Raw genomic sequence first — 288,358 nt, forward strand, 5'->3', positions numbered from 1 at the left:
TCTGGTTTCCTTTCGAACTGGAAAGAATCTCTCTACCTCTACCCAATCTAGCCCCTTCATTATCTTATATGTCTCTATAAGATACCCCCTCAGCCTTCTAAACGCCAACGAGTACAGGCCCAATCTACTCAATCTCTCCTCATAAGCTAACCCCCTCATCTCCGGTATCAGCCTGGTGAACCTTCTCTGTACTCCCTCCAAGGCCAATATATCCTTTCGCAAATAAGGGGACCAAAATTGCACACAGTACTCCAGTTGCAGCCTCAGCAGTGCCTTGTACAGTTGCAGCAAGACCTCCCTGCTTTTATATTCTATCCCCTTCACGATAAAGGCCAACATTCCATTCGCCTTCTTGATCACCTGCAGACTAAGTTTTTGGAATTCTTGCATGAGGACCACCCCCCCACCCCTGTATTCGTGGCCTCCAGATGCTCTGGCTTCCCCTCACAGTCCATGTGTAGGTTAGATGGATTAGCCATGAGACATGTGTGGGGTTATAGGGATAAGGCAGGGTGGGCAGGGCCTGGGTAAAATACACTGCCAAAGAGTTGGTGCAGGCTTGATGGGGCCGAATGGCCTCTTCTACACTGCAGGGATGCTATGAGGAGGCCATGGGGTGCTCTGGGAGCCTTGGTATGGGGACAAGAAGAGAAGGCATTTTTGTGTTTGTGACCCCCTCCCCCCACGGGTAAAACTGGAACCAAATAAGGGCCCACGGAGTTTATCATTGTAGATTTAAAAAGTCGTCATAAAATTTCCAGGGGTAAAGTTGTATGGGCGATCCCATTTTGTGTCGCAGTCAGTGGGGTATAGATACAGTACCGCTTTAAGCGTGACTCTGCCTCCGCCCGCTCAATCCCGGAAGATCTCGGCTTCCTTCCGAAGCTTGAGATTCGGCAGAAACCAGGATCTTGATGACTCCTTTATCCGGTGCGGAGAGGCGAGTGAGCGGGCAAGGACAATAACTTGGCGGAAGATGGGGAGCAGAGAGGACGAGTACGATTATCTGTTCAAAGGTGAGATTTTATGATCAGTACAGCAACCAGCAAACTCATTAATGTAACCCTTTCCCTCGGCACTGGAGGTGCGGTTGCCTCCTGCTCACGCCAGCTCTCGGATGCTTTATGGTAATTATTTCAGGGAGAGAATCTGGTGCAGACTGCATGTGAAGAGTGAGGAATTGCACTGGGGCTAGTTGTGTCCTCGAATCTGTCTGAGCGGCGAGAATAAAAGGGAGGGAAAAGGCAAAAAAGCGGCCTCATCATCTCTGAGACTTATCATTCAACCCACCCCACCCCAAGTAATTTTCTACCTCTTGATCTTGATTTGAAATTGGCAGTATGAGCTGGTGATACCTTGAGGAGCGGGTGGGTGGGGTTTGGCACCCACTTCTTCCTTCCGTCCTTCGCTGGGAATTGGTTCAGAATTCGGTTCAAAAAGAAAAAACATAATTCAGTTCCTTTTGCTGGTTAGCTATTTCATATATACACGCACACACACACTGATGTATGAAATAACTGATAACACATGTGCATCTGCTAAAATGTCTACATTTGTAGACTTGTCACATTGTAATATAAGCCTTCTGTCAGGGTGTAACACAAGGACACTTGTGATCTGAACTTGATATTGTGTGTTCACAAACAGGCCTGGCTGATTGTTAATATAGATTTATAAAATGGCAATCGGATATACAGAGACACTGCAGAAACTTCCAATCAGGTAGAGTCCACCAACTGCAATTATCGTTGACACAACATTAATTGGGAATGTTGACATGGCAGTTTACAATGGTAATGTTGACACTTGAAAAAGAAAGCACAAGCCATGCAGCGATTCTCTGACAGAGCATTTTACTCAGACCCACCACCCTACCTTATCCTTGTAACCATGGCTAATTTATACTACGGCTGATCCCCCTAACCTATGCTTCTGTGGACTGTGGGAGGAAACTGGAGCACCCAAAGGAAACCCACACAGACATGGGGAGAATGTGCAAGCTCCACATAGACAGTAAACCAAGGCCAGAATTGAACCCAGGTCTCTGGTGCTATTAGGCGATACTGCCCTGGCTCAGACACTACCAATTACATCACATGACCACCTCAATAGATGAGATAATGAAGACAAAAACTTTGTAGTCACTTAATCGCTGGTAACAATAATGAGGTTGGAACTCTAGGTTTTATTTTTCAAAATGAACTATTAAGGGCTATATTGCCTTCCTCACATGTCTTTTGAAGGTTTTTTTTGTAAAATGCACTATTTTCCTGGAACCCAAACCCATGCTGCTGCCTGCACTCAGTTTATCTTTACCTCATTGTTGTGCTCACCCATCCCAGCTGGGTTCAGTCAGATTAGGTTCCAGTCCATTAGTTGTTCCTTCAAGCAAAATGTGATTAATACCTAGAAGACTTTCTAAGTAGGGTAGCGGAGGCAGAACTCTGTAATTGAAGAGACGGTTAGATGCAGTAAAGGTGGGTAGGGAAGGATTTACAAGTTGCTTTCAAAGCATAAGCTAGATGGGTTGAATGGTCTCTCTGAGTAAGAAGTCTGACAACACCAGGTTGAAGTCTGACAACACCAGGTTAAAGTCCAACAAATGTATTTGATAGTAAACTCACAAGCTTTCGGGGTTTGCATCTCCACATCATGGTCTCTCCAAACCAGAGGTTATGAATATCTACACTATCACTGATGTTGCAATTGCCATTCTACAAGCTGACCATTTTGCTGCAAAATGTTGTTTTTGAGGGGGAAGTGGAGCTCTGTGTGAGATTGTGTTTTGGAGACAAGCATATATACATTCAAAGTCTCATGGTTTCTTCCAGCATAGTCTGGTATTGCTTTGTTTTCACTGTGTTGGAACTGGCTCTGTGCTGTGTGTTTGTTACTGGTGTGTAGCCATCTGGTGCGTGAGATGCTCCACCTAGTTGCTTTTATCTACTGGTGCTTTGCTTATAGCTTCAGAACCAGCAGAGGTTAGTGAAGTGAATAGGAGAAATTAAACAACTGATTCTGAGCCAAAATAGGACCTGAAAGAGACATCTTATGCCTGTGACAAGGAAAATTCTGTCATGCTGCAATTTAGAGCTAATGGTGAATGGGAAATTCATATTTTTATTTTGTTTCCCTCCATCTCTCCTGAAGGAGCTGACTGTTGCCTTTTAGTATGTTTTCCACTTTCTTTATTTTTAGATATTGTTTCCAAATTCTAATTTACATTCTACAGTCAGTTATTCCCAGTCTTTGCGCACACGGCAGTTTAAATTAGATATCCCAGCTTGACTGCAGTTGGAATACCCTTTTTTTTAAAAAACAATTAATCCAAGGGATGTGGGCGTCAGTGCCAAGGCTGGAATTTATTACCCAATGCTAATTGCCTTCAAGAATCTGATGGTGAACCACCTTCTTGAACTGCGGTGAGGAAGTGAAGGATCTCCCACAGTGTTGGATCAGGAGTTCTAGAAATTTGCCCCAGCAACAGTGGAGGAATATATTTTCAAATCAGGATGTTGTGTGTCTTGCAGATGGAAGTATTCCCATATACCAGCAGCCCTTATTCTAGGTGGTAGAAGTTGTAGATTTAGGAAGTACTGTCAAAGAATCCTTGTTCAATTACTGTGATGCATATTGTAGGTGGTGCACACTGCAGCCATGGTATGCAGATGATGGAGAGAGCGTTGTAAACCTGCCCACCATCTTAAACAATCAAGCAGGCTGCTTTGTCTTGGATTTTGTTGAGTTTCCTGAGTTTTATTGGAGCTACATTTATCCAGGTATTTTGGAATATGTGTATCTCTGGCAAGGCAAGACCAGCATCTATTCCCCATCCTTAATTGTTCTTGAGATGATAGTGAACCGTCTTCTTGAACGTCAGCAACCCACAAGGTGAACATGCACCCATAGTGCTGGTATGGCCTTTGACCCAGTACTCCATCACATTTCTGATCTGTCCTTTATGGATAGTGAAAAGGCTTTTGGGAGTCAGGTGAGTCACTTGCCACTGAAACCTTGCCTCTGATCTGTTTTTATAGCCACAGTATTTACACGGCTTGTCCAGTTTAGTTTCTGGTCAATGGTAACCACGAGGATATGGATTCAACCTTACGATTGAAAGTAATGGGAAGAGGGTTAAATACTCTCTTGTTCAAGATGATATTGCCTGACAATTCTGTAGCACCATTTAGCAGTCCAATCCTGAATGCTATCCAGCACTGCACATGGGCACAAAATGCTTCAGCATCTTTGGATTTGCGAATGGCACCAAAAACTGTGCAATCATAAGTGAACATCTGCAATTTGAACCTTATTATGCAGAGAAGGTGAAGCAGCTAATCATTGGCCCTGCTTGACAAACTCCTGCAGCGATGTTCGGTGGGCTGAGATGAACAGACTCCGAGAACCACAGGTATCTTTCTTTATGATAACTGACTCCAGCTATAGTTTTCTCCCTGATTTCCATTGATTTCAATTTTACTAGGGCCGCCATAAAATTCCCAGTCTTGTGTCCTGTATATAATTCCCAATTCTTATTATTCATTTACAGAATATGGGTGTCGTTGGCTAGGCCAGCATTTGTTGCTCATCCTTAATTGTCCGTGAGAAGATGGTAATGAGCTGTTGTCTTGAATCACTGCAGCTCACGTGGTGTAGGTACACCCATGGTGCTGTTAGGGAGGAATTTCAGGCTTTTGACCAAGTGACAGTGAAGGAATGGTGATATGTTTCCAAGTCAGGATGGTGAATGACTTGGAGGAATTTTGGATGGTGGTGTTCCCATGTTTCCTGTCCTTGAGGTGGTAATGGTCGTGGGTTTAGAAGTAGGTGTCTGAGGAGGCTTTGTGATTTCCTTCAGTGCAGCTTCTAGATGGTGCACACTATTGCCAATAAGTGTCAGTAGTGGATTTGTGACTTATGTATTCAAAATTGTTTTAACAGTCTCAGTACATTACTCTGACAAAGTGTTCTCACCTGAAATAATAGTAAGCTGACTTTTGTCCCAGATATAGGCTTGCTTGCCATGTATTTTCACAATCTTTGTTTTACTAACATAAAATTTGCTTGTTTTGCTTAGTTGTTCTATCTATGGAAATTCATTTGAAATTGAGTTGTTTAAGGTTATAAATTTGTGCCAGTACCATTTTACAGTGTGATTAATATAATACTTCCCAATTATAATGCATTGTTTTGTCCTGTGATTGGCTGTCTTGCACACTAAAGTGGATAAAGGCTTCAGTGATGGAACAGAGTCACGCAAACTGGAAGATCTTGGGTTTGATGCTTGTTCTGTAGCTGATCTCATTTTGGGATTGGGTAAGAGGCATTACAAAAGCATTAGCAACCCTGAATTGGGATGGAAATTTAAAGGAGGAAAAAAGGAAACAAATGTTCAATAAATAAGCAGTTAATTTTGATAACTACATAGAACTTACAGCACAGAAACAAGCCAGTTGGTTCAACAGGTCTGTGCCAGTGTTTATGCTGCACACGAACCTCCTCCCACTCTTCTTCATTTATCCTTATCAACTGATTCTTCCTTTCCTTTCCCCATCGCGTGTTTACCTTGCATCACAATAAAGGAATTTAAGCTACTCACTTCAACAACTCTGTGATAGTGAGTTCCACATTCTAACCACTCTCTGGGTAAAATGAAGTAATAAACGCTTCACAAGTAATGAACCTTCCAGTTTGGTAATTTTCTAATCTTGCAGCTGTTAAATCTCTTGTCTTAAATTTTAATAATTAGCAGCTACAATCTGGAACAGACACCTTGTGACCCCTGACAGAATGGAGGCAGAATTCTGCAGAATCAGCCTTCCTTTACTCAGTTATCAGCTGACTCTAGCTGACTTGCCAGACAGCAGTTTGCCTCTGTGTCACCAGTGATGTGTTAACCTCTTTGAAAGTCACTCACGATTGTAGCCATTACCTTACCGTAAACATTTGCTGGTGCAGGTAGCAGCTTCCCTGTCATAACTCAGTTAAGTGGCCAATCCTTATGAGTGAACTTTAATAGTGAGTGTTGACTAACTATTTGATCTTGGGATCTTAGGCTAAGCCTAATCGTACCTTCCTTGCAAGGTGTCTTTGCAAGCACTTTCCACCTATTTGTCACTGAATAACAATCAAGAGCAAGAACCTTGGCTAATGTTCTCTTCCCTAATTTTCACCTGGTAGGGGTGATGATTAGGCAGGGGACAAGGCTAGCCCATTGCACTTGTGGTGTGCCGACACCTGCAATTGTGGTTCGCCCAAGCTCGGGTAGAGCAAAGGATCAGTGTAACCAATGAGGTTAAACCGAGGTTTTACCTGATGCAATTTTTCAAAGCCATCTTGGCCTTTTGGCTAAATGTCAGATCAAGCCCAGGAGGGGGTGCAGTGTCTCATCCTGTCAGTTTGGATCTTGTTTGCGTCCCAGATGGGGGTGCAATGTCTTGTCTTGCCAGCTTGGATTTGGTTTGACCCTTGTGAGGACAGTGCTTGGAACAAATTTGAATGGGCTTTTTTGATTAAAGCACCAAAGAAAAATATAAGCCACTTGTTGCTAAAGCTAACATAGAACAGAGCACAATTAGAATTTGACTTAATACTATAGGTGGTGTTCCACTCCCCTGAACCAGTGAAGGAGCTCAAACTACTTACATAGGCCCACTTTGAATACCTTGCAGAAGCAAGTTAACGTTCATCTGCACAATTCTATTGCATGTCTGCAATGCAACAAAATAAATAAGGCAAAAAAACAACTAGCCTCCCAATGAATGTATCAGGTTTCTGCTTTTAAAAAGAATTTGTGCCTTAGTAACCAGCAGATTCCCCGAGCATGATTCAGACTGTAACCTGTTGGATGACCTTTCTTATTCTGTAATTTGAAAGCCTCAGCTGGTCCCCAAATGTTGGCTGGGAACAATTCTCACTTTATCTGTTTCTCAGCTGTGTTCACTGATGCTGAGAGTGAAATTCAAAGTGAACCCTGGACAGATATACCAAAGTCATTCACAGGACTGAGGCTCACTATGGAAAAACACAACTATACTCCTTCTCATGAGGGAAATATACAACCAAAACAAAGGCAGCAGCACAAAGCACAGATACAGTGGAGAATTGCCAAGAGTAAGCATCAGAAAATTGAGGAGCTGACAGAGTTTCCAGTCAGGAACTTGAATGTTTTTCAGTATGGTGGAATTTTGTGTTCATCAAGCTGAAGATTGTTACTGTTGTAGACTCTTGTTATTGTTCTTTGAATCAAGTTACTCACAAAGGTTTAGATAAAAACCTTTACCACTGCCATAAGCATAGTAGTGTAACTTTCCAAAATCTCTGCACTCCTCCAATTCCAACTACTTACGCTTCCCCAATTTTAACTTTATCCATTAACAGCCAATTTCAACTGTTAATGTCCTAATCATTGAGATTTCCTCTCCATACCACTCTGCCTCTCTCATCTCTTTTAAGATGTTCCTCAAAACATACCTCTTTGACCGTACTTCATGTAATTAGAGAAGAGTTCTGTACAACCATGGATCAGACCATGGAAAAAGGCAGCATCGTGGGTTTGTGCCCGGATTCTGAATTTCCACATGCCAGTGTGTTAGGGGAGGGGACAAAGATGCTCGGCACACCTCCTGTGAAGTGAGAGCAAAAATCAGAAGATAAACCACAGAATTGTTACGGTGCCAAAGGAGGCCATTTGGCCCATCGTGCCTGCACCAGCTCTCCAAACGAGCATCATGGCTTAGCATAATTCCCCTGCCTTCAGGAGGGCGTCACATGATTACTTGAATAGAAATCACATACAGAGGTAATCATCCAATGCCGTCTTGAATCCCTTGATTGAACTTGCCTCCACCACATTTCCAGGCAGGGCATTCCAAACCCAAATTGCTCATGTGATAAGTTTTTTTGCTCACATCACATTTGCTTATTTTGCAAATCATAGTAACTCTTGAAAGGAACCCAATAGCTGGTGATGGAATGGTAGCAGCCTCCCAGTCTCTGGGCTAGGGATAGTCTGAACCGTATGTAGGCCTCATGAAAGAAAGCTAGAGGACTGAATAGTTGTGAATGACACATTCAGTCCTTATGTGATGGTTTTATCATGAGATTTGACTCAAACAAATAATTCCAAACTACTTCCCTTTAGTTGTGCTGATTGGAGACTCTGGAGTTGGAAAGAGCAATCTCCTGTCGAGGTTCACGCGTAACGAGTTTAATCTGGAGAGTAAGAGCACCATTGGAGTGGAGTTTGCTACCAGGAGTATCCAGGTAGATGGAAAGACCATTAAAGCACAGATCTGGGACACAGCAGGACAGGAGCGATACCGTGCCATCACTTCAGCGTAAGCATCCTTTAAAATTATTTTCTTTTCCTTATCTCTATCTCTGGGACAGTGGGCAGCATCCCCGTCCCTGCCTCTGAGTTGGGATCTCCTGTTCAATTCACAGCCCAGGACTTGACGATGAAGGAGGATGTGCTCGCAGCAGAGCCAAACAGGGGTTAGTAATAATGGGAGAGATTCCATGTGATGGAAATAAAGTTGGAGCCTCTATAAAAGTATCCATAGTTCTGCCCACATCATGTGTATAAAAGTGCTGGTTGCCACACTGACTTGTACACTCTGAGTGATCTGCAACACGTCACCACCACCACCTGTATCTCCCTGATATCCGCAAGACCAACTATCTGCTATCACAATGCACTCCAGATTTCTGCAATGTCACGTTAGACCAGCTTCAGGAAAATGTGAGTAGCTTAGAATGAGCAGGCTTGAGCAGCATGGTAGCGCAGTGGTTAACACTGCTGCTTCACAGCACCGGGGACCCGTGTTCGATTCTCAGCCTGGTTCACTGTCTGTGCAGAGTCTGCACCTTCTCTCTGTGTCTGCATGGGTTTCCTCCGGGTGCTTCGGTTTCCTCCCACAGTCCGAAAGATGTGATAGTTAGGTGCATTGGCCGTGCTAAATTCTTGTTCAGTGTACCTAAACAGGCGCCAGAGTGTGGCAACTAGGGGATTTTCACAGTAACTTCATTGCAATGTTAATGTAAGCCTATTTGTAACTAATAAATAAATAAACTTTAATAAACTCTGATTTTCCCTTAATGTCTCCTCAAGTCATCAAACACAGTCTGTTGCAGTAGCTGGACAGTGGTGGCTGGTGGTATAACTCTCCTCTTCATTAGTTATAATTTGTAGGAGGTCTTTCCTTTTTCTGATCCTTATGTTATGATGCTGGGTATTTCAGGGCTACAATTCCATAGTGCTGACTCTCGCTGGGACATCTGGTGCCCAGGACATTTTCATTCGGTGTCTATTTTATTCAATACAAGAAGCTATTCAAAGATGCTGGGGAAGGCATCAGTATCCACCCCAACTTCACCATGTGTCCCTCTGCATGCTTTCTCACTGAGTCACTCACAGCGATGAGGAGCAGGAAACCTGATTTTCACTTCTAGTGGAGCACTGAGGCAATTGTAGCATCTCTATTGCTACCCTGTCTCAGCACAGCTAATTCAGTACAGATCAGGGATTGAGGAAGGAACCTTCCTGCACTCTATGGCTGAGAACCACAGTAGACAACTTAAGTGTTTTCTCTTGACTGTTTCAGTTCCACAATCCACATTTACTGTGGGTTTTGGCCAGTGAGCAAGAGTGAGGACTGATGCTGTCATGGTTGTATGCTCCCTCAGGTACTACCGGGGGGCTGTGGGTGCTCTGCTTGTTTACGATATTGCCAAACATTTAACCTATGAGAATGTCGAGCGGTGGCTGAAGGAGTTGCGTGATCATGGCGACAACAACATAGTCATCATGCTGGTCGGAAACAAGAGTGACCTCCGTCATCTGAGAGCTGTTCCGACAGATGAGGCACGGGCTTTCGCTGGTAAGTCACACGATAGTTTGAAACAGTCTAAAATCTGAATTTTTAAATTCTCATTACTGTACTGAGAGCTGGTGGGAGGCTGTGGAGCAGAATAATGTGCAGAGTGGTGTTGATGAGTTAAAATAAGTCATTTTTATTTTATTGCTATCACCCCCTTACTCTTTACTTTAAGTGCAGTAGCATCTGTACAACTCTGGCTAGCTGCTCTGGCACAGATACATGTTGAGTTATCAATGTGTTAAATGCTCACAGATGTGATGTTTGGCTTCTGTTAAGGAACTTCTTTATAATTTTCTCAACCTGATCTAGCAACTCTGAGTTTACTTCTGGGTCAGACTAAGACCAAAGATGGACTCCACTGATGCCTCTAAGGCTTCGTTCTTGGTTTCTGTTTCAGTCATTTCATTCAATGCACTTCTGCAGCTTTCAAACCGTGTTGTACAATGACATATTGTGGCCTTGCCTTCACTCCTTTCAAACTGAGACAGTATCAGGAAGGCAAATCCCGTAATTTCTTAATTAAATAATTTATATAGTGCCTTTAACATAATACTATGTCCCAAATAATATTATGGGTGGAATTCCATGGGGAGGGGACAGTTGGCTTATCACTTGCTGTCCTTTCAACCCCTGTTCCAAGAATTGGCTGGCAGCTGATGGACCATAAAGAAGCCTTCCTGCAGCAATAATGCGTAGTTAGCACACTAAACCAGCTAAGAGTGTTACTTCCTCTCCTCATCGAGAGGAAGTCCCAACCTCCTGAGCTGCCAGCCAGCCTGATTGACCAATGGCTCTAGCAGTTCCAGCAGTGGCAGGACTGATTGGTGTGTGCTGCTGGGACAGTTAGCATTTCCATGAAGAACAGAAGATGGATTCCAGAGCCTGGTGGGGACATATCCTGGGGAAAGGCTCAGAGTAGAGAAGGTTGGGCTTTGGAGAAACAAAGTGAGGCAACATCTTTGGAGGAGAGCGTCCCTGATATGCAAAGGACACCAGCGAAATGCTTTGCCTTGCCACCTCATTCTTGCCTTTACAGAAATTGTTTTTCAAAAGCAGGCTCCTCGCCCCCACCAACCTGCCCATAAAACAGTTGGTAAGTTTCAGTTTATGGCGGGAGCAGTATGAATATGGGCTTAGTGACAAGCTCAAACACCTGTTAATTATTAGTTTAAAAATAGCAGGTAGGCTGCCGATTTTTAGCACTGGATCGGGGAGGAGGATTTGCCAGCCCTCATATTTCACATGCCTCCCCCACTGCCAAAAAGACTCCCCCCAGTGAAGCTTGTAAAATGCAGTCCTATTAAACCAAATATGACAATGATTCCACATAAGGGAACTTTAAGACTTGATGACCAAAAGCTTGATCAAAGAGCTAATTTTTAAGGAGTGCAATTGAAGGCAGAATTAAGGCAGAAGTATAGGGAGAAAATCCCAGAATTTGGTGTTTGGCAACTGAGGGAACATCCACCAATATTAGAGCAATTAAAGTCTGGAAAGCGCAAAAGGCCAGGATCAGATGAGCGCAGATATCTGAGCTGCTACAGAGACAGGGAATGGTGAGACTGTAGAAGGGTTGGAAAACAAGAACGAGAATTTTAAAATCGAGGTTGCTTGACCATGAGTCAATGTATGTTCCTGAGTGCAGGAGTGATAGGTGAACGGGATCTCCCGCAAGTTTTAGATTACTTTGGGTTTACAGAAGATAGAATGTGGGACAACAGCCAGCGGTGCATGGGAATAGTAAAATCCAGAGGTATCAAAAGCATGAATGTGGGTTTTAGTAATAGATGAGCTGAGCTGGGGCAAAGTCAGATGTTGTTATGGAGATGAAAATGGGCCGTCATAGTGATAGCGTGAAAATACGGCCCGAAGCTCGTCTTGGAGTTAAAAATGACACCAAGGTTGTGAACAGACTGATTTAGCCTCAAAACTGTTTGTGGGAAGAGGAATGTCATTGCTAGCTGGGGAATGAAGTTTGCTGTGGGGTCGGAAAACAATGCCTTCAGTCTTCCCAATATTTATGTGGAGGAAATTTCTGCTCATCCAGCACTAAAAATCAAGAGATTTGGTATACAATTCAAATATAACCTAAATAGAACAAAAACCCGGAAAAGTGGATGCAATATAGTTAAAAAGGAAACATTGCTTCTTGTAACCAAAATATTAATAGTATAGAAACTTTTGCTGTCTAGGAAAATATACCATAGTTATGTATCAATATACTGGAATATGCCATAAAGAAATAGTAACAAATCCCTTGGTTCTGTGATGCAGTAAAGATGTATTGAAATGGGAAGAGAAGTCAACAGTGCTGGAAAACTTGCTGGATGCAGGAGGGCTGGTTCTTGGTCTAACAAAACATTAGGCATTTGCACCATGCTAAATCACCTTGGAAATGTGTGATCTCGGCCCTTACAAACCTTTCACTAATGTTCCATTGTAAATTGAAGCCATTTAAAGAACATGGATACAACTGAACTGAAGTTTGACAATGTTTAAAAACAGAGCAGACTTGATCATTAGTAGAGTGGTTACTTCCAGAAGATGATTATCATCATCGTCCACAACTTGTCCATGACTGCTAAAGCCACTATTCACGGTAAACCTTTTCAAAGCATTTGCAGGCAAGTGTGTTTGTTTAAAAAGAAAACTAAGTCCTCGTGCAAGATCATGAATGAGGCTTAGAAATTGCACCTTTCGTGAAGAATTCTGCAGTACTTCCCTCACTTCCTACAACTATAATGATTTTGTACATTTTAAATTTGTTCAGATGATTTTAAAGGAATCAAAAACTCTCTCCATCTCTTTGGATTCTCCTGATGGCATAAAATGTACACTTAACAATCTAATATTACTTAGAGCAACCTGTGACCTGCAAGCGTCAGATACAACAATCCCCCAATTTTTCTGGGAGAATGTACATACCTGTTCAAATGCCATGTCCAATGATTCTCGGAGACAAGGATATCTGTGTGTATAATTAGTGAAGTTTGAGATTAACTGAAAATATTAATCCATTCCTTATACAAGTTACAATGGATCTGAACAGGAGGCCTGTCCAATAAAGTGGCTTCCTAGAACTTGGACAATGTGAGTCACATCTTGGTTTACTTGGTTCGACCCAAAAGACCGAGTCACATCTTGGTAAACCAGAAATCTCAGCTGTCATAATGACGTAAAGGTTCCTTTCGGTCTGTGATATCACCTGGCTCCGAGACCCATACGGCAGGCCTTTTTGAGTTGACAGTTCTGGCTTTTTAAAAAGTCTTAATGAATATTGTATATGTTTTTGTGGACATCAGGTGGCTTTTCCATTGGTAGTCTTGGGCATGTTGAATTATTGGTAACTCTGGTTGTCCCTTTAAACCACTGCGGTTACTTTCTATTTGGAGTTGATCTAAACATCAGGATATTGGCAGAGCCTGTTTCCTGTTGGTGTTGGAAATTACTCTGAATTGACAGTGCTTGGTTCCTTTGACAGAAACTAGGTTATTACAGCAACAACTTCTGATGTTTTTAAAATGTACGTTTTATAAGTATCTGATGCAAAGTCTGAATGGCAATACATCCCATAACTTGTATATGTTGCTAATGTGTCTCTCCCGGTACTGCTTGAGGTCAGAAGCGACATGATCATGTGGACAGAAACATTACACTGTGCAAAACACACTTACGGTGTGGTCACTCTTAAGGTTAAAAGTGGGTTCATACACAAGTTGCAGATCTGAGGTTGCAGATATTGTTTCTCAGGTGTGTTCTGTTCTTGGAACATTTTTATGTTCGCCTTTGTCTGTTTTCATTTTAATCTTTCTTGCAAAAAACTGCATTCAACAGTCTGTGAAACATCGTGTTTCAGATAGAATGGTCAACAGGGAATGCATACATATGTAAATCTTCTATATTGGTTTTGGTGGTATAAAAAAGAAGGGTATTTGAACAACATTTCCTTTTACCCTAACTTTTCTTCTACTACAAACTACATCCAAAAAAAAACCCTGCATGAATAGATCCTTCTGGAGCTTCCTGATCTTTAGATTATTCACACATGGAGGGGTTTGTCTGGACCATCGATTATTAATTGGATTCCTTCTGTTTCTTTTACATATAGAGAAGAATTGTCTTTCATTTATTGAAACATCTGCCTTGGATTCAACTAACGTAGAGGAGGCTTTCCAAAATATCTTGACAGGTAAAAGCAAAAACATTTAGAAACGAATAGGAAAGGGGTGCAGAAAAAGATTCATGAGCATGATTCCAGGGATGATGAATTTCAGTTATGAAGATAAACTGGAGAAGTTAGGACAGTTTTCCGTTTGAGGAAAAGAAAAGGCTGAGAGGAGATTTGATAGAAGTATTCAAAATGTGGTGTGCAGTAGACAGAGAAAATGTTCCTACTTGTGACAGGTTCGAGAACAAGAGGTTGGCAAAAGAAGCAAAAGTGAAAGGAGAAAAAACATTTTCACATAGCAAATGGTTAAGGTCTGGAATGCATTGCCTGCGAGTGAGTTAGAGGTTTAATGGAAGCATTCAAAAGGGAATTAGAATGTTACCTGAAAAGGAAAAATATCAGGGTGCAGGGAGCAGGCTGGAGAATGGCACTAAGTGAATTACTCATTCGGAGAGCTAGTGCAGATACAATGCATCAAATAGCCTCCTGCGCTGTAATAATTCCCTGATTCTGTGTGGGGGGAAAAAATGTATCTAGATCCTTGCTGAGCAAGTTCACTCTCTAATTTCTGCTGTCAGTTGATCTCAATTGGGGAAATAAAAGCACATTAAAGTGGATGCTGGAGATCTGAAATAAAAACATAAATTGTAGGATAAAACTCAGGACTGGCAGCATCTGTGGAGAGCGAAACAGGGGTAATATTTCAAGTTCCATAACACTCTTCTTCAGAACTGAAGAGAGGTAGAAATGTGATGAAAGAAGAGAGAGAGGGTCAGGTGAAGCTATAAAGGGAAGGTCAGGGACAGTCAGTGTTGGGGGGAAACTAAATGACAAAGATGTTATGGAACAAAAGGCAAATGGGATGGTAATGTCGTAGCGAAGGAACAAGGCCCTGGCTGAGAGTCGGTTTTAATAGCAGAACAAAGGTCAGCACTGTCTGGAAGCAAATCATCAGAACAAGATACAAATTGGCATTAGGAGGGTAAAATCCACAATGGAGGACAGAGTTCATGGCCTAAAGTTGTTGAACTCAGTGTTGAGTCCAAAAGGCTATAAAGTGCTGAATCGGAAGATAAGCTACTGTTCTTCAATCTTGCACTGGACTTCACTGGAACGTTGTAGCAGGCCAAGGACCGATTTGTAAATGCGAGAGCAAGTTGGTGGATTGAAATGGCAAGCGACCAGAAGTGGACTGAACAGAGGTGTTCCACAAAGCAGTCACCTAGTCTGCATTTTGTTTTCTCAACATAGAGGTGACCGCTGTGTGAACACCAAATACAGTGGATTAAATTGAAAGTACAAGTAAATCACCTGGAAGGAGTGTTGGGGCCTTGGAGAGTGAGGAGGGTGATGGTAAAGGGACAGATGCAACACCTTCTGTGATTGCAAAGGAAGGCACCCTGGGAAGGCGATAAGGCTTTGGGGATAATACAGGAATGGACCAGTGCGTCACACAGGGAACAGCCTTTTTGTAACACTGATAGGGGACGTAAGGGGAAGAGGTGTTTGCTGGTGGCAAAATGCCAAAGTTTGCGGAAAGGGCAGAGGATAGTCGTATGACCACAGAGGCTAGTGAGGTGGAAAGTAAAGAGGGGGAGAGGCGGGGGCAGGAGTCTGGGAAATGGGTCGGACAAGTTTGAGTCTGTGATCTCAATTTGGACTTTGTTAAAACATGAGAATTTGCTTATTGGACTGCACTAGAAGGGTGAAAAGATACTCAAGGTTCCTGCTCCTGATCTGTGCCCAGTGACTCTGCTGGAAAGCGAGTTTGCGTTGAAATCAGAATTATATTTGACTTTGCTGCTGCTTTTCCTCCCTCTACTCCCTACAGTTGAATAACCAGATTATTCAATCTGACAATCATTGTTGGCAATTGAATATGAACAAGCAGCTTGCATTTATACAGTGCCTGTAAAAAAAAAAATTCCAAGGTGCTTCAGAGGACTTTATTCAAACAAACTTTGACACTGAGTGACATGAGGAAATGTCAAGGTATATTGTCAAAAGGCAAGTTTTACAAAGAAAAGTACAGAACAGGAACAAGCCCTTCAGCCCTCCAAGCCTGTGCTGATCATGATGCCTGCCTAAAGTAAAACTGCATGCACTTATGGAGTTCATACCCTTCCATTCCCATCCTTATCATGTATTCATTGAGTTGCCCCTTAAATGCCACTATCGAGCTGCTCCATCACCTCCCCAGGCAGCACGTTCCAGACATACACCACCTTCTGTGTAAAAAAAAAACTTTTCCCCACGCACCTTAAACCCATGTACCCTAGGACTTGACTTTTCTACCCTAGGAAAGAGCATCTGACTATCCACTCTGTCCATGCCACTCGTGATCTTGTAAACCTCTATCAGGTCACCCCTTAACCTCCGTCATTCCAGTGAGAACAAACCAAGTTTATCCAACCTCTCCTCATAGCTAATACTCTCCAGACCAGGCAGCATCCTGTACCCTCTCCAAAGCATTCATATCCTTCTGGTAGTATGGTGACCAGAATTGTACACAATATCTAAATGAGGCCTAACTAAGCTTCTGCACAGCTGCAGCATGACCCACCAATTTTTATACTCAGTGCCCTGACTGATGAAGGCAAGCATGCTGTATGCCTTCTTGACTACCTTATCCACCTGTGTTGCCACTTTCAGTGATTGGTGGATCTGTGCACCCAAATCTCTCTGCCTGTCAATACTCCTAAAGGTTCTACCATTCACTGTATAATTCCTACATGCATTGGACCTTCCAAAATGCATTATCTCACATTTGTCCAGATTAAACTCCATCTGCCATTTCTCTGCCCAAGTCTCCAACTGGTCTATATCTTACTGTATCATTTGACAATCCTCTTCACTATCCACAGCTCCACCAATTTTTTTGTCGTCTGCGAGCCTGCTAATCAGATCAGCTACATTTTCCTCTAAGTCATTAATATATATTGTGAAAACAGAGGTCCCAGAACTGATGCCCATGCTACCCTCTGTATTCTATGGCCAAGCCAATTCTGTATCCAGGCCCCAGAACTGATCCCTGTGCTACCCTCTGTCTTCTATGGCCAAGCCAGTTCTGTATCCATCTTGCCAGCTCTTCTCTGATCCCGTGTGACTTCACCTTTTGTACCAGTCTACCATGATGTACCTTGTCAAAGGTTTTACTGAAATCCATATATACAATATCCACTGCCTTTCTCTCATCTATTATCTTCATCACTTCCTTGAAAAACTCGATCAGTGAGGCATGACCTACCATTCACAAAACCATGCTGTCTAGCATTAATAAGTAAGAAGTCTCTCAACACCAGGTTAAAATCCAACAGGTTTATTTGGCAGCACTAGCTTTTGGAATCTCAGGCTCCTTTATCCGGTAAGTGATGACTTGTGTTCACGAACAGGTCATATATAGACACAAACTCAATTCGCAAGATATGACCTGTTTGTGAACACAAGTCCGCACTCACCTGATGAAGGAGCCTGAGACTCCGTAAACTAGTGCTGCCAAATAAATCTGTTGGACTTTAACCTGGTGTTGTGAGACTTCTTACTGTGCTTATACCAGTCCAACGCCGGCATCTCCACATTATCATTACGTCCATTTGTTTCAAAATATGAATAAATCCGGTCCCTAAGATTCAATAATTTCCCTACCACTGACGTAAGGCTCATCAGCCTATAATTTCCTGGATTATCCCTGCTGTCCTTCTTAAACAAAGAAACAACATTGGCTATCCTCCAGTCCTCTAGAACTTCATCTGCAGCCAATGAGGATACAAAGATTTCTGTCAAGGCCCCAGCAATTTCTGTTCCTGCCTCCCTCAGTGTTCTGGGGTAGATCCCACCAGGCCCTAGAGACTTGCCAACTTTGAAGCTTTTTAAGACGCCTAATACCACCACCAGTTTGATATTGACATGACCTAGAATATCTACAGTCCTTACCCTAGGCTCCTCATCCTTCAGGTCCTCTCTTTGGTGAATACTGAAGTGAAGTATTCATTTAGTATCTTGCCCATCTCCTTTAGTCACATGCATAGATTCCCTCCACTATCCTTGAGTGGACCAACCCTTTCCCTGGCTACCATCTTGCTCTTTACATACATATAAAATGCTTTAGGATTTTCCTTATTCCTGTTTGTCAAGGATTTTTCATGATCCATTTTAGCCCTCCTACATCCTTCCTTAAGTTCCTTCCTACGTTCTTTATATTCTTAAAGGACTTCATCTTTCCAAGCCTTTTAGACTTTACAAATGCTTCCTTTTTCTTTTTGACAAGACTAATAATATCCTTTGTTATCCAGGGTGCCCAATATTTGCCACATTTATCCTTCAGCTTCACAAGTACATGCCAGTCCTGAATTCCAATCAACTGACATTTGAAAGACTCCCACATGTCAGATGTTGATTTACCCTCAAACAGCCTCCCCCAATCTACACTCTCCAGATCATACCGAATATTGTTGTCGTTAGTCTTCCCCAATTTAATACCTTTGCTGAGGACCACTCTTTTGAGGAGACCCTCGAAGATGGAGAGTGGCAAAGAGGTTTGTGGGGGGAATGCCAAAGCTCCCTGCAGTAGCTGAAGACATGGCTGGCATTGGATCAGGGATGTGTAAGAGAACAGAATTGGAGGTGTGCAGGTAGCTCCGATTATTGTGAGGCCGGAGGTGATCACAGAGAGAGGGAGAGGTGATAGCGTGGAGGAATCTGAAAACAAGGATGAGAATTTCAGAATTGTGGCATTACTGGAACAAGAATGAATGTAGGTCAGTGAGTACAGAGATGATGAATGAATGGTGTCAAGTGAGAGTGAGGGCAGGGACGGCAGAGTTCTGATGAGCTTCAGTTTGTGGAGGGTGAAAGATGGAAGACTGTAGCCTGCAATCAAATGTGAAGAATGACCATATGCGTAAAATGGTGCAGGTTGCTTAGTGCCTAATACCAGGCGTGCAGGGGCTGAAAAATAATTTTATAAAAAGTGGGATTACCGAGTAACTAACATTATTTTTCCTTTTCCAGAAATTTACCGCATAGTTTCTCAAAAACAGATCTCGGATCGACTGACTCATGAGTCACCTGGTAGCGATGTGGTGGAGATTGATGTCCCCCCAACAAGCGACGGGCAGAAATCTAATAAACTGCAATGTTGCCAGAATATGTGACTTAGTGCAGCTGCTCAGCTGGTTCCCCACTCCTGCCTGTGCGTTGTAGTGTGTTTGGAACGCTTCTGTCGAATGCCCAATATGATTTAATCTGTTTCTTTTGGATTTTTTTTGCTGCAACTACAGAACAAATATTTCAAATTTTCAAAATAGGCAGCAATTAATTGCTTGAAAGATACTGGTGATAGCATGGGATCCCTCTCCAAGAGACCTGGAAACATACTGTCACTAATTCCATGATAGGTTTACAGCCCCTTGGTTTTGGCTGAGGTTAACAGTGCAGAGTCAGCTGAAATACATTTCCTCTGTGTTTCGGGGCCTAGTGCTGGGATGAAAGCTTTGCCTCTGTGCTGGCTCTTAGGTCTGAAGGAGGCGAGAATGGGATTGTCTCATTCCAGTTCCAACTGGGACTGGATGAACAGTGTAAACCAAGAATAATTCAGTCTCTGACCATCAGAAATCACAAGGCAATAACCTGAAGTAACTTTAAAAGGAGAAATTATTTATCCAGAAATACTTGTTATATTACAGAACTGCTGCAGTTTTATAATTAATAAAATTCAAAAATAATTGTATTGTGAAATTCTAGGAGTGTTCTCAGCCTGTTCTTGTATTTATTTATTAGTAAACAAGCTGCTATATCAGAGACCAAGTCTCGTGCCCATCTATGTGTCCTATTCCGATCTCAGCTTACATATCTCTAGGGCTCTTCAGAGCATTTTACTGGGAGGCAAGCAGCAAGCAGAAAGAAGATGGAGGGGGTAAACACATTTGAAGAAGAGGCTTTAAAAGATATTGAAGGAAGAAGAGTGGCGATAGGGCAGGGATGCTGAGGGAGGAGTTCCAGATGAAAGTGGTTTAAGAAATGGCCACTTACATTAAGTAGAATGTAGGAAATGAAAAGTATGCTAATAATAGGGAAGTGGATAGTATATGTGGCATGTCACTTCAGGAAAAAAAGATGGAAGTTAATAAGTGCAGTTAAACTTCCTCTACTCTGCCATAACCTTGAAAGTTTGGTCCTTTTTGCACCAGTGTAACTTTTTTCCCCTATGTTCCCCAGGTAATAGCCTCTGAGTGAGATTGCTAAGTTAAGAACAGTTTGATCTTTTATGTTCATTCACACTTGGAAATGGGTTGATTGTATTCCAATTTAGTGACAGGTATACGTGTAAATGTTAACTAAATTGATGTGGAATAATCTTTGGGGACTGGGAAATCGTTCGCAATTTTCAGAATAATGCAGAAATGAGTGCATTCTGTCAATCCCTCATGTAAGATAACTTGGCTTTCAATAAGTTCCTTTGATTTAACATTAGAAGGCAGCGTGCAAAAAGTCAGCCCTCAAACCTATTTCCTCCACTTGTGGCCTAATTCTGATTATTTTATCCTGGACTTCCCATGTCACCTGCTAATCCCCAATTTGACAAACATTAAGTTCCCTCCTCTAGTCCCTCTGAAACAAAATTCAAGCTATGCTGTAAAAATGCTTCTAAACTTTAAATCTCCCTTCTGAACATGTAGCTATCCAGTTCTCCTCAGAGGTTGCAAATGACTCCAAATTAACTCCATTCCTGGAGAAAATACAAACTGAATAGACTCCCAAATGTTTCATTAAAATAACTGCACAGCACGATTGACACACCTTGCATGTAAGTGTAAAATGAACATCAGCGCAACTTTCTATTCCTTTCTCATGCTTACCTCAAGCTCCCTTAAATGTAGTGGAAATGCAGGATGTCACTCTCGGATTCAAAGAGTAAAAACGCATTAACTAATTGGTTAAGAGAGTCAAAAAATTAACCACTGCAAATTAATAAAGCACTGCATGCTTTTGCCACTTCTTTTAAAAAATAGTCAAATTTTCCTTGAATCCTTCCCTGAAATAGATTCTCTCAATGGGAAGGAATGACTAAAGCCAGCAGGCACAGCCGGTCAACTACCTATCCTCTAGACCTGCTTATGGATAGTGAAACAAATAATTCTTCATCTGTGGAATCATCACACCGGTGAATAGTCATCAGCTCATTCACCAAACAGCTTGTGCCCTTTGCCATTGTCTGATGTTTGGCTCCCATAGCAGCAACCCGATTGAGCAATCTTTCCTGGTTTTCTCTCAGGTTCACAAGCATTTTTATGTTTTGTTTCAAGTTAAAATGTATGTTTAAATTATTTGAATATCGGAGCACTTTTCCCAGGTCTAAAACATGAGAGAACGTGATTCAGTTTTTTAGTACAACTAGTTTACAGCTGTCTGCCTAGTAATCCATAGTGAAGAAACCTGACTGACATCATGACAGGAAATAGCAGAAAAGATGTTGCCCGGTTGTAGGTCTCTTGCATCATGTCATTTCAATTGCTTAATTTTTTTTTTCTTTTTACTAAGTTGATTACAAAATGGGAAACTGCAAGGCAGGAAACCTCTTATTTCTCTTTATTAAAAGACATTTCACTTCATTAAAACCAAAAAAGATCACCATCAGTAAAATGAACTACAGCTCATTAATTGGTAAGAAATCATTTTTGGAAAGAAAGGGTTTTTCCATAATTGTAAAGCTTCATTTACAATCAGTTTGGCATTTCATAACTACAATGTCAACTGACATATGTATAATACTTTTAACGTACAAAGCATCCCAAGGTGCTTCACAGAGGGATTATCAAATTGTCAGAATGAAAGATATATTTCTGAAAAGATAATTCTAGAATGAAAAGACAATTCTAGAATTAGATTCTCAGAAAGGAATCAGGTCGGGTCCTGAATGCTTGCTAGATTTTTAAAAAGAGTGATGACGTAATGATATCCATTTGGGAACTTCTACTCCACCTCTTTTGAAACTAGCAGAGACAGCTGAAGATGTATTTATTTTTCCAGGAATTGGGAATTAGAAGATTTTAAGGTTTTGAATTGTCAGGTATGTTCAGATGAGTTAACCCATTCTGTTCCAAGCAGGGATGGATTTGCCTTTTCTTTTGCGGCAGCTGACTGCAAATGGAAGAAGACTTGCAGTAGCTTTAAGGTATTTGAGAATTTATTTGTACATTAGCTGTAAAAAAAAACACCAACCATATTCTTAAGAAATGCCCACTGAGATGAGCTATTCAGCACCACCTGATTTATGTTTTTTCTAAATGAATACAAACTATTTTGTAGTGTAATATTTTTAGCCAAATAAGCTTAATTGATCTTAGATTTATGTCTCTTTCTGTATTTTTTTTCATTCAGATGGTATGGGCAATAAGTGAGACTTGGGCAATAAGTGAGACTTTGCCAATTAATGCATTTTTTCCAACATGGTCAGTAAGTGAACCAATTACAATGTTGGGGAAGTAACTGCTCACAGAACACAACCTGGTGCAAATCCTGAATATGGGAAAGTTGGAAACCATGTTGGGTTGGGCAGGCTCAATGGGAAAGCCTCCTCCTGCCAGCAACTGGGCAGATTACTATAATTTGAGACAGTGGAAATAACCCAGTGGGCTAGATGAACATTGAAGGAAAGGAACACATATGTGATGTGCAGATAAGGTGTGAGGAAGTAAACAGGGTAATAGAAGAGCCAGTATAGGGAAGCTGATGTGACCCTATTTGTCAAAGGGTTACAGTAGAATGAATGGAGAGCTGAGAACAGGATGGGCAATAGTTGAAAAGGGTAGGACAGAATTAAAGGTGGTATTCATTTGATGGTTAATGAGAACAATGATGGTGATTTTAAAAAATCATTTAAAGGGATTTGAAGAAAAGAACAGAGTTTAGCTATGGATGTACGATCAGAGTTTTTTTAAAGAGATAAGGTAGACAGTAATGGATATTTGAAAGGCCACAACACTGTTGTTTGAATTTGGGACAATTCTGACATAGCTTACTATCAGCATATTTTTCCTATCTTTAAAATGATGCTATTCAGGCCGAAGAATGAGCAATCAAAAAAGTTTACTGCCTGGAATCAAATAGAATGGGTTGATTTCTGTTTTAAAGAAGTTAGGATGCAAACTGAATAAAATTAAGTAATTGAGAAGATAAAGACTGGAAATTAAATTGTAAATGGGAATTGGGATATTGAGTACAATTCAATTCATGGGAATATTTCAACTTGGCACTGATGTATATTCTAGTAAAAGGAAAGTATAGATAGTTTAAATTGATAGTTTTCTCTTAGTAATATTTATATCCTCGTCTATGTTTTCAAGAGAGCAGAATTTTATACTCTGACCATCACCTGAGGTATCTGGATCACGTGGCAAGAAGGGCAAAGACTTCAAATCCTTTGATAAAGTCACCTGAGAGTCAAGAAGGTGTTAGCATGATATTGAGATGCAGTATAAGTTTGCACATGCGTTACATATGAAGTAACTGATATACAAGAAACCAGTCCAAAATAGATCCATTCAATGGTTTGTATGTGCTTGCAATTATACATTTAAGAACAGGTTTTAGACATGCACATTGCTTGACCAACAACAAGGCAAGAAATGGGACCAAAAGGAAAGTGGTCGTCCAAGAAGCATCAGAAGATTTTTACTAGGGATTGACCAAGGGCCACATCAAACCAAGCTGAACAATATGTTAGATATAATGGGCCAGTACGGGCGGTGAAAGGGAATGGGAAGAAAACAGCACAATTTTATCAGCTGTATACTACATGAGCCCAGCACATCCCCGGAAAAGCAATACAAATAAAACTACATCACCAGCCTCTTCCCAGAGGACCTTGGGAATAAATACAGATTGATCTTATAAGTCTGTTATCACCATGAAAAAGGAAAGCAATATTACCTCGTATTTATGGATCAATTTACTAGGTGGGTGGAAGCATTCCACACTAGAGGTTATTCCACTTTAACAAATCATAGCGGGAGAAACCAATGCATTGACATGTAGAGGCAGAATCTGAAGGTACATTAGAAAATTGAGTGAACAATTTGGTTAAGAGAAAAGTTAGAGACTGATAGTGAAGGATCTGGAGAAGGGTCAGCAAGTTGAAAAATCAAGAGTACCACAAGTGGGCCACAAGGTGATGATAAAGGCGAGACCAGAGCGCAGTGCTCTCCAACTGCTATGGCATAGGCCATATGAGGTAATTATGACAGGTGACACATATGCGCTTATGTGTAAATACAAGGACAGGAATTGAGTGGAAACATTCTACTCCCTTGAAATGTATGAGGACCCTAAGAAACCTGATGACGACCCGACTGGTGGGGATCAACATTAATGTTTTCACAGATTCCTATTTACTCTGACGACTGTCATGGAATTGTGTACGTCAGCTACCCAGTGGAGGAATAGGAGAGTAAATAAAGAAACCCAACATCCGGATATCTGAGGTTCTTGTGCACCAAGAAAGACCAGGCTCGCCAATCTGAATCTCTGATTCAGACTGTGGATAGTCTGAGGTGGGACTCAGAGGTGAAAAAGATTCAGGGCAATTTGGGTATTTAATGTCTATACAATTCAAACATTGGGTTTGTGGAAATATTTATTCAATGTCACAGAACCTGGCTTTGAGGTTCAGTATTGTCAAGAACCATGTAAACATGTAATAGATAAAACTTGATTGTAGAGATATTAGATGTTACCAACTTAAAACCTGTGGTTATCAATGTCCAAACATGATAGAGCCCCCCTGATGGGTGAGTTAGGTTTGGGAAAGCTAAACTTTACTACATGGTGTGACAATGGTACCTCTATGGGTAATGTTTTGGGTTATTAGCAATATCACATTTCAACATGACATGATCACCCTAATGCCATTAAATGGGCTGAAGTTCAGCTGCAGGAAATCATTGATTATACTTAAGGAATTGCCACGAACACGAGATAAAGGAGCATACTGGGAGGTATCAGGGGATTGTTTGGAGTGCAAATTCGGCATTAATTCAGTACAATTGTCTGAACTAAATAGTTATTCATCCTGGGTTGCCACGTAAGTTGGAAAGGAACTACAGTATGGAGCCTGTGGAACTGATGATGCACTCACCTTAATAGACTTACAGGGTGAGAGACGCCCAGAAACATTTAGTCACATAATTGAAGGGATAATTAAGACCACTGAGGTCCAAGACAAAAGATCGGTGTGTAATAATCTCACCAGAGATCTGATAAGTGAGGTTAAGTCTGACGTTGAAGATTTGAGACTTGGAACTGACATTTCCACTGACATTCTCCTGACATTTATTTGTCTGCCTGTACAAAAATAAACATTCTCAGCTTTCGCTGGACAGATATGAATTAGTAGTCACTCAACCAAGAGGTGGTCCAGTGGAGGGATCAATAATATTCATTACCACAGCGATCTTTAAAGATAGCTACAGATTCAAATCAAATCCTAGGGGCTGGGTTCACCGAGCCAAATCTAAAAGGATACATGACCCATAAGAAGGGCCTGAGCACGACAGAATGCTGTTCAGAATCAGCATTCCATAGTATGTTCTTGTTAGACCCTCGAGCCACAAGGGAACATCAGTAAGATAATCATCGATATTTTACCATTGAAGGGGGAATTTAAATCAGTGCAGGTGGGCCCCCCCTCAGTAATGCACAATCATCCCAGAAGCAGAGATCATATTGGGGATTGACTTTGTGAAAGTAATCACAGTTTTGTCTGCAAGGGGAGGGGAGATTTGATAGAGGTGTATAAAATTAAGATAGCTATAGATAGAGTGAATGCAAGCAGGTTTTTTCCATTGAGGCTAGGGGAGAAAAAAACTAAGTACATGGGTTAACGGTGAAGGGGGAAAAGTTTAAAGGGAATATTAGGGGGAGCTTCTTCACACAGAGTAGTGGGAGTGTGGAATGAGCTGCCAGATGAAGTAAATGTGGGCTCACTTTTAATGTTTAAGAAAAACTTGAACAGGTAGATGGATGAGAGGGGTGTGGAGGGATATGGTCCAGGTGCAGGTCAGTGGGACTAGACAGAAAAATGGTTCAGCACAGCCAAGAAGGGCCAAAAGGCCTGTTTCTCTGCTGTAATGTTCTTTGGTTCTAAGTGACAGATTCATTGACTGCGGGAAGGTTCCACTTGCCGGACAAATTGTTGTAATACGCATTTGGTGCCTTGTGGGACTTGTTGTACACTGAAGGAACACTAGGGAAAGTGGTCTGACAAGCCATGAGAGAGGCTATGAAAATTACCCATGAATATGTCAGGCACTTCAAAGAACAGACCCATAAGGGATATAAACAGGTGAACCTATCCACCCAGACTACCAACAGATTGATTCGATCAGGAACACACCATTAGTGGGATATATTTGCTCAGGGAGCTGCCTAACCAATTGGTTGGATGACTGTAGAAACAGGGAGTGTTTTCATGGCACCCTGAATAAAAGGGGAGAAGTTAAAAATTGAAATTCACAGCAAAAAAGTTCAGGATACCTCTCAATATCTGGACGGCTGACCACTCGAAGGATTGGGAACTATATCCTCAACATCATATTGGCCTTTTTAGATGGTCACCCAATGGCCAAAGAGGGGACTGAAAGGTTAATAGTCACACAAGTTTAAAAATCACACAGGCCGAAAAACAGAGGTCTTCTTATAAGACCCTTCACAGGCAGACATCAAGGTCATTAGTCTGACAAAGTACATAACTCAGACATCTGTAACTGGAAAATGGGAGTCATCCACAGATACAGAAATGAGCTGTACTGTGATGTTTTCACGCTGATTGAATATGGTAACAAAGCAAGCATAAAGCAATTGTAAGTGGTTTATGCTAATTACTTGTAATCAATTTTGAAAGCTTTAATTGCCTTTGTAGCTTGGAATCTGCCACTCTGACTAGCTACAGGAATGTAAACTGAAGCTTCCCAGCATCCTTGCTATAGCTTGTATAAACACAGCTGTTTAAGAAAATTCTGAAAATTGTCTGATTACTCGAAGGGTAAAGTTGTGCTCAATTAAAAGGCTGACATCAAAGCCCAGAACAAAGGCAGATGGTCATCAGGTGGCTGGCCAGAGGGGGGCTTTATAAATGAATATGAAGAGGGGGAACAAGAAGGTTATCAGAGATGGCCTTCTCTGTGATTGACATAATGGAAGTAATCTCACAACCTTTAAGAAGCATTCAGAAGAGCACTTGAAAGGTATTAGCATACAAGGCTATGGACAAAGTACTAGGCATGAAATCCACAAGAGAGAAGGATGGGGCACTGGATTTGAAATTTGTAAAGTGGCAGCAGTGAGTGACTTGATCTTGAAGAAACTGCAGGCTTAATTAAAAGGGAGTCAAGGCCGGTACAGGCAACACTTAAGAGAATTGATTGGGATAAAAGGGTGATGGGAGAGCTTAAATGAAGCATGATGGCATAGGCAAGAAGCCTCAAATGGAATAAAGAGAAAAGGAAATATGGAATTTAAAAGTGATAATCTTTGGTCTGGAGCAACATCCAAAACACACACATGAATGGACACAAGGTACCACAAGTAATGGGCGATGGAGATAAGGAGGTAAACATTCTGATAATAATCAGAGAATAGATGTCGAGGCTAAGTGAGTCCGAAAGCTACTCAAAGAGCTGAGTAATTGGAATAACTTTCAGACTCACTCATGCTCTATACCTATCTCTGATTATGGTAGGATGATTACGAGGACATTTATATCATCTCCATTGCCTCTCAATGGATTTTCTATGTCCAATGTCCATGTGTATTTTGGTTGTTATTCCAGACTTAATAGTAGGTTGAAAATGGGGATGTTGGTTATGAGAATATAGGTTGGCTAATTGCTGTCTGGATAATATTAACTGTTAACCCAGCTTTGAAAGATGATGTCAACATCAACATGCATTTCTAAGAGATCTTTAACATTGTAAAGCATCTTAAAGATCTTCACAGGAAAGTGATCATTTAACAATCAACAGTAAGCTAAAGGAGAGACTAGGTAGGTTTTAATAAGTCAGGGATGCATGGAAGACCAGAACTGATGCAGCAGAGCTCTCAAAGGATTTTAGAGCTGGAAGTGGTTACATGGTAAAGAGACAATAACTTTAAAATCAAGGCATTAATGGACCAGGAATCAATGTTGACGAATAGTTGTGCTTGAGTTAGGATATGGGCAGCAGGCCAAATGCATTGCAGAATGTTTTTGTTTATTATATCAGGAAACTAAAACTCCTTACCTCCCTCACTAGCTTTTTTTGCTTTGGTATGATTTCAAGATATTTATGTTCCTTTTATAACTAAACTTTGTAATCAATATTTAAACATTCTCAGGATATTAACATTTGACTTCTTGATTCGCACTTCAGCATTCAGGAAGCTTATAATGTGGAAGTATAAGCAATTCAATGTGATATTATGATGTTGAAAAACTTATTCATTTCTTGTATTCTGATCAGTATGGAAGCTCAGTGGTTATGTTACTAGATTAGTAATCCAAAGAATTGAACTAATGATTCAGAGATAGGAGTACATATCTCACCACTGAAACTGGAGAATTTAAATTTAGTTAATGAAATAAAATTTGAAATAAAAAGTTTGCGTTAGTAATGCTGACCATGAAACTACTGGATGGATCTAAAACCCATCTGGTTCATTAATGTCCTTTAGGGAAAGAAACCTAGCGTCTTTACCCAGTCTGGTGTATGTGTGACTCCAGTCCCACAACAATTCTGAAATGGCTGAGAAAACTACAGTACCTAGTCCCATCAAAAAGGCAATAAAAATAAAACTATATACACATCAATCTAGACACAAGACAAAACAAAGGCCATTTAACCATGTACAGTCCTGCTCACTAACCTGGAGATGTGTCAAAATTGGGAGAACTATCTCACAGATTGATCAAGCAAGAACTTAATGCACCAGTCACACTCCAAAAATTGTACATTCTGGCCATGCCCAAAACTCTCCGTCACCACCTCTCGATATTCCTACATCAATAGAACAGATCCACCAGAAGTGGATAATTACTGAGGGTGGAGTGGAATCCACCTTCATTGACTCTGGCCCTCATGAAGTCTCATAGCATTAGGTCAAACTACGGGCAAGGAAAACTTTATTAGCAGAGGTTTGTATTCTCCCAGTCAATAACTTCACTCTATGATTACTAAATGAGGAACCAATCCTGGTTCAAAAAAGAGTGTAGAAGAACAAGCCAGGAGCGGCACAAGGTATATCTGAAAAAAGGTGCAAATTGCAACATAAGACTACATCCAAGTTGAACAGGGGAGGCAGTGTACAACACATAGAGCTAAGTGAGCCCAGGACTGAGGATCATATCAAAGCCCTTCAGGCCTGCCACATGAAGTGATTGTGAATAAGTAACTAATAGAAGCAGATTGTTTTAATGAGCATCCCCATCCTCATTAGCAAGAGAGCCCAACATAACCACTGTCATCACAGATGCATGTCTTCAGCCAATCTGATTTGCTCCACATGATATTAAGAAATGGCTGAATGCAGTAGATGAAGCAAAGGCTATAGTGCAGTCCACATCTGGCTGTAGTGAAGGCTTGTACTCCAGAAGTAACTGTGCTTCTCATCAAGCTGTTCAATTACTACCACACACTAATATTGACCCTGCAAAGCAAAACATTCCCAGATATGTCTTCTCCCCAAAAAGGACAATGCCTAAAAGCACACATCATTCTACTTACAATCATCAACAAAGTGATGGAAGAAGTTGTTGACAATGCTATCAAATGACACTTATCAATAACTTGCTCATTAATGCTCAATTTGTGTTCCACCAAACCACTTGGCTTCAGATTGTAGTACAGCATCAATCCAAACATGGACAGAAGAGTTAAATTCCAAGGGTGAAGAGAGATCAACACCCCTTGATGTAAAGGCAGCATTGGTATAGCATGTTAGCTGGGTTCCAATGAGATTAAATAGCTCCAATCTCTATTGTCTAAAACAAAGCAAGTGTGTGAGAATGCTATCTCATCCAAGCCACATTGTAAAAGACTGCTCCTCAACACCATATCAAGGGCAATTAGTGATGGACAATAAATGCTGACCTTGCTGGTGAGAACCATGATTCTAGGAATGAATTTTAAGAAATCCTTGTTATATAATAGGTTGAATTGTAAAAGGAGGAATAAATATCTAGTTATAAACTCTAAGACATGAATTACATTCAGTGCTGTTTACCTTCCTCTACATCCAAACTGTAGACATGGTTCAGTGATTACAATCCCCACTGGCACTAACTAGCCTTAATAAGGGATGGTTTCATGGATTTTCCCTCATCTTCTCCAAACATCAATTTGCCTCAGAAGGTTCCATAGATAGCAGTTATTCCATTGCAACTCATCCAAAAAGGGCAATTTCTACATTTTTAAAAAATTCATTTCACAGGATCTGAGCCAGTATTTATTGCTTGTCCCTAACTGCCCTCTTTCAGAGGACGTTTGAGAGTCAAATGACACTCACTTTGATGTGGATCTGGAATCATATGTAGGACAGACCAGGTAAGAACAGTAGACTTCCTTCCCTGAAGGACATAAGTAAACCAGATAGATTTTTATGAAAGATTTCATGGTCGTCATTAAACTTTTATTTTGATTTTTATTGAATGCAAATTTCACCATCTGCCATGGCAGGATTTTAACCTGCTCTCCAGAACTTGTTACGGGTATCTGGATTACTAGTCCAGTGACAATACCACTGCGCCACTGCCACCCTAAGAGAGTGCCTGGAGAGGGAGAGCTAGGCTGGGATTCTTCGGGCCCGTTAGTTCATGGTGGGGATTGCATTGGTTGGGAGAATTGGGCATCAGACAAAAAGTGGGTTTTGCATTGGGCGCCAAACTTGTGATGCTCCTGTCCTGCCAGACACAATCAGGTTCCCAGCCAGAGCAGGCAGGAAGCTTATAATTATTCCAATTGCTTCTTTTAAAAATGATTTGCGGGCTTAAAACCCAATTCAATTCCCTCCTCCTGTTCACCTACCTCCCCAGAGGGATCTGCACAGGACAGGCTTTGGCACACCTGCTGACAATTGTGTGGGCCTGGCATACTAGACACCAGGGCGGGGGAAATCAAGGAGGTAACTCCAGTGTGCTTTGCCATTGCCAGGTTGCAGAAGAAGGATTTTCCAGTAGTTCTGGGGGGGTTGGGTGGGCTCAGGCTGGGGGTTAAGGGTTGACTTCAGCACTGTCCCCTGCCATAGGATTCTTGTGGCTGGACTGCCCCTCATAGCCCTGGGAAAGATGTTCAGTTTCAGGATGGTGAATTCAGGTACCACCCTGGGGTAAAATACTCATTACTGTCACTGTCCTCTGAAACTATTCATGTTCCCTGGCCACTTTCCTCTCCCCGCCCCCTGGACAGCTGGAAGGCTTCCAAAATACCACAACACTCCATCCAACTAAAGTGATTCCCTTTTTCTGGGTAGGAAGCTGTAGATCCTATTTATTGACTACAGCTCAGCTTTCAACACCTTGTTCCCATGAAACTTATCTTAAACTCCGTGGCCTGGGTTTCGGCTCTTCCCTCTGCAACTGGATCCTGAACTTCCTAACTCACACACAATCAGTAAGGAAAGGCAACGACACCTCCTCCATGATCATCATCAACACCGGTGCCCACAAATCTGTGTTCTCAACTCCCTACTCTCCTCTTTATACACTTACGATGGCCAAATTCCCCTCCAACTCCACTTTCAAGTTTGCTGATGACACCACCATAGTGGGACAGATCTCAAACAATGACGAGTCAGAGTACAGGAATGAAATAGAGAATCTGGTGAACTGCTGCGGTGACAATAATCTCTCCCTCAATCTCGAATGAAAGGAAGCGTAGAGGAGGGCATGTCCCTGTCTACATCAACGAAGCAGAAGGGATCGAGAGCTTCAAGTTTTTAAGTGTTCAGATCACCAACAACCTCTCCTGGTCCCCTATGCTGACATTATAGTTAAGAAGTCCACCAACGCTTCTACTTTCTCAGAAGACTAAGGAAATTTGGCATGTCAGCTACGACTCTCACCAACTTTTACAGATGCACGATAGAAAGCATTCTTTCTGGTTATATTACAGCTTGGTAAGGCTACTGCTCTGCCCAAGACCGCAAGAAACTACAAAAGGTCATGAATGTAGCCCAATCCATCATGCAAATGATGCCCACTGCCTTGGCAAAGCAGCCAGTCATTCCTTCTTTCACCTTCTTCTGTCGGGAAGAAAATACAAAATTCTCAAGTCTGAGGTCACGTACCAACCTACTCAAGAACAGCTTCTTCCCTGCTGCCATCAGACTTTTGAATGGACCTACTTTGCATTAAGTTGATCTTTCTCTTTACCCTAGCTATGACTGTAACACTAAATTCCACACTAATTTCCTTCTCTATGATCGGTATGCTTTGTCTGTAAAGCACACAAGAAATAATAGTTTTCACTATATGCCAATACATGTGACAATAATAAATCAAAACTTGAGATCTCTTTGAAGTCCTTTTACTGTCAGAAGGCAATCACTTTCGTAGTGGGGGGAGGGGGGGGGGGCAGGGGAAAGAGGTGGTTCCGATCTCCATGGTTGTTCATTCAGCCTTCATAGTGCCTTCAAATCCTCTCAAAATTTTTGTTTTTATTCAATCTTAGTTTAGTCCTTTGAACTCTCATTTAATTGACAGCTCATGCCTGCCCAGTGTAGGGGTGATGTCCTGTTATTTGGAGTTTTTTTTGGGGGGGGGTGGGGGGCGGAGGGGGATGAGGGAAGGATGCTCCTCTTGGCTGAAGGAGTTGGTAGATGATCTGGAGGAGGGAACCGAGTGTAGGGTGTCGAAATTTGCTGATGACACCAAGATTGGGGGAAAGGCAAATTGTGCGGAGGGTGTGGAGAGTCTGCAGAAGGATCTAGATAGGCTGGGCGAATGGGCCAGGAAATGGCAAATGGAATTTAATGTTGGCAAGTGTGAGGTGGTCCACTTTGGTAGGAAGAATGGTAGGAAGGACTATTACTTACGTGGCGAAAAACTGCAGCAGGCGACGGTGCAGAGGGACCTCGGGGTCCTTGTGCATGAGTCGCAAAAACCCACCCTGCAGGTGCAGCAGGTGGTCAGGAAGGCGAATGGGATGCTGGCCTTCATAGCGAGGGGGATTGAATATAAAAGTAGGGAGGTCTTGCTGCAGCTGTATAGGGCATTGGTGAGGCCGCAGCTGGAGTACTGTGTGCAGTTTTGGGCGCCGCACCTGCGCAAGGATATTTTGGCCTTGGAGGGAGTGCAGAGGAGGTTTACTAGGCTGATACCGGAGTTGAGGGGGTTGAGCTATGAGGAGAGGCTGAATAAACTAGGCTTGTACTCGTTAGAGTTTAGAAGAATGAGGGGAGATCTCATTGAGACGTATAAGATGATGAATGGGATGGATAGGATAGAGGTGGAAAGACTCTTCCCGCTCAAAAAAGACAGTAGGACTAGGGGGCACAGCCTCAAGATAAAGGGGGGGCGGTTCAGAACGGAGTTGAGGAGGAACTTCTTCACTCAAAGGGTGGTGAATCTCTGGAATTCTCTGCCCGTTGAAGTGGTGGAGGCTGCCTCGCTAAATATTTTTAAGAAGCGGGTTGATGGGTTTTTGATAAGAGAAGGGATTAAGGGTTATGGGGAGAGGGCGGGAAAGTGGAACTGAGCCACGACAGATCAGCCATGATCTTATTGAATGGCGGGGCAGGCTCGAAGGGCCAGATGGCCTACTTCTGCTCCTATTTCTTATGTTCTTATGTTCTTATGTTCTATTTAGTGCCCATTTGTTTCTGGTGAGGGTGGGGGGGGTGGGAAGGAAGCTGTTCTCTGACTGTGGAGATATTTTAAAATGACCTTTAAAAATGGTGCCCCAATCTCAGAATGGCTGGGCTGGGCTGGCTGGCATGCTTCATGGGATGCATAAATTTGTATTCATCATCAGGTGGAAGAATCCCACCTGACAGATGCTGCTAGTGCCAGCAGGAAACGCTTCAGTTTTCCCACTGACATGGACATTTAGTCCCATTTTGGGAGAATTGCTGCCCAAGTATTTGGGGGAAGATGGAGCCAAAACAAATTTTGTCCTTCCTCGATGGCAGCCACTTGTGCATTTTCCAATTAAGAGTCAAGGAACAATCAGGAGCAACCTTGCCCAATTCACCTCACATGCCTAGAACTCTGACAGTTGTTTTCAGTTGGGATCCAGCCTGAACCTGCCTGGTTTATAGAGCTTAGTTGCACAGGAAAAGATCCATACTTGATGTATATTTAGTATAAATTTAAAAATGAAACAGACACCAGTCTTATAAAACAAATATGCACAGTTGATAAATTAATTTTATCACTTCTGTTTGATCAGGGTGCAAAGACCATCAAAATTAATTTTTCTATAGCGTACTGCTGTTTGCATCAAATGGCATAGCACAAAAGACCATCATGCAGATTTGACTTTGGATATGGTTTATTCATGGTACTAAATTGAATAATGAATACATGTATCTTATTTACAAAATGGAATGAAGACAATCAGCCGATAGCCAGAGTACAATGACTGGATATATATTTACAATTTATAGCAACTGCAAACCAGATGTTTAAAACATTATACATTCAAAGAGTAATGCCATTAACAATGAATATAACAATTAACTACTGCTGGGACAGAATCACAAGAACTTACTAAATGCCTTGAGGTGTCCAAGACCTCTTTATTTCCATGCAAAATCCTTCCAGCAAAGAGTTTGATTCAATCTTTGCAAAAACACACTTGAAACCAAACATCAATCTTAAAATAAATGGCAAAACCACCATCAAATGCCCAACTGCATACGGTGAGAGGGTTCTTAAATACGTTTTCTGCAAATTTCCAAGACACAATCCAAAGAGGCAGAAATAAATATGGAACAGATTTTATACTGAACTGGAATTTTCTCAACAAGGACGAGGCTTCAGCTTCATTCAATAATTAAAACCAATACAAAAGTGAGCGACATTCTATTAAAGTTATTTTAGAGTGTCATCTTTTAACACTTCAGATTTAGGGAGGATTTACAGAAATCAGATCCTCCTATTTCCCTGTTCTATAAACTTTTCTCTTGTTTGGCCACGTATCATGTGGTGTTCATCACATTTTAGGAAGGTAAGAATATTTCCGAAATTCATGATTTGGGTGGACTTTTGTTTTAATGCTATTATTCCAAAAAGGCAGTGGGCACCATTTTGATACATGGTCAAGCCAAGATTTACAGGAGAGCTAAATTTTCCATATTCATTTGTAGGCTGAAAATTTTGTAATACAGATACAAATCAGTGCACTGTTGTGATTGGGTTGATAGTACCTAACATAGAAATGATATCCTGGATGAGAGATTCTAAGTACTGACTTGCTCTCTTTTTCAAATTTGAATGCTCATAAAAGGATATTAAAAAGTATAAATTCTCTGCTCTTATTTTGTCCTTGCAATTTTTTCTCTCCTCCCCACCATGTCAATTTCTTGATTGGGTAAATTTCCTTCACTCCTTTTTCCAATTAGTCATTTTTGATTTTACAGACAAGCCTCTGACTATAGGCAGACTATTTGTACCAAGATCAAGTCAGACACTTCTTGCTCAATATTGACATAAGCATGCTGAATAGCAGGAATAGTGTTAAGGAGCAAGAAACCCTGGTAATTATTCTCTCTAATCCATAGGCATTGAATGCCCCTGCAGTCATCCTAATCGATTTGGCAAAGACCAGGATCAAACCTGAAATTTCTGGCGACTATGGCTCAGCAACCCTACTTTTTCAGAAATTATATTTTGAATTATTATGCAAATAGCAACATCTAAAAATAAAGCAACTAATGAGAAATAACAGCATTAATTTAAAAAATAGCTTTAGCCAATTTAGGACCAAACACATGGGCCAAGATTTTCTTCATAGGGGCAAATCCTGATACGGAAACCTTTTGTGGTCCTGAGCCTGTGTAGGGCTACAGTGGCAATCTCCTTGAGGAGGCCTCTTAACTGACAGCTGTCTGGCCTACCATCCAATTAAGATGACAGGCAGACATCCATGCTGTGGGTCTAATAGAGGGTGGTAGAGAAGAAGCTTCAGCAACATCACTGAGTGAGGTGGCTGCTGCTGAGGAAGCAAGAATAAGGTAAAGTTATTTATTAGTCACAAGTACGCTTAATTAACACTGCAATGAAATTACTGTAAAATGAGGGTACCCCATCTTGATGCACATCTGCAGGGCAGGATGACATTTAATTTTTGTGTCATAGTCAAGCAGGTAGGCCCTGGTGTTTGGAGGGGTAACCCCACCAGCAGTAACGTCAGAAGAACAAGCTGCCACTGTCAATAGTGGTCCCCTCTTGGGCACTGGGGTCTCTTGGGCCAACGCCCCCACTCAAGACTGCAGGGGGGTTGCCTCCCCAGGCCGGAAGAGGTCACATGTTGCTGGCAAAATTCTGGTTGCCACGAAAGATGGTTCTCACTTGGGTCATAAATTGGCTAGATTGAATGGTGGTAGGCAACCAATGAGCTGCTATCTTTCTCATAGCTGGGAAATTTCCTTGGTGGCAGGACTGTGTTAGGGAGCTGTGCTAATTCAGGTTCCTGGCATTTTACTGACCTCTTCCTGCTCCTTGCCAGTCACTAGGGTAATACCTTGTTCATGTACTCTATTATTCTCTTTGTACTCTTGTCCTGGATAAAGTGGAATATTTTTTAAAAGTATATATGGATAAAGTGGAATATTTAAAAAAGTGTATATAAATGCTTGTAAACACGTGTGGTATAATACTTGCCCCACTCTTTGAATGGAGGAGATGTCCAGTTTTAAGAAACATTCTAATTGTCAATCGTTATGCAAGATCTTCAGATGCATAATTCCACCCAAATGCTTAAAACTAGTTCTCTGTCCAATTAGTTAGAAGGAGCAAAGAATAGTCATGGAATTTTTTGGATCCATTTAATCTAAGACAATCAGTGGAATGAAACGCCAGAAAGATCATCACATAGTTGTGCACACTCAAATGTTGCACGTTTAAGACTCTTTGGGAGCATAAATTCAGTTTTAAAAACATTGACAAAAGTACTCATGCACCAAATTAAATTTTAAAATTTCAAAAAAAAACATTCAAGGAAGAAAGGGATCAGCTCAAGATCAAGAAACAGGGTCTTAAAAAGAATATGGCATGGTTTATTTTGTTCTGCTCCATTTTCAAAAGGGAAAGACTGATTCTCAGTCACTAAAACTTCGGCACACACCACTGGAAAATGTCCAAATCTAACAGCTCAACCTTTTTGCAATAATTGTGGCTACATCTCAACTACATTCCCGTACTTTTCAAAATGGATTTGTTTCACAATGTCAACATAGTCATTGGATAAACCCACATCAGACCAGTTTTTTTTAGTGCAGATATCACATTTTTGAAATGCTCAACTCCTTGCAGCATTGGTAATCACGAAATGGGAAATAAAATTTTCCTTCAACTTTCCTGATAAGCTTTCGCTGGAGTACAGGTCATATAGTTGCTGGTCACCTTATTTGATACCTCAGCCCAATGGCAATGCTATCATGAGGTGAACATTAACCTCTTAATAGTCATTTATTATGCATCAGGGACCAGGCCCATCCTTTTCACATGTCAGATATCCACATATGTGTACTGATCTGCAGGGTTTAGTAGCCAGTGGTTAGGAGCAGAACTGTGAATCGGATTCCACAATTCTGCTTCAGCATTGATAAATGTTTGTTATAACATCACCAGTGCTACATTCCTAGCATCAGTGAGCAGGAAATTGTTCCCATAGTCTAATTTTCTTAGTATCATAAAATCATTTTCACTTTTCTGTTAGCCTCACTTTTAACCAGGTACAAAGAATGAGGCAAACTAATCTGCATTGTCATATCTCACTTGATATTAGACAAAATAATTACTTTTCTTTAACCAATTCTATTAACAAGAATAGGAAATTGAAGAATAACTAATTCATATAGTGAACATACATTGCAAACTTATTTTGGACAGGAATTAAATGCAATGTTAAAAGTTGCAGGTCAAATGAAAAGGATAATCTACAACTTTAACAAAACATTCTTATCCAATTCCATTTTTAAACCTGTAGGATATCCCAACACCAGGTTAAAGTCCAACAGGTTTATCTGGTATCACAAGCTTTCAGAGCAGTGCTCTGAAAGCTCCTGATACCAAATAAACTTGTTGGACTTTAGCCTGGTGTTGAGAGACTTCTTACTATGCCCACCCCAGTCCAACACCAGCATTTCCACATCACCTTTAATCTGATCATCAAAAATGTGCTTGTGCAATGAATTAAGATTTAACGAGGGCAACAAGCTACATTTTGTCTTGTACCATTTTGTTTAAACAAAAATAAATTTTGCATCTGTAACAGATACAGGTGCAACTTTACACACAGATTAACAAAAATGATCAAAACAAGAAATATTTGTAGAAGAATACCTATTCAACAAGTACGTTGGAGTTAATTGGAGAGGAGTTCAAATAAGCAAATTAAGGCTCAAGATGGCAGATTGTAAAGAAAGTCAGCAATCACATTAAACAAAAAGAGGAAATGTAAACAAACGCACATTCTTTATACAGTACAGTTTTGTACTTAAAGCCCCACAGGCAGATGCTTGTCTATGTTAAGAACTGACAACGATGATGTGTGTGTTGCACAAGTCAGCAAGGTATTCCCAGCAGCCAGACAATGAAGTATAAAACTTAAGCAGCTTTTCAAAAGTGGTAAGTTCAAGAACCATTAACAGATTACATTGCTGAGATTCCTGTACCTGACCAGAGGAAAGGCTCTGCACACCCCCATATATTGCGCAGTCAGTTTTGCATTAAACAGAGCAAGTTTGTGTCAAGCTTTAAAGCTTTGATGATCACTACATTGTTCACGTCAAATCAAAGAACAACGGGGTATTATACCTTTTTAATATTGCGATTTAAATTGAGCACTAGGACAAGTGGTTAAAAGACATAGTTTAGGAAAACAAAGGCAATTTTTTTCAAAATTCCCCTAACAGGTCAGTTTGCCTCAGTGGTAACATGCATCTTCAAGTCAGAGATTTGTGGATTGAATGCCCTCTTTCTTCACACAAATCAAGACTTGAGCACATAATTTAGTCTGATATTTGAGTTGGAGTGCTGCATTGTCAGAAATGTTGTTGACTGGAGACGATCAGCCAAGTTCTTGCCTACCTTTCAGGTGGATGTAAATGTTGCCACAGAATTTTTTTTAAAGGAGGCACTGGCAGATCTCCTCATCTTCTAGCCAATATTCCTCCTTCAACTACAACTAAAATAGATCAAACATTTGTTCATTACACTGCTTTTGAAAGTCTATCTACAAGGTCAATAAAAATCACTAATGAAAAAGTAATCCATTGGCTATGAAATGTTTTGGGGTGTCCTGAAAGTGTTATAAAGCCCTATATTTGCTTTCTTTTAGCAAGCTAGCTAAAACATACTTTTATTATCCCAATTTTCTTAAGCAACAAATAGATGTGGTTGGAAGCATAGGATTAACAATATGTAGCATTTCCAATCAACAGTTCAAAACTGAAGAGCAAGATTGTTTACAATAATGTCACAAGCCACTTCCATGTAAACTGGTTGTTAACACAATGAAGGCACACCTAATATCATTTGCCAAATAGGATTAAAGTACTCCTTTGCTTTTGTTTTAGTCAAATTCAAACATTACAATATTAAAAGAAAACAATTCAGAATGCTGAATAGCTAATAAAAACAAAGTGCTTTTCCAATGTTCCTCTGCATTTCATTTCAGCTTATAAGTTTTTCTTTTTATCTCATGATTTCACTCATGGAAATTCTGATAGAATCACAAATACTTAAACATAATGTTTAGTTTTCATTGACAACAAACTATTGGTAAAAGCATCTAATTTTTATTTTTTTTTGGTAGGGATAATGATAAAATGAGATGTGGGAGTATAAATGGGGCTTCACTGGAACTTGTGTGTCATGTTTTATGATGGCGATGTTTGTGTGTTGGCTGAATCTTAGCTTATACTTATTTGTTCAATGTTTCTCACTGTCGATGGCAGGGACTTTCCAGCTCTTCCTGTTGGTGGGATTTTCCAGTCCTGCCGAAGGCCACCCCTTGCGATGAGTCACCCGGTGGCAGGGTGACCAGGCAATGCAAATGGTTTTTGACTTTAGTGTGACTGGAAGATCCTGCCAGCAGCAAGTCACCTCTGCTGCCAGAAAACCCTGGCTGATGATTTGCTACAAAAATATGTACAGGTAATTGACAAAGGAGAGAAAAGTATGAAATGAAGATAAATAAAAGCTGTACAGTTTATGAGTTGAATCATCACAACCAAAGTTCACTGTTCTGTCACCATCAGTTTCAATTTAGAGATCAATGATCAAAAGTAGAAACACTGAACTAAACAAAATTTTTAAAAAATTATGGTTTTACCAAACTTATGCTTAAACTTTACAACATTTGGAATTGCACAAAACCCTTAAAATGTGCATCAAGTACTCTGCATTAAAAAAATTCTGAAAAATAAGAAGTGGTAAACATATTGAAAAGTGAGTTTAAATGCAATAAGTCCCCTTTAATTTTTTTTCCACAGGCTCTACAGTGGCCAGAATTCTTCGGCCTCGCCTACAGCTGGGTTTCTCTGGTCCTGCTGCAGTAAATAGGTTTGACTGAGCGTCAAATTCTCCATTCCCATTGGCAGCATGAGTGGGGTGTGAGAGATGGGAGAATTTTGGCCAGTATTCTTTTGTTACCTCACTCAAATGTTTGCAGATGATTTAGAGAGACAGGAAGGAGGTGTAAATACATCTAACAGACAAGAAAGCAAAAAAAATCATTTTAAGCTCCTCCAATTAACCTTTAAGAGGGGGAAGTGGGTTTGGGAAGAAACATTTATTTAATCTGCCCACAACCAATTTTATTCTGTAACCAAATAAGGATTTCCGCTGTCCAATTTTTGTTCAAGCCAAATTTTCTCAAATTAATTGCAGTGAAAAATGATAAGCGCTTTGAATTACCCTCTCCTAGACTTTCCTTCCTTCTCAAGAGCTCTATATGGATTTCAAAATATTAATGATTTCTACGACTCCAATTCTGCACTTTGACTTACTCTAACCTTCCTTGGACACCATTATCGTGTTTGAAAATTATAAAGTTGATCTCAGAATTTCTTATTTAGTGAGGTTCACAAGCTTTCTGACTATGTACTGTGGCCATAAGTACAGAAAATTGACTTAGTGTTGCTAACTTTATCACAAAAATATGATTTTAAAAACATGCTAAGTATTTGGTGCCCAAGAGTGTAATTTATTAAAGCCAGGAGAAAACTGCCCAAGAATAACTAATATAACATTAGAATATTAAATATCACTTATTTGATATCAAGTTGTCACAAATTAGTGATGCGCAAGATAATGTGCACAGGTTACGTGCACATTTCTTATATCTTCCATAGAAATTCAAAACAATACAATTCTAACCTTTTGGGTGCACATTTAAACTTTTTGAATTCCAATTGGGCTTGGATCTCCATTCTGTCACTTCTCTATTTAAAAATAATATTCAGCAAAAATAAAATTAGGACGGGTCTCGACGACTTTACATAATTAGTGCTGACCAACCCAATAACTGATTACTGTGCAATGCTAAGGGTACACTTTATGTTCAAGGCTAGTTGTTGCCTCTTGTTTATAATAAAGTAGGCTAAGATCACACACTTCTCATCCTTTATGTTTTTTGCCCTGCTCTTTGCACAGGATAGCACAAATGATTGTCAAATTTCAAACTCCACGTTTTCATTCCATAAGCTTCAACCAAACAATGGGAGAATAATCACCATTTAATTGAGTAGAGATAACATGATGTTTTTAATCCCATTGTTCATTAACATTAAGATTGCATTCTGATGCTGGCTGCATATATACTGGCTCCTGAGAATGTTGCAAATGAAGTTTCTTTCTTGCGTGTATTCCACGAAACAAGTTGCTGCTGTGCCGGTGTTGGCTGTAGTTACATAGCACGCTTTGGGACAAGTGTAAATTGTGAGAATTTTCAATTCGTTGTAGTTCTTTGCCAATAAATTTACACAATTGTTTCACTGGAATCTTTCCTCACGAGCTTTGACGAAAGGAGAGAATGTTGAGTGGCATTGTTATGGTCTGCAGCCATCAATCGGACCTTTTGGTTGGTCCTTCGCCATTCTGAGTAGAGTTGGCAGTGATAGCGGAATGAAACCTTTGGGCAAAAATCAGCATGAGTTATTTTTACAAGCACTGTATATCTCCCTTCAAATTTCATCCTCCTCAATATAAATTTTCTTGAAGAGGTAATGGCATTCTGGAGTAGAACTTCATATCAGGTTGGAAAGCACATTGATAGGCTCACCAGGCTAAACCCAACTATTTGCTCACTTGTCGCTGGTCAAGAATTGCAATCATAAACAGGAATAAGGAAGGTTAAATATTTCTCTCTTCCCTAACACAGGGACACAGAAGTCTGTTACAGCACCAAGACATGTTTGGTGGCAATTAGCCAAATTAGTCCAAGCCAGGGATTGAACTATGAATTTTGCTGCTGTTTTAGGCTAGAAGAACGTTATGTTGAGTATGCATCCATACAGCTCCAACACAGGCTGTTTTTCTTGTAAAAATTCCATAGGTTGATTTTTAAGTTACTAGTCAGTTTAATTTGCACCTTCCAAATCACTGAACAAAGGGGAAAGCTGTTCATAATATCATTCAGTTTTGGACTACATATATCCCATGCTCCAAGTAATCTTGCACACAGGAACCTGCCTAAACATGGGCTTTGTATTTGTATGACAGAAGGTAGGCAACAACTTCCATTGTTTGCTGGAGCAGACGAGTGAAGGAGCAGAGAGAGAGCTAAGATTTTACCTGTTAAAAACCTGTTTAAAATAAGTTTAAAGCACTTTGTTCTTTGTAGAACTGTTTAACGCATTTATTTATTGTATTTACTGCTTTAAGAATTCTGAGGGAGTGGTTAGCAGGCAGTTGTGGGACATCAGCTTTAAATCAGCGCCAGGTTTAAAAGGAGGCCTGGTGTAGACAGCGGGCAGCGTCAGAGCGGGCAGTGGAGTGAGAGGGAAGCAGAGTGAGCTATTAGGGCTTAATATCAAAAAGGGCTTGAGTGAAAAAAGGCCAGGTGAGTTCGTTTGAAAAAACAAGGAAAAAAAAAAAATTTTTTTCAGAACGACTACAGTGAATAATGGAGAGGCATGTGATGTGTGGTTTCTGTATGATGTGGGAACTGGTGGACTCCAGGGTCCATCCCAGTGACCATGTCTGCAGTAAGTGCAGGTTGCTGGAGGAGCTCCAGCTCAAGGTGGATGAGCTGGCCTCTGAGCTACAGACACTGAGGCTCATCAGGGGGAGAGAGGGTGCCATTGTCAATGGGGTGCAAGAGACATCCACCCCCCCTAGACAGGCTAACTCTAAGGGTCAGGAACAAGAGGGGGCTGCTGGGAGGAGGAAGGGGGGGTGAGGAGCAGGGGAAGGAGAGTGGGGAGAGGAGGAAGGAGGGTGGGGAGCGGAGGCCTCAGCCTCTTAATCTGCATAACAGGTTTGAGGTTCTTGCTTCCAGTCTGGAAGAGGACGAGGCAGGAGAGGTTGGTGAGCAAACTGCACACGGTACAGTGATGCAGCAGGACATAGGCAAAGAGAAGGGGAAAAGGAACGTAGTAGTGATTGGGGATAGTGGGGTGAAGGGTATTGACACTGTCCTTTGTTGCAATGACAAAGTGCACAGAAGGGTGTGTTGTCTGCCTGGTGCTCGGGTCCGGGATGTCGCAGCTGGGCTGCAGAGGAACCTGGAGTGGGAGGGAGAGAATCCGGTCGTTGTGGTACATGTGGGTGCCGGCGACGTAAGCAAAATGCGGACTGAGGATCTGGGGAGGGAGTATGAAAAGCTGGAAATGGAATTAAAAAGTAGAACCGACAAGGTGGTCATCTCTGGGCTACTGCCTGAACCGAGTGCAGACGGGCATATGGTTGACAGGATTAAGGAAGTGAATGGGTGGCTCAGGGATTGGTGTGGGAGGAATGGGTGTGAATTTATGGGGCATTGGCACCAGTATTGGGGTAGGTGGGACCTGTTCGGGCGGGATGGGGTTGGTCTGAACCGTGCTGGGGGGGGGGGGGGGGGGGGGGGTAGGGTAGGTGACGTTACGAGGTCTAAAGTTAAGGATAGGGTACAGGTAAGGGACGAGGCCGAGGATGTCCCAATAATAGAGGGAGTAGGGGGCGTGAGTATGGTTGGTGGCGTTACGGCAAATAGGGTCCAGGTGAAGGCTGGGATGAAAGCGCTTTATCTGAATGCACGAAGCATTCGGAATAAAGTGGATGAGCTGGTGGCGCAGATCGACACAAATGGATACGATCTGGTGGCCATTACAGAGACGTGGCTGCAAGGTGACAGGGACTGGGAGCTGAATGTACAGGGCTATCAAGTGTTTAGGAAGGATAAGCAGGAGGGAAAAGGGGGAGGCGTAGCTCTGCTGATTAAGGATAGCATCAAGGTGGTAGCAAGGGATGATATTGGAGCCAAGGAGCAGAAAGTGGAATTGTTGTGGGTGGAGATTAGGAACAGCAAAGGGAGGAAGACGCTGGTGGGTGTCGTCTATAGGCCCCCAAATAATGATCTGGAGGTGGGGCGGGCTGTTAACGCGCAAATAAGTGCGGCGTGCAGGAATGGGACGGCCGTAGTTATGGGGGATTTCAATCTGCATATTGATTGGTCGACCCATGTTGGACACGGTGGGCTCGAGGAGGAGTTCTTGGAATGCTGCCGGGATAGTTTCCTGGAACAGTGCATGTTGGAGCCAACGAGGGAGAGAGCTATCTTGGATCTCGTGCTATGTAATGAGGCGGGTAGAATTAGGGACCTTGCGGTGAAGGATTCTCTTGGGGAGAGTGATCATTGTATGGTGGAGTTTCTGGTGCAGATGGAGGAGGAGAAAGTGGGTTCCCAGACACGCGTACTTTGTTTGAATAGAGGGGAGTACGGTAGGATGAGAGAAGAATTGGCGAATGTTGACTGGGGGAGTGCGTTGGAGGGAGGGTCTGCTGAGGAGCAGTGGAGGATCTTTAAGGAGATCTTTCTTGGTGCTCAGCAGAAATTTATTCCGATGGTCAAAAAGGACAGTAGGAGGAGAGGTAATAAGCCGTGGATAACGAAGGAGGTGAAGGAAAGTATTAAATTAAAAGCGGAGGAATTTAGAGTAGCTAAGAGTAGTGGGCGAGAAGAGGATTGGGAGAGGTTTAAATGTCAACAAAGATTGACAAAGAAGTTGATAAAGAAGGGTAGGAGAAACTATGAAGCTGGGCTAGCACTTAATATAAAAAAAAAGCAAGAGTTTTTATAAATATATAAAAAGGAAGAGGCTGGCTAGGGTGAACGTTGGTCCTTTAGAGGATGAGAAAGGGGACCTAGTGGTAGGGGATCGGGATATGGCTCAGGTATTGAATAACTTTTTTGTTTCTGTCTTCACGGAGGAGGACGTGAATAATTTGCCGGGTGTTAGTGATGGAAAGGTGGTAGGACTGGAGGGTCTTCATGACATTACTGTTACTAGAGAGGCGGTGCTCAACAGACTGGAGGGGCTGATTGTGGACAAGTCCCCAGGACCGGATGGAATGCATCCGAGGGTTCTGAAAGAAATGGCGGAGGTGATAGTGGATGCCTTGGTGGTTATTTTCCAGATGTCGCTGGGTTCCGGGGAAGTGCCGGAAGATTGGAAAACGGCTAACGTTACGCCGTTGTTTAAGAAGGGTGCCAGGCAAAAGGCGGGGAATTATAGGCCAGTTAGTTTAACGTCTGTGGTAGGTAAAATGTTAGAATCCGTCATTAAGGAGGAAATTGCGAGGCATCTTGAAGGCAATTGCTTGATAGAGCGGACGCAGCATGGTTTCATTAAAGGGAAGTCGTGTCTGACAAATTTACTGGAGTTCTATGAGGATGTGGATAGAGGAGAGCCGGTGGATGTGGTCTTTCTGGATTTTCAGAAGGCGGTTGACAAAGTACCTCACAACACGTTATTGCAGAAGGTCGAGGGACATGGAGTTGGGGGTAGGGTGTTAGCGTGGATAGAGGATTGGTTGTCAAATAGGAGGCAGAGAGTGGGGGTCAACGGGTGCTATTCGGATTGGCAGATGGTGACTAGTGGAGTGCCCCAGGGGTCGGTGCTGGGGCCTCAGCTTTTTACCATTTATATAGATGATCTGGAGGGGGGAACCGAGTGTAGGGTGTTGAAATTTGCTGATGATACCAAGATTGGGGGAACGGCAAATTGTGCGGAGGGTGTGGAGAGTCTGCAGAAGGATCTAGATAGGCTGGGCGAATGGGCCAGGAAATGGCAAATGGAATTTAATGTTGGCAAGTGTGAGGTGGTCCACTTTGGTAGGAAGAATGGTAGGAAGGACTGTTACTTACGGGGCGAAAAACTGCAGCAGGCGACGGTGCAGAGGGACCTCGGGGTCCTTGTGCATGAGTCGCAAAAGCCCAGCTTGCAGGTGCAGCAGGTGGTCAGGAAGGCGAATGGGATGCTGGCCTTCATAGCGAGGGGGATTGAATATAAAAGTAGGGAGGTCTTGCTGCGGCTGTATAGGGCATTGGTGAGGCCGCAGCTGGAGTACTGTGTGCAGTTTTGGGCGCCGCACCTGCGCAAAGATATTTTGGCCTTGGAGGGAGTGCAGAGGAGGTTTACTAGGCTGATACCGGAGTTGAGGGGGTTGAGCTATGAGGAGAGGCTGAATAAACTAGGCTTGTACTCGTTGGAGTTTAGAAGAATGAGGGGAGATCTCATTGAGACGTATAAGATGATGAATGGGATGGATAGGATAGAGGTGGAGAGACTCTTCCCGCTCAAAAAAGACAGTAGGACTAGGGGGCACAGCCTCAAGATAAAGGGGGGGGGGGCGGTTTAGAACGGAGTTGAGGAGGAACTTCTTCACTCAAAGGGTGGTGAATCTCTGGAATTCTCTGCCCGTTGAAGTGGTGGAGGCTACCTCGCTAAATATTTTTAAGACGCGGGTTGATGGGTTTTTGATAAGAGAGGGGATTAAGGGTTATGGGGAGAGGGCGGGAAGGTGGAACTGAGCCACGACAGATCAGCCATGATCTTATTGAATGGCGGGGCAGGCTCGAAGGGCTAGATGGCCTACTCCTGCTCCTATTTCTTATGTTCTTAAGTACAGTGAAAGGTCAGTGTACTAGAGTGCACTAGAGTGGCAATTCGACTTTTTTGTTGAAGCCATACAGGTATTAAGAAACAGCTGTTTGGGGCTACTTACTGCACTACAGTAAGATATAATGAACAGTCATCACTTTACGCCGTTATCACAGTGCCCAAGTGGCCATTTTAAAATGGTATTGATAAAAGGCCTGCTCTGAGTAAAGTTTTGAACCAAAGTTCCTTGGGTGGAGGATGAGGAAAATAAAAAATGTATGCATACAATAAGGATTAGCCACCATATTAGGAGAAAGATCTGGAGAGAGAATATTAACACATTAGAGCAGCATATTATTTAGATTTCTGAAACAAGTTAAATTATCTTTATTTTTAAAAAAGTCTGAAACAAACTGTTTTGGCAAAAGTGCTTAAAGTTTAGTTCATCTTGGTTTCAAAGGGTGAGAGTTTACAGCCTCACTCAAAACCATAAAACCCTGCCCCTAAAATTCCTACAACAGACCTTTCCATGGTCCGTCCTTTGCCAACTTCGATTCAATTGGCAGGTGGGACAGTAAAATTCCAGCCAAAATATCTAATAGTAGCATATATTTTACAAAACTAATCATTTTCAGTAATGTGCTAATTGTGAACACAGGACACATACTCAGAAATTGAACTTGAACACATACTATATCAACCTATTAATGCCATTTTGCCTTGCACTTATACATGCACCATTTGGTGTATGTGCAAGTGCAAGGCAAAATGGCATTAATAGATTGATATAGAGGACAGCTGCTTTAGCCACTTACTACTTGTTCTGGACCAAGTATTAGTCCTATTCTCCTTTGTCAAAACTGCTCATTGTACTGGGTTCATCCTGGAATGCAACAATAACTTCTGGATTCTTCCTCCCATACTTATCCTTACCTCCAACAAGTGCAAGCAGTTCATGGGCTTCTTGGTCTCCAATATTGAGACCATCCAACCACTGTCACTGCCTCCGTTTCCCTTTCCTTAGCCTTGAATTTGCACCATTCTTCAGTTTTTCTCTCATCCTCTTCATGCCCTATCTAGGCATCTTTTCTGAGAGAGTTACCCCCTGCTCCATGGACCCTATTCCTACTAACTCTCACCAGCTGTTATGAAGGGTCATCTAGACTGGAAACATTGGCTCTATTCTCTCTCCATAGATGCTGTCAAACCTGCAGGAATTTTCCAGCATTTGTTTTTATTTCCAGCATCCACAGTATTTTGCTTCTACCCAACCTACTTTTCTGGCTTTGCTTTTGTATTCTCTCTTTAAGTTGGTTTGTGTGCAGCCCATGATTGATTTTGTTTACGTGTGAGTGGCCATTGACAAGTTACTTGAACTAAGTTTAAGTTCCCCAGACTAAGCTTTTGCTCATCAGCCCAAATATTTGCTTGTGTTTCTCTTACTTGAACTAATTTTATTTTAGCAGAACTGAAGGTCCATTAGATCTGCTATTATGAGCTCCAAGGCTTAAATCGGGCAAGACTGCTGTTATTATTTAGAACTTTGAAGGAGGCCCATAGTCCAAGCTACAAGTGTAAATTAATAAATCTCCACAAAAACTTAAAAAAAAATCTACTGGCAAAGTTTAAGTTTAGAAACTATGAGCCAGATTGCATTTTAAAAAAAACATTAAAATTAGGACAAGCTCATTTCCTTAAATTCATTTAAACTTGGCACAGCGTCTTGGTTTTATTCGATACCCGATTTTTACTGACTTGACTATTTTTTTTGCAGCCGATATCCAAATCACAGATCAGATGCCACATTGATTTCTGCATTTATTTGAGGTTTTTTATCACATCAGTTAGAGCCAAATTTTCATAGCACCATTTAAATTGACATGTCAGCCAATTCTCTATAAAACCAAAGTTGTGATTAATGCATCAACAGGGATGGAGTGAAACACTGGTATGGATATTTTGCTGATGGAAAACACAATTTTCCATAAACAATTTGAAATCTTGTAGGTGTCGTGCTTATAATACTGCAAGTTGTGTCATTGAAAACAATTTCAAAGACTGATTTGTAATCTAACTCCATCACTATTTAGGATTTTCTTCTCTGAATCGCCAAAATCTTTGGAATCGGAATTTATCCAAATTTCTTTTAATACACATCTGATCCTATCTCCAGGAGTGGTAAGAACAATACTTGAATACTTTACTATTGTTTGCTTTTAACTCATAGATGTTAACACATTTGAGCAGCATGCCTCACAGCGCAAGACACCCGGGTTCAATTCTGGCCTTGGGTCACTGCCTGTGTGGAGTTTGCACATTCTCCTTGTGTCTGCGTGGGTTTCCAGTGGGTGCTCTGGTTTCCTCCCACTGTCCAAAAATGTGCCGGTTAGGTTGACTGGTCATGCTAAATTGACCTTAGTATCAGGGGAATTCATATGTGGGGCTGCAGGAGTGGGGCTGGTCTGCACTGTAGGAATTCTATGATTCTAACACTAACACAAAGTTACCCGAGGGGGATGCAAAAGGGAAAACATCCTAGGAGTCTAAGGATTAAATGAGTTGAAATAAACAAAATTACTGTGGAATGATATTTAATTCACCAAATTCTTGATGTCTACTTACCAGTGTCCACAGGACATAGATGGTAAAAAGTGCAACAGTGAGTGCAATAAGTCCAACTGCCTCCAGGCGGCTGTTGAATTGTAAATGATCCTGTGCTCCTCTCAAACAGAGCCACCCAGAAATTGCTGCTAATGGAGTGATGAAAAGAAAGCAAATCATGTCACAAAATAACGTCCTCTTCTCATTCCTGGGACCAGGATCTCTGAGCCACTGGAAGACAGGACAGTTGCATTACAAATCCAAATAAAGTATGCAATTTGAACAGACAAATGCAGCAAAATTAACTTGTTCTGTAGCTTTCAGTAAACTTCAAAAGAAACAGTCAGAATTGTAGCACCAAGGTAAAACCTGGATGGGTGGATGGAAATTCCTCCACGTGCAATACATACAACAAATCTGTTCTTAATTTAAATGTACGATTTTGTGACAGTATGTGGGGGAAACCTTCCCCTACAATGCTCTACAAATTGTTGTGGTCTGTTTTCTATCACAGTTTCTTTTTAACATTAGCACCAATTCCAATGGATTGAATGCATTCAGGGTCCAATAACTATGGTCTACATTTCAAGAAAACGGAATCATTCAATCATGATAGTATGATACCCAAGAAAGAGGAAAAAGATTGATTCACCCATTCCACTGTGCTGATTTTTTAGTGCAGTGGGTTGGGAGATTTAAGCAGGGCCAGATTAGCACGATCCGTGCTGGGTGTCTGGCCCTGAGCACGTCTCTCAGCACTGGATTTCTGGTGCTGTCAGCTCTGTGCTGGAAACAGGCACAGAAACACATTACATATGCACGCCTTCACTGGAATCTATTTAAATATCATTAACAGGCTCAAGACTGAAATCTCCAGGCCCGTAAACCTTCTCCCCACCACCCACTGCCAGAAGTACTGCACTCCAGCAGAGATTATTATATCTCCTCACTAACGGGGATCGGGTGGCCCAACCCTGCTGGAGTGAAGGAGGGGCAATCAGGACCCCCAAAAGGTCAGGTGGCAGGGGTGGGGGTCCACTTTACCCCTTGGGCATTGGAACCTTGGCAGTGCCAGCCTGGGCGCCCAGCACTGCCCAAGGGGTAAAGTGCTGATGTCCAGGCATCTTGGCACTGACCACCGAAGGGGGCAGGTCCTAATAGGGATGTCTGATAGGAGTCAGGACTGTGGGGGGGACAATTTCTTACGTGATATATGCTGGTGCACTCAGCAGAGTGTGGGAGATTCTTCTCTTAACTCCCACTGAAAAAAAAACATATTATTTATTCCAGTTTTCACGCAAATTTGGCACTTCGAATTTTTGGGGGAAATTGCTCCCGAAAGCTTACTTTTCTCTCAGCTCTGCGAAACAGCTTGAAACACATTGTTCTAAATTAAGGATGCTATGTAAATGCAAGTTGCTGTCATATAGTTTTTTAAAAAATCTTTTTCTGCTAAAGTAGTATCATTGGTACAGCTCTTCAGACTGTATTTTCCTTCTCTTTCTTTCCACCAGTTTTAATTACATCATTATAAAGCTCAGTATTTACATATGCATAGTGGAGACAGTATTACACAAAATATTGCCTAGCTTAAAACTTGATACTCTATTTAGTCCTCTAAAATCAGAAAAATTGTTTATAAAATCTTGCAAAGAAATAAAACTTACAAAAGCAAATTTAAATATATATCAAAAATTAGAATTATCTTTCAAAGGTTGCCTTTAAATATAATAATATAATGCAACCTATGATTGTTTTGCTACACCCACCTCCCTCAAAGGTCTAGGCCTTCGCTCCACCACAAACTCAGTGTGGCAAAGTTCGCAATAGCTGGTATTGGAAGATGAAAGCCATCGCTCTAGGCAGGTTTTGTGTACTGTTCCAAGTGTTCCAGTGCAGTCACAAGGTGACAGCAAGCTTTCCAAGTTGTTGCCCTCATGACATATCCGGCAAATCGGTCCATCACTGGAAGTGAAATACATACATTTTATCTAGATCTGCTCTTTACTCTATGTGAAGCATTCTTCTGCACATTATAACCTGTTAATAATGGCGCAAAGAGCCAAAAATGTGATTGTGAATTCCAGAGCAGTGAGCAGTTGTTGACTAACCAGTAAGCAGATTATGCAATGAAGTTCTAAACTGTACCCTAATCTTGGCATTCGATGAGGCTGATTTATTGTCTGAATTTCGTACATACATTTATTGCCCACTGTTAAATTATAGACTCTTCATTCCTATACGTGCATTATATTTAAACTAAACAGAAAACGATGGTAGTCCTCATCAGCAAAAGACAAATAGTCAAAACAAAATCTAAACTTTTATGATCATCTCAGATGTGTAGGCCCCTTATAATGTTCCACTAAAATTCAATTACCAACTGAAATTGCTTGGCATTAAAATATCTTTCTTTTTTATTAATTGCTAAAGAATTCAAATTTGCTCAGCTGGTGAATTTGAGACACAGTGAAAAGGTTCAATCTCTGCTCCATTCGGTTCCCAATCTGAACTGCACAAATTGGCAGGAGCCAAATGAAAATTACATCTCCCTGGGGTAGAGGGAAAATAAAATTGTGCCTGTCAGGAGCTCATCATCGCTCACCATCCAGACTTCCTTTGCAGGAATCTGGAGCGGACACTCACAACATCCCAGCCCCTTCTCTTCCACCCCTACTCTGCCTCCCACAAACCCCAAATCCTATATCAAATTATCATAGCAGGAATACTTTCAGAGATTTAATAATGCAAGAAATTTAGTTTTGGTCTTGTCTCTATTTCAAATCTTATTCAATTTCACAATATATTTAAAGTGCAGGAGGCCATTCTCCTGCCTTATCTCCACAATCCTGCACATTTTCTCTTTTCAGACAGCAAATTTAATTCCCCTTTGAAATGGCTGGTTCAAATCCACCTCCAACATCTTCTCAGGAAGTTCATTCCAGACTCCAATTACCCTCTGGGTGAAAAAACTTCTTCTCATATTACTTTAACTTCTTTTGCCACTTATTTTGAATCTGTGCCCTCTAATTCATAGAATCTCAGAATCCTTACAGTGCAGAAGGAGGACATTCTGTATCAATTCTTACTCATCTCTATCCTGTAACCCCACGTATTTACCCTGCTAATCCCCCTAACTACACATCTTTGGACACCAAGGGACAATTTAGCATGCTCAATCCACCTTACCTGCATATCTTTGGATTGTGGGAGGAAATCAGAGCACCCGGAGGAAATCCACGTGGACACGAGGAGAATGTGCAAACTCCACACAGTCACCCAAGCCAGAATCAAAACAGGGTTCCTGGTGCTGTGAAGCAGCAGTGCTAATCACTATGCCACCATGCATTCACCATTTACCCTATACATATCCCTCAGGATCTTGAAGACTTTTTGATGTAGCCTTAGGAAAATATTTAAAAAATAGGTTTTTGCTTTCCTTTGTTGTAGCCCAGTTTATCCAAAGATTCAGGAAACCAGAAAACCATTCTTTAGATAGGAAAATTGTTCGTGTCCCTCCATTTATTAAAAAAGGTGAGAGGACAGTGAGGGAATATGACTCTGGGAGGAAGACCAGTCAGCCTGACATCTTCTGCTGGGAAAATACCCAGGTCTATAATTAAAGACATGATGACTGTAACCTTGAAAAACGTCAGCTGATTAGAGAAAGTGCTAGCATATATTTGTAAAGATTAGGTCACACTTGACAAATGTGAGTGAATTTTTTTTGACGAGCTATTTAAGGTAGTGGACAGGGGAATGTCTCTGGATGTTATTGATATGGACATTTGATAAGTTCCTCATAACAGACTTGACAAAAATTGAGACTTATGGAATTGAAAACAAATTATTGACCTGCTTAGAAATATGCTGAGGAGATGACCAGTGAGTAAGAATAGTGGGCAGGTACTCTAATTGCAGGATGTAATTTATGATGTACCACAAGATGTGTTATGCCCTCAACTATTCATTGTATTCAACCATCAAAGCAACTAAACAATGCAAAGTCAGATATCCAAATTTACTGATGACAAAAGACAAGCAGCATTGTAAATACTGCAGATGAAGCATAAAATTACAAATAATTTAAGTGAATGGGCACATTTGAGGCAAATTAGATTTCAACGTAGGCAAATGTGACCTTCAAAGCATGCTGTAGGTTACTTTTTAAATGGGGAACAGTTAAAAACCGAGGTGGTCCAGAATATTAAAGGATGAAACTCAGGTCTGGAATTGTGAGTTATGGGGATAAGTTGGGAAAGTGGAGTCGAAGATCAGATGAGTCACAATCTAATTGGATGGTGGAGCAGACTAGATCGGCAGAATGGTCTACACTGCTCTTTTGTCTTAATGGTCTAAAGTCTGCCTTTAAAAAGTATGATGATGGATTTGCTGTCGGCTCATTCCATCTCTTGTCAAGGAGCTAATTGTGGAAGTGGTCCTATGCAACCAAAGGAATTGTTCTCATTTACCCTTGCCAGGCCTTGGTTGACCACATAAAGCCAGGATCTACATGCGTATCATTGCGTCTTTTATAAAGGACTAAATGTCTTCAGCAGACCCAATTCTAGAAGGATGTGATTAGCTTAAACCTATCTGCTAGCTTCATCTTAGTTGTTAGCTCCAAGGGGAGCTAAGGACAAAAATTTGTCTTCATTGTTAGGTTCTGCTTTCCCTCTTGGAATACGTCTTCTTTGAGTTCAAATGGGATGTGCTCCTGATGTATTGTTGCAAGTGCCGAAGACTTGCCCAGAAACATATGCATAACCACCTCTGACAATTTAGAATGGGGTCATGCCCTGGCTTCTTGGCAGCAAAACACACTACTTTAACACACTTCCAGAGTCAGAGGAGGGTGTTTGGATTTTCAAGCCCAGAGAATTCAAAACATGCCACCCATATATCTCACATTCCAACTCCAACAAACACAGGAAATCATCTCACAAACAGAACCTCATAGGATTGCTTTATTTCATCACTGATTTTGTAGATTAATTTCTTCTCCTCTTCAGTATCCCCGCCACCCACTCCATACAGCACACTTCAAAAGACCAGCAATCACGCTTTTATGTTTCCTGAGAAAGCTCCAGATGCTACAGCCCATCACCACCCATCTACCACCTACAGAAAATACAACAGCGTCCCATTAAGAATGGAACTTCACTTGCTCTGTCCCACTCTAATGCATTCTAGTGCATTAACATACTGGATAATATTGTCATTGTATAAATGCAAGAGGAAGCAATGAGCGGGTTTTTCTCCCTCTCCACTGCATGTTTTGTGACACTGGGAGGTGGCACACCACTCGCTGGCAGTGGGGCCTTACGATCCCATCGTTGTCAATGGGCTTCCCTTTGCATACAAACCTTGCCGCCGGGAAACCCACAGTGGGGATGCGCTGTCAGTGGAATTGTATTTCCCTGTTGGTATGAACAGCTGCAAGTTTTCAACGTATATGTTGCACTAACCCCTTTTCCCATCATGTGAAAGCAAATATTGACTGACATCCATCTGAATCATCAACAAACCCATGTTACACACCATTAGCAATGTGTCAAAGAGATGGAATTTGCGTTGATGTTAAGAGGGGGATTTTTCTGTGGAATCAGGACTTTGCTTACTTGGTCCCTTAATAGTTTGCTGTTGCTTCACTATTGCTCCCTCACATAAATGCCCCAATCTACCACTATCACGGATATCCGCATTCATCTAATTCAGGCTTTTTGAGCATCCGATTGCAAGTGCTGCACCACTGGTGGCCGTACCTTTGGCTACCAAAGAAATTCCCTCCCCAAACCTCTCCATCCCCATTTCTCCTTTGGAGCAGAAATAGGCAATTCTGCCCCACAAGCCTGCTCAGCCGTTCAATACAAACATGGCTGATCTTGTTTCAACCTCAACATCACTTTTGCTACCTGTTCTCCATAACTCCTTCAACCTATTACTAATTAAAAATCTGCATCTCCTCAAGTTTACTCAAAGTCCCGGCATCCACCACATTCTGGGGTAATGAATCCTTTGAAAGAAGTAATTTTGGATCATCTCCGCTTTAAGCCTGCCACCCCTTATCCAAAACTATGACCTCTCATTCTGGATTGCCCCACAGGGGAACCATTCTCTCTATGTCTATTTTGTCAATCTGCAATATCATCTTATATACTTAATTAGACCTCCATTCATTCGTCTAAACTCTACAGAAAATAAGCCTAAACTGCTCAATTGCTCTTCATAAGTCAACCTCTCATCTCCAGAATCAACGTAGTGAACCTCCCCTGATCTGCCTTCAATGCAACTACATCCCTCTTTCAAGCATGGGGGCCAAAACTGTATACAATATTCCAGGTGCGGTCTCACTAATGTTTTAGCGACACCTCCCCACTTTTATTCTCTTTTTCTTTAGCAAAAAGTGCCAAAATTCCATTTGCCTTCCTTGTTACCTGCTATAAGTGCGTATTAAGTTTTCCGTGATTCATGCATGAGGACACCCAGATCACTCTGCACCCAAAAACTCTGAAGTTTCTCTCCATTTCGATAATAAGTTGCCTTTCTATTTTTCTGAAGAAATTGGGTAACCTCAGATTTATCTACGTCAAAGTTCCATCTGCCAAATTTTGTCCATTTACCCAACCTAGGTCTTTCTGGATTTTCAGAAGGCGTTTGACAAGGTACCTCACAGGAGGTTATTGCAGAAGGTCAGGGGACAGGAGTTGGGGGTAGGGTGTTAGCGTGGATAGAGGATTGGTTGTCAAATAGGAGGCAGAGAGTGGGGGTCAATGGGTGCTATTCGGATTGGCGGATGGTGACTAGTGGAGTGCCTCAGGGGTCGGTGCTGGAGCCTCAGCTATTTACCATATTTATAGATGATCTGGAGGAGGGAACCGAGTGTAGGGTGTCAAAATTTGCTGATGACACCAAGATTGGAGGAAAGGCAAATTGTGCGGAGGGTGTGGAGAGTCTACAGAAGGATCTAGATAGGCTGGGCGAATGGGCCAGGAAATGGCAAATGGAATTTAATGTTGGCAAGTGCGAGGTGGTCCACTTTGGTAGGAATAATGGAGTGCAGAGGAGGTTTACTAGGCTGATGCCTAGTTGAGGGGGTTGAGCTATGAGGAGAGGCTGAATAAACTAGGCTTGTACTCGTTAGAGTTTAGAAGAATGAGGGAAGATCTCATTGAGACGTATAAGATGATGAATGGGATGGATAGGATAGAGGTGGAGAGACTCTTCCCACTCAGAAAGGAGAATAGGACTAGGGGGCACAGCCTCAAGATAAAGGGGGGGCGGTTTAGAACAGAGTTGAGGAGGAACTTCTTCACTCAAAGGGTGGTGAATCTCTGGAATTCTCTGCCCGTTGAAGTGGTGGAGGCTACCTCGCTAAATATTTTTAAGACGCGGGTTGATGGGTTTTTGATAAGAGAGGGGATTAAGGGTTATGGGGAGAAGGCGGGAATGTGGAACTGAGCCACGACAGATCAGCCATGATCTTACTGAATGGCGGGGCAGGCTCGAAGGGCTAGATGGCCTACTCCTGCTCCTATTTCTTATGTTCTTATGTTCTATCCACATCCATTTGTATACTTATTTCTTTATTACAACTTACTTCCCTCTCATTTTAGTGCCATCTGCAAATTTGTTACAGTACATTCTAGCCAAGTCATTAATATAGGTTGAAAATAGTTGGGGCCGCGAGAACCAAACCCTGTGCCATCCCACTGGTTATATCTTGCCCACCAGAAAAGGACCCATTTATCCTGACTCTGCTTTCTGTTTGTTAGCCAGTCCTCTATCCTCTATTTAAGCCAATAGGTTGTCCTTAACCCCATGTGATGACGTATTGTGCATTAAGCTTTTGTGTGCAACACCTTATCAAATGCCTTCTGAAAGTCCAGATGTGCTACATCTACAGGACCCCATTATTCACGTTGATCGTTACATCTTCAAAGAACTCTAGCAAATTAGTTAGACACTATTTACCCTTCACAAAACCATGTTGACTCTGATGGATTGTGTTTTGACTTTCCAAATGTCCATTATTACTTCCTTGATAATGGATTCTAACAATTTCCCAATGACAAATGTGAAACTAACTTGTCTATGGTTTTCTACTTTGTCTTCCTGCCTTTTAAGGAAAGGCATTACATTAGCATTTTTTCAATCCTTGGATCCCTTCCCGCATCCAGGGAATTTTGTAATATTATAACTAATGGATCTATTATATCTACTGTCATTTTCTTTAAGACTTTAAGATGTAGGCCATCCTACAAGTCCCCACCTGGGGACTTGTCTGCCTTCAATCCCAATAATTTGCTTAATGCCTTTTATCTAGTGATGATAGTTACAGAAAAGGAGAAACTTAGAACAATCTTACCTGTTACTATTGGAATAGTACTACTGTCCTCCACTGTGAAAACTGAGGCAAAACACTGATTTAGTGTCCCTGCCATTTTTATGATCCCACTATTAACTCTCCACTCTCATTCTCCAAGGAGACAACATTCACTTTAGTTACTCGCTTCCTTTCTATATACTTAATAGAATCGTTTGCTATCCTTTTTTATACTTTGCGCTAGTTTTCTTTCATAATTTACCTTTGCCCTTTTTTTTTTAAGTAACCTTTTGCTGATCTTCGTTTTCCAGTCTTCCAGGCTGTCACTGGCCTGTGCAATATGGTATACCTTTGTTTTTGTCTGTGTTATTTTTAATTTCCTCATTTAGCCTCTTTTACAATCTTTCTTCTTCTCTGGAATATATTTTATTTGACAGAAATTGAACATCACCTTAGACATCCGCCACTGCTCATCGAGTGTCCTACTTTTCAATCTTCCTGCCCAGTCCACTCGGGCCAAATTTGTCCTCATGCCTATGTAATTACCTTTGTTTAACTCCAAAAGATTAGTGTGGGATTCCAGTTTCTTGTTCTCAAATGGAATTTGAAATTCTAGCATGCTATGATTACTCTTCACTGGCACAATGGTTAGCACTATTACCTCAGTGCCAGGGACCCAGGTTCAATTCCAGCCTTGGATGACTGTCTATGTGGAGCTTGCATACTCTCCCCGGGTGGGTTTCCTCTGGATGCTTCGGTTTATTCCCATAGTCCAATGACATGCAGGTTAGGGGGATACAGGGTAAGCGTCGGTGCAGACTCAATGGGCTGAATGGCCTTCTGCACTGTAGGGGTTCTATGATAAGATCATTAACTAATTCCTCTTCATTACATAATACCAAATCTAGAATGGCCTGTTTCTTGATTGTTTTTTGGGACAATGTGATGTGGAACCAATGTAATACAGTTAATGAATCCTCCCTTGAGGCTACTGTTGCCAATTTGATTAACCTAGTCTATGGGCAGCATTGTGGTTAGCACCATTGTCTCTCAGCACCAGGGACCCGGGTTCAATTCTGGCCTCGGATCACTATCTGTTTACGTGTTCTCCCCTGAGTTTACGTGTCTGCCTGAGTTTCCTCCGGGGGCTCCGGTTTCCTCCCATAGTTCAAAGATATGAGGGTTAGGTTGATTGGCCACACTAAATGGACTATAGTGTCAGGGGGATTAGTAGGGTAAATGTGTGGGGTTACAGGAATAGGGCCTGGGTGGGATTGAGGTTGGTACAGACTCAATGGGCCGAATGGTGTCTTTTGTACTGTAGGAATTCTATGATTCTATGATCTATGATCGGCATATAAAAGGTCATCCATGATTATTGCTGTACCTTTCTTACAAACCCCCAGTATTTCTTGGTTGATACTTGGTCCCACTGTGGAACTACTGTTTGGAGAACTACAGATTATTCCCACTAGGGACTTCTTTCCCTTGTTATTTCTTATTTCCGCCCAGACTGATTCCACATCTTAATCACCTGTGCCAATATCATTTCCCACTAAAACACTGATCACTACCTGTACTAACAAAGCTACACCATCTCCTTTTCCTTTCTATCCTTCCAAAACAGTCCCTCTTGGACTTGGTCTCCTTGTAACAATGTGTTAGTACTCATCATTAATTCATACCAGTTTGTCTCTATTTGCATTGTTAATTCATTAATTTTATTACAAATGCTTCATGCTTTCCAATACAAAGCCTTTAAATTTGTTCTGTTATCTAATTTCCTCACTATCGTGTGATTTCTTGGTGCATCGTGGCCACTAACTTGCACTCTTACCTTCTCCTTTAACTTTGGTTTTCAAATCTCCATGCAACTGAACCCTCCCCCTCTTTGAGTAAGTTTATGGTCATCTGCCCAAATATCTAATGAAAGCATTCATCATGCTTGGTTTCATTGGTCAGAACATTGAATAAAGGAGTTGGGACATCTTGTTGAAGTTGTACAAGACATTAGTAAGGCCACAATTGGAATACTGTGTACAGTTCTGGTCACCCTATTGTAGAAAAGATATTATTAAACTAGAATGAGTGCAGAAGAGATTTACTAGGATGCTACTGGGGCTTGATGGTTTGAGTTATAAGGAGAGGCTGGATAGACCAGGCCTTTTCTCTCTGGTGCATAGGAGGCTGAGGGGTGATCTGATAGAGGTCTATAAAATAATGAGGGGCATACATCAGGTAGATAGTCAATATCTTTTCCCAAAGGTAGCAGAGTCTAAAACTAGAGGGCATAGGTTTAAGCTGAGAGAGGACTGATACAAAAATGTCCAGGGGGCAATTTTTTCACACAGAGGGTGGTGAGTATTTGGAACCAGGTGCCAGAGGAAATAGTAGAGGCAAGCACAATTTGTCTTTTAAAAAGCATTTTGACAGTTACATGGGTAAGATGAGCAGAGAGGGATATGGGCCAAACATGGGCAATTGGGACTAGCTTAGGGGTTTAAAAAAGGCAGCATGGACAAGTTGGGCCGAAGGGCCTGTTTTCATGCTGTAAACCTCTATGACTATCTGCCTTATGTGGCCCTCAGAGTTTGTGCTGTGTTTTAGCCAAAATGAAGTTTTTGGGAAGTTTTGTGTTAAAGGCACTATTTAAATACAAGTTGCTGCTATTGGCATCCTGATTAAAATTAGACAATTAAGAGGTATACTGCAGTTACCAGTAACTCACCATAATATCTCAAACCCACAGACAAACTTGGCTCCCAATTAATTGCATAGAAACAAAATCCTAGTTGAAAAGTACGATAGCTTCAAAGCTACGAAACAAATTGTTTTGAAACATTGCGAAGAATAAAATGACAAGTGCATTTGTAGTTTCTAACATTAACACCTCACCCAAATTACCTTTGAGTGCTTAGAGCTTTAATGACAGTTGACAGCAGACGTCCATTTTTTGCTGTTACTTGCGTGACGTACTGTGGCCGCCCCACATCAGTTGCCGTTACCGTCTTAGAAAAGGTGGCATTGCCAGTACAATCACAAAGAGATCCTGGAAGATGACAGCAGTCGCCTGTTGTCATGGCAACAAGGAGTTGATACCCTCCACATTCACGCTGCGTCTGAAATACACAATATGTAGGAATATCAATGTTTTCAATCAATTTAGTACAAGCTAATCACGAATGAATATGAAAAACCTTGTTGACATTTACTATTCAGCCCATAATAACTACTATATACATGTGAAAATAAGATTGTGGAAAGACCAGTTGGAGGAGGATTCATGTTGACCCTGCTATCAATCATTTGTAATGCTAACTCTTAGCAGAGGTAACTTTACCAAATAAACTGTAAATTTCAAAAGCCCTGGGAAATCTTTCCACAGGACAGTGAGTCAATCAAGAATGAGAGACATATTAACCTCTTCTCTACTAATTTCCCATGACTAGAATTGTGCACAATTAGAAAAAGATCAATTCTATTCATAAACAAAGACCTACCTAATTTTACTCATTCCCTTCAATAGCCCTGACTAATAAAATATATCCATCACCCATCTTGAAATCTATAAAGGTTATATTGCCTTCCCCGATTAGGCATACCCAACAGCCTTTGAGGAAGTTATAACTTATTGTACATCCATCTCTTCATTTATAACCTTGAAACCACATCCTCTTGTCCTAGAGTTTGTGTTCATATTGAACATCACTTTGGGATACTGTTGATCTATTTTCCTTAAGACAGTGAAGTCAACTTGATTAAACATGGCAGGCCTCATTTAAAATGTTGTGCAGAGCTCCGGTTTTTACATTATGAAAAGGAGAGGAACATTGGAAAAGGTGCAAAAATGAGATTTACATAAAAGTTACCAGACTGAGGAGTACGGTTACCATATAAGGTTGAACAGATAAAGGCTCTTTGGAAAAATATTATAGGTTTGATTTAGTTCTTTCAAATTACGAATGAAATAAACAGCTTGAATGTGGAAAGAATGTTTCCACTTGTGGAAGAGTTCAAAACTAAAGGCCATAAAAGTTAGATAGTCACTAACAAATCTAGCAAGGAAATAAGGATATATTTCTTTATTCAGAGAGTGGTTAGAATGTGGAACTCATTACCACAGGAAATGGTTGAGGCAAATAGTTTAGATATTTTCAGAAGGAAACCAGATGAGCATGTGAAAAAAAATCGAAAGATGGAAAGCTGAAAGGCTGTGATGGGATAGATGATATGGGAGGAGACTCAGATGAAGTATAAACATCAACAAAGACCAGCTGGGTTGAATGGCCTGTTTCAATGTTGAATGTTCTATGTAAAAGGCAAACTTGGCATCAGCAGTAAAGATCTTCTAATAATGCTCCAAAATTGATCAATTTAGAAAGAAACTCCATATTTTTAACCCACGTCACACCCGGGCTGCAAAAACCTTGTGGCTTCTCCCTTTTCAGGTTTAACCATAGTTCCTTGCAATATAAAAATTACTCGATGAAATACGGATGGGGAAGGGCAAAGATAGAAAGAAAAGGGGACATATGTTTTTTGATATGAGTACTAAGAATCACTGCCCATCTGGAAATGGAACACAGGATACCTTTATTGTTCCAGAGTGCAATTGCATCTTCTAACAACAAGGTGGTAAACTTATAACTACCAACAAATCTAATTGGAGTATGGCTTCTTTAGTTCTTCATTGCATGTAATCTGGTGCATTAGAAACCCTTTTGTGTAATCAGAGAAACAAGCTCTGATCTCATATGAAATGCATTATCTATCTAGTGTTTACATCCTTTAGTTTTGAACTCTTCCACAAAGTGGAAACATGCTTTCCACATCCAAGCTGCTCAACTCATTCATAATTTTAATCTATTAAAAGTTTTTAAAAAAATCACTTAAATTTCTATCATTGTTGAAAGTCTTATGAAAATCATACTGCCTCAAGTGGCTCTCATGACAGAACTGAAGTTACAGGAATACATGTTTGAATCATTGATTATGCCAACATCTGTGTAAAGCAGATGAGATAATTTGCCTCTACCCTCCTTTTCTTTCTCCAAAAAGATGAGGCAAGGTTGACACCATTACCCACAGATTGGCTGGTAAAATTACACCAGCTTCCTTACATGTACTATAGCATCCCTAAATCTCAGTTTCTTGGATTAGGCATGTAGCACTTTTCCCTCAGTAGAAGCACGTTGTATTAGGCACATGGAAACCAATGAGTTTTTCACACCAACAATGGTGGGGTTCAGCATGCAGCAGACACCCAGTGACAAAAGAAGCTCAAATCTTACATTCTCCCCAGATATATCAATTCCTAATTTGGGGAAGATGTGGTGGTAATGTCCAGAGACCAAAAGATAATGTTGTGGGAAAATGGGTTCAAATCCCACCACGGCAACTGTGGAGGAAATTAAACTCAATTAATAATTATGGAATATAAAGCTAGAATCAGTAATGGCAACGATGACAGTCAATGATTGTTGTTAAAAACCCGTCTGATTCACTAATGTCCTACAGAGAAGGAAATTTGACATACTTACTCCATTTGGCCTACATGTAATTCCACAATACAGTAACATGGTTACTGCCCTCTGAAAAATCCTGGCAAGCTAAACTGCCCTCTGAAAAAGCCTGGCAAGCTAGTTAGTTCAAGGGCAATTAGGGATAATGCAACAATGCTGGCCCACATTAGATAAAAGATCTTAAAAAAAATCTCATTCAACAACATGGCTAACAATTTTTCAAATTAGTTTACAGCAGCCAACAGGTAAGTGACACATCCAGACCGAATCCATTTCCCACAAAAATATATCTTTAACAAGAGTCTTTTAAAATAATTTTTCCAGCTACATCTAATGTTTTTCCTGAGAAATTGGTCAATATTAACATTCAAACAAGAAGATTTTTGAACAATTGCAGATTCGGAAGCAGAATTCAATTGCAGTCCAAAACAAAAGCAGACGGCCAGTTTTACACATGAAAACTGATTTTATTTATCACACAATGGATACGCCCCAGTTGGAAGCTATGTAGGAAATTGCTCACCCACTCGCACATCTGGAGGAGGTTGCAAGACTGAGTTTAAGAAACCATAAAAGGAGTGTTTTTCTTAAATTAAGTTTACTGCAGTATAGTCTGAGAGCAAACTTTACTTTTTGCTAACACAAAAATGAAAAGTTTTTTTATTTATTCGTGGGACAGGGGCATCAACGGTTGGCCAGCATTTATTGCCCATCCCTAGTTGCCTTGTGGTGGTGAGCTGCCTTCTTGAGGCAGAGAGTGGGGGTCAATGGGTGCTATTCGGATTGGCGGTTGGTGACTAGTGGAGTGCCCCAGGGGTCGGTGCTGGGGCCTCAGCTATTTACCATTTATATAGATGATCTGGAGGAGGGAACTGAGTGTATGGTGTCGAAATTTGCTGATGACACCAAGATTGGTGGAATGGCAAATTGCGCAGAGGGTGTGGAGAGTCTGCAGAAGGATCTAGATAGGGTGGGCGAATGGGCCAGGAACTGGCAAATGGAATTTAATGTTGGCAAGTGCGAGGTGGTCCACTTTGGTAGGAATAATGGTAGGAAGGACTATTACTTACGGGGCGAAAAACTGCAGCAGGCGACGGTGCAGAGGGACCTCGGGGTCCTTGTGCATGAGTCGCAAAAACCCAGCCTGCAGGTGCAGCAGGTGGTCAGGAAGGCTAATGGGATGCTGGCCTTCATAGCGAGGGGGATTGAATATAAAAATAGGGAGGTCTTGCTGCAGCTGTACAGAGCACTGGTGAGGCCGCAGCTGGAGTACTGTGTGCAGTTTTGGTCGCCGCACTTACGCAAGGATATTTTGGCCTTGGAGGGAGTGCAGAGGAGGTTTACTAGGCTGATGCCGGAGTTGAGGGGATTGAGCTATGAGGAGAGGCTGAATAAACTAGGCTTGTACTCGTTAGAGTTTAGAAGAATGAGGGGAGATCTCATTGAGACATATAAGATGATGAATGGGATGGATAGGATAGAGGTGGAGAGACTCTTCCCACTCAGAAAGGACAGTAGGACTAGGGGGCACAGCCTCAAGATAAAGGGGGGGGGGGGGGGCGCGGTTTAGAACGGAGTTGAGGAGGAACTTCTTCACTCAAAGGGTGGTGAATCTCTGGAATTCTCCGCCCGTTGAAGTGGTGGAGGCTGCCTCGCTAAATATATTTAAGACGCGGGTTGATGGGTTTTTGATAAGAGAGGGGATTAAGGGTTATGGGGAGAGGGCGAGAAAGTGGAACTGAGCCACGACAGATCAGCCATGATCTTATTGAATGGCGGGGCAGGCTCAAAGGGCTAGATGGCCTACTCCTGCTCCTAGTTCTTATGTTCTTATGTATCGCTGCAGTCCATGTTCTGTGGGTTGATCCTCAATGCCATTGGGGAGGGAATTCCAGGATTTTGACCCAGCGACCGCGAAAGAACAACAATATATTTCCAAGTCAGGATGGTGGTGGCTTGGAGGGGAACTTGTAGGTGGTGGCCTTATTTATCTGCTGCCCTTGTCCTTCTGGATGGAGGTGGTCGTGGCTTTGGAAGGTGCTGTCTAAGGATCTTTGGTGAATTGCAGTGCATCTTCTAGATAGTACACACTGTTGCTACTGACTATTAGTGGTGGAGGGACTGAGTATTTATAGATAAGGTGTCAATCAAATGGGCTGCTTTATCCTGGATGGTGTCAAGCTTCTTCAGTGTTATTGGAGCTGCACCCATTCAGGCAAGTGGGGAGTATTCCATCACACTCCTGACTTGTGCCTTATAGATGGTGGACAGGCTTTGGGGGAGTCAGGAGGTGAGTTACTCGCTGCAGTGTCCTACCCTCTGACCTGCTCTTATAACCAATGTGTTTATGTGATAAGTCCATTTGAGGTTCTGGTCAATGGTAATCCCACAGATATTGACAATGGAAGATTCAGTGATGATAACACCATTGAATGTCAAGGGGTGGTTGTTAGAATGTCTCTTATTGGTGATGGTCATTGCCTGGCATGAATGTTACTTGCCACTTGTCAGCCCAAATCTGGATATTAGCCAGATCTTGTTACATTTGAACATGGACTGTTCAAGTATCTCAGGAGTCACAAACGGTGCAAAACATTGTGCAATCATTGGCGAACATTCCCACTTCTGACCTTATGACAGAGGGAAGGTCATTGATGAAGTAGCTAAAGATTGTTGGACCTAGGACACAATCCTGAGGGATTCCTGCAGAGATATTCTGGAGCTCAGATGGCTGATCCTCCACAACCATAACCACCTTCCCATGTATCAGGTTTGACTCTAACAAACCGACAATTTGCCCCCCAATACCCATTGATTCCAGTTTCGCCAGAGCTCCTTGATGCCACACTCAATCAAATGTGGCCTTGATTTCAAGGGCTATCACTCTCACCTCATCTCTGGAATTCCGCTCTTTTGTTCATGTTTAAACCAAGGCTGCAATGAGGTCAAAAGCTGAGTGACCCTGGCGAAACCCAAATTGGGTGTCACTGAGCAGGTGCTGCTTGATAGAACGGTTGATGACCCCTTTCATCACTTTACTGATGATTGAGAGTAGACTGGGCAGTAATAGGCCAGGTTGGATCTATCCTGCTTTGTGTACAGGATATACCTGGGCAATTTTCCTCATTATTGGGTAGATGCCAGTGCTGTAATTATACTGGAAGAGCTTGGCCAGGGGAGCAGCAAGTTCTGGAGCAAAAGTCTTCACTACTATTGCCGGAATGTTATCAGGACCCACTGACTTTGCAGTATCCAGTACTTCCAACCATTTCTTGATATCACACGAGGCCGCCGAGATGGATCATCCACTCGGGACTTCTGGCTGAAGACTGTTGCGAATAATTCAGCCTTGTCTTTTGCACAGACATCCTGGGCTCCTCCATCATTTAGGTGCTGCACCAAAGACTGCTACATAAGGTGAAGGGGCACAGTGTTACAGGTAATGTATTAGCATGGATTGGTTAACTAACAGAAAGCAAAGAGTGGGGTAAATGGGTGACTAATGGTATGCCTCAGGGATCAGTGTTGGGACTGCAATTGTTTACATACATGATTTGGAGTTGGGGACCAAGTGTAGTGTGTCAAAATTCACAGATGAGACTAATCTGGGTGGAAGAGCGAAGCATGCAGAGGATGCGGAAAGTCTGCAAAGGGACATAGATAATCTAAGTAAATGGGCAAGGGTCTGGCAGATGGAGTACAATGTTGGTAAACGTGAGGTCGTCCATTTTTGGTAGGAAGAACAGCAAAAAGGACTATTATTTAAATGGTAAAACAATTGCAGCATGCTGCTGTGCAGAGGGACCTGGGTGTCCTTGTGCTGGAATCTTAAGGAATTGGTTTGCAGGTGCAGCAGGTAATTAAGAAGGTAAATTGAATTTTGTCCTTCGTTGCTAGAGGGATGGAGTTTAAATACAGCAAGATTATGTTGCAGCTGTATAACGTGCTGGTGAGGCCACGCCTGGAGTACTGTGTACAGTTTTGATCTCCTTACTTGAGGAAGGATGTACTGGCACTGGAGGGGTGCAGAGAAGATTCACTAGGTTGATTTCAGAGTTGAGAGGGTTGGCTTATGAGGAGAGACTAAGTTATCTGGGGCTATACTCACTGGAATTCAGAAGAATGAGAGCAGATCTTATAGTAACATATAGGATTATGAAGGGAATAGGTAAGATTGAAGCAGGGAAGTTGTTTCCACTGGTGGGTGAAACTAGAACTAGGGGGCATAGCCTTAAAGGGGAAGCAGATTTAGGACTGAGTTGAGGAGGAACTTCTTCACATAAAAGGTTGAGAATCTGTGGAATTCCCTGCCCAGTGAAGCAGTTGAGGCTACCTCATTGAATATTTTTAAGGCAAGGGTAGATAATTCCTTTACTATTCAAAAATTTAAGAGTTATGGTGAGCAGATAGATAAGTGGAGCTGAGTCCACAAAAAGATCAGCCATGATCTTATTGAATGGCAGAGCAGGCTTGAGGGGCCAGATGGCCTACTCCTGCTCCTTGTTCTTATGTTCTTATGGGGATATTTTTGGAGCTGCCTCCTCCAGTGAGTTGTTTAATTGTCCACCACCATTCACGACAGGATGTGGAAGTACTAAACTTAAGAACAATTGAGCTGCATTTTACATAGTTATCTGTACTTACCTGCCCCAACTCCTGGCATCTATTCAAACCTTAACCTCTCTCACAAATCTTCTACTTTCTCTGTCAAGCATTTCAATCTGGTCCACTTCTCTCAAACTCCCTTTCAAATTTCTCTGTTATCTAACAAGTCTAATCCTGAGTTTCTCACAAATATATCATTCATTCCATCTTTTATCAGCCTGTGTCAAGTGATGACTCGCACTCAAATGAATTTTGTTCCCTTTTCACCTGAATCTATCACCTTCTCTGACCATAAAAAAACTCCCATTCAGTCACTGACCCCCTCTTGAGTTTGGTGCAAGCCTATGGCCTTGATTAGGAGCAAGGCTATCACTGACCTTTGTAGACTTTTCATGGAATCCTACAGTGCAGGAGGAAGCCATCCGACCCATTGAGTCTGTACCAACCACAATCCCACCAGGCCCTATTCCATTAACCCCCATATTTACCCTGCTAATTCCTGATTCTAAGGTCAATTCAACATTGCCCATCAAACTAACCTGTACATCTTTGGACTGTGGGAGGAAAAGGACAGAGGGAGAAAGTGCAAACTCCATACAGACAGAGACAGAGTGGAATTGAACCTAAGTCCCTGGCACTGAGGTAGCAGTATAACCACTGTGCCACCATGCCACCCAACTCGTGTTAATTCCCATCCACAATGCCGTAACTTACTTCATTCTACATCTAAACTACTAATTGGTTACAATCGTATTCAAAGTATCAACTGGTTAACTTTTCACCCTCCATTTGCTCCAATACATCTGGAATCACTTAGCTGCTCAACTGTTCCCCAAAGTGAAGTGCAAGCTATTGCTTAATTGGTAGCACGCTCAGGTGGACACAAAAGAACCCATGACACTATTTTGAAGAACAGCAGGGGAATTATAGGAATATAAAGATCAAGAATAGGTCAGTTAATCAAACCTGCTCCACTATTAATTAGATCATTTGAGTTCTGACTCTACTTTTTTCAATACGGAGTGTGAAACTGGTCTTGCTCTAAAATATTTAGCTTACTGTCAGTGTCAACATAGACCTTAGCTTTGGCTTACTTGATTTTTCCAAACACTTTTTGGTAGACTTTGGGGTACTTATTGATAACTGCGTATAGTCACCTGCGCCCAGCTTGAAGAGCTCCAGCTAGTTCAGTCCAATCACTCCCCATAAGTCTATGTTCTTAGCCCCATACAAAGAAGACTGGAAGATGAGCTGACTGCTACCTGCAGGTCATTAGAGTTGCCCCGTGTAGCTGACCAGCATGGCCTTTGTGTTTTCTAAATTCAGGAGCTGAATACCAGCCTGAAGGCTGGTTACAAGTCTGGTCCTTAATACTAGAGGCTACAATCCCCTATCCCCTTCCATTTTTAATAGGGTGACTATTTACTAACAATTCTACCATTATAGCAGCAACATTTTGCACTGGAGATGTGATTTAATTGCATTGTCCCTGTTCCTGGCTGTGAGCCTACCAGCAAGATACAGTCTGGTACTGGCCTTGGCCTTTTTTTTGAACTAACACATGTTTTGACTGTCCCTATATCTTAGCCTCGGTTGTGGTCTTCTGCAGCACTTGTAATAGTCTGCTATCTGGCATCTACAACCTTCTGGAGCATTCTCCCTAGTCTGAAGACTGTCCCTCACTTTTCTTGACTGCCTGCTAATGCAACTCACGCTCCACTGCTATTAGAGATTCTGAAATATTTTATCAATAGCATTGCTCTCAGTCGAGGGATGGACATTGGGGGTGTGGCAATCAGAGGACACTGCTATCTGACTTCCCCTGTAGTTGCATTCTCCAATTCCAACTATAGAGCCACCTCAATGTCCTTCTTTAGATCCAAATTGGGTTCTGACAATAATTCTTTTTGTACTGTCAAACTGTTAATTCCACAGATCAGTCTATCTCACAACATGTCATTCAGGGATGGCCCGAATTCACAATGCCCTGCCAACTTTCGCAACCTGGTCGAAGATTCAGTGACAGATTCCTCAGGGGTCCACCCTGCCAAACAAAGTGGAATTGCTGGAGTATTCTGGAAGCTTTTGGGTCAGGAGCATCTGGACAGGTCAGGCTTTTTAATCACACTGAAGGTTGGGGCCTCGCATGTTATCAACAGGACCACTTCCTGTTTCTTGTCCCTGTCAATATTACTGGCTTGAAGAAAAGTAATGCATGCACTCTGCCCTATCTTCTAAGCATTGTAGGTGGATAATTTTACTCTTATTCACATTATATTCCAGCTGTCATATTCTTGCCCAACTACTTTGTTTGCACACGTCTGCTTGAAGCCTTCTTGCATCATCCTCACAACTTACATTCCCATCTAGTTTTGTGTAATAAGCAAATTTGGAGACGTTACATTTGGTCCCCTCACATCCAAAATCATTTACATAGATTGAATAGCTGTATAGTCCCAGCAGTGATCCATACCTTGTGCCCTAATCAATATTCTTCCCTCATCAATATCATAGCAAAATAATGTGATAATCACCAGATAATTATTTGTGGGACCCTGACATGCACAAATTAGCTGTTGCATCACACAATTCTTATGGCACAGAAGGCAGCCATTTGGCTCATCATGTCTGCATCAGCTCTCTATGCAAGCAACATGACTTAGTTCCATGCCCCTGGCTTTTTCCCGCACCCCGATCATTGTTTCCATTCAAGTAATCAAATAAAAACCTCGTGTGCCTCGACTAACCTGCCGCCACCAGACATCCAAGTAGTGCAGTCCCGACCCAAACGGCCGAGTGGTATTATCGCTAGACTATCGATCCAGAAACTTAGTTTAAGTTCTAGGGAACCAGGTTTGGATGCCATCACGGCAGATGGTGGAATTTGAATTCAATAAAAAACATGTCTGGAGTCAAGAATCTACTGGTGACCATGGAACCATTGTCGATTGTCGGAAAAAAAATCATCTGATTCACTGATACCCTTTAGAGAAGGGAATCTGCCATCCTTACCTGGTCTGGTCTACACATGACTCCATAGGGTCTAGCCCCTCATGATTTTGAGCATCTCTATCAAATCTCCTCTTTGCATTCTTCATTCCATGCAGAATAGTCACACTTCTCCAAACAATCCTCATAACTGAAGTTTCTCATCCCTGGAACCATTCTTGTGAACCTCTTCTGCAAGCTCTCCAATGCTTTCACATCCTTTCTATAGTGTGGCACCCAAAACTGTACACAATGCTCAACTGAGATCTAACGTCTTGTATAAATTCAGCAGAACCTCCTTGCTCTTGTAGTCTATGCCCCTAGTAATGTTCCATTGACCTGCCTTGCTACCTTTAACGATCTATGCACATATATACCAAGGTCTCTCTGTTCCTGCACCCCTTTAAGAATTTTACCCTCATTTTGTATTGTCGCTCCATGTTTTTCTTTCTGCATTAAACTTCATCTGTCACCGATTTGCCCATTCCAGCAACATATCTATGTTTTTTTGAAGTTCTACAGTGTCCACTTTACAATATTTTCAAGTGTTGTGTCATCCAAACATTGAAAAAGCCCACTGCATACCAAGATCTAGATTATTAATGTACATCAGGACAAGCAAGAAAACCAATATTGACCCCAGCACCAATCCACAGCTAATTGACCACCCAAAGACCTCCCACTAATGTAGATTAATGTCTTGTCTCTCTTGTAATTATTTTTCATGTTTTTAATAAATTTTAGTTACATCTTGAGCTAAGATTTTGCCTTTGCCAATTTAATTCTTTAGTTTTTAAAGAGAATCAGGCCACCGATAAGAATCCCCCACTACAGGGCCTCATCTGGAAATTAATTTTCTCTTGTACTTGTGCTGATGATGTTCCCCACAGCATTGGCTTGATTACAGCCAGATCTATCCACAGCTAAGCCAAGAGAGGAAAAGTACACATGTCAAACTCTGGTCACTAACTATGAATCTTGTTAAATAAAACATGTGTATCAATCTCTGTTTGAATAGTTAATATTCGCCATCTAAGCTCACATCAAATAGCCAATTAGATAAGGTACTTCAGAGACATAAATGCCACAGAAGGGAACCAAGTAAGACTATTCTTACTGGCTATTCTTACAACTTTTAATTTTCGATCAACGGGGCGGGGGGGGGGTCAAGAATGAATAGAAATTTTTTTAGACTTTGACAATTTTTTTTGTACTCTCAAAAGCATTAATTCCTTGGTATCACAGCAGTGAGTGTGATAGTTTTTCATTCATGGGTGTGACAAACTATGCCAGATTGTATCCACACTTGCACCAACCCAGGCAATTTCTTGAATATTAAGGAAAACAGTTATACTCTTAATAGTGTGCTGGCTGGACTTCGTTGATTCATCTGGATTTAACTAGTCTGTTTGGTTTGGAATTTCAAACAACATTCTATGTACTGACTAACTGTATAAATAATGTGTATTTGTGACTTAGAAGGAAAAGCAGTATTAGAATGCTCTCCATGTGAGAGCTGTATTAGAGACGAATGCTGCTTCTGAGGTTACGCTGGGGTAGTGCCCTCTACGCTTGAGTCATGAATACATTTTTGTAACCTATCCTTCAGTCTGCTGTGGTTGGTTGGAAGAAGTCCACCACAACAGGGAAGATAGGTTGGACAGACTGGCTTGTTTCCAGTGGAGTTTGGAAGAGAGCAGGATGACTTGATTGATGTACACAAAATCCTGAATCATCTTGACAAGGTAAATGTGGAAAGGATGTTTCCTCTTGTAGGTGAGTCCAGAACTGGAGAGCACTGTTTTAAAATTAGTGGTTGCTCTTTTAGGACAGAGCAGAAAGAGCATGATGATATGAAGACAAGTAATTTAGGTATTTACACCTTCATGCGTTTTCTAAGGTTTTGTCCATTGTTACAATCCCTGTAGGGTCTTTTAGCATTTAAAGAAAATCTATGCCACTAGATTTTACAATTTTAAACAAAAATAAACTATTCAATACATAAAAGAAATTTTTAAAAGCATTACTAACACTACAGTTTAAAGACTTATCATACAAATTCAGTTCCATTTCATATTCCTCCCCCCATCCCGAGATTTCCCATATCTTATGAAATCTTGAAGGTTGGTGTACTTTCTTGTGAGCAACCCAAAGGTATGCCAAAACTCTCCAGGAGTCACTATGATTTAGCATGTCTTCCAGTTATCATCTGAGATATGAAATTTGATGAGTTCCTTCCATAAGCTTTTGGACAAGCAATCCTCCAAGTTTCCTTAAAGACCTTAAAACTGTGGACTCTTCAGTTCAACTGTGCTTCACTGCCTCTTGCACAGGGATCTAAATATTAAGATCATTCCCAGTTTATAAATGGCCCTCTATACTCCCACAGCTTCTGTACATTTTCTGATTCTGCAAGATACTTTCTTTGCTTGTTCAAAGCTGACTGACTGCTAGCTGTTACAAAACTAACAGCTTATGAGGATCACTATAAGTTTCTTCTGCTTGCTTCAAGGCAGGTATATCTTCCAGCTGTTTTCTCCTGTGATTTTCAAACTGAGCTTGTGCTCCCACCCACATTTTGTGCGATGAACAATAAAATTTGTATTTTCTTCGCTTGAAGTGTGGTTCTCACTAACATTTACTCCTGTTGCTTCCTTGGCTTCAGCTGCAACCAAATCTGCTACACATCTTGAGATGAAAAAACCTAGATTTAATAAAAAGAACCTTCTAATCCCCACAGCCACCTTCATACCAACACAACATGCTTTGGGAGGTCCCAAATAAAAAATAATTATGTTTTACCTTCAACACAACTCTTTTTATTCTGTGACCCAAATGAGTAATTTGTACCTCCAATGGATATAATTGCCCTCTCCCCAGATTTGCTGTTTTCAACAACAAAGCCAAAAATGCAGGAAAATCTCAGCAGATCTGACAGCATCTATGGAGACAGACTACAGGCAACATTTCCAGTCTAGATGACCCTTTGTCAGAGGTCAAGACCAAGAAAACAGGACAAAATTTATATTCAGAGTGAAAAGGGCTTTGATTGACAAATTAATGACAAAAGGACAAAGGAAATGTAAATGATGATGAAGAAGACTAGGAATGGTGCTAAGAGCGTCCATTAAGCAACTGGAATGTGTAAATGGCAGAACAAAGGTGCAGAGCTTAGGAATGCAGCAGATGGACATAATGGAGTAGGAAAAGAAATAAAATGGAAAGCGAGATACTAGAAGTTGAAAACTTAAAGTATAAAGTAATAACAATGGAATAAGATGAAAAGAAATGAAACAAAATAAGTGGAAATGGGGTGAAGGTGAAGGTTAGAGTTCATACTTTGAAGTCGTTGAACTCAATGTTCAGTCCAGAAGGCTGTGAAGTGCCAAATTGGAAGGTGAGGTGCTGTCCCCCCAGTTTACTTTGGGCTTCACGTAGCAAAAGATGTGGAGATGCTGGCGTTGGACTGGGGTAAACACAAAAGGCCAAGGATGGGCATGTGGGCAGGAGAGCAGGGTGGTATGCTGAAATAGCAAGTGACAGAAAGGTCTGGGTCCTGCTTACGGACAGGGTGAAGGTCTTCCGGAAAGTGGTCACCCAGTCTGCCTTTTGTCTCCCTCCACTGCATTGGGAGCAGTGAATGCAATCAACCAGATTAAAAGGAGACACACCTGAAATGCTGCTTCACCTGAAAAGAGTTTTTCGGCCCTGAGATGGTGAACAAGGAGGAGGTGAAGGAAAAAGTGTTGCATCTTCTGTAATTGTAATAACAATGGAATAATAAGATGAAAAGAAGAAGTAAAATAAATGGAAATGGGGTGAAGGTGGAAGATGCCGATGGCAATGGTTGGGGTGTTGGAGTGATGGAGGAGTGGACTAGGGTATTCTAGCCTGGTCCACTCGTCCATCACTCCCAAAACCACTCACCACCATCGGCCACTATGGAATGCTGACGGGGGAGTAAAGGGAAGAAGTATTGAGTGGTGGCATCATGTTGGGGCTGGCAGTGAATTATCCTTTGAATGCAGAGGCTGACGGGGTGAAAAAGGGAGGACAAGGGTGATCAAACTGCCTTTGGCTTTTTTATTTGGAACTAAACAATTTAAATCTTTCAAGGGTAGTAACGGTACCCTTACTGATTCCTTTAAGCTAAAAGAAGATCCCTACCGTTTATTGCTTTTACACCCCGACCTCTGACCTTGTAAAATATACTGGTTTGATTTGCTTTTTACAGCTATCAGTTTCTCAAATCGGGTATCGTACATTTAAATATTTTAATCTCCAACCTCAGAGTTTTATCTAAACCGTGAAACTAGATGACTATGATACCATCAACTGCAAGCATTACTTTGACTTCAGCAAATGTTGATTCACTCAAGACATGCCCTGTTCTCCAACCAGAATGATAAATACCAAACCCATCTATTGTTTCCATATCATCATGTTCTTCTTTTCAGAGGATAGTTTACATATAAAAATCAAGAAATCATAAACAGATTAACTAGTCATCCATCTCACTTCTGGCTGTTTGAACTTGTTTCGTGCAAAATGGCTGCATAACAGAAGTAACTGTACAATATAACATGTTCAATTTAAAGCACTTAGAACATGTATCAAAGAAGTGATGAAGACACAATATCAATTCAAGTTCAAATAGTCATTACAGTATAGAAGAGGCCATTCAGCCCATTCAGTCCACAGCTGCTTTCCGAAGAGCAATCCTGTCCAATACTCTTATCACAGTAGCTCGGCAACTTTACTTCATTCAAGTATCAATCCAATTTCCTTTTGAAATCATTGATCATCTCTGCTTCCAACACCGTTGCAGACAAGTACAAATTAATTACCACTTGCTGAGTTAGAAGGTTATTCCTCACTGCTCTGTCTCTTGCCCAAAACCTTAAATCTGTGTCCCAATTGTTGTACCATGAGCTAATTGGAACAGCTTTTCTTTGACGACCTTATCTAAGCCTATCATAATATTGTGCACTTATATCAGATCTCCCCTCAACCTTTTTTGCTCCAAGGAGACTAACGCCAGCTTCTCCAACCTAACGGTGCAGCTAAATTCCCTCATATCTGAAGTCATTCTGCTAAAAACTTTTTGCATCCTGTCAAGGACCCTTGCCCCTTCTAAACTAAGTTGAGCAGAACTAGACACAATACTGTAATTGCAACCTAACCAGAGCTATGAAAGAGTTCAGCACAGCTTCCTTGCTTTTTCACTCAGTAACTCTGTTTACAAAGCCCAAGATTACATAAGCTTTGCTAACTGGTCTTTTAATGTATTTGCCATCATATTCAACACACATAATATGACCCTCCAGACCCTCTTGTCTCCGCACTCTCTTTAGAACTGCTATTATGAGTGTATTGCCTTTCTGTTCCTTCTGCCAAAATGCATCGCCTCATATGAATCTGTATTGAATTTCATCAGTCATTTGTCTGATCATACTCCTTGCCTTTCTATACCTGCCGAATTGTCGTCTGTTTGTCATAGCTCCAAGTTTGGTGTCAAAGGCAAAGTTTGAAATTTTACTCTGTATTCTAATATTCAAGTCACATATCAAAAAGCAGCAGTTCAAGTACTGACTGTTGGGAAATACCACTTTCTACCATCCTCCTGAAAATCAACCATCTTCCATTAATTGCTGTTTTATGCCTCAAGCCATTTTAAAAAATTCAAACTGATACTGATACTGCATGGCCCTCAACTCCCACCATGAGTCTCAATTTTGTCACCTAATCCCTTATTTGATTTTTTGACAAATGCTTTCTTCAAATAAGCACTGGTAACATCCAATATATTGCTTTCATTATCCATCAAAGAACTCAATTAGATTAGTCAAACATGTTCTGCCCTTAACAAATTTGTGCTGCAGGTGCTCAATTTACTCAAACCTCTAAGTACCTGTTGATTTTTTGCCCTGATTATTGTTTCCAAAACCTTTACCACCACTGATGTAAAAATAACTTGCCTGTAGTTAATAGGAGTGATCTTAGACACTTTCTTGAACAAGGTTGTCACTTTCCCACTTTCTAACATTCTGGCACCTCTTTCATATCCAGTGAAGATTCAAAGATTATGGCAAGCACTTCTACCATGTCCACCCTATTTCCCTTAGTAATCGTGGATACAAGCAGTCTACCCCAGGGGACCTATTTACTCCAACACAGCCAGCCTTCAGTACATTTTGCCCATCAATTATCTCCACCGTTGCTGATTCTGCATTTTGTCAGCATCCTCTTCCTTAGTAAACACCGATACTTGGTAAGTATCCTAGTCTTGCCCTGTACCTCCAAGCATATATCACTTCCTTTAACCCTAATAGGCTTCACCTTGACTCCTACTATCTGCTTACTATTTATATGCTGACAGAAGAACTCTATTCTCATGTTTTCTCTTTGCCAGTCATATTTTTCCTTTTCATCTCACCTCTCAACTTACTGTATTTGGTCTGGTTCTGGCTTGAAGCATTCACTTCACATGCATGATGCATTTTTTTTGTTGTTTCACTTTATTCCCTTTCTCCTTTGGCATCTAAGGCACCCTTCCTTTTACGAAACCATAAATATGAATCAGAGTTATCATTGCACTGGATCCTGCATTGGTTTGTGCAAATCTGCCTAGCCCCTGACACAAGCCATGATAGAAAGATTCTCCACAAGAATATAAAGTCACAGAATATCATTCTAACCAAAGATGACTGATATTGGTTATTGGTTTCATTTCATTAGAAAAACCCATACCTGAAAGGTTTATTTCCCATTTTTTCAAACAAGCAGTGGCAGCATTTCACTGTCTAAACAACACAGGAAAAAGTCAACATTAGTGTTATTACTACAATTACAATAAAGGAAACTACTGTATTGGAGTAGTTCAGATCAAAAATTCCAGGACATAGCGGCACAGTGGCTAGCACTGCTGTCTCAGTGCCAGGAACCTGGGTTCGACTCCCAACCTGGGTCACTCTCCGTGTGGAGTTTGCACGTTCTTCCCATGTCTACATGGGTTCCTCCAGGTGCTCCGGTTTCCTCCCACAGTCCAAAGATGTGCGGAAAATTGACCCTAGTTTCAGGGGGACTAAAAGGTAAATGTGAGATTACGGGGATAGGGTGGGATTATTCTTGGTGCAGGCTTGATGGGCCAAATGACCTCTTTCTGTACAGTTGGGATTTATGATTCTATGAAACAGTCAGACAGAATTCTGTTTGTACAACATCCAGTACATATTTTCCAAGGCACAGTCATAACATTGGAATGGTTATCTAAAAGAAAACTGAAATCCAGGGGCAGTTAAGAGTTGAAAATAAACAGGAAAAAACTTGAAAAAGTCCTATTCCACAATAAATTCATACAGGTTCATGTTATGCATAAACTCAATAGATTTAGTCTTGATGAACAGTCCGAGGCTGAAATCTTAACAAAAGTTGATGGATTTGCTACACATTTCCAACATTACATTGCATTTTTATTCTATGACATTCTTTGTCTGGAAAACAAGATAGCAGACCTTACTTTTGAGTTTCACTTGTAACTTCACTCATTTTGAATGTAGGAGACTGCTGAAGTTATACCTCTTCTCATAGACAAGACAGTCTATGAGAAGAGGTATAACTTCAGCTATCTCCTACATTCAAAATCATTTACAAGGCAGAAGAAACAAATGAACACCAAAAATTATGGCAAATAGGTTATGGGAAAAAGCATGTTCAAATTTTGGGTGAAAAAGATAAGTTTCAACAGGCTTTTGAAAGCTGAAATTGCAGAGTGCAAGACATAGTGGTTAAAAGAACAATCACTGATGTTGGTGGAGGTACTTCAACATGGCTGGAGGAGGTCAGAGGTAGACTGAGCAAAATATAGCCTGGGGTGAAAGGAATGGAGTTGCACAATCAATTCACTGACACATGGGTGGATCATTGAGTTCAGCAACAATGGAGAAGTGGTGGGACATGTCATAGGCTTAAGTTCTGCTGTAAGGGCCAGAAAGCAGAGCATGGAGTACTGTGTATGCATCTGAAGTACAGTGCACAATTTTGGTCTCCTTACTGAGGATTATGGTAATGTCACTGGATGAGTAATCCAAAAGCCCAGACTAAAGTTCTGGGACCATGGGTTTAAATCCCACTACAGCAGTTGGTGGAATTTAAATTCAAATTTTAAATCTGGTATATAAATGGAGACTGTGAAACTCTCATCAACTGTTATAAAAACCCATTTGATTCACTAATGTCCTTTAGGGAATGGCATTATGGACTGCCATTCTTACCTGGTCTGGCTGATATGGGATTCGAGACCCACAGCAATGTTGACTTGTAACTGCCCTCTGAAATAGCCTCAATTAAAGGGCAATTAGGGATGGGCAACAAATGCTGGCTTTGGCAGTGGCGGTCACATTCCAAAGAATAAAAACTTCCGAAAGGATTCATTTGCATGAGACACAGTTCAGAGAAGGTTCATTTAACTGATCCCTGGCTTATTTAATGAGGAAAAGTTGAATAAGTTTAGCCTATACCCAATGGAGATTAGAAGAATCAGAGGTCATTTTATTGAAACACACAAGACCCCGAAGCGATATGACAGGGTGGATGCTGAGAGGATGGGAGTTGGAGCAGAGATTAAGAGAGTAGAACTAGGGGACAAGGTGTAAAGAGTAGGGATCACTATTTAAGACAGATGTGAATTTTTTTTAATCTCAGTAGGTCAGTGGAATTCTCTACCCAGAGAGCAACAGAGGTTGGGTTAAAGTCCGAGTTAAATAGATTTTTGATAGACAAAGGAATCAAGTGTTATGGGAGATAGACAGGGCAGTGGATTAGCCATGATATTATTGAATGGCATAGCTGGCTTGAGGGGCTGAATGGCCTACTACTGCTCCTAATTCTTGTGTTTTTATTTTGCTACTAAAATAAACGCAGCTTTGGATTACTACAGACTGGATTTTAAATGAGTTACATTCAGTAGTTTCAGACAATGCACACCTGCGACATTTTTAAGAAACTAGACATAGGATATTTGAGGAGCCGCCTCCCCAACTGCAGTAAAGTACATTGTAAATAGCAAATCTCCATCTGTTTTGGAAACAGTGGTCTGAAATATTTAGACAGAGTGGAAAGGAAAGGAATTCTTTGCAAAAGCACAAGAGACAAACCTAAAAATGTTTTCATCATGAAAAATTATGAACAAAAAATTAATAAATGACATCTAAAAGGTTGGGGAGGGGTGGTGAAAGAGACATATCAATATGAAATTACTACCAGCGACACTAGCACATGAACATTTCATATGTCTATATATGAGTCCTGTTAGTTTATTTCAAATGGATTGACAGTCATTAAAAGGGCAAAGAAATCTTTACAATTGCAGTGTTTACCTTGTAATACTGAAGAAAGAAATTTTTAAACTTAATATGAACTTCCTCATACTCTTTTAAAGCAACAAAGAGAAAGTAATTCCTGACAAACAAATGTGAATGACTTAGAAAACATATTGCTTCATTTCCCCCAATAATCTAATGCTAACTTGAAAAAAGAAAAATGTTATAAAATGAGGTACCAGTGCTGAACAACAGAATGTTTCTTTCCCTTTTCCTGTTTTTTTTAATGTAACACTGTCCCCCACAAGCAGATTAGATTTTCCTGCAACTGTCTTATTCTCTTCTACTTTTGCTTCTTTCAAAAATTGAGCAAAAGGTGAAGGTCAAAGTACCTTGCATGAAGATTGAAAAAATAGAAAGTAGTTATTACCTAGCTTTAAAAATCAGTTGATTATGGCTGAGGGAGTTAAGGAGTTGTGGTTTTTCTAAGATCATGGTGAAAGAAGGGTTAGATGGTTGCATGATGGGTCAATAAAGTAACGATTCAGCAGGGAGAAAGATTGAGAAACCATGCATTATTTTTCAGTAAATCAATAACAAAGCAGATATCCTGTTTTTGGGATCTCCGTTACCATCACTCTAACGCATGTGTTGTGTGAAAGCAGCCTGTGCTCGTGTGCTCTGAAATTCTGCTACTGGTAATAATTTTCAAATATAGTTTAGTCTCTAGAAAAATACTATTCTATTATAGAATAGAATACAGCACGGGAGGTGGCCATTTGGTCCACTGAACCTGCGTCAGCTCTGTCAAAGAGTAATTTGCTTTGTCCCACCCCTCCAGCTGGAGAAGCGTGTTCAATTTTGGGCATCGCACTTTAGGAAGGATATGAAGAGTTTGGAGATGACACAGAAGAAATTTACTAGATAGTTCCCACGGATGAAAGAATGCAGTTACATGGATGAATTGGAGATGCTAGAGTTAAACTTTTTAGACACCAGGTTATATTATTACCAACATCAAATTTACACCCAGAAAAGATCACAGTAGTTCATTAATGTCTCACTCCCAAAAGTTTAAATGGAGGAAAACAGTTTGCAAATATGAACAATTTGCAGCCAGCATTAAACTTACTCCAGCTGCAGTAGTTTTGTTGAAAATATGGGTGATTGTTTATCAATGCCAGCAGTCAATTGTAATTGCAGTTATTTTCATGTTTGAGAAGGATCAGAGTGAGGGAGAGAAATATAGAATGCCAGACACTGGGAAATTACAATCTATCTGTTGTTTTGTAAAATGATCAGCAACTGAGTTAAAAAACAAAGTTTTGTAAATGCACAGCAGATTCATTTACGTATTAAACAGAAGTTAACATTTTGGATTTATTTAAGTCCCAAATGGATGACTAATGCTTCCAGCAAACTATCTGTCCATAAAATGTACTCTCCTCAAAGCTTTTCCAGAGGTGAGTAAGCAAAAAGAAAAGAAAAGCCATCTCTTGGAAAGGAAACTTGACTGATGGCCTCTTAGCTCACAACAATAATATGGAGCTTAAGGGTCTTGCTTTTTGAGATGTTTACCAGTATTGCTAGCCATTTTCAGCACTCTGCTCCACATGCACACAAGATCTATAATATTTACAGTCAACTTTTGGAGGGAAGGAAATAAATTATGGAAGATCCAAAACAACTTGGTGAAAGCTGAAATGCTTATCCACAGTAATTATGAACAGATTAGGATTTGTATTTTATTTGGTCATCCAAGTACCACTGTCTTCAAGCAGCCTATTTCACATTAAATGGTTCGATAAATAATTTTAATTAAAAATTCCATACCCTAACTACTTCTCCAATTGATACTTTATTCAGTGGCTAAAAACCACGATATAGCAGAACTGAAGCAGGAAACATGCCATTTCCTTCCAGGCTGCAGCCAACAAAATTTGGCAACACAACTTATTTGCATAGAGTTAGCCAAAGATTGACATTAGTTCCACGGTTCCCTTTCAGAAAATAGTTCCTGAAACTAAAAAGGCCACATGAATTTAACTTTTATTTGGTTAAAAGTCAATTTCAATACACAATAGTCCATTAGTAACAGGTGACAAGGTTAATACGATGCAAGTCGTAACTGGACTAAGCCAATTTCACAGTGGGTATCAAAGAATCTCCATTAAAGAGTTAACAATAAAAAATACAAATTATGAATAGAAGCATACATAAGGAGATAAAGGGAGGGAGAGAGATGGAGATTTACGATGAGTCAAAACTCCTCCTCACTCATGCAAAGTACATTTGTTATCTGCTGTACCCATTTTGTATTCTCTAGATAATGTGTTTTGGCCATTAAACAAATTCCATACACTGCACAGAAGTTTTACATCTGGAAACTGGGCCAGTATCCTACACACGTGAATGCATTTGTCTGCTCTATTTTTCCATAAAACAGCAGTTACTTGGCAACCAAAAATGTTCTTGGGAGCCGAATAGTTATTCCCATACACTATTCATCAATCTTCTCAGATATGTTTGAACTTAAAAATTATTCACATGAAAAGTATTAAACACTGTTTCAGAATTGTTCAGAGAAATTTTAGCAAAATATTAATTTGATAAGAAAGTTAAACAACAGATCTTAAAAGTTGGCAAAAAAATACATCTCACTCTCATGTACTCATCAGTAAATGCTTGCATGTGTTCATCCACATATTTCAATTATAAACAAACTACAGTTCCTGGCACAAAAGCAGTCTGAAAAGAAATCCATCATATTTTCTTGTATCACAGTTTGTAAATAAAAAGAACATTAAAAACAGCTTGTGCACCAAAACTTAAATAAACTTTGAACAGCACAATTATCAAGTTTATTCATCCATAAAGGTCCTTATATAGAATCATACAGCACAGGGAGAGACCATTTGGCTCATTGGATCTATGCTGGCCTTTTGAAAGAGCTATCTAACTGGTTCCCAATCCATTGGTCTTTCCTTGTTGCCCTAACATTCTTTTCTGATTTGTTTTGAAAGTTACATTTCAATCTAATTTCACCTCCCTTACAGGAGTGCATTCCAAATCCTAACCTGCTACATAAAGATCTCCACTTCTCTCCACTCATTCTTCTGCCAATTAGCCATAAATCTGCACCTTCCGGTTACCAATCCAACTGAAACTATTTGTTTTGAAAAAACACAGAATTGTTTGCTGATGTAAAAAGGGCAAAGTAGATCTCTCAGTTTTTTTCAAGCCATTTTATAACAAGATTTATAGCAATTATGCAACACAGCTTCCAAAATATTTACTTTAAGTGATGTGGCCATGATCATTGAGGCTTTCATAACCCAGTCAAATTTAAAAGTAACAGCCCAGTGGATGTAGGAAAGTGTAGAACAGCCAGGTCCAAGATTAAAATCCTCTGGTCATCCAAGCATTCATTAGCTAGTCAATTGCAGCACTTTCACAATGCTAAAATTCTTTATCTAAATAAAGCATATACATAAAAACTCCCAGGATCAACAATATAATGCATGTGCACATCGCAGTTACAGATAAATTAACATCCTTCCTTTGCCTGCCACTAAGAAAATAATCTAGCTAACCCATACTTAATGGGTTAAGCATGTCAATGATAAAGCAGTGTTAATAACCTCAGCTGAACTTCAGTAATTATAGTACCAGATAGGGGCAGCTTCATAAAAATAACATATATAACACCTTTACTGCAATAAAACAGCCTGAGGTGTTTCACAGGAGGGTTATAAAGCAAAATTTGACATCAAACTACATAAGGCAAGATGACAAAAAACTTGATCAAAGAGCTTTAAGGAGCATCTTATAAAGGGGGAAATCCCTGAGCTTAGAGCCACTGCTGAAGGCACAGTTAATTATGGAGGTGCAATTCAAATCAGGGATGCTCAAGAAACTAAAATTATAGCAGCAGTGATATTTTGGAACATTATGGAGCTAGGTAAATTGGGTTTACACTTTCTGGAGTTTAGAAAAATGAGGGGTAATTTCATTGAAACCTTCAAAATTCTGAAGGGTATATGCTGAGAGATTGCTTCTGCTGGTCGAGGAATCTAAAATGGGGGGTACTGCCTTAGATAAGGGGCCTATCACAAGATGAGATGAAGTGAAATTCCTTCAACAGTTGTGACTCTTTGGAATTCTCTATCTCAGATGTGGATGGCAGATGCTCCATTGTTGAATACATTTAAGGACGCAACAGACAAGGTTCTGGTCTCTCAGTATATGAGGAGTGAGCAAGAAAGCAGAGTTGAAGCATAAGATTGTATTGAATGGTGGAGTAGGCTCAATGGGCCACATGATCTATCTTGCTCCTATCTGACAAAGGGTCATCCAGACTTGAAATGTCGGCTCTGTTCTTTCTCCCAGATGCTGTCAGGTCTGCTGAGATTTTCCAGCATTTTCTGTTTTTGTTTCAGATTCCAGCATCCACAGTATTTTGCTTTCATTCTATTTCCTGTGGAGCTGCAGGAGATTACAGAGGTAAGGATGGGTGAAACAATGGAGGTACCTGCGTTTTAAAATCAAGGTATTGCTTAACCAGCCAGCTCAGAAATGGTGAACAAATGATAGAATATTTACAGTAAGGATACAAGCAACAGCATTTTGGATGACCTGAGGATACAATGTGGGCAGCCGGCCAGGAATGCATTGAAATAGGCATGAATAAGGGTTTCAATAGCAGACGAGCGAGGCAGGGGTGAAATCAGGCAATATTATAGAGGTGAAAATTAGCTGTTTCAATGGTGGCACTGCCAAGTGGTCTGAAGCTCATCTCAGAGTCAAACATGACACCAAGGTTACAAATTGTCTGGTTCAGCCTCAGACAGCTGCAAGGGATTATAAATATAATTTATAGTTCCACAAGAGATGCTTGTACGGAAACAAGTATGGAAACTAGCTCCAAACAGTGACGTGAAACACTATGGTTCCCATTCTATACTTGTCCAGTTACCATTCTCTGGGAAAAGTAAATTGTTCAGAAGCAAACAAAGCGAGAGGTTACAGAAGATCTAACCTTAGGAGTGGTTAATCATTGAGCACTGATGAAAAATGGTCATAAACATTGTGTCGCAGTGATATCACAGCTCACTACTGGAAAAATTTTCAACGTGGGATACTAGTCCAGCTTCACCCATCTAAATGTCAGTACCATTTTGGTCTCCACTACCAACATGCTTGATTGCTGACCGAAGCTATCAGAGCCAGTTGACAACTCACCTGGAACATTATTCCACACACGCACTATTGTTCGAAGACAGCCATAAACCGCCCTGGCGTTGACGTTAGATTTATCTGGGAGTTTTACGAGGGGTTATCCGAAGAATTGCAAGATGTGCTGAATTTCCTCCGAGTTGTGACAGCAGAGCCCGGGGGGGGGGGGGGGGGGCGCCCAGCAGAGATGTCAGGCTGATGTTTACACTCCACACAGCTGCAGAACGAGTGACAGTTCACTCGGGAGAGGGGGGAGGGGGAAAAGAGGGAGAGGGGATGGGGGTGCTGTTGAAACGATCACTTAAGGAGACATTTTAACTACAAAATAAACCAAGAGACCCCAATGCCAGGATTATGACGCACAACACCGAGTCGGGAGGGGGGGGGGGGAAGAAGAGGGGGTGGTGGCTGCATTTTTAAAATTTTATTCAAAAACATACAGTGGCTTTATTTGTCATTCGTTACCTCGGGTTTTCGCTTTCGAAAGACTGATGTTGACGATACCTGGGGACTGCGATTCAGCGGTTCATTAGGCCCATCTCTCCGCCAACATCACCGCTCTCCCGACTACTCCTTGAAGAGAGAGGAAAAAAATCCGCGCCGGAAAAGGGGCGTGAGCTTGATCGGTCGTGAGTGACAGGCAGATTACGCAATGAACCACGGGCAGTTGGTTTGATTGACAACGCAGATAAACAATCAGTGCGGCGGATTCAGCGATAGGCGGGCCGGTGCCCGGGCAGGGTGACTTCACCCAGTCAGGCGGCCCTGCCCGGGCGAGGGAGGGAAGTGCAGGGGCGGGACCTATCATCGCGGTGCCGGAATCTCTATGGCTCCCCCTGTACACATCCCCATCTATTATTGGTCAATAAGCTGTCAATCAGCGAGCGGGAGGCCGGTTGGGTTGGTTGTAATTTCCGGTTGTCCGACAGGGGTTGGGCCTGTGCCTGCGCCGACAAAAAAAGGAAGGGGTGTTTTTTTGCGGTCGTTGCAGGTTTTTGCTCCGATAGAAAGCGGTTGTATTGACGCTGAAAATGGGAACCAGGGATGATGAGTACGATTACCTCTTCAAAGGTAGGCAATTTGCCATCCGTAGTGGAGTTAAATTATTTTTTGCCGTATTTTTCCTTACACAATTATCGTGGACGTAGGCCTCAGGCTTTGTGTCTTGAACCTGGGCAAAAGAGGGTACAAAAAAAAACTTGCCCACTGTGGGCCAGGTAAGTTCTCCATTTCTCATCGGCATTTTTGTTAACTTACTTTTTCCCTCCACGCTTTCCGATAGTAAGCGTTGATAATGGGAGCTGGAAACGAGAGACAAACCGCCCAAAAAGCTGTAGTCTGCAATAATGTTAATCCCCATCGATTAGCCATAGACCTGCAGATCTAACCCCTTTAACATTCCTCTCTAATTGCATAGTAAAACTTTTTGCCGTTTTTTCCTACATTTTGAAATATTTTTTCATTTGCAGTACGCTGTTTATTTATTACAGGGCATACTTTTTTCTTTAAATGTTTCTCTGAGAGTGATTTCATACACCTTACCTTTTCATAGTGCCTATGAGCTTTCTCTCGTTTGCTTTGCTGAGTTTTTTTGATTTATCAGATCTGCTTGCCACTAAAACATCGGATTAGTGATGTATTCGCACTTAGATTTTAGTAATGTGTAATATGTGTGTGATCTGAGGAAAAGTGTTAGTACAAGGATTTTGACTGGGATTGTATCTAAAAGAAATATTAGCAGTGTATAATGCTACTGGTGGTAGTAAGGATATCATTGAGTGGTTGAGATTCATGGATGGACTCATTAGATCATATCGATCAAAGCATTTTGTTTTTGCTAGGACAGTTACCAATGCACCAAATATGCTTGATGACATCAGTTATCTTCCATGTTATGGCTGATCTGTTTGTTGCTTTTTCATTCTCCCACGACTAAGCTTCTCATTCTTCCACAGTTAAGCTTTTTCTTTCCTGTTCCTTCTCCTCAACTGGATCTCTATACTCTGTCATTCTGTCTTCATAAATGTTAATTATTGGGAATCGAAAAATGCTATTTATGGAATTAAACTTTTTCATCTGAGATCAAATATACAGTAGGTTCAACACTGTATTTTCAACCTTTCACAATTTACATGTGTGGAGGCACTTTATCTGCTCCCTTTTAAGCTATCATCAGGGGAGGGATACTTTCCACTATTTGGGTATTTCTTTATTCTGTTCTATTTGGCCTAGCATTTATTTCTGTTCTAATATGCCTCTGGACATCTTTGTGCTTATGTGCTTTTTAATTTAGTTATGCTAACACAGTTTTCTTATGAATATAAATATTTGTAAAGTGGTTTAGCTATTGATATTTGACTATGCACCATCTTAACTAGACTTAGATTGTTGTCAGTAAATTGAAATGTGGATGCTAGGACCTGTTGATTTTTGAATAATTTTTACATAGGTTATGTGTAATTGAAAGTATTTGTAAAGATTTAATTACACTGCTTTAATTTTCATAACTGCAACTTGCAAATTTTATTCTTCATGTCAAGAGTTCAGTCTGTAGTTTTGATCTCATTAATGCCTCCTAGTATGCATTCCCTTTTGGTTGAGTGATGTTTGGAGCATGATTATTCTTAGAACTTGCTTTGCCCAGTTTTATTTGGCAGTCAGGTGGAAATGTGCACGGTAGACAATTTCTTCTCATCCAGGCAGAGGCTGATCTATTTCTTTAGCTTTCCAGGGCAGAAAGTTAAATTTGGAGTTATGTTCCTGGGATGCAATGCTTTATACTATTCCCATGTTTTGGTGGTGCAAATGTGTTTCAGGATCATTTCAATTTTCTCTGGCTCTAGAAGTCAAACTATAGACTATAAAATAAAACTCAGGTGTAGCAGCATCTGTGGGAAGAGATAGTGTTGAGTCCAGACGTTTTCAGTCTGTAAGAAATTGAGGCTAATTCTGTTTCTTTCCCTACATATCCCAGACCTGCTGAGCTTTACCATAGTAATTTGTCTTTATTGATGGTTATGCAGATCTAGTGAAATGCATTGAGATCTAGTTTAAAAGGCATAATTACACCATTCATTTATCCATTCCAAAAAAGGAAGGTACATTCCCCTTTTTCTAAAGGGGAGGTTGCAGACCTTCAGTTTTTGAGTTGTTTGGTCTTACTGTTGATCAGAGGAGGGTTGAATTACAAATTATGGATGATTAGCTGTCCATTAAACATCACCAGCAAAGAGCTTGATTTTATAAATGGTAGATAATATACTTACATGAATGAGCAAAGATTTAGGCTCACTGAAGCTTAATCCCAGTACCCAAACTGCCCTCCTTCACATAACATTACATTCACTGGAAGAGGCAGTTGGGGCCATCTTTCAAGCAGTTTAACACTTGCCTGAAAGATGGCACCCTCAAAGCATCAGCTTAGATTAAGTGCTTGCATCACAAACCTACAACCCGCATGCTTAGTTCCCAATCTAAAGTTCAACTTCACTTGTTTCTACAATCCTGTTTTAACAAACTATTCCAAGCTTTAGCTTTGTGAATAAAGTTTTTCCTACTAATGTTTTAATCAATTTACATTTCTCTAATTTCTGTTATCTTTAATATTTTGAATTGCTGCTTTTCGCTGCCCATGGAAATCAAGACCAAGTGTAGACTTCAAGTAAAATTGGGGAGTTGGTGATTAAGGAACAGGTAGTTCAGGCACACAAATGTAATTCAGTCTGTCCTCATTTCACTTGATGTTAGTTTCATAACAATTTGGCAATTTGGGCTGCAGTGCTTGCTGGGATATAAGTTGAGTTTCTCTGCACTGCAGTCTAATAGTATGTAGTTAGTGGCAAGTTCATATAAGCTGTTTTCAGGTGAGGACATGGGCATTGGAAATGTTGATCAGTGTTTGCAGACACCATTGTTCTGCTTTTATGTAGTGGCTTTAAAATCATAATGTCACAGGAGGGATTATTGGGCACAATTTGACTGTAAACCACGTAAAGAGGTACTAAGGAAAAAACCAAAAGCTTGGACTAGGAAGTATGTATTAGTGTCTTCAGAGAAGTGGAGAGGTTTACAGAGGGAATTCCAGAGCTTGGCCTTGCATAGTTGAATGCAGGACTGGTGAGGTGAAGTGATTGCAATCAGGGATACACAAAGGCTAGAGTTGGAGGAGTGCATATGATCTGAGTTGCTGGGTAGATGGGGTTGGTTGCAGTGGGATATAAAAACAAGGATGAGAATTATAATCTTGAGGTACTGCTGGACCAGAGGCCAGTGTAGGGACAATGAATAAACTTGGTACAAATTAGGACATGGATCAGAGTTTTTGGACAACCTCTTATTTTTGCATTGTGGTAACTAACGTTTAAAGTTATTTATTAGTTACAAGTAGGCTCTGGTGCCTGTTCGGGTATACTGAGGGCGAATTTAGCATGGCCTATCCACCTAACCAGCGCATTTTTCGGATTGTGGGGGGAAACTGGAGCACCCAGAGGAAACCCATGCTGACAGGGAGAATGTGCAAACTCCACACAGTGACCCAAGCTAGGAATCAAACCTGGGTCCCTGGCACTGAGGCAGCAGTGCTAATCACCATTGCTGTGCTGTGTAGAAGAGGGCATTCAGCCCATCAAGTCTCACCAACTCTCTGGCACAGTATCTTTCCTGGACCCTCTTCTGGCAGATGGAAAGCTGACTTGAGAATATTGGAATAGTCAAGTCCTGAGGTAATACATAGCAGTTCCCTGGAGAAATGCTGTACATAGCCAGTACTGTTACTGTGTAGAATTTGTCGATCTTTTTGAAACACACTTACTCTTTAACTTCTATCCTGCTTTCTTCCACATTTCTGTCTGCACTGAGTAGTTTTCAAACGGTGGTAGCACCCTTGCCTTGGGTATGAAAGTTGTAGTTCAGGCTCCACTCCATGATGTAAGTGCATAATCTAGGGATGAAGGTGTCATCTTTCAGTGGTTGTTGAACTGCTTGTTGAGGTAAGTATAGTGTTTTTTGAAGGAGGGGAGTTCCTTTGACATCTTAAAGATCAAGTAAATTTGCTGTAATTTGACCCTTTTTCAAAATGTAAAACTTTTTAATATTATGAGTTGGTCTCCTATGTTACATTTGAGAAGTCGAGGCAATGTAATCCTTCAGATGAAGCAAAATTACTTAGAAGGGGAATAATGGACCAGGGTTTGTAAAGTCTCCAATAATTCAATCCCAATTTGGAAGTCTCATAATCTGACTTTATTTTTGCTTATAAGTATGAGAACGTGGTGGCACAGTAGTTAGCACTGCTGCTTCACAGATTCTGGGACCTGGGTTCAATTCTGGCCTTGGGTGACTGTCCATGTGGATTTTCTACATTCTCCCTTGCTTTGTGGATTTCCTCCAGGTGCTCCGGTTACCTCCCACAATCTAAAGATGTGCAGGTTATGTGTAGACTGGCCATGCTAAATCGCCCCTTAGTGTTCTAAGATTAGATGGATTAGCCATGATAAATGTGTTACAGGGGTTACAGGGATAGGGCAGGAAGAGGGCCTGGGTAAGATATTCAGAGAGTTGGTGCAGACATGATGGGCTGAATGGCCTCTTCTGCACTGTTGGGATTCTGTAATTCTGAAGTACAGATTTACAATGTAACTAGTCTCTAGTATATCTGATCATCAGTGTTGGCAGTTCACTGTCGGTATGGTGTGATTGCAGTGCAACAAGTTTACATGGCAGTTTCAATTATAAAAACAAATGGGGGAATTTATAATTGGAAAAATAGACTGAGTTTAGATTTACACTAAAACTTTTAGTGATCCATAAATGAAATAAGGTGGTTGTAATAATGAATGGTGTGAGACATTAATGTTATTATTGATGCGAGTATCTTAAAAGACCACTGAACGTAGCCAGTTTCCACAGGCTTTGTCTGGCACCAGTACAATTTTGTATTATTCTCTCTAAAGCAATATTGAATTCCTAACATACTTGTGGTTGACAGTTTGAGTTCCCATTTAATGGTTCTTGGTAGCTTTTTGTTCATGATGTGAACTCCAACTGTGTTTTGTGTTGTGAGCTTAAAATCGACACACAGATTTGCTGACCACAGATTCATTTATGGGTGCTCCCTAGTTGCCCATAAAGGTGAGCTGTCGTCTTAAGCTGCTGCAGTCCCTGAGGTGCAGATACACTTAGTGTTGTTAGGGAGAGAATTCCAGGATTTTGATTCTAACAATGAAGGAACGGTGATATAGTTCGAAGTCAGGATGGTGCATAACATGGAGAGGGACCCTGGCAGTGTTCCCATGTATCTGCTGCTGTGGCCTTCTAGGGGTAGTGCTCATAGGTTTGGAAGGTGTTTTCTAAGGAATCTGAGTTCCTGCAATGCATCTTGTAGATGGTGCACTTGACTATCATTCTTTGGTGGCTGAGGGATTAAATGTTTGTGGAAGGGGTAGCAATCAAGTGGGATTCTTTGCTCTGGAAGATGTTGAGCCTTTTGAGTGTTGTTGGAGCTGCACTCATCCAGACAAGTGAAGCATATTTCTTCACCGTCTTGACTTATTGCTTATGACAGTGACTTTACTTATGACTTTGGAAGTACTTACTGCAAGATTCCTAGCCTTTGACCTGCTCTTGTAGCCACAGTATTTATATGGCTGGTCCAGTTCAGTTTCTGTCAATGGTAACTCCCAGGATGTTGATAGTTGGAGGGGGGGCTCAGCAATGGTAATACCATTGAATGTCAAGGGTGATTGTTAGATCCCCTCTTGTTGGGGATGATCATTGCCTGGTGTGAATGTTACTTGCCACTTATCAGCCTAAACCTGGGTATTGTACAGGTATTGCTGCATTTGAATATGCAGCTTCAGTAACTTAGGAGTTGCAGATGGTACTGAATGTACATTGTGCAGTCGTCAACGAGCATCCCAACTTCTGACATTTGTGATGGAAGGCATTGATAAAGCTCTGTCGTGTTGTGTAGCACAATCATGTTAAATGGATACACTCTGAACAGATGTAGCCACTCAAGACTAGGCCCACAATGCTTCATGGATGCCATCAGCAGCAGAATTGTATTCAACGCCAATCTATAATCTTGTGGCCCGGCATACCCCTCACTCTACCATTACCACCAAGCTAGGGGCTCACCCCTGGTTTAATTAGGAGCGAAGGGGCAGGCATAGCAACATCAAGCATACCTAAAAAAGAGGCACCAACCAGGTAAAGCTACAACACAGACCTACTTGCATGTTAAGCAACAAGTAACTGACAGAGTTAAGCAGTTCCGCAATCAAAAGATCAGATCTAAGCTCTGCACCCTTGTCACACAAATAAAGCTGAGAGGTTTTGGGCCTAGGACATTATTATTATTAGGAACTCCTACAGTGATGTTTTAACCAAAGCTGTAATGAGATTAGGATCTGAGTGACTTGGGTGGAACTCCAATTGAATGTCTATGAATAGGCTATTGATTTGATTTATTATTATATGTATTAGTATGCAGTGAAAAGGATTGTTTCTTGTGTGCTGTACAGACGAGGCATACCATACATAGGGAAGGAAAGGAGAGAGTGCAGAATGTAGTGTTGCAGTCATAACTAGGGTGCAGAGATCTGCCTAGTTGGAGGTAGGTCCATTCAAAAGTTTGGTGGCAGCAGGGAAGTTTGAGTCATGAAGGCACGTGATCTCAGACTTATGTATCTTTTTTTTTCTGACAGAAGAAAATGGAAGAGATTATGTCTGGGGTGCATGGTTATTGATAATGCTGGTTGCTTTTCTGAGGCAATGGGAAATGTAGACAGTGTCAGTTGATGGGAGGCTGGTTTACATGATGGACTGTGCTTCATTCACAACCCTTTGTAGTTTCTTGCAGCCTTGGGCAGAGCAGGACTGACCGTGATGACTCCTTCCATCTTTTCAAGAATGATCGAGTATAGACTGAGGGGTGAAAATTGCCTGGGTTGGATTTGTCCTGTTTCTTGTGTGCAGGACATACCTAGGTAATCTTTCAATTGCTGGGTGGATGCCAATGCTGCAGCTGTACTGGAACAGCTTGGCTAGGGGCACGGCAACTTCTGGAACACAAGTTTTCAGTATTATTGCTGGAATATTGTCAGGACCCATAGCCTTTGTTATGAGCCTTATCTTTTGCACTGATATGGTGGACTTCTCCATCATCAATGATGGGGACATTTGTGAAGCCTCTGCCTCCAGGAGATTGTCTAATTGTCCAGCATTATATGTGACAAGGGTGCAGAGCTTAGATCTGATCTTTTGATTGCGGAACTGCTTAACTCAGTTACTTGTTGCTTAACATGCAAGTAGGTCTGTGTTGTAGCTTTACCTGGTTGGTGCCTCTTTTTTAGGTATGCTTGGTGTTGCTATGCCTGCCCCTTCACTCCTAATTAAACCAGGGGTGAGCCCCTAGCTTGGTGGTAATGGTAGAGTGAGGGGTATGCCGGGCCACAAGATTATAGATTGGTGTTGAATACAATTCTGCTGCTGATGGCATCCATGAAGCATTGTGGGCCTAGTCTTGAGTGGCTACATCTGTTCAGAGTGTATCCATTTAACATGATTGTGCTACACAACACGACAGAGGGTATCCTTAATGTGAAGATGGGTCTTTGTCACCACAAGAACTTTGTTGAGGTATGTCCTGTACATACTGGCATGGGCAAATGTAGCAATATCCTTTGGGATCAAACAATGATGGTACTGCTAAGCCACTCTTATTTGAGGGATGCATTCTGTACCCTTACCACTGCTTCCTCCAAGTGCTGTTCAAAATGGAGTACTGATTGAGCAACTGAAGGGGAATGGTACACTTTTGACTTGTGCTGTGAGACTTCATGAGCAACTGATGTTAAGATCTCCCAGGGCAGCACTCCCCTGCCACCGCCAATAGTATATCACTGTGTCACCACCTCAGACGGAGTTTTCTGACAATAGATGATGGCTTCGTGGTCATCGTTAGAGTTTTAATTCCAGATGTTTTTCTGCTGTGGTGGGATTTGAACCTAGATCCCTAGAGCATTACCTGGGCCTCTGGAATAATAGACCAGTGTCAATACAATTGCACCACTACCTCCCCCTGTGATGAGGCATAATTTATGGCAGGGCATTTGTAAGATCAAAATAGTGACTTAATTAATGATATGGTGGATTGGAGATTTATTTCCACTTGGGAATAATTAGGTTGCCTGATCCAAGTATTTACACTTGTTTTCATATCTCCCATCCCAAAAAACTTGAGTTTTCAAACTGCTGGAAATCTGTGCAGTAATTTTGTAATCCAGTGTCAACCATTGTTATCCAATTATTGACAATGTACTTTATACAAGTTCAGGAATAGTTGATGCAGAACAATAGCTGGTGTCAGCATTAGTAACCACTTGCAATGAATTTGAAGTTGTTCCTGCATCATGCACTCATGGCCAATACCCTACAATCTTTGGGTTTTAAAAGTGTTAACTCGTATCCACAATATACATTGATTGTTATAAGCACTATTTTAAACAGAAGTATTTATACGTATCATCAACCTCCAATGCCCTGAACAATCTTTAAAAATCTCAGTGAATTGAGATTTTACTAATTATGGATTAGAGTCATAAGACTATTGAAAGTTTCATCATTTGCCCATTGATGACTAAAAACATCTCATGCCATAAGTGGTTGAGATCAGCTGACAAGGAACTGATTGGAATTAAGTGAATTCTTTTGAAAACTAAAAATGTGAAAGCTTGAAACTGACAAAGTTTCTATTGTGGGCATTAACCATGCCAGTGAGTGCATTATTGCATTGTTTGTATACAATGTTCTGAGCTGTATTAACCAGCAATGAGCAGATGTTGCAGAATTCTGGTATCTGTTCAAAGCATTTGTAATTTGTTGTGATTTAGAAAACAGATAACAACATCTATGATTTATGATTAAACTGGCTACTGACCTATAAGAGTTTCCAAAATTGATTTTTTTTTACATGTGAAGATTAACTTGGAATTCCAATTAGAAATGATTCTTTAGGGAGAAAATGTTTTAATTTTCCTCTTGATTTCTTCACTGTTCAGTGATCATTGCAGATCCAGTGAGGGGAGGGAGTGCAATTCAAATAACTTCTGCCAGTCTCCAAGAATTGTTTCTGGATTCACTAGTTTTATGTAGGTGCAATAGAATCCAATCTTATGAAATTGTGCAAGAACCAATTGAAGTAATAAGTCTGGTTTCAACCAGTTAATAGCCTGATGTTATCTTCTTTAAACTCCGAAGTCAAATCAATGAAATGATTCAACTTCTGCAGTGGAATGCACCCATTTGAAGTTTGATCTAAAAGTGCTATACGAATGCAAGTGTTATGTATACAATTTGGTCTGTCGTTTTATACTGGTTAATAAGCTGTTATCTATTTTCAAGAGACCCTGTTCCAGCTTAGTGTAAAATAAAAGTAAAGTTTATTAGTCACAAGTAAGGCTTACATTAACACTGCAATGAACTTACTGTGAAATTCCCCTAGTCACCACAGTCCACTGCCTGTTAAATTGTTGCACCTAACCAGCACGTCTTTCAGAATGTGGGAGGAAACCGGAGCACCCAGAAAAAAACCACGTGGACATGGGGAGAACATGCAAACTCCACCCAGACAGTGACTCAAGCTGGGAATTGAACCCGGGTCCCTGGCATTGTGAAGCAGCAGTGCTATCTGCCACCATGTGCCAGTGTATTGAAACACTTAAAATATTGTACTTCTAATGATGGAAAATAGATATATAAAGCCTTCTCCTTGGATTATCACCTTTTTATGGTGTGGAGGCCTGTTCATTCTAATGATCCCTTGAGCAATGCTCCTGGTAGGACCACCCTATTTTCGCAAGACATGTGGGAGATGCCAGGAAGTGTGATCCAAAAAGTCCTCAAAAAGCAGACTCGGTGACACAAAGTTAAAGAAGGCTGCCGTGGCAAGTTTGGCTTTGGTCGTCATGATTTGACACTCTTGACTCCAATGATCACCTCAAAGGAAGGCTCGATTCTAACCTTGATGTCCTAACTGTCATCCCAAAAGGAACAACCTCCTAGGGATCTGTTGTGTACAGTTTGCTTCATTAATGTAAAGACTTCATTTTAAGATATTTCTGCATATGCAATTACATTTAAATGCTAAGCTCTTAAAGTTAACTTGACCACATTTTAAACTCAACAGGCATGCTGGGATTAGCTTGAAAAATTGACTGTATTCTTTGAAAGTACAATGCTAGCAGAAAAAGCCAGAACAAAGCCACAGCTGCAAATTGTTTATGAAAGTTAGTGACGCCTGTACCAAACAATTTTAATATAAGATAATGGAAAATTTATTCTCTATTCAGCACTTTGTAACTCAGTTCAGCTTTGATCACACTACGTGTTTTGCATTCAGTTCTCAGATTTCACTCATCAGTACTTGTTTTTCTTTGTACACAGCCAGGCCCCACTTTTCTTCATTTCTGCAATAATTTTAAATTCTAGTTAATAAAAGACATTCAACGTATCAGTGCTGTCTTTCTTTCGGAGGAGTGAATGGACTCTTCAGGGACTTTGATCGTGATCACAGCTGATCATCCAACTCGATAGCCTAATCTTGCTTTTTCCCTAGTAAACACATTAAAGATAGGAAGATTTTAGTGATTGTACTACACAATCCATGTGTGGGGGAGGGGCATGATAGCTGTTGTTGTTTTGGTTGTGAATTTTTTTATTTATCTGTTTGTGGAGTGCTGTTGGGAAGGGAGTTCCAGGATCTTGACCCAGTGATAATGAAGGAACTGTGATGTAGTTCCATGCCAGCATGGTGTGTGGCTTGGAAGGGGATCTTGGTAGGTGGTTGTGTTCCCAAGCATCTCCTGCCTTGTCCTAGGTGATAAAATTCACATTTTTAGAAGGAACCTGCGCCACTGTATTGATTGTGAAGTGGGGAGTTGGTCCTGGATGGCTCCACTTAGCGACAGGACGTCATAAGGTCAAAAAGGAAGACAATCAATGTCTTGGCCCAAAAACAGTCCAAATAAAGATAGGAATGCCAAGTACATCCCAGAACTAGCTTGGAAAATGTTCATGTCCAATTAATTCCAGAACAATGGGATCAAATAAAATGCTCTTCCTCCTGTTACCAACACATTTGGGCTTGAGCATTGTTGTAATCAGGATTGGTTCAATGACAAAGGTGACTACCTGGAAGGAAAAAATTCAAAGTCTTTGTTGCCTGGCAGTTCAACCCAAAGTTGCAACTTAAGGCAGCTTTTCATCAGCTTGAGGCTGATGCCCAATGACCAATGTGAAAGATAAATGACCTGTGATAATGTTTGGAAGAGGAAGAATACGGGCCCCAAGCCTGCACCACCATTCAATAAGATCGTGGTTGATCTGATCTCAGCCTTAACCCCACTTCTGCCTATCCCTGATAACACCCTTGACTTCCCTCTTGTTCAAGAATCGGTTTGTTTCAGCTTTAACTATATGCATTGACTCAATTTCTACAGCTCCCTGATGTAAAGAATTCCAAAGATTCATAACTCTGAAGAAATTTCTCCTTGCCAATTTAAATAGTGGGGAGAGAACCTGCAAGAACCAACAATATGCTGACCGTTGTGGTAGACAAAGTTCTTTGCCACCAAGACCATCCTGAAACCATGGTTAAACTGATAAAATCCTGTCATTCACAGAATGGTGTTTCTTTGCTTGCTAGAAAGAACATTTTGAACAACTGAACTGTGAAACCCCAGTGGCAGTTGATGCTATATCTTCCGTCCCCGGTGCTTCAAGGACAAGGACTGGAGCCATCGGATCAACCATAATATTATTGAATGGCGGAGCAGACTCAATGGGCTAAATGGCCTTCTAAACAAACAACAATATTGAAGTGAAGTTCCTGGAGAATGTGCCACTGCAGGAAAGGATGGTTTGTGGTCTTGTCTGAAAAAACAGATGAAAACTTGTTATTTGATACCAGAGAAAAAGTGAAAAATCTGCTCCATTTTAATAAAAAATAAAGCCACTGCCAATTGACTTGTCTGCAACAATGATATGCAAATTGGGCCACAAGGTTGAAATCTGGCTTATTCACTAACCATGACCATGAGTAAGATTGAATACAGTTATTGCATGCTGAATATTTCATAACTAGTTAAAAAAAAAATCCTCAATCATTTATGTATTAATAGAATTGTCATCAACTTCAAATGGTAAAAACAAAAGAAATATTTAAGTTTTGGGTGCAGTAGGAGTACATGGCTCTGATGCATTTCCCTTCATTCGCCTTTGCTTATCACTTCAGTCATACCAGTAGGGACAAATTATACAGATGGAGGAATGTGAATGGGAAACAGTAACCAAAATGTCTCGTACATAGCCCCATATAGGCTGCATGTGATCCCTGGGCTGCAGGCTGTCCACCTCATGTCTGCAATCTAATGACAAACTTGTATTGAGAGGACCCAGATGAAAAACAACAAAGTCTGCAGCCCTCATGGGTATTCCAGGTGAAATCCTCAAAGCAGATGGACCTTTTACTTAAAGATTCCAGACATTCCTACTGGTTTGGGAGGAAAGAACTGCACTCTTCTCTCTCCACTGCAACTCCAGCAATGTGACAGCTCTATCTTCAAGAAGGGATATAAATCGTACTGTGGAAACCATTAGTGTTTTCCAGACACATTTTCCTAATTTGCCATCTTCTTGTGGCTGAGGAAATCCCAAGACAATTTGGCTTCAGTCTTCCAGAGGGACCTCAAATTCTTTGGTTTCCAGACAAATCCAAGGGAAACATTGAGGACAACTCCAGGAACGCTTCATTGCGATCGTCAACCTGACCAAAGTATTTGACTTGCATTTACTGAAGCTCTGATGTGATTTATTATTGCATGTGTTGGTATACAGTGAAAAGTGTTATTTCTTTTGCACAGTACAGACTAAGCATGCTATTCATAGAATACACTGGGGAGAAGGATAGACAAGGGTGCAGAATATAGTGTTAGTCATGGCTAGGTTATAGGGAAAGGTCAACTTTATATTAAGTAGGTCCATTTAAAAGTCTGGCAGTAAGAAAAAAACGTTCTTGAGTGGGATATCCAAGAAACTATTTCACTATCTGGTAGTTGCTTCAAAATCAAGTTGCCTTGAGTGGGAGGTCTGAAGTAGATGTCCTCAAAATCCAGATTAGTATCAAGCAAGGCTGTGATACCCACCATTTTATTTACAATCCACCTGACAGTGGCTATTCATCTCAAAGATAACTGCTCACTGGTGTCCATATCAGGTACCACCCAGGTGAAAAATACTTTTAATCTCAGATGCCTCCTTGCCAGATTTAATTAACCATCAATACACAATCTGCAATTTGCAGATGATTTCAGTTTTGTTGTCCACTCTGAACTCTTGTATACAGAATTGAAGAGATCAAAAAACTTGACCTATCATTGAGTTTTGCCAAATCAAATCTATCTCCTTTAGGTATTGAAGGAGAGACTTTAGAATATATTGAGCCCTTCCCCTGCTTTAGCCACCTCTACCAAAAAGTCCAATGATAGCAGACCCAACACTAGATCAGATGTGCTGATTCAGTCTGTTACAAACTATGACAGCAAGCATTTGCCAACAAAGGCCTCCGAATCAATGAAAGACCCAGTGTACAGAGCAGTTGACATCACTTTCCTGTAGTGCAATCAGATGTGGGTTGTGTTATCAGCCCCACACATTCTAGAAAAATTCTATCAGCAATGCCTTTGCAAATTCTGGATTCAGTGGAAAGACCATTGAACAATTGTTGGGTTCTCCTTGAAGCTAGTTCCCCAAGCGTTCAGGAAAAACCTAATACAAAATCAACTTTGGATAGACACTGTCCAAATTGCTGAAGACTCTGTCTCTCCTGTCAGGCCCTGTTCTTTCAACATGCATGCGTAATATTCTGGGGAGGACAAAGAAAATGCTTCAAAGATATTCCAGCCCTTCTTGAAGCATGGCGGCATTGACATTAATGACTGGGAGGAACTTGCCAGCAATTGTTCAGAATGGGGACAGCTTATCAAGTTGCATCGTACTTGAATTCTAGTGTCTTAATGATGAGACAGGAGGCAGAGGAGGAATAGAAGTAAATCCTGCATTCCAGATCCTACTACCTCATGGGATATTCTGCCCCACGTGCTTAAGAATCAGCATGTTTATTCAGATGAAGATCCATGGCAGAAACACATGTCATTGAGTAGAAGTCATTCTCAAATTGACAAACAGCCAATGACAATATTAAGTATTTTAGCTTTCAACTTTATTACTATATTAACACAATTGTAGAAAGTTTTTAATTTCCTTTATAAAAGCTTAAAGGGTACTTGGTAACCACATCTAAAACTTTAGAAAACTTGCCCTCAGTGCCTTATGTTCTGGGAAAGTATGATGTCCCAACTCCTAAGCCACATTATCCTTTACACAGTTTACTACAGGTGTTCCTTTTAAAACATAGAACACTACAGCACAAATAGGCCCTTGGGCCCACAAGTTGCGCGGTCCATCATATCCATACCCACCAGGCCTATCTATAACTCTCAATCCCATGTACTCATCCAGAAGTCTCTTTAAAAGACCCCAACAAGTTCGCCTCTATCACCACCTACGGCAGCCAATTCCACTCACTCACCACCCTCAGTGAAAAACTTATCCCTGACATCTCCTCTGTACCTGCTCCCCAGCACCTTAAACCTGTGTCTTCTCGTAGCAACCATTTCAGCCCTGGGAAATTGTCTCCGACAATCCACCCTATCTATATCTCTCAACACCTTATAAACCTCTATCAGGTCGCCTCTGCAGGGAGAAGAGACCTAGCTCCCTCAACCTATCCTCATAAGGTGTGCCTCCAATCCAGGCAACATTCTTGTAAATCTCCTCTGCACCCTCTCAATAGCTTCCACATCCTTCTTGTAGGAGGCGACCAGAACTGCGTGTAGTACTCCCAAGTGGGGTCTGACAAGGGTCTTAAAGTTGCAGCATTACCTCCCAACTCAAACTCAATCCCTCAATTTAATGAAGGCTAGCACACCATATGCCTTCTTGATCACATTCTCCACCTGTGAAGCCAATTTTAAGAGTCCTATGGACCTGGACCCGGACCCCAAGGTCCTTCTGCTCCTCAACACTAAGAGTCCTACCCTTGATATTGTACTCCTTCATCACGTTGGACCTGCCAAAAATGGACCACTACATATTTATCTGCATTGAAGTCCATCTGCCACTTCTCTGCCCAGTCTTGCATCCTATCTATCTCTCGCTGCAACTTCTGACATCCCTCCAGACTATCCACAACACCACCAACCTTCGTGTCGTCGGCAAACTTACTAACCCGTCCCTCCACTTCCTCATCCAGGTCATTTATGAAAATGACAAACAGCAAGAGTCCTGGAACAGATCCCTGGGGCACTCCACTGATGACTGACTTCCATGCAGAAGAAGACCCATCAAGAACCACACTCTGCCTTCTGCAGGCAAGCCAGTTCTGGATCCGCAAGGCCAAAGCCCCTTGGATCCCATGCCCTCTCACCTTTTCAAGAAGTCTTTCATGGGGGACCTTATCAAATGCCTTGCTGAAGTCCATGTAAACCACATCCACTGCTCTTCCTTCGTCAATGTGTTCAGTCACATTTTCAAAGAACTCAACTAGGCTCATAAGGCACGACCTGCCCTTGACAAAGCCGTGCTATTTCTGATCATACCAAACTTCTCTAAATGTTCATAAATCCTGTCCCTCAGTATCCTCTCCATCAACTTAGCAACCACTGAGGTCAGACTCACCAATTGGTAATTTCTCGGGCTATCCCTGTTCCCTTTCTTGAAAATAGGAACCACATCCGCAATCCTCCGGAACCTCTCCCATCTCCATTGACAACGCAAAGATCACCGCCAGGGGCTCTGCAATCTCTTCCCTCACCTCCCACAGTAACCTGGGGTACATCCCATCCGGTCCCAGTGACTTAGCTATCTTGATAGAATTGAAAAGTTCCAACACATCCTCTTTCTTAACGTCCATATGCTCAATCTTTTCGGTCTGCCGCAAACCTGCATTACAACCTCCCAGATCATTTTCCACCGTGAATACTGAGGCAAAGTACTCATTAAGCACCTCTGCCATTTCTTCTGGTTCCACACACAGACTTTCCCATATTTGTAGAACGCCTTGGGGTTGTTCTTAATCTTACCCACCAAGGCCTTCTCATGACCCCTTCTGGCTCTCCTAATTTCCTTTTTAAGCTCCTTTTTCTGCCACTTTCTTTCTCTTTCCTCCTAAAATGCTCCATTACATCTATCTCTTTGACCGTGCTTTTGGCCAGCTGCTCAAACATAATGTGTGTCCCTGTGAAGCACTTTTGGAATATTTTATTATGTTAAAGATACTGTAATTGTTTGGCAGATTCAAGAGTCTAGCAGGACTCAGCGTACATGATAAGTAAACAAAAATGCAAACAAGTCAGATACATGGATCTCTAATCTTAACTATAGTTTGTAGATTTTGCACATATGGTAATCTTGTCAGCAGGGGGTAATGCAAACAAGTCCTGTGCTTTTGTGAACAACTGTATCCTGGGTGGTGAACTTTGCTACCTACAGGTCCTCCACCACAGACAAATTGCAGTTTTTACACTGCTTTTTTGAACATCCACATTTATGTGCATATGTTCCTTTTAGTTGTGCTGATTGGAGACTCTGGAGTTGGAAAGAGCAATCTCCTGTCAAGGTTCACGCGTAACGAGTTTAATCTGGAGAGTAAGAGCACCATTGGAGTGGAGTTTGCTACCAGGAGTATCCAGGTAGATGGAAAGACCATTAAAGCACAGATCTGGGACACAGCAGGACAGGAGCGATACCGTGCCATCACTTCAGCGTAAGTATTTTGTTGCATTGTTCATAAAGGGTGGAATTAGTAAGTTAGTGATGGAGGTTCTTGGATTGGACGATCAAGATGCAGAATAAATTTGGGTGGAGATAATTATCTAAGGGCAGCAAACCTTTTAATCAGAATTGCTAATAGGTCACCAAATAGTAGTGGCAATGTAAGTAAGGCCTAGTATAAATAAGGAAATTTTGAGGGGTAGGTAACAAAGATAACAGAATGATCATGAGGGACTTCAGTTTGCATGGCTGGATAAGTCTAATTAGCACTAATTCTTGTCATGTGTAATTGTCTTTTTAGAACAGTATGTTGAGAAACCAAGTGGAGAACAGGTGATTTTAAATCTAGTATTATGCAGTGAGAAAGGGCTAATTAATCTCATTGTAAATGAACCTCTTGGGAAGAATGATCATTAATATGATAAAATTTTGCATGAAATTTGGAAGTAATGCAGTTCTAACTGAAACTCTAGTCTTTAAACAAAAGGAACTACGAAGGTATGAGGAATAAATTGACCAAAGTAGATTGGAAAACTACAGTCAAAGATATGACAGTAGACAGGTAATGACTAGCTTTACATTCCTTCATCGCACGAAAAGTGAACTAACCGTGACTAACGAAGTTAAAGATTCTATGGATCAAGGGCAGAAATATATAAAGTTGCCAAAAATAGTAGTAACCCTAAGGATTGTGAGCATTATAAAATTTAGCAAAAGAATCAAGAAAGTGATAGAGAAATAAAACAAAAAGTAAACTCATTTTTTACTCTAGCAAGGAACATAACACTGTAAATTGGCATGTAACAATGATAAAGACAAATGTGGGCTCATTGCAGGCAGCAATAGAAGAATTAATAAGGAAATGTCAGAAAATAAATAATAAACACAGAGGAAGATCTCTCATCCTCAAAATATGGGGATTGGGGGACTAATGAAATGGAAGACCTGAAAGAAATTAGTATTAGTTTAAAAAAAAGATAGTGTTGGAGAAATTAATGACAAAGTTGCTAAATCCACTGGACCTAATGATCTGCATCAGTGAACAAGATGGCTGTAGAGAGTGCATACACTGATGATCCTCATTCAAATTTTCTACAAATTTTGGAATGGGTTGGAAGGTAGCAAATATAACCCCTGCTATTTAAGGAAGGAGGTAGAGCAAAACTGGGAACTACAAATTTATTAATCTGACATCAGTAGATGGGAGAATGCTAGAATCTATAACCAAGGAAGTGATAACTGGAGATTTAGAAAATATTTGATAAGATTGGCACGAGTCAACCTAGTTTTGTGAAAGGGCGATTCATGGTTGACAAATATGTTGGGAGTTTTTTGAGGATGTTTAACAGAAATGATGAGATGGAACTAGATGTGCTGTATTTGAATTTTCAGAAGTTATTCAATAAAGTCCCATGCAAGAGGTTTGTAAGCAAAATTAGAGCTTGTGGGTAATGTATGGGCATGGATTAATTAACAGACAGGAAACAGAATAGGGATCAACCAATTAATCTGAGATTGGCAGGTTGTGACTAGTGGGGTATGTCGAGGGTCGGTTCTTGGGCCAAGCTATTCAGTCTGTCAATGATTTGGATTAGGGGACCAAATGTAATATTTACATGTTTGCCAAGATTAAATGGAAATTTGAGTTGGAGGATGAAAGAGTTCAAAGGGAATTAGGCTAAATGAGTAGGCAAGAAAATGGCAGATAGAAGAATATAGAATCATAGAATTCTTACAGTTTAGAAGGAGGCCATTCAGTCCATTGAGTGTGAATGACCACAATCCCACCCAGGCCCTATTCCCACATATTCACCCTGCCAATCCCCTAACACTAGGGTCAATTTAGCATGGCCAATCAACCTAACCAGCGCATCTTTGGACTCTGGGAGAAAACAGGAACACCTGGAGGAAACCCATGCAGACACAGGGAGAATGTGCAAACCCCACAAACAGTAACCCAAGCCAGGAATTGAACCCAGGTCCCTGGTGCTGAGAGGCAGCAGTGCTAACCACTACTACTGTGCTAATGTGGAAAAATCTGGAGTTATCCACTTCGGTAGGAAAAACAGAGGGTATTTTTTTAAATGGGGAGAGATTGGGCATCAAAATTTTTCAATAGGACATGGATATGTTTGTTCATCTTTTTTAAATGAAAATTATTCTATCCAAAAAAAAAAGCAAATTCAAATTGAATCCGATTTATGGTCCCCACAAGAGGAACAACAAAGATCCAAGCTGACGAGATGAGGCATTGCATCTCATCCCGGGTTTGATCTGACAGTTCATCTTAGCCAAAGGACTGAGATGGCTTTGAAAAATTACATCAGGTGATGCCTCAGTTTAACCTCATCAGCTACCCTGACCTGTGACTTTCCTAACCTTGGCAAAACCACCGTTGTAGGTGTCAGCACATCCAAAGTGCAATGGGCTAGCCTCATCACCTGCCTGATCAGTCGTAAGTCCATAAAATCACTGCTTGTTCATGAGTCACTGAAAGCTAACATGCAGATACGACAAGCAATTAGGAAGGTAAACCATATATTAGTCTTTATTGCAAGGGCTTTTGTGTATAGGAATAAGAATGTCTTGCCTTGGTGAGACCACACCTGGAATATTGCATGCAGTTTTAGTCTCCTTACCCAAGGAAGGATGTACTGACCATAAGGGGAATGCAGTGGAGACTAATCCGTGGGATGACAAGATTGTCCAATGAGGAGAGGTTGAGACTGGATCTGTATCCTCCAGAGTTTAGAAGAATGACCTAACTAAAGTGTACAAAATTCTGAGTCAGGCAGAGTAAATGCAGGTTCCCTCTGCATGACGGTCTAAAACCAATCTTGGAATAAGAGGTAATCATGTTAGGATTGAGATGAGTTTCTTCAGTCTGAGGGTGGAATTCTTCAGCAGGCTCTGGAAACTCAGTTGTTGAGCATGTTCAAGACAGAAATCAATAGATTTCTAGACCAGCCATGATCTTGTTAAATTGCAGGATCAAAGGACAGAATGGCCTACTCTTCTCCTGTGTTCCTGAATATAATTCTTTTGTAAAAGTAAAACAGGAAAATTAAGGTATTTTGAGAGTGAGAAATTAAAGATTTGGGTAATAACTAATGACTGAACGAAGCCTAGAATGCTCATAAGAGTCGGTTAATGGCTCTTTGAATACTTTAACCTGAAAGCTGGAAAGAGGTGAGAAAAACTGCACTGCTGGTGAAAATGGCCAACTGAAAAGGATGGAAGCATTTGAAAAGTGGTGAAAGTTGAAAATGAAAAATGTTTGAAATGGCTAATTTGCTCAGAACAGAGCACTGTGACCTTGGCTCTCACGTTGTTTGCCACTTAAATGCACATTCCTTTGTTTTTGGCCTCTTGTATCTGGTCACCAACATTAATGCCGGTTTCAAGACCAGTATCTTGCCCTGCATTCACCATGTAACCACCATCAATCCCCCACCCCAATCAAAGGAAGAAAATTTCCTATTGCTTAGTTCATCAACAGCTGCCCAAGTGTGGTTGTGCACACCAATTGGTAGATTAGTGGATGTAGCATACAGCACTGAGAACTGATGCTATCTTGGTTATATGCTCTCTCAGGTACTACCGTGGGGCTGTGGGTGCTCTGCTTGTTTACGATATTGCCAAACATCTAACCTATGAGAATGTCGAGCGGTGGCTGAAGGAGTTGCGTGATCATGCTGACAACAACATAGTCATCATGTTGGTCGGAAACAAGAGTGACCTCCGTCATCTGAGAGCTGTTCCAACAGATGAGGCACGAGCTTTCGCTGGTATGTATTATATGCTATAAACATAACAAATCTACAGCTAGCTATTTAGTGTTTGAAATGGTTAGTTCAGTTTTCTGCTGACTTTTTGTGCCGTGAAGGGATGCAAATTTGTTGCAAATATATTTTCTCAATGCTAGCCATTACCTGTCTACTGTCACTTTGAATAAAAACCTTGACCTTTATTCAGATACAGTCACGTGTATGAATCTTAAAGCTATCACTGTTGGCTAACTGTATCAAGACAGCACTAGAAAATGGTGCCATGATTTGAGCCATAGGGTTAAAACCATGTAGAACCTGAATGCTCTGTCTTTCTTTACACCTAAAGTCTAAACAATGATTGGGAAGATCTGGGATGGATGATAAATAGCACCTATTTCGCACCAACTTCCCAGATTGACATGTAAAATAGACATTTGGTTGAGACACCAATGAACTGTTGTTGTTTGTGGAATTGTTGCCCTCTTTTGTGAAATGTATCTAAACAGTCAATCTTACTGAACCCTGTCAAATTATCTAGGTAGCCTGGAGACTTAATGTATTAATAAAGTTCAGTTTATAATGCTAATCTATTAATGTTTTATCATTAATTTGATAGGATAGCAGTATTCCTCAGTATAATGGAGAAGCCTATACATGCATACCCTGCTGGTATTTAGTGACATCTGCCAGTCCATTATCTACAACACACATTGTCTTTCTCTGACACTGGCCACTGAATCATATATTCATGCTTTATTGAGTATTAATGCATTGGTTTTGCATTTGTGTAATACAATCTCCTGAGAACTTTATAGGTTATCATGCAAATCATCTTTGATTTCAACTAAAGTGATACGAAAATTGACATTTCTACTTCATTTCCTTATCTTAATATTTGATTTTGTCTGTATTATTTATGAACAGGATATGAATTTACACTTTAAGCCGATATAAAATCTTGGTGTTCTCCTGAACATCCACATGGCAGTTTACTACAGTATGATAAAAGCAAATTACTGCGGATGCTGGAATCTGAAACCAAAAGAGAGAATGCTGGAAAATCTCAGCAGGTTTGGCAATGTCTGTAAGGGAAAAGAGAGTTGACATTTCAAGTCCAGATGACCTTTATCAAAGATCAAAGGATTACAGTACGATCTTTGGATCTTGAAGTGCCACCTTGAGATGGATCCTATAATCATATTTTCTGATATGAGGGTTTCCTGTCCAATCAGGGTCTGCTGAATTAGTTGATCTTGACTGGTTTAGAAATTCAGAGGCTACATTGTTCCTACTGGATTTAGGCTGAGGGGCACAAATTGCGGGTTCATGCTCTGATAAGTTCCAGTGAGGCCTGGACATTGTGTATAATATGGATGTTGGATTGTACAAACATGGAATGCCCTTTGATGGGGAATAATATGCTACTACTGCTAGCCAGTTTGTTTTGTGAAATGACCAGTTTGGTCAAAAGCCATGAAAGTCAGATGAGGGAATTATTTTAAAAGACTGATCTCCAGGATTTAGCTCATGTGTAACTGCTTAGTTCCAGATGAACATGTCAGTGTATAGCTGTCAGATTTGACTGCCATTTAGCTCTGGTGATTTAATCATACTTAAACTGTTCACCTGATGCAGTTTTTATCTTTTAACCTTATGCTAGAAGTCTTGCTGTAAGTATGTGGACATACACCATCTTGCTCTCCAATTGTTATAGACTGCATACATTCTGGGGTAGTGAGTAATATTAAAAAGTTTGCAAACTATACAAATTTTGCAAAGTAGTAATGATGAGGATGGTTATAGATGTGATGGTGACTTGGGCAGGATCATGGTAGGTGGAGTTCAGTAGGGTGAAGTCATAGACTTTGGGAGGGCTAATATGGAAAGACAAAATACTAAAAGGCACAATAAGCACAGAAGAGCAGAGATCATGGAGTGCATATGCACAATTAAAAGGTGGCAGGGTAAGTTGATAAGGTGATTTTTAGAAAGCATGATGGTTGCTTGTGTTGTATTAGTGAAGGAACAGATTAGTTTGAGGAGACATCAGAAAGGTTTGGACGACTATTCTTGGAATAGAGAAGGTTCAGAAATGATCTACGAGAGTTTGAGGGGGTTTGATTGTATAGAAAAATGTTCCTTTGTGTGGGTCAAAAGCACAAGATGTAAATTTATAACAACTAATAAAAGATCTAGCAGGGAGATGACATTTTTCTCAGTCAGGATCTGGAAAACTTCACCTGTAGTTAGTTAGCCCATAAAATTTAGCAAGGGAATTGAACTTGATGAGGAACGCTCATCCCCAGTCTTCCGAGATTAAGCACAACTCTTCCAAGGAGTTGACACAGACATATCAAGCTGAATGACCACCATCTGTGCTCAGTTTGTATTTCTATGAAAATTGCCTGAAATCTACAGGTAATTAGGTGAAAACAGGTATGTTTCTGCTGTGCCTTCTATCTTGTGGAACATGAAGTCTCTCTTTTCTTTCAGAAAAGAACAATCTCTCATTTATTGAAACATCTGCACTGGATTCAACGAATGTAGAAGAAGCATTTAAAAATATTCTTACAGGTAAAATCTCAAAGCAGGAAGTGAATACTGATGTGCTTGGAATTGGTCTGCTTCTCTCAATATCAGTTGGACTTGTAATTTCTCCATTTTCTTTGCTCTGTACATTCCCATTAACTCAGCTGACGTTCACTTGTCTTTTACTGCAGCTATTCATGGAATGGCAGAGTTATTGTCAGTTTGGATATGTGTTGTAGGGGAAAAGGTCTGGGTAAATTCCTTATTGGATTTTCATAAAAGCATTTGTGCATTCTTTCAATTCGTAAAAGTAATTGTTTTAAACAGCAACGTTTGGCTAGGAAAATTTTGAATTTATTTTTGTTTATAATTATGGAAAGGAAACTTTAATAAAATGACCCTATTTCTCTTCCAGAAATTTACCGCATAGTTTCGCAGAAGCAGATTTCTGATCGATCGGCTCATGATGAGTCACCTGGCAACAACGTGGTAGACATCAGTGTACCCCCAACGACTGATGGGCAGAAATCTAATAAACTGCAGTGTTGCCAGAATATGTGACCTGCTTCAGTAACCCCTCTGATCCCTACTTCTGCCTGTGCATTGTAGTGTGTTGTGAATGCTTCTGTCCAATGTCTGTGATTAATGAAATTCTTTCTAATGAGTTGTAACTGTAGAGCTGATATTCATTTCTGCATTTGGGACATCCCTTTTAATGTGACTACACTGCATGTCTCCCTCCTCTTCCTATATCTGTAATTATGAACACTCAAGACTAAGTCAAGCAATACTTTATGTACATAACTTTTTTTTAAGACAAAGGCACATACCCCTTCTGCATCTTTCAAGTGAGTTTGAGCTTGTGCATATTTATGCTTCTGTCATTTGAGGGTTCCTGTACGAAAAAGTCAAGATCCCACCATATTTAAACTGTGGAACATCTTTTTATAATGCTACTGAGGCCTTTATATCCTGTCATAAGTATTTATATCTTGTGCTTTAAAGTCTTTTCAAAGGAAAATTATATTTTCCCTTTCCATTCAGCTACCAGTAGTGAGATCTATCAATTATAACTATTTAATTGTAGCATATTTGCTGCATCTTAATGTAGATACAGAACCTGTAGTGCTACCTTGCATTGACTAGTTAGTAGCTTGGTGCATTAAAAGCTGACACATTCCTGAAGCATGTAAATACCCACACTGTCAGCAGTACTACCTTCACTTGAGGAAAACCTGTTAAGTGGGAATGAAAGAGAATATGCAACTTGCAGAAAAGAAAGGGTAGTTCTCCAGTTTGATTCTGACAGATTTTTTTCAAATTGTGCATTTTTGTTTTGTACAGATTGTTTGTTTTATTCAGATTCGTCTTCAGTTCCACCAAAGCAGGACAAATGAGCATAGCAAACCATTTCATTGCTTATTTCTGACTTGGAGAGTTCCATGAAGGGGAACTACCTTTTGCTTATTGTTTAACACTGGGTTGTTAAATCAAGAAATGTATTGATATTATTCAATTCTCACCTCACCTTTTTCCTATCCCATCCACCTTCAAGAAAAAAGTTTTGCCTGCCACTGACACTGGAAAACTGGCTCTGTTAAGATGGTTTAGAGCATGCTGTTATTTCCTTGTCACTAATGGTTCCTCTATTCCATGAAGTGCAAATCATTTTGTAAATATGTATTGTCACTTGACTGTGCATGGTTATTATATGGTGGATAAACTTGTTGCCAAACCCTTTTCTGTGTGATTCCTTCTCCTGTCCCACTAAGATTAAGATGGCATAACTGTTAAAGACTTTTACCATTGAAGCTATGGTGATTTAATATGTTCTGCTTAAAAACTGAACTTCTGCCACACAGAACACATCCGTTTTGCCTTCTGAAAAAAAAATTTGCATTTCATTGACTCTCACCTCCAGGTGCATACATTCTGCTAAACTGCTTTGCAATAAAGAAATTTGTGGGTCGCTCTATTTTCTTGTACAATGAAGTGCTGTAAATGTTGAAATCAACAGTGACTTTATCAGTAACTGTATAACAATTTGTTATGTAGGCTGTTTGGCTAATAATAACAGAACAATAGAAAACAAATGTCTGGTTTTCTATTCTCTAGTTGGATTGAAACCCTACATAATCAGGAGTTCAGATTTTCAGTTAAGGTACTTGCACCTGCATTTTTAAAAATCCATTAGTACATTTTTAACAAGAATTTTCCTTTTGTTTCTATAGGTTTGCTTTTCTTTCTCAAGTGTAAAGAACAGGAATAATGTAATAGAAATGGACTATGCTGTCTAAGTCTGCTCTGGTTTCAGTGCCTTTACTGCAAGTAAATATAGCATAGCGTAAGGAGGTCCAAAGATGCATGACCCTCAAAGTCCTCATTACTTTAAATCTTCAGTGTGATTTAATGAAAAACAGATGGTCAGCTAGTTTTAAATTTACTCTCAGGAGGTGGGCATTGTTAGTAAGGCCAGCATTCATTGTCCATCCCTACTTATCCTCAAGACTGAGAAAGTGAACCTGGCCATTGCAGGGGACTGTTATAAAGCAAGAGACTTGCAGATACATTTTTAATCAGTTATTTATCTTTCTGCAAGTAGACAATAGGAACTGGTTGTTCTAGGACTAGAAACCAGAGGACTGGACTAACATGAGTCTTTGAAGTCAATGAATCTGGAATTTTTAAAAAATAACATCTGTAATTGTGAAACTAATTCAGGAGGGCTGAGTATAATTGGAAAACACACAACTACATTTCTGGCTGGAATTGGATAATTGTACAAATGTAGTCCTCTGGATCAGCTAGAGCTCACACAAAGCTCTAAATCTCAGGGATGCAATTGTTTGGTTTGGAGCTTTAAATTGTTATGGTTTTCTTCCTACATACCCCATTTGATTAAAAATCAGCAATGAGAAATTTCCATTTCTGACACTTGTGTTTCAGCTTCAAACAACATTTGCAACTCTTGTCAGAGAGCAGGAAAGTGACTGTAAATCTGATTAGATAAGTGCTTGATCTAGTCACAGATTCTGCTCTCCTGGCATAGTGATTAGCATTGCTGATGTAGTGCCAGCCACCTGGGTTCAGTTCCTGACTTTGGTCCCTGTCTGAGTTTCCTCAGTGCTCTAGTTTCCTCCCACAGTTCAAAAGTGCTAAATTGCTCCTTAGTGTCAGGGGTTTAGCAAGGCAAGGTGTATTGGTCTGTTGTCAATACAGGCTTGATAGGCTGAATGGCCTCCTGCACTGGAGGGATTCTATGCTGGCTGCTGCAGCAGCTCTTTAAATTAGATTTCATCCTTCCAGCTCTTGCTTCCTATTAGATCCATGGTGCTGTAGCCCCCACAAAGGAAACTTTTGGTTGCACTATCACCATTCTCAACACCAAGGAGAAAAATTCTTAAATGAGAGAATGGTTTGCAGTAACTATGCTCTGCACTTTCTCCAAAACCCGTTACCTTACTATCCTACACAGAGTTCATGGTACTACTTATGATAGAAGAGGCTGCATGATCTGAGATTTTGTGCACAAGCTTCCATGTTGCAGAGAGGTAGCAAGCCCTGCCCTAGCATATGCTGTAAGAAGTTTCACCACCAGGTTACTATCAAACTGGTTGGACTGTAATCTCAAGCTTTTGGAAATGGTGTTCCTTTGTCAGGTGTGTGGAAGGTTTTGATCAAAGGGCATATAAAGTCACAGTTTACAGAATATTCTGTAAACTGTGTGTGACTTCATATGCCCTTCTCTGATCAGAACCTTCCACACACTTGACAAAGGAACACCATTTCTGCAAGCTTGCAAGATTACTATCAAATAAATTGGTTGGACTGTAACCTGGTGTTGAGAGACTTCTTACTGTTTACCCCAGTCCAATGCCAGCATCTCTACATCCTGGCATGTGCCAGTCAAGGAGCTACAGCCACTAATGACAGCAACAAGCCAAGTGCAAAGTGGCATAATCCAGGAAATATGGTGGAAAAAGGGAGGATAAGTGGGTGGGGAGGAAGGGAATGAGTGAGCAAAGGTCTGTGTGTAGGTAGAGTGGAGTTTGGGAAGAGGCTATTTTATCAATGTCAGACTAAGGCAAAAAATTGTGCAGATGTTGGAATCTGAAACAAAGCTAGAAACTCTCAGGTCTGACAGCACCTGTGGAGAAAAAATAAAGCCAATATCAGATTGATGCTTTTCAGGGAGGCAGGCTGACTCAAATCAGTGGCTTTATTTTCTCTTCACAGAGATGCTTGGATTTTGCAGCTTTTTTTTGGTAATGTGGAAGAAAATCTCATTTCAAAGCAAATATTTAAAAAGTTTCCATGGACTTGGTTCTATCCCTCTCCTTCTTTCACTTAGTCATTTAGTTCCCTCACAGGGCTCATACATTTTCTGAATTACAGCCCTACTGTAAAATAGTTTGTTGGGGGTGAGGGGAAATATTAGAAACAAGATCTTAAAATACAACTCTTTGTTCCAAAATATCTCAAGCCAACAATGTTTGACTTTATCCCAATGCATCCGGTCTAATCCATCTCAGAGGCAGCACAACCCTTTCTGGATTTGCATTCAGCTGAGCCAGTTGGATCTGAACCTAATTGCGACAAAGAACTGTCTGACTAGCATTTATTCTAATCTGTAGAAGTGAAGAAACCATAACTCCTTTAATTTTCCACTTTTCAATAATGCCACAAAAAATCTGAACTGTACTGTTCCAACAAAAAAGTTTTGCATTCAAAATGAGGAAACTGACTTATTGGTTTTGTAGCTTGACAAATGCAATTTTAATATAAACAGAAACGTGTTGATAAAATGAATAATAGTGACCAGGATCACAAGAATCTAGTCCATTGCATAACCTTGAGAAGCAGATGCTTCCAAAATAAAAAAATGGCACTAGGCAAGGGTCTAGCTCAATCAGAATCATAAGTGAGTTCAGCATGAGATTTTATACACTGGTATTCACAGATTGAAAAATCTGTTATAAAAACTAAAGCACATGGCAATTACTTAGACATTTAGTCCCAAAGCAGAACAAAGCTGCAAACTAGAGTACACTTATGACCAATATTGGGCATTCTTGACCCAGTGCCATTCTTCCCATATGTCAAATCTTACTGGAGAGTAAACACCATCTTCACTATTCTTTCATTTAATCCTCACCTGACAAGAAAACTGATGATTTTGAATATGCAGAAATGTAAGGTTATATGCACAACTTTCATTTTTTGTCTTTACCATCAATTTCTGTATAATCTGCAACTTTTTTTCCCCTACAGTTAAGCTCACCTCCATGACACTTAATCATCTAACACCTGAACTTCCAATTTCCTCCTCTTTGGCTGTATCCCACTTCTTAGAGGCATCACCTACCTTCATCTGTTCCATCCCCAACTTGAACTTGCAAACATTTCTATATCAACATGTTCCCAAATTCAATTTCTGCCTTGGACTGAACAGGTCAGGTTGAACACAAGTCAAAACTGACAGTGGCTCCCTATTCATCCAAAATCTAGTATTGCTCACCCCCACCCCAACTGTTCTGGATTCTTGTTCCCCATCTCATCTAGTGGCCAGATCACCAACAACCTGTTCTGGTCCTTCCACGCAAATACTATTGTTAAGAAGGTTTCCTGAAAAAGTAGGGGTGTTGGGTTCAGAAAATTTGGCATGTTTGCTACAAATTTCACCAACTTCTACAGATGCACCACACAAAGCATTCTTTCTGGTTGTATCACAGCTTGATATTGCTTGCAAGACTGCAAGAAATTACAAAGAATCATGAATGAAGCCTAGTCCATTACGCAAACCAGCATTCTATCCATCAACAGAGTCTACATTTCCCGCTGCCTTGGAAAAGCAACCAGCATAACCAAGCACCCCACACATCCTGAACATACTCTCTTCCACTGTCATGGAAATGATACAAAAGTCTGAGATCATATCGCACACCAACTGACTCAAAAACAGCTCCTTTCCTGCCACCATTTTGAATGGACCTACCCTCACTAAGTTGCTCTCTCTACACCCTAGCTATGACTGTAACAATACATTCTGCGCTCTCCTTTCCTTGTCTATGGTATGCTTTGTATAATGCACAAGAAGATGTTTCATTGTATACTAATACACATGACAATAATAAATCAAATCTGTTCTGGCTTCTTATTCCCTCCTAAACATCAATTACATTTTGGCAGTGATATCAGTTCAACCCAAGCTAAATGCCAATAACACATAGTTGGAAAGTAAGCCCTAGTTGAGTTGCAGATCAAATGTTGCCATAAGCCAACAGTTCTACCTCTCCAAGCTCCCTTCTCTCAAACCCCCAAAAAGCTTAATGAATCATCATAACATCCCATGAGATTTTTGCTTCAAATTCTGACCTGAAAGTGTTTTCTTCTAAGTCTGCAATGTTGCCCACATTATTTCTAACATCAAACACCTTTATTCACATCACCTTGATATTCCAACATTTCCTCATCCATGTTGAATTGCCATACCTACTTCTATTATACTCACCCTTATGTGCACCTCAAAAATCATTTCTAGAAAATTATCTTCATTTCTTGCTGTTCAACCTTTTCCACCCAAACTTCAACTCCCAATTTTCATTCCATATTCTGAACCCCATTAAAAAGTTGGCTCAAACTACTGCCTGATTTCTTTCCCAGACTAAGTTCCAGCCATAACTTCTTTCAGAATATTTATTCACGTAACTTGTATGTCACTCGTAAAGCCAGTAGTTGTTGCCCACCCAATTGCCTTCAAAGGTGGCAGCAAGTTGTTTTCTTGAACGTCTGCTGCCTATTGGGTGCAACAATAGCCACAGTGCAGTCAGGAAGGGAGTTGCAGAATTTGAACCCAGCAACAGTAAAGATGTGGCTTGGAGAGAGAACTTGCAGGTGGCGGTGTTTCCATATCTTAGGTGGTAGAGGTCATGGGCTTAGACAGTGCATTCAAAAGAGCCTTCCTGAGTTGCTGCAGTGCATCACATATGGTACACTGATGCTGTGGAGGGAGGGAACAGTTAGGTCAGTGGTGTTCAAAAGATAAATGCTGGTCAGGGTGCTGGGACCTGTTCATTATGTGTAGCATGACACTGAAATGTTAACCTGGATATCAAGTTTCTGGAGTGGGGTTTGAACCCATGTCCAATTCAGAGACAAGAGAACTACTCCTGAACCAAACCCAACTACTGCCCCTATTATCTCAGGCATTTCCACTTGCATCACATTAAGGAATTGGAACTCTTGGTTTTGGATAACTATTCATTTTTGTCCTTGTATCTTTATCATCTCTAATCATAATCATTGTGCCACAAAGTGTCTCAGCAAACTTTGTATTTGAAGTTCACTGCTTGAAAAGCACACCAGTTTCATAATATGCAAAACCACATTTATTGAATGTTCATAAAAAAATTCCAGTTATAAAAGGTTTACAAGTTACAGACAATTTTTTTAAAATTATTTTGGCATGTCATTGCCACCTAGCAAATCACTGAGTGATAAGACTAGCTTACTGGGTATGAAGACTTGACAATTCAAAAATGAACAGAAAAATCAAATGCAAATTCAAGTTACTTTCACTTTATCATGATGTAAATACACTACAAGGGCATGGTGAAGTTCCACTTGCTCTGATATTTATGTTAGAATTAACATGCTATTGATTATATGACAGGCAAAGCTGTATTTCTTTGGAGTAACTCCTCATTCAAGGTAGTTCAAACATTAATGCCCATTTCTAGAGATAGCAACAGGTCTTGGTATTGCTGACAGTGATGCTTAGGTCAATAATCTATCAAACTAACCGAGACCACAAGGTACTGCACCTTCAGCAATACACAACCTGCAATTACTACAAGTGAAAATGATATACAAATAGGTTTGTTGACATCTTTCACTGCTCAAAAATACACATTAGTAATTCAGCTGAATTATGCATTTTTATTTTAAAAAGGGCTAGGAACACTGTTACTTAAGAAAAGGCAGATTTGTTCTCAGAGTCAGCCACATTGCTATTGCTCTGGAGTCGTATTCAGGCCAGACCAGGTCAGTACAGCAAATTTCCATCTTTGAAGAGCATTTATGGCCATGTGATAATTTCATGATTAATAAGATCTGCTATTTATTCCAGATTTATTAATTTAAATTCCACCAGCTGTTTTGGTGGCATTTAAACTGCTGTCCCTTAAGACCCTGGATTACTAGTCTAGCAATTTTTCCACAATGCTACCATGCACAAGGTTAATAGAGTGGATCTGCCAAAATATGAATGAAAACCTCAAAAAATAAACTGAATTCTACATGTGCTTTGTGGGTTGTTTCTTAATGTTTGGAAAGAAGTGTTTGATTTTACAAGGGAAACACCAGAAACCTTGCAATGAAACCTTTTAAAAAGGTTAAAACCTCACAGCAACATGCATCATGATTTTCACCAGTAAATTAGACCTTACTTCAGAAACAGTGTTCACATAATTTTTTTAAGACCATCCACTATGGTTCAAATAAGTTTAATATAAAAGCATAATAGTTTAAAAAATTCTGTTTTCCAGGCCATAATTCTCAGCAACTGGAGGGCACTTATTCTACATTTCACAATCAATTCTAATTCACCAAGATAACCATACATTTATGATAAAGCCACTAACATTTTTTAAACTAGAAAAATTAGGTACGTGTATTTAAAATGAATTCTATTTAATCTCAACGTTCCAACTGTATTCAGCCCAAAAGGATAGTCTGAGAAACAGAATTTTAAAAGTTTATAAAATGAGCAATAAGCATAAAATTCAACCATATATAATGATATATTAATCATAAGGTATGTTGGATAAAAAGCATTAGTGTGACCAGGACTTATTTCCCCACCACCCCTCCAGACACTATAATGTACAGGTACAGTACTTCAAATCTGTTCATCCTTAAAAAGGACAAAGAACATGATACTTTTTGATCTCTCCACCAAATACATAACCAATTGAAAATAACTTGGGACAGTGATAAGAATATTCAAGGGCTAACTGCAGATCTCTCTTCACAGTTTTATTGCTTAAAATTTCAGAAGTAGCCATATGCTTTGAAAATCTCAAGTTATCACAAAGAAATAAAATGTACAGGATTGTGCTATTTAAAAAAATCACTTTAGTTTAACAGTATCTTATTTTAGATACAACCATAATCTGTGTTGTACACTGGCTACATGATTTGTTTAAATGAGTTTTCAGAGATGGTTTCTGCAACTAGGTAAATTATCTTGTCAAATTAAGCTTAATATCTGTCCCAGTGCTGTGAAACATTTTCCAATCCTCCCTGCCTTTATCTGAAGATCAATCTAATAAGCTACTAAACAAGCAAGCTATTACAAATCGTTGTCAGTTATGTACTAACGAGCCATCAAGCAATGAACAAAAATCAAACTTCCATAAGCCACCATCCAAATATTAATACACCCACCAGTAAAATGTACCCAATGGCATCAAACAAGGAATTGAAAGAGACACTTATGTCAAAATTCCATTCTTTTAACAAGACTGACAAGGTTCAGGCTTTGCTATGAAATGAGAGCAATGCATCAGAACACTACATGCAGCACTTAAGATGATTATTTAAAAATGTTTGGTGTATTCTGCTGTTTTTCATGCAAAATTTATGTTTCCATTTAATAAATCACAAGTCATCCAATTAAAATAAATTTGGGTTCCTATTTCCAGATCAGTGACCATTTGGGCCTTGCAGTCAGTCCACATTCATATCACAAATTCTTACAGATCATGTACACCAGTTTTGGTACAGCAGTATTTGTACAGAATAGCCAAATAAATGGGCAGGATCACAGTAGAAATCGTTTTAGCATGATTTCTATAAAAAACCTGAGACTTCTGCATTGGAGTACAAGATACTCCACCTACAGTTTTGAAGGAGTTTCATACTCCCAATGATGCTAATTCGGCTGGGTACTAGGTTAACACCAATTTGGTGGAGTTTTTACGACAACCCTTTGGGTTTGAAAAACTGCAGAATAACCAATTCTGATTAATAAAGCCTGTGGTGCAGTTCCCAGGCCAAGACCGGATGTATGAACCCAAATCTGTACACAAGGAGGCCATATGACTACAAAAAGTGTTTCTCCTTTTCTTCCTACCCCATGTAAAATTTCGATAACCTCATTTAACATCACATTTAAGTGTTTAGCCAAAAGATCTTAAAAAATACCCCTTCAGAACTCAGGTCTTATAAAATAAAACAATGGTTGTAAAGTACTAAACCAGAATGGTTTCAAAATGTTAAAAGAAAACAGTGTACAAAAATATTTCTCAGTGGCTCTGGATAAAGTAAAGAGATTTTTCTTTCTCCTGAATGAGTAGTTTTGAAGGTGATCACATAACAGCACATTGCCGGGAAGTGGTCCTTGGGTCACCCTGAAATAAAACAAGTTTCTGTTGACAAAACTGTCATTTTATTCTGTTAATTACATAATGACAAACTAAATTCATACATAAACCCCACAAGTTAGTCCATTTTCCAATAAGTGGCTATCATTTGTACAGGTTACAAATTTGAGTGGTGCAGGTAACATGTGCATGTATGGATTTATATATATTGACTATGCAAATGACCGTTACAATGTAAAGGAAATTTCATCCTTAGTTTGTGATGCAATAACTAATCTCAGAGACACTTGTCTCTGTAGAACCAGGCAACAAAAAAACAAGGGGATATGAGATTGTTTTGGCAGATAAGGCCAAGGAGAATCCAAAGAGCTTCTACAAATACATAAAGGGCAAGAACAACAAGGAAGAGAGAGTAGGGCCTCTTAAGGATCAACAAGGTCATCTATGTGCAGATCCAGAAGGGATGGGTGAGATCCTAAATGAATATTTCTCATCCATATTTACTGTTAAGAAAAGCATGGATGTTAGGGAACTTGGGAAAATAAATAGTGATGTCTTGAAGAGTGTACATATTAGAGGTGGTGGTACTGGAAGTCTTAAGCGCATCAAGGTAGATAAATCCCTGGGACCTGATAATATCCCAGGACATTGTGGGAGGCTAGGGAAAAAATGGCAGGTCCCCTATTGAATCATGGGTGAGGTGCCTGAAGATTAGAGTGCGACAAATGTTGTGTCTTTGTTTAAGAAGTTCTGCAGGGAAAAGCTTGAGAAAGCCAGTGAGCCTTACATCTATGCAAGTTTTGGAAAGTATTTTGAGCGAAAGTACCTACAGGCATTTAGAGACGCAAGGACTGATTAGCACAAGTCAGCATGGTTTTGAGTGGAAACTCATGTCTCAAATTTGATTGAGAGTTTTTCTGAAGGGGATGGTGGATGGTGGATGAGGGCAGTGCAGTTGATGTTGTCTATGTGGGCTTTAGCAAGACCTTTGACAAGGTATCACATGGTAGGTTGTTGTACAAGGTTAAATCTTATGGGAAACAGGATAAGCTATCTAAATGGATACAAGAGGATGGTTCTAGAGGGTTGTTTTTCAAACTGGAGGCCTGTGACCAGTGGTGTGCCTCAGGGATCAGTGCTGGGTCCACTATTACTTGTCATTTATACTAATGATTTGGATGAGAATATAGGAGGCATGGTTAGTAAGTTTGCATAGTAGACAGTGAAGAAAGTTATCTCCAATTGCAACAGGGTCTTGATCAATTGGGCCAGTGGGCTGACGAATTGCAGATGGAGTTTCATTTAGACAAATGCAAAGTGAAGCATTTTGGTAGATCAAAGCAGGGCAGGACTTAGTCAGTTAATGGTAGGGCGTTGGGGAGAGTTACGGAACAGAGAGATCCAGGGGTACATATTCATAGCTCCTTGAAAGTGGAGTCACAAGTGAACAGAGTGATGAAGGTAGCATTCGGCATGCTTGGTTTCATTGGTCAGAATATTGACTACAGGAGTTGGGACGTCTTGAAGTTGTACAAGACATTGGTATGGCCACACTTGGAATACTGTGTACAGTTCTGGTCACCCAATTACAGAAGGGATATTATTAAACTAGAAAGAGCGCAGAAAAGATTTACTAGGATGCTACCCGGACTTGATGGTTTGAGTTCTAAGGTAAGGACTGGGGCTTTTCCTCTGGAGCGTAGAAGGCTGAGGGGTGATCTTATAGAGGTCTATAAAATAATGAGGGGCATTGACAACATAGTCAATATGTTTTCCCAAAGACAGAGGGGTCTAAAACTAGAGGGCACAGGTTTAAGTGAGAGGTACAAGCATGTCCAGAGGGGCAATTTTTTCAGAGGGTGGTGAGTGTCTGGAATAAGCTGCCAGAGGTAGTAGAAGCAGGTACAATTTTGTGCCTTTTAAAGAGCATTGACAATTACATGGGTAAAATGGGCATAAGGGATATGGGCCAAATGCGGGCAATTGGGATTAGCTTAGGGATTTAAAAAACGAAGGGCGGCATGGACAAGTTGGGCTGAAGGGCCTGTTTCCATGCAATAAAGTTCTATGACATATAAACCAGTGAGTGAGCATTGGTTTAGATGAGACTAGCAAGGAAGCAAAATCAGAATACCATTACAAAATATTTCTAGTTAGAAACAAATGTTCCGGCTCAGTTCTATGACATGTATATGAAAGTTATAAAGAAATGTTGCAGATTCTGGAAAATCAGAATTTAAAAAGAGAAAACTTGAAAATGCAGGCCACTGGACAGAACATTTCAAGTCAAAGACATTTCAACCTGACTTGATGGGTACTTTAGTATTAAAACGATTTTTACTTTTACCTGTTGGTGGAAAAGATCTTCCTCTCCAAACTCAGCTTCTTCCTCCACATCTTCATGGTAAGTTTTTCTGAGATTTCTTACAGCAACTTCCTATGCATGAGAAAGTGCAAGTTGGTTATTAAAGCATTTGTAACCTATGACTAATCCACAAGTAATTTTTAAAAATATCAATATAATTTGGAAAAATTCTGTTGTGTTAACTAGAATCTACATCAAAAACTATTTTGTGATTATGCACGAGAAGTTGCTCGCCTTTTAACCTGACCCTGACCAAGAGTCAACAGGTATTCAAGTGGGCTCTCACTCCCTGCACACAGAGCCTGGAATCACCACTCTGGCAAAGCAAACTGTATTCAGGAAATTAGATGGAATTATATCAACTAAAATACTTCTGTAGTTGCATATACACTGAATAACTATCAGCATTACTGACTAGCTGGCCACAACTAATTTCAGAGACGAACAAAAATGACATGATCAATGCAGACCTTTCACTGATGTACATCTCAACCGCAACTTACTATTCAATAACAAATTATATCTAATATTTCATAAACAGATCAAAATAAAAAAAAACTTAAGCTGGCATTGCTACAACACACAATTCATTTTAACATTCTGAAAAAGGGGGTCAAAATGAAAAAGGGAGAAACAGATGCAAAAGCACACTGATGCTCAAAGTCAGATGGTGCAGCCTAGGACATCACACCGAGGAGCTCTTGAGGGTGGCGTCCTAGCCCCTACCACCTCACTTGCTTTTTCAACTAACCTTTATTTATCTATAAAGGTCAGAGGTGGGGCTGTTCACTGACGACTGCAGTGTTCAGCTCCATCCACGTTCCTTGGATAATGAAACAAAACTAGGCTTGAAGCAACAAACCTGCACACTAATACGCACTGGATAGGCAGAGTTTTGGATTAGTTTTTAAGTGGCAGATGTATTGGGACAGACCTGGGCAGTGTTACAGAATTAAAAGTGAATGAGAATGCATTTCACAGTCAAAATAAATGCTCTTGTATTCACAACTCAAATTCAAAGAAAGAACACAACTTTCCTGCAATAGGTTAAAATATAGCACACGAAAGTTTCAGAATTCATCACTGAAAGTGTATGTAAGCCATACCTCTCCATCAGAGTTCACAAGGGTAGTCTTAATCTCATCACCAGTGCCCCAGCTATGATTCTTCCACAAAAGGTCAGTTGGAGGACTATGGGCTTTACCAGCATCTGCGCTCCAGATCTAGACAGGGAAAATCAAGAGAAAAATAACTTCCTCTGCTCAAAGTTTTGTAACTTTTGAGGACAGAACTTTAGCACTGGTTTAAGATCAAGCAATATAATCATTTTTATCCTCCTGAAACAAGTCAAACCTCCATAGGGCTGCAACTGTCCTTTTACATGGAAAAGTATTCCCAGGTTAAACTTACCCATTTTTGGTCAGATTCCATTCACCTCTTGCTGAACAGCAAAATTCAGAGGAGCAGGCAACTTGCTTCCCAATTCCATTGCCACAATTGCTGGAAAGTTTGCAAGTATAGCTGGATAAAAAAAAGCCTCATCCAACTGCCACTTCAGTGGGCTAGCCCCAATTCTGGTTGTTTATCATCAATTCCAACATTTCAATACAACAACATAAAAGGATACATTTACCAGTGCCACTTTAGGATTGTGACAGTTATGACTCTTTTATAGCAACACAAAATGATAATATCAGATCAAATCCCAATCTAATTCTAAACAGAACTAGAAGACCCCCTTGGGGAAACTCCCATTTTGTTTCCATTACAAAATGTTGACATTCACAAGAGATACAGCATATAATCTCAAATATGCTGGTTTTCTTTTAGCAACATTCAATATAAAATTCAGTTGTGATTGACTTTGACAATCCACCTCAGATCACTAATTACAATTAATCAATTCTGTGCACTTGTTTTTATTATAAAATCTACTCAAAGTGCAGGAAAAGCTTAACCTGTCTGAGAGTCTGTGGAGAAAGAAACAGGGTTAATAGAGTCCAACATGACTCTTTGTAACTGTTTCAGATCTCCAGCAGCTACTGTACTTTGCTTTTAAGTAGATTTTATTGTACACTGCAACCCACTTTTACTTCCTGTCCAGCCTTCAGAGTGTATTTAGGAGTGAATTTGTAGACCATTTCCTCTCCATCTCCAATTTGTCTCTTCAGTTTCCAGCCTCCAAGTGGCTGATCCTGAAAGAAAGAGTGATGATGAATCAATTACTACATACAACTAGCTTAATAAGATCTCCAAGACCAACTGAAAAAAGGAGAGTGCCTGCTTGGTGGAACGTACATCACCTAGTGATGCAAAAATCACATGGAAGAGCATGGTTAGTTGTGTAAAACTCCCCATTATCCACTCTTCCAGTCAAGACAAAAGGAAACCTATTTTCAGCTCAAACAGGCATCGAAAGAACAACTGCCAAGAAAATATCAGATATTAGCTGCTTGCTTATAATCTGACATGAAGGATCAAATGAGAGATACTGAAATCACTGACTCAAAAGCAGAAATGTCTAACTGAAGCATTGGATTACATCAGTATCTAACCAGTGGGCAAGCCACTAGCTATGGGTCACAACAGATTACATAAATAGCATTCAAGCAGCTAAATAAAAACAAATTTTGCTCAGGTCCCCATCTTGACTGCACTTTTGCGTCCCATTGTCAGCACAGCCACAAATGGTCAAAGGTGAACACCATGAAGAAATGGTCAAAGGTGAACACCATGAAGAAAGCACCCACCGGCCAACTGAAAAATAAAAACAGATGGTCTTTCAGAGCTCACGCGGGAGTGAATTGGTCCAACATTCCCGCTCCAGGCAATGCCAGTACCTCTTACAGCTATAAAAACCACCCCCCGCCCCCCCAAAGTAAAGTAGCATTAGTTAGACCAGAATGCTCCTGCTCAGAAAAAAAAATCAGGTTTTTCAGTAGGCCAACCAATTCTGATGGCTAAATTGCCAACATTCTAAAGAGCACTGAAACAGCAGGGCACAAGACAATATGATTACTAAAAATTATGAATATTTATAAGTTCTGGTCAGTTTTTAATTTTTCAAATACCGAACTCTGCTGGCATACAATTTTTCACTTAGCAGCAGTTCTTCAGTGAGAAAAAATCCAAATGCTGTTAGCCTCATAACACATTGGCATTTTTATATCATGTTGACTCAGAAAACAAAGTGAATATAAAATAATTTTAAGTGTCCTGAGCCCTCACCTTCTCAGATTTATTACTGAGGCAAACAAATTTTCCTTCAAGATCAGTTGGCTCGATGCTGATCAAGCCACTGCTAGAGTGGGTTTGTTGTATATGACTGCTGCTTTCTCTGGGCTCTTCCATTTCTACACGCTTTCGCTTGGCACGAGATGTATGAACAGCACTGCTCGATGTAGCACGAGATACTGTAACCCGAGAGGAAGGACTTGGCGATAGCTTCAATCTGAAAACAAATACAAAAAATGTTTTAGCTGCATTCAAATTTCTCAGGCTGAGGATAGTACAGGTCTGATCTCATTACTTGCATCTCACCTTTACTATGGTGTGGACCCTTTTCATACAAAGCTAAAACCCGGCATCCAGAATCAATTAGATCATTAATGCAAAAACTTAAGATATTCTTAACAGTGCTGTTAGCTATAGGTACCTCTCCTCTTCGCCTTCCAGGAGTTTGCGGTAGGCTTGAATTTCCATGTCGAGGGCCAGTTTGACATCAAGGAGGTCCTCGTACTCCTGCAGCTGCACCTCCATGTTATCCCTCAGCTCAGCCATTTCTCGGTCTCTTGCCTCCAACATCTTACGATATTTATCGCGATCATTTGTGAGCATCTCTTCCAACTCCCTAATCCGAGCCTCAGAAGCAGCAGACTACAAGGAAAGTGAAGTTAACCAAACAATTAGGCCAAAATAATTTGCATAATTTAATAAAGGTAATAGATACAGGGCTTCAAATTCAGTAGGATCCAGTTGTACTTTGTAAGTGAACTTGAAGGGAAATGGGTGGAGAGGGGACTCAATGTTGAAATGGCGGCGCAGACTCGTTGGACCGAAGGGCCTGTTTCCTGTGCTGTGTTGTTTGAAATGGCTCATTGGGCAGCACAGGGCACATTGTGTTTTCTTATTTCCAAAGTGGAATATTGAGCAAAGCTTAAACCTAGCTAGGCTTCAATTATTAAATTCAGATTTTAATTAACAATGCTAAATATTTGCTACAATGCTGAAATGGCCCCAGTTCAATGAGCCTATTAAAAGGCCAAGATGTTGGAGCATTCCAAGTTTTATTTTCTCAATTCTATGTTCCAATTTTTGGGATGTGGATGTTGCTAGCTAAGCCAGCATTTAAGAGCCCCCATCCATAACTGCCCTAAAAAATTATCCATCTGTAAATAGTTAATTCAAATAGGTAGAACATATTACATTCCAAACTGACCTTTAAAGCAAGCAATGATTAAGAAGATAGGGGCTTTGGTCAATTAAGACACCTCATTCCATCAAAAAGCCTTGTCCTTATGCAAGTGTTTTGCCAACAAATACAAAAAGTCAAGATCCCCCCCTCCTGCTGCCATTATTTCCTTGTCCATAATATGGATGGGATTTTTCTTCCTCTATGCAGCATGTTTGGCGGTGGCAGGTGGTGACATGCCACTTGTTGGCAGAGGGATCATATGGTTCCTGCCATTGTCAACAGGGTTTCCAGGAAACCTGTGGTAGGGGCGCACCACTGGGATGGTAAGATCCTGCTGGTGTGAACGGGAGAAAGATTTTGGCATTTAAAAAAGATTGATCTGTACAATGCCCATTTGTTATTAAATGTTTAATTTTTCCTCCTCCAAAATCATACTAGTATAAGTCATGATACCAGAAACTAGCTCAAATTCTACAATGAATGAAACATATTGACTAATTTTCCAAAACCAGCCCACTAAAGCTAACACTAAAAAGTAGTTTACAAATTTCCTGAGGACAGAGAATGTGGTTGTACACAAGACTCCAATATTACACTAATGCTCTAAAGGATCCATAGGCGAGAGCAATTCTAGCACTGATCAGTTTAAGAACGAAAATTCTTGAACTACCTTCTCCCTTTAAGTCCATATATAGCTGCTGGTTTTTAAATTGTTTACCTGCTTCTGCAGGGTTCCAAGTTGGTAGTTGAGACTCTCAATCCTGAGGTATGCCTCCTGCAGTTCCTCTCGTGCTGTGCCCACAGCCTTGTCATTTCTATCGCTTGCTATCTTAGCATTTTCCAACTAAAAGTTAAAAAAATACGCACAGTGAACTCAAAGCATCAAGCTGGAAATGGATTATAACAAATCTATTTGATAATCAAAAATAAAATCAAACTAAAAATATGTAACTCTACAATTTGTTAGCTTAAAAACTTTTGCTGCATTTCCGGATTGGAATAACTGCAGCTACCTTGGCTTGGAAAGTGTGTTCCAAGTCATCCTTGTATTGTTTCACTTGATCCTCATGCTGTTTCCGCAGATCCTGCAGGGCTTCTGCCAGTTTGGATTCATAGTCAACTCTTCGCGCAGAGTCAACCTCAACTACACGGCGTTCTTGTCTCTTTTTTGTCTCACGCACTTCCTACATTAAAAAGGAATCACTCATCATTTGTATGAATTTGTACAGTAGCTTGAAATGGGCTTTTACAACTTACAAGACCGCAAATGGGAATTTTATTTAAGAAAAACTATGTACGTGCAGTGCCAGTTTTATGGAACTGCAGGTAATTATTACATACCATGGTGCTCGATGACAAAAAAGGGATAACCCTTAAAAAGGTCATGATAAAGCTTTGTATGGAACAAGAGGGGAAAAATTAACTTTCCAAATTTGCAACTCAAGTACTAATATGCCTCGAGTCCTGAAAGTACATAGCAAACCCAAGGTGCATGCATTCTTTCTGATGTCAAGAGACATGTCTGATGCCTGCTACTCTAGAAAAGGGATAAATTCTAACACTACATGCAAATTATGATTGCTGTAGAATAGTTAGAATGTAAAATTTCAGGGCTACAATTTCAAAAAGGATATTTTTGCAAGGGATAATCAGTAGCTAAAAAAATTAGCTCCAAAAAGGAAAACAAACATACCTCTTCAAACACACTTTTCCGGAATGCCAGTTCCTCAGTTAAGCTTTGACATTGATTCTCCAGGTGAACTCGCATCAGTGTCTCCTCTTCTAACTGTTTTTTTGCAGCAGCCAGAGAACTTTCAGCCTAAAGTTTGTTACAAAAAATATTTTTTGTTCAGTTAAAACAGTTGCTAGAGACTTCAAATGCTAATGCTCGTAAGTGTCACACACTAGTTTGATTCTCCAATTGAGTTAACCATTACACCCAGAGTCAGTGTTCTACAACTGTTTGGGTGGTGGTGGTGGTGGTGGTTGGGGGGGGGGGGGTGGGGGGGGGGGGGGTGGTGGTCCACCCTACAAAAATGTTAGAATTCTCAATCCTTTAGGAAATCTTACTGGAAGTTGCAATTTTCTCTTAAATAGTTCAGACATTACTAGTGTGCATCAAGCTTTATTCTCAACATGTCAATACTTTTGAGGAAAATGCAGAAATAATCATTTGTGCTCCTCAAGACTGTCCAATATACCATAGTATTAATCAGCCACATAACTAAAGATTAAACATCAATAGAAAGCATCAGAAGGACAAGTTAATAAAAGAGAAGAAAGGAAATTAATGGTTGACAGTCATTCCAGTTTTTCCTTGACAGTGTCACAATCTTTACAAAGCATGTTAAAAGTTAAATACATTTTAAACAAAACAACTTACAACAGAAAAATGTTTGTGGTATTCAGATAGCATCTTATATTCCATGACCTAGCATTTTCAAACAGAAGAACGTCCCGCTCCAAATAAATCACCCCCCCAGTTCCCCAATAGTGATTTACCTTAGCAAGCTGCGAACGCAGATCAGCCAGCTCTGCTTCCAAACGATGGTTTTCGCTGACAGCAGTGTTAAGCGCAGCTTCATTTTTATGATAGGTCAATTCAAAATCTTTCAACCGAGCCTGTGCTGTCACCAGGTCGTTATCTTTCTTCTTGTAACTATAAGAGAGAAAGAGCAAAGTTTAACATTACAGCGTTTCATAACCTCACTATGGATAGCAGTTTTCATCAAATAAGATTGCCTCATGCAAATTTTAAAGTGGAAACAGCCTTGTCAAAGCCACATTGAATAAAATATTGGATTTAAGTCAACTATAACCCAATAACTTAATTGAGCACATTGCCAAGCAATAGCACAGAAGCATGCTAGAACATAATAGACCACTCTTCACCTTCAAAAAGGGAAGTTCAACATGCTTCTAATCAGCAATTTCATTATGTTGGCCTTAAAATAATGCCACCTGGTCACTTCCATCCATATTTAAAGGAATATTTTATCCTCTGGATAAGTATACAATTATTTTTAGAAATTTATAGATTGGTGCAGAAGAAGCAAGTATGATTTTTTTAGTCGCTAAAGACTATGATCAATCTGTTATAATAGTTTCTTCCCCCTGCAGTAGAGGTTATACAAGTAACATTCCTTGAAATATGTTCATGCCCATCCCAAAAAATACTTCCTTTGTTTCATATGCACCAATCAATTGGATAGAAACACCACGTCTCAACTAGTAAACTGGTTTTGCAAGAAAAATCTGCAAAAGCTTACAGAAAGCATTAGTGTATGTATTATGCAGACTGCTAGATATCAGGCACAGTCATAAGTGCACTTGTCACAAACGACCAAAAGGTTTCCTGCCATCTATAGAGAAATATTTGCCAGAGTAACCCTACAACAAAATGACATTAATTCAAGACTGAGCAATATTGGGAAGACATTTTTCTGGTTTTAATGTCTACTTTCAATAAGAAAGATTAAGAACAGTACTACGCTGTTAGTGGTTAGAAATTACTCTACATTCAATCTCAAGTGCAAATACAACTCTGACTGGCACCAAGACAAACCAGTACATTAAAAAAAAACAAAAAGCAAATCAGAACTAAAAAGGCACAAATCAGGCACCTTCTATCCAGTGAGCATAAAATCATGTGATGTTCCAGGTTCTGTCCTAAAATTCAAAACTTTTAATTGTATATAGTGTAAAAAGAGGAGTGGGGGAAAAAACTAACCACCCACACAAAATAGAATGACTTGGCAAGTGGTAGGCAACAGCTAAATGATACTTAAACAAAAATGAGAAACTAAATGTGACAAGACCTAAAAAGGGATGGACAAATTGAACAAACAGGGAGCATTAAAAACATGCAGGTTGAAATATGTTCATGCTCATCCCAAGGCAGATGGAAAATAAATAATCAGCTTGACAGATCAATAGCAGTCATTTGACCAGGGTGAGGATAGGATTCAACACTTTCAATCCACTCCATACCACAAACTTCAGAATACGATCACAGGGCAGCAATGGCAAGCAATGCTGCATCACAGCATCAAGGATCCTAGGTTCAATTCCCAGCTTGGGTCACTGTCCCAAACTCTGCTGGAGTCTGTATGTTTGTGTGGGTTTCCTCAGGGTGCTCTGGTTTCCTCTCAAGTCCAGGAGACATGCTGGTTAGGCGTATTTGCCATGCTAAATTCTCCCCCAGGTTACTAGAAATGTGACGACTTAGGGATTTTCAGTGACTTCATTGCAGTGTTAATGTAAGTCTACGTAAGCAACACGAATAAACAAACAGACATTTGCATTTATATTTCAGATTTTCCACAAGATATCCCAAAGTATTGTTAAACTACTCAATTATTCACAATGTAACTAGAAGAATGGTAACTACGCATGCTAATATGACACCTGTATGTACATATCATCCCACAAAAAAAATGTGAATATTTGGAATGTTAACTGGTTCTCTTTCTCTATGGTAACAGTGATAACATTACTGGACTAATAATCCAGAGCCTCAGAGGAGTTCAAATCCTATAATAACTGGTGGAATATAATCAATTAGATAATAAATCTGGAATAAAGTGCTGGTCTTTTAATGGGGACAAGCTAATTGTGAAACTACTGGATAGTCGTAAAACCCATCTGGTTCATCAATAATCTTCAGGGAAGAGTAATCTGCCATTTTTAGATGATTGAACAAAGCAATGTTGCTGGCTCTTAACAGGTCAAGTTGCTCTTGGATGCTCGGAGTACTGCTATGAAATCAGGCTATGAAACAAACTATTGTTTTAATTTGAATTTCACCATCAGAATCCTGAAAAGGAGTCGCCGCAGTCTTTTTATTTATTATTGTCACATGTACTAGTATACAGAGAAAAGTATTGTCTCTTGCACTATACAAAGCATGCTGTACAGAGAAGGAGAGGGTGAAGAATGTAGTTACAATTGCAACAGCCGCTTTTTAAAAAAAGCATTGATGGGACGTGGGCATCACTGGCTAGCCTGCATTTCTTTTCCTCCCTAGCTGCCCTTAAATTGAGGGGCTTGTTAAACATTCAAACATATGAGTTTTTACAATTACCAACAATGGTTTCATAGTCAGAATCCAGAAGAGACTCTTCAGCCCATCAAGCTTGCATCAACAAAACTACATTAAATCTACACTATCACACCTTCCAGCACTTGACCCATAGCCTTAAAACATTTCAAGTGCTCATTCACATTCTTTTAAAAAGCTTGTGAGAATTACCATTTCAAGTACACTCCCAGGCAGCGCCACTAAGGCTTCCACCATCCTCTGGGTGAAATCTCCTCTAAACCTCCTGTCCCTCACCTTAATGTATGCCCCCTTAGAGTGGCCCTTGAACTAAGGGGAACAGCTGCTTCCTATCCACAATGGCCATACCCCTCAATCAGGCTCCCTCTCAGCCATTAGATTTTTAATTCCATATTTTTTATTTAATCAAATGTGTCTGCTGCGGGATTTGAACCCAGGTCCCCAGATTGGATTGCTAGTCCAGCAACACCACAACAACCCCAAAGTCTTCCCGTTTCAAGCTTGGCCGTGTGCAGAAGAGTCCTCACATCATTCCACTATCTTTTAGCAAGCTAACTGCACAATTACTGATTACAAATGATTCCAACAACAATGTCTTACAAATGTGTTGTTTGCCTCAACAGTGGTATCCCATTTTATAATGGGAGAATTTATTTCAGTATCGGTACTACAAACATCACATCCCTGTATACAAACCCTTCCTAGAGGAAAATTTTCTAGTAATCCATTTGAATAGAAAAAAGTGGTGTGAACCAAGAAGACAGGTTCATTGCATTTTCTATATGGTTTCCTTGATTAGAAATGACTAAGGAGATACAAGTGTTGGTCATGTGTAGGACTTAAATGACAACATATTTTTCATTTCCCACTTTTGTCTACTAAAGGCCATCTCCTCAAAAGTAATAATTCAAGGGCCACTTTAAGAGGTTCAGTGTTCCAATATGGCAGACAGAACATATCCAAACAGTTCTCCTCCAGCCTGAGAAATTCATGGCTTGAAGGAAGCTCTTCTAATGTACACCCACATCTTCTAAACTAAATGGAAATTGCTACAAAGATTGAGCCTTCAGCTTAACTGAAAAGTGAAAGTCAGCAGAAACAAACTGGCAACAGCTGTAAGGCAGACTACATACAAGTGCATACATTCATACATCCTTGATCTAGCACCCACCATGAATGGACCAGGGAAGCAAACAGTTGCCGCTGACATTCTATCCACGTTCTATGAGATACCCATGTCCAAGTTTGCAAAACACATTTTGAGAAATGCTATTAATCATGACATTCCCAAGGATGCCAGGTAGCCACAATGCCTGTGCCAGTTTTCTAATTATCAACCACTGATTTATAATTGGACCTGGGGGAAAGAACTCGAAGACCAATATGGCTCAAATGGACAAAGTAACAAACCACCTGCCCTTCAAATCTACGCTACCATGGTTCAATTTTTTCATCAACTTGCAGGGAGTAGGAGTTCACATTACTCATTTCATGCATATCTATAGCATCATTTCGCAGGTTTTCTTACTGTGCCCATAAGACACCCAACCCACACAAAACCATTACATATACAAGTCAAATAAGTTATACATTTGTATTGTTGACTGAAAAAAATACAGTGGAATAGAGTTAGGAATTACTGAACAACACTTTATGGCAATTTCCATTCCCCAGGATCAAGTTCATTCACAACTTCCACCCCCAAAGAAGTACTGGGTACGGAGATAAGCTCTTTATATTAACCAAATTTGTTTGGAAAAAACCCAGAAGGAATATATTTTGTTGTTTTAATTAAGCCTTCGAAGGCTGTGGTATGGGATAGCCAAGGACAGCTATTGCATAACTTAAGGGTTGGGGTTTTGCAGTGCAGGCATTTGTTACTGTTGGGCAACAGAACAAGTTCATAAGCGGATACATTCAATCAATTCTTTTGAAAACTATTGACAATAGCTGTGGTCAACAGCTATGTCCGAGATTTTAAATGCGATTAAATTATAAACCGAGAATCAGAGACAAACAGATCAGTCAGCATCTGGAAAAAAGATTGACGTTTTCAGCTATGCACCCTTGGATTTCAACAAAGAGTTGAAACGCAAAATATCACGATTTGCATTGTTGAACAGAGTGAGCTGCCTATTTCATTTATAGACCATTTTTACTTCATCTTCCACTTCATCTTCATCTAATTTGATATTAGAAACCAGTGGTATTTGAATCACGCTGCGGCCGCCCTCCCCATTCAAATCGTCCATTGAAATTAATGCGCTTTAGGAAGGATCCACCTTTGTCAGGGACGCAACTAACGGCAGGAAGCCAATGCAGGTCTCCGATGGCAATTTACCAAAGCCCGTAGAAGAAAACAAAGCTTCTGATTTCAATTGGAGTAGCTTAAAAGTTCAGTTGCAGTCCTTTAAAAAAATGCTTGCCACGAAGTTTGAATGCATGGTTAACAACTGAAAAGACACGAAATTTGAGACCCTCCTCCCTCCTGAAGAGCCAAAAAAGCCGGAAACGCCATGTTGAGTTCAGTTTCATTGATGTTGGGGGAGATCACGCTATAACAGGAAACGCAAAGTCACGAATGTAAATTAAGTCTACGCTGCTGCATTGAAGCAGATTGAAGACATTATATTTGTATCTATTATTCGATGGATTGTCCATATTTTAGAATTTCGAATTGCATTCGAACGAGAAGCAGAAAAACGTTGCTTTTTCTTGAATTTTATCTACGAGTCTTGTATACGCTGCACACGACTTTTCAGAAATATTAAAAACTGGGTCCGTTAAAAGGGGCAGGTCCCCCCCTCCCCCCAGGACATCGCGATATCCGGAAAGGACTGCGATTACGATCGAACCCTAGTGAAATACTAATGACTTATCAAATCGACCAGTCTTAGGTATGTGTAAGTGAATTCAAACACTTCTAATTACTTTCCATATGTATTGTTCCCAGCCAGCGTGGAAATATGGGGCATGATCATTCACTACTACTGAATGTTAGATCTGGAACACAAAAGGATTAAGGTGCCGAAATCAAGACCACTACCAGTACAGCGCTAGGGGGCAGGAGAAAGGAAGGCAGATCAAATCAAGTGAAATTTACAGCAGTCATCCAGATGTGTTCCAAAAAAAATTAATAAAAAACATGCAGTTTTTGTTGAATCTGAAATCAAGGAAACGTCATCTCATCTCTCTATGGAATAACCATTCACATTTACAGTTCAAATCTGAATCCTACCAAACTCGGCCAGAGTAAACAGATGTGCATCGACAATGGAATCTCAAAATGGCGATTTTCATGTCTAACAGATCAGCAACGATAGATCAGAAAATTAAAAGATGCTGAGCTGGTTCAGTATGTCGTTACAGTACCATACAAACAAGGTTGGTTCTCCATTTGTAATAAAATAAAGCACTTTAGGTTTCGTCAATTTTCAACAGAGAAATGTCTGTCCAGCAACTCTCATGTTTACATCTTCCTTGTTTGATCAACAGTACCATTTTCACAAGCTTGCAACTTGCTGTTAAAATAAGGGAGAGACAGCAATGCAATAGAATTCCCAACTTGCAACCAGGGTGGTCACTTCTTCATTTAGAAGGCCAAAGGAGAAAGAGAGACAGCAATGCAGTGCAGGAAACCAGTAAATTCTCCTGGCAAACTGCAGAAGAAAACGTAAAAGGATTTCCCAACTGCAGCCAAAATGGCCATATATCCACTGGGAAGTAAAAGTAGTAGGTACTGATCATTATTCGTTAAGCAAAAAGAATCAGATTCAACCACAGCATGCATTTTTGTGACACTGCTAACAATGCGACACGGTTAATGAATCTTTTTTTTCCCCTCACACCCCAAGTCCAGCGACAATTTTCATTACCATCCAGGCACATGTTGCTGATGGAAGTGATGAAGCAAACTTTGAAACTGAACTACATATAAAAATGAACCACAACACTTGCATAGCGATAGGTTTTGACAGTCTAATGAAAGGGTTTTTGATAATGAATTATACTTTAGGTTTCCTAATTTTTTAATGTCCAAGATAGCTAGAACTGCTCCAATTTCAGACTCAACCAGCCAAAATAGTTCTTTGAACCAGATCTTCCCCGATGGCAAGACCAAAAAACAAAATGCCGAATCACAGGCAAGAATAATCGCCCTTAAAGCATATTGGAAAAAATGGCATTGTCCCTGATAGTAATCATGTGATTCAAGTGTACAGAAGCATCTCTATCAAAGTGAGAATTGATTTTATGGGTTAGGAAAGAGTTGACATATAGTTCCAGTGGAGAGGATAGGCTTTCAGATGCTTAATCAGCCAAGTGTAGGTACAAAAATGTTCCCACCTGACTACACATTTCCAATCCGAAACTTCCTTTTGGATACAAATCCCAAATGTTAAAATGCAGCGAAACCCAGAACATTAGAGAGATATGAGATATTTGAACAAATCTGAACTGGTATGGGATTAGATTTTAAAATTTCTCTGAAAGTCCCACCACCCACATGGTCAAAACTGATTCATTTAAACCATCTCCCATATTCATTAACTTTAATTGTGCTGAAATACAAAAGGAAATTGGATATTGAAAAGAGAACACTTTGCACTTGGGAAACAAAATTCACTAGGTAGAGCAACTTATGTTTTCTGCAGGTTCTACAGCATCAGCTGCTGCCTTCACAGCCCGACAACACCCACCATCTACACTAACCAAAGAAGACATTTCACTAAGAAGGCTCTTGCACTGAAGTCTTAACTCCCATCTTTATACAAAAGAAAAGAACTTCTGCGATTTTTTTAAAAGAATCATTCATTTCAATTTGTCTTAACTCTTAAAAGTCAGTTGACCAGGGGTTGAAGGCAATTGCATCACAAAGCAGTGACCAGCACTTGAATCCTTCACTGGTTAGGAGAAAAGAAAGGCAAAAAGCACCTTAAACTATCCGCCAACACATTGAAATATAAATACAGAATCATGCAAATATTTTTATAACATTACTATTACATTCCAGACATAACTGCCATATCCTCATTGAGAGTACACCATATGCTGCTGTACATCTCATCCTCCAGTCCCAAAAAACCCAATAATTACATTCATGTGGCTTCAATTTCATGCAGATCATACTCTTGTACAGAAAAAGGCTTATAAATACCAATAAGTAGGGTTAGACCAGACAACATGTACTCAAACAACAACCACTATTGCCATATTAATATTGTCAAATCTCTAGTAAGCTGATATATTTCTAATGACCCTAATTCTTTATATGTAACTTAGTATCATCAAGAGTGCATCAGGTAAAACACTGACCTTTGGTTCAGTTTTTTGACTCATTCATAAAATGCTGTGATTAAACATCTTCAATTCTTGACAGAATAATGAAGTTGCACGAAGCAAAGAAACCTATATTCTCAGGGTTACGAAGAATGAGGTGTGATCTCATTTGCTTGACAAGTTAAACAATGGCAATGTCCTTTGACTAGGGGCACTAAATCTAGGATTATAAACACACAAGGACCAGCCTTTTTTAAAAAAACATACAAAAGTACAACACAAGAGGTCATTTGGCCCTAGCTACACCACTCTCAAAATAGAAAACCATTCATCCACAAATCTCTCTACACCTGCATTTTCCCTGATTTCCTTTTCAAGGCTAGGTTGCATTTGTATCCAACACCCTTCTAAGCAATACTTTCCAAATTCTGACTGCTGCGTAAAAATGTATCTTACCAATTCCTTTAAATCTGTACCTTCTCAAAAGAAATTCTTCAGTCACAAGAACAAATAAAAGACAACTACCTAAGGCTTTAGGACTAATGAGAAATCCCTGCACTTATGGGTTGTAAATCAATTCAATTCCCAAGGGCTGTTCAAATTCAGTTACTATACTTCGGATAGGAGATCAACAGATTTTGGTCACTATGGAACAAAGGAATATGGGGAAAGGGTGGGAATGTGGAACTGAGGAAGATCACCATGATCTTATTACTCATGAAGCTATAAGCCTATTTCTTATACTATCAAGTACACATCACAGAGAAATGAACAATGCTTATCAATATTTAACGATTCAATACTACTTCAACAATAATAATAATTTGACTTCAGAAGGATGGGGTATCAAAATATTCCTACAGTTTGCACAATTAGCAGTTAAATGGAAACTGACCAATACTGTTTAGTAAAATTATTACACTAGTGTAACTGGTATAACCAATTAGTTACTACAGTAAAAAATCACGATTGGGGCAGAGATCTGTACACGGAGTACGTTTCCTTTTAGGGAATGGGAGATTTCAAGTGACAGTCGTTAATATTAATGGGTGACTTTAACATAAAAACTAAATTTTAAAAACATTTAAATAATCCGTTACAAAATGGCGTGGGATTAAAAACACAAACAAATACACAAGAATTAACAAACTCAATTACCCTCTTCCCATAAAACAGTTGCACTGCTGATTGACAACTGAACGTCAATAACCGGTATGGGGAAAAACACGTGGATAGATGCAGTTTTATATCCACAGATAATTAGACAAGTTCACGTTAAGGTTGCATATACTACTTTACTTTTTGCTGAGTTCGTCCAGCTCCACCTTGCTCTTGCCCAGCTCGATCTGCAGCTTCGCCTTTTCCCGGGCCGTCTCATCTAGCAGCTTTCGAGTGTCTGCCAGCTCCGTCTCGTACATGGCCTTGATGCCGGTCAACTCACGGGTCGTTACCTCTTCCTTCTCAGAGATCTTGAGCTGCAGAACGCTATTCTCGCACTCCAAGGAGCGCACTTTGTCGATGTAGACAGCCAGGCGGTCATTGAGATTCTTCAGCTCTTCTTTCTCTTGGATTCGGGTGATTCGAGTCGGGCTCAGGGGCGTCTGGGCCGCGCTGGCCCGCGTATGCTTCTGGGCCGGAGTGGTCGACATAGCTGCCAAAAAATTTTCCCGTAATTATTAGTTTAATGATAGTTTAGTCCTGTGCCGATCCGTGAAGTACCGCGCTGCCAAACCCCTTTTATTCAATGAACTAGAAAATGGCGCCGATATCATGTGGCCTTCAAGCAGGGCGTGGGGGAGGTGGTGAGGCACGCGTCTGCACTGCACGCCGGGAATCGTAGTCCTATCTATTTACCCCCTGTAGGGCTATTTCCTAGGACGTTGCCAACTGGCTTCCTCAGATCGCGACTCGTGTTCTTGCCCTCCACGTCGTTGACGTCCATGAATTTTCTCCGTCAGTTAGAGTTTGTGTTGTGCGGCCGCGGGCTCGAAGCTAGGTAGGCTACAGATCCCAGAATGCGGTGGCGGGAGCCCGTTCCCACCAGGCTGCTGCCAGCCCCGGCGCTGATTGGTCCAGGCGCCGGCGGTTAACCATCACTCACCCATGACCCCGCCCCTTTCCGGACAGCCCGCGCCTCCAACCCAAAGCGCGATTTTCAAATTTTGGCGCGCGCCGAGAAACCGCAAACAGCTTGAGGAAACTGTCTGGGGAATTGTGTACATTGGAACAGGAGGTGAGGTCATTATCAGATCCAGAAACGAACCTATTATTTCATAGCCAGGAGATTTAACTGTGTTTAAAAACTATTTTAAATTTACTCACTTCTAATCTCCCTTTTTAAAATAATATAAATTGAATTAATCCCTGCCTAAACCGTTTTATTCACTTGTAAAATATGCTAAAGCTCATTTTCCCCTCCTCTGAAATGTTATTCTTCCTTTTCTGTGCAGGAGTAAACCCAAATTCGCAGCCGACTAGTTATTTTATTTTCAATCCATTTACTCTTGATTTGTAATCTCGTATTTACAAAACATATATTTTTTAATTATCCTGTGCTGCGCAATTCATCAAACCAATAGCAGACTTTTATATCTGGAAATAAGGACCAAGGAAACGTTAACCTTGAGCTGATTTCACCACCGCACCCCCCCCCCCCCCGGCTTGTTGACATTTAAATCAACTAACTGTTTGCATTGGCAGTGGGTCAGAAAAATTGAAAATACACAATTCAATCAGTGTAGAATGAAAAGACAGTGAGGAATGGTACACAAGTTAATCTTCCCTCTTAGCTTTCGCTACTCCACCCATCTTTCATTTTCCTATCCAATCCTTGTCTAATTCCTTCCCCATCTTCATACCCAGTTTCTTAACTCTTACTTTGTTCGTTCTATAAAGAAAACTGAAGTTAACCCACGTCTGTCTGATATCAAGAGACACCAGGGGAGGGAAATATACCTACCTGATGTTTGTGGGACATTAGATTCACAAGAACACATCCTTTCGCCTTCCACACTAAAGTTCTGAAATGTTATAAGGACTTGAAACGTTAGCTGTTCCTCCCTGCACAGGTGCTGTCAGACCTATTGAACTTTGTCAGCGTTTGCTGTTTGTATTTCAGATGTTCAATATCCACAGCATTTTGCTTCTAAATTATAAATATCTTCAGTCCTTGGAGATATGGAACACAAAGTATTGGAAAAACTCATCAGCTCGGGCAGAATCTAGTGAGAGAGACCAAGTTTAACGTCGAGTCCTATCGAGAAATAACAATAAATGATGGAAATAGCAGGACCCCAAGCATCAGATACAAGGCATCGACCTGCTATGTTAATTCAGTTTCTCTCTGCGCAGATGCTGCCAGATCATCTGAGCATTTCAGGCATTTTATTTCTATTTCAGATTTGCAGTATCAGTAATTTTACTTTTTTATTAGGCAAATGCGAAATACTTTGAACTACTTCGCAAGTATTGATATTTTACAATCGCTAACAAAACAAACTCTGGTCTGGAATTGGTGGGGGGGGGCAGAAAATACTGCAAACGTTGGAACTCGACAAATAAAAGTAGATTGGGACCTCAATTTAAAATCTCAACTCGTGTGATTGGCACCTCCAACAATGTAGTACATTTGTACCACTGCTGAACCGGAGTGAGCACACATAATGCTCAAGTTTTGGAATATGATGTAAAATAATGGATTTTTACCTTTGTCAGTGCTTGTTCCACAACCCAAAGCTTTTTACTCTAATCTATTTTCCCTCGCTTGAACCAGAACGTCTGACTCCGAGGTGGAAACCCTCTGAGCAACAGGCACTGTAGGCTTGGATTCATTATATATGCTAGTAATGACATTTTAATTGACTAAAATTAATTATTTTATTCGCACTATTCGTTCATTTATTAATGGTGCCCCCAAAATGTTGTTTTTGTTCTTGTGTGGTGGTACTTGGGCAATTTAGTGTCGCATGATAAGGGCCAAATGAAATAGGCTCAGAGTTGAGAATGCAACTGCAAAGCATTCTGACACCTAATTTTTTAATTACTGCACTCAGTAACGTTGATCCAAAACACAGCTGCCATCTTAAGAAAGTGACAGAAACCACACGTTTACAACTAGTCATGCCTTTGTGTGTGGAGGTGGGAATAAGGGATCCTTATCGACCACTGAAGAACTTTGATTTTGAACAATTTTTTTTAAAGAAGTCTGTATAGTTCAAATAGACAAGGATGTTTTTACTTCTTGCTAATTCTACTTAATAGATTGTGTTTCTAAAGACTTGCTTGGTTTTGTACTATAATTTGGTTGGGTGACTGCATCAGTGTACAGACTGCATCAGTGTACAGAATGCATGCTGCGATATTATTTCTCTGAAAATACTTGGTAGAGTTTCAATAACTAAAATTAATTCCCTGCAAAGCAGCAAGAAATAAATCAAATTTGGATATCCCTATTGAGTAACGTATTGATAGCTGCAGCGCAAAATAGGCAATCAGATTTGAACTTCAACTTCGGCATATTTATTGTGTTATCCATATCGTGAGTGATCCAGCAGCAGGAAAGAGCCCAGCTAAAAAATGCTGGGGAGCAAAAATGGGTATGTATCTGCATTGCAATTTAGTTGCAGCTTTCTCCATACGTATTTTGGCCCCAGAATAGCACGGGCGAAGTTGCCCAAATATCAGTTCAATTGTATTCTGGAATGGAAATGCAACTATGATAGGAGGAATCGAAAAGTGAAATGAAAATTGCCATGTGGCGTGGTTCAGTACGATAATAGCGAGTTTTGAAAAGGGTGTGACGGTAGAAAATATGAAATAGCGAAAAATGTGCATCTGTAACTAGCATGACAACAGGATCATGTTGCCTATCATTTCCTGTGTTGATTTTGGGTTCAAACGTCAAGAATAGGTACTGGAGCCAGGTAACGGAAGCTGTGCCGCTCTGGACCTCGGAAGGTTCGATTCTTCAGGTTAGGAGTGGAAAATTTGAGAGGAAGCCAAAAAAAAGTAAATTATTATGCCATTTATCATTTTGCATTTTAAATTGCAATGTAATTTATTGCTCTGCAGCAACGAGGCTTTTTTAAAATTAAATCCTGATTTGTTTTTATAGTGACCTTGCAGCATTCCAAAGTACAGTTGTAAGTTTCTCCTAAAAAGGGAATGCTTGCAAAATAGTTTCATCTGTTTCCTTTTGTTTATTAAGTGAATTTGTGGCCCTCTGGTGGACAGAATCCCGACTTTTTTGACTATTCTGCGGTTCGGCTTTGAATGTAGCTGATTAGATTTGTCATTTTCCATTTGAGTAACAATGAACATCCTAAAATGAAAACTTGTGAACACACTTAAATCATTTATTTGTAGATTCTAGTTTTGGGGAAACTTCCTGTTGCAAACAAATCGGTTTACATTTTAACCGTAATTATTTCTTTGATGTGGTTATAATATTTCTTTTCTCAATCTTTTTCTTCCTCTCCTGAAGTTACTGACCCACGTTTCAGTAATGTCCCTCTGGTACTTCCCCCAGTTATATGTTAAGTAATTTGACTTAGGATGCATCACACTCAAGTTTGATCCTATTTTCACTAAGCACATTTCCAGCACAAGTGACGGAATAATGACCAGGAGCAAAGCCCATGAGTGTCTTTTACCACCAACCCCTGCACAAGGCAGGACAAAGACAAATTCTAGTACCCTGATCCAGGCCTAATTCAGTCGTTCTCTAACTTCTAGCAGAATTAATGGGAATAATTACACAGCTTTTGATGAGACCCCTTGAAGTAATATTCAGTTCTAAAATGGAAGGCTTCAGTCTCCTGTCAAGCTCCACAAGCAGCTGGTTCCTCTTTCTTGTTTTTAGACCCACAGATGCCCTATATTCAGTTACTTGGCGATCGAACATAGCCCAGGTCATGCAGCTTCCTGATTGAAGGTGGGAGGGGTTGAGGGTGGAAAAATACAGATACAACAAGCCTGTACACTGTCATTCATAACTGCTCAGTGCAATATTTAAATTCAGATTGAGGCTGATCATCTTGGCAACAGAGATGAAACTTCTATAAACAAAAACAAAAGGGGTGTAAATAATGTTTGTAAAACTATTGTTCAGGATGTAAATTTCTAGTGCTATCAAATATATTGAACTAGCTCCTGTGGTTACTCATTTTCCAAATTTGTGGATGTAATGGAACTTGGAAATATCGTAATGACTAGGAGGAGAGACCTGCTTTCAGGAAAACTTGGACAGTTTGAAATAGGCAGGCATGGCAGATGAAATTTAACATTTTGGTTGCAAAAATGAGTAGATGCAATATAAATTAAATGGTACAATTTAAAGGTTGGGTGCTGAAGAACAAACAGACCTGAGAGTGGTTGGATCTATAAGTCCGAAGGTGGCAGATCACATTGAGAAAGTTGTTTAAAAAGTGAGATCCTTGACTTGATTGATAGGAATGTGGAATTCAAAACAAAGATGTTACACAGAACCTTTTTATAACAACTGATTTAGGCCTCAGCTGGATATTATGCTCTATTCTAGACAGAACTGATGGAATGGGATCCTACGTTATGCAGGTAGATATGGGTGGAAATAGAGGTACAAAAACAGAAAATGCTGGAAAGTCTCGGTAGGTCTGATAGCATCTATGGAGAGACAACAAAGCTAACGTTTCAAGTCTGGATGACCCTTCGTCAGAGGCTGGATTGCAGGGACTGACCACAATTTTCTAATTGGTATTTTAGAAAGTATTTTATCAAAACCTTAGAGACTTAAGAGTAATTTACTAGCACGGTAAGGAAGAGGAAATTCAGTTATTCGGAGAAACCTGGGGTGCTTGAGTTGTTCTCCCTCAACCAGAGAAAGTGAAGAAAAGATTTGATAAGAGGTGTTCAAAGTCCTGAAATTGTTTGGTAAAGTAAGAAGAAACTAAATTAGGCTTATCCTTCCTCCCTTTTTAGAGCCGAGGTATGACATTTGTAATCCTCCAGTCCTCTGGCACCATGTCCATATCTAAGGAAAATTGGAAGATTGTGATAAGAGCCTCCAAATTTGGAAGCTTTCCTCATTAAAATTCCATTCAATCCAGACCTTTGAATGCAGCCAATATTCTAATTAACTTTGGGTTTACATGTTCTAACTGTTGAGGTGCTGCTAGGACCATTTACAATCTATATCAATGACTTGCATACATTTAGTTTTCTGAAAATACAGAACTGGATGAGGAAGTTAGTTGTCAGAAAGAGACAGAGGCTGAATAAAGGTTTGTTTATTTATTTGTGTCACAAGTAGGCTTACATTAACACCGCAATGAAGTTACTGTGAAAATCCCCTAGTCGCCACACTCTAACACCTATTTGGGTACACTGAGGGAGAATTTAGCACCTAACCAGCATACGTCTCGCATTGTGGGAGGAAACCGGAGCACCCGGAGGTAACCTACGCAGACACGGAGAGAATGTGCAAATTCCACACAGACAAGGACCCAAGCAGGGAATCAAACCCAGGTCCCTCAATCATGTAACACTGCCTCACAGCAGTGCTAACCACTTTACACGATTGAGCAAAAAGCTGGCAAGTATAGCTTGAGGAAATGTGAAATTATTCATTCTGGTAAGAAGAATAGAAAAGCAGAATACTTTTCCAAAGGTGAAAGACTAATAAATGTTGTTAAGCCCCCGAAAGAGAAAATGCTGGAAAACATCAGGTCTGGCAGCATCTGTAAGGAGAGAAAACGGCTGATGTTTTGAGTCCAGATGACTGTTTGTCAAAGCTAAAAGCCATAAAAAGTTTATACTGCAGAGGGAGGGAATGAAAGTTGAGTCATAGCCACAGAAACCAGGGAAACTAGCTAATAGCTGTCCACAGAGAGAATAAAGAGTATGAATGGCCAAATGGCAGAGAAGCTAAAATGAAGATGTGGCGGGGGGGGAATGGATGAGACAAAGGTAAGATTTAGAAAAGGGAAGGGGGTAAAGTAAGGGGGGAAGAAAAATGAAGAAAGGCAATAAAGAAATAAAAGATAAAGAACAGTAAAAATAAATAAAATAGAATGAATGAACAAAGGGATCGAGGAGGGATAAGAGCAAATCATCTGAAATTGTTAAATTCAACGTTGAGACCGGAAGGCTATGAAGTGCCCAGCCAGAGACGAGATGCTGTTCTTCCAGTTTGCATTGAGCTTCACTGGAACATTGCAGCAAGCCAAAGACACTCGGGAGCAGGATTGTGCGCTAAAATGGCAAGCAACTGGAAGGTCAGGTCCTGATTGCTGAGCACCTTTGGTCTGTGCACAGACCAAATCAGCCAGTCCATGCTTGGCTTCTCCAATAAAGAGGAGACCACATTGGGAGCAACGAATGCAACACACCAAATTGAAAGAGTTTTAAGTGAAACACTGCTTAACCTGGAATGAATGTTTTGGACCTTGGATGGTGAGCATAGAAGAGGTAAAGGGACAGGTATTACATATTCTGCGGGTGCATGGGAAGGTACCATGAGTGACGGGAGAGGTGTTGGGTATAGTGGAGGAGTGGATTAGGTCATCCTGGAGAGAACGGTCTATGCAGAATACTGACAGAGGGAGTGAAGGGAAGATGTGTTTGGTGGTGGCATCACACTGGAGTTGGCAAAAATGGCGGAGGATTATGCTTTGCATGCAGAGGCTGGTGGGGTGAAATGTGAGAACAAGAGGACTGTATCCTTGTTCTGGGAGAGATAACACCCATCCCTCCCAGAACAAGGATAGACCACTCCTCCACTATACCCAACACCTCTCCCATCATTCATGGCACCTTACCATGCAATCACAGAAGGTGTAACACCTGTCCCTTTATCTCTTCTGTGCTCACCATCCAAGGTCCAAAACATTTAATCCAGGTTAAGCAGTGTTTCACTTAAACCTCTTTCAATTTGGTGTATTGCATTTGCTGCTCCCAATGTGGTCTTCTCTATATTGAAGAAACCAAGCGTAGACTAGGTGGTCGCTTTTCTGAGCACCTTTGATCTGTGTGCAATCAGGACCTTGACCTTCCTGTCATTTTGATACACAATCCTGCTCTCATGCCCACATGTCTGTCCTTGGCTTGCTGCAATGTTCCAGTCGAGCTCTATGCAAACTGGAGTAATAGCATCTCATCTCCGGCTGGGCACTTTACAGCCTTCCGGTCTCAACAGCGAATTCAACAATTTCAGATGATTTGCTCTACCTTACCTCGACCCCTTTGTTTTCATTCTATTTTACTTAATTTTTTTTACTGTTCTCTATCTTTTTTATTTCTTTATTTTCTTTCTTCATTTTACTTCCCCCCCCCACACACTCTTTTCCCTTACCTTTTCTTCCCCTTTGCTTCTCCTTTTCTAAATCTTACCTCTGTCCTATTCATTTCTACCCCCTATGCCTCCCCACCTCCCCCCAACATCTTCATTTTAGCTTCTCTGCCATTTGGCCATTCACACCCTTTTATTCTCTATGGACAGCTATTAGCTGGTTTCTGTGGCTGACTCACCTTTCATTTCCTCTCCTTGCAGTATAAATAGCTCCCTCTTTCTATGCCTTTTAGCTTTGACAAAGGGTCATCTGGACTCAAATCATAAGCTCTTTTCTCTCCTTACAGGTGCTGCCAGATCTGCTGAGGTTTTCCAGCATTTTCAGATTCCAACATCCGCAGTAATTTGATTTTATTAAATGTTATGCAATAGGACAAAGATAATTGGATGGAAGTTGATGCCTACTGATCGACAGTCAAAATGAGGAGATTCCCCCCCTGCAACCATTCCTATATGCTTTGGACAACTTACGCATGAACCTCAAGCACTGGAGAATCGCTCAAAACTAGCTAGCAAAGCGAAGTATTAGGAAAGTAGATGGCATGTTATTGTAAGATGGAGGGAGGAAGACATTGAAGAAGAATGAAGTCTTGCTGCAATCATATAGGACATTAGTGTGAACATATCTTGAGTACCATGTTTTGAATTTCATTCCCAGGGAAAGATAAACTTGGCTTTGACTGGGTACAACAAAAGTTCACAGATTGAGTTAAATGGGCCTATATTCTTTGAAGTTTAGAAGAATGAGATCTGATTCAAACATTTCACAGAAACATAGAGCCGTTTTAAAAGCTTTGCAGGGGTAGATGCTGAGAGAGTTTTCCCTGACTGGTGGCATCCAGTGTGATGCCACCGCCAAGAGTATAGAACCTGCAGTCATAATCTTAGCATAAGAGATTGGCCATTTAGGACAAAATTCCTTTACACAGGATTGTGAATTTTTGGAACTCTATCCCAGTGGGCTGTGGATGCTCAGTTTATTCAGCAGTGATAGAAACTTGTATAGTAAAGAAAGTTAGCAATATGGGGATTAGATAGGAAATGTAGTTGAGGTAGAAGATCAGCCATAAATTATTTATGGAGCAGGTTAAAGGGGCCACATGGTCTACCTGTTCTCCTTTTCTTATCTACTTAAACTGTTATCAATGGTGTTGGTAACCAATGAAAAAAGTTTCAATGCGCTTGGCGGAAGAACAAGAGGTGATATGAGCAATATGCTGTCATCTTGAATGCATTGCCTGAAAAGGTGGTGGAAGCAAGTTCAACAGTAACTTTAAAAAATGAATCAGATAAAACTTAAAACTTAATCAAAGAAACAGGGCTCTGAGAAAGGCGAGTGTGACCAACTGAATAGCTCTGCCAAATATTTGATATTGGGATAATGAGCTGAATGGCTTCCTATTTTAAATCTTCCAATGATTATATGGGTTTACGGGTTGCAATCATTGGGACTGTATCCTGATCAGACAGAAGATGAAAATAAATATTTGAGGACAAATGAAAGTTTATTGAGTTCATGTAGTGAGGTTGAGCCGTAAAAGTCAGGAATTGTTTCAACTTAAATCTCTGATCTGTGTTAAATTAACTAATCTCAGCTGAGAGTTGATAGGAATTATAGTTGACCTTGGTGCTCCTGAGGTCTGAAGTAATAAATTTCCAAGGGTGCGGTGTCATGATTACTCACTACTGGAAAGGATATGTGTGTGTGTGTGTAAACAGTTGTGAGGGCAAGTTGGGGCTTGGCTGTGATTTCTTCTTGAGTTGTAAAACTTGTCGACACTCCCTGGATAAGCTCGAATATGAATAATGACCACTTGGGCAGGGTAGCATATGATTATTAACTCTACAGAACTATACTGGAAGCAAGCAATAATACTTTCGGCAGAAAGTCATCAAGGGAGAAATTCTTTTTAAAAAAAAGACTAACAGTACAGAAATTATAGAATCCCTGCAGTGCAGAAGGAGGCCTTTGGGCCCATTGAGTCTGCACCAAACACAGTCCCACCTGACTCTATTCCAGTAACCCTTCATATTTGCTTTGCTAATGCCCCTGACACTATGGTTAATTTAGCATAGCCAATCAACCTTACCTGCACATATCTGGAGTGTGGGAGGAACCTGGAACACCTGGGGGAAACCTATGGAGACACTGGGAGATAGTGACGCAAGGCTGGAATTGAACCTGGGTCCCTGGCGCTGTGAGGTAGCAGTGTTAACCACTGTGCCACGGGTTTTCATAGAATCATAGAAAAACTACAGCACAAACAGGCCCTTTGGCCCACAAGTTGCGCCAATCTTATCTCTACCTACTAGACTTACCTATAACCCTCAATCCTATTAAGACCCATGTACTCATCCATAAGTCTCTTAAAAGTCCCTATCAAATTTGCCTCCACCATCACTGATGGCAGCCGATTCCACTCACCCCCACCCTCTTGAGTGAAAAACATACCCCTGACATCTCCTCTGTGCCTACTCCCCAGCACCTTAAACCTGTGTCCAGCCATTTCAACCCTGGGGAAAAGCCTCTGAGAGTCCACCTGATCAATACCTCTCATCATCTTATACATTTCTATCAGGTCCCCTCTCAACCTATCCTCATAAGGCATGCCACCCAATCCAGGTAACATCCTTGTAAATCCCCTCTGCACCCTTTCAATGGCTTCCACATCCTTCCTGTAATGAGGCAACCAGAACTGAGCAAAGTACTCCAAGTGGGGTCTGACCAGGATCCTATACAGCTGCAGCATTACCTCCCGAATCAATTCCTCGATTTGATGAAGGCCAGTACACCATACGCCTTCTTAACCTCATCCTCTACCTGTGAAGCCGATTTGAGAGTCCTATGAACCCGGACCCCAAGATCCTTCTGATCTTCCACACTGCTGAGTGTCTTACCCTTAATATATTCCTTCATCCCGTTTAACTTGCCAAAATGTACCACTACACATTTATCCGGGTTGAAGTCCATCTGCCACTTCTCCGCCCTGTCTTGCATCCTATCTATGTCACGCTGCAATTTCTGACATCCCTCCAAACTATCCACAACACCTCCGACCTTCGTGTCATCGGCAAAATTACCAACCCATCCCTCCATTTCCTCATCCAGGTCATTTATAAAAATCACAAACAGCAAGGGTCCCAGAACAGATCCATGGGGCACTCCACTGGTGACTGAACTCCATGCAGAAAAAGACCCACCTACAACCACTCTTTGCCTTCTGCGGGCAAACCAGTTCTGGATCCACAAAGCAACCTCCCCTTGGATCCCATGCCCCCTCACTTTCTCAATAAGCCTTGCATGGGGGACCTTATCGAACGCCTTGCTGAAGACCATATAAACCACATCCACCGCTCTTTGTCAATGTGTTTAGTCACATTTTCAAAAAACTCAATCAGGCTCGTAAGACACGATCTGCCTTTAACAAAGCTGTGCTGACTACTTTTGATCATACTATACTTCTCTAAATGTTCATAAATCCTGTCTCTCAGGATCTTTTCCATCAACTTATCAACCGCTGAGGTTTGACTCACCGGTCGATAATTTCCTGGGCTACCTCTATTCCCTTTCTTGAATATAGGAAGCACATCCTCCGGAGCCTCTCCCGTCTCCATCAATGACGCAAAGATCATCGGGTTTTATTTGGTTTAATTTCATCATACAGTATGGTTTAACCTGCAATTTTATCTGTTTTCATTGATTTTGAAATATAATGTGAAATAGTCTCTTCCAGTAAAGAAAACAAAAAGTTGCAGACCAAATAACAATCCTATACTTGAATGTATCATATCGCTTTGAATTTTATTCAGTCCGGCATAGAGATTCTAAGTGACTAAAAAAAAAATTATTGCTGAGACATCCTTTAATGCAAATACAGTTACAGCAAAATTAAAAGATGCTTGAAGCAAACTATCACAATTAACGCTGTACATGCATTATCTCAACCTATAATAGTTTAAGAGAACAAACTTAAGACAACAAATTAAACACAAATATAACACATTCTGGCCTACCTGCAGAGTTCAAACCTTCAAACTCATGGTACAGTGTGATAAGAAATAACAAATCCTTTACATTTCTGTCAATAAACTCTGCTAACAAAAAAAAACAGGAACCTCAATGAACCAAATCTAGTACAGATAAAAAGAAAAAAAGTGTTCAATCAGCAAGGGCTTAAAAGTTAAGGACAGCCCCAAGCTCTATATCCACACAGGCAGTAGTAGTAGTCTGTTGCAAAAAGAGTTAATGAGGGACTGAGTACAGGTACCACCCACACACAGTGTTGTAAGAAGACACATGATGTGGAGATGCCGGCATTGGACTGGGGTAAACACAAAATAAGTCTCAACACCAGATTAAAGTCCAACAGGTTTATTTGGTAGCAAATGCCACTAGCTTTTGGAGTGGCATTTGCTACCAAATAAACCTGTTAGACTTTAATCTGGTGGGTTGTGAGACTTCTTACTGAGAAGACATATGAGCCAGGGTCAGTCTAGAGATGGATAGAGATTTGTAAAGACATAGGATGGAGTCAACTCGATACTTGCTACCATATATAGTTGTGAATTGTGAATAAAACTGATGGACACACGCAAGATGCAAAAGTCCACTATGTGGGTCCAAAGCAAGATTCTTTGTGGTGGCAGCATCTGGATCAAAAACCTTATCCTCACCAGAATGCAGAAAAACTGAGGAAAAAGGATAAGCACAACGGATTCTGAATTAAAACAAGCTCTCACAAGATACAGGCAGAGAAACATCATCAGGAATAAAAAGCTTCAAAGATGGAAGAGCTTGGAAGCAAAAAGATAAGTGTTTTTACCATTGAATCCATTGATTCTTCCTTGGAAGTCAAGCGTCAGCAACACAACTCAGCCTGAAAGGGCGAGTTGAAATTTTTCAAATTCATAACAATGTACAATTGATTAAAGCAAATTGACAGGTGGTTAATGATCACAGCCAATATGGCCTTCTTCAGAGCCGCTGCTGCCATTTTGAAATACCCACCAAAAATTGTCAAACGTTGTAAGATCCATTATTCAGTTGTGAACAGTGATGTCATCTTGGAAGCTTGCAATCTCTGACAGCAATATGCAAACTTTTAAAAACTTTCAAAGTGGATCACAATTCCATACTTCCAGCTTCACCGGGATTCGGTCATATCCAGGACCAGTCTCAGATTTGGAATTTTCGGAGGAAAAGAATTTTAAGATATAACAATCAGAAGCACAACAAGCCAATACATGCTTCTTTACTCTGAAAGCTAGTGGCATTTGCTACCAAATAAAACTTGGACTTTAATCTGGTGTTGTGAGACTTCTTACTGAGAAGACACAGTCACTTGTAGACAACGTCATTGCATGATAAGCTGTTGATGAATCATCAGTCAAATTTGATGTTTTAAAATCTTACATTTATTTCAATATAAAATCCAATAAAATCTTTGGGAGCCAAATTTAATCCAACTGCCCTAGGAGTGACAATACTGTGTCTTTAAGAAATGTATTTGTGTCACGTTTCTTGTGTTGGTTTTTTTTTTTAGCAGTCACTTCTATTTATCGGTGCGGCTTTGTCTATAGCGGGCATTCCCAGTAGGTCTAATGGGGCATAATTGATCTTAATTACTGGAATGTTCGTTTTAATCTGGACTAATGCAGGGTTGTTATGTTAGTGTTTTCCCCTGGGGTTTTTCAGAGTCGAGTTTGATTCGGATTATTATAGGAAAAGTCATGTGACTGCACAGGCTAGGCTCTGAGAGAAGCCAGTTGAGTTGCTGCTTGCAGAGAGAAGTAAGTCTTTCCCACTCTGAAACAAGCCTCTTTCTCTGAAGTTCTGCTGGTTGAAGTTAGATCTTTTTCTGGATACTACTGTATGGGAGTCAGAAGACAGGTGTCTTTCTGAATCTCTGTCGAGAGATGTTAAAAGGCTGGAAATCCACGTGAGCATGTCTTTTTGTTAACTGGTTCTGAAGAAGGAAGTATGTCTGGGGAAATACATAACAGCCAGCTATTGCTATAGTTCTAATTTAAGAATTATAATGTCATGTTTAAGCATTTAAATTTGTAAACACTGTGCTAATTATTTTGTTATTTTTGAACTTTGTTCTTAAATAATAGTTTTTATTTAAAACAAACATCTCGTGGGTCAATGGAATCACACCTGGACCAAAACATCTTATAAACACACTAATACCAAAATCAAATAAAGCTGCCTGTCTAGGCTAACTTCACAATATACCTTGGAGATTCTGATCTGGTCCCTAACACAAGACCCTGTTGATTTCTTCATAAATAATCTCTACAGGCTGTCAAATGGTTTTTGAAGTCTAAGCTCATCTGAGACAGAATCGTGATGGGTGTTGTAGATAATTCACTCTGACCTACAAGCTAACGATTTTACCTTAGACAAGGCAATCCAGTTTAGACTATCTGAGCTATGTGAACAACATAGGGCCATCCTAAGGAGAGAGAACAGATGTATGAGGTGGACAATAGCCCTCAGTCCACAATATCGGGCCACAAGTCAAGGAAAGCAATTTTTGAATTGCCCAGCAGAGCAAGTTTGCCAGCATCGTACCCCCCTTTGAAAGATTAGTGTCCTGCAAGCACTCCCCAGTATTTCAACTGCAACTGACAGGGACACTTTGGTAAATTGTGCAAGTCAAAACTCTAGCACCTTACAGCCATACTGTTTAAGTGACATTAAAGAATGCAGCTTTTCATTTTGAAATGCTGACATATGGTAAACGTTATCTAACAAATTTTAAATTAGATTCAGGTGTCAGTGTGACAGTCCTGTCTGATGAAAAACCATGACTCCAAAGCTTTTGGATTCTTTACGGTGTAGGGGGAATCCCATACTGTTCATCGGCATGGTTCTTGAGCCATTGAGGTATGTGACTTGTCAGGAATCAGCCTTTCTCTTTTCAGAGCAGTAGCCTCGATTTCCTCCAGATGGCAGAAGATGTCAAGATGACCATGCTTGTTAGGCAGCAAACACTAAAGAGTATTCAGACTGAATTCATCTGTCTGAACTCTTTTCATTTGTGTGGCAGGTTTGTCCTCCCTCACTCCCCAATGGTCAGATTAACCTACCACATACAAGATTACCACAGCACGTCTGGTGGAAGTGGTACCCAAAGAAGAATCAACAATCTCAGGAGCTTCCACCTCCAACTATGTTAATGTTAATCCTGCAATAGTAATGATCTGGAATAGCATTAAGGTTGTAACAATAACATAAATATTGAAGACTTTGTTGTAAGGTGTGGAAGTAAACTAAAATAACTCTATTCTCTTAGGATAGAGGTTTGGGAGTCTAGTAGTAGGATTTGGAACAGACTGTCTATAGTACTGCCCACAAAATGATGTAAGAAGGCTTAATCTAGAGATGGACAGAGACGTGTAAAGACCTAGGATGGAGTCAGATCCAAGCCTGTACCTTCTACTGTATATAAATGAGTTAATAAAGACTTGCTGTTATTTTCCTCAAATTTACAAATGCTATTTCATAATGTCAGAAGTAGGATACTTCAGTAGTGAACAAGATTGTATAAAATAACATTGTCAATGAGTTCAGTTCCTCAAACCTAGTGCACCACTCTTCTAAGGATGGTGTCTTGTTCCCTCAAGAAATCAATTTTCAACTTTCATTCCTTTGCAATTAGTTCCCTATCTCCAGCTTCCATTTACTCTTGAAAACCTTCAAATTTAGCCAGCCAGCTTCATGCCACCTCCCAACATCCTTACTTTGAATCTTTCATTTTCCACACCATCAAGATCAATTTTAAATTAAATGTACTTTTTATGACTGCAAATCAGGCACACAATCTCTCTTCACTCCACTGGTCTTCATGTCGTGAAACAATCATTTCACTGCCTCTGTGGTACAACTCATTGGCAGTGTGCTAGTCAGGTTATTTGCTAACATGACGACTCCAGGTTTTCCCCTAAAATTTTCTTTTGTTTTTTGTTTTCCGTTTTGCCTTGATTGAATATTTTCAATAATGATTGTAAACTCTCCAAGTCAGCAGTTGTTATCTAGACAGAGGCACTGATATCCCAGCATTCTCTTCTGAAGCCAAAACGAAAAGCATAAAAGGGGTGCTATTTTATGACTTTTTGTCTAAGTGTCAGGCAGGCATGGAACTGGGAGAGTTCCAGATCTATTGCTGGGTGCCCCCCTCCATATGCACTTTGGCTGCAAAAGTCAGTTGCTCGTTGCTGCAGAAGCCTGTGGGTGGGGCTTAACACACCTGATAGCCTGCAGCTCCAATCAGAGCTTCCAACTGCACATGCACAGCACAAAAATAAAGCAGCTCCCCTGCCAGATCCCTCCGAGGCTGGATAATGCCTCTCCCTGGCCCCACAGATATTGGACATGCCGTCCAACATTACTGACCACTTTATCCCCCACGTCCAGACCAATCATGCCCCCACCCCTGCTGATTGCGGACATAGTGGCAGCGGCCCCTCTCCCTTCAATTGCAGGCAGAATGGCAGCACCCCCCTGCCAATCGCAGGCAGAATGGCAGACGCCCTTCCCCCACCAATCGTAGGCAGAGTGGCGCCACCCCCCAACCAATTACAGGCAGAATGGCAGCAGCCCTCACCAATTGCACGAAGAGTGGCAGTGGCAACCTCCTGTGCCAATCGAAGGCAGAGTGGCAGTGCCCCCCCCTTGATTCCACATTGAATGTAAAATCTTTTTTCTTAAATTCAAACACCATCTTCCTCATTTTACCCTAAATTATGCTTATGCATCACTCACCAAATGTATATTTAGTTTTTTAATTTCATTATGTCACAGAATCATGACAATGAAGAACATTCAGCCTATTAGGTGGGTTGGCCACGCTAAATTTTTCCTTAATGTCTCGACATGTTTAGGTTAAGGGGATTAGCCGTGGTAAATGTGTGGGGTTATGGGCATAGAGCTGGGGGGTAGAATGTGTTTTGTCAGAGTCAGTGGAGACATAATGGGCCAAATGGTCTCCTGCTGCACTGTAGGGATTCAATGTTTCTATGTAGTCATTGCTGGCTTTCTATAGAGCAAAATGGAATCTGTTTGCTAGATCTTGCCGCCCTGGAAGCATATTTGCCTCAAACATCCATCCAATTTATTTTAGAAATTATTTATTGTCTGTGTTTTCCACATCCTTGAATTTCAGGTCACTATCACTTGCTGTGCCATTCACGTCCACTCTACATCACTTGCCTAAAACTGTTAATTTCTCTCATGGTTCTTATGTCATTAAGTAAAGAGCTTTTCTTTTTTGCGTATCTTAACTGGCAACACAGTGGTCAGCACTGCTGTCTCTCTGTGCCAGCAGCGAATACAGCAAACCAAATTGAAAGAGGTGCAGGTGAAATGTTGCTTAATCTGAATGTGCAGGAAATGGATTGAACCTGGATGAGTACCCTGTCAATCACAATGTGGGAGAAACTTTGGTTAAGCAAAAATACAGGTATATCAGAGCACCATTTTTGAAGGTGGCATGATTGAAACAGAGGTGGAGAAATTTGGAGAATCAGAGTCCTTACAAGAAGCCAGGTATGAGGTGTTGTCGTTGAGGTAGCTGTGGGATCAGTGTGCTTGTAATGAAAATTGGTTATTCTGTCACTAGAAGTGGAAACAGAGAAATCAAGGAAGCGAAGCATCCAAGATGCACTATGTTAAGTGAGAGAGGGAGGAAATTGAAAGCAAAATCTCATGGTCCAGATGAGAGCATTAAGCAGCAGATACAGTCATCAATACAACAGAAAGAGTTGCAGGAGTGGGACTGTTACAAGTAATGTTCCACATAACCGAAAAATAGACATAACTGGGGCTATGGAGTACCCATGGCCATATCTTTTATTTGTAATAAGTTAAGGGAGAAATTATCAAGTGACAAGTACAGCGAGGCAGAGTGGAGTGCACAGGATTGTTTGTGCCTCTGCTCAAGAGCCCGCAATCTCTCCTTTTTTTTTCCTCTGGAGCGTAGGAGGCTTAGGGGTGACATTATAGAGGTCTATAAAATAATGTGGAGCATCAATCGGCAAGATTCAATATATTCAATCAATATATTTTCCCAAATATAGGAGGGTCTAAAACTAGAGAGTTTAAGGTGAGAGGAGAGAGATACAAAAGGGTTGAGAGAGACAATTTTTTCACACAGAGAGTAATGTCTGGGACAAGCTGCCAGAAGTAGTAGTAGAAGCAGGTACAATTTTGTCTTTTAAGAAGTGTTTAAACAGTTACATGGGATAGAGGGATATGGGCCAAACGTGGGCAAGTGAGACAAGCTTAGGCGTTGAAAAAGGGGCAGCATGGGCAAGTCGGGTCGAAGGGCCTGTTTCTATGCTGTAAACCTCTGACTCTAAAGTTAGTAGTTTAAAGTACATATACATTTCAAAAGCCAACAATTTGTTCATTTTCAATACTTAGTTTAAAATCAAATGATACACTAATTGAAATTAGGAGCTATCCACCACACTGGGCATATCGAAACCCTGAATACTCTTGTACATTAGATAAGCTGTAGATGACAAAAAGACTGATCTGCACAAAATGGCGGTCAGGCTCAGTGCAGAGTCACGTGGTCAGGTTGGCACTAGGCGGAAGTACTGATATCCCAGCATCCCGCTTCTCGCTCTTTCCGGTTTAGGAGCCTTAACAGAAGCGGGTAAGGAAATAAATGTCGGGCTGATGAAAGTTAAATCGGCTTGTTATCGGGACCATCCTGAGCCTGGCTAATTCTTTTTAGATAGGAATGTAAAGAGCAGTGTTGTGTGTGCTGACAGGATAGATTATTTGATGCTGAAATGTCTCGTTTGAGTCATTCTTTGCGGAAGAACCGGACGAGGCCTATAAGCAGCGCAGAGGGGATAAACCAAATTCCAGTGCCACTGATGATGTGTTGTTCCCAGGATCTCTGATATTTCAGATGATGAACGAGTTTTTCTGATGGTCCAACCCCCACTGGGGGTTGGCACCGTTGCTGGTCACCCCGGAAACTTCACCGGAGTTCCCGTTCTTCATTCAGCATGTGTAAACCTGGACAATAGCCCGTTGCTGTGAGTTTTATTCTGTCCTTGCCTGACACCCTACAACAACTTGCATCTAAGGTATAAAATGTTCTGAGCGCTTCACGGAGTGTTAACACTCAATCTTACAATGAGCTATATAAAGAGGTACCCCGACAGATGACAGAAAGGGCGAACAGAGAGTGTTTTAAGAGTGTCTTATAGACGGCGAAGTTTAGACAGGGACTTCCAGAGTTTGGGCTATGGGCAACTGAAGGTGCAACCATTGAACGAATAAAATCAGGGACGTTCAAGAGACCTTAAGTTAAGGAGCACAGATAACTTGTAAGGCCTGATATGATTACAGAGAGGAGGACAATGGCATGAAGGGATTTGAGGGAAAAGGCTGGAGGTGTTATGTAACAAGGATCCACCGTACCCACTGAGCACAAAAGTGATGTATGATTGTGTGTGTGTGTGAGAACAGACAGAGTTTTGGATGACCTCGGGTTTACAGAGCCTAAATGTCAGGAAGCCAGTCTTGGGATAGTCAAGAGGCATGGATGAAGGTTTCATTAGCAGATCTTCAGTCATGAGGTGACACAAGTTCAAGGTGAGGGGCAGGAGGTTTAAGGGAGATGTGAGGAAAAACATTTTTACCCAGTGGGTGGTAATGGTCTGGAATGTGCTGCCTGGGAGGGTGGTAGAGGCAATTTGTCTCAAAACCTTTAAATAAGTACCTGGATGAACACTTGACACACCATAGGGTGACACAATAGTTAGCATTGCTAATTCACAGTGCAAGGGACCTGGGTTAGATTCCTTGCTTGGGTCAGTGTGTGGAATTTGCAGGTGTCTGTGGGTTTCCTCCAAGTGCTCTGGTTTCCATCCACAGGCCAAAGACGTGCGGGATAGGCGGATTGGCCATTCCAAGTTGCCCCTTAGTGTCAGCGGACTAGCCAAGTAAATGCATGGGGTTATGGTGATTGGGCCTGGGTGGGATTGTGGTTGGTGCAGACTCGATGGGCCAAATGGCCTCCTTCTTCTGCACTGTATGATTTTGTGATAACTTTCAAGGCTATGGACCAAGTGCTGGTAAATGGGATTAAGTGGGAAGTCAGGTAGTTCTTGCGTGTTGGTGCAGACTTGATGGGCCAAAGAACCTCTTCTGCATTGTATGATTCTATGGGCTAAGCTGAGACAGCGTAGATTTGAGCAATGTTACAGAAGTGGAAATAGTCACTCTTGGTAATGGTGTGAAAGGAGTATGTGGTTGAGTGATCTCAAGGCAAAATCTGCTTCCTTGTGAGGCAAGGGTTAGGGTTAATTAGTGTGTAAGCTGTAATCATTTTGTGGGTTGAAGGTCCACTTCAGAGATGTAGCACAACATCTAGGCTAACCTGCAGTGCTTAGGGAGTGCTACATTGTGGGGGGCCAGTCAGTTACATTATTTTGCAAGTAAAGTTCTCTTTCCTGCCCATTGTATGTTCCTCAATCAACTAAAACCATTGCATTTCCCTATTTGTGAGAACTTGGTACGTGCATGTTGGTTGTGGTATTTCCTACAACCATGACAATGGTTCAAGAGTACTTGATTTGCTGTAAGGTGCTTTGAAGTACCCTATATTTGTGGGGGGTGCTATATAAATGCAAGTTCTGTTTTCGGGTTTGGTTTATTTATTAGTATCACCAGTAGGCTTACATTAACACTGCATGAAGTTACTGTGAAAATTCCCTAGTTGCCTCTTTCCGACACCTGTTCAGGTACATTGAGGGGGAATTTAGCATGGCCAGTAAACCAGTACACCTTTCGGACGATGGGAAGAAATCGGAGCACCCGGAGGAAACCCACGCAGACACATAAGAACATAAGAAATAGGAGCAGGAGTAGGCCATCCATCCCCTCAAGCCTGCCCTGCCATTCAATAAGATCATGGCTGATCTGTCGTGTCTCAGTTCCACATTCCTGCCCTCTCCCCATAACCCTTAATCCCCTTGCCTGTCAAAAACCTATCAACCCGCGTCTTAAAAATATTTAGCGAGGCAGCCTCCACCACTTCAACGGGCAGAGAATTCCAGAGATTCACCGCCCTTTGAGTGAAGAAGTTCCTCCTCAACTCCGTTCTAACCCCCCCCCCCTTGAGGCTGTGCCCTCTAGTCCTACTGTCCTTTCTGAGTGAGAAGAGCCTCTCCACCTCTATCCTATCCATCCCGTTCATCATCATATATGTCTCAATGAGATCTCCCCTCATTCTTCTAAACTCTAACGAGTACAAGCCTAGTTTATCCAGCCTCTCCTCATAGCTCAACCCCCTCAACTCCGGTATCAGCCTAGTAAACCTCCTCTACACTCCCTCCAAGGCCAAAATATCCTTGCGTAAGTGCGGCGACCAAAGCTGCACACAGTACTCCAGCTGCGGCCTCACCAGTGCCCTATACAGCTGCAGCAAGACCTCCCTACTTTTATATTCAATTCCCCTCGCTATGAAGGCCAGCATGCCATTTGCCTTCCTGACCACCTGCTGCACCTATAGGCTGGGTTTTTGCGACTCATGCACAAGGACCCCGAGGTCCCTCTGCACCGCCGCCTGCTGCAGTTTTTCGCCATGTAAGTAATAGTCCTTCCTACCATTATTCCTACCAAAGTGGACAACCTCACGTTTGCCAACATTAAATTCCATTTGCCAGTTCCTGGCCCATTCGCCCAGCCTATCTAGATCCTTCTGCAGACTCTCCACACCCTCCACGCAATTTGCCGTTCCACCAATCTTGGTGTCATCAGCAAATTTCGACACCATACACTCGGTTCCCTCCTCCAGATCATCTATATAAATGGTAAATAGCTGAGGCCCCAGCACCAACCCCTGGGGCACTCCACTAGTCACCAACCGCCAATCTGAATAGCACCCATTGACCCCCACTCTTTGCCTCCTATTTGACAGCCAATCCTCTATCCACGCTAACACCCTACCCCCAACTCTATGCCCCCTGACCTTCTGTAATAACCTCTTGTGAGGCACCTTGTCAGACGCCTTCTGAAAATCAAGAAACACCACATCCACCGGCTCTCCTCTATCCACCACCCTAGACACATTCTCATAGAACTCCAATAAATTCATCAGACACGTCTTCCCCTTAATGAAACCATGCTGCGTCTGCTCTATCAAACAATTCTCCTCAAGGTGCCTCGCTATTTTCTCCTTGATCATGGATTCTAACATTTTACCTACAACAGACATTAAACTAAACGGCCTATAATTCCCTGCCTTTTGCCTGCCACCCTTCTTAAACAACGGCGTAACATTAGCCGTTTTCCAATCTTTCGGCACTTCCCCGGAATCCAGCGACGTTTGGAAAATAATCACCAAGGAACAAAGAACAACCCAGCACGGGAAACAGGCCCTTCGGCCCAACGAGCCTGCGCCGCCGCATCACCCTACACCTATTCTACCCTGCATGTCTACGAATGGGACCCTACTCAGTCAGATTCAGGGAAGAAATAGTGTCAATTTGGTAGAAACTGATTAGCCTAAGAGCACATCTTTGGGGTGTGGGAGGAAACCGGAGCGCCCGGAGGAAACCCACGCAACCACAGGGAGAATGCGCAAACTCCCACAGACACAGGCCCAAATCCATGTATCTGCACAGCTAGCAGTGCTAGTCACTGAGCTGTTGCGGCGCCCGTCTATCGGTCCAGGATCAAGCACACACACCGACATAAAGTACTAGGCCACTCCTGGACTTCCAAGAGCAGCCCACGCACGACCCGCCGTGTGCATGCCCCTCGCTTGACACGAGGTGGACCTCCACCTGTGGAATAAAGACAAAAAATATTAATCATACAGCCTGCCCTTCCGGTGTCTCCCGAGGTTTAACCCTATTTAATAGCCCCTACCCTATCCCTCCATTCTCGTTTCACTCATGTGCCTATCTAACTGCATCTTAAACGAGTCCAACATTCCTGCCTCCACCACCCTACTCGGTAGCGCATTCCAGACCCCCACAACTCCTCTGCGTAAAGAACCTTCTTCTTACCTCCAAATTATACCGCCCACCCCCCCCCTCACCCTTAAGTGATGACCTCTCGTGTTTGTACCCAGTCTAGGGAGCAGTCTCTCACTATTAACTCTATCTATTCCCTTCAGTATCTTATATACCTCTATCATGTCCCCTATCACCTCCGCCATTTCTTTCAGAACCCTTGGATGCATTCCATCCGGTCCTGGGGACTTGTCCACAATCAGTCCCTCCAGTCTATTGAGCACCGCCTCTCTAGTAACAATAATGTCATTCAGACCCTCCACTCCTACCACCTTTCCATCGCTAACACCTGACACAGAGAGAACGTGCAGACTCCACACAGACAGTGACCCAAGTCAGGAATCAAACCCAGGTCCCTGGAGTGGTGAGGCAACAGTGCTAATCACTCTGCCACCATGATATGTAAGGCAGTGATTAAAAATTTGAACTATTTGGTTTTGGAGGTATGCCTAAGTATAGTTGTTCTTGTGTATATATTTAAAAGATGGAACTGTTTACATATGTGGTAATGTTTTTGCCCGCGTGCAATAGTGTGGGCATTACAAAGCTGTTTTGATGTATCTAAAATACTAACAGTACTGCTCTCCCTGATCAGAGGTTGCCCAACATTCTGAGTATTAGATATACCCTGTTTTTGACTTTGGATGTGATGTAGGCTGCAAATGATTTTATCGAGCACGTTTAGTGTCCAGTTTTGGTTGTTTTGTATACTGCTAAAATGTGGGAAGACCCAGCAGGATCCTAAAATTTCTGTTTCACATCTTAAGCCAGCTATAATTTCTTGATAGGGCTTGCACAATCAGTGATGCTGTGAGCAAATAGTGTACACAATACAAACATGGCTTCAGTTTCTAATGGGCAGTGGAATTTTGTGTTGATGATTGGAGTGTGTTCCTAAATTATGTCTATGGTCGAAAAATAGAAAATCAAACTTGGTTTTATATAGCATATTTCCCCAAACCCAGTACTGAATTAATTTTGAAGTGGAAGCCAGTTTACTCAATGAGCAAGTTTAGCACAAAGTCCCACAAAAAGCAATGTTTTGGCTGAGGGATGAATGTTTCCCAGTGCATTGGAGAGCTATTTTTGTGAGCTTTCATGTTCACCTAAACAGGTAGATATAACATTTACTAGACTGCATCTTTATCAGTGCAGCACTCCCTCAGTATTGCATGTAATGTTTACCTATGTTGTGTGCTCTGTAATGGAGTGAGGCTTGTATTTACAACCCCTGGCTTATCACACTGAACCTAGCTACTACTGACATTAAAGAAATTGTATTGAATTTTTGAAAGTAATATGTAAATTCTAATGCATCAACTGCTAAATGTAATTGCCTGGTTCTTTATAGAAATGGCGATCAGGTATCCCATGGCAGTTGGCCTGCACAAAGGTCACCCTGTAACCAAGAACGAAACTGGCCCAAGGCAGTGCCGTAGAAGAGGGGTGAGTACAATATATCTAGTTAAGGAAGTTGCTTCCATTAGTTTAAAAGCCCTTTATTATGAAGTTTTGCATATGCTGTTGGCATGGTGCAACATAAAGTAGATTGGGGCTTATTTTGAGTCTTGAACAAAAGTCAGGAGGCGAGGAAAATAACTTTTTTCTTGATCCTCCATTCAGGAGTGCTGGCATGTTGAGCAGTGCTCAACTGTCTTGAGTGTCTTGTTCTGAAGTAAATTTTTAAGTTGAAGGTGGGGTGTTTAGCCAGAGATTTAAAATTGTAAGTTTTATTTTTAAATAGTGCACTCAGATTTTTGCTGTACAATATACAGGTGATAGCAGCAAGACACTTAGAAAATCATAATATTATCAGACAGTCAACATAGTGCTGTGGAAGGAAAATGTTTGACAAATTGATTAGATGACTTTTGAGGAAGTTACAAGTAAAGTGGATAAAAGGAAAGCAGTAAATGAAGTGTATTTGGATTTTCAAAAGCTGTTTGAGAAGGTTCCATATAAAAGTTTACTTCACAAAATAAGGGCTAATGGTATTGGGGATGATATATTAGCATTGATAGAAGGCAGGCTAGTTAACAGGAAATATACAGTTGGGATAAATAAGTCGCTTTCAGAATGTAACTGCTGGAGTGCCATAGGGATCAGTGCTGCAGCCGGAACTGTTTATGATTTATATAATGACTGGGATGAAAGGGCCAAATGTGTAGTTGCTAAATTTATTGATCACACAAAGACAGATAAGAGAGTAGGCTGTGAAGAGGACATAAGGAGTCTACAAAAGGATATAGATAGGTTGGATGAATAGGTAAAAGTTTGGCAAATGAAGTATAATGGAAACTTCGGCCCTTCGAGCCTGTTCTGCCTTTAATTTTGATCATGGCTGGTCATCAAATTCAGTATCCTGATCTGCTTTCCCTGCTACCCCCGCTTCTCCCCCTCATATCCCTTGATACCTTTAACCCCAAGAGGAATATAATTAATTCTTGAAATCAGGCCATGTGATTCTGTGGTAGTGAAGTCCACATGTTCACCACTCTCTGGGTGAAGAAAGTTCTCCTCACCTTAGTTCTAAAAGGTTTACCCCTTATCCTCAAACTATGACCCCTAGTTCTGGACTCCCCCCCCATCATTAGGAACATTCTTTCTGAATCTACCGTGTCTAACCCTGTTAGAATTTTATACGTTTCTGAGACCCCCCTCTCACGCTTCTAAACACTAGTGAATATAATGCTAACTGATTTAGTCCTCTCCTCAGATAACAGACCTGCCATTCCAGGAATCAGCGTGGTAAACCTTCTCTGTACTCCCTTGAAAACAAGGACATCCTTCCTCAGATAAGGATACCAAAACTGCGCACAATATTCCAGGTGTGGCCTCATAATGCCTTATACAATTGCAGCAAAACATGCCTATCCTCTCATGAAGGCCAGTATACCATTTGCCACCTTTACTGCCTGCTGTACCTGTTCGCCTACTTTGTGACTGATGCACAAGGATACCAAGATTTCACTGGGTATCTACCTCTCTCAATTTACACCATTCAAGTAATCTGTATTCCTATTATTGCTACCAAAGTGGGTAACAATATTATATTGCATCTTCCGTGCATATGTGCACACACTCAGCCTGTCCAAATCTCGCTGAAGTATCTCTGCATCCTCCTCACAATGGACCCTCACACCCAACTTCGTATTATCTGCAGATTTGGAGATAATACATTCAGTTCCCTGTTCCAAATCATTAATATATAATGTGAACAGTTGGGGTCCTAGCACAGATCCCTGCAGAACCTTACTAGCCACTGACTACCAATCAGAAAAAAACCCATTTATAAGAACATAAGAAATAGGAGCAGCAGTAGGCCAACTAGCCCTTCGAGCCTGCCCCGCCATTCAGTAAGATCATGGCTGATCTGTCGTGGCTCAGTTCCACATTCCCGCCCTCTCCCCATAACCCTTAATCCCCTCTCTTATCAAAAACCCATCAACCCGCGTCTTAAAAATATTTAGCGAGGTAGCCTCCACCACTTCAACGGGCAGAGAATTCCAGAGATTCACCACCCTTTGAGTGAAGAACTTCCTCCTCAACTCCGTTCTAAACCGCCCCCCCTTTATCTTGAGGCTGTGCCCCCTAGTCCTACTATCCTTTCTGAGTGGGAAGAGTCTCTCCACCTCTATCCTATCCATCCCATTCATCATCTTATACGTCTCAATGAGATCTCCCCTCATTCTTCTAAACTCTAACGAGTACAAGTCTAATTTATTCAGCCTCTCCTCATAGCTCAACCCCCTCAACTCCGGCATCAGCCTAGTAAACCTCCTCTGCACTCCCTCCAAGGCCAAAATATCCTTGCGTAAGTGCGGCGCCCAAAACTGCACACAGTACTCCAGCTGCGGCCTCACCAATGCCCTATACAGCCGCAGCAAGACCTCCCTACTTTTATATTCAATCCCCCTCGCGATGAAGGCCAGCATTCCATTCGCCTTCCTGACCATCTGCTGCACCTGCAAGCTGGGTTTTTGCGACTCATGCACAAGGACCCCGAGGTCCCTCTGCACCGTCGCCTGCTGCAGTTTTTCTCCACGTAAGTAATAATGCTTCCTACCATTATTCCTACCAAAGTGGACCACCTCGCACTTGCCAACATTAAATTCCATTTGCCATTTCCTGGCCCATTCGCCCAGCCTATCTAGATCCTTCTGTAGACTCTCCCCACCCTCTGCACAATTTGCCTTTCCACCAATTTTGGTGTCATCAGCAAATTTCGACACCCTACACTCGGTTCCCTCCTCCAGATCATCTGTATAAATGGTAAATAGCTGAGGCCCCAGCACCGACCCCTGGGGCACTCCACTAGTCACCATCCGCCAATCCGAATAGCACCCATTGACCCCCACTCTCTGCCTCCTATTTGACAACCAGTCCTCTATCCACGCTTCCTATCCGAAAACCAGCTTTCCCTTTAGTTGGGATTCTGACTTAGAGGTGTTCAGTCATAATCCCAAGGACGGTAGCTTTGCACCATTGGCTCCTCAGCTAAGCACATACACCAAATGTCTAAACCTGCAGTTCCTCTCATACTGAATAGGATTACTATTTGCAACAAATTTTGTAATCGTCAATAGGGTAAAACTAACCATCTCAAGACATTACCTGCAATTCCATGTGCTTTAACTCTACTCTGTAGTCTTATGTGAGACCTTGTCAAAAGCCTTCTGAAAGTCTAAATAAACCACACCCACTGGTTCTCCTTGGTAACTCTACTAGTTACATTCTCAAAGAATTCCAATAGATTCATCAAGTATGATTTCCCCTTTGTAAGTCCATGCTGACTTTGTCTGATTATACCGCTGCCTTCCAAATGCTGAGTTATGAAATCCTTGATAATGGACTGCAGCAACTCCCCCAGTACTCACATTTGGCTCACTGAAAAGATATTTCTTCTCATGAATGAATCTAGTGCTAAATAGGTATTAAGAGCAGGGGTATGCTACTTGACCCATTAAGCCTGCTGCACGATTTGATAAGATCATGACAGAGCTGATTTATTGCCTCAACATTACTTCCCTGTTTAGCCTCACCTCCCCTCCCTCCTCCCCCTCACCGTGCTGTTCTCTGGGAAGAGAATTCAAGACTAATGACCTTTTGAGAAAAAAAAGCTTCAATTTTAAACAAGCAGTCGCTTATTTTAAAACTGTGCGCTAGTTCTAATCTCTCTTAAGGGAAACATCCTTTCATCATTAAGCTTGTCGAGTCCTCTCAGGATCTTGTATCTTTTAGTACAATCTCCTCTCGTTCTTCTAACTTCAATGGATGCAAGGCCAACCTGTCCAGTGTTTTCTCAAGCTAACCCCTTCATCTCAGGACTCAGTTGACTAAGCCTTTTCTGCACTAATACCACAAATATATCCTTCCTTAAATAAGGAGCTTATATTGTATACAGTACTTCAGATGTGGTCTCACCAATGAACCAACTAGTGGGCACAATTTAAAAATAAGAGGTCTCCCATGCAAGACAAAGAGGAGGAATTTCTTCTCTGTGGGTTCTTTGTGTTTGGAATTCTCTTCCCCTGAGTGAGTGGTGGAGTCTTTGTCATTGAATACATTCAAGGCTGTGTTGGATAGATTTTTGATTGACCAAGGAATTGAGAATTCTTGGGTACAGGTAGGAAAGTGAAGTTGAGGTTCTAATCAGATCAGCCACAATCTTATTGAATGATGTTGCGGGCTCAAGCAGCTGAATGGCCTATTCCTATTTCCAATGCTCTTATCCCAGCACTGAAAACTAGAAGCATGCTGGAACAGCCCTTCAGTCACTAAAATACTCACTGATTGCAACTCATTATTTCCTGCCACTCAACCAATCTCACAAGAAATAGAAGCAGGAATAGGCCACCAGGTCCTTCAAGCCTGTCATTCAGTACGATCATGGCTGATCTATACTATTCTCAACTCCTTTACTGTGCCTTTTCCCCATAGCCCTCTGTTCCTCAAGCTATCAAATATTTGATTTGATTCTCTGCTCCTTTGTGTTAGAGAATTCCAAAGATGGTTTTGCAATCTTTTGGTACCCTTCTGGAATTTAGTGGGTTACAATTTGAATCAATAGGCTCACTATCTCTGCAGCCACGTCCATTAAAACCTTAGCATGCAGTTCATTGGGTCCTGGTGACTTGTCTGTGTTTTAGTCCCTTGAGTTTCTCTAATACTTTACCCCTTGCAACTGGCATTTTCATGCAAGTTCCACCATGTTATTTGAAATCAGCCCAACTTTCCATTCTAAAAAGGACTCATTTATTCCAACTTTGTTTTCTGATAGCCAGTATTCAATTCATGCTAACACACTTCCTTAAATTCCATGGGCTTTTACTTTTTGCACCAACCTCTTATGAGGCACACTGTCAAATGTCTTTTGGAAATTTAAGTCCACTACATTTAAATAGACTAATATTAGGGATATTTGCAATGTCATCCACAGTGCAGATTGCAAAATATTTTTTAGAATATCCACCATTTCTTTGTTTGCTCTTATCAATTCACTAGTCTCGATTAGTAGAGGTCCCACATTTACCTTAGCTGTCTGTTTCTTATTTATATATCCATGTAAACTCTTACTATTTGTTTTTGTGCTGTAAGTTTTCTCTCAAAATTCATTTTCTCTTATGAGGTTTTCAGTCTTTTGCTGCTGAATCCAAAAAACTTCCTAGTCCTCATGTCTACCCTATCCTTTGCCACTTTGTATATTATATATCCTGCTTTTCAGTAATTTCATCCAAATCTGGTAACTTATCCATTTTGAAGGATGTTAAATAGTAATATTTCTCCATCATTGTACTCCTTAACTACAGTGTTTGTCACTTTTTGTGAAAGCAGGCACAAAGAATTCATGAAAAAACATCCACATCTTGTACCACTCTTGTTACCTTTTGGTCTGTTTTGCTTTTTATGTATTTATAAAGCATCTGTTGGGTTTTCTTTGGTCTTAACTTGCCAATTTTCTGTATACTCTAGGCTTTCTGCAATAGTGAACTTATGGCACATGTCGAGTTTCTTTTTTGCTTTATTCTGACCTCTATGCTCTTTAACATCCAGGAGAGTCGTTCAGTAAGTGCTTCTCACTGCTCTGACACTATTTCTGGTTCACTCTTTATAAAATCACATTCTCCTCTTAGTAAAATTAATCTTTTCCCCTTGATTTATTTTTGTCCTTTTCCATGACTATTGTAAATTGTCACCATTGCAAAATGCTTTTCTATTAATACCTCGCACAGTTACCTAGATTAATTCTCTAAACTAAGCCCAGGTTGCCTCTTCTGGTGACCCATGCTAAGTATCAGCTAAAAAGCTCTCTTGAATGCATTTTAAGAGATTCTGTGGCCTTTGTACCTTTTGCACTTTATTCCAATTAATATTAGGAAAACCAAAATTCCCCAACGGTTGTTATAGCCCTTTTGTTTTTAAACACTTCTCAGCAACTTGTCTGTATGTTTGTTCTTTTTCCGTCTGACTGCTTGAGGATTTATAGAACACTCCCAGCAGTGTGATTGCCACTTGTTGCTCAGTTCAAGCCACGTGGTTTAATTCAGTGTTCCATCTGACACATCACTCCATCTCACACTGTTCCTTTAATGTGGTCCCCCCCCTTTCCCATTTTCACTCAATTCTTTGCATTGAAGTCTGTAAATGTATGCACAATTAATTGCAACTCATTTCTCTATTTCCTAGCCTTTGTTTCCTTGATATTCCATATTTGCTTATTGATTTTTCTGCTTTCTATTTCCAGTTTGACATCACTTACTTCTGAATCCAAGATCAGGTTCTGCTAGTTTAACTCTCCACAATATCACAAGCAAACTTTACCACCAAGATATTAGTCCTGGGCCTGTCAAAGTGCAATCCATCCAGCTTGTATAAATTCCACCTCCAAACTCATTGCCATGCCACAGGAATATTAAACTGCTCTGTCATAGACCATCCCCATATTCAACCATGCTATCTTCCTATTCTGCTCTCATTAACACATGACACAAGGTCCAATCTGAAGAACATTGCCCTGTTTTTAGTGGACATCTGGAATTGTGATTGGGCATTGTTATTGGGACCTTTTGAGGTCCTGAGTTTTCTTTTAATTCTTGATTTGGTTATCTTTTTATTTCCTCAGCGTCTAACCAAGCACACCAAGTTTGTCAGAGATCTGATACGTGATGTCTGTGGCTTTGCTCCCTATGAAAGGCGTGCAATGGAATTGTTGAAGGTTTCTAAAGACAAGCGTGCACTCAAGTTTATCAAAAAGAGAGTAAGTTACAAATTTTAGTGCCAGACATCTGTTGCACAAATAACTGAACAGTTTCAAATGTCTTTAGAGTGGGCAGACATTTTTGCCTATCAGGACAGATGGTGATAGTTTAATAGATTCTTATTGGTGCTGCTTTTGCCTTTGCAGTTACTTGTTATCCTACATAGTAAAATGGCAACATAAACTCAAATTGCAATTTTCTGTGAAGCGCATCAAATCTTCTCGGATGAAGGCATGTCAGTGTTGCTTGACAGCTCAGAACAGATTTGTGGAATATGTCTATATGCATTTTTTAAAAAAGTACTGCATGAAGGAAATATCCCATAAGTTGAGAGTGGGCTGAGCTGCATAGACTTGCATGTAAAGTTAGTGAAACACAAATTCAAAATAATTGGTTGATGAAATTATTCATAATTTGAGCTCCCTAAACAGCACCTTCCAAATCTATGAGCACTACTGTCTGAAAAGACAAGGACAGCATACATGGGAACACTATCACCATCCTGACTTGGAAATATGTCACCGTTCCTTCATTGTCACTGCATCAAATTCCTACAACACCCTAATAGCACAGTGGATGTACCTACGTTACAGGCAGTGGTGTAAGAGAGTTATCTTCTCTAGGGAAGTTAAGAACGGGCAGTAAATGCTGGCTTACCCTGTAAAGCCCATATCCTTTGAATGAATAAACAATACCTTTACACATAAGGGGCTAGAAATCTGCATCTTATGTACTCTTTTTTGTGTAATTTATAACTTTTCCAATTATATGATTTCTCTGCTATTAAGTGCAGCTCAATACTAACTGGATGTTCATTCTTTCCAGGTTGGCACTCACATCCGTGCAAAGAGGAAGAGAGAAGAACTCAGCAATGTGCTGGCAGCAATGAGAAAGGCAGCTGCGAAGAAAGATTAATCTGTACAAAGTTTCTTCAGTCAAAGTTCCTCCTATTAAAGTTATTTCACAACTATCTGCTGTGCTTGGACTTGATTTACAGTCTGTTGAACTTCATGTTCTGTAGAACCATAGATTGAGAATAGTAGAAAGCTTAAGGGTTGAGGTGAATTGGCTACACTAAATTGCTCCCTAGTATCTGAAAGTATAGAGCAGCCTGGGCAAATGGATGGGGCAGAGTAAGATGTTCTTTGGGAGAGCTAGGCAGACAACGGATAGAATGGACTCTTGCATGATAGGGATTTTCATTTCACAGAAGCCAGCAAACAGAGAACTGGAAAGCAACAAAAATTGTAAGAGCTCTTTCCATCCATGACGAAAATTGGGTCAAATGTATTTGTTTTTTGTGCTGCTGTCATTTTTATTTGAGCAGCTCTGCTATCCACCTGGTCTGTTCTTTCCTGATGTTTCACGTCCTACTGTCACAAACATTCTTTTACAGTTGTATATAAAAAGGAGTAACTAAACTACCCATGGAAGCAGAGACAACAAAACTTACTTTAATAAATCCTAGGATCTGATTGAACCCTTGAACGTAGGCCAAAAGAGGCTGCTGCAAGGGGTAGTCAATGTGTTGATTGATTTTTTTTTTCCCTAAAACTTTTCATATTCTGGAGGTCCAGTATATTGGAAGTTAATGAAAGTGAGTTAACCCATAAACAGGATGATTGGGGGGGGGGGTGCATGGCACGAAGATGGGGAAAGGGAGGAAAAGGTGGGAGATTTAAGTTGAACTTATTGAAGCATACAAGATTCCAAAAAGGGTTGACAAGGTAAGAGACTAATGAATATTAGCAGTTGAGAAATTTTAAGGGTTGTGAATCTTTGTATTCAACAATGGAACACCCATAACCCTGCGGTAGAGAATTTCAATCAAGGCTGAGAGATTACTTTCTCACCCATTCCCCATATCAATTGATTCAAAGACCAGTTAAGTTGAAATCAAAGATCAGCTGTGATATTGAATAGCAGAACTGGTTTGATAACCTGTATGATCTGCTCTTATGTTTTTGGTTTGTTTTATGGACAGGAAGCAAAGTAGGGTAAAGCAGACATTTGAAGCTGCAAGAATCGATGCTGGGTTTCAACCATTTACAACTTCTAACAATGAGGGGACATATTGCAGTGATAGAAACATTGCATGAGAGGACAAAAACATTAAATCTTAATTTTCAGAAGGATATGAGTAACAGCATACAGATACAGTAAGGCAAATTGTATATTGGTCTTTATGGATGAAGATGTTATTCTGAAGAATCAAAAACACAGGAGCAGTTTGAAGAGTGGCTGATCATTTAGGACTGAGATGGGAAATATGTCTTCATTTGTTGTGAATCTTTGGAATTCTAAAAGAGTTGAAACAAAAGTCAGTCATGATCCTACTGAATGGCTTGCAAAGGGCAAGTAATAATTAGGCCACTTTATGCAATTGTCAGCAGCAGATTAGGAGATGCTGGCATTGGATTGGGATGGGCACAGTAAGAAGTCTCAATACCAGACTGAAATCCAACAGGTTTATTTGGTAGCATGAGTTTTCAGAGTGCTGTTGAAGGAGCAGCATTCCAAAAGCTTGTGCTACCAAATAAGCCTACTGGACTTTAACCTGGTGTTGCGAGACTTCTTACTAAGATGTTTACTCAAAATCTCTGCTTAATTCATACAGTCAAGAAAAAAGGTAGAACAACTGATTAAACAAATGCACCTCAAATAATCAATTTCATTTTTGTTCTAAAACTGACCAAACGTGGAAAGGGACCAACCAAAGGCACTTCTGAGGGAGAACAAAATTACATGATGTCAACAGAAAAGGTTAAGTTTAATTTTTGAAATTCTTTTAATGGATAACAGTGTCACAGGTTTGCCATTAAGTGGAAAATCCTGTAACAAAATTAACTGATTGTATGAAATTATAAAGTGAATGGCTATGAGAAAATAGCATTCATATTTTGAACCATGAAGTTAGAAATATATAGAAACTTGACTTCAAATCTTACAAGGAAATAATTAAATTTTAAAATTCAACTGGAAGTTACCTGTTCCCCATAAGAGGTGTGGTATTAAAAAATCTTGACCTTCAATTGCAATAATTTTACAAGTGTGTACCTGTTCTCCTAGCTTCCTTTAAGAGAAGCATTTTGTGGGCAGAAACATGACTGCATGGAAAATTGGCAAAAGCTAGGCGTGCCATTTCAGCTGTGGGAGTACTAGGCAGGTATGACAATCAATACAAACTTATACCCATCTGAAAGATGGCAAGTTGGAATTATTACTATCCACTTACTAATGCAAGAAACATTGTTGTTGCAAGGGTATCCATTAATGGGAAAACATGATTGAAAAGTGCAAAGAAAAACTTACATACTTGTTCTCGTCTTTCACTTACACCTGGAATTTCTAAGACTACACATATGCGACTGCTAGTAAACTTTAGTGGGAATCTTGTTCAGGTCTCATAGCACAAGACTTGAAATTGCTGGAATCTATCCAAGTGGAAATTAAAATCAAACCAAACTATTTTACCTATATTGAATCATGCCAGGATAGGACTACGGATCCCAGACATGGAGTTCCATATTAGTGTGTGTCCATAGTCCATACAAGACCAGCAGTTTGGAAGGGCTCTCAGCTAAAATTCAGCCTGCCTGCAATCACAATTGGTACAGGTCAGTAAATCACAATATAATTTCTGCTTTAATATTTTGTAGTGCCACAGCTAAGTATAATGGCTAAGCTGTTGCCGCAGCTAACTTGGCACAAATCAGATTTAGAATTTAGAGCCTTTCCATCTGACAGTTGATATATTTAAAATAACCCATAGATGACAATTGGATCAAGCTTTGATTATTTCAATAGATTCTAGAATTACTTAATATTTATTTAAATCAGCATTTATCAATTTGACTAACGATATAACCTGGATTGGTTATAATAATATTTCAGTAAAATGACCAAATATATTTGATCAGATGTTCTCCATTGGCTCTACAGTTGCAACAACTTTGCAGCACTGATACAGTTCCTCCAGGGCCGGCACATTGCATCCGATTCTGCGTCTACAGAATGTACTTCCCAAATGTGTTGTGGTCAGTTATATTATTATCTGTCTGCTGCTCAATTTCATTTATCTGGAAACACTGTACTGTAAACATCCTGGTAATGTTCAGCAAAATGCACTTCAAGACCCTCTGAAATAAAATTTGGTAGATCACTGAAGTCCTTTTTGTTTTCCATTGGTAAAATGATGCAGTCGACACCAGCTCGTTTTGCCTATAAAATAAAAATACGGTTGCATTTAAATCTCTTCCAAAAGTGAAACTGTTGTATTGACTTTATTAATTTCAGGTTACATTAAGAAAATACCCATCAGGATGTCAGGGAGAATAAAATGGTTTCATCTCAACAAGCAAGAAAGAAGAATTGAAATGGGTTTTCCATCATGAAAAAGACTGATTACGGAACATAAGAATTCGGAGCAAAAGTAGGCATATTCAGCCCTTTGACTGGCAGAGCAGGCTCAATTAGATGATGAATGATCTCTCCCTTGTCTCAAATTCACCTCCCCTCTTGTTCCCCATATTCCTTTAACCTGCCTTTTATTAGAAATCTATCTCCTTGAACTGGTTCAATGATTCAGACTCCACGACACTGTGGGGCAGCCAGTTCCACAAATTCCCTACTCTGCGAGAAGCAGTTGCTCCTCATCTTAGTTTTCAATCTACTGCCTCTCAACCAATACCTGTGACCTCTTGTTCTAGACTGTCCCATAAGAGGAAACATTTGGTCTACATTTACTTTATCAATCCCTTTTAAAATTTTATATACCTCAATCAGATCCCTCTCATCCTCCTAAACTCCAGTAAGTAAGCACAAACTTTAACCTCTCCTCATATGTCAACTCTTTCATCCCCAGAATCAATCTGGAGTACCTCTTAAAGTGCCTCTACTGCCACCACACCTTTCCTCAAATAAAGAGGCCAAAACTGGACACAATACTCCAGATGAGGTCTGACGAGTACCCAATGCAATTGCAACAATGCTTCTGTACTTTTATACTCCAGAACTTCTGCAATAAATGCCAACATCCCATTCGTTTTACCATTTATATAGATGATCTGGAGGAGGGAACCGAGTGCAGGGTGTCGAAATTTGCTGATGACACCAAGATTGGGGGAAAGGCAAATTGTGCGGAGGGTGTGGAGAGTCTGCAGAAGGATCTAGATAGGCTGGGCGAATGGGCCAGGAAATGGCAAATGGAATTTAATGTTGGCAAGTGTGAGGTGGTCCACTTTGGTAGGAAGAATGGTAGGAAGGACTATTACTTACGTGGCGAAAAACTGCAGCAGGCGACGGTGCAGAGGGACCTCGGGGTCCTTGTGCATGAGTCGCAAAAACCCAGCTTGCAGGTGCAGCAGGTGGTCAGGAAGGCGAATGGGATGCTGGCCTTCATAGCGAGGGGGATTGAATATAAAAGTAGGGAGGTCTTGCTGCAGCTGTATAGGGCATTGGTGAGGCCGCAGCTGGAGTAGTGTGTGCAGTTTTGGGCACCGCACCTGCGCAAGGATGTTTTGGCCCTGGAGGGAGTGCAGAGGAGGTTTACTAGGCTGATACCGGAGTTGAGGGGATTGAGCTATGAGGAGAGGCTGAATAAACTAGGCTTGTACTCGTTAGAGTTTAGAAGAATGAGGGGAGATCTCATTGAGACGTATAAGATGATGAATGGGATGGATAGGATAGAGGTGGAGAGACTCTTCCCGCTCAAAAAAGACAGTAGGACTAGGGGGCACAGCCTCAAGATAAAGGGGAGGCGGTTTAGAACGGAGTTGAGGAGGAACTTCTTCACTCAAAGGGTGGTGAATCTCTGGAATTCTCTGCCCGTTGAAGTGGTGGAGGCTGCCTCGCTAAATATTTTTAAGAAGCGGGTTGATGGGTTCTTGATAAGAGAGGGGATTAAGGGTTATGGGGAGAGGGCGGGAAAGTGGAACTGAGCCACAACAGATCAGCCATGATCTTATTGAATGGCGGGGCAGGCTCGAAGGGCTAGATGGCCTACTCCTGCTCCTATTTCTTATGTTCTTATGTTCTTAAATTACATGCTGCACCTGCATATAGATTTCCTGCAATTCGTGAACAGATGGACATCCAGATTCCTCTGCCTGGACACATTTTGAATCTGCTTTCCATTTGGGTAATAAATTTGCATATTTTTTTCTATAAATGGATAGCCTCACACTTATCCAAATTAACTCCATCTGTCAAAATTTTGACCCATTCTCCTAGCCTATATGTCAAATCTTTAAATCCTCTTCACTGTCTGCTTTCCCATCTATTTTAGTATCATCTGTAAATTTTACTATGTTACACTCTGTCCCTGCTTGCAGCTATTTATATAGATTGTAAACAGTTGAGGTCCAAGGACTGACCCCTGTAAGTGATGTTTTGCTAGCCAAAGGTTCATTTATCCTGACCTTTTGCTTTCTGTCAGTCAGCCAATCCTCAATCCAATCTAGTATTCTATCCCCCAATCCCGTGTTCTAATCTTTTGGATTTGTCTTTTATACGGCACCTAGTCAAACGCCTTCTCGAATTCTAGATACACCACATCCACAGTTCCCCATTATCTACCTTGTTGATTATGTCTTCAAAAGAATTCAAACAAGTTTGTCATACATAACTTACCCTTATAAGACCACACTGACAATGGTGGATTGAGCTGTCTTTCCAAATACTCAGCTATCTCCTCATAGAGTCATAGAGATTTACAGCATGGAAACAGGCCCTTTGGCCTAACTTGTCCATGCCATTTTTGTTAAAACCGCTAAACTAATCCCAATTGCCCGCACTTGGCCCATTTCCTTCTATACCCAGCGTACCCATGTAATTATCTAAATGCTTTTAAAAAGCTAAAATTATACCCACCTCTATTACCTCTGGCAGCTTGTTCCAGACACTCACCACCTGTGTGAAAAAAATTGCCCCTCTGGATACTTTATCTCTCCCCTCTCATCTTAGATCTATGCCCTCTAGTTTTAAACTTCCCTATCTTTGGGAAAAGATATTGATTATCTACCTTGTCTATGCCCCTCATTATTTTATAGACCTCTATAAGGTCATCCCTCAGCCTCCTACACGCCAGAGAAAAAAGTCCCAGTCTATTCCGCTTCTCCTTATAACTCAATCCATCAAGTCCTGGTAGCATCCTAGTAAATCTTTTCTGCACTCTTTCTATTTAATAATATCCTTTCTATAATAGGGTGACCAGAATTGCACATAGTATTCCAAGTGTGGCCATACCAATGTCTTGTCCCAACTCCTGTATTCAATATTGTGATCGATGGAACCAAGCATGCCGAATGCCTTCTTCACCATGCTGTCCACTTGTGACTCCACTTTCAAGGAGCAATGAACATGTACCCCTAGATCTCTTTGTTCTGTAACTCACCCAACGCCCTACCATTAACTGATTTAAGTCCTGCATTGATTCACCTATCAAAATGATCACCTTGCATTTGTCTAAATTAAACTCCATCTGCCATTCATCAGGTCAGTGGCCCAATTGATCAAGATCCTGCTACAATTGGAGATAACCTTCCTTTCTGTCCACCATGCCACCAATTTTGGTGTCATCTGCAAACTTACTAACCATGCCCCCTATATTCTCATCCAAATCATTAATATAAAATGACAAATAACGGTGGGCCCAGCACTGATCCCTGAGGCACACTGCTGGTCACAGGCCTCCAGTTTGAAAAAAACTCTCTACAACCACCCTCTGGGTTCTGTCAAGTCGTCAATTTTGTATCCATTTCAGATCCTCACCCTGGATCCCCTGAGATTTAACTTCATGCAACAACCTATCATGCAGTACCTTGTCAAAGGCCTTGCTAAAGTCCATATAGACAACACCAACTGCATTGCCCTCATCTACCTTCTTGGTTACCCCTTCAAAAAACAACTAAATTTGTGTGACATGATTTTCCACTCAAAGCCATGCTGACTGTCCCTAATCAGTCCTTGCGTCTCTAAATGCCTGTAGATCCTGTCTCTCAAAATACCTTCCAACAATCTACCCACCACAGATAAGGGGCTCACTGGCCTGTAGTTCCCAGGCCTTTCTCTGCAGCCTCTCTTAAACAAAGGCACAACACTTGCCATTCTCCAATCTTCAGGCACCTCACCTGTGACTATCAATGATTCAATTACCTCGGCTAGGGAACCTGCAATTTCTTCCCTAGCATCCTGGGATATACCTCATTAGGTCCCAGATTTAAACCACCTTCTCTGTAATATGTACACGCAAGACATCAATATTTACTTCCCCAAATTCCCCAACATCCATGCTTTTCTCAACAGTAAATACTGATGAAAAATATTCATTTAGGATCTATCTGCACATAGATGACCTTGTTGATCCTTAAGAGGACCTACTCTCTCCCTTATTACTCTTTTGTCCTTTATGTATTTGTAGAAGCTCTTTGGATTCTCCTTTGCCTTATCTGCCAAAACAATTTTGAGTCCCCTTTTTGCCCTCCTGATTTCTCTCTTAACTCTAAACCTACACCCCCTATACTCTTCAAGGGATTCACTTGATCCCAGCTGCCTATGCACATCATGTGCCTCTTTCTTCTTCTTGACCAGGGCCTCAATATCCCAAGTCATCCAGGGCTCCTGACTTCTGCCAGCCTTGCCCTTCACTCTACCCTGAACACTGGTTAACACAGTTTTGAAAGCATGCCACTTACTAAACATCCTTTTTCCTTCCAACAGACTCCCCCAATTAACTTTTGAACGTTCCTGCCCAATACCATTAAAATCGGCCTTGCCCAATTTAGAATATTAACTTTTGGGACAGAACTTTCATTCTCCATAGCAATCTTAAAACTAATAGAATTATGGTCACTGGTTGCAATGTGATCCCTCACTAACAATTCTGTCACTTGCCCTTCCTTATTTGCCAAGAGGTCGTTTTGCCTCCTCTCTAGTTGGGCCATCCACAGACTGAATTAGCAATTCCTACTGAATACACTCAACAAGTTTCTCTCCATCCAACCCTCTAATACTATGGCTGTCAATGTTGGGAAAATTAAAATCTCTATTACCACTATTTTCCTTGGAGCTATCTGTAATCTCTTTACATATTTGCTCCTCAATTTCCCGTTGACTATTTGGAGGCCTATAGTACAATTCTATCAAAATGATTTCCCCCTTCTTATTTCTCAGTTCCACCCATATAGAGACTCAGTGGCCGAACCCTTGGATATATCCTCTCTAGTACAACTCTGATGCTTCCCCAAATCAAAAGTGCAATTCCCCCTCCTCTCTCACCTCCTGTTCTGTCTTTCCTTTAGCATCTGAATCCTGGAACATTAAGCTGCCAGTCCTGTCCCTCCCTTAGCCATGTTTCAGTAATTGCTACGATAAGCCAGTCCCATGTACCCAATGTCCTGAGTTCATCTGCCTTGCTCTTGCATTGAAATAAATGCAGTTTAATCTGGACTTCCTTTGCTCTCTGTCTTGCTTCTGTCTGGATTTGTCTGGTACTGGGATTACTGATATTGCCTTTACTAATTAATGTGCTCTCTTTAGCTTCTTGCTGTCCTCAAACTTCTCTTCCGTCTCCCTACTGCTTTGGATTTCACCCCTCGCCAAACTAGTTTAAACCCTCCCGAGAGGCTCTAGCAAATCTCCCCACCAGGACATTAGTCCCCCTCCAGTTCAAATGTAACCCATCCCTCTTGAACAGATCAGCCCTTCCCCAGAAAAGATCCCAATGATCCAAAAATCTAAATCCCCTGCCCCCTGCACCAGCTCTCAAGCCACACTTTCATCTGCCTAATCCTCCTATTCCTACTCACTAGCACATGGTACCGGTAGTAGTCCTGAAATTACTACCTTAGAGGGCCTTCATGTTAGCCTTCTGCCTAACTCTTTATTTTCACATTTCAGGACCTCATCCCTTTTCCTACCCATGTCGTTGGTACCAATATGTACAATGACCTCTGGCTGCTCACCCTCCCCCTTAAGAATGTCCTGCAATCGGTCAGAGAAGTCCTTGACCCTGGCACCACGAAGGCAACACCATCCTGGAGTCTCGATTGCAGCCACAGAAACACCTGTCTGTGCCTCTAACTAGCGAGTTCCCTATTACTACTCCTCAATGATTTATTCCAGCAACTTGCCCATCACAGAAGTCAAGCTAACCGGTCTATGGTTTACTACTACTACTCTTTGCCCTTCCCTCTTTGAATAGGGGCAACACATTAGCATGTTTCCAATCCATCAGGACTTTACCAGAACCCAAGGAATTTTGAAATATCACAATCAACTGCATCCACTATCTCTGTTGCCACCTCTTTTAATACCCTAAGGTGCAGGCCATCAGGTCCTGGAAACTTTATCTGCCTTTAATCCCATTAGTTTATTCAATACCTTCTCCCTAGTGATAGTTATTGCACCTCTGCATTAACTACAGCTTTTGGGAAAATCTTCATTATGGGCAAAGTTTACCCTCAACCACTAAGTGTTAAAATGAACTAAATTGAATAATTCCTATTTTTTGGCCTTTGTATTATTCTATTGTTTACTGCAAGCCTGATTTTTAAAGGAAACGAGCACTTCAAAAACAGGAGTTTGGTTTTTTGCGTGCAGTTATATCTCTTATTAATTCTACTCTTCCAGAAGAGTCACAGTAACTTACAGCAATGGTCTTCTCCTTAATTCCACCAACAGGCAGGATTTTTCCAGTAAGTGATACCTCTCCAGTCATAGCTAAGTTTTGCCGTGCAGGTCGATCCATTGCTAGAGAAAGGAGTGCAGTTACAATTGTACAGCCTGCACTCGGACCATCCTTTGGTGTCGCACCCTAGAGAAAGCAATTCAATAAATCAGAATACTTAAGCAGCCTCTACATTATCGACTCATTGACAGTTCCTGCATTTATTAAATTCAATTTTCATCTGTGATACAGAATAAAGTGAGGAAATGCATAAAGCTGCTCACATCGCAAAATGCACGTTTTGCCTCTCATTATTTGGGTAAAAACATCATTGGGCAAAAGAGAGATGTTACTAGTTGGTTGCTATGACTCACTAATGTAACATGGAAATGACGCCTGGCTTACATAACTCTTCATTAATAGGGGAATGACAAATACTTAGCCACACTGATTGTATATACCCAAAGGAGTGCTGAGAGTGTGCAGTAATGTATGCATTTACTACAGAGCTACTGTATGGTGTGCATAAGAACATAACATAAGAACATAAGAAATAGGAGCAGGAGTAGGCCATCTGGCCCTTCGAGCCTGCCCCGCCATTCAATAAGATCATGGCTGATCTGTCGTGGCTCAGTTCCACATTCCCGCCCTCTCCCCATAACCCTTAATCCCCTCTCTTATCAAAAACCCATCAACCCGCGTCTTAAAAATATTTAGTGAGGTAGCCTCCACCACTTCAACGGGCAGAGAATTCCAGAGATTCACCACCCTTTGAGTGAAGAAGTTCTTCCTCAACTCCGTTCTAAACCGCCCCCCCCCTTTATCTTGAGGCTGTGCCCCCTAGTCCTACTGTCCTTTCTGAGCAGGAAGAGTCTCTCCACCTCTATCCTATCCATCCCATTCATCATCTTATACGTCTCAATGAGATCTCCCCTCATTCTTCTAAACTCTAACGAGTACAAGCCTAGTTTATTCAGCCTCTCCTCATAGCTCAACCCCCTCAACTCCAGCATCAGCCTAGTAAACCTCCTCTGCACTCCCTCCAAGGCCAAAATATCCTTGCGTAAGTACGGCGCCCAAAACTGCACACAGTACTCCAGCTGCGGCCTCACCAATGCCCTATATAGCCGCAGATTCCGGGGAAGTGCCGGAAGATCGGAAAACGGCTAATGTTACGCCGTTGTTTAAGAACGGTGCCAGGCAAAAGGCAGGGAATTATAGGCCGGTTAGTTTAACGTCTGTTGTAGGTAAAATGTTAGAATCCGTCATCAAGGAGGAAATAGCGAGGCATCTTGAGGGGAATTGCTTGATAGAGCAGACGCAGCACGGTTTCGTTAAAGGGAAGTCGTGTCTGACAAATTTACTGGAGTTCTATGAGGATGTGTCTAGGGCGGTGGATAGAGGAGAGCCGGTGGATGTGGTCTTTCTTGATTTTCAGAAGGCATTTGACAAGGTGCCTCACGAGAGGTTATTGCAGAAGGTCAGGGGACATGGAGTTGGGGGTAGGGTGTTAGCATGGATAGAGGATTGGTTGTCAAATAGGAGGCAGAGAGTGGAGGTCAATGGGTGCTATTCGGATTGGCGGTTGGTGACTAGTGGAGTGTCCCAGGGGTCGGTGCTGGGGCCTCAGCTATTTACCATTTACATAGATGATCTGGAGGAGGGAACCGAGTGTATGGTGTTGAAATTTGCTGATGACACCGAGATTGGTGGAATGGCAAATTGTGCAGAGGGTGTGGAGAGTCTGCAGAAGGATCTAGATAGGCTGGGCAAATGGGCCAGGAACTGGCAAATGGAATTTAATGTTGGCAAGTGCAAGGTGGTCCACTTTGGTAGGAATAATGGTAGGAAGGATTATTACTTACGTGGCGAAAAACTGCAGCAGGCGACGGTGCAGAGGGACCTCGGGGTCCTTGTGCATGAGTCGCAAAAACCCAGCTTGCAGGTACAGCAGGTGGTCAGGAAGGCGAATGGGATGCTGGCCTTCATAGCGAGGGGGATTGAATATAAAAGTAGGGAGGTCTTGCTGCGGCTGTATAGGGCATTGGTGAGGCCGCAGCTGGAGTACTGTGTGCAGTTTTGGGCGCCGTACTTACGCAAGGATATTTTGGCCTTGGAGGGAGTGCAGAGGATGTTTACTAGGCTGATGCCGGAGTTGGGGGGGTTGAGCTATGAGGAGAGGCTGAATAAACTAGACTTGTACTCGTTAGAGTTTAGAAGAATGAGGGGAGATCTCATTGAGACGTATAAGATGATGAATGGGATGGATAGGATAGAGGTGGAGAGACTCTTACCGCTCAGAAAGGACAGTAGGACTAGGGGGCACAGCCTCAAGATAAAGGGGGGGCGGTTTAGAACGGAGTTGAGGAGGAACTTCTTCACTCAAAGGGTGGTGAATCTCTGGAATTCTCTGCCCGTTGAAGTGGTGGAGGCTACCTCGCTAAATATTTTTAAGACGCGGGTTGATGGGTTTTTGATAAGAGAGGGGATTAAGGGTTATGGGGAGAGGGCAGAAATGTGGAACTGAGCCACGACAGATCAGCCATGATCTTATTGAATGGCAGGGCAGGCTCGAGGGGCTAGATGGCCTACTCCTGCTCCTATTTCTTATGTTCTTATCTAAGACCTCCCTACTTTTATATTCAATCCCCCTCGCTATGAAGGCCAGCATCCCATTCGCCTTCCTGACCACCTGCTGCACCTGCAAGCTGGGTTTTTGTGACTCATGCACAAGGACCCTGAGGTCCCTCTGCACCGTCGCCTGCTGCAGTTTTTCTCCACGTAAGTAATAATCCTTCCTACCATTATTCCTACCAAAGTGGACCACCTCGCACTTGCCAACATTAAATTCCATTTGCCAGTTCCTGGCCCATTCGCCCAGCCTATCTAGATCCTTCTGTAGACTCTCCACACCCTCCGCGCAATTTGCCGTTCCACCAATCTTGGTGTCATCAGCAAATTTCGACACCATACACTTGGTTCCCTCCTCCAGATCATCTATGTAAATGGTAAATAGCTGAGGCCCCAGCACCGACCCCTGGGGCACTCCCCTAGTCACCAACCGCCAATCCGAATAGCACTCATTGACATGTTCAATGCAGAACTGTGTATATATTCATGGTATACAAATACATTTAATAGAATTGTACAATGAAACAAACTGAACAGTGCTGACTATATAGTTATGTATATTTAGTACAAGTGAAGATTAATTTGTTTTGAAATCAAGTTGACATTGGCAATTCAGTTCTTCATATAAAATATTAAAGGGTTAAAACCATACCAGAAGACAGTCGCTGCAAAACTTAAGAAGAAATTCATGATGCAGGTAGTTAGGAGGTGCACAGAGTGTGGGGAGGGGAGAATTAACATGGTACAGTTGCACTGTAGGGGTTGGGAATACAGAATACAGGCATTTTGATTGACCAATTTTTTTTTAAGATATAGAGGAGGAAGTGATGTATGCTACATTTTTGAAGCTGCAGTATAAACTACGCAATAACCAGTTTACTAAAGCTCTCAAACAAACAGAATACTCAAAACTTACTTCAGGCACGTGGAGGTGAATGTGCGATTGAGTCAAAAAATCATTGGTAGCATCCTTCTGCATGAGAAATGCCCTTGCATATGTATAGGCAATTTTTGCACTTTCCTTCATCACATCTCCCAGCTGACCAGTCATTTCAAGAGAGCCTTCTTTATTTTCCTTGTCCCTTGGTCGGCGAAGAGAAGTTTCAACAAAGAGAGTTGACCCACCTGATCATGAGGATTATAAAGAACAATTAATTTAACTGTTTCTTGTTATGCAAGAGTACAAAATCCTTTTTATTTCCATCTCAGTTCCTCTTGAAGGGCAAGGGGGGAGGGTCACATTATATAGAACTAAAATACTAAAACATATATTCATGCCGATGATTTATTGTTTGTATATAGGCTGCAAATCTGTTCTGAAAATTGAAATAAAATTGAAACTTGGTTCACTGAAGTTTCCATGTAAAAAGTTCCGAACTGGTTTATATCATTATGAAAACATTCAAGTTGGATTCTGCAGGGTAGGCATCTGGGATTTTAAAAAAAGCGTCACCTAGAAGCTACTCTTTCCCAGTGGCCAGTTTAGGATCATCCTTGGTTCTCTACCCTTGCTAGCACAGTTCACGTTCATCCCAGAGCAGACGAAACAGAGGTCATCCATTTTCAGAAATGTTGCATAATCAATATCCATTTTTATTGAACAATTTATTCCCACTCACTCCTATTTAAAATTTGTTTTTAGCTGCTGATCACATTGGAGTGCCCTATTGAAAGATCAGAATCTGATCTTACAGCCATCGTTCTTAGGATTTCAGCGATCACATGCTTTCAAGTATATATTAATTTGGCTCTTTCACTGCAAATCTGCCAAGCCAATTTTCAACAAATGTGATTAAATGTAACTATTCAAGTGAGAATAGTATCAAGACAGAAAAATATAATAATATTTTTGGGTATTCAAGACATGACAAGAACCAAACGTTACAAATTCAGAGATAAATGGTAAATACAGTTGAATGTATGGAAATGTAGGATAATGAGATTGTGCAAAAGTAAAGATACCATGCAACATGTACTCATTAGGGAATGTATTGGAGTAGGACAGAGCTTGGAATATTGGAGGACAAGTTGGAACGGAGATAATTATGGGGGATTTTAATCTGCGTATTGATTGGATGACCCAAGTCAGACACAGTGGGCTTGAGGAAGAGTTCTTGGAATGCTGTCGAGATAGTTTCCTTGAACAGTATGTGACGGAACCTACGAGGGAGCGAGCTATCTTAGATCTGGTGTTGTGTAACGAGGCAGGTAGAATTAGAGATCTTCTTGTGAGGGATCCTCTTGGGACGAGTGATCAAAGTATGGTTGAATTTTTGACGCAGATGGAGGATGAGAAGGTAGGGTCCCGAACCCGTGTCCTCTGTCTGAACAGAGGGGAGTATGATAGGGTGAGAGCGGAATTGGCGAATGTAGATTGGGGGCACAGACTGGTTGGTAGGACGGCTGAGGAACAGTGGAGGATTCAAGATCTTTTTCGGTACTCAGCAGAAATATATTCCGATGGTAAAGAAGGACTGTAGGAGAAGGGATAACCAGCTGTGGTTATCTAAGGAAATAAAGGAGAATATTAAATTAAAAGCTGATGCTAAAAATAGTGGGCGATTAGAAGATAGGGAAAGATTTAAAAATCAACAAAGAATGACTAAGAAGGTGATAAAGAAAGGAAAGATAGACTATGAAGCTAAACTAGCTCTAAATATAAAAAAGGACAGTAAAAGTTTTTACAAATATATAAAGAGGAGGAGGCTGGCTAGAGTGAATGTTGGACCCTTAGAGGATGAGAGGGGGGATTTAGCAGTGGGAGATGAGGAAATGGCTGAGGCTTTAAATAAGTTTTTTGCCTTGGTATTCACGGAGGAGGACACGAATAGTTTGCCAGATCTTAAAGATAGAAGGATGGTAGGAGTTGAGGGCCTGAATGCGATTACTGTCACGAGAGAGGTAGTGCTTGATAGACTAATGGGACTGAAGGTGGACAAGTCCCCAGGACCGGATGGAATGCATCCCAGGGTTCTGAAAGAAATGGCAGAGGTGATAGTGGATGCCTTAGTAATTATTTATCAAAATTCGCTGGACTCCGGGGAAGTGCCAGAAGATTAAAAAACGGCTAATGTTACGCCGCTGTTTAAAAAAGGTAGCAGACAAAAGGCAGGGAATTATAGGCCGGTTAGTTTAACATCTGTGGTTGGAAAAATGCTAGAATCCGTCATCAAAGAAGAAACAGCGAGGCACCTAGAAAAGAATGGTTTGATCCAGCAGACGCAGCATGGATTCATTAAGGGGAAATCATGTTTGACAAATTTATTGGATTTCTATGAGGATGTGACTAGTGCGTTAGACAGAGGGGAACCAGTGGATGTGGTGTTTTTAGATTTCCAAAAGGCGTTTGATAAGGTGCCTCAAAAGGTTGCTACAGAAGGTTAGGGTGCACGGAGTTGGGGGTAAGGTGTTAGCGTGGATAGAGGATTGGCTGTCTAATAGGAAGCAGAGAATTGGTATCAATGGGTGCTATTCTGGTTGGCGGTTGGTGACCAGTGGAGTGCCGGGGCCTCAACTATTTACCATTTATATAGATGATCTGGAGGAGGAGGCTGAGTGTAGGGTGACGAAATTTGCTGGTGACACGAAGATGAGTGGAAAAGCAAATTACATGGAGGGTGTGGAAAGACTGCAGAGAGATCTGGATAGGCTGAGCGAGTGGGCAAGGACCTGGCAGATGGAGTATAATGTTAGCAATTGTGAGGTTATCCACTTTGGCAGAAATAATAGTAGGAGAGATTATTATTTAAAAGGCGAAAAGCTGCAGCGTGACCTGGAGGTCCTTGTGCACGAGTCGCAAAAACCCAGTCTGCAGGTGATCAAGAAGGCGAATGGAATGTTGGCCTTTATAGTGAGGGGGATAGAATATAAAAGTAGGGAGGTCTTGCTGCAACTGTACAGAGTACTAGTAAGGCCGCAGCTGCAGTACTGTGTGCAGTTTTGGTCGCCGCACTTGTGGAAGGATATATTGGCCTTGGAGGGAGTGCAGAGGAGGTTCACTAGGCTGATACCGGAGATGAGGGGGTTGGTTTATGACTAAATAGACTAGTTCTGTGCCCGTTGGAGTTTAGAAGGATGAGGGGGTAACTTTATAGAGACGTATAAGATAATGAAGGGGATGGATAGGGTAGAGGTAGAGAGATTCTTCCTGCTTAGAAAGGATAGCAGGACTAGAGGGCACAGCCTCAAGATAGTGGGGGGGGGGGGGGCAGTTTAGATCAGAGTTGAGGAAGAACTTCTTCACTCAAAGGGTGGTGAATCTCTAGAATTCTCTGCCCGTTGAAGTGGTGGAGGTTATCTCGCTAAATATATTTAAGTCATGTTTTTGATAGACAAGGGAATTAAGGGTATGGGGAGAAAGCGGGAAAGTGGAACTGATCCACTTCAGATCAGCCATGGTCTTATTGAATGGCGGGGCAGGCTCGAAGGGCTAGATGGCCTACTCCTGCTCCTGTTTCTTATGTTCTTATGCTGATGATGCAGTAGTTTGAGTAATTTTAAAATGTAAGCTGCACATTTGATAAGACCTTGCTGTCAAAACTGGATGGTGATTTCAGGAAAAAAAAGTGTTAGTAATTAATTAGCAACAGAAAAGCCAAATTGTTATTATTTGTAATATTAGAGGCAACAAGCATAGACATGGGCATCTGCAATACATAAGCTGAGTCAGGGTGAAGAGATGCAAGTAGGTGGAAATGTCTTATTAGGTTGCTCTGACTTGATCAATTCAAAAGGTTACTTACCCATTGCTGTCCAGGCTAAACCCATTACAACTCCTGGAGGAGTGACATCATACATCCTGTCCACTGTGAAAATAGGTTTTCCGACAAAATCCTGGAGGTTCTCAGGGGTCGCCACTACTGTCTCAGCCTCCTTGTGTACAATTTTATAAGCAGCTTTGCGAAGCACCTGCAGAAGAGAAATTCAATCAAATGCTAAAACATGCTCACAACATAAAACTGAGGTTGAAATGCAAGCCCAACTGCATGATGCATCTGAGCTTTGAAAGCAGTATATAAAGAAATGTCATGCAACACAACCAACTCCCCAGAACAACCTGCAATGCACCAGTCACAAAAAATCCAACTTTCTGAATATGGGGATAGGGATAAAACAAACAACTTCAAACAAGAGTGACTACAAGAGCATGTCAAAGTTTATTCAGTGCCTACATGTGTGTGTAAACACACACTCATTAGGGGGTCATTAGATTTGCCAAAAAAAGCATCTCAGCCTTATTATTGAAATGTACTAAATGGTGTACAGTCACTGTCAACAAGCAGATATAAACTAAATAAGCCATGGTCACGTAATTTCAATTGGAAGGATTCTAACATGGCAGAAGTTGAATACTGTCAAGCAATTGCTTCAGTACTGTAAGTTAACCGCGTGTTCCCCCCCCACCACAGCTCTTTTGCCCATGCTTAGATCAAGCCTGCAATGAGATCAGGAGCTGAGCCATTCTGGCAGAATTCAAATTGAGCATCTCCAAGTAGGTTATAGCAGCTGAGAAAGAGATCAGTTTAGAGATGGGTTATTTTGTTGGACATCAGTGCTGAATATGTTATTGCCTGTACCCACAGTGCACTCACCTTCTCCACCTGTTTTTGCAGATTGCGAACTCCACTTTCTCTGCAGTACTGTTTAATTAGAACAGTAAGTGCTTCTGATGTGATCTGCACACGCTCTTTGGTCAGACCGCAGGCATTCATTGCTTGAGGAACCAGATAACGCTGCAATAAAATGAGAATAAGTTTGCAATCCATATAAAAAAAGAAAATTCGTTAGTAAAGAGCTACTTTTGAAGTGTAACATCTACTTTTTTGTAGCAAACACAGCAGCCAATCTGAGCATAGCAAGGTCCTGTGAACAGCACAGGAGATCAGTAACAAAATCGTCCGTTTTTGATAGCACTGGTTAAATAATAAATATTGTCCAGGACACTAACAGAACTCCACTGTTCATGAATAGTGCCATGGGATATTTTATATCTATTTGAACAAGCAGACTTCATTTAATTGATTTAATGTCACCACCAAAAGACCACATCGGCAACAAAATGTTACCTTTGTGCATTGCGGTACCAGAAGTAAGATTTGAGCTTCATGACGTAACTCAGCATTGGAACATAATTAATGGGAAGCTATGAACACAGATGCATGCAAAGACTTTATAATCAAGTCAGCAAGACACTCTTCACCTACAATTCAAAGTACATTTCAGAATTATGGAAAGCAACTTCATGTTCAAAAAATCTGGCAGTAGTTTTTCTTTAAATCTATTGTATTTATTTCTAAACGATCTACCTCAGCAATCGCAAGCTTCTCCTGTCCTACATAGCCTGAAACGTTAATCATCTCCATTCGATCCCGAAGGGGTTCTGGAATTGTTTCAGTCACATTAGCAGTGCAGATAAAAAGTACCTATCAAAGAAAGAAATACAGGATTACAATGGATCATTCAACAATACAGCCATTTTCTCCTCTCCTATCAAAAAGGATGATTCTCACTGGGTGTGTTTTTACAGATTGCAACTGCTGAGACAGAGGTACTTTTACCTGCAGCACTAGTCCTTACATGACCCCTGATCGCTGGTAACCTGGCCCACGAAATCCACAAAATCTCTTCTTTGTGCCAATATTTCTATGATGAATTCTATCTCTTTGAACAAGCAGACTTCATTTAATTGATTTAATATCTCAACCAAAAGACCACATCAGCAACAAAACGGTACCTTTTGTGTGTGTTGCAGTACCAGAAGTAAGATTTGAACCTCGTGACCTAACTCAATGTTGGAACATAATTAACGGGGAGCTATGAACACAGATGTAGGCAAAGAGTTTATAGTCAAGTCACCAAGACACTTCCCATCTACAATTCAAAGTCCATTTCAGAACTATGGAAAGCAACTTCATGTTCAAAAAGATCTGGCAGTACAGTTTTTCTTTAGATCTATTGTATTTGGTGACAAGTTCAGAAAGGGTTGCTTTATATGGTTTCCACTAAAACTACATAACTACACCTTTTTTTCGCCAAAAACATATTTGCTCAAACACCCTGCTCTGTACTCTCTCTCACTCACTTGCACATCTGTGTTCATTTCAAGACCAAACAGTTGGAAGCGCTGTCTGCATTTGAAGAGCATCACAGCTGACCCCAAACTTAACCTTCTCATAATGCCTGTATGGGCATTAGAGGGACATGTGTGAAATCACATTTAGGACTCCCAGAATTAATCTTCAATCAGAGCTGTTTTCATTCAGATTTGCTGTATAGGTAGTAAAGTTGATTTTTTTAAATTGGTATCTTTTTGTACTGATCACAAGTCTAGCTAGAAGATGCATGAGAGAACAAGATTATACTTGGCTGCGATATTCTCTACGGTTACAATATTTTCGATGCACTACAGCTAACAATCATTGATCAGACTCAGAACAGTTACTCCAGCAAGTTACTGGAAAGCTGTTAAATCATATGGAACTATATCTGAACAGGGAGATTAATTGTCAAAATAAATTCCTCCACTATACAACTGATAATTCTATTCATTTTGTGTATTACAAATGTTCATTAATTCGAATTATAGGTTAACTATGTAACAAGTAGCACAAAGTGAGAATGCATAAAAAATTGATAATTTGAATTAGTGACTTTAAATTAAGATAGTGTAATACTGTAACAAGAACAGAGGATGCTGGAAAAATTCAACAGGTCTGTCAGAATCTACCAGGAGAGAAACACAGCTAATACTATGAGTCACAGCCCCTTTGTTGTTTTATTGTTTCTGAATTGGGGGAGTCATCATTTTGGTTCCTAAAACATTAGCCAGAATTGAGATCTCAGCATCGAATAAAATATGACAAAGTGTTTCACTTATAATTTATGAATACATTCCAAAACAGAACTGGTTGTGTTAAGAATTTATAATGACATGCAGAACTTATAACTGAAAATTAGAACCCGTGACACAAGAAAAAGTAAAATCTTGCAGGAGGATCTTGAAAGCAGAGAAAAGGTCGAGACAGGTATGGAACCCAAAACGTACTTTTGACAAGTCAACTGGCACATCGAGGTAATGGTCCAAAAAGTTAAAATTCTGTTCTGGATCAAGTAGTTCCAGGAGTGCTGAAGATGGATCACCCTGGTAACCACGGCCAATCTTATCAATCTGGAACAAGCACAAGCAATTGTACAGGATCAGACATGTAAAAACTCGTTGCGAGCAACATAACCAGCAATGGACAAGGAAAAAAAAACAATTCATTAGTAATTCCATCATTACAGATCAGCACAATTCAATTAAATGCAGTGCAATATAAAATCAGAATATAGTGAAATGGTTACCATGAGCTCAAGTTGTAGTGAACTATATATAGATCACTACTGGGATTTTGCAAAGGCTGTCAGAACTCAGGTCTCTGATACTATTTACAACTATTTTAAAAAAATCTTACCTCATCAATAAGAACCAATGGATTTTCAGTTTTGGTTTTTTTCAGGCACTGAATGACTTTTCCAGGCATAGCTCCAACATATGTCCTCCTATGAAGAAATACAACATGCAGCTTACTATTACTGTCAACACTTTGGTATTGAGCATAAATATATACTCTAGCCGACAGCATAATTGTATGAAAATGGAAAATAAAGACTTAATAAGCAGGAGTGGTATACAGTGAATTGCCTGTGATAGTACATAGGTAGGCCAGCAATAATGGACGAACAAATAGACTTCACGCAGAGAAGTTTGAAGATGCATTTTGGCAGAAGGGATGGGGAGAGGCAATACAGACTTAATGGCATAATTCTAAAGACTGTAAGAGCAGAGAGACCTGGGGGTGCATGTGCTTTGAAGGCAGGACATAGAGAGAATGGTTAGCAAAGTAAATGGATACTTGGGCTGCATAACTAAAGACATTAAGTACACAGCAGGGAAATACTGCTAAACCTATATAAAGTTCACATTAGGTCCCAACCACAGTATTATATCCAGTTCTGGGCACCATACTTCAGAAAGAATGTGAGGGGGCTTAACACGCTACAGAGGATACTTAGCAAAATGGTTCCAGGCATGAGGGAATTTAGCTACAAGGTAAGTTGGGGAAGCCAAGATTGTTCTCCTTGGAGCAGAGGTTTGGGTAAGGTAGATAAAGGAAAGCTGTCCCATTAGCTAATGTTACAAGGACCTGGAGACACAGATTTAAGATTTTGGACAAAAGATGCAGAGAGAATATGAGGAAGTTTTTTTAATGCAGCAAAAACATTAAACCTGGAACTCGCTGTCTACAAGTGTGGTGGATGAAGAAACAATGATTTCAAAAGGAAACTAATGGGCACTTGGAAGGAAATAAACATGCAGAGCAAGTTATGGGACTGTTGAGTGCTTCACCCAACCAGCAAGGACTTCATGGAACCGGATGCTGTGCTATAAATGATTATCGGGGGGACTTTCCGGCCATGCTTGCCCCAGGATTGGAAAAATCCCACCTGAGGTCCGTGTGCTGCCTGCTACGATTCCTGTTGGTGGACAGGATGGGAAAATTCCACCCTATAACTCTATAAAAGTTATGTAAACAACAAAAGTAGTTACAATGTAGATAGCTGCTTGAGGCAAGTCACTTCATTACCCACTGCAATGCATTTGGGAGGGAGGACTTTCAAAGTTTGATAAAACGCATTAGGGTTTAAGAATCCAAAACTTCCCAGCTGAAGCTGCAATAGTTTTGTATTAGGTTCTGCATTCAGTGTAAAACACGAGGCTGAGTTTAGCTTTTTAACCCTGAATTCAGTAGTTCAAACCCAGATGTAATCCCACTCATTTGCATGCACTAACCATAAACACTGGGCTCCTAAAATTTTATTCTGTAAATTGTACTTTATTAGAACTACTTCTAAAAATCATACACCAGAATCATACTGTTCCCATGTCTGATTGTTTGTTTGTTCTTTGATTCTAATCTTAGCAACAGGAGCACTTCAAAATCCACAGCATTAATCCGTTCATCTACTGAATCTGTTAGGACTGTACTTGTTGCTATAGACACATTGTAAATTAGAATAGCAACATTCATCAATAAATGGTAAATACCTCATTGAATTAAATTAATACATTAATACCAAATACCTAATGTTTATATTGAGGTCAGTAAATTGGTAACAGTGAGTTTGATAATTTAAAAGAAATACTCATCAGCACTAAAGGCCTTTCAGTACCATCCACATTGACAGGTTGATGGGTTTTTGATAAGAGAGGGGATTAAGGGTTATGGGGAGAGGGCGGGAAAGTGGAACTGAGCCACGACAGATCAGCCACGATCTTATTGAATGGCGGGGCAGGCTCGAAGGGCTAGATGGCCTACTCCTGCTCCTATTTCTTATGTTCTTATCTTCTTATCTTCTCAGAGTTGAAACATCACCTCTGACACTACACAAACATTATTCTGGGGTTGTTGTTTTATATGTCTACAACGCCCAGGGTTCTGGGAGATCCAGGAACTTTAGTTAACCTCAAATGTAAACATTTCACTGTTAATCCTCCTTCCTTCTATAATTCACATACAGAACAGACTTAACTGGTATCCTGTGATTAATTTATACAAAGTATAGCTTTCAATTTTCAGGTTCAATCATGCAAGTCCTTTGAAGGCTTGGTGGAAACCTTGTTCCTTTATACAGCATGTTTTGCCTACACCAAAAAAGCATCCACCACCTCATGGCGTACACTCTTTGAAAAACAGTCTTTTCACATTTACTTACTTCAAAATCTCAAACAAATGATAATTACCTCAGCAGCCTTTGGCAAGACAAAATTTAAGCACGTTTTAAAAAAACAATCAAAAAAGTTCCTTTCTGGCAATATTCAGTCTTCTCAGATTCCTTAAAAGTCAAAAAATAAAAGAAATTGCTGGATAGTTATGTGCTGTATGCATTTGTTATCCATAGTATTGCTCAGTGTTAAAAAAGCTTTTTTGGAAGACTTCGCTCTAATCAAAAAGGCTGATAGTGGGAATATGTACAACTGCTTAAAAAAAACGCATTAACTTAGTACTTCCCTGCATGTAGCACTATTTACATAAACTCCATTCCTCTTATGTTAGCCTTTTCACAATATCATTATGGTAGTTATTGTAATGTGCCACCACCAAGTCCCCAGCAGATTATGGTTGACAGCAATCAATAAATCGCACCCCCTGCTGAAATTCTTTTAAAAAAAAAATCAGTTTGAGTGAACAAGTCTAAATATATATTGTAATAGGATGAGCACAAGCAGAACAGCAACCAGCAGTACTATTGCAATCAGTGTACAGCCACAGGTTGGATGGCAGAAAGAAGACATCAACCAGGATTACAATTTCTGATCACTAAGTGTGGATAATTAAATGTGGCTGAAAGAAAATAGAAAGAGAGAGTCACAAAATCCATTGTTATGATGTTAAATGACAGAATAGCCTAAAATCCAGAGGGTAACTTGTAAGACTGGTTCATGGTGGTGTATGTGTTTTATTGGTATTGTGCAAGGAATGATGTACAGACCAGTGAGAAAACAGTCTAGTTGTTGTGTGAACAATAAAGAAGAATATTTATCAACTTAAAAAGGACAAATACACACATGACAAGGACTGTGATACTCTATGACACTTAAGGTGATTATTCACAGAGTTTCCCCCTCCGTCCCCAAAACTACTGACATGTTAGCTGAACTTGAGACACTCCTTTCCAAAATAACATTAAGTAACTCGTGAGCTGAATCCAGCAAATAATTACCACAACCAGATTAAGGTGGCCAAATCTGGGAAATAATCTTCTATTTCAGCTGTCCTCTCCCTTGCCTTCCTGTTTTTCTGTATTTAGGTTCTACAGTTATACCATTTCTTTTCCTTTTGATTTTATTCCCCTGTAGAGTCAGCTTTTGGCAGGTATGTGTCAATTTCCTTGGCTGGAATTCTCCCAAAAAAATTCCAAGTGTCAAATTCACGTGAAAACTGGAGTGATTCATACTGTTTTTTTCAGTGGGAGTTCAGAGAAGACTCTGTGCACTGCAGAGGTCACTAGCACATATATCATTAAAAAAAAAACAGGGGGTAGGGCCTATTCCCGTTGGAGAGGCTGGCAGCATAGCACCAAGTGAGTCACTGCACATGTGCTGATTTGTCAGCACCAATATTGGCACATTTGCAGTAGCCCTGCACTGCCATCTTCCCAATTGCTGGCCAGCCCCACAATCCCCGCATCAATGACTGTCCACCACCACATGGCCCAATTGCTGGTCCCCTGACTATTCCTGGGCCAGTTCCAAATCCCACACCCGGACTCCTTCCACCCCCCCACCCTCCCCCCAACAATGCAGTACCGACCACTTGAGCAGGCTGACCCTCCAAATCGCTGGTCACCCTTTTCCCCCACTAATCTTGTCTGCAAAGTGACAGCGGGACCTCTAATCCAATCAAGTGCCTCACCCCATCAGGCCCTGACCCCTTTGGCACTGCCCCATGCCTGATGGGCAGTACTAGGGAGCCCAGGCTGGCACTCCAAGATGCCATTGCCTAGGAGCACCCCCCACCGTCTAACACAATGGGTGCTCCCCTCCCCTTCAATTTCTGGCAGGAGACGCTTTGGGGCAGAAATGCATGCACGAACTTCATGAATTGGCTGATGCAAGAATCTCCTGGCCCGCTGTGCTAAACAAAAATTACTGCAGCGGGATGGGAGTATCGCCCCCTCTTATCTCTCCACTTTGAAGTTGCCATTTTTATAGCCCCATTGTTCTCTTCGGTCACATATGTAAAATATTTATTTCCTACTGATTGATGAGATGCAAATCAATCAATTCTTCAGCTGTCTGCCTCTAACTTTCTGTTTTGAGATTTTTAATTTTTCCCAATTTTGAACACCATATATTTTTGGCTGGATTATGGGACCGTTAAAAAAATTCAATATCAATTCAGCACCTGTGCAGGACATGACATTCACAAGCTCTAACTATAGTTACCAACTGCTGCAAGTACTCACAGTACAGTAATGATATGGTTTAAATGCAAACAGAGGATTACAATACCTGTGACCCTTGATTTCTGCTACATCAGTCATTCCTCCAACACTAAAACGGAAATACTCGCGGTTTAATGCTCTTGCTATAGAGCGCGCAATACTAGTCTTGCCAACTCCAGGTGGACCATAGAAGCATAGAATCTTCCCTTGGGTTGTGCCACGCAGTTGGCTAACTGCAATAAATTCCTGGAAACAGAACAGATGTACATTATGAACCCAGGCATATGGATTTATCCCACCTGACAGGAGCTCCATGTTGGTGCTGCAATGAAAGGTGCCTTTATATTAACAAGAAATAAAATAGAGAATTCAGAAGAAATTTTCTTTACCTAAAGAGTGGAGAGTACTTGAGACTCAAAATCATAGGGTCAGGGGTACAATTAGGGGAAATTAGATAAGGAGAAGCACAAAGAGAATACTGAGTTATATAGATAGAGTTTGACCAAGAAAGAAAGAAGGAAGTTCAAGTGGAACATTAACACAGGCATGAACTGAGGGAACCAAATGGCCTGTTTTTGTGTTGTATAGCCTAAGCAAGTTTAGCATCAATGTGAACTGCAGGACATCAAGGATCAGGCACCAAAGTGGTGAGATCTCCAAGAGAGGACACATTTCAAATTTGGCACTACACAGCTCCATTAACTTCAAAATTCCAATTACAGCACTGTTCGATATTAAACAATTGGGGCATCTTTTAAACCCATTTGGAGTTAATTTTAAGTGCTTAGACAATGCTCTAAATACATGTCTTAATGTAGGTAGAATAGCTCTGAGCACACAGGCACACTTTATCCTCTGCAGAACAGCAATTTAGAGTAGGCTGCAAGAACAAGCTGTTAAAAGCAAATTACTGCGAATGTTGTAATCTGAAACAAAAACAGAAAATGCTGGAGAATCTCAGCAAGTCTGACAGCATCTGTGGAGATACAGCAGCTAGTGTTTCAAGTCTGGATGATCTTTCGTCAGAACAACGCGGTGCCTGGCTGGAACCCACACTCCGACAGAAGATGGAAACTTGTTGATTCAGGAGTTAAGTGCACCACGAAGGATGGAACACATCCAGAACATACTAGCTTAAGCCCAGTCTCAGCCAAGCCAGTTTCAAACAGATCTCTAATAGACCTCAATAGCTTACCAACAGAAAAAGGAAATCTGGGACAATTTATCCAATCCTCCTTAGAACATAGAACATAGAACACTACAGCACAAACAGGCCCTTCGGCCCACAAGTTGCGCCGATCACATCATCACCCACCAACCTACAGACCTATCTATAACCCTCAATCTCATTAAACCCCATATACTCATCCAGAAGTCTTTTAAAAGACCCCAGCGAGTTCGCCTCCACCACCACTGACGGCAGCCGATTCCATTCACTCACCACCCTCTGAGTGAAAAACTTACCCCTAACATCACTTCTGAACCTCCCTCCCCGCACCTTAAATCTGTGTCCTCTCGTAGCGACCATTTCAAACCGGGGAAATAGCCTCTGAGAGTCCACCCTATCTATTCCTCTCAACATTTTGTAAACTTCTATCAGGTCGCCTCTCAACCTTCGTCTCTCCAGGGAAAAGAGTCCCAGCTCCCTCAACCTAACTTCATAAGGCATGCCTCCCAGTCCAGGCAACATCCTTGTAAATCTCCTCTGCACCCTTTCAATAGCTTCTACATCTTTCCTATAGTGAGGCGACCAGAACTGCGCACAATACTCCAAATGAGGCCTGACAAGGGTCTTATAAAGTTCCAGCATTACCTCCCGACTCCTAAACTCAATCCCTCGATTAATGAAGGCCAGTACACCATACGCCTTCTTGACCACCTCCTCCACCTGCGAGGCCGATTTAAGAGTCCTGTGGACCCGGACCCCAAGATCCTTCTGCTCCTCAACACTACTCAGACTTCTGCCCTTGATAGTGTACTCGTTCATCCCGTTGGTTCTGCCAAAATGGACGACTACACATTTATCCGCGTTGAAGTCCATCTGCCACTTCTCCGCCCAGTCCTGCATCCTATCTATGTCCTGCTGCAACTTTTGCCATCCTTCCAGATCATCCACAACACCACCGACCTTCGTGTCATCAGCGAACTTACTTACCCATCCCTCCACTTCCTCATCCAGGTCATTTATGAAAATGACAAACAACAAGGGTCCCAGAACAGATCCTTGAGGCACTCCGCTGGTGACTGACCTCCATTCAGAAAAAGCCCCATCCACAACCACTCTCTGCCTTCTGCAGGCAAGCCAGTTCTGGATCCACAAGGCCAAAGGCCCTTGGATCCCATGCCCTCTCACCTTCTCAAGAAGTCTTGCATGGGGGACCTTACCAAACGCCTTGCTGAAGTCCATGTACACTACGTCCACGGCACTTCCTTCGTCAATGTGTTCAGTCACATTATCGAAGAACTCAACTAGGCTTGTAAGGCACGACCTGCCCTTGACAAATCCATGCTGACTATTCCTGATCATATCAAACCTCTCCAAATGTTCGTAAATCTTGTCCCTCAGAAGCCTCTCCATCAGCTTACCAACCACTGAGGTCAGACTCACCGGTCGGTAATTTCCCAGGCTATCTCTGTTCCCTTTCTTAAAAATAGGAACTACATCCGCAATCCTCCAATCCTCTGGAACCTCTCCCGTCTCCATTGACGACGCAAAGATCATCGCCAGGGGCTCTGCAATCTCTTCCCTCGCCTCCCACAGTATCCTGGGGTACATCCCATCTGGTCCCGGCGACTTATCTACCTTGATAGAATTCAAAAGTTCCAACACATCCTCCTCCTTAATATTCACGTACTCAATCCTTTCCATCTGCTGCACATCCATAACAAAATCTCCCAGATCGGCTTCCACCGTGAATACTGAGGCGAAGTACTCGTTAAGCACCTCCGCCATTTCTTCTGGTTCCACACAAACCTTTCCCCCCTCACCTTTTATAGGTCCTATCCCTTCTCTTCTTATCCTTTTACCTTTCACATATTTATAGAAGGCCTTGGGATTCTCCTTAATCTTACCCGCCAAGGTCTTCTCATGACCCCTTCTGGCTCTCCTAATTTCCCTTTTAAGTTCCCTCCTACAGTCCTTATACTCCTCAAGATCTTTAACATCTCCTAATTCCCTGAACCTCTTGTACACCTTCCTTTTCTTCCTGACTAGGTTCAACACATCCTTTGTGCACCACGGTTCCCTCGACCCACCAAAACCCCCCCGTCTCATCGGAACGTTGTCATTCAGAGCTCCAGACACACATTCCTTGAATATCTGCCACCTTCCTTCGGTACTTTTCCCTAAGAACGCCTCCTTCCAGTTTATTTGTCCAAGTAACTTCCTGACTTCTTCGTATCTCCCCTTACCCCAGACAAACACCTTCCTAGCCTGCCTGATCCTATCTCGTTCCAACGCAATTGTGAAGGAGATAGAATTATGGTCACCATATCCAAGATGCTCTCCTACCGAAAGATCCATCACCTGCCCTGGTTCATTTGCCAGTACCAGGTCAAGTACAGCCTCTCCCCTCGTAGGCTTGTCCACATACTGCGTCAGGAAACCTTCCTGAACACACCTAACAAACTCCTCCCCATCTATACCCCTTACCCTAGGGATATTCCAGTCGATGTTTGGGAAATTGAAGCCTCCCATCACGACAACTCTGTTATTAAAACATCTCTCCAGAATCTGTTTCCCTATTTGCACTTCAACTTCCCTGTCACTATTGGGCAGCCTATAGATTACACCCAGCAAAGTTTTTGACCCTTTGCTGTTCCTAACTTCCACCCACAGAGATTCTGTAGACAATCCCTCCACGACATCCTCTTTCTCTGTAGCCATGACACTATCCCTGATCAACAGTGCCACGCCACCACCCCTTCTGCCACCCTCCCTGTCCTTCCTGAAGCACCTGAAGCCTGGCACCTGAAGTACCCAGTCCTGTCCCTGAGACATCCAAGTCTCCGTAATAGCCACCACATCACAATCCCAAACAGCTATCCACGCCCTAAGCTCATCTACCTTATTCACTATACTCCTTGCATTAAAATATATACACTTCAGCCCCTCAGTCTGGGCATTTCCCATCTCCACCGCCTGTCTAACCTCCCTCCCATACTGCCTGCGGTCCTCCCCTACCTGGGAGCAAACCTCCTTCTCCAGGGAAATTGGTTCCATCTACTCTACACTAATCCTAGGCTAAATGAGCAAGGGGAACAAATTATATGCTGCAAGGGCACAGATCATTAGCCATTCAAAGTGTATAGAACTGTCAATTAGTCAACTCATACCAGGATGCGTTTTTTGACCTCCTCCATGCCATAATGATCCTCCTCCAGCACCTCTTTGGCTCGTTTCAGATCCATGTTTTCTTCACTGCATTTTCCCCAAGGCATTGTTGTCAGCCAATCCAAGTAATTCCGAGTCACGCTAAAGTAGGTGAAGGGAAAACAAATTCAGCAAGAGCAAAAGAAAGTATAACCAAGCAACTCAATGAGTAGAATCTTCCAAGCTTTGTCAGTAGCTGAAAGCTTGATGGGTGGGGTAACTTAATTTGACATGAGGCTAAAAAAAAATCAGTTTCCCAACGGTGGACGAACTGTAGCAATTCTGACTTTAAGGGGGAGGGGGGAAATGGTAAAGAGGGTTTATAAGTAAGAAGCCCAGCATTAATTAGACTTAGACTTAAATTATGGTAGCTGAGCAGACACGCAAATTCCAAGTTGGCTTTTCCACCACAACAAATAGGTTGAAATTTATTTTCAACTTTGTTCCTTCGTTCCAGAAAATCTGCAATATAAAACTGAAAATACAATGGCCAGAATAGAGGTGAGAACCATGATAAAAGGAGCGACAGAGAGAACAAAAGAAAAATCAGTGATGTTAGAAGATAGCAAATAGGTGTCTGGTTGGTGAGTATTATGACATTTTTGTCCATTTAAAATCAGAAAATGAGAGAAATGACATTACTCTATTTTAAAATGTAATAAACTAATTTATATATAAACATTCATTTAATTAAATTCATTCAGGCCATCATTCGACAAACAGATAATCAAAAAGTAGTGATGGCAGAGCAGGTTATGTGCCTGGACTGTAGGATGTGGGAATTTGAGGGAAGCAAGACTGAACCTTCAGTCTCTCTGGCTCGGAGTCAATTACAGTGCAAGTTAGAGTCAGTGCAACATAAGGGACTTCTGGATAGCTTTATCAAGGACACTGTCAGAGCCCAGGGAAAAGCACAGATTCAGGAAAAGGAGTGAATGAAGCAGGATAGTGGAGACTTGGGGAGAGTTTAAGAGAAGGTCCCAGGCACACTAGTCTAGTCCAACAGTTTTGACCTACTAGTTACCTGGAAGGAGAAGGAAAAAAAGTGCACAGAGGACAATGCAGACTTGCTCAGAATGCTGTTCAAGGATCAGGGTGAGATGAGGGGAGAGCAGAAAGGGCAAGAAATAAAGAAATGATAGGGAATTCTATAATCAAGGAATAGATAGCATCCTCTGCAACCACAAACAAAGATCCCACAGAGTGTGTTGCTTGCCAGCTGCTAGGTTAAGGAATATCTCACGGTGGCTGAAGAGAAATTTGGAGAGAAATGGGGGAGATAATCCGTTGCCTTAGTCCAAATGGGAGGAAAATATTTCTTCTTCCTATCTATAAGTCCTTTTGCTGGAATGTTATGAGTTAGCGGCTTAATTAAAAAAGGTGACACCTCTACGATAATAATTTCCAAATTATTGTCTGACCTGCATGCAAATGGGCATAGAAAAAAACCAACAGCCAGAACAGGAGAATTGGCAAGTGGCTAAAGAGCTGCTGTGGTGGGATCCCTTTTCACAGGATATTAGTGGCAAGACTGCAACAGAAAGGAGATGTGCTGAGGCAGCCGAAAATACCTAAACCAGGGTGGGAGTAGCTTAAATGGTAAGTAATGTACTTGAAATTAAAATCAGCCTACATACAAATGAATCAGGAAAGGAAAGAATAGGAAAGAATAAACTAGATGGCTACGGAATAAATAGAATTATGGAACAAAAGAAAATGGGTAAAAATAAAGTAGAAAGAATTGCTCTTAAAATTAGTTAAACTCGGTACAGTGATGCACAGTCTGTATTAAAACAAAGAGCACTGGAGTCAATAATACATTGAGAAATCAGAAATAGTAGGGATTATTGAGACCTGACTACAGAAAATACAGTGTTGGGAAAACACTGCAATACATAAAATATTTAGAAAAGATAGAAAATGAAAAAGGGGAGGGGAGCAATTGTGTTCATTAGGGAAAACACTGGTAACAGAAAATAAAATTATGTTGCTATCAGCAACACAGAAATAGAATGTTTCTGGATAGAGGTGAAAATTAAAGATTAGCCACACTAATTGGGATAGTGCAGAAATCACAACCAGTGGGAAGGAGGTGGGGAAAGAAATATATAAACAATTTAAGGAAGTAAGAAAGAAATATAGAATAATCATTTAAAATTTCAACTAGAGCCAGAGAATATAATGGAAGCAATTATTTTGGGATATAATATTTGAGAAAGATTAGTGAGATAAAGACCAGAGTAAGAGATTAGAGAAAACAATTTTATGGAGATGAGAATATAACATAGCAAAATGAAAAGAACAACAATATGGGCAAACAATAATGTAGAGCAGCAATGGAAAACATTTAAAACTGGTGTTTAAAGTCCTAGAAAATTATATGTTGCTAAACAAACAAGAACAAGCTGAACGTTATCAGTGTGGATGAATAAGCAAAATAATTGAGAAAAGACAGACTCGAAGTACATGCCTAGCAGAGGAGGGCTTGACAAAGGAGAAAATAAGAACATAAGAACATAAGAAATAGGAGCAGGAGTAGGCCATCTAGCCCTTCGAGCCTGCCCCGCCATTCAATAAGATCATGGCTGATCTGTCGTGGCTCAGTTCCACATTCCCGCCCTCTCCCCATAACCCTTAATCCCCTCTCTTATCAAAAACCCATCAACCCGCTTCTTAAAAATATTTAGCGAGGCAGCCTCCACCACTTCAACGGGCAGAGAATTCCAGAGATTCACCACCCTTTGAGTGAAGAAGTTTCTCCTCAACTCCATTCTAAACCGCCTCCCCTTTATCTTGAGGCTGTGCCCCCTAGTCCTACTGTCTTTTTTGAGCGGGAAGAGTCTCTCCACCTCTATCCTATCCATCCCATTCATCATCTTATACGTCTCAATGAGATCTCCCCTCATTCTTCTAAACTCTAATGAGTACAAGCCTAGTTTATTCAGCCTCTCCTCATAGCTCAATCCCTTCAACTCCGGTATCAGCCTAGTAAACCTCCTCTGCACTCCCTCCAGGGCCAAAATATCCTTGCGCAGGTGCGGCGCCCAAAACTGCACACAGTACTCCAGCTGCGGCCTCACCAATGCCCTATACAGCTGCAGCAAGACCTCCCTACTTTTATATTCAATCCCCCTCGCTATGAAGGCCAGCATCCCATTCGCCTTCCTGACCACCTGCTGCACCTGCAAGCTGGGTTTTTGCGACTCATGCACAAGGACCCCGAGGTCCCTCTGCACCGTCGCCTGCTGCAGTTTTTCGCCACGTAAGTAATAGTCCTTCCTACCATTCTTCCTACCAAAGTGGACCACCTCACACTTGCCAACATTAAATTCCATTTGCCATTTCCTGGCCCATTTGCCCAGCCTATCTAGATCCTTCTGCAGACTCTCCACACCCTCCGCACAATTTGCCGTTCCCCCAATCTTGGTGTCATCCGCAAATTTCGACACCCTGCACTCGGTTCCCTCCTCCAGTTCATCTATATAAATGGTAAATAGCTGAGGCCCCAGCACCGACCCCTGGGGCACCCCACTAGTCACCAACCGCCAATCCGAATAGCACCCATTGACCCCCACTCTCTGCCTCCTATTTGACAACCAATCCTCTATCCACGCTAACACCCTACCCCCAACTCCATGTCCCCTGACCTTCTGCAATAACCTCTTGTGAGGTACCTTGTCAAACGCCTTCTGAAAATCCAGAAAGACCACATCCACCGGCTCTCCTCTATCCACCGCCCTAGACACATCCTCATAGAACTCCAGTAAATTTGTCAGACACGACTTCCCTTTAATGAAACCGTGTTGCGTCTGCCCTATCAAGCAATTCCCTTCAAGATGCCTCGCAATTTCCTCCTTAATGACGGATTCTCACATTTTACCTACCACAGACGTTAAACTAACCGGCCTATAATTCCCCGCCTTTTGCCTGGCACCCTTCTTAAACAACGGCGTAACATTAGCCGTTTTCCAATCTTCCGGCACTTCCCCAGAATCCAGCGACGTCTGGAAAATAACCACCAAGGCATCCACTATCACCTCCGCCATTTCTTTCAGAACCCTCGGATGCATTCCATCCGGTCCTGGGGACTTGTCCACAATCAGCCCCTCCAGTCTGTCGAGCACCACCTCTCTAGTAACAGTAATGTCATTAAGACCCTCCAGTCCTACCACCTTTCCATCGCTAACACCCGGCAAATTATTCACGTCCTCCTCCATGAAGACAGAAACAAAAAAGTTATTCAAGACCTTAGCCATATCCCCATCCCCTACCACTAGCTCCCCTTTCTCATCCTCTAAAGGACCAACGTTCACCCTAGTCAGCCTCTTCCTTTTTATATATTTATAAAAACTCTTGCTATCCTTTTTTATATTAAGTGCTCAGCCCAGCTTCATAGCTTCTCCTACCCTCCTTTATCAACTTCTTTGTCAATCTTTGTTGACATTTAAACCTTTCCCAATCCTCTTCTCACCCACTGCTCTTAGCTACTCTAAATTCCTCCGCTTTTAATTTAACACTTTCCTTCACCTCCTTCGTTATCCACGGCTTATTACCTCTCCTCCTACTGTCCTTTTTGACCATCGGAATAAATTTCTGCTGAGCACCAAGAAAGATCTCCTTAAAGATCCTCCACTGCTCCTCAGCAGACCTACCTTCCAACGCGCTCCCCCAGTCCACATTCGCCAATTCTTCTCTCATCCTACCATACTCCCCTCTATTCAAACAAAGGACGTGTGTCCGGGAACCCACTTTTTAAAAACGGAAAGGGTAAAGAGGCACTATGAAACTAAATTATCAAGGGACGCAAAACGAAAAAGTCAAATATTTTATCGGCACAAATAAACAATAGTACAAACAGCATGGCAATATCTCCCTTCTTGAATATAGGCAAAACATTAGTTAGCCCTTCGTCCTCTATCCCTTTCTCTACTGAATTAATGGAAATACACTGTTTCCACCATCTTTTTTCTAGTTTCTTTTAAAAATGCCAGAATTAATCTTTCCAGGCAAAGAGAGTTACCCTCCAATTTTGATTAGTTTATTTAACATTTCACTTATTTTAATGCAGTTCATAGAATCTATACAATGCAGAAGGTGTCCATTCAGCTCATCAAGTCTGCACCAACTTACCCCACTAAACCCCCAACCTATATAACCTTGGGATAAATACTAACAGGCAATTTAGCATAACCAATCAACGTGACCTACGTATCTTTGGACTGTGGGACGAAACTGGAGCACCCAGAGGAAACACAGATACAGGGAGAATGTGCGAACACCACACAGACAGGGTCAGAATTGAACCCGGGTCCCCTGGACTGAGAGGCAGCAGTAGTAACCATGTGCCACCGTGCTGCCCCACCACAGAGTAACAGAGACCTCTCAGCTTAACATCAGCGGTAGGATAAATAAAAAACAGAATCCCTGTTAAAATTGAGAATAGAAGAGCAGCGAGAAACCAACAATATATTGAATTGTCAGCATGGAGTTGAACAGGAAGACATGCTTTACCAACCTCATTGAATTTGGGTAGACAGCAAATAGAAAAGGGAATGCATAAATAATGTATCTAGATCTTCAAAACGCCTTTGAAAGAGTACCACATAATAGATGAATGAATAAAATCAGAGAATCCAGAGTCAGGGGACAAGAAGCAGAATGCATAGTCAGCTGGCTTCAAGATAGAAAGCACAAAATAGGTGTAAAGGGCATAAAAACAGAAACTGCTGCGAAAAAAACTCAGCAGGTCCAAGGATTTTCTTTAACTTTCAAATTTCTAGCACCCGTAGTATTCTGCCTTTATTTTAAAGGATAAAGAGTAGTTGTTAAGAAGGTGGGTGTGGGCAGTGGTGTCCCAAAAGGTTCAGTACTCAGGCCTTTGTTATTCACAATTTATATAAACTGCTCAGGCTTTGAAATCAAAAACACATACCAAATTTGGGGGAGTGAGGTTGTTACCAGGGACAGATTGCATCAACAAAATGCAAGGAGATAGCAACAAATGAGCAGAATGGGCCTACAAAATTGGCAAAAAAACCATAAATTAGGAGGTTGTGTATTTTTTTAGAAAATGAAAATCTGACTGGGTTAGGAGGAATAAAGCTACCTGGGAGAACCAATACACAAATGCAAAGTAGCAACACAAGTTAACAAGGCCAAAAAACAGGTAGCCAAACACTAAAATCTATTTCTGAAGGGACAGTACTGAAAGGAATTAAAAGATGTTATACTAAAGCCACATCAACTTTTTGTTACACCACACCTATTATTTTATAAAAATATTTAGATGTACTGGAGACAATCTAAAAACAATTTACAAGGATGATACCAAAAATGTAGGAAGACCAGGAAAGGAGGCTCGGTCTCTTTGTATCTCTTAAAAGACTGTAGGATGATTGAATGTGGATCTTTAAAACTGTGGAAGGTTTGGATAAGAGTGGGGAAAGGCTGCTAAGTCAATTACCAAGAAATCAAAATGGGGAACTCAGGAAACTTCTTTACCCAGAGAATGTGGAACTCAAGTACGTGTTGTGGTTGTTAAGGGTAATTTCAATAAACATAAAGTAGAGAAGGAAAGAGAAGATTATGCTCAGAATTAAACAAGAAAGATGGAGGAAACACCAACTGGACCTCCAAAACCTGCATACTGATCTCAGGCTGGATGGTTTGTTTCTGTGCTGTACATCCTAAATAACATTTCAGGTGAGTAACCCATCATCAAAACTCATCTAAAACAAAAGTGTAGTGAATTCAAAATTTGAAAAAGAACTTGTTGCTCAACAGATTAAGTCATCATTAGATTCTTTTGGTTTCATAACCATCAAGAGATTTATAAGTGGGTCTCACATACCTAGTTTACCTTGTACAGCACAATATCTGGTCAAAGATGTATAAACGACAACAACAAATGTACTTCTTCGACCTTCTGTCACAGACTCACTGTTTACTACTTCAGTGACATGAGGTCGGATACAAATTGGCAAAATGTGCCATTTAAACACACCATAATTGAACAAATGTATGATTTACAATAAGCTTAACCTTATTAAAACTTATTTCATTTTATTTGTTAATGGGATGCAGGTGGCACTGGCAAGGCCAGTATTTATTGCCTTTCCCTAATTGCCCCCAAAAAAGATAGTGGTGAACCATCATCTTGAATAACTGCAATCCTTGTGTCATGGGTACATCTACATTGCTGTTAGGGTGAGTGTTCCAGGATCTTGACCCAACAACAATGGAGAACTACAATATATTTCCACGTAAGGATAGTGTGCGACTTGAAAGAAAACTTGCAGCTGGTGCTAATGTGCTCGCAGCCCATGTCCTTCGGGGATAGAGGCAGAACAATGAGAAAGAGATGTCAAAAGGATCCTTTGCAAAATGCTGCAGTGTACTTTAAAAGATGGCACATTCAGCTGCTACTGATGGTGGACAGGATGTTTAAGGTGATGGGCAGGGCATCGATCAAGCAGTTTGCTCTGTCCTGGATGTTGTTCAGATTCTTGAATGTTGTTGGATCAGCAACCATCCAAGCAAATGGAACATATTCCATAACACTCCTGACTTAAGGCCTTATAGATGAACAGGCTTTGGAGAGAGTCAGGAGATGAGATCATGTGCTGCAGAATTCACAGCTTTTGATTTCCTCGAGCACAGAATTCATATGGCTGGTCCAGTCAAGTACCTAGTCAATGGTAATCCCCAGATGTTAAAGGGGGATTTTCAGTGATGCTAATACAGTTGAACGTCAAGGGAATTGGTCAGTACCTAGTACATTTATGGCAAAAATATTACTGATTGCTTATCAGCCCAAGCCTGAATGTTGTCAGGACTGCTTCAGTATCTGAAGAATTGCAAATGAGCGATGTAATCAGTGAATCATCGTGGAGGAAGGTCATTGATGAAGCAGTTGAAGATGGCTGGACCTAGAGGCCTAGGCATTGATGTTCTGGGGCCAAGATGATTGGCCCAATTAGCGTTTGCAATTATTGAATTAATAGATCATCCTGACTTGGAGTCTGGATAATTTATCAGAAGATTTAAATGCCCTCCATTGACCCAAGTCGAAAATGTATGCATTTTATAAACTGGTTTATTTGACTTCTCCCCACTGAATAAGAGATATATCTATATTAATATTTTAATATATTACATTAAATTATACCCAGATACACCCATGGGAAAAATAGATCTCAATCCTAAATTGTGACACACACTCATGAATCATAATGAATTAAAACATCACTGAATATGCCACCTTATTCCTATCATGGTACCTTAAAACGTTAATGATCTTTTCACAGCACTCATCATGTGCATTATTAAGTGCTCTTCGTACCATCTTGCCTGCCAGCTCTGAAGTTTACCCTCATGGGAAGACTCAATATTTCAACCCATTGTGACATTTCATAGCAATTTAACTGGTCATCTGCCCTTTTCCCTTTCTACCCAGCTACACTTCACTTTTTCAACAATTCATGAGCTAGTTCCTTCACAAGCAGTCATTTTTAAACTTCAAGCTATGTATTTCTCAGATCTATACGTAACTTAAGAACTCAAGAAAATTTGTTTCCTTCTTAAAAACACCATGAAGTATTTGATCATGGAAAAGCTGTATTCCACAGCATTCTCACTTGAATTCAGAGGAATGATTGTCAAGCAAGTTGAGTTTGTTCAGCTCTTCATCAATAATTTCCATGACATGCTTTGGAACAACTAATTCCTTCAGTCGCTCCCGAAACTTCTCCTCAATGGCATCTTTATCTTCTTTCTCCAGCCCGAGTTCTTTCTTAATAATCTTCAGCTGCTCCTGAAGCAGGTACTTACGATGGGTCTGCTTTATTTTCTCTTCTACCTAAGAATTATAACACATGCACTGAGCTTTGCACAAAGTTCAGCTTTGTAATTCACTAATGCAATAACAGCAGATTATACAGGGTGCTTTTAGTCAGAACTTCTGTTTGTTTTTAAGTGACAACCCAATTTAAAATTACTGCTAATTTTTGTTGCAGAATCACATCAAAAGTTCCTGGCAGACGTTTGTAAATAGTCTGCCCTGTGTTGCATCAGGAAAGTCACATGTTCCATATCCAGTCTGGACTGAATTAATTAATTTGAGCCATACTAGATGCTACATTTGGCATGGAAGTCTCTAGTTAAGAACAACATAAAAATTACACATATACAAGTGAGGTCAGTATGCCCTTAGGAAATCTACACTTACACAAAAATAAGGGCCACTTTTGCAAGGGGATCAGCTCTAACAGTAACCCTGGTAAAAGGCATCATCTTCAAGAGATTAGAAAGCAGGGGAACAAGATAATAACAACATAACAACTAGGAGCAGGAGTAGGCCATCTTGTCCCTTGAGCCGTCTCTGCCATTCAATAAGATCACGGCTGATCTTTTCATGGACTCAGCTCCACTTACCCACCCGCTCACCATAACCCATAATTTCTTTACTGTTCAAAAATTTATCCATCCTTACCTTAAAAACATTCAATGAGGTAGCCTCAACTGCTTCACTGGGCATGGATTCACAACCCTTTATGATAAGAAGTTCTTTCTCAACTCAATCCTAAATCTGCTTTCCCTTATTTTTTGAGGCCATGCTCCCTAGCTCTAGTTTCACCTACCAGTTGAAACAACTTCCCTGCTACTATCTTATCTATTTCCTTCATACTCTTATGTTTCTATAAGATCTCCCCTCATTCTTCTGAATTCCAATGAGTATAGCCCCAGTCTAATCAGTCTCTCTTCATAAGCCAACCCTCTCAATTCCAGAATCAACCTAGTGAATCTCCTCTGCAACACCTCCAGTGCCAGTATATTCTTTCTCAAGTAAGGGGATCAAAACTGTACACAGTACTCCAGGTGTGGCCTCAGCAGCACCTTATACAACTGCAACATAACCTCGCTGTTTTTAAATTCCATCCCTCTAGAAATGAAGGACAAAATTCCATTTGCCTTCTTAATTACTTGCTGCACCTGCAAACCAACTCCTTGTGATTCTTACACAAGGACACCCAAGTCCCTCTGCACAGCAGCATGCTGTAATTTTTTATCATTTAAATAATAGTCCACTTTGCTGTTATTCTTATCAAAACAGACAACTTCACATTTACCAACATTGTACTCCATCTGCCAGACCCTCACCCACTCACTTAGACTATCTATATCCCTTTGCAGACTTTCAGCATCCTCTGCACAATTTGCTTTGCCACTCATTTTAGTGTCATCTGCACATTTTGACACACTTGGTCCCCAACTCCAAATCATCTATGTAAATTGTAAACAACTGCAGTCCCAATACTGATCCAAGGTACACCACTAGTCACTGATCACCCACTTACCCCCACTCTTTGCTGTTAGTTAACCAATCCTCTATCCATGCTAATACATTACCTATAACACCGCACACCTTTATCTTAAGTAGCAGACTTTGGTGTGGGACCTTGTCAAATACCTTCTGGAAATCCAGATATGCCACATCCACAGATTCCCCATTGAGAACATTACATGTGCAGTGGACAAAGAATTCGACCAAATTAGTCAGAAATGACCTTCCCTTCATGAACCCATGCTGCATCTTACCAATGGGACAATTTATATCCAGGTGTCTAGCTATTTCTTCCTTAATGACAGATTCAAGCATTTTCCCTACTACAGAAGTTAAACTAACAGGCCTATAGTTAACTGCTTTTTGTCTACCTTCTTTTTCAAACAGTGGCATCACATTTGCTGTTTTCCAATCTGCAGGAACCACCCCAGAGTCCAGCGAATTTTGGTAAGTTACCACTAATGCGCTTGCTATTTCTCCTGCCATCTCTTTTAGTATCCTGGGATGCATTCCATCAGAACCAGGAGACTTGTCTACCTTTAGCCCCATTAACTTGCCCAATACTCCCTCTTCCGTGATAATGATGATTTCTAGGTCTTTACCTGCCATAGCCTTCCTGTTATCAATTTTTGCATGTTATTTGTGTCTTCCACTGTGAAGGCTGACAAAATACCTGTTCAATGCCTCAGCCATTTTCAGTTATTACATCCCCCTTCTCATCCTCTAAATGATGAATGTTTACTTTAGCCACTCCTTTTTGTTTTATGTTTATAGAAACTTTTGCTCTTTGTTCTTATTTTCTGAGCTTGTTTGCTCTCATAATCCATCTTAGTTTTCTTTATACCTTTTCCTTGTGGCTTTGTTGACCTTTAAAGATTTCCCAATCCTCTAGGTTCCCATTTATCTATGCCACTTTGTAAGCATTTTCTTTCAATTTGATATCCTCCTTTTTCCCTCAGATATCCATGGTTGATTATCTCTTTTTCTACAGTCCTTCCTTATCACTGGTAAACCTTTGCTGAGGGCTATGAAAGATCGCTTTGAAAGTCCTCCACTGTTCCTTAATTGTCTCACCATAAAATTTTTGCTCCCGGTCTACCTTAGCAACATCTTCCTCATCCCTTTGTAGTCTCCTTTATTTAAGCACAAAGACGCTGGTATTGGATTTTAACTTCTCACACTCGAGGTGTATTTTAAATGCATATTGTGATCGCTTCTTCCGAGAGGATCCCTAACTGCAACATCATTAATTATTCCTCATTACACAGGAACAGATATGGGATAGCTTGTTCTCGTAGGTTCCATTACACACTGTTCAAGGAAGCTATCGCGCATACATTCTACGAACGCCTCCTCAAGGCTACGTTGACCAACCTGGTTTGACCAATTAATACTTAGATTAAAATTCCCCATGATAATTGCTGTACCATTGTTACATGCATCAGTTATCTTTGTTTATTTCTTGCTCCACCATGATGTCATTATTTGGTGGTCTATAGACTATACCTATCAGTGACTTTTTCTCCTTACTATTTCTAGTTTCCACCCAAACGAATTCAATCTTTTTTGCCAAAGAATCTATGTCATCTCTCACTACTGCCCAGATGTCAGCCTTAAATATCAGAACTACACCACTCCCTTACCTTCCTGTCAGGCCCTCCAAACTGTCTGGTACTTCTGGATATTTAACTCCCTGTTGTGACCATCCTGCAACTATGTCTCTGTAATGGCCACCAAATTATACGTGTTCACAATGATCTGTGCCGTTAACTCATTTCCCTTGCTAATAAAAGCACAAATAAAATGTCCAGTTACCTCTCGCCCAAGGCGTTGCTGCAATTTGCTCAATTCAAACTCTTTTTTCAACAGAGAGAGTGCCTTGTAGAGTCGATTTGGAATCTAAAAGAAAAAATACACTCGCCCAAGTTATTCATTTGCAGGGTTTCTGCAAAATGTCTCCAATAAAACCTTCAGGTCTGTATCTGCAGATTTTATTATTCCACAATTTGCCTTTAAATGAGGCTTTATTAGTGGAAGGATAGAAAAAGAAGTTATTTGGTAGTACAGAAATTGAGTATTGCTGAAAGAGACATTTTGTCAAAGCTATTCATGTTGCACTCATCTGGTCAATTGCAATAATACCAACGTTTGGGGGAAACAACAGCTTTTATACTGTATGTGAGTGCTGAATAAAAAAAAGACAATTGTGGTAAGATTGTCAAGTCAATGATGAAAGCTTGCTTTAGAAACAGTTTTTGAAAAATGAAAAGAGAAAAGGGTGAAGAGCAGAGGTTTAGGAGGCAAGTCCAGAAAGCAGAGTTAAGACAGAGACTCTGACAGCCAATGTTGGATGAAAATGGAGCAGGGGGAAGTGGACAACTGAAGAGTGCAGCAGAAGCTGGAGAAATTGCATAGGTTATACAAGGAACATGGAGGGATTTGAAGAAGACGACATGAGGAAGGGGGTGGGAATTGTGGAGAAGGAAGAAACAGAAGAGAATCAGCAGGAGATAAGTGGTGGATAACCAGGACAGTTGAGCAGAATTTTGTATAATTTGAAAGTTTATGAAAATAGAGGATAGGAAGCCTGCAGAGGGATTGTTAAATTTTAGAACTGTCTCAAGGATGAGGGAATCACCGTTACGTGGTTGGATTAAAGAAGCTTGGATTGTGCTCCTATGAGCAGTGAGAGAGATTTGATAGAGATGTTAAAATCATGCAGGGTTCAGATAAACATAAATAAGGAGAAGTTGTACTAAAGAACCAGAGGTGCCATAAGGAAAAAATTTTTATGCATGGAGTACATACTATTTGGAATGTGCTGCTTGATGAAGATTCAACACTAGTATTCAAAGGGTAAGTGAATAAACACTCGGGAATAAAACATTGCAGTAATATGGGGGACAGGGAAGTTGGACTAACTGGACTGCTCTTCAAAAAAGAGTCACCACAAACTTGATGTGCTCAATGAGATCCTTCTGCGCTGTATTGTTCTATATTTCCAGGAATTTTGATTTATATTGTAGGACTGTATTGAGGTATTGCATTTTAAAACACACAGGGATAAGGAAATCCACTGGCTGTAGCATTTGAATACATGTACTGAAGCCGGATGAGCAATGTATGAAATTCAAAATGGATACAATGAAGATTAATAGTCTCCTCCTAGGACCATTTACAGGAAGGAACCACATTCATCGTAACAGCAAGAGACCTATAAGCTTACATCACAAAGAGGACGGGGAGGGGATGTGATTGTTTTAGAAGATGGAAAGGATTCAGCATTTGAAGCTCATTTTTAGGTGGAAAGAAATGACGTACGCAAAGGTTCTGCTCGTACAAGTAGTAGGAAAGGAAGAAAAGGTAGTGAAGTTTTATTGAGGCACCTGAAAACAAAAAAAAAAAATTTTTTCCTAATATTTATTTGGAGGAAGAGCTAGACTCATTCATAATTCGATATTGGAAAGACAATCTGATAGCCATGGACCACTAATCCTGCTGAACAGTCTCCAACACAAAAATGACTATTGTCAGAGTACGCTCACCTCACAAATCTTCTTCCTCTCTAATTCTTCCTAACTTGTCTTCTTATATTCTATTTCCAGCAAACATGTATCAAATGTCCCCAGAAGTCATCACAAGAATGCCAACCTTTGATATAAAGTCCAGTTCATCCAAAGCTTGGAAACAGTCCTGCATCCATATCTGAGAAAGCTTTTGTATAACATCTGCTTTGCATTTGAGATGATGCAAGCAAACGTTAATTTGTACAACCAGCCCCCCACCATCAAAAGCATTTTAACATTTTGTTTCTCTGAACTATCCTCTCTTGCTCACAAGTTTAATGTACATTGTTCCATACCATCCTCCCTACATCCTTATCCAAATGAAGCAGTGCATGCTCTCCAGGTTGAACTCATTCTAAGAGATGAAGTTCCTAACCTTCTACAGGATTCTTAAACCTAAGCAACATTTCACCCAATCACTATCTAATTTCGTTCAGCTTCTCATTCTTTTAAATCTTAGTGTCCTGTACTACAAATCATGCTCCTTCATTTCAGATGCTTAATTTGAATGAAAACAAAAGGTCCTCTTTCTCACATTTCTTGATTAGTCTGATTTCATTTATGCCGTCTGCTTCAAAATCCTTCCCTGGAAACATGCACCACAAATCTATTAACATTTGGAATGGAAAAGTTTTTCTTAAACTTTTCTTACCCAACTTCCTCTTTTTAACTTGTGCCCCATGAAATTGGAACCTCAGCGACAACTTTCGCCAACTCACTTCTTCATCTTGATAACAACTGATTCATCAATACCCTTTCAAGAAGGAGGAGTTTTGTCATCTTTGTCCAGATTGGGCTATGTGTGATACTAGTTCCAAAACAATGTGGTTGAATAACACAATCACAGAACCGTAACACCACAGAAAGTCATTCGCCCATTCTGTCTGCACTAGCTCTCCAAACAAGCATTATGATTTCCTGCCATTTTCTTATTTTTCCCCATACCTTTGCACATTACTTGAATAGAAACAATCATCTAATCTTAACATCCACCTGAAATGGCATAACAAGGTATTCCATTGCATTAAACATTACGGTGTTCAAGACAGATGCCCATCATCATCATTAGGTAAACTGAGAACAGGCAATAACTGCTGGTCTTGCCAGCAACATTAACAATGTGACTTGTGTGTCCCTTTAAAGAGCATTGAAAGTAGAACAGCAGAGTGCTCCTACTGAAATTTAATCAATTCTTTACAAACATAAAAAAGGAAATCGGGAAACCTGAAGATGCTGGCCGTGATTCTCCGATAACGACTTCAACTTTCCCATCACGACCCGCAACTTTTCTGGCGGGTCACAGTGGGAAATGTGCATCACCGGCCTTGTTCCAGGATTTGCGCATGGATCGGGAATGCATATGCAACTCCCAAAGCCGATGAATAGTCGCCAGTTAGACTACGCTGGAAACCCTGGGAAGGCAGGTAAGTAATTTGAATTTTTTTTTAAAAAAAGTGTTTTAAAAGTTGTTTAAATCTAGTTATTGGAAACTTATCAGTCCCAATTGAATCTCCCACCCTGCCAGGAGTACTTCATTCTTGCGGGGTTTAGACTAGCTTGGGGAACTAGCAGGAGACCCCAGCAGAATGAAGGGGGGCAAGTGGGGCCCCCCAGGCATGGTCACTCTGGCACTACCCAAAGGGACGGGATCTATTGTGGATAGGGCCGAGGGGTAATCCGTAGGTTTGGGGGTTCCGCTACCATTTGAGTTCCAGAACTGTCAGACTCATGTGAAAAGGCCCTGCTCCCCTGGGTTTTTAATGATATTCATGACTAGGACCTCTACGGTGCAGTGTGGGGAGATTTAGGCGAGAAGCTGAACTGACAAAACAGTCAGGGTCTAGAACAGTTTTCCTGCCAATTCAGCGCTTTTGGGAGAATCATGGCTGATTTTTCTATCAGAACAACCTGAACTGACATCTTACATTGGTCTCCTCCAGCACTTCCTGTAGCTCATGTGATTCTGCACCTGTGAGTGCTGCTCCCATGTCACTCAAATAAATCGGGTTGTCCACTACTCTCTGTCCGGCCTGCATCATCTGAAGCACTGACTCTCTGAAAAGAAAGTGTAGAAATTAACACTTATTTTCATTCAAAAATAAAGAAGTAACTTCAAATTAAAAAGCCTAATGTTCCAACAAATTCTGGAGAACATGCAGCAATATTTGCAATTAAGCAACTTACCATAACTATTTGCATCAATAATAATAACAGTATCTCGTAATACACATGTACAAGAGAATAGCTTCCACTATTAGAAGCACAGGGGCCGAATGTTCTATTGACCTCATCTGTCTCAGTCAGTGGCAAAGCAACAGCACTCACTGCTGACCTCACAGAAAGCCCACCACAAAGATCTGGTGATCTTTGGCACAGAATTTCCTTTTCCTGATGTTGGTTTGAATTGGGTACCAAATTCAGGGGATGCCCAGGAACACAGTGCCATCACCAAGCAGCCAATCACCTTAAAAGTATTCCCAATCAGAGCAAACCACAAGTAAAATGCATCAATTATCCTTCATTTTCAATTAAGTTTTTAATTCACTTAAGTTCAACTTGTTCTCTCTTGGGATTTTAAAATCACTCAAGTCCTCACCTCCCAGTCTTTCTTTCCTCTACAAGCCTTATTTCAAGTTGGTTTTCAATTGCAAAAAAAGTCTAGAAAAGGCATGAACAGGAAGTTTAAAACGATGCCATTGTCCAATTATGCACACATGTTCAAACACTTACCTATAAAGTGGATTCAGAGCAATGATGTCACGAATTGTTTTCACAATTTCAGCTGTAAGTGCCTGTTAAGGAACGTCAGACATTATTCAATGTATGTTCATTTGAAATTTATTATTTCATATCACAAAACAATTAAACTATGATATGTACACTTTTGCACTTTGCAATTTAAGTGCTTCGATGTAGTTTATGTGATGAGAACATACGAACCTAAGAAATAGGAGCAGGAGTAGGCCATCTAGCCCCTCGAGCCTGCCCTGCCATTCAATAAGATCATGGCTGATCTGAAGTGACTCAGTTCCACTTTCCCGCTTTCTCCCCATAACCCTTAATCCCCTTGCCTACCACAAACCTATCTACCCATGTCTTAAATATATTTAGCGAAGTAGCCTCCACCACTTCAACGGGCAGAGAATTCCAGAGATTCACCACCCTTTGAGTGAAGAAGTTCCTCCTCAACTCCGTTCTAAGCTGCTCCCCTCATATCTCTTATCCTCTAGTCCTGCTGTCCTTTCTCAGCAGGAAGAATCTCTCTACCTCTACCCTATCCATCCCCTTCATTATCTTATACGTCTCTATAAGATCCCCCCTTCGTCCTTCTAAACTCCAACGAGTACAGACCCAGTCTATTCAGCCTCTCTTCGTAGTCCAACCCCCTCATCTCCGGTATCAGCCTAGTGAACCTCCTCTGCACTCCCTCCAAGGCCAAAATATCGTTGCACAAGTGCGGCAACCAAAACTGCACACAGTACTCCAGCTGCGGCCTCACCAGTGCCTTGTACAGCTGCAGCAAGACCTCCCTGCTTTTATATTCTATCCCCCTCGCTATAAAGGCCAGCATCCCATTTGCCTTCTTGATCATCTGCTGCACCTGCAGACTGGGTTTTTGTGACTCATGCACAAGGACCCCCAGGTCCCTCTGCACCATAGCATGCTGCAGCTTTTCGCCCTTTAAATAGTAATCCCTCCTACTATTATTCCTGCCAAAATGGATAACCTCACACTTGCTAACACTGTACTCCATCAGCCAGGTCCTCGCCCACTCGCTCAGCCTATCTAGATCCTTCTGCAGACTTTCCACACCCTCCGCACAATTTGCTTTTCCACTTATCTTCATGTCATCAGCAAATTTCGACACCCTACACTCAGCCCCCTTCTCCAGATCATCTATATAAATGGTAAATAGCTGAGGTCCCAGCACTGATCCCTGCGGCACTCCACTAGTCACCAACCACCAATCAGAATAGCACCCATTGATACCAACTCTCTGCCTCCTATTAGACAACCAATCCTCTATCTACGCTAACACCTCACCCCCAACTCCATGCCCCCTAACCTTCTGAAGCAACCTTTTGTGCGGCACCTTATCAAACGCCCTTTGAAAAAATCGAGAAACACCACATCCACCGGTTCCCCTCTGTCTACCGCACTAGTCACATCCTCATAGAATTCCAATAAATTTGTCAGACACGACTTCCCCTTAACGAATCCGTGCTGCGTCTGCTCTATCAAACAGTTCTTCTCAAGGTGCCTCACTATTTCTTCTTTGATGACGGATGCAAGCATTTTTCCAACAACAGACGTTAAACTAACCGGTCTGTAATTCCCTGCCTTTTGCCTGCTACCTTTTTTAAACAGCGGGTTTAACATTAGCCGTTTTCCAATCTTCCGGCACTTCCCCTGAATCCAGCGAAGTTTGATAAATAATCACTAAGGCATCTACTATCACCTCTGCCATTTCCTTCAGAACCCTGGGATGCATTCCATCCGGTCCTGGGGACTTGTCCACCATCAGTCCCGCTACTCGATCAAGCACTACCTCTCTAGAGACAGTAATCGTATTCAGGCCCTCAACTCCTACCATCCTTCTATCTTTAATACCCGGCAAACTATTCGCATCCTCCTCTGTGAAGACCGAGGCAAAAAACTTATTTAAAGCCTCAGCCATTTCCTCATCCCCCACCACTAAATCCCCCTTCTCATCCTCCAAGGGTCCAACATTCACTCTAGCCAGCCTCCTCCTCTTTATATATTTATAAAAACTCTTACTGTCCTTTTTTATATTTAGTGCTAGTTTAGCTTCATAGTCTATCCTTCCTTTCTTTATCAACTTCTTAGTCAACCTTTGTTGATTTTTAAACCTCTCCCAATCTTCTACTCGCCCACTACTTTTTGCCACTCTAAACACATCAGCTTTTAATTTAATACTCTCCTTTATTTCCTTTGATAACCACAGCTGATTATCCCTTCTCCTACGTTCCTTCTTTACCAGTGGAATAAATTTCTGCTGAGCACAAAGAAAGATCTCCTTAAAGATCCTCCACTGTTCCTCAGCAGTCCTACCGACCAATCTGCACCCCCAATCTACATTTGCCAATTCCTCTCTCATCCTATCGTACTCCCCCCTGTTCAAACAGAGGACACAGGTCCGGGACCCTACTTTCTCAACTTCCATCTGCATCAAAAACTCAACTATACAATGAGAACAGACTATGGAACCACAGAGCAAGGACATCTGTGCTGAAGACCTCAACCACAGAAGCAATCATCTGTGCCTCTGGGTTAGTAAGGGAAGGGCAAGTCAAATCAAAAGTTTCTGGAATCAATGTGATGGGGTGACACATGGCACAGCAGTTAGCACTGCTGCCTCACAGCACCAGGAACCTGGGTTCAGTTCCAGTCTTGGGTGACTGTATGCAGAGTTTGCACATTCTCTTCATGTCTGTGTAAGTTTCCTCCGGGTGCTCCAGTTTCCTCCCACACCCCAAAGATGTGCAGATTAAGTTGACTGGCCATGCTAAATTGACCCTTGGTGTCAGGGGGGTTAGCAGGGTAAACACATGGGGATGTGGGGATAGGGCTTGGGTGAGACTGTTGTTGGTGTAGGGCCGAATGGTCTCTTTCTGCACTGTAGGGATTCTATGATCTATGATTCTAGTGTATTTGAAGAAATGGTCTTTGCAATTGTCAGGTGAGGACAAGATAAAGCTCAGTTCTGACACCTTCAATGGCCAAACACACACATATGATTTCACTGACACCTCCACAATTTGTCCAAAATTCTGAAAGTTGCTAAGTACCGTGAATTCACAAATAGCAAGACACCATTCAGAGGAATGAAAGCAGGAGGCAGTCATTTGGCCCTTCGAGCATGCTCCACAATTCATTTTGATCATAGATAATCATCAAATTCAATACTTTGATCCCACCTCTTCCCCCATATCCATTGATCTCTTTAGCCTCAAGAGCTACATCTAATTCCTTCTTGAAATCACATAACATTTTGGCCTCAACTGTGTTCTGCAGTAGTGAAATCCACAGATTCACATTTTGTGGGTGAAGGAATTTCTCCACATCTCAGTCCTAAAATACCCCTTATCCTCAAACTATGACCCCTAGTTTGATGTTCCCACCATTGGGAACATTCTTTCTAAATCTACTGTCTAATTTTGTTAGAATGTTATAAGTTCCTATTAGATCCTCTGTCACTCTTCTGAACTCCAATGAACACAATCCTAACCAATTTAGTCTCTTCTCAAATGACAGTCCTACCATCCCAAGAATCAGCCAAGTAAACCTTTGTCACACTTCCTCTACATCAAGAGCATTCTTCTCAAATACAGAAACCAAAACTGCACACAATACTTCACTGGCCTCACCAATGCTCTATATTACAGTAAAACATTCCTATCCCTGTTCTCAAATCCTCTCGTTATGAAGGCCAAAACACCTCCTTTACTGCCTGCTGTACCTACACACTTACTTTCAGCGACTAATGCACGAGGGCACCAAGGTTTCATCGTGTATCCATCTCTCTCAATTTACATCTATTTAATTAATCTGTCTTCCTATTTTTTCTACCAATGTGGATAACCTCACATTAACCTCATTACTTCAGAGGCAGTAAGAAAGGGAATTTAATTTCCTTGCACCAAGATTGTTATTCGCTAGAGAAGTTAACTGAAGGAAAACATGTTAAGACACTAACATAGGAACCCTGTTTTAAGGGAACATAACTGAAGGTAGCATATTTAAATGATTTTGGGAAGATTTGTACCTCCCAAAGTTTTCCTTTTGCAACTTACTTTGACCTGTTCCGTGACCTGAAAGTCCTCATGGATAACATTTTCCACTTCTACCATCAGCAATTCACCCAATGGAGGTATAAATGACTCTACTGTCATATCCACTTCTGAGAGTTTGCCATCTGCTTCATCAATACTGTGATGTTCTTGTTTGCTCGGAGCTTTGTGTTGATTCTGCTCAAATTCAGCAGGAACTATTTCATCAGCACTTACTTCCAGCTGTCTCTTTAATTGGATTCTATGGAACAAAACCAAGAATCTTTTGGGTCCAATGCATAGGCCAAGAAAAAGCATTAAAGAAACCAATATTCTAAAAACTGACCAGTTTAAAAGCAGCAACTTTGGTTCAGTGATAATACATTTTTCTCTGAATCAGAAGGCTGTAGGTTCAAGTCCCATTTTTAACATTTCACTAATGCTTCTTTGGGCTTTTTACATTTAGACACACTCAGTGGTTGCAGCTGTATAAATGCAAGATTTCCCCTAACACCGCAACAGGACTAGGAAAATGTTCCAATCTAAATTGGAGCTCAGAATTGAAACAGAGAAATGTGTTTGGGTGGCAGAGAGGGCAGATGATCAAGAATTTAAGAGTATACACAGTAGTAAAGTTAAAGCTATAAAAATAAATTAGGAGATTTAAACAAAAAAAAACTTTTTTTTCCCCCCAGTAATTGAAGAATAAATCCAAAAGTGATGATGGAGCAGTAGAGGCCATTAGAAAAGGGACATCAGACCAAAGAAACTAATTGGCAAGGAAAGGTAGTCTAGTTCAGCCATTAGTTTTTTTCAAAATCCAAACTTTAATCCATTATGTTTATATATTGGAGGAGATTCTAATACAATTTATATTAATATTTCTTGTATGTATTCTACTGTCTGCTAGAATTATTGACTAAATCTGATTGCAGATTGGCTTCAACTAATAATTTTATCATCATTGATTAGGACCAATTCTGTATAAATTTTATTTAACTACTCCATTGGGGGAGATTATAAATTAAAATGTAACTCATGTTACATGACTTGGTGGTTTATGATACATCAGTTAATAAAAGACAATTGTAAAAGATGCAAATTTTCAGTTTGTTAGAAATCAAGGAACTCAATCTGATGTGCAACTTACCTTCTGTGCCCCATTACTATCATCCGCAATCTGTCTCCCAAATCTTGCATCTCATGGATCTGGACAAATGTTCCTATCTTGTAAATTTCAGCCAAACTTTCAACTGTATCAGATTCATTGCTGTGAATTTACAGAATCAAAACAAAACTTAGCAACACTACATGCTTCTGTTTCGTACTGTTCTTTCAAACCAAAAGCAAGCTGCAACAAAAATGTTAAGAGTTTGAAAATAAATCATTGGCTGTACTCTATTAAAAAGGTTACTTTATATTCTTTGTTTAAATACTGATCGCAAGTCAACAATCCAAGGGTCAAAGTGGAATGACCTTGACCTTTTACTTCTACAACTTTCTTCCCACTTCTCCTGAAGTCATAGATAATCATCCAAGGCCAATTGTCATGTGAGTTGGACGGTACATTAACAACATTTCAACAACGCTGCTAAGGACTGGAGTGAGAGGAGGGTTTACAAATGGCAACACAACCAATTGTCCTCATCATAGAGATAGGGAATTTTCCAGCAAGTATCACTGGATGAGGATCAGGAATGAAAAGTTAAAAATTGATTTCCTCATCTCATCTAAGATACTTATTGCAACTTGGCACCAGTTGAGATCAGCCAATTCAACACAGACCAGGGGACACACATGGGTTCATTATTATCTACCAGGCTATTCTAACTCCCTGGATAAACTTACTGAGCCCTTAGGGGAGTCAACACAAGTGAAAAACACAGAGTTAATTACTATATTATTCTTATCTGTGCTAATATTAATTCTGTGTTCAAGGGAGAGCCAGTAAGTTAAGTTTAAATAGAAAAATAGTAGATCAGGAAGTGGTGGTCTATTCATTTTAGTTGAAGACAAGCATTTGTGTAAAATAGATTTTATATCTATAACCAGATAAATTATTAAGAGGGCTGATCAACTTGTAACAAGACTGCTCAGAAGTTACTACACTGACCCCAGTGCAAATGCTTATTGTCCTGTATTTCTGGCAATGATCCATTTTCTATTTTTACAGGCCTACATGAATCTTAGAATCATACAGCACATTTAAAATCCAATTATTCCCACACCCATGCTTTTCCCATAGTCCAGCAAGTTTTAGAGTCTGAGTAGTAGAACTGTTAATTTAAATAGAACTTCTCTTACAATGCTGTTTTCTCCCTCCATTACAAATTCCAGGAGCCTGTGTAATGTCTAAACACATTGATGTTAGTGCAAACTATCCAGGACCAAAACATCACTTACTTGTCATCTTTTTTAAGAAATACACCTGCGTATGGCTGAGTCAAACGTACTTTTCTTCGGAGGAGTTCCATTAACTTTTTATTTTTAACCTATAAAAAGGGAGTGAATATTCACATTACTGTCAGCACCAGTTCAAAAATTTAAGACATGCAGTTTAATCCCTAAATAAAAACAGCAACACTTCATTCATTTAATTCTAAAAACTGTCAACCACTTGTCTTCAGAAGTGATATTTTGCAGGTCGGTAAGCACACATGGGGTGTTTGTCGTATTAGCACTTGTTACAGTATCACTTTATGAGTATCAGGCAGGTTTACCCTGAACATGAGCTGGAATTTGACTCACACACTCAAAATGATCATCCTTATTAAATGCTCAATATTTTAAATATTGGGGTGGCACGGTAGCACAGCAGTTAGCACTACTGCTTCACAGCTCCAGGGACCTGGGTTCGATTCCCAGCTTGGGTCACTGTGTGGAGTTTGCACATTCTCTTTGTGTCTGTGTGGGTTTCCTCCAGATGTTCTGGTTTCCTTCCAAAGATGTGCAGGTTAGGTTGATTGGTCATGCTAAAATTGCCGCTTACTGTCCTGAGATGCATATGTTAGAGGGACTAGTGGGTAAATATGTAGGGATATTGGGGTAGGGAGTGGATGGGAATTGGTGCAGACTCGATGGACCAAATGGCCTCCTTCTGCACTGTAGGGTTTCTAAAAAAATCTATTTATTGTTTCAATTTTGCTCAGGAGACTTTTTTTTTCCTTCATACCCAAACATCTCTTTGAAATTTATGTTTTAAATGTGCCCAAGCCTCACCTTTATGAAATTTGCTCATCGGACTTTGTAGTGAGAAAAAAATTGAAACGTGGCCCCTCACACAAAAAGGTTCAACAAGTCTGTCCTAGATGCTTTTAAGTAGCTCAACTTAGCAGCCATTTTTCCTGTGTGACTCAAATGCTTTAAATGGCTATGTGCCAGAAGGCATCACAATCCTCTCTTCACATGGACAATGATCCAGATCACTCCTTAATACTGGAATGACAAAGACAATAAATTCAGTAGAGACCAAAGATCACACTTCCCTGGTCTGTATAATTCAGTAGTACGAGTACTTTATTCACCTGCATAACTATCTTGAATGTAATACAATGTTCTAAACTATGGCATATCTGATAACACATTTTCATTTTTAAAATTTAAATCAACGTCATTAAATTATTTAGATGCCATTGCTTATCTCCAATTTTGTTGTCCTTTGAAAGTAACTTTCATGCTTGTCAGTTGGGATGCTAAGTTTAAAAAATACTGGGAGAAAGATTGGACAACTGTTCATTTTAGCTGGAGACATACAAATGCTTGCACAAGATAGATTATATGACCAAATAAATCGGCTATTCACAAGGCTAGCCATAATTCACTTGTAAACTCAAAGCTCCAGCCAAGGGCAATCATCAAACAGGAATTTCCGCTGTTCACTCAACAACAATGGCTGTCTTCTAATTCCTTAGCAAATGGATTTTTTTCCCAAAAATATACTTTATTCATAAAATCTCAAATTAACTATTGCAAATCTACATGGCTTTCAATTGCAAACAGTGCAGAATCAAAACATTTTTACAAATTACAGTCATTACATTTCAATACTTAACGCTATATACATGCCTCAATAAATTAGTGTGTGCCATTATTGCTCAGATTGGCACACAGTTAGGCAGGTCAAGGGTATTCTGCAGTTCCCGGGCCCTCGGTCTGCCTACGTTAAAAGGCCTTATAGTGTGGCCTTTCCCCATTGTGCCTTTGTGGCGGCTGCTCCAAGCTTCAGCGCGTCCCTCAGCATGTAGTCCTGGACCTTGGAATGTGCCAAACTGCAACACTCGGTCGAAGACAGTTCTTTCAGCTGGAAGATCAGCAAGTTTCGGGCGGACCAAAGTGCGTCCTTCACCGAGTGGATGACCTTCCAGCAGCAGTTGATATTTGTCTCGGTGTGCGTCCCCGGAAACAGCCCGTAGAGCACAGAGTCCTGCGTCACTGAGCTGCTCGGGACGAACCTCGACAAATACCACTGCATCTCTCTCCAGACCTTCTTTGCAAAGGCACATTCCACAAAGAGGTGTGCGACCGTCTCATCAGCCCCGCAGCTGCTTCGAAGGCAGCATGTGATGCTGTTGAGACCTCGAGCGTGCATAAAGGATCTGACAGGGAGTGCCCTTCTCACCACCAGCCAAGCCAGATCTTGGTGCTTGTTTGTCAGTTCTGGTGATGAGGCGTTCTTCCAGATGACACTGACAGTCTGCTCAGGGAGCCATCCGACAGGATCCGCCGTCTCCTTTTCTCTCAGGGCCCCAAGGACGTTACGTGCTGACCACTGCTTAATCGCCATGTGGTCTAAGGTGTGTTTACGGAAGAATTTCTCTACGAAGGACAGGTGCTGCGGTACGGTCCAACTACTCGGAGCGTTCTGCGGCAGTGTGGCCAGACCCATCCTTCGCAACACTCGGGACAGGTAGAACCTCAAAAAGTAGTGGCACTTGCTGTTAGTGTACTGAGGATCTACGCACAGCTTGATGCAGCCTCACACAAAGGTGGCCATCAGGATGAGGGCAGCGTTGGGTACGTTTTTCTCTCCGTTCTCTGGAGATGTGTGCATCGCTTCCCTCCGGATGCGATCCATCTTTGATCTCCAGATGGACTCGAAGATGGCCTGCGTCACTACTGCAGCGCAGGATTTGGGGATAGGCCACACCTGCACCACGTACAACAACACGGACAGCACCTCGCACCGGATCACTAGGTTTTTTCTTGTTGTGGAGAGGGAGCATTGCTCCCACCAGCCCAGTTTCTGCCTGGCTTTCACGATGCACTCGTCCCACTTTTTGGTGCATGCCCCTGCCGCTCCAAACCATATCCCCAACACCTTCAGGTAATCTGCCCTGACGGTGAAGGGGACAAAGGATTTGTCGGCCCAGTTCCCAAAGAACATGGCCTCGCTCTTACCCTGGTTGACTTTGGCTCCCGAAGCCAGCTCGAACTGCTCGCAGACCTGGAGGAGCCTGCGAACAGATGAGGGGTCCATGCAGAAGACAGCCACGTCATCCATGTACAGGGAGGTTTTGACCTGCGTGCCTCTGCTGCCTGGGATTGTCACCCCTTTGATGCCTGGGTCACTTCTGAGAGCCTAAGCAAAGGGTTCAATGCAACAAAAAAAGGACAGAGGAGAGAGGGCAGCCTTGTCTGACTCCAGACCTGATTCGGAAGCTGTTTCCCACCCATTGACTGAAACTGCGCAACTGATGTCTGTGTAGAGCAGCCGGATCCAATTGCGGATTCCCTCCCCAAAGCCCATTTTGGAGAGCACACCCATCATGTAGCTGTGTGATATTCTGTCAAACGCTTTCTCCTGGTCTAGGCCGATGAGGTACGTATCCACCTGCCTGTCCTGCACGTAGACGATCGTATCCCTAAGCAGCGCCAAGCTGTCAGAGATCTTCCTGCCAGGTACAGCACAGGTTTGATCAGGATGGATAACTAATCCCAGATCAGACTTGACCCGGTTGGCGATGACTTTGGCCAGAATTTTATAATCCACGTTCAATGGTGAGGTGGGTCGCCAATTTTGAATTTCTTCCCTTTCCCCCTTCTGCTTGTAGATGAGGGTAATGATGCCTTTCCTCATGAATTCTGACATCCTGCCTTCCAGAAGCATACTCTCGTATACTTCCAGGAGGTCCGGGCCCGTCAAGTCTCACAACACCGAGTAAAAACTCAGCCGGTAAACCGTCGTTTCCGGGAGCTTTACCCTTCTGAAAGGACTCGACGGCCTTCATCAGCTCGTCCAGAGATACCGGTCTGTCCAAGCTGTCCTGCTCGCCGTCATCTAGGACCTGCGTGATAGACGACAGGAAAGACTGGGAGGCTGTGCTGTCTGTTGGCTTCAGGTTGTACAGTCCGGCAGAGAAGGATTTGCAGATCCTCAGAATGTCAGACTGCGATGACCTTACTGAGTCGTCTTCTTCCTTCAGGCTGCTGATCACAGAGGTTTCTCTGTGTACCTCCTGGAAGAAGAAACGCGAGCACTTTTCATCCTGCTCCACAGAGCGACCCTGGACCGGAAGATGACCTTAGCAGCCTCTGAGGCAAAGAGCAAGGCTTGCTGGCTGTTCATTTCCTGGAGATCCTCCCTGACATCAACCCCCATCGACTGCAGTTGGAGCAGTTCCTGCATGCTTTTCTGGAGTCGGGACATTTCCCCCTGTCTCTCCCTGGCCTTCTGAACCCCTTTGCGAATGAAGAACCTTTTGATGTTGTCCTTTCTTAGCAAATGGATTACAAAAGGTATTGGATGAGTCATCCGTCCAAAACTGGAGACTAAGACAGCGGCCATAAGGGAGGTTGACTAAGCGTTTCCACATTTTACTCATTGTGGACTACTGCAACCGATTATTTGTAAAGGAATTAGTGCAACATTTTACCAAACATTATTTGCATTTTTAAATTAGAGATATCCAAATTAATTCCTATGGACTCGCAATTGCTCTTGTCACCTGCATATCTGATGCAACTCCATGTAAACTACACTTTACTTTATTGCGTCACAGCAACTTATTCAGTTAAGGCAATGGATACAATCCCTCCATGCTGTTTCCCACCGAAAGCGATTAAAAGGGTATGTTAAAATATGCGATACTGAATCTCATTAATAATCAAAAAGAGGTCTTTAAGTTTCAAATTGCAAAATGAAAATAATTCCCAATATAATTTTCATTACACCCTGGACTATTTTTAAGCATTTAACAATTCCCAATATAGTTAAATGCTTAAAAATATTCCAGGGTGTAATCATTATAGGGTTTCCCATCTAAATCTACTCAAGGAAATATTTTGCATCTAACGTTTATTAGTGCCACGCATTGTCATATCCACTAATAATTGTGCCTGATACATCACACGTAGCAAAGCCAGTCTAAAACTAAATAAAGCCAAAAAAGAATTCCACCACAGAAATAGAAGCGCACGGTTCGAACTTGCTAAGCCATACGATTCCTACCTCAATTATTTTAATAAATCTGGGGAACACCGGGTTCCTGGTGACTGCGATCAGGGGGACATTGGGGAAAACATCCGGTACGATCATAGGAGAGAGCGCGGTCATGGCAGGGGCCATACCAGCAGCCCCTTCCCCGCCCCCGCCGTCCCCGGCCCCGTCTTCCACACCATCATCGCCAGAGTGGACCGAGCCACCGCTGCCCTTCTCACTGAAATCCTGGAAGCTGCGGGCCTGCTGGAATCGGGGGTCGGATTGGAGTCGCGGGCTTGCCTTCTGGCCATTGGCGCAGGCCGCTCTGGTCACCCTAGTTACCGTCCAGCGCCGGCCGCGGTGCTGCAGGCCCTCAGTCGCCACCGAATGGATGCACTTCGTTGAGCGGGCAAGGCCGATCGGGCCGCCTGGAGCAGAGCTGGTAACCGTGGCGACGGATCGGAGCACCTGGCTGCGACATATGAAGCCCAGCCGCATGTAGGCTGACATCTTGATTACAAATACTCAATTCCCACCATGCGTCGCGGTGAGGAGGCGAGAAACCTGATTGACTCGACTCTAATAGGCTGCGCTGCAGGAGGCCACTCAGCCCGAAGTGTCACTGCTAGCTCGCTACACGGGTGACTCAGCTCGTCCCACTCCCCCGCCTTTCCTCTTTCCAATCATACTTTTTTATTCTGTTTAGCTGATCTAATTCTCCTTTCATACCCACGCTAGAACTTTCAGACAAATATAAAGGCAAATTACTGTGGATGCTGGAATCTGAAACAACAATAGCAAATACTGGAAAATCTCAGCAGGTCTGACAGCATGTGTGGAGAGAGGATAGAGCTACCAATGCTGTCAAGAGCTGCAAAGTTTTTTCAGCTTTTTCTGTTTTCGGCCGTTGTAATCAAGGAGTACAAATTAATCATTAATGGTGAATTCGTCCTGCAGGCTGGGAGTACCATTCGGCCCAATCGGAGCAATTGTAAACTGGTTGTCGCAGCATTTGCATCAAATTAATTAATCTTAACAAAAATGTCAATTTTAAAGAGGCACAAACAATAAATACAGAGATCCTGACTGAAATTACAGCTTGTAAAATTAAATACAAATATTGTTCACAGAGTCCACAATGCATTCCAGCCTCTTGTATGTTGACAGGTCACAGAAAATTCCAAAGGTAGCAATGGATATTGCACCCATCTTGGCTATACAGTTCTATTTTCATTGGAAACAAAGAGACACAGGGTGTCCCAGCATCATCACATAAACCAAAGTGCTCGTTTTTTGAGCAGCATAAGTGGTCAAATCCAAATCATAAAGATAAAAGAATCATTATAATTATTACTAACCATGTTCAATGCACTCTCCAGTCCCTCTGGTGAGGCTTTCAACAATTGTGAAATCCTCAAGAATTCACACATGTGCAATCCTAGTGTCATCGGATGCCCTGTGGTACTTTTTCCAAGTGATCATTCTTTGTGCTTAAGCCTGCACAGTGAGTCTCTATGAATTATTATTACTAGCAGAAGGATCATAACCAAGCCTGATATTGCTGTCACATGATACCCATACATTGTAGCAGAATCACTGGGAATAACAATGATAATTTACATTTACGTAGTACTTTTACTGTGTCTAAACAATCCAAGGAACTGCACACAACTGCACACATGTTCAGATAAAAATCAACACAGAATTGAAAAATGAAATATGAGGAGTGACTGAAAGTAGTCAAGAGATCAGTTTTAAGAGCATTTTAAAGGGGGTGAGAGAGATGGAGAGAATTTTGAAGGCATATCCAGAACTATAACTGAAAGAACAATAACTGAAAGAACTATAACTATAACTGAAAGAACTATAACTGAAAGAACAATCAGGGTTCTCAGAAATTTGCAGGGATGGAAAGATAAAGTGATGAGGAAGGATAAATCTATGAAGGAGCAAAGATTCAAATTTTAAATTGGAGGAGTGGGGGAAACAGAACAAAGAACAAATAAAAGTACAGCACAGGAACAGGCTCTTCGGACATTCAAGCTTGCGCTGATCATGATGCCTGCCTAAACTAAAACCATGTAAGAAGTCTCACAACACCAGGTTAAAGTTATTTGGTAGCAAAAGCCACTCGCTTTCGGAGCGCTGCTCCTTCATCAGGTAAGTGGGAGTTCTGTTCTCAAACAGGGCATGTAAAGACACAAACTCAATTTACAAAATAATGGTTGGAATGCGAGTCTTGGGAGTGGAGAGAGCATTAAGCACAGGTTAAAGAGATGTATATTGTCTTCAGACAGGACAATTAGTGAGATTTTGCAAGCCCAGGCAAGTCATGGGGATTAGTCATGTTACATGTGACATGCACCCAAAATCCCAAGAGTGTTCTCTTCCTGTTGGGGAACACTTCAGCAATTACAGGCTTTCGGCCTCTGATCTACACGTAAGCGCTCTCCAAGGCAGCCTTCATGACACATGACAACGCAGAGTTGCTGAGCAGAGACTCATAGCCAAGTTCTGCACACATGAGGATGGCCTCAACCGGGATCTTGGGTTCATGTCACACAATCTGTAACCCCCACGACTTGCAAAATCTCGCTAACTGTCCTATCTTAACGCTCTCTCCACTCACACTGTCTGTACCTTTAAGACCTGATTACCTGTAAAGATTCGCATTCCAACCATTATTTTGTAAATTGAGCTTGTGTCTTTATATGCCCTGTTTGTGAACAGAACTCCCACTTACCTGATGAAGGAGCAGCACTCCAAAAGCTAGTGGCTTTTGATACCAAAGAAATCTGTTGGACTTTAACCTGGTGTTGTGAGACTTCTTACTGTGTTCACCCCAGTCTAACACGAGTATCTCCACATCTAAACTTAAACCATACCATAGAACCCCTGTGCAGAAGGAGGCCATTCAGCCCATCAAGTCTGCACCAACCATAATTGCACCCAGGCCCTATCCCCATAACTCCACATATTTATCCTGCTAATCCCCCTGACACTAAGGGGCAATTTAGCACAGCCAATCAATCTAACCCACACATCTTTTGACTGTAGGAGGAAACTGGAGCACGCAGAGGAAACCCAGGCAGGCACAGGGAGAACGTGCAAATTCAACACAGTGACCAAAGCTGGGAATTGAACCCAGGTCTCCGGCATTGTGAAGCAGCAGTGCTAATCACCATGCCACTGTACCATGCACTTATGGAGTCCGTATCCTACCATTCCCATCCTATTCATGTATTTGTCTAGTTGCCCCTTAAACGCCACTATCATACCTGCTCCCACCACCTCCCTGGGCAGCATATTCCAGACATTTACCACCTTGTGTGTAAAAAACTTGCCTCGCACATCTCTAAATCTTTCCCTTAACACCTTAAACCTATGTGCCCGAGTACTTGACTTTTCTACCCTAGGAAAGAGCATCTTACAATCCACTCTGTCCATGCCACTCATAATCTTGTAAACCTCTATCAGGTCACCCCTCAACCTCTACCATTCCAGTGAGAACAAACTGAGTTTATCCAACCTCTCCTCATAACTAATGCTCTCCAGACCAGGCAACATCCTGGTAAACCCGTACCCTCTCCAAAGCATCCATATCCTTCTGGTAGTGTGGCGACCAGAATTGTACACAATATTCTAAATGAGACCTAACTAAGGTTCTGTACAGCTGCAGCAAGACCTGTGAATTTTCTACTCAATGCCCGACGATGAAGGCAAGAATGCCATATGCCTTCTTGACCACCTTATCCATCTACATTACCAATTTCAATGATCGGTGGACTTGTGCACCCAGATTTCTCTGCCTGTCAATACTCGTAAGAGTTCTACCATTTACTGTATAATTCCTGCATGCATGAGACCTTCCAAAATGCATTGTCTCAGAACTGTCTGGATTAAACTCCATCTGCCATTTCTCCGTCCAAGTCTCCAACCGGTCTACATCTTGCTGTATCCTTTGACAATCCTCTTCACTATCTGCACCAATTTTTGTGTCATCTGTAAACTTACTAATCAGACCAGCTACATTTTTCTCCAAATCATTTATGCACACTACGAACAACAAAGGTCCCAGAACTGACCCTTGTGGAACACCTCATTACTTACATTCAGAAAAGCACCTTCTACTGCTACCTTCTGTCTTCTATAGCCAAGCCAGTTCTGTATCCATCTTGCCAGCTCTCCTCTGATTCCATGTGACTTCACCTTTCGTACCAGTCTTCCTTGAGGTACTTTATCAAAGGCTTTACTGAAGTCCATGTATACAACATTCACTGCCTTTCCCTCATCTATCATCTTCGTCACTTCCTCAAAAAACTCAATCAAGTTAGTGGGGAATGACATCCCCTTCACAAAACCATGCTGTCTATTACTAATAAGTCCATTTATTTCCAAACGTGAATAAATCCTGTCCTTAAGAATCTTTTCCAATAATTTTCCTCCAACTGTCATAAGATTCACTGGCCTATAATTTCCTGGATTATCCCTGCTGCCCTTTATAGAACAACTGGCTATCCTCCAGTCCTCTGGAACTTCATCTGTAGTCAATGAGGATACAAAGATTTCTGTCAAGGTCCCAGCAATTTCTGCCCTTGGTATGATAGGAGTCAAAGTTCACTACAAATGTGTGATTGGCAAGCAGAACTTGGTGAGATAGATTATGGTAGTAGAGTTGTGGATGATCTGAAGTTTATGGCTAGTGGCAGAACATAAGAATATAAGAAATGGGAGCAGGAGTAGGCCATCTAGCCCTTCGAGCCTGCCCCGCCATTCAGTAAGATCATGGCTGATCTGTCGTGGCTCAGTTCCACTTTCCCGCCCTCTCCCCATAACCCTTAATCCCCTTGCCTATCAAAAACCTATCAACCCGCGTCTTAAATATATTTAGCGAGGCAGCCTCCACCACTTCAACGGGCAGAGAATTCCAGAGATTCACCACCCTTTGAGTGAAGAAGTTCCTCCTCAACTCCGTTCTAAACCGCCCCCCCCCTTTATCTTGAGGCTGTGCCCTCTAGTCCTACTGTCCTTTCTGAGCGGGAAGAGCCTCTCCACCTCTATCCTATCCATCCCATTCATCATCTTATACGTCTCAATGAGATCTCCCCTCATTCTTCTAAACTCTAACGAGTACAAGCCTAGTTTATTCAGCCTCTCCTCATAGTTCAACCCCCTCAACTCCGGTATCAGCCTAGTAAACCTCCTCTGCACTCCCTCCAAGGCCAAAATATCCTTGCGTAAGTGCGGTGACCAAAACTGCACACAGTTCTCCGGCTGCGGCCTCACCAGTGCCCTGTACAGTTGCAGCAAGACCTCCCTACTTTTATATTCAATCCCCCTCGCTATGAACGCCAACATCCCATGTGCCTTCCTGACCACCTACTGCACCTGCAGGCTGGGTTTTTGCGACTCATGCACAAGGACCCCGAGGTCCCTCTGCACCGTCGCATGATAAGTAGCTGGCTGGGAAAGTATTGAAATATTAAAGTCTGAAGATGCAGAAGCATGGATAAAGGTTTCAGGCACAGATATTCTTAAGCAGGGTCTTCATGATGGAAGTACATGGGACTAATAACTCAACTAAGGATTAAATATGATGCTCCCATTGGGAACAGTCAACATGAGGGAATGCTCTGGGAGTGTTGTAAGAATCAATGGCAAGCCAATGGAGTTATTGACAGAAGGTATATTGATCATCTTGGTCTTCCCAAAGTTATCATAGAATCATAGAAACTCTACAGTGCAGAAAGAGGTCATCTAGCCCATCGAGTCTGCACCAACCACAATCGCACCCAGGCTCTACCCTTATATCCCGACACATTTACCTGCTAGTCCCACTAATCTACGCATCTCAGGACTCTGAGGGACAATTTTAACATGGCCAATCAACCTAACCCGCAAATCTTCGGACTGTGGGAGGAAACTGGAGCACCTGGAGGAAACCCATGCAGACAGGAGAATGTGGAAACTCTGCACCAACAGTGACCCAAGCTGTGAATTGATCCCAGGTCATGCGGAGCTTGAAGCAGCAGTGCTAACCACTGTGCTACCGTGCCACCCAGAGGAAATCTAGAGGAAATGGTGGTACAACTGAGGCTGGATGTAGGACAAGCAGTCTGACAGTACAGAAACGCTGACAGGTCAAAACAGATGGCTGAGAAATGGAGCTGAATGTTATCAGTGTACATATTTTACCTGACCCCATGTCAACAAGGGCAACATGTAAATAAGGAAATTGAGGGAGCCAAATAAAAATTGTTTGGGTGACTTTGGAAGTAATGAACTAGGGGTGAGAAGAGAAATCATTGCTTGAGATGTGCTGGTCAAGATTGGATAGGGGAGTGGAGCTAAGTAAGGGCAGTCTTGCTGAGCTAAACACCAAAGGGGAGGCAATGGAGGTGGATGAGCAACAGGAAATGATAAAGGGAAGGAAGAAATGCAATAGAAGCAGCTGGCTATGTTGTCTTAGGCACAGTGTAGCATTGCTGCCTAACAGTGCCAGGGACCCGGGTTCAATTCCTGTGCGGAGTTTGCACATTCTCCCTGTATCTGTGTGGATTTCCTCCAGGTGGTCCGGTTTCCTTCCACAATCTAAAAGATGTGCTGGTTAGCTGCATTATCAATGCTAAATTCTCCCTCAGTGTACCCGAACAGGCACTGGAGTGTGGTGATAGGGGATTTTCACAGTAACTTCACTGTAAGACTACTTGTGACACTAATAAAACAAAAAAAAATTGTGCAAAGGAACTAATGAGCTTCTTGTTGTAGGAAATGAGGGTGGAGGAGCAGGGGTGGAGGAACTAAGGAGAGTAGTGAAGTAAAGAAACTTTTTTATATGTTTGGATTCTAGGGTGATCTTGAAGGTGCAAGTTGCCTGATAGTACTTTTAAAAAATAATTAATGGGATGCAGATGTTGCTGGCTAGGCAAGCATTTATTGCCCATCGAGGAAGCCCTTGAGAAGGTGGTGGTAATCTGCCTTCTTGAACTGCTCCAGTCTCTGAAGTGTAGGTGGTCCAGTCAGATTTGGGGATGAAGGGCTAATCTATATATGTGGCAGATACACTGATTTTATATTGTAGAATGATACAGCACTAAAGGATGCCTTTCAGCCCAATGTGTCCATGTCAATTATCCACTTAATCCTCCCTCTAGTATGAAGAATAACTGTCACTGCTCTGTTCCTTTCGTCACTTAAACAATTGTGTATCCATACTATCACTACCTGATCTTTAATTTAACATCTTTTGAAAGTTATACACACAATATCAGCCACATTGCCCTCAGTAATATTTTGTTAACTAATTAAATAATTTGATCAATTCAGACATGATTTGTTTTCAACAGATCCATACTGACTTTATTAGCCCATATTTTACCAAATGCCAATTAATTTTGTCCTGGATTATTGTTTCTTAAAGTTTTCCCATCACTAATATTGATTATTTGGGCTATAGGGGCTGGTTATTCCTTCTTCTCTGTTTTAGACAAGGATGGAACATTCGCTATTCTCTGGTCTCTAGCACCAAGGAGGATCAGACGATTCTGACCAGAGGCTCCACAATTTTCACCTTTACTTCCCTCAGTAGCATAGGATGCACCCCATGCAGACTGTGGCTTTTCTAATTTGAGAACTGCCCATCTTTTAACTATACCCTCCTAATATATTTTTTATCTGATCTAACGTCACTGCTGCCCGTCCTTAACTGCTGCTTTGACAGCATTTTCTTCTCCAGTGAAGACAGATGGAAAATACTCCTTTTGTACCTCAGCCATGCCCTCTCCCTTCATAAGAAGATCTAAATTTGGTTCTTAATCAACCTGACCCTTCCTTTGAGTTCCTCTTAATTACTTATATGTTATGAAAACATTTTTATGTTAGTCATTAATCTACTCTCTTTTAGACCTCCTTTGTACTTCTACAAACAGCTTGGTTCTTATGATTGTTAAAATGCTCAATTTTCCATCTTATTTTAATCCCTACATTTGCAATCATCAAGGGTCCTTGAACTGTGGATGCCCTTCCTTTCCACTTCGTTGTCTATGAAGCATTTTAGGATGTCCCGAGGTCATGAAAGGCTCCATCTAAATGGAAATCTTTTATTTTTCTCTTTTTAAATGCAGAGGAAACTATAATCAGCCTTCACTAAAGCTTTCCAACTGAAACATAAAAACATAAGAAATAAGAGGAAGAGAAGGCTATTGAGCTCTTAGAGCTTGCTCCACCATGCAAAAGATCATGACTGGTTTTCCACCCCTGCATTTTATCCCAAAAATCTTAATTTTACTAATATTCAAAAATTTACTGATCTTTATCTTGAACATACTCAACCACTGAGAACCCTTAGTTCTCTGGAGTGAGAGAATTCCAAAGATTCACAACCCTTGGTGTGAAAAAAATTTTCAACGTGCGTTACCTGCTCAATTCATCTGCCAGGAAACTAGGTCCAGAATTGCTTTCTTCCTCACTGAACTGGAAATAGACTGACAAAATACATTCTCCCACACTTTTCAAGAATTCCTACCCCTTCTCTTTTGCACTATGACTATTCCAGTGTACACTCAAATAACTGAAGTCACAAGTTTCTCTGCTGTAATTCTTGATTCCTTTTATAAAATGTATGCAAATTTGCTCCACTATCTCCTTCCCACTATGTGGCAACTTGTAATTGGCATCCAGTAGCTTGACATCTTTTCTATTTTTTTTACTGATAGCCAAATGAATGGTGTCTTTGATCCCTTAACTACATCATCCTTCGCCAGTGTTATCATAGTTTTGTTGCCTGCCGTACAGTCTGTTTTAACCCTTATTCAGTGGACAAATAACTACGAGTAGATGTCTTGTTAGTACAACCAATATTTATTTAAACCCACACAATCAATAATCACCCACCTGACCAACAATAAGTTATCTTACAGAAAATACTAGAATTCGTGTCCAATACAAGACCTTGACTTAACTTTGCGTGACTGGCAAGTACCCAGGCAGATATCGGCTTTTATCTGTGCGTTAGTCTCTGCATTGTTTGGTCCTTTGATCTGGTCTGTCACTCTGGCTCTGGTCTTCCTTCCTTCCTTCTCAGGTGTGGTGGCTCTCCTCATGCTGGTTATCGCTAGCGATGGTCACCATTGTTGTAGCTTGTTCGTGGGGTCAGAGAGAGAAAGAGATTCTTGGTTGTGCTGCACCCTTTTTGGCCATTGCCAATCAATTGATCAGGACTTGGTCACCCTGATCGATAAGAGTCCAATCAGGTGCTACCACACTGATCTCTGGATGTGTCCCCAACGGTCATGTCTGTAGGTGCTGGAGGCACATAGGTCACATACCTCCCTCCTAAATAGGGGTTCATGATGCTTTTATGTCTGGTACACAACCCAGAGTGACCAGAAAGTCTCTTTCATCCTGGAGATGAAACAAGCCAGTGTGACTATAAAGTCCCTTTCATCCTGGAGATGACCCATATCCTGTTTATTCACTTGTTAGAGTTGCAGCCTGTTTGACTCTGTCTTTAAACTGCACCCTGTCATTTTAGCCATTTTAGTTTCTTTGATCAACACTGTCCAACTGTCTCCTACTTCACCCTACACATCTTCCCAGAATATTAAGAATATTCAAGAATATTAAGTCTCCAATTGTCTTCTTCTTTGAGCCCTGTCTCTATTATCTTAGTATCATAGTACCATGTGGCAACTTTTGCCTGCAGGTTATCAATCTTATTTACTCCGCGCCATCTTATATGTGCATTCAAAATCCACCTTTGCCTACTTTGCATGTGTCCAATGTGTGGCCCTTCTACTTCTTAACTATTGTCTTAGTTATGTCTTCCTCTTCTAGTCACCTGTGCACCTTGTTTTCCTTCTTTATTTCTCTTTCTGCTGCTCTTCCCCAACATCTCCCTCCCTGCCAAATGAGTTTAAATCCTACTCCATTGTACGATTCCCACAAGGACGTCGATCCAGATCTATTGGAGTGTGACCTATCTATCTTGAGGTCCCTCCAGCCCAAACAACTCCCAATACCTCAGCAATCTGAAGCCTTCTCGCCTGCAAAATTTTTTTTGATGCTTATTAATCTGTTATATCCTCCTCTTCCTAGTAGTACTAGTGCATTGCATTGGGAGTAATCCAGAGAAAATCACAATTGTGATCCTGCTTTTTAGAACATAGAACATTACAGCAGGGTATAGACCCTTCGGCCCTCGATGTTGCGCCGACCTGTTCAACCAATCTAACCTGCACTACTTTTAACTTCATAAATCTTTGGGCTTAAGAAATTTAAAAAGTGGGGTCATACCAGCGATGAGTGTTGGTGACCCAATAAATAACATGGATGTTGTTGTATAAGTCAACATTTGAAGACTTGAAAAATCCTTCCAAAATGGAGGGGTTGACTTATATGACAAGTGTAAAAGTGAACCACTAGTGTGGGTGGGGGTGAGTGCCATTTTGAAATGTCATCAGCATGAAATGCAAAGAATGAGCCTGTCCTAAACTTCCAGCTAGTCTTGCAAAACAGTCAATATTAACCCCTGGCTCTTAGTTTTTGGTACAGATAATTAAAACATGCATTTGTAGGCTGACTACTAATTCAAGTTGGTTTAGCTCAGTTGATTGGATAGCTGGTCAGTGATGAGCAACTCCAACAGCATGGGTTCAATTCATGTACCAACTAATGTTATTTATAAAGGCCTCACCTTTTCAACTATGACCGTTGACTGAGTTGTGGTGATCCTCAGGTTAAATCACTAGCAGTCAGCTCTTTTCCTTCGAAGGGCAGTCCAGCCCATGGTCATCTAGGACTAATGTGGCTTTATTTATTTACTAATTCAAGTATGGTATGTCATGGCTGAAAAGAGGAGTTGACTTATATGCTGAGTAAATGCAATTAGAGGAATCTTATGGTTGAAAAATGGGATCATGTTATATGCATGGTCAACTTATGTATTACGGTCATCAGAGTTTTCAAAGCCCTTTTATTTTCTGTCGAAGTATTTTCTGAGGTATGCTTGATTGTTGTCTCACATAAAGATTTATTTTCTTAAAAAGTAGTTTTAGAGATGAAGAGGATATTTCCTAGTTTGAATGCATCAACACTTCTTAGCTGAGTTTAGAGGAACCTGTAGATTGCATGGTTTGGAAACCAAATAAGGAGTGGGATTGAACTGGCAGTGAATTTAACATCATTAAAAAAAACATACATATATTCTTTTGAATATTGCTGAAAAAGAAACATGGTTTTGAAGTGTTTCATCATCAGGACAGAATACCAAATTTCAAAGAGAACAACTATTTATACTGCATGTGATAAAGGTGTTGATTAGTTGGCAAGTGGACTCTGATTTGTTGACTGGTTGCCATGGAGAATGCACCAGGGGGCAGTTGTCTCCCATGCCTTTGTATAATTGAAAGAGGCAGAATGCTGGGCATGTTCTTTCTGCTTGCGGGGGCCAAGCCTTCTGCCAAGCTTAAGACAACCACACTGCAAACAACACCTTGACCAATCCAAGTTGACTTCCATTTTTTTGAATTTAAACAAAATCTTGGGGGAATTACTGTTCCTGGTACATTCACCATGGCATCACCTTGACCAATCAGAATCCAGTATCAAACAATTAACACTCTCTTCTCATGCACTATAAATTGTTATTCCCTTTCAAATGTGATATCTTGTGTTTATCCAGATGAATGCAAGATAAAAAACTGTAACAGCATGGTAGGCTTTTATGGCCTTGCTTATCTGAAACTGTAAACTTCCAGCCAAGGTCAATGGACCTTTCCATGGTCCGTCTGTTGCCTGCTCCAATTCCCGTGGTCAGCAGGGCAGTAGAATTCTGGCCCACGTCTCTTTTTTCAGCAATCTGGGAGTTCTGCACTGGGGGGGGCGTAGCTCTGCTGATTAAAGATAGCATCAAGGTGGTAGCAAGGGATGATATTGGAGCCAAAGAGCAGAACGTGGAATCTTTGTGGGTAGAGATTAGGAACAGCAAAGGGAGGAAGACGCTGGTGGGTGTCGTCTATAGGCCCCCGAATAATGATCTGGAGGTGGGGCGGGCTGTTAACGCGCAAATAAGTGCGGCGTGCAGGAATGGGACAGCCGTAGTTATGGGGGATTTCAATCTGCGTATTGATTGGTCGACCCATGTTGGACACGTGGGCTCGAGGAGGAGTTCTTGGAATGCTGCCGGGATAATTTCCTTGAACAGTGTGTGTTGGAGCCGACGAGAGAGCGAGCTATCTTGGATCTGGTGCTATGTAATGAGGCGGGTAGAATTAGGGACCTTGCAGTGAAGGATCCTCTTGGAGAGAGTGATCATTGCATGGTGGAGTTTCTGGTGCAGATGGAGGAGGAGAAAGTGGGTTCCCGGACACGCGTCCTTTGTTTGAATAGAGGGGAGTACGGTAGGATGAGAGAAGAATTGGCGAATGTGGACTGGGGGAGTGCATTGGAGGGAGGGTCTGCTGAGGAGCAGTGGAGGATCTTTAAGGAGATCTTTCTTGGTGCTCAGCAGAAATTTATTCCGATGGTCAAAAAGGACTGTAGGAGGAGAGGTAATAAGCCGTGGATAACGAAGGAGGTGAAGGAAAGTGTTAAATTAAAAGCGGAGGAATTTAGAGTAGCTAAGAGTAGTGGGCGAGAAGAGGATTGGGAGAGGTTTAAATGTCAACAAAGATTGACAAAGAAGTTGATAAAGGAGGGTAGGAGGAACTATGAAGCTGGGCTAGCGCTTAATATAAAAAAGGATAGCAAGAGTTTTTATAAATATATAAAAAGGAAGAGGCTGGCTAGGGTGAACGTTGGTCCTTTAGAGGATGAGAAAGGGGAGCTAGTGGTAGGGGATGGGGATATGGCTAAGGTCTTGAATAACTTTTTTGTTTCTGTCTTCACGGAGGAGGACGTGAATAATTTGCCGGGTGTTAGCGATGGAAAGGTGGTAGGACTGGAGGGTCTTAATGACATTACTGTTACTAGAGAGGTGGTGCTCGACAGACTGGAGGGGCTGATTGTGGACAAGTCCCCAGGACCGGATGGAATGCATCCGAGGGTTCTGAAAGAAATGGCGGAGGTTATAGTGGATGCATTGGTGGTTATTTTCCAGACATTGCTGGATTCCGGGGAAGTGCCGGAAGATTGGAAAACGGCTAATGTTACGCCGTTGTTTAAGAAGGGTGCCAGGCAAAAGGCAGGGAATTATAGGCCGGTTAGTTTAACGTCTGTGGTAGGTAAAATGTTAGAATCCGTCATTAAGGAGGAAATTGCGAGGCATCTTGAAGGGAATTGCTTGATAGAGCAGACGCAGCATGGTTTCAGTAAAGGGAAGTCGTGTCTGACAAATTTACTGGAGTTCTATGAGGATGTGTCTAGGGCGGTGGATAGAGGAGAGCCGGTGGATGTGGTCTTTCTGGATTTTCAGAAGGCGTTTGACAAAGTACCTCATAAGAGGTTATTGCAGAAGGTCAGGGGACATGGAGTTGGGGGTAGGGTGTTAGCGTGGATAGAGGATTGGTTGTCAAATAGGAGGCAGAGAGTGGGGGTGAATGGGTGCTATTCGGATTGGCGGATGGTGACTAGTGGAGTGCCCCAGGCGTCGGTGCTGGGGCCTCAGCTTTTTACCATTTATATAGATGATCTGGAGGAGGGAACCGAGTGTAGGGTGTCGAAATTTGCGGATGACATCAAGATTGGGGGAACGGCAAATTGTGCGGAGGGTGTGGAGAGTCTGCAGAAGGATCTAGATAGGCTGGGCGAATGGGCCAGGAAATGGCAAATGGAATTTAATGTTGGCAAGTGTGAGGTGGTCCACTTTGGAAGGAAGAATGGTAGGAAGGACTATTACTTACATGGCGAAAAACTGCAGCAGGCGACGGTGCAGAGGGACCTCGGGGTCCTTGTGCAAGAGTCGCAAAAACCCAGCTTGCAGGTGCAGCAGGTGGTCAGGAAGGCGAATGGGATGCTGGCCTTCATAGTGAGGGGGATTGAATATAAAAGTAGGGAGGTCTTGCTGCAGCTGTATAGGGCATTGGTGAGGCCGCAGCTGGAGTACTGTGTGCAGTTTTGGACGCCGTACCTGCGCAAAGATATTTTGGCCTTGGAGGGAGTGCAGAGGAGGTTTACCAGGCTGATACCGGAGTTGAGGGGGTTGAGCTATGAGGAGAGGCTGAATAAACTAGGCTTGTACTCGTTAGAGTTTAGAAGAATGAGGGGAGATCTCATTGAGACGTATAAGATGATGAATGGGATGGATAGGATAGAGGTGGAGAGACTCTTCCCGCTCAAAAAAGACAGTAGGACTAGGGGGCACAGCCTCAAGATAAAGGGGGGGCATTTTAGAACAGAGTTGAGGAGGAACTTCTTCACTCAAAGGGTGGTGAATCTCTGGAATTCTCTGCCCGTTGAAGTGGTGGAGGCTGCCTTGCTAAATATTTTCAAGAAGCGGGTTGATGGGTTTTTGATAAGAGAGGGGATTAAGGGTTATGGGGAGAGGGCCGGAAAGTGGAACTGAGCCACGACAGATCAGCCATGATCTTATTGAATGGCGGGGCAGGCTCGAAGGGCCAGATGGCCTACTCCTGCTCCTATTTCTTATGTTCTTATGTTCTTATGTAAATGACTAATTAATATCCCTTATTTAAAATTGGTTGCAATGTTTTCATAAATTGGTTTTATGCTATTATAGGATTTCACCAGCAAAATGAGACAACAGGATCATAAAATGTTGAGAAAATTTCATCATTCCATGTATGAATATCTTGCATTTTATTGTTAATATAAGATTTTAGAGAAAGAAAGAGAGAAAATAGTAAAGTGAGGTCAATAGTTTTCTCATGAATTGATCTACATGTTAGATTATCGCTCAAAGAGCTTGAGTATTTTTTCTGGTTTTGTTTTCCATAATAGTTTAACATCAGTTGACTATTTTTTTCACAGAGATGAGGTTTTTTTTAAGTCAATTCATTAAGAGATGTATTAATGCTAACAATATGTTAATATCAAAAAATGGCTAAGACTACAGGGGTGGACTGGGGGAATGGGACTAAGTTGATTACTTCAATGAGACCTGATATAGACTTGATGGGCCAAATAATCTTTTTCTGTGCCACATATGATTCTCTGACTCTTTAAAATGTCAAGACTGTAGGGATAATACATGAGCATGAATTGTCGATTGGTTAGTCTAGGTGTGCTCAACATTTTTGCTTCCGAGACCCATCTCCTTTGTTGTAAAATGTCATGGAACCCCGAAAGCATAACATGTGTATTTTCTATAAAATTAGAGCATTAAACATGTAAAAAAGGGTGTAAGGACAAACCGAACAACTTTCGACCAGTCAGTTTAATTTTGGTGGTATAGAGCAGAAGCAGCACGGTTTCGTTAAGGGGAAGTCGTGTCTGACAAATTTATTGGAGTTCTATGAGGATGTGTCTAGGGCGGTGGATAGAGGAGAGCCGGTGGATGTGGTCTTTCTTGATTTTCAGAAGGCGTTTGACAAGGTACCTCACAAGAGGTTATTGCAGAAGGTAAGGGGGCATGGAGTTGGGGGTAGGGTGTTAGAGTGGATAGAGGATTGGTTGTCAAATAGGAGGCAGAGAGTGGGGGTCAATGGGTGCTATTCGGATTGGCGGTTGGTGACTAATGGAGTGCCCCAGGGGTCGGTGCTGGGGCCTCAGCTATTTACCATTTATATAGATGATCTGGAGGAGGGAACCGAGTGTATGGTGTCAAAATTTGCTGATGACACCAAGATTGGTGGAACGGCAAATTGTGCGGAGGGTGTGGAGAGTCTGCAGAAGGATCTAGATAGGCTGGGCAAACGGGCCAGTAACTGGCAAATGGAATTTAATGTTGGCAAGTGCAAGGTGGTCCACTTTGGTAGGAATAATGGTAGGAAGGACTATGACTTATGTGGCGAAAAACTGCAGCAGGCGACGGTGCAGAGGGACCTCGGGGTCCTTGTGCATGAGTCGCAAAAACCCAGCCTGCAGGTGCAGCAGGTGGTCAGGAAGACGAATGGGATGCTGGCCTTCATAGCGAGGGGGATTGAATATAAAAGTAGGGAGGTCTTGCTGCAGCTGTATAGGGCATTGATGAGGCCGCAGCTGGGTACTGTGTGCAGTTTTGGTCGCCACACTTACACAAAGATATTTTGGCCTTGGAGGGAGTGCAGAGGAGGTTTACTAGGCTGATGCTGGAGTTGAGGGGGTTGAGCTATGAGGAGAGGCTGAATAAACTAGGCTTGTACTCGTCAGAGTTTAGAAGAATGAGGGGAGATCTCATTGAGACATATAAGATGATGAATGGGATGGATAGGATAGAGGGGAGAGACTCTTCCCACTCAGAAAGGACAGTAGGACTAGGGGGCACAGCCTCAAGATAAAGGGGGGGCGGTTTAGAACGGAGTTGAGGAGGAACTTCTTCACTCAAAGGGTGGTGAATCTCTGGAATTCTCTGCCTGTTGAAGTGGTGGAGGCTGCCTCGCTAAATATTTTTAATACGCGGGTTGATGGGTTTTTGATAAGCGAGGGGATTAAGGGTTATGGGGAGAGGGCGGGAATGTGGAACTGAGCCATGACAGATCAGCCATGATCTTATTGAATGGCGGGGCAGGCTCGAAGGGCTAGATGGCCTACTCCTGCTCCTATTTCTTATGTTCTTATGAAACTTCTCAAAACTATAATTTGTGACAAAATTAACATTTATGTGTACAAATGCGGGTTAATAAGGAGAGCCAGCATGGAATTCTTATGGGAAAATCATATTTAACTAACTTCCTGGGGTTAATGATGTGTTGCACATGAAATTCCAAAAGGCATTTGATACAGTGTCACACTACAGACTTGTGAGCAAAGTTATAGAAACATAGAAAATATGTGCAGGAGTAGACCACAGCCCTTGGAGCTTGCACCACCCTTCAATATGTTCATGGTTGATTATGCACTTTCAGTATCCCACTCCTGCTTTCCCTCCATACTCCTTGATTCCTTTAGCCATGAGGGCCATACTGGCCCAACAACTTACTGTGGTAGAGAACTCCACAGGTTCATAACTGTTTGATTGAAGATCTTTCTCATCTCAGTCCTGAATGGTTTACCTCTAGTTCTGCACTTTCCCAACATTGGGAACATTCTTCCTGTATCTAGTCTGTCCAGTCCCATCAGGATGTTATATATTTTTATGCATTCTCCTCTCATTCTCTAAATTCCAGTGAGTACAATCCAGTCGATCCAGTCTCTCTTAATATGTCAGTCCTGCCATTCTAGGAATCAATCTGGTGAACCTCCGCTGGACTCCCTCAATAGCAAGAATGTCCTTCCTCAGTACTGCACACAATACTCAAGGTGTGGCCTCACTAAGGTCTGTATAACTATAGCAAGACATCCTTACTCCTATACTCAAATCCTCTTGCGACGAAGGCTAGCATGCCATTAGCTTTCCTCACCAGCTCATGGAATAAATGGGATAATAGCAATATGGATACAAATTTGGATGAGTGACAGAAAACAGAGTGTAATTGTTAGTGGATGATTTTCAGGCTGGCAGAAGGTTTGTAGTGCGGTTCCTTAGGGGTTAGTATTGGGACCCTTGCTTTTCCTCATATATATTAATAATCTAGACCTTGGTGTACAATGAACAAAGAACAATACAGCACAGGAATAGGCCCTTTGGCCACCAAGCCCGTTGACACATGACACCTTTCTAAACTAAAGATGTTTTGTGTCTACATGGTCCATATCCCTCTATTCCCTGCCTATTCATGTATCTGTCAAGATGCCTCTCAAACATTGCATCCTCTAAATAGGGAAGTTTCAAAAGTTATGGCCGGTACAAAACTTGGAAACATTACAAACTGCGAGGGAGACAGTGTAGAATTTCAAAAGAACATAAAGAAGTTGGTGGCATAGGCAAATAGGTGGCAGATGAAGTTCAATGTGGAAAAATGCAAGGTCATACATTTTGGTAAGAAGAATAGGGAGGGTACTAAATGATGGGGATGGAGAGGGAGGGGGCTGCAAGACTAGAGGGACTTGGGTGTATACGTGCATGGGTTAGCAAAGGTGGCAGGACAGGTTGTGAGAGCAGTTAATAAAACATATAATATCTTCGGCTTTATTAATAGGGGCATTGAATAGAAGAGCAAGGAAGTTATGTTGAGCTCATATATAAAACACTGATCAGATCTCAGCTGGAGTTTTGGGTATCACATTTTAAGAATGATGTGAAGGCATTGGAGACAGTGCTGAAGAGGTTTATTAGAATGATTCCAGAGATGAGAAACTTCTGTTTTGAAGGTACGTTACAGTTTGGGACTCTTTACTTTGGAGAAAAGAAGGCTGAAAGGAGATTTGATAAGATTGTTCAGAATCATGAAAGGCTTGGACAGAGTCAATGATGGAAGGACTGAAAACGAGAGTGCACAAATTTAAAGTAATTGGCAAAAGAAACAAAAGCAATATGAGAAAAAGAACATTTTCATAAAGATTGGTTAGGATCTGGAATGCATTTTTTTGAGAGTGTGGTGGAGACAAGTTCAATCAATGCACTCAAGATGGAGCTGGACTATTGAAAAGGGTGGCATGGTGGCACAGTAGTTAGCACAGCTGCCTCACAGTGCCAGGGACCTGGGTTCAATTCCACCCTGGGTGACTGTCTGTGGGGACTCTTGGAAAAAATGGGTTTATCATTTAGAACTGAGACGAAGAGGAATTATTTTGTTCAATGGATTGTGAATCTTTCTATCTATTGCAGAGGACTGTAGGTGGTCAGTCATTGAATATATTAAAGGCAGAGATGGATAGATTTTTGAATACTAAGGGGATGTAAGAATCGTGCAAGGTGTAACTGAAGTGTGGTCTTATTATAGGTTTAGTGGCTTACTCCTGCTCCTATTTCTTATGTTCACCTGTTGTGACACTCATTCATGGGTCATAGGCTTCACTGACACGTATTGCCAGTGTGACCACTCATCCCAGGATCCCTACCTTTCTCCCTTTGGAGAAATTTGTCAAAGGTTACAAAAGGTGCAAAATAGGGCGGAGAAAAAAAATCCCCACCTTAATGTACAACAAAAACAGAAAATGCTAGAAAATCTCAGCAGGTCTGACAGCACCTTGTGAGCATCTGTGGAGAGAGAATTTCAGCCAACATTTGAGTCAGGGTGACCCTTCACCAGAGCTCGGGAATGCTTGGTCGGTTAGCAGCTGATCGCCATTGGCTTTCGGTAACAGACCACCCTCCCAAAGATGCACTGATTAGGTGCATTTGTGAGAAACGCAGCTCACAGTCGAACAATTTAGTCGAGTCAAGTTCCGAAGGAGTAAGATATTTTATTTAATGTTCTTGCAAGACCGGGTGTCCAAAAAATAGGCAAACCTTACATCGAGTTTAAGCAGGGGTTTTATACTATTTTTACAAGCATATTGATCAATTACACAATACGTTCTTCTCCCCTAACTGGTGGTCCCTATCCCATTTATGTGTTGTCATTCCCCTATTGGCTCAAGGTGCCCCAAGTTCCCATCCCCTCTACTCCCCTTCTAACCATGTCTCCTGTTATCACAAGAGTGCATATTTGTAGTGTTGATTTAATGTCCTTACTTGATTAGTCCTTATGGGTACCCATCCGTCTTATCTAAAACTGTTTACATGTCCAGTTCAGACCGGCTGTAATCAATCTTTTGCTAACTTAATCACTGCTGTCCCGACTATCTCAGTGACCTTCTTCCCCTTTAGGGAGTATGCTCAGTTGTAGAAACAACACATCTTGCATACCATTTGTTTTTACAACCTGGACCTTATACATTCTTACAGGATGAGGTGGATGTGCCTCACTGCACACAGCACATCTGGTGTTATTCCTTCACAACAGGCAGTCTCTTCACTGTCCCTGACTATTGCTCTGTTAGCATCAGTGAATTTGATATCCTATTTGATATCACAGTTGTTCCCATAATGTGGGTTAACAATGTGCCTGACTATGTCCAGTCTACCTGACTTTAGGCTATTTCTCTATGGTGTGCAGATATATGTGTTAACAGCATCTTTACCTGTTGCTCACACATTGCCCATGCTAAATTCCCCTATAACGTGCCCGAAAAGGCGCAGGACTGTTTAGGGGATGTTCACAGTAATTTCATTGCAGTGTTGACGTAAGCCTACTGGTGACCCGAATAGAAAAGTAAAATGATCGGCAGCTACCCTTGATTTCCCGCCCTCCTCTGCGTCAGCTCGAGCACGGGCCGTTGGAAGAAGCGGTTAACGGCGCCACGTGTGCAGCTTTGAATGACGGCCGCGATGTCCAATGAGAGCGGAGAGTTGTAGCGAGGCGACCAATCGGAGCGTGGCATAGGGCGGTGCCGGTGAGCTGGGAAGGCGGTTGGAGCGGAGAATGAGAGGCAGGGCTTCAAATTGAACTGGCTCGCGTGCAAGTTGTCGTTCAACGAAGGGAGGATGGTCTTAAGAACGCTTATGGTCTTGCCTGAGATATTGTATTTTATTTATTTTACTTTAGCGGATGACTGTAGGTAAGTGCTGTGATATTCATTTATTGAAATGTTACTAACGGCTGTATTATTATTCCAGCAGAACTATGAGAACGTTAGGTCCTCATATTTCATTTTTTTATTTCACACGTGAAAACTTTCCCCATACGACGAAGGACCATTACGGCTGATTACTAATGATATCGACTTTCTTTTGCACTGGTGGCGGTTTTCCATCGAAGGGTTGACACTTGCTTTGAGATGTTAGGATGGAAAGTTTCCCTATTAGAAAGGTCAATAAATGATGCCTTCCAAGGGTCAGTGCTGGACTACTTTCGTTATGTCTATTTGGACAGAGAGGGCACAATTGTGAAATTTACCACGACGGAAAAACATGGGATTTGCAAATAATGAAGATAGTTGTTATCAGAGTGTAGTTGGGGTGTGGAATAGACTGCCTGCTGGGATAGTGGACTTGGACACTTTAGGAACTTTCAAGTGGATATTCGCTAGGCACATGGACCACACCAGAATTATAGGGAATGGGATAGCTTGAGCTTGGGATTGGACATAGCTCAGCACAACATTGAGGGCTGAAGGGCCTGTACTGTGCTGTTATGTTCTATCTTATAATGTACCTAAAAAGGCTACAGATCTTACAGGGGCTGGGTAGTTGGCACTTTAATGTGCAGAAGTAAAATACTGTAAGAAGCAAAACATGGAATGGGAGGGAAATGCTATGAGATGAGAATCACGGAATGGGAGGGAGTATAAGTGGAACAGTAATTGTAATTTTGGAATGCCCTAATTGTTGCATTTGTGCTAAATCTCTTGTACTGTAATTCTCCACCAGCCCACACATTTTGTCCCTTGGTCCGAGTTTCTGTATTTCCAGTTTATGCCCCTCTCCTCTATAAAATATGGAGGACTGGGCCAGGAACTGGCAAATGGAATTTAATGTTGGCAAGTGGGAGGTGGTCCACTTTGGTAGGAATAATGGTAGGAAGGACTATTACTTACATGGTGAAAAACTGCAGCAGGCGACAGTGCAGAGGGACCTCGGGGTCCTTGTGCATGAGTTGCAAAAACCCAGCCTGCAGGTGCAGTAGGTGGTCAGGAAGGCTAATGGGATGCTGGCCTTCATAGCAAAGGGGATTGAATATAAAAGTAGGGAGGTCTTGCTGCGGCTGTATAGGGCACTGGTGAGGCCGCAGCTGGAGTACTGTGTGCAGTTTTGGTTGCTGCACTTGCGCAAGGATATTTTGGCCTTGGAGGGAGTGCAGAGGAGGTTTACTAGGCTGATTCTGGAGTTGAGGGGATTGAGCTATGAGGAGAGGCTGAATAAACTAGGCTTGTACGTGGTAGAGTTTAGAAGAATGAGGGGAGATCTCATTGAGAGGTTTAAGATGATGAATGGGATGGATAGGATAGAGGTGGAGAGACTCTTCCTGCTCAGAAAGGACAGTAAGACTAGGGGGCACAGCGTCAAGATAAGGGGGGGTGGTTTAGAATGGAGTTGAGGAGGAACTTCTTCACTCAAAGGGTGGCTAATGGCTTTTTGATAAGCGAGGGGATTAAGGGTTATGGGGAGAGGGCGGGAAAGTGGAACTGAGCCATGACAGATCAGCCATGATCTTATTGAATGGCGGGGCAGGCTCGAAGGGCTAGATGGCCTACTCCTGCTCCTAGTTCTTATGTTCTTATGACCTGTATGTGGGAAAAGACAATGAACAAGGAAAGGTGACCAAAGATCTAATTGCTGAAATCTATGATTTCCTGAACTGTTGAGAGTGGTAGGTAAAACCATACAAATAACAAAAGAATGATATTTTGAGATTAATAGTGGCACAAAATAAAAGTGTAAAAAGTATAATGCAATTTGGCAACAGCTAGTCTGCAGTTAACTATTACATCTGAGTTTGGGCATCTGATATGAAAAAGTAATTTAAATCAAGAGTGACTTGGATGGAAATCTATTGTTCTGAGAAAATTGATGTGATACATCTAAGGATAGGCTTTTTGATAACTAAATGAACTATTTAATGTAACAAATTACATACCAAGTGCATTGATTACTTCAACTCCAGTCTCAGACTGACTGGGAAACCTGTGTTCAGCTCCAGGATTCATGTACTTCTGCCTGATTGGGTCATGTAAACCCCACTCTCAAAGCCTCACCCTTAAAAGGGACAACCTACCACTGCCCCCAAGTCCCTTTATTACTGTAAACAAACAATAGTTAAATCAATAATAAGTTCTGTCTGTCAGGAAACTTTCTCTTCCTCTGGGAGCTACACAAGTGGTGTCTCCACAGCAGAAGTAATTGGTTTGACTTTCAGAAATTGGACTCTCAACTTGTAAGGATACATCCATGCTTATTATTTGATCAGTGGGAAGTCTCGCAACACCAGGTTGAAGTTCAGCAGCTTTATTTGGTATCACGAGCTCCATCAGGTAAGCAGCGCTCTAAAAGCTCATGATACCAAATAAACCTGTTGGACTTTAACTGGTGTTGCGTGACTTCTTACTGTGCTCACCCCATTCCAATGCTGCATCATGGCTATTACTTGATCAGTTCCTGTAGGAATGTTATTTGGCCCTTCCTCAGATTGACTTATACTTTCCCTCAACAACAATACTGGTAGGCATAAACAATGCAAAAGAGCAGTAGACTGCCTCACTGGTTCTCTGTTGTTCCCTTCTTGTGACGACGACAATATCTGGGACCAATTGGACCAGTCCCAAAATTTTCGCTATATACTAGATCATTCATTTTGAATGTCTTCTCAATCCTGGTTGAGTTGTGATTCTTTTGCTGCCACCCTCTCCACCAAATTAGGAAACACCTGGTCCTCAGATGGCTACTCATCAGCAATTTAGCAAGAGATACCCCAGTTGTCATGTTTGGTGTCATCCTATAGTTCATGAGAAAATTTGCTAATTTTGTCTGCAGGGAAGCCAGTGATTGCTTTTTCATGGCTGCCGCAAAGTTTTGTGCAACCGTTAGTCCATTGAATAAGGGATGATTGATGCCACTTGACAACATGAAATGTTGGAACACCTTGCTGTTCCATTGACAACCCACAGGTGGCACAACTTTGCCTTAATTTTTCAACTATTGCAAAGTAAATCATGGACTTCATTTCATAAATATCCAGCCATAATGAGTGAGTCCACTGTCAGTAGGAACAATGTACCTATAAATGGGCCTATAAAATCCACATGAAGGCTCATCCATAACTGACCTGACCAATTCCAAGGATGCAACAGGGCTGTGGATGATAACTTTTGTTGCACCTAGCATTGGTTGCATTGCTTAACCAGACTCCATCTGCATTTATTCCAGGCCATCAAATGTAGCTGCTAGCCAATCTTGAATGAGCGCTGTGTAATTTTTCAAGTAACAACTTCTTGCCATAATGGAGATCTTCACAGCTCAGTTCATCTTTGTTTGAAAGGGTTTTTGCTGTTCAGAAATTCTATTGTAATGCCGGCCATGAAGAATCATGTGTTTTGTTTTGGATAATATTGGATCTTCTTGAGTTCAGTATTTGATCTGCTGCATAGACACAATGTATCAAGAAAATCAAGGCTATGATAATTTCTTGTGGCACTGCTGGGTACGGCATACTTCTGGCAATGAAAAGTTAAAGTTCATTTATTAGTGACAAGTAGGCTTACATTCACACTTACAATTGCAGACAACATGCTTAAAATAACTTTCTTAAAGGCATAGTAGCCAATATGCCTTTTTGACCTGTCAGTCATTTTATGTGACATAACAACTTCAGTTCTATAAGGAGATGCATCATGCGTGAGCATGGTTTCTTTAAAAGGATCAAAGTGGACTAAAAGGCAGGTTGACTGTAGGGCTTGCTTCACTTGCCAAGACTTATTTTTGCTGCATCTTCCAGTACCATCTTTGGTGTTTTTTTTTCTATAATACATAGAGATGCCAGCATTGTAGACACGTTAGGTATGAAACTCCCAAGATTTACCATTCCAAGGCAGGACTTTAGCTTGGATGTATTCTTTAGGACTGGTGCTTCTTTAATGGCCTTACTTTATCTTCCAATTCTTGTGCATCCACTCTAAAGCACAAATAAGTTACCTTATTCACCTGGAAAATACACTTCCCTTGCTTTACTCTTATTTTCTGGAACTCTTGGATGGTGTGCAGCAGAGGTGCAATGTCCTCTATCCATGGTCATGCAGACGTTCTTTTAGCAAGGTGGTCGCTCCTGCCTGGGAAGCTGTGGCAGTCTTGGTGTCAGCTTATACAGAAGAGGATGGGGCAGCAGTGCTGCATGAAGATGAATGATCTTTGTGTGATCAGAGTAAGTCCGCCTCCTCCAGTCCCGCCGCACCCCCTCACACCCTCTCTGTCAAGTTGATCTCTTGCCAAACTACCTTGGGGTTGTCAACCTCTACTATGAGGCTGTACCCCCCCCCACCCCCCCCCCCCCCCCCGCCTCTCACAATTCCCATGTTCCCAGCCATTCTCTCACTGCTGCCCCCACTCAAAGTGCCATGCATCCCTCATAACCATCTGAAATGGCAGAACTTCTACCAACATTCTCATCTGTCTCACTGCAGGACAAATTCCACCATAACAGACATGAGTGGACACAACCTGGCAGAGCATGCCAGAGCTCAGAACCCTCAAGTGCTTTGAGAGAGTTCCTGAGCTGGCTGGGGAGGAGGAAGACTGCACTTGTGGAGGGTCATCAGACAAAAGTGAGAATCCGCAAGACATACAGCCAGCCTTTAAGCCTCAAGTGAGTAAATATTGTCCTTTCATTAATCCCCTGTAAAGCACTAGTGCCATCTTCCTTCACTTTCAGGGCAATCATTTGATCAGACAGGAACATTTGCACACCCCTTACAGACCACAAACACGAGCAGCTCCAAAGGAGACTTCAGACCCCACCATACAAGAAGTATCTCAGCTGTTATCCATACACTCCACCAGTGAAGATACTGCACAGTGGGATTAATTATAGGCAGGCTTTGGAGTTATTCACTGAGCATCTCGCAGCTGAAAATCCACTGCACGTGAAGGCAGGGATGTCTCATGGAACTGGAACTTGGAGGGGAGCGCAGCCTGGGGCCTTCCATCCTAAGATCCTGGAGGTGTCCAGTCCATTTGACATTTCCCCACCCTGTGAGCAATACACCTCCAGCACCACAAACCAAGGAGGATAGCACTGCAATACCCACGCTGCCTGTAACCAGGCCTAGACTCTTAAGGTCCTAGGCCCTTGGTGGCTGCCTGCCAAGTTCATCTCGGGCAACAGGGCCTGGAAGTCTGCAGGCTTCTTCAAACTCAGCTGTGAATCCTGGGGATAAATCTAGATGTAATAGAAGGGTGAGGAAGAGTAAGGAACTGTAGGCACTGATGAACCTAGCTTAGATAGATTACCATTGTCTTGTAATTATTGAATTTAAAAGATACTGTTCACCCACAGAATCTCCATCTTGGCATTTAATGTTGCCGAGCTTTGTGAGCCCATGTTCACTCAGTGCGTCCTCATGTCACACCTGTGGACTGCATGGCCAAGTGGTCTAAAGCGTTGGCTTACAATTCCAGTCTCGGTTGAGATGTGGGTTTGAATCCTACTTGTGCCAGATTGACTAAGAATGGCAGGGCTCTCTCTCTCTTTCGTGATGCAGTAACAATGTGCTCCTGCTGGCATGCCTTCCCCTCTAGTCAATGCTCACCACTCATGACTACCACTGTCCTCCGTTGACTAGGAGGCCAAAGGCTGTTGTGAGTGTAAGATGCATGTGAACACCAAGGTCCCTGATCTGAGGTGCCTGTGCTTGCTGAGCCTAGTCATCTTGTGTTTCTGAGCACTAAGATAAGCCCATTCATTGGCAGGATCTGTTCAGCTCTCTGTTAGGCAGGAGTCAGACATTTCGCTGAGGATGAGAGGAGCATTGCTCTTGTCAATGCAAGTCATCATTCTGCAAAGTCCAACCGGTGGCTTCAGTGCCATGAAATCAGGCAATATCCTGAGAACATACTGCTGGTACCACATTACTAGTCCACTGTCAGTGCATCTTACCATCTGAGGAGATGTGCACTCTCCCATCTCCTCCAAGTAGCACCAAATTGTGCAGAGCGCAGCAGACCACTAATGATGTGGGACACCCTCTGGGGCTGCATTGGAAAGCACTCCCTGATCAGTCCAGGCACTGGAATCCTGACTTGCTCAACCAGCACACAGGTTGAAACATTAGCCTTGTTGTAATAGTCTCAGTGGATGTTTGTGGCCTCCATACTGGCGTCATCAGCTATCTCTTGAGGGGCTACCCCCTGGCCCTGAGGAGCCACTCCTCTAGCCACTGGCCGCCTTCAAAGACAGTTGGGGTTTGAGTGCCTAAAATGCAGCTGTCATGGACGTTCCCAGAAAAAAGGGCACACGCTTGCATGATGTACATGTGGTTTGCAAACGAGTTGGCCATTGAGGGAGGGATGGGGCTGCATGCTGCCACAGAAACTGCAGGGCCACATGGGTGCTGTCTATCAAACCCTGCAGCTGGGGCAAGCCTGAAAAGCAGGCAAAGCCCATGGCCCTGTCATCTTTGTTTGAGCCCTCGTGTGGGGTTCAGAACATACTGCTGTTTCCCTCTCTCAAGTCAGAAGATCTTCATCCCTCATGAAGCAGGGAAGCAACCCAGTTATGAGACCTCCTTCCCACTCTGCCCTTGCAGCCTGACCTCTCATAGAACCACACCCAGAGATCTCAGTCACCCCAGTATTAACCTACTGCATTAAGCTCCCACCAAGGAAGAGCACTTGCTCAATGATGATTTGGACACAAGTCCAGCAAGGAGGATATGGAAGCACTGCCTGCATGCCAGCCATCAGCCCACTTATAGCAAGGGGCATGAGGGGTAAGTAAGACCTGCACGGGATCCTTTCCCTGAATTTGCAAGTGAAACCCAGGCCCAAGGTCAACTCATCTGTGTTTCCCACATCCCCTCAGGTGCCGATGAGCATTGAAAACCCTGAAGGGTGATAGAATCCTGAATGCTTATCCCCAAAATCATCCTCACACGTGAGGTCACTAGATTAACGTTTATGTAGACCTGTATGTTGGCATCTGCTGAATGCTCAGTGAGGGAGAAGATCTGGAGTGACTGCTGGCTAATAGTATGTTATGTATTAAAATGAGATTCCTCAGCTCCTGCAGCATGTTTTGTTACTTTATTGGTGAGTGGACATGAAAATTGGAAATTGCGATCTTGCCAGTGATGCTGCATATGGAGAGAGCAGCCTCAAAGTATTAGACACTCAGCCAGCTTTGCATACAAGTCTTCTATGTAGGGCTCCTGTATAATTTCATTGTCTTTTTACTTTTGTAGTCTCTGCATATTTGAATGTTTTTTTTTGGGTTCAACTACAGGTACAATGGGAGCTGCCTATTCTGCAAATTTCATGGACTTCATAATGCCAAAATCATCTACTTTTCAGTCTCCACCATCTCATGTAATGATTAAGGCACAGATCTGGCCCTATAGAATTTTGGTGTCAATTCTGGATCCACATTAAATTTGGCTTTCAAGCTTCAGATTTTGCCCAATTAGTCCTGAAATACATTGTAGCTTCTGAGAATTTCATGTTGTTGCCCCTTATTTAACTTTCAAAATTTCTAGCCAATTCAATTTAATTTTCTGAAGCCAACCTTGACCCATCTAGCTTGGTCCTTGGCCGCTACTATAATTAAGGGCAGTTGGCAGATTGCTGTCTGTAACTTAAAGGGTTGTTTTTTCCCAAGATCTGTTTAGTCTCACCTGTGTATGTAGCCAGCATGGCTGGAGTGTTTTTTAAATTTGGGGGTTGGACCTCTCCCTATAGGTATCAATAAACTTGCTCTCCCAATACTGTGGTGGAGTCTCCTGTGTCTGCTTCCATTCTGAGTGGACAACTGTTCTCAATCAGTAATATTGAGATAGGGGCTACTTTGCCCACCTTAATATTATTTAATTCATATACATTTGGTCCTTCTTTAGAGTTACTGTCTGCTGTGCATGGGAGCTAGAATCTTGACCCTGCTAGTACCAGACTGGCTCTGTTCAACTAGATTTGGTTCTTTCTGCTGCACTTCTGGGGGTGGTTTCTCTCTCATTGTTGATACTCTTCACGAATCTTGGTTTGTTGACCAAATCTCTTGTACATCTGCACTCTTTTAGTCCCTGCATTTCTTTGCTCAAATTTTCTGCCCTCATCTTGGCACTGCTGCCACTAGCAGCTTCACTCCAAACTTGATGGACGTTGCTGCCTTGCACACCTTGAAGCTCCATGCTCTTTTCTGCAAGGTCAATTTCAGAAGGGGTGCAATTAGAAACAACAAAACTTTAAAGGAAACTTGTATAATTAACTCAATTTAATGTTCCTAGAATCATTCTTCCTTGATACTCTTTCAAAATCAATGAAATAAACTAGTTAACAAAGGTGACAGCTCCTTAAAGGAGCACTGTAACAAAAAACAAATCTTTGAAAAGAAACTCATCAAATCAAAATGGTGTTCCCAGGGCCAATCTTTCTTCATACTATTTTTAATAAAACAAAATCAATAAACTAAACAAAGAGAGGGTGACAGCTCCTGGTGTGTCACTGTAACTGAAAGAAAATATCAAAACAAATTTTTTTGTGCACTTAAGGTATTTAGTCAATCACTGCCCACACCAGTGTATCTTTAATCTTGAAAATGCACTAAACAACAAGTAACATGTTTTAGAATATTGTTGCTGTTTTATTTATGCTGCTAAATATCAGCAATCACACTCCTGAGTTTCCAGACTATCCACTGAGCAGTGTATATTTACTGGTAATTAATATAATGTATATACTATTATAAACTTGTAAGAACATTAAATTTTCACATTAATCTCTTAGATTGAAAAGAACACTAGCAGAAATTCTGTTCGTGCCAGCAGGATCTTCTGGTCCCATTGATGGCTGACTCCTGCTGCAGGTTTCCTGGAAGCATGGGGTGGAATCAATTGACCAGAAGATCCTGCTGTTGGCAAGTGGCGTTCCACCTCCTGTAGCCAAGAAGCATGCAGCTGGGAGGCCAGAAAATCCTGCCCAAAATCTAATTAAAAATATGTTTTTGCTCCCACAAATGTAATTGTTCAGTAATTCAAAACATCATTACACTAAAATGACTAATCCTTTTGTGTGATTTGAATGACCTAATAACTTGTATTAAATATGATTTAACAGGAATTGGTGAATGCATTTTATTTGGATTTCCAGAAGACATTTGATAAGGTGCCACAGCAAAGATTATTGTGAAAAGCTCATGGTATAAAACATTCTTGGCATGGATACAAGATTGACAACCTAACAGGAAAGAATGGTAGCCATAAATGGGTCTTTTCTGGTTGATAAGATGCAATGAGTGAAGTGCCTCAGGGATTAGTGCAAGAGTCTCACTTTTTCACAATTTATATAAATGACATGGATGAAGGGACCAAAGATATGGGCCAGGATTCTCCAATCTTGCCCGCAGCTGGGATTCTCCTGTCTCATTGTAATGAATGGAGATTTGGCTGAGAACCGAATTCTGCATTTTCACTGGCAACTATGGCAGGGCGTACAACATCAGAATTTTGGCCATGGTTGCTAAATTTACTAAAAACACAAAGATACATAGGAAAGTGAATTGTGACGAGGACTTAAGTGAAAAAGGGATATACATGGGTTAAGTGAGTGGAAAAGACCTGACAAATGGAGCAAAGTGTGGCAAAGTATGAAATTGTCCATTTTTGCAGAAAAATAGAGAATAATCATAATATATATTCCCTACAGTGCAGAGGGAGACCATTTCAGCTTATAGAACCATTCACCTACAGGAATCCCACTCAGGTCCTGTCTCAGTAACCTCACATAGTTACTCTGTCAATCCCCCCCGACACTAAGGGGCAATTTTCCATCTTTGGACTGTTGGAGGATGCTGGAGTGCTACGAAGAAACTCATGCAGACACAGGGAGAATATGCAAACTCCACATAGACAGTTACCCAAGGTAGTATTGAACCCAGTAGTATTGCTAACAACTGTGCTGCCCATTGATATCTAACTGGTGAGAGATTGCAGAGGCTAATATACAGGTACTGCAAGTAATGGGGAATTGACCTATACAGCTTAAAGGGGAGGAGATGCATGCTATCTTGAGGCAAATCAGAGTAGATAAATCCCCAGGACCAGACAGGGTATTCCCTCAGACCTTGAAAGAGACTAGTGTTGAAATTGCAGGGCCCCTGGCAGATATGTTTAAAAATTAAAATCCATGGGTGAGGTGCCAGATGATTGGAGGAAAGGCTCAGAGTAATCTGGGAAATTATAGGCCAGTAAGCTTGACATCAGTAGTAGGTAAATTTTTATTGGAAGGAGTACTAAGATAGGATCTACAAATACTTGGATAAACAGGGACTTATTAGGGAGAGTCAACGTGGCTTTGTGTGTGGTAAGTCATGTTTAACCAATCTATTAGAGTTTTTCGAGGAGGTTATCAGGAAAGTGGATGAAGGGAAGGCAGTGGATGTTGTCTACATGGACTTTAGTAAGACCTTTGACAAGGTCCTGCTTGGGAGGTTAGTTAGGAAGGTTCAGTTGCTAGGTATACACAGAGGTAGTAAACTGGATTAGACATTGGCTCAATGGAAAAAGCCAGCAAGTGGTACCAGAGGATTGCTTCTGAGTGGAGGCCTGTGACTAGTGGTGTGCATGTTGTGGAGATGCTTTCTGTAAGCTGAAATGGTCTCCCTCTGCACTGTAGGTAATATATATTATGATTATTCTCCCTTTTTTCTGCAAAAATGGACAATTTCATACTTTGCTCCATTTGTCAGGTCTCTTCCACTCACTTAAACCATGTCTATCCCTTTTTCACTTAAGCCCTCTTCACAGGGCAAACCCCGAAAGCTTATAGGTTTACTATCAAATAAACTGGTTGGACTTTAACCTGGTGTTGAGACTTCTTACTAGTGGTGTGCCACAGGGATCAGTGCTTGGTCCATTGTTGTTTGTCATCTCTATCAATGATCTGGATGATAATGTGGTAAATTGGATCAGCAAATTTGCTGATGATACAAAGATTGGAGGTGTAGTGGACAGTGAGGAAGGTTTGCAAAGCTTGCACAGAGATTTGGACCAACTAGAAAAACAGGCTGAAAAATGGCAGATGGAGTTTAATGCAGACAAGTGAGGTATTGCACTTTGGAAGAACAAACCAAAGTAGAACAAACATGGTAACTGGTAGGACAGTGAAGAGTGTAGTAGAACAGAGGGATCTGGGAATACAGATACATAATTCCCTAAAAGTGGCATCACAGCTAGATAGGGTCATAGAGTGCTTTTGGAACATTGGCCTTTGTAAATCAAAGTATTGAGTATAAAAATTGGAATGTTATGGTGAGGTTGTATAAGACAGAGGCTGAATTTGGAGTATTGTGTGCAGTTTTGGTCACTTAATTACAGGAAGGATATTAATAAGGTTGAAAGAGTACAGAGAAGGTTTACCAGGATGTTGCTGGGACTTGAGAAACTGAGTTAGAGAAAGGCTGAATAGGTTAGGACTTTATTCCCTGGAGTGTTCAAGAATGAGGGGAGATTTGATAAAGGTGTATAAAATTATGATGGGTATAGCTAGAGTGAATGCAAGCAGGTGTTTTCCACTGAGGCTAGGGGAGGGAAAAAAAACTAGAGGTCGTGGGTTAAGGGTGAAGGGGGAAACTTTAAAGGGAAAGTTGGGGGGGGGAGGGGCTGGTTCTTCATGAGTCACAAAAACCCAGCTTGCAGGTGGTCAGGAAGGCGAATGGGATGCTGGCCTTCATAGCGAGGGGGATTGAATATAAAAGTAGGGAGGTCTTGCTGCAGCTGTATAGGGCATTGGTGAGGCCGCAGCTGGAGTACTATGTGCAGTTTTGGGCGCCGCACCTGCGCAAAGATATTTTGGCCTTGGAGGGAGTGCAGAGGAGGTTTACTAGGCTGATACTGGAGTTGAGGGGGTTGAGCTATGAGGAGAGGCTGAATAAACTAGGCTTGTACTCGTTAGAGTTTAGAAGAATGAGGGGAGATCTCATTGAGACGTATAAGATGATGAATGGGATGGATAGGATAGTGGTGGAGAGACTCTTCCTGCTCAAAAAAGACAGGACTAGGGGGCACAGCCTCAAGATAAAGGGGGGTGCAGTTTAGAACAGAGTTGAGGAGGAACTTCTTCACTCAAAGGGTGGTGAATCTCTGGAATTCTCTGCCTGTTGAAGTGGTGGAGGCTGCCTCGCTAAATATTTTTAAGACGCGGGTTGATGGGTTTTTGATAAGAGAGGGGATTAAGGGTTATGGGGAGAGGGCAGGAAAGTGGAACTGAGCCACGACAGATCAGCCATGATCTTATTGAATGGCGGGGCAGGCTCGAAGGGCTAGATGGCCTACTCCTGCTCCTATTTCTTATGTTCTTATGTTCATACAGTGGTGGGTGTGTGGAATGAGCTGCCAGATGAAGTGGTAAATGTGGGCTCACTTTTAACATTTAAGAAAAACTTGGACAGGTACATGGATGAGAGAGGTGAGGAGGAATATGGTTTTTCCTTTCTGGAACTATCTTCCTTTTTGGAGGAAGATAGTTCCAGAAAGTACAGTAGTAGATTCTTGATTAGCAAGGGAGTGGAAGATTATCAAGGGTAGATAGGAATGTGGAATTGAGGGAACTATCAGATCATCAATGATCTCATTAAATGGTGGAGCAGGCTTGAAGAGTTGTGTTGCTACTGCTCCTAATTTGCATGTTTATAACAGCCAGATGCAGCTACAAAATGCCCACTAAGGATCATGATCACAGTGGCATGATGGCACTGTGGTTAGCACTGCTGCCTTACAGTGCCAGGGACCCAGGATCCATTCCCAGCTTGGGTAACTCTGTGCAGAGTCTGTACGTTCTCCCTGTGTCTTTAGCATTCCAGGCAAGAGTGTTCTCTTCCTGTTGGGGAACACTTGAGCGGTCATGGACATTCAGCCTCTGATCTTCGGATAAGCATTCTCCAAGACGGCCTTCATGACAACGCAGAATCGCTGAGCAGAGACTGATAGCCTAGTTCTGCATGCATGAGGATGGCCTCAACCAGAATCTTGGGTTCATATCACACTATCTGTAACCCCCATGACTTGCCTGGGCTTGCAAAATCTCACTAACTGTCCTGGCTGGAGACAATACATATCTCTTTAACCTGTGCTTAACCCTCTCTCCACTCACATTGTCTGTACCTCTTAAGACTTGATTACCTGCATTCCAACCATTATTTTGTAAATTGAGTTTGTGTCTTTATATGCCCTCTTTGTGAACTGAAATCCCACTCACCTGATGAAGGAGCAGCGTTCTGAAAGCTAGTGGCTTTTGCTACCATATAAACCTGTTGGACTTCAAACTGATGTTGTAAGACTTCTTAATGTTTTTAGCATTGACCGTGCTAAATTCTCCCTCAATGTATGCAAACAAGCACTGGAGTGTGGCAACTAGGGAATTTTCACATTAATTTCATTGTAGTGTTAAGGTAAGCCTACTTATGACACAAATAAAACTAAATAATTTTTTACCTTCCTGTGACATGAGGGTTCATGGAAAAACACTTTAAGGCTGAAAACACAACTGAAATAGTTTTTAAAGAAGAAAATAACATTTCATTTTTCAAATGTGCATTTATAAATTGTAATTGATTTGTGTTTTCTTAATAGTGAAACGAAACTTGCTTATTCTTTGAGCTTTGAAGATGGTGAAATCCCTAAAGGTCATGTAAGTAAACAGGCCTGTTTTTTTTTTTGTGGAGTGATCTTTTTAAGAGGAGAGGTTCCACGAGCAGGGATTAAATCTGGTGCCCATCAATGGGGACCAGGCATGATCACCTTTGTTGGTGAGGACAGAGACCATTAAGGCCACCCTGGGTGATCAAGGGCAGGGAAGTGCCCCTGGGGCAATGTGAGCTTGACACTGCCCAGCAGGCAGTGCCGAGAGGGTGGGAATAGGGTGGGAATGGAGCCAATCAGTGGTGGGGGAACTTGCTATGCACGCTACAGTATGGATTGGTGGGATTGGGAGGGAGGAGGGTGATTGGGCCTGCTCAAGTTTGGGGGTGGGAGTGAAATTGGGCTGACCTTGAGATTTGGCGGGGGGGGGGGGGGGGGGGGGTTCGGGTCACGCTAGTGTGATTGGGACTGACCTGGTGGGTGGGGGGAGGGGGATGAGGGAAAAGTCAACAATTGGACAGGTGGGGGGTGGGGTCATAGAAGCTGGCAATAGCGGGGTAGGTGCAGTACAAGCACCAATCTCCCCACTCTCCAGCACATGCGGCATGTATTCCCTGGCGGAAATCAGTGGAGCACGGAAGTATTTGATGTTGACATTAGATATCTAGTGTCAACACTAAATACTTCTAATTGAGCTGTAGCCTCGCCAGTTACGTAGAGTTTGTGTTCTACGACAAGAGTGCCTCTGCTTTAGCTGTAAAGGGCTTTCACTGTGGTGCAGACATCTTTTAAAATGCTAATTGGTTATTGCTCCCTATAATCCCAAAAATTTCTACATATTTTCACCCCCTCAGCTTGGGATGCCTGTTTCCATGCCATAATTACTTCCATGATCTCTATCATATGTAAAGCAATCTCCAGCCACTTCTTTGCATCCCCCATTTCAAAGAGCAAAGAAAGGTACAGCACAGGAACAAGCCCTCTTGGCCTCCATGCCTGTGCCCTTCATGATGCCTGCCTAAACTAAAACCGTATGCACTTTAAGTGGAAACTTTCCTGCTTCTTGACTGTGGTAGAAAGACTCAACAAAGTTTGTTCCGACAAAATAACGTCTTTATTTTCCAAAAGACTGCATGCAGTATTGGCAAAAACTTGAGTTTGGAGAGCAGTTGTTATGATTTGCTAATTCCTTCTCAAGTCCATGCTTACATAAAAAAAATCAGTATAGTATTTATATATAATCACTATCAATTTGCATGACCAGAGCTTATTCAGGAATTTGAACAATAGAGGCATCATAAGTAATGTCATAAATAATGGCACAACCTGCTGACCTCCTAGAACTCTTTATCTCATTATTCATACCTTTATCTTGTCCTTTGATAGAACAGAAGGCTGATGACTTTGTCATCTCTGACCTTGTCTTGTCTCACTCACTCAGCCCTAGGTCATGTAGAGCCACTTATCAAGTTTTTACAGGGTCTGGCATTTTGGAAAAGCTTGATCAGCTTTCCTTATTTTGTACCAAATACTTGACCAATTTTCCCATCATGCCACTACTTCAATCGTACAACTTCACATGTATCCTTCCATTTCCACCCTATTCATGTTTTCATCTAGTTGCTCCTTAAATGCTGCTATCTGCCTGCTTGTGCCATCTTGCCAGGCAACATGTTCCAGAAATTCACCACCTTCTGTAAAAACAAAAACAAAAAATATGCCTCACACATCTCCTCTAAATGTTTCCCCACATATCTTAAACCTATGTCCCCTAATATTTGACTTTTATACCCCAGGAAAGAACACCTGACTATCCTGTTTGTCCATACCACTAATAATCTTGTAAACCTCTATCAGGTCACCTCAACCAAGTTTATCCAACCTCTCCTGAAAGCTAATACCCAACATCCTGGTAAACCTCTTCTATATCCTCTCCAAAGCATCCACATCCTCCTGGTAGTGTGGTGCCCAGAATTAAATGAGGCCTAACTAAGCTTCTGCAACATGATCTACCAATTTTTATACTCAACGTGCCAACTGATGAAGATCCTACATGCATTGGACCTTCCACAATGCATTACCTCTTTTACAGATTAAACTACATCTGCTGTTTCTTTGCCCAAGTCTCCAACTGGCCTATATCTTGCTGTATCCTCTGACAACTCTCTTCACTATCCCCCAACTCCATCAATGTTTGTGTCATCTGCAAACCTACTAATCAGAACAGCTACGTTTTCCTCAATCATTTATATATACTACAAACAACACAGGTCCCAGAACTGATTCCTGTGGAACACTGCTAGTCATAGCCTTCCATTCAGAAAAGCACCCCTTTACAGCTACACTCTGTCTTCTGTGGCCAAGCTGGTTCTGTATCCATCTGGCCAACTCTCCTCTGATCCCATGTGACTTCATCTTCATACCAGTCTACCATGAGGTACCTTGTCACAGGCTTTACTGAAGTCCATGTATACAACATTCACTGTCTTTCCCTTATCTATCATCTTCGTCCCTTCCTCAAAAAATTTGATCAAGGTAGTGAGGCATGACGACCTCCCCTTCACAAAACTATGCTGTGTATCACTAAGCCCACTTATTTCCAAATGTGTGTAAATCCTGTCCTTAAGAATCTTTTCCAATAATTTCCTTCCAGGTAGAGGTCTGGAACTGTCAGACTGGTGTGAATAGGCACCACCACCACCAGCCGCCCCATTCACGATTATGACCTTTTTGTATTGCACTGGTGCGACAACAATAATCTCTCCCCCAGTGTTAGCAAAACAAAGGAAATTGTCATAGCCTTCAGGAAATGTAAAGTAGAACATGCCCCTGACAACTACAGCAACAGGGACGAAGTAGAAAGGGTCAGTCTTCAAGATTTTAGGTGTCCAGATCACCAACAACCTGTCCTTATTCTCATTCTCTTTCTCTTTCTCTTTCTCTCTCTCTCTCTCTTCCCCCCCCCCCCCCCCCCCCAATCTGACACTATAGTTAAGAAAGCCCACCAACATCACCCTTTTCTCAGAAGACTAAGGAAATTTGGCCTATCAGCTACAACTCTCATCAACTTTTACAGATGCACCATAGAAAGCATTCTTTCTGGTTGTATCACAGTTTGGCATGGCTCCTGCTCTGCCCAAGACTGCAAAGAACTATAAAAAGTCATGAATGTAGCCCAATCTGTCATGCAAAACAGCCTCCATCCATTGACTCTGTCTACACTTCCCACTGCTCAGCAAAGCAGCCAGCATAATTAAAGACCCTGTGCATCCTGGACATTCTCTCTTCTGCCTTTTTCCTTCAGGGAAAAACACACAATTCTGATGTCACGTACTAATTGACTCAAGAACAGAATCTTCCCTGCTACTGTCAGACTTTTGAATTTACTTAACTTGCGTTAAGTTGATCTTTTTCTACACCCTACTATGACTTTAACATTACATTCTGCACTCTGTCATTTTCTCTGAATGGTATATTTTGTCTGTATAGCACACAAGAAACAAGACATTCACTGTAGTTTAATACATGGGACAATAATAAATCAAATCAGAGCGTGGGAGATTCGAGTCTGAACTCCCACTGAAAAAAAACAATCGTGAATTACACCATTTTTCCTGCCAATTCAGCATTTAGAATTTTTTGGGGAGAATTGCCCCCAGCTTGTTTAAGGTGGAACCAAACAAAGAAAAGAACAGAGTGAGAGACTGTTTCATAGCTTGCTGCTAAAGTGCTTCCAACAACCCCAAAACAAGACTGAAAGCCCAAAGGGGAAAAAAAACCCCATCACATGACTAGCTGAAACAAAACTGATAGCCCTATCACCTGACTGCCACAGCTTAGCTCCACCCCCCAGTGATATTGCTGAAGTCGATGGTGCCATGATTTGTTTTTAAAAAAAACTATCTTAAAGGTACACTCTCATGACACCTGTACACAAGAAGCAGGACAAATCCAACCTGATCAATTACTGCTCCATCAGCCTACTTGCGATCATCAATAAAGTGATGGAACAGGTCATCAACAGTGCTATCAAGCAGTAACCTGCTCTGTGATGCCCAGTTTGGGTTTCACCAGGGCCACTCAGCTGCTGACCTCCTTGCGGCCTTGTTCAAACATGGACAAAAGAGCAGAATTCCAGAGATGAGATGACAGTGACTGCCCTTGACATTGAGGCTGCATTCAACAGAGGGTGGCATCAAGGAGACCTAGTACAACTGGAATCAATGAATGTCAGAGCAAACTCTCTGCTGGTTGGAGTCATACCTGGTGCATAAGAAGATAGCTGTGATTGTGGTGTTCAGCCATTTCAGCTCCAGGGCATCTCTAGGAGCCCCTCAGGTAGTGTCTGAGGCCCAACCATCTTCAGCTGTTCCATCAATGACCTGCCCTCCATCACAAGATCAAAAGTCTCTGCTGTCTGTACAATGATGTTCAACACCACTTGCAACTCCTTAAACTGAAGCAGGCCATGTTCAACTGCAACATTGGGTGCAAAAACACTTGCAGCTTAACACCATCTTGGACAAAGAAGACTGCTTGATTGGCACAACATCCACTCCTTCCACTGCCAACAAGATGTCAGCAGAAATTCACCAAAGATCCATAAATAGCACCTTGCAAACCCATGACTACTTTCATCTAGAAGGACAAGGGCAGCAGATACATAGGAACATCACCTGCAAGTTTCCCTCCCAGCCACTCACCGTTCCTTTGCAGTCGCTGGGTCAAAATCCTGGAATTTAGCATTGTGGGTCACCCCACATAATGTGGATTGCAGCATTTTCAAAAGGTACCGTCATCTTCTCAGAGGCAACAAGGGATGTGTTGGATCCATTCATTTGTTTGAATAGACGAGGGGACAGCACTGATACAATTTTTAAAATGGTTTTCTTTTATTGAACAGAAGTAAAAAAATTAACATGACAAAGTAAAAAGAAAAAGTGAACTTAGAGTAGCTTCTACTGCCAGCCCCTGTACTGAATTTGAACACACTGAATGGATCTTAAACAAACTGAAAAAACACACACTAAAATCCAAACTATACTTCAACTGTTATTTTGTTACTGGAATGCTTTTCTGCAGGCTGTCTGTTTTAGAAAAATGGTTCTTGCAGCTGCTGTTATGGGACTGTTGTTTGCCTGCATTGTGTCCCTTTCAGGAATGCAGTCAATTTTCTAGCTAACCTTTAGCCTTCTGATTCTACATGTAGTCAAGTTAGCAGTCAGTTTTTAGGTTTAGCAGAGTTAGTTGCTCAGCAGAAATATCTTAAAATGAAGTCTTTGTGTAGACTGAAGCAAACGGAGCTAAGCATACATAGAATCTCTTTGGATGGGCAATAAGTGCTGGCCAGCCAGTGACGCCAAAGTCCCAGCAATGAATAAGAAAAAATCATCTCCAACTGTGCAGTTGTGAATATATCTGACACACAACTGACTTGGCCATTCAATTTCAGATCTGGCTGTATCATGTCTGGAAATATCCCCTGCCAGCATTATAATATGCCAGGATTGCCCTGGAGATCAAAGATAATGTGAAAATACTGAACTAAAAGAGGGTAAAATTACATTAGCTGAAAGGAGATTTAGCCCTGGTGGTTTGGGATAACGGTAAAGGAGCTATAGGAAACTGAAAATGAGGCTTATCAAAAATACTAGAATCATGATAGAGAATAGAATAAAGAAACTATAGAGGAGGACAAAAGGAAATAAGAGGGACAAAGTATGAGAATGGATCAGCTGGTTACCTGTAAGGATCTCGAGCAGGTTTCATAAGCATAAATACTAGAAATATGTGGCTGTTTAGGAACCAGAGAGGTCATTTCCTAGTGGAGGATGAAAACTTGACTGAGATTTGAATTCAATAAAAATCTGGATTTCAAAGTCAAATGATGACTGAAATTGCTGATTTTAAAAAAAAAACCATCTGATTCTCATGTCCTCCAGGGAAGGAGATCTGCAATCCTTACTGGTTTTGGCCCACATGTGACTCCAGGCCCAGAGCAATGTGGCTGACTCTTCAGGCCCATTTTAATTCTAAGTGCAGGGCAGACTTAAAACTAGGAGTGTTTCAGATGTGATTTTTATACCCATTCTCAGGCACCCCCATATGCACTCTGCCTGCAAAAATATCAGCGATTCCAAATCGTGCTGCAGAAGCATGTGGGCAGGGCTAATGCACCCAAAATCTTGCAGCTCCAATTGGCATACGCAGAAAAAATAATGATAGAATGCAGCTTCCCTGCCACAACCCTCCTTGGTTGGCTAATGTCTCCCCTGGCCCTCATAGACATTATCCCATCCCTAAAATAACCCCCCCTCCCCCCTGATCACAAGCAAAGAGCCATTGGATGTTAGGCACCTCCCTCCTCACTAACTGGAGCACCTGAATCAGACTTTTATGGAGCATGTCTGATTCTGGATGGTGGTAAAAGGGGAAGTGCTGGTAAAATTGAGCATGCAGCCCATTAAGTCAATTTAGATGCATGCATCATAGACCCAGGAATCTGAGTTTGATTTCCAGCTGGGGTCAGTGTCTGTGTAAAGACTATGTTTGCGCTGTCTATGTGGGTTTCCTCCGGGTGCTCCAGTTTCCTCCCACAGTCTGAAAGACTTCTGGTTATGTGCTTGGCCATGCTATGTTCACCCTCAGTGTACCCGAACAGACATTGGAGTGTGGTGACTAGGGGATTTTCACAGTAAGTTCATTGTGTTGGAACGTAACCAGTGAGAACTTTGGTCACATTACATTCAATACAATGGGAACAAGATGCAAGGTCCGCTGACCCAGTAAACCATGGAACTAATTAGAGTGATGTAATGATCAGCTGATTAACTATAAATAAGGAACTGTGCAGGATGTGAGTAGCTTGGAATGACCCAGGATGAGGCCTCAAGTTTGGAGTAATGATTCTTTGCTAAACCCTTTCTTTGATTTTATAAGTTGGAGTAAGCTTTGTTATTTTCATTAGTTGCATTTTGAAGTGTTCCTTCTGAAGAAACATTGGTAGCAGAAGAAAACCCTTCGTTATTTGGTTTTTGTTTTTGAAGTGCTACAACTATGGCAGAAGGTAGAAGAAAACTGGTGGGATTTGATTGTTCCCCCTGTCTTTGCAGATGCTGAACCATATCAACAATGGATGGCAGAGGCAGAAATGTGGACCCTTGTCACCACAATAACAAAAAAAAGCAAGGTATGGCATTAGCTTTGTCACTTCCAATAAGGAGCAAGATAAGAAGCAAAATATTTTCTGATTGGACAGCAGATGCCCTGAATAAAGAAGGGCTACAGTTCCTGCTACAATACTCATAAGTTTTACCAGCAAGATGAGTTCTTAGAGAATTATGAAGGATGGGTGATGTTTGACAGGATTAGGAGACAAGACACCAGTCCATGGAAGAGTATATCATGGATTTTGATAGGGGCCATAACAATCTAATGAAATTTAATTTGGAGATTCCAGATGCAGTATTGGCCTTTAAGTTGTTGGATTGTGCAATTCTGTCACATATGGATACTCTTTTGGTAATGACTGGAATAGAATTAAGGGGACCAGAGCCCCTCTTTGATCAAATGGCAGCATCATTAAAAAAGTTTTTCAGGAAACAATCCTTCCCTGCCATCTTCAGTGCAGACTGGAATGCCATAGTGTCCAGATCAGAACAGTTAATGGTGGCTCAGCTGTGTGCCAGACCAAATGGTACACAAAGGACTTTAAACAGAGACAGTTACATCAGTAGCAAACCTAGTGTCAAACAGCTATCCCCAATTGGAAAATGGGGAAGGAAGATGCACATGGGATACTGATAAAAGATGTTTAAATCGGAGGAATGCTAGAGGGATTGTGAATTGCTGTTTCCAATTCGATTTCCTCATGACATTACATTGTAAACTGTCTGAAAAGAAGAAATTGTCTTTGAAACCATATATGACACAAAATACGTGGAAACTAACAGTAACAAGGATAAGAACCACGTAGGCATTGTTTTGGTGGTAGAAAAGTTGAGTCCCATAATGAGCATCCCGATGATAGACTCTTTCAACTGTGCTGTTTTAGATAGTGGATGTATGTCCACTGTCTGTGGCCAAGATTGGCTAGATTGTTATTTAGGGTCTCTTGATCATAAAAACCGAAAGAAAGTAAAAGAATATGATAGTTCCACCTGCTTTAGTTTGGAGATAACAGCACTCTTAACATCGTCCAAAAGGGTGATACGTCCTTGTAAGATTGCAGGAATCAGTTTATTTACAAGTACAGATGTAGTTTCCAGTGATATACCTTTGTTGTTAAGCAGGTTTGTGATGAAGAAAGCTCAGATCCATCGACTAGAAGCAGGATAAAGCTGTGGTATTTGGAAAAACTGTGGACCTACATTTTACAAGATCTGGCCATTATTATCTTCCTTTTAAGTGAACCAAAATTATCAGACCAAAGGATTTTGCTCAACAGACTGGAGGGACTGATTGTGGACAAGTCCCCAGGACTGGATGGAATGCATCCAAGGGTTCGGAAAGAAATGGCGGAGGTGATAGTGGATGCCTTGGTGATTATTTTCCAAATGTCGCTGGATTCTGGGGAAGTGCCGGAAGATTGGAAAACGGCTAATTTACGCCATTGTTTAAGAAGGGTGACAGGCAAAAGGCAGGGAATTATAGGCCGGTTAGTTTAATGTCTGTTGTAGGAAAAATGTTAGAACCTGTGATCAAGGAGAAAATAGCGAGACATCTTGAATTGTTTGGTAGAGCAGACGCAGCACGGTTTCGTTAAGGGGAAGTCGTGTCTGACGAATTTATTGGAGCTCTGAGGATGTGTCTAGGGCAGTGGATAGAGGAGAGCCGGTGAATGTGGTGTTTCTTGATTTTCAGAAGGCGTTTGACAAGGTGCCTCATGAAGTTATTACAGAAGGTCAGGGAGCATGGAGTTGGGGGTAGGGTGTTAGCATGTATAGAGGATTGGCTGTCAAATAGGAGGCAGAGAGTGGGGGTCAATGGGTGCTATTCGGATTGGTGGTTGGTGACTAGTGGAGTGCCCCAGGGGTCAGTGCTGGGGCCTCAGCTATTTACATTTTATATAGATGATCTGGAGGAGGGAACCGAGTGTATGGTGTTGAAATTTGCTGATGACACCAAGATTGGTGGAACGGCAAATTGTGCGGAGGGTGTGGAGAGTCTGCAGAAGGATCTAGATAGGCTGGGCAAATGGGCCAGGAACTGGCAAATGGAATTTAATGTTGGCAAATGTGAGGTGGTCCACTTTGGTAGGAAGGACTATTACTTACACGGTGAAAAACTGCAGCATGCGACCGGGCAGAGGGACCTCGGGGTCCTTGTGCATGAGTCGCAAAAACCCCAGCCTACAGGTGCAGCAGGTGGTCAGGAAGGCAAATGGGATGCTGGCCTTCACAGCGAGGGGGATTGAATATAAAAGTAGGGAGGTCTTGCTGCAGCTGTATAGGGCACTGGTGAGGCCTGCAGCTGGAGTACTGTGTGCAGTTTTGGTCGCCGCACTTGCGCAAGGATATTTTGGCCTTGGAGGGAGTGCAGAGGAGGTTTACTAGGCTGATTCTGAAGTTGAGGGGGTTGAACTATGAAGAGAGGCTGGATAAACTAGGCTTGTACTCGTTAGAGTTTAGAAGAATGAGGGGAGATCTCATTGAGACATATAAGATGTTGAATGGGATGGATAGGATAGAGGTGGAGAGGCTCTTCCCACTCAAAGGACAGTGGGACTAGGGGGCACAGCCTCAAGATAAAGGGGGGGGCGGTTTAGAACAGGGTTGAGGAGGAACTTCTTCACTCAAAGGGTGGTGAATCTCTGGAATTCTCTGCCTGTTGAAGTGGTGGAGGCTGCCTCGCTCAATGTTTTTGAGACGCGGGTTGATAGGTTTTTGATAGGCAAGGGGATTAAGGGTTATGGGGAGAGGGCGGGAATGTGGAACTGAGCCATGACAGATCAGCCATGATCTTATTGAATGGCAGGCAGGCTTGAGGGGCTAGATGGCCTACTCCTGCTCCTATTTCTTTTTTACTTCTTATTTGTTAGGCATTAGTGTCGCTAATAGACAACATGATGAACAAAAACATTATTCTGAAACTCCATAAGCAGTTTGCTCATCCAGCACCACAGACTGAGCACTGCTGCAGGATGTTATAATTATCTCAAAACAAATATCAGCCCACTGTGAAATTTGCATAAAATAGAGAGAGGCACTCCTATGTCCTGTTGTGAGTCTACTACTGGCACAAGATTTCAATGATATGGTGGCAATGGATCTAAAGATATGGGACAAGGACAAAGGCATCTATCTATTGCACTTTGTAGACATGGCCACCCAATTTAGCATATCCACAGTGAGTTACAGCAAAGATAAAAAGTACATTTTAAATCCACTGGATTGGAACAGGATTGAGGGCACTGTCTAAATGTTTGACTGACAATGGGGGCGAATTCACAAAAGATGAGTTTCAAGATGTGTGCAAAAATTTAAATATCGTAATAATGCACACTGCAGCAAAGAGCCCATTCAGCCATGGACCTCTGAGAAAGGAATCACTTGGTTTTAGATGACAACATGTTGCATAAAATTTTGGCAGATCAACCGGGCTGTAAATTGCAGGTTGCATTAACATGGGCAGTGCATGTGAAAAACTTGTTACAAATGGTGGGGGGCTCCAGTCCATGCCAGTTGGTATATGAGAGGAATCCAAAGTTGCTGTCAGTATTAACAGATGCTTGCCTGGCATTAGAAGGGACAAGCATTAACTCCACGTTTTCTGCACACTTAAACACTGCATGCAGGGAAAAAGGCCTTCATTAAGGCTGAGGTTTCAGAATGGATAAGAGCCTTAAGGCATTGCATAAGAGCATTGAGGGGATAGGTTCTATAAAAGAGAGGCCAAAAAGAGTGGAAAGGCCCAGGAAAATGGTAGGAGCAGATGGCAAGGTAGTTATAGTACAACACAGTAACCAGACAATGCAAGCCCACCCTTTGAGAGTAGTGGGACTTGGGTATGAATTTGGAGCATCTGAGCAAAATGCAGAAGTACAGGAGACACCTTGTACCTCACATGCACATACCCTGAATTATTATGATGAGAAGTCAACAATAGGTGAGAGGGAATCTGATCAACAAAGTACCAGTGAAGCAGGGGATGAAGCTGCTACTTCAAAGGTTTAGCTACCCAAAGTAGACAGTGGTATCATACATACCTGAAGGGTCAAGAGGGTGGACTATAGTCATGAAAATACAAACATTGGCTCAACATACAAGAGTGAGGGCAAGAAGCCAAAGCTGTAGATTAGGAAAATGGGTTGAACAGATGAAAACAAAAGTGAGAAGTGGGACCTAAGTCCTGAGGATAAGACAGTAAGCATTCGTGAACCCAGGAAAAAGTCACAAATCTGTGACCAAAGATGTGCCAACAGAGAACAGCAGTTTGAGAGTAGTAGCCCTGACAGAAATAGACATGGCCGTAGAGGCTGGAGCTTAATGAGGAAAGCTAGGAATCAAACAGGGATCGGAATAGGAGTAGAAGCCCCCTGTGATAAGGAAATATTGATAACTGCAAAACAAAAAGGAGCTCGCGGAAGTAAGAGAGGCCAAAGGAACTGGACAGTTGGAAGGAGTTTGGGATTTACACAAGTATCAGATGAAGGGCAGCTTGCTTTGTCCCAAGGGTGGGTTTGCACAGAACATTTCGCAAGATGGAACGTATAAAACTAAATCCAGATTAGTAGCCCGTGGGTATGAGGAACATTTGGATGGGAGAGACATTAGGGTTGATTCACCCACAGCAGGGAAAGTGACACTGACACTGAAAATTTTGTTTGCTGTTCTAGCATCTCATAATTTGATGTGTAAATCAATTGATTATCAAAGCAGCATTTCTGCAGGGTAAAACATTTCAAAGGAAAGCTTTTTTTCTGAGGCCACCCAAAGAAGCAGGTAATACACAAGGACATTTGTGGAAATTAAATAAATGTGTATATGGATTAAATGATGCATCAAGGGTTGGTATTTCTCTGTATGATCTGTATTACTGAAGATTGGTTATGTCCAGTTAAAAGCAGATCCAGCAATGTTTTACTGGAAAGTTCAAGGAAAATTAGCTGGAATTTTTATAATGCACATGGATGATTTCCTGTGGGGTGGCACAGAAGAATTTAAAAAGAGTAATTGAGAAGCTAAAAACAGAATTTAATGTAGGGAGTCAAGCAGCTGGTGCTTTTTGATTATCTTGCTATTGATATCTGACAAAGTACTCCTGGTGTAACAATGAGTCAACAAGAATGTCTAAACAATATTGATCCCATTCCCATCACCACAGAGATCAATGGAAAAAGAGGAGTGGGCCAGTGAAAAAAAAGTTGTTGAGGATAGAGCAGCTAAATTGGCTGCGCACACAGACAAGACCACATGGGAGCTACAATGTCCTAGAGCTCAGTAATATGTTGAAGCATGCCATAATCAGATCTTGCAGGCTAATAAAACATTTTTTAAAAAGTTAAAATTAGAATATGTAATTAAATTCCCAGCACTAGGAGAACTGGAAAATATGAAATTGGCATATGGAGCATCACTAAACACAACCAATCTACCAGATGGACATTCAAGCAGGGCTGGATTCATAATATTCCTGGTAGGTAAGGAAGGAAAATTTTGGCCCTTAGCCTGGGAAGCAAAGAAAATAAAAGGTAGTCAAAAGCACATTGGCGGCTGAAACCCTAGTGGTAATGGAAGCATTGGATAAGGGGATATATTTGTCAAGATGTATTAACAGAATTATTTTTTATGGGCACTTTGGGCAATAAAGTACCAATTGAGTATTATGTAGACAAAGTTCACTCAACAAAGTGTAGCAGAAAAAAGATTGAATTGTTTTGGCCAGCATTTAAGCAATTGCTGGAAAACAAGTAAGTTTCCAAACTTAACTGGATCTACAGGCATCAGACTTTTATAAAAAGGGGTGCAGGTACTAGAAAGTTATTAAGAATACTGGAGGATGGTTGTCTTACTTTGTTTTTAATATTTTTCCAAAATAAAGGGAATCTGTTAGAATGTAACTGGTGACAACTTTCCATTGGATGTAATGTGACCAATGGGAAAAAGATGTAAGGGTCAGCTGACCCAGTAAACCATGGAACCAATTAGAGTAGTGTAATAGCTGACAAGCCAATTCACTATATTAAAAGAACTTTGTAGAATTGTGGATAGCTTGGAGTGGCCCAGGGTGAGGCCTCAAGTTCAGAGTAATGACGTTTCTTCATTAAACCCTTTCTTGATAAGTTGGAGTAAATTTTGTGAGCTGCATTTTGAAGAGTTCCTTCTGAAGAAACACATTGCAGTGTTAACATAAGCATTGTGACAATAATCAACTTTGTATTCCATCTCTGTTTTACTTTGAACAGGATATATTGGAGGCAGCATACGATTTGCAACAGATAGTTAAACATCCATGTGACCAAGAAGTGGCTCTATTTATAATGTAAGAATTTATTCTGGAACATTAAATCTAGAAGAGTTTTATTTGTATGTGATATGGTGGCATCACGTAAAAAGTAAACACTTTAAAATAAATTGATGCTTGAACTTTTGTTAATTTAAAACGCAGGAGGTTTGGTTTTAATGTTGTAATTCCTCTTAATGGAAGCTGCACTTAATAACAGTGGTGAGTGGAAGTCAGCCTCTTTCCCAAAGAAATGGATGGTTATTGAAAGAGTGAAGGCTATTGCCCAATGCTAAATAATTTTTAGTTACTGGACCAATAAACAGTGGAACTGGTTCCAGAGCTTGCAAGATGTTCTGTTCCCATTGTCTTGTTCAGTATCTTGACAGCTGGGAGACTTGTCTTTTTCTTCACTTGCTTTAGGATTTGCTTGCTCTTCTACCTCTTTTCTGACTCCCTCTTTTACCAATGTGCTTTTTAAGCCTCCTCTCTCTACCTTCTCCTGTGATAATACTGGTGACTATCTAGCAACTCCAGCAGCTTCATATATTCTGTTTTGATGCCTTCATTTGCAAATCACTCAATCATTTATCTCTGCCACACTTTCTATGCCTGTTTTGAGCAAGAGGTCAGCGAGAGTGTGCCTTCCACCTTGGAAGCCTCGGCCGAACCTGTATCCAAGGTCACTATTGTAGATGTCAGATAACATTCTCAAAAGTCAACCAACAAATAAGTTGGCTCAAATGGGGCACCTGGACGCGCACTCGGATGCTGTGCAGACCAGCTAGTAGGGGTGTTCACAGACATCTTTCATCTCTCTACACTAATCTGAGGTCCCAATCTGCTTCTAGAAGATGACTGTCATCCCTATAACCAAAGAAAAGCCAGGCAGTGTGCCTTAATGACTATTGTCCAGTGGCTCTGTCATCTATCATTTATGAAGCCTTTTGAAAGGTTACTCATGGCACAAATCGATTCCAGTCTCCCAGATTGCCTGTCGCCACAGCAGACACTATTTCCCTGGCCCTATACTCAACATTGGAACCTCTGGATAATAAAGACACCTATTTCAAACACTATTTATTGATTACAGCTCAGCCTTCAACACCATTATTCCTACAAAACATCTCCAAACTCTGTGGCCTGGGGCTTGGCTCCTCCTCTGAAACTGGATCCTAGATTTCCTAAAACACAGACCACAATTAATAAGGATAGGCAATAACACCTCCATTATCATGCTCAACACCGGTGCCCTGCAATGCTGTGTCCTCAGCGCCCTTCTATGCTCCTTATACACTTCTGACCATCCAAATTGCCCTCCAACTGTATTTTTGCCACCGTAGTAAGTTGGATCTGAAACAATGATGAGACAGAGTACAGGAATGGGATAGAGAATCTGGTGAACTGGTGCGACAACAATAATCTCTCAAAAACCAAGGAGGTAGTCATTGACTTCAGGAAGCATAGTGGAGGACATGCCCCTGTCTACATCAATGGGGATGAAGTGGAAATAGTCGAGAGCTTCAAGTTCAGATGACCAGATCACTAACAACCTGTCCTGGTCCCTCCATGCCAATGCTATAGTTGAGAAAGTAGAGGCATTGGTGGACTTTAAGAGGCTAAGGAAATCTGGCATGTCAGCTATGACTCTCTCCAACTTTTACAGATGCACCATAAAAGGCATTCTTTCAGATTTGTATCATAGCTTGGTATGGTTCCTGCTCTGTTCAAGATCACGAGAAAATACAGTTGTGAACAAAGCCCAGTCCATCATGCAAACCAGCCTCTCAACCGTTGCCTTCTCATTGCCTCGGAAAAGCAGCTAGCATAATCAAGGACCCCACGCACCCCGGCCTTACACTCTTCCACCTTCTTCTATTTGGAAAAATATACAGAAGCCTGAGATCAGGTACCAACCGACTCAAGAACAGCTTCCCTGCTGCCACCAGACTTTTAAATAGATCTACCTCGTATTAAGTTGATCTTTCTCTACACCCGAGCTATGATTGTAACACTACATTCTGCACTCTGTCCTTTCCTTCCCCATGTATGGTATGTGTTGGCTGTATAGTGTGCAAAAGACAATACTTTTCACTGTATACTAATACAGAAACATAGAACAGTACAGGCCCTTCGGCCCTCGATGTTGTGCTGAGCTATGTCCAAACCCAAGATCAAGCTAACCCACTCCCTGTCATTCTGGTGTGCTCCACGTGCCTATCCAATAACAGCTTAAGTTCCTAAAGTGTCTGGCTCCAATGTCACAGCAGGCATTCCACACCCCAACCACTCTCTAAGTAAAGAATCTACCTCAGACATCCCTCCTATATCTCCCAACATGAACCTTTAAAGTTATGCCCCCTAGTAACAGCCACATCCATCCGAGGAAATAGTCTCTGCGCGTCCACTCTATCTATCCCCCTCATCATCTTTATAAACCTCAAGTCGCCTCTCATTCTCCTCCGCTCGAAAGAGAAAAGCACCAGCTCCCTCAACCTTTCCTCATAAGACCGTCCCTCCAAACCAGGCAGCATCCTGGTAAACCTCCTCTGCACTCTCTCCAATGCTTCCACATCCTCCATTATAGCGAGATGACCAGAAGTGCACACAATATTCCAAATGTGGTTTCAACAAGGTCCCGTATGGTTGTAGCGTAACCCCACGGCTCTTAAACTCAAACCCCCCATTAATAAATGCTGACACACTACAAGCCTTCTTCACGGTTCTAGCCATTTGAGTGGCAACCTTCACAGATCTATGGATGTAAACCCCAAGATCTCTCTGTTCTGCCACATTCCTCAGAACCCTGTCGTTGACCCTGTAATCTGCATTCAAGTTCGTCCTACCAAAATGAATCACCTCGCGCTTATCGTGGTTAACCTCCATCTGCCACTTTTCGGCCCAGCTCTGCATCCTATCTGTCTCTTTGCAGCCTGCAAGAGCCGCCCTCCTCATCCACTACTCCACCAATCTTGGTATCATCAGCAAATTTACTAACCCACCCTTCAGCCCCGTCTTCCAATTCATTGATAAAAATCACAAGTAGCAGAGGACTCAGCACTGATTTCCTGTGGTACGCCTCTGGTCTGAAAATTTTCCCTCCATCACCACCCTCTGGCTTTTATGAGACGGCCAGTTACTTATCCAATTGGCCAAATTTCATTCTATCCCACACCTCCTCCTTACTTTCTTCATGAGCCTACCATGGGGAACCTTATCAAACGCCTTATAAAATCCATGTATACGACATCAATTGCTTTACCCTTGTCCACACACTTAGTTACCTCCTCAAAGAATGCAATCAAATTTGAGGCAGGACTTAGAACATCGGGAATAAGGTAGGTGAACTTGGAGCATGGATTGGTACTTGGGACTGATGTGGCCATTAGAGACGTGGTTAGAGCAGGGACAAGAATGGTTGTTGGCAGTTCCAGGGTATAGATGTTTCAGTAAGAGTAGGGAAGGCGGAAAAAGAGGTGGAGGAGTAGCATTGTTAATCAAGGATAGTTTAATGGCTGCTGAAAGGCATTTCGAGGGCAATCTGCCCACTGAGGTAATATGGGCTGAAGTTAGAAGTACGAAAGGAGCGGTCACGTTGTTAGTTTTTTTTTATAGGCTCCCAAACGGTAATAGAGATGTGGAGGAGGAAATGGCAAAGCAGATTATGGAAAGGTGTGGAGGTCACAGGGCAGTTATCCTGGATGACTTTAACTTTCCAAATACTGATTGGAACGTTTATAGGTCGAATAGTTTGGATGGGACACTTTTTTGTAGTATGTGCAGGATGTTTTCCTGACACAATGTGGATAAGCCGACAAGAGGTGGGGCCATGTTGGACTTGGTACTGCGTAATGAACTGGGCCAAGTGTTGGAATTGTTTGTGGGAGAGCACTTTGGAGATAGTGACCACAATTTGGTGTCCTTCATTTTTGCAATGGAGAGGGATAGGGTCACACGATGGCAAGGTTTATAATTGGGCCAGGGGTAATTATGATGCGATTAGGCAAGAATTAGGGATCATAAGGTGGGAGCAGAAACTGTCAGGTATGGGCACAAACAAAAAGTGGAGCTTTTTCAAGGAACAAGTACTGTGTGTCCTTGATAGGTATGTCCCTGGCAGGCAGGGAGGAAATGGCTGAGTGAGGGAACCATGGTTCACAAAGGAGATTGAATGCCTTGTCAAAAGGAAAAAGGAAGCGTATGTAAGGATGAAGAAACAGGTTCAATTGGGTCACTTGAGTGTTACAAGGTAGCTAGGAATGAGGTAAAGAAAGGGCTTAGGAGAGCTAGGAGGAGGCATGAGAAGTCCTTGGCGGGTCGGATAAAAGAAAACCGCAAGGCTTTTTACTCATGTGAGAAATAAAAGAATGACCAGGGTGAAGTTGGGGCCAGTCAAGGATAGTAGTGGGAACTTGTGCATGGAGTCAGGTGAGGCGTTGAATACTTTCCTTCAGTGATCACTAAGGAGAGGGGCCATGTTTTTGAGGATAAGTGCATGATACAAGCTGATAGGATGGAGTAGGTAGTTGTTCTGAGGGAAGGTGTATTAGCAATTTTGAAAAACCTGATGGTTGATAAGTCCCTTGGGCCAGATGGGATACATCTTAGGATACTTTGGGAGGCAATGGATGAGATTGCGGAGCCTTTAGCTTTGATCTTTGGGTCCTCACTGTCCACAGGGGTAGTGCCAGAGGACTGGAGAGTGGCAAATGCTGTCCTTTTCAAGAAAGGAAATAGGAATGATCCCTGGTAATTATAGGCCAGTTAGTCTTACTTTGGTAGTCAGTAAGTTAATGGAAAGGGTCCTGAGAGATAGGATTTATGACCATTTTGAAAGATTTAGTTTAATCTGGGATAGTCAGCATGGTTTTGTGAGGGGTAAGTCCTGCCTCAGAAATTCGATTGCTTTCTTTGAGGAGGTAGCTAAGTGTGTGGACAAAGGTAGAACAATTGATGTCATATACATGGATTTTAGTAAGGCGTCTGATAAGGTTCCCCATGGTAGGCTCACGAAGATAAGAAGGTGTGGGATAGAAGGACACTTGGCCAATTGGATAAGTAACTGGCTGTATCATAGACAGAGGGTGGTGGTGGAGGGAAAATTTTGCAGACTGGAGGGCAATTACCAGTGGTGTAGCACAGGGGCCAGTGCTGGATCCTCTGCTTTTTGTGATTTTTATCAATTATTTGAAAGAGGGGGCTTAAGGGTGGGTTAGTAAATTTGCTGATGACAGCAAGATTGGTGGAATAGTGGATGAGGTGGAGGGCTTTTGCAGGCTGCAAAGAGACATTGATAGGATCCAGAGCTGGGCCGAAAAGTGGCAGATGGAGTTTAACCCTGATAAGTGTGAGGTGATTTATTTTGGTAGGACAAACTTGAATGCAGATTACAGGGTGAATGGCAGGGTTCTAAGGAATGTGGAGGAAGAGAGATCTTGGGATTCATATCCACAGATCCCTGAAGGTGCCACTCAAATGGATAGAGCCATGAAGAAGACTGTTAGTGTTTATTAACGGGGGGTTTGAGTTTAAGAGCCATGGGGTTATGCTGCAACTATACTGGACATTGGTGAGACCACATTTGGAGTGGAAGCATTGGAGAGAGTGCAGAGGAGATTTATCAGGATGCTGCCTGGTTTGGAGGATAAGTCTTATGAGGAAAGGTTGAGGGAGCTGGGGCTTTTCTCTTTGGAGTGGAAGAGAATGAGAGGCAACTTAAGAGGTTTATAAGATGAGTGGACGTGCAAAGACTGTTTCCTTGATTGGATGTAGCTGTTACTAGGGGGCATAACTTTAAGGTTCATTGTGGGAAATATGGAAGGGATGCCTGAGGTCGATTCTTCACTCAGTGGTTGGGGTGTGGAATACACTGCCTGCTGTGATAGTGGAGTTGGACAGTTTAGGAACTTTCAAGCGGTTATTGGATAGGCACATGGAGAACTCCAGAATTATAGGGAGGGGATAGCTTGATCTTGTGATTGGACATAGCTCGGCGCAACATTGAGGACTGAAGGGCCTGTACTGTGCTGTAATGTTCTAAGAGTGCTTCCACGTCTCCTGTCTTCACCCCCAGTTGAGGTCCCACGTACATCCTCCCCCTGTTTGACTTTGCCCCAAGATGAGTCACCAGCATCGGGGTATGAAGACCCTGCTGATTTTCCCTGGCAGATCCATGACCTGCCCCCTTGCAGTTCTCCTGCCTTGCTGAACTCCCTGGGAGGGCAGATGCAGTTATGCCAAACCTATATGTTAATATAGTGAATTCTGTGTAATAGGCATTGTGCCCTTTCTGGGCGTGAAACCATTCTCGCTAATAAAGGGCCAGGAAGAGGTGTGAATCAGATTTTTGGCCTCTTGCATTATCTTCCTGGTTTGGCACAATGGTCAAATGGTGCAGCAAGCTGGTAAGATCACACTCCTGATCAGTGGGAATAGGGAAATGAGCAGTCCCTCTTGCTCTTGAGTAATAGGAAAAGGAAGAGCAGGATTTTATTTAAACATAGGATAATCATTTTGGTGTTTAATTCTATTAATTTGTTACTTTTTATGATCTGTGAACATTGAACCAGTTCTCTTGTCTTCCTCCTCATTGTTGCCTGTCACCTGCATTCAGCCTTGAGGAAAACAACATGCTGAGTAATAGATGAGCAGAGGGTACCACTGAGAGATGGTTTGTTGCCTGTGGGATTGCTTTGTGTCAGGTGGATGTGGGCAGTTTGAATCCAGGAGTAGTGTGCTAAGTGGCTCCATTGTTTTAGATGAGCTGAACTATGTTTTTGGAGATGGCTCTGGGCATCCCCGGTAGTTTGAGTAGCTGTAGGTTTCTAGCCCAGTGACCGGGCGTGGCAGGTGAAGACCATATTATACAGCAGGACACTTAGTATTGAGACATTACTAGTAATAATAAAAACCCTAATGCAACCCCTTATAAGATATGCCGTAAGATCCATTTTGTATACGCTAATAAGCAAGGAACTCCAAGCTGGTGAACTGGTTTCTGACCAGAAATCTCAGTAGTCCCAAGCCAGCCTACATAAACCTTTTTATAGCTTAACCATATGTCACCACTCCCCCACTCTTTTTACAAAGGAATAGAGAGCTAACCATTGGGTTAGCCATGTCCTGTGTTTGAAGATGTAATTAATACCAAAGTTGACCAAAAGCAAGAGCAAAGTCCTGAAAAACTCAAGTTCCAAATCAACATGGTGATGAAATAATACTAACTTGTAGTTACAGGAATCCAAGTACCTCCACCAAATAATACAAATCTCAAGGGTACTTAATTGGTACCATTCATTTTCATGTATTTCTTTTGAGGTGGAAGTTAAAGAAAGCAGATCAGAGCCATTTTGCCACGTAATCGTGGCAGGATGGGCTCCCTGGTCTTATGATTTAAATTTTTTACAGGATTATTTTGTTGCTATATAAGCCAGATCTTTTTTGAAATGGTGTGCATTGGAGGCCTATTTTGTTTTATTCTATGCCCCAAAATCAAATGTGTGGTAACTCACAGATAACCATAATTTTCATGGGTAAACCTTAGCTTGGTTGCCTGTATTTTATTCTTTCCTTGATCTCTAATGGTATTTAGTGCAGAACTTAAATGGGGCATAAGTCTTGAATAATGAGAGATCTGCCTACCAAACCATTGATAGTTCAAGTTCTCAGTATCTAGTTTCACCAGGGAAAAGCTTTGGGAAAGAAAATATGGGCCATGCCCTCCCAAAAAGTGGACAATGTTGGTGATACTGATGTTTATATTTCCTTTAAAAGAAGCACTGTCTTTTTTCTTGCTGTGATGTGATCTCTTTTACTGATGCAAGGTTTTTGAGTGGTGGGGATTGGGGTAGAATCAGCTGTGATTAGAAATTCATTTGAATTTTTTTTCAGCATTCCCTGTTCAACAGGCTATCTCAGTAAAGTGGTATAAGGACCTGACACATTAACCCAATGTGGGACTGAGTACAGTATCACCCACAGGGAGGCAAGAAACACATCACATCTAGGGGGCAATCTATTATTGGACAGAATGTGCATGGTCAAGCATGGTGACAGCTTCTAGCTTGAATCCTTTATTGTATTATATAATTTTTGGAGTTAATAGATACATGCTGTTACCCTATTTAAGATTATATAGACTTCATTAAGCCCTACAACATTGTGGCAGTGAATGAACCAGAAAAGATGCAGAAACAGATCATTCAGTCCTTTGTGTTTGCATTGGCCAAGAAAGAGAAAGATTAGCCGTTCATTTTAATCTTACTTTTCACTATCTGGTCTATATATAGCCTTGCAAGTTACAGGATTTCAGACAGATCCAGGTGCCTTTTTAAATGAGTTGTGTGTACCAGCCTCAATAACCAACTTAGCCAATGAATTACTGACACCCACTGCCCTCTGGGTGAAGAAGATTTTCCTCATATCCCCTCTGCTCCATGATAATTGACCTCTTAAGTAGGGGAAACAAACCTTTTGTACACCTCAATCAGGTCAATTCTTAGCCTCCTTTTCTGAGGAGAACAACCATAGCCTGTCCAATCTCTTTTTGCCCCATAGCTTCAAGTTTCAATCCCTAGCAACATTCTTGTAGATTGCTTCTGCAGTCTCTCCAGAGCAATTATATCCTTCCCATAATGTGACTAAAACTTTACACAAAATTCAAGCTGTGGCCTAACCAGTGTTTTATACACTTCCATCATTACATCCCTCTTTTGTATGCAATACCTCGCCCAATAAAGGACAGCATTCCATATGGTTTCTGTACCAACTTGTCCATCTGTCTCCTGCCACCTTCAAGGACCTGTGGACATGCACACCAATCTCTCTCTTTTTCACCTTCTTTCAATATCTTCCTGTGGGTATATCCTTGCTATTTTTGCATTGTTTCATACTTTAAGATTGAATTCCATTTGCTATCTCTGCCCACTCAACCAAACTATTGATATAATTCTGGAGCTGACAGCTATCCTGTACACTACACTATCAACTACACAGTCAATTTTTGTGTCATCTGCTAATTTAAGTCATTAATATATACAACAAGCAGCAAGGACCAACAGTCCCTTGGAATGCCACTGGAAACCATTTTCCATTCATAAAAATATCCATCGACCATTGCCCTATATTTCCTATCACTGATCCAATTTTAGATCCAACCTGCTACCTTCCCTTGAGTCTCTCAATCTCATTTTTCTGATCAGTCTGCTATATGGGACCTTGTCAGATGCTTTACTGAAATCCACGTAGACAACATGCACTGCACTACCCTCATCTTCCCCTAAGAAAAGCATATTCATTATTACTGTTCAATCTGTCTCTCTCTAAGTGACAATTTATCCTGTTGCTCAGAATTGTTTCTAATAATATTCCCACTACTGAAATTAGATTGACCAGAAACATTTTCTGACGTATCCCATGCACCCCTTTTGAAATCATAGTACAAAATTGGTATGCCTCCAATCCTCTGGAACCTTGCCTGTGTCAAGTGAGGATTGGAAAATGAGACTCTCAGCATCCACTATTTCCTCCTGGGCTTCCTTCAAGAGCTTGGGAGACAATTCATCTGGCCCTGATTATTTATCCACCTTCAAGTATGCTGATTCCTCCAGTACTTCCTCTCTCACTGTTCTTATTATATTTAATATTTCACAAACCTACTTAAGTAGAATCATTTCTCTCCTTAGTGAAGTCAGAGACACCCTGCCCATACTTTCTGCATCAACCCACAAGTTACCATGTACATCTCTGAAAGGTCCTTCCTTGTCTTAGTTTTCTCTTGCTATTAATGTACTGGTAAAACATTGTAGAATTGTTTTGATTTTACCTATCACTTTTTAAAATCCTCTTGCAAAAAATTTTGAGTGAAACTGAAATTCTGCAAGACTTAAGAAAAATTTAAAGAAGCATTTGACCAAAAGAAAAGCTGAAGAAACAGACACGCAGAGGAAAATTGCCTGGGAAAAGCTCCAAAGAAAGGCTTGGAAGCTGAAGGCAGAAATGCAAAATTTCTTACTCCATTGATTTTCTTGGAAGGCTAGCTGCAATTCCCAAAGTGCAGGATCACCAGATCTCACAGGTATTATGATCCTAGCTGATATGGCTGCTGAACAAGTCAGATTCCAGAGTGGAACGTGGCTTGATAGATCCAAACCTTTGTTTAGGTATGTGATGGGTGACTTCAGTGCAGGAATCCCCTGTGGTCTTTTCCCTGAAAAACATGTATGTCATTTTGGATATAGTTGAGCAGAATGGCCTCTCAGGGGAAAGTGGCAACAGTCAAATTTGTTGCACCACAGTTGGTTCTGCTGCAGAGGGGAGGAGTAAAAAAATGTGAAAATGCAATAGTTATAGGGGACCCAATTGTAAGGGACTAGATAGGCATTTCTCTGGCCGCAAACAAAACTCTCAGATGATATGTTGCCTCCTTGGTGCTAGGGTCAAGGATGTCTCTGACTGTTCATCCTCCCCCTTCAGAATGTCCTGCAACTGCTCAGTGTGGTCATGGTACATGTTGGTACAAACGACATGGGTAAAAAGAGATGAGGTCTCAAAAGCAGAATATAGGGAGTTAGGAAGCAAGAAGGACCTCAAAAGTAGTTATCCCAGAATACTACTTGTGCAATGTGTTAGTCAGTAGAAACAGCAGGATATATAGGATGAATACATAGCTGAAATGATTGTGCGAGGGGGAGGGTTTCAGATTCCTTGGGCATTGGGACCGGTTCTGGGGGAGGTGGAGGTACTTGCTAGACTGATTGGGGAGGGTTTAAACTAATATTACAGGGGATGAGAAGCTATGTAAGGATTCAGAGCAGTGGGAATCAAAACCAAGAAGAAAAGAGCAAGGAGAATAAGAAATGTGATGGGCATAGAAATCAAGGGTCAGAATCAGATAAGGAACAAGAACGGGACAAGAAATGTTAAAGGCTTACCTTAAGGTTTTGTATCTGAACGCTCAAAGCATTTGAAACAAAATGGATGAATCAATTGTGCCGATAGGTGTAAAGAGGTACGATATAATTGGCATTACAGAGACATGGTTCCAAAGTGACCAAGAATGGGAACTAAACATTGAGGGCTATTCAGTGTTTAGGAAGGATAGGCAGAAAGGAAAAGGTGATGGAGTTGTTATTGATTTAAAGAAGGTATTGATATGACATGTCTGTATTAGTAAATTTCCTCAATGTAAAATCTGTATAGGTCAAGTTAAACACCAAAGGGCAAAAAAACACTTGTGGGGTTGGTGTTCAGATCACCAAATTGTAGTGGTAATGTTGGGAATAGCATTAGACAGGAAAATCAGAAATGCATGTGTTAAAGGAACATCTGTGATTATGGGTGACCTTCGTCTGCATATAGATTTGGAGAGTCAAATTAGTCACAATGCAATAGAGGAGGAATTTCTGGAGTGTATGCAGGAAGGTTTCCTTGATCAATGTTGAGGAACCAACAAAGGAATAGATCATCTTGGACTGGGTGTTGAAAATGAGAAAGAATAGTTGGCAATCTAGTTGTGCAAGAATCCTTGGGGATGAGTGACCATAATATGATTGAATTCTTTGTCAAGGTGGATATTGAGGTACTTGATCCTATTGAATCTCAGTAAAGATAATTATGCTGGTATGAGAATTGGCTTTGATGGACTGGGAAACATTACTGAAAGGAGG

General features: G+C 41.4%; 6 protein-coding genes across 9 annotated transcripts; 3 read left to right on the forward strand and 3 right to left on the reverse strand.

Moving 5' to 3' along the window:
• The first annotated feature begins 850 nt into the window (after positions 1-850).
• LOC145358872 (ras-related protein Rab-11B-like) lies at positions 851-19,848 on the forward strand. Its single transcript, XM_080213227.1, has 5 exons — positions 851-1,016; positions 8,144-8,339; positions 9,688-9,881; positions 13,990-14,070; positions 19,060-19,848. Exons 1-5 carry the CDS (start codon positions 977-979, stop codon positions 19,200-19,202), a joined length of 654 nt encoding a protein of 217 aa, XP_080069353.1. The 5' UTR covers positions 851-976; the 3' UTR covers positions 19,203-19,848.
• A 17,340-nt stretch (positions 19,849-37,188) lies between these two features.
• marchf2 (membrane-associated ring finger (C3HC4) 2) lies at positions 37,189-86,493 on the reverse strand. 2 transcript variants are annotated; one of them, XM_080212658.1, is made up of 5 exons: positions 86,391-86,493; positions 61,160-61,374; positions 51,699-51,894; positions 49,951-50,160; positions 37,189-42,377 (listed from the first exon to the last, which is right to left on the reverse strand). In XM_080212658.1, the coding sequence occupies exons 2-5, from the start codon at positions 61,333-61,335 to the stop codon at positions 42,225-42,227; spliced, it is 735 nt and encodes a 244-aa protein (XP_080068784.1). In that variant the 5' UTR covers positions 61,336-61,374; positions 86,391-86,493; the 3' UTR covers positions 37,189-42,224. The 2 variants fall into 2 exon arrangements, with proteins under 2 accessions (XP_080068784.1, XP_080068785.1); XM_080212659.1 differs by having other exon boundaries at positions 86,430-86,477.
• Positions 86,494-86,856: 363 nt separating this feature from the next.
• On the forward strand, positions 86,857-112,091 carry LOC145358828 (ras-related protein Rab-11B). The gene is made up of 5 exons (XM_080213153.1): positions 86,857-86,996; positions 103,614-103,809; positions 107,412-107,605; positions 110,081-110,161; positions 110,532-112,091. Exons 1-5 carry the CDS (start codon positions 86,957-86,959, stop codon positions 110,675-110,677), a joined length of 657 nt encoding a protein of 218 aa, XP_080069279.1. The 5' UTR covers positions 86,857-86,956; the 3' UTR covers positions 110,678-112,091.
• Positions 112,092-117,481: 5,390 nt separating this feature from the next.
• On the reverse strand, positions 117,482-139,435 carry lmnb2 (lamin B2). The gene is made up of 11 exons (XM_080213175.1): positions 138,916-139,435; positions 129,783-129,939; positions 128,974-129,099; positions 128,294-128,464; positions 127,999-128,124; positions 126,522-126,742; positions 126,095-126,317; positions 124,954-125,061; positions 123,973-124,089; positions 122,849-122,938; positions 117,482-120,528 (listed from the first exon to the last, which is right to left on the reverse strand). Exons 1-11 carry the CDS (start codon positions 139,263-139,265, stop codon positions 120,487-120,489), a joined length of 1,731 nt encoding a protein of 576 aa, XP_080069301.1. The 5' UTR covers positions 139,266-139,435; the 3' UTR covers positions 117,482-120,486.
• Positions 139,436-157,564: 18,129 nt separating this feature from the next.
• Positions 157,565-171,217, forward strand: rpl36 (ribosomal protein L36). Its single transcript, XM_080213103.1, has 4 exons — positions 157,565-157,608; positions 163,341-163,435; positions 170,112-170,246; positions 171,073-171,217. The coding sequence occupies exons 2-4, from the start codon at positions 163,343-163,345 to the stop codon at positions 171,160-171,162; spliced, it is 318 nt and encodes a 105-aa protein (XP_080069229.1). The 5' UTR covers positions 157,565-157,608; positions 163,341-163,342; the 3' UTR covers positions 171,163-171,217.
• Positions 171,218-171,346: 129 nt separating this feature from the next.
• lonp1 (lon peptidase 1, mitochondrial) lies at positions 171,347-230,036 on the reverse strand. Of its 3 annotated transcripts, XR_013889506.1 has the most exons (19): positions 229,050-230,036; positions 224,006-224,094; positions 222,753-222,872; positions 221,627-221,864; positions 217,542-217,603; positions 216,737-216,866; positions 213,061-213,144; positions 209,540-209,760; positions 200,867-201,005; positions 196,599-196,777; positions 191,998-192,085; positions 191,589-191,711; positions 189,850-189,966; positions 189,136-189,276; positions 188,287-188,452; positions 184,461-184,669; positions 180,896-181,060; positions 173,722-174,468; positions 171,347-172,547 (listed from the first exon to the last, which is right to left on the reverse strand). XR_013889506.1 is itself a non-coding variant. In XM_080213100.1 (18 exons), exons 1-18 carry the CDS (start codon positions 229,527-229,529, stop codon positions 174,319-174,321), a joined length of 2,901 nt encoding a protein of 966 aa, XP_080069226.1. In that variant the 5' UTR covers positions 229,530-230,036; the 3' UTR covers positions 172,989-174,318. The 3 variants fall into 3 exon arrangements, 2 of the variants coding, with proteins under 2 accessions (XP_080069226.1, XP_080069227.1); XM_080213100.1 differs by lacking the exon at positions 171,347-172,547 and having other exon boundaries at positions 172,989-174,468; XM_080213101.1 differs by lacking the exon at positions 171,347-172,547 and having other exon boundaries at positions 172,989-174,468; positions 229,320-230,029.
• Between the last annotated feature and the right edge of the window lie 58,322 nt (positions 230,037-288,358).

Source organism: Carcharhinus amblyrhynchos, chromosome 26 (genome assembly GCF_965287045.1).
Source record: "Carcharhinus amblyrhynchos chromosome 26, sCarAmb.v2.hapA, whole genome shotgun sequence".
Lineage (NCBI taxonomy): Eukaryota > Metazoa > Chordata > Chondrichthyes > Carcharhiniformes > Carcharhinidae > Carcharhinus > Carcharhinus amblyrhynchos.

Excerpts from the sequence above, each read along its gene's own strand:
- rpl36 (XM_080213103.1), top strand. The coding sequence starts at position 163,343 with ATGGCGATCAGGTATCCCATGGCAGTTGGCCTGCACAAAGGTCACCCT. Across the intron at positions 163,436-170,111 it reads GGCAGTGCCGTAGAAGAGGG|CGTCTAACCAAGCACACCAA; the intron begins GTGAGTACAATA and ends TTATTTCCTCAG. Across the intron at positions 170,247-171,072 it reads TCAAGTTTATCAAAAAGAGA|GTTGGCACTCACATCCGTGC; the intron begins GTAAGTTACAAA and ends CATTCTTTCCAG.
- LOC145358872 (XM_080213227.1), top strand. The coding sequence starts at position 977 with ATGGGGAGCAGAGAGGACGAGTACGATTATCTGTTCAAAG. Across the intron at positions 1,017-8,143 it reads GTACGATTATCTGTTCAAAG|TTGTGCTGATTGGAGACTCT; the intron begins GTGAGATTTTAT and ends ACTTCCCTTTAG. Across the intron at positions 14,071-19,059 it reads TTTCCAAAATATCTTGACAG|AAATTTACCGCATAGTTTCT; the intron begins GTAAAAGCAAAA and ends TTCCTTTTCCAG.
- lmnb2 (XM_080213175.1), bottom strand. The coding sequence starts at position 139,265 with ATGTCGACCACTCCGGCCCAGAAGCATACGCGGGCCAGCGCGGCCCAG. Across the intron at positions 128,125-128,293 it reads AACACACTTTCCAAGCCAAG|TTGGAAAATGCTAAGATAGC; the intron begins GTAGCTGCAGTT and ends TTTAACTTTTAG. Across the intron at positions 122,939-123,972 it reads TTGTGAACTCTGATGGAGAG|GAAGTTGCTGTAAGAAATCT; the intron begins GTATGGCTTACA and ends TCTCATGCATAG.
- LOC145358828 (XM_080213153.1), top strand. The coding sequence starts at position 86,957 with ATGGGAACCAGGGATGATGAGTACGATTACCTCTTCAAAG. Across the intron at positions 103,810-107,411 it reads TACCGTGCCATCACTTCAGC|GTACTACCGTGGGGCTGTGG; the intron begins GTAAGTATTTTG and ends ATGCTCTCTCAG. Across the intron at positions 110,162-110,531 it reads ATTTAAAAATATTCTTACAG|AAATTTACCGCATAGTTTCG; the intron begins GTAAAATCTCAA and ends TTTCTCTTCCAG.
- lonp1 (XM_080213100.1), bottom strand. The coding sequence starts at position 229,529 with ATGTCAGCCTACATGCGGCTGGGCTTCATATGTCGCAGCCAGGTGCTC. Across the intron at positions 221,865-222,752 it reads ATAGTAATGGGGCACAGAAG|AATCCAATTAAAGAGACAGC; the intron begins GTAAGTTGCACA and ends TTTGTTCCATAG. Across the intron at positions 188,453-189,135 it reads TGCAAAAACAGGTGGAGAAG|GTGCTTCGCAAAGCTGCTTA; the intron begins GTGAGTGCACTG and ends TCTCTTCTGCAG.
- marchf2 (XM_080212658.1), bottom strand. The coding sequence starts at position 61,335 with ATGACAACAGGCGACTGCTGTCATCTTCCAGGATCTCTTTGTGATTGT. Across the intron at positions 50,161-51,698 it reads GGCCTAGACCTTTGAGGGAG|TGGCTCAGAGATCCTGGTCC; the intron begins GTGGGTGTAGCA and ends CCTGTCTTCCAG. Across the intron at positions 42,378-49,950 it reads TCTATGTCCTGTGGACACTG|GTTTCATTCCGCTATCACTG; the intron begins GTAAGTAGACAT and ends TTTTGCCCAAAG.